General features: G+C 40.4%; 3 protein-coding genes, 2 long non-coding RNA genes and 4 pseudogenes across 82 annotated transcripts, besides 6 other annotated features; 5 read left to right on the top strand and 4 right to left on the bottom strand.

The window, feature by feature from the left end:
• Positions 1 to 15,650: 15,650 nt before the first annotated feature.
• Positions 15,651 to 54,325, bottom strand: CCNYL4 (cyclin Y like 4 (pseudogene); annotated as a pseudogene). Its single transcript, NR_024524.1, has 7 exons — positions 54,036 to 54,325; positions 52,021 to 52,095; positions 34,353 to 34,388; positions 32,445 to 32,496; positions 30,585 to 30,704; positions 19,183 to 19,345; positions 15,651 to 17,689 (listed from the first exon to the last, which is right to left on the bottom strand). The product of NR_024524.1 is annotated as a cyclin Y like 4 (pseudogene) (transcript).
• A 6,604-nt stretch (positions 54,326 to 60,929) lies between these two features.
• Positions 60,930 to 75,371, top strand: LOC105376500 (uncharacterized). The gene is made up of 3 exons (XR_930832.3): positions 60,930 to 61,002; positions 65,577 to 65,647; positions 72,572 to 75,371. It is a non-coding gene; the product is annotated as an uncharacterized LOC105376500 (long non-coding RNA).
• Positions 75,372 to 79,702: 4,331 nt separating this feature from the next.
• Positions 79,703 to 135,659, bottom strand: ZNF37A (zinc finger protein 37A). 28 transcript variants are annotated; one of them, NM_001324257.2, is made up of 8 exons: positions 135,506 to 135,659; positions 134,772 to 135,065; positions 134,363 to 134,638; positions 134,192 to 134,252; positions 133,364 to 133,422; positions 115,115 to 115,241; positions 114,706 to 114,801; positions 79,703 to 83,264 (listed from the first exon to the last, which is right to left on the bottom strand). In NM_001324257.2, exons 5-8 carry the CDS (start codon positions 133,376 to 133,378, stop codon positions 83,176 to 83,178), a joined length of 327 nt encoding a protein of 108 aa, NP_001311186.1. In that variant the 5' UTR covers positions 133,379 to 133,422; positions 134,192 to 134,252; positions 134,363 to 134,638; positions 134,772 to 135,065; positions 135,506 to 135,659; the 3' UTR covers positions 79,703 to 83,175. The 28 variants fall into 28 exon arrangements, with proteins under 28 accessions (NP_001311186.1, NP_001311185.1, NP_001311187.1 ...); NM_001324256.2 differs by having other exon boundaries at positions 134,367 to 134,458; NM_001324259.3 differs by lacking the exon at positions 79,703 to 83,264 and adding an exon at positions 105,371 to 112,606 and having other exon boundaries at positions 114,656 to 114,801.
• Positions 135,516 to 135,705: an enhancer, noted in NCBI's record as "active region_3274". NCBI's record gives its function as "activates an Ori minimal core promoter by ATAC-STARR-seq in GM12878 lymphoblastoid cells {active_cell/tissue: GM12878}" and the evidence as "EXISTENCE:reporter gene assay evidence [ECO:0000049][PMID:35858748]".
• On the top strand, positions 137,869 to 138,430 carry FXYD6P2 (FXYD domain containing ion transport regulator 6 pseudogene 2; annotated as a pseudogene).
• On the top strand, positions 149,133 to 150,095 carry EIF3LP3 (eukaryotic translation initiation factor 3 subunit L pseudogene 3; annotated as a pseudogene).
• ZNF33A (zinc finger protein 33A) lies at positions 162,162 to 219,507 on the bottom strand. Of its 21 annotated transcripts, none has more exons than NR_136709.2 (6): positions 219,213 to 219,321; positions 217,646 to 217,698; positions 212,981 to 213,125; positions 212,610 to 212,705; positions 175,517 to 175,621; positions 162,162 to 165,908 (listed from the first exon to the last, which is right to left on the bottom strand). NR_136709.2 is itself a non-coding variant. In XM_011519650.3 (6 exons), exons 3-6 carry the CDS (start codon positions 217,652 to 217,654, stop codon positions 173,436 to 173,438), a joined length of 2,436 nt encoding a protein of 811 aa, XP_011517952.1. In that variant the 5' UTR covers positions 217,655 to 217,698; positions 219,213 to 219,292; positions 219,391 to 219,507; the 3' UTR covers positions 169,909 to 173,435. The 21 variants fall into 21 exon arrangements, 19 of the variants coding, with proteins under 19 accessions (XP_011517952.1, NP_001311106.1, NP_001265104.1 ...); XM_011519650.3 differs by lacking the exon at positions 162,162 to 165,908 and adding an exon at positions 219,391 to 219,507 and having other exon boundaries at positions 169,909 to 175,621; positions 219,213 to 219,292; NM_001324177.2 differs by lacking the exon at positions 162,162 to 165,908 and adding an exon at positions 195,596 to 195,670 and having other exon boundaries at positions 169,909 to 175,621; positions 212,976 to 213,125.
• On the top strand, positions 186,021 to 186,123 carry RNU6-795P (RNA, U6 small nuclear 795, pseudogene; annotated as a pseudogene).
• Positions 218,619 to 218,798: an enhancer, noted in NCBI's record as "active region_3273". NCBI's record gives its function as "activates an Ori minimal core promoter by ATAC-STARR-seq in GM12878 lymphoblastoid cells {active_cell/tissue: GM12878}" and the evidence as "EXISTENCE:reporter gene assay evidence [ECO:0000049][PMID:35858748]".
• A 5,933-nt stretch (positions 219,508 to 225,440) lies between the features above and the next one.
• ZNF25-DT (ZNF25 divergent transcript) lies at positions 225,441 to 253,241 on the bottom strand. 3 transcript variants are annotated; one of them, XR_001747428.2, is made up of 7 exons: positions 252,991 to 253,241; positions 252,101 to 252,255; positions 249,586 to 249,707; positions 237,530 to 237,669; positions 235,537 to 235,653; positions 226,223 to 226,276; positions 225,468 to 225,832 (listed from the first exon to the last, which is right to left on the bottom strand). It is a non-coding gene; the product is annotated as a ZNF25 divergent transcript (long non-coding RNA). The 3 variants fall into 3 exon arrangements; XR_930830.4 differs by lacking the exon at positions 252,101 to 252,255 and having other exon boundaries at positions 225,441 to 225,832; XR_001747429.2 differs by lacking the exons at positions 235,537 to 235,653; positions 252,101 to 252,255.
• Positions 244,767 to 244,915: a silencer, noted in NCBI's record as "fragment chr10:38274009-38274157 (GRCh37/hg19 assembly coordinates)". NCBI's record gives its function as "represses an EF-1alpha promoter that drives an FKBP-Casp9 reporter gene in an ReSE screen in K562 erythroleukemia cells {active_cell/tissue: K562}" and the evidence as "EXISTENCE:reporter gene assay evidence [ECO:0000049][PMID:32094911]".
• Positions 253,106 to 253,335: an enhancer, noted in NCBI's record as "active region_3272". NCBI's record gives its function as "activates an Ori minimal core promoter by ATAC-STARR-seq in GM12878 lymphoblastoid cells {active_cell/tissue: GM12878}" and the evidence as "EXISTENCE:reporter gene assay evidence [ECO:0000049][PMID:35858748]".
• Positions 253,349 to 280,423, top strand: ZNF25 (zinc finger protein 25). 28 transcript variants are annotated; one of them, NR_138063.2, is made up of 9 exons: positions 253,349 to 253,490; positions 257,975 to 258,081; positions 258,189 to 258,288; positions 261,006 to 261,242; positions 272,450 to 272,576; positions 272,881 to 272,976; positions 273,088 to 273,206; positions 276,238 to 276,301; positions 276,801 to 280,423. NR_138063.2 is itself a non-coding variant. In NM_001329660.2 (9 exons), the coding sequence occupies exons 6-9, from the start codon at positions 272,543 to 272,545 to the stop codon at positions 277,867 to 277,869; spliced, it is 1,263 nt and encodes a 420-aa protein (NP_001316589.1). In that variant the 5' UTR covers positions 253,349 to 253,490; positions 258,189 to 258,288; positions 259,639 to 259,702; positions 261,006 to 261,242; positions 262,057 to 262,079; positions 272,450 to 272,542; the 3' UTR covers positions 277,870 to 280,423. The 28 variants fall into 28 exon arrangements, 20 of the variants coding, with proteins under 20 accessions (NP_001316589.1, NP_001316590.1, NP_001316588.1 ...); NM_001329660.2 differs by lacking the exons at positions 257,975 to 258,081; positions 273,088 to 273,206 and adding exons at positions 259,639 to 259,702; positions 262,057 to 262,079; NM_001329661.2 differs by lacking the exons at positions 261,006 to 261,242; positions 273,088 to 273,206 and adding exons at positions 259,639 to 259,702; positions 262,057 to 262,079.
• Positions 253,376 to 253,785: a silencer, noted in NCBI's record as "silent region_2310". NCBI's record gives its function as "represses an Ori minimal core promoter by ATAC-STARR-seq in GM12878 lymphoblastoid cells {active_cell/tissue: GM12878}" and the evidence as "EXISTENCE:reporter gene assay evidence [ECO:0000049][PMID:35858748]".
• Positions 254,376 to 254,465: an enhancer, noted in NCBI's record as "active region_3271". NCBI's record gives its function as "activates an Ori minimal core promoter by ATAC-STARR-seq in GM12878 lymphoblastoid cells {active_cell/tissue: GM12878}" and the evidence as "EXISTENCE:reporter gene assay evidence [ECO:0000049][PMID:35858748]".
• Positions 280,424 to 288,358: the final 7,935 nt, after the last annotated feature.

Raw genomic sequence — 288,358 nt, 5'->3', positions numbered from 1 at the left:
GGCTTAAAGAAAAATAAAAGTGCATAAATCAACCATTTTATCAAGAAAAAAGACCAGTCAAATGCTTTTTCAAGTTCTTGTGACTTAAGTAAATTTTTTTATAAATAAGCTGGCTTTCAAATTATTGGCAAAACAATATTAGAAATGTTGTAAGAATTATTAGCATTTTTGTTTGCATTTGTTGATCAAGTGATTGCATGATTATTCCTGCAGAATACTGGAAGATTTGCCATAAGGGTTATAAAAGTATAAAACCCAGCCCAAGACAGAATGATCTTTGCTTGTGTAATTTTTGATAAATAGGACATGAAATATCTTGGTTTAATGAAAACAGATAAATTCTGAGTTATTGGTAAAAAGTACCCTTATATTTAACCTTAAGAGTCTCATTTAAATAAACATCTGAAATTCACAGCTATAAAAATGATTAACAGGGAATTCACTTTAAACAATGACTATCAAAGTTTTCATAAATAATCTAGGTAAAGTCGGGGCATGGTGGCTAACGTCTGTAATCCCAGCACTATAGGAGTCCGAGGCAGGCAGATCACCTGAGGCCAGGAGTTCAAGACCAGCCTGGCCAATATGATGAAACCCTGTCTCTATTAAAAATACCAAAATCAGCTGGGCACAGTGGTGGGCACCAGTAGTCCCAGCTACTCAGGAGGCTGGAGCAGGAGAATCACTTGAACTGGGGAGGTGGAGCTTGCAGTGAGCTGAGACCACACCACTGAACTCTGGCCTGGGCATCAAGAGTTAAACTGTCTCAAAAAAAAAAATCTAGGTAAAATATTAAATAAATTAATCTGGTAAATGTAATGGAATAAATGCTTGTAAAGAGACTTGCCATATGATTGGGGATCTAAGGTTATTAATAGATATTAAGTAGCTGGGTAATTTCCAACTTAAAAACACAGGAAAACATTTTTTAAATGTTCTTATTAAAAGGTAAATATCTCTGTTTAATTCAAAGCTTCTTTAAAAGTTATGTACAAAACCAGGTAAAAGAAACCAGGAAATAAGAGATGTAAGAAAGTTAAAGATATAAAGAGGTATTTTTGATAAGGTTAAAAGAAAAGCAACTTTACTAAGAAGGCATTTTGTGTGGTAAATTTTTTGTCCTAAAATGACTAGGTTGTTCAAGAAAGAGAAATATTTAGGCAAAACAGAAAGTTTAAGCATGCTGTGCATTATCTACATAGGTTGTAGAAAGGTTAGTTAATAGAAACTTTGTGGTTTTTTTTAGAAAATGAGGTTGTATACTTTAGCTGGGTATAATTAAGAAGAAAATTATAATAGTCTTTCTAGAGGTGGGTCTTTGATATTAACAAAATTACATGAATACCAAAAATAATTGGTTAAAACAAGATTTTATTTAAAATATTTTATTTATTTATTTATTTATTTATTTATTTATTTATTTTTAAGACAGAGTCTCACTCTGTCACCCTGGAGTGCAATAGTGCGATCTCAGTTCACTGCAACCTTTGCCTCCTGGGTTCCAGCGATCCCATCTATACTTCTGAGCTACTGTCCATAAATCATGGACTTCCATAACCCCCTTGCTCAAGTTTAATAATTTGATAAAACTACTCACAGAACTTAGCAGGGAAACTTTACCTGTGTTTCCCAGGTTATTATATAGGATACGACTCAGGAAAACCAAACAGAAAAAAAAAATGTATAGGACAAAGTAAGGCAGGGAAAAAATGGGGTGGGTAGTAAATCCTGGTAAACAGCCATGATTAAGAACCCTGCATCCTTTGTGTTCTGTAGGAACAGCTTACTGCAAATAAATATCCTTTTATTATGACTTAGATGCTGCTTCCTCTTTTAGATATCACAAATTCACAGACTCTCTAAATTCTCATTTTCCCCTCATCAACAAATAATTTTGTCTTCAGTGTTCAGAGCAAAATACTTGTTAAACGAACTTTACTTAAGTTTCTCTCCTTTCCTCAGGCTCCCGGACTCTGGTCCAACTTCAGTCTGAGCTAACATACACCCCACCTTTATGCCCCTCCTAAGAAAAGGCTGACTTTAGGGTGAAACATTTTCTACCCTTGAATCTGATTTTGCCATTCTCCATCATCCTCTCTTTCTCCCACCTCCCTTCTAATCTTGTTTGTTCCTCCATATGAAACACAGCCCTTTTCTGCCTCTTTTGAGATGCTTGTAGATTTGATGCTTGGTGCTTTCCCATTGCAATACTCCTTTAGGATAAAGTCACTTCTTACCTTCATCTGAATTTATTTGACAGTATCAAGAAACAGCCTCAGGATAATAACAATTACACCCTCACAGAGGACATCACAACCCGCCTCCCATCTCAGCTCTCACCATGTCTGCCTGTGCATTCCCAGCTTTCCAGGGCTCTGTAGCTTCACTCAATATAAAGCCTCCTTCAATGGCTGCTCTGAGCAGGCTGGGACAGCTGCAGGGGAAGCTCCCCAGGAAAAAAATAACTGTGCTATTCATGAACTCCTTTGACAGGTCAAGATTGGCCTTAGCCTGCAGTCAACGGGCTCAGGTCTCTAATTTCCAGTCAAGGTTATTCATTTAGTTTTTGTTTGTTTGTTTTGTCTTTTGAGATGGAGTTTCACTCTTGTTGCCCAGGCTGGAATGCAATGGCATGATCTTGGCTCACCACACCCTCCGCCTCCCGGGTTCAAGCTATTCTCCTGCCTCAGCCTCCCCAGTAGCTGGGATTACAGGTATGTGCCATCACAACTGGCTAATATTGTGTTTTTAGTAAAGATGGGGTTTCTCCATGTTGGTCAGGCTGGTCTCGAACTCCCAACCTCAGGTGATCCACCTGCCTCAGCCTCCCAAATTGCTGGGATTATAGGCATGAGCCACTGCACCCACCTACAGAATACATTTATCCACTATCACAAATACTCCACCGTACAGAAAAGAGAAACAGATTTTTTTTTTTTTTTTTTTTTTTTTTTTTTTGTAAATCACCAATTGATCTACCACAATTTCTTGTGGAACTGTATCAATTTCTCTGCAGGTATAAAGTAAAAGAATTTTTCCTTCTCACCCAGGAATATCCCTAAAACTAAGCCCTGAGATTCTGCTTGAAACCACCCCCGGAAGGTACAGACCACAGACACTTATTACACATTCTCAGGAGAAGAACAAATAAAAATAAAAATAACAAATAAAAATAAGAATAACAAATTAAATATATCATTAGATTTTTTCTGATAGTCACATTTTTATGTTTTTTTGAGAATATTTTCCTATCTTTCAAGGTCTGTCAATAAAATGTATTGTGTACTTAATAAAAATGCAAATTGGAATAAGAAAACAAATCTTTTCAAGATGACACACTCAAGGTGTGGCAGTACTGGCTGGAATGTTAATACGCCTGAGTCCAGTGTCAAGTCATGATATCCTATCATATCGATCCTCCCACCCCTATTCTGCTCATTGAAGTACTCAGTGACCACCCTGTGGAGAGCCTTTTCACTGTGCCCCTGGGTGTGCCTGGAGTGCATTTTTCTTTGCAGGTCATTGCATCATCTTGCTAGAATGGATTTTAATTGTCTTTGGGGATAGTTTTTCTCCCTTCCCAATTCTGGAAAAAATCCAGATGGTAGGAATTATTTCTGTCTTTCCCCTAAATATTACCATTCAATTGGTTGACCAGCAATGTGTCTCTAAGAAACAGAAACTGGGGTTGGAGAAAGAAAATCTTAATGCCACAAGGATTTAGTTTTTTAGATAAAGGGTAAAGCAGATTTATAATCACCTACCAGTAATAATTTAAAGATTCAAGTTGATTGTCTACAAATAAAATATCACAGGCTCTGATGTGTAAGTTCTGGATTTAACATGACAGTGCGTACACTGCATGGGACAGGTACTATACATATCTGGACATCGTAAAGAATATTGAATGCCTGCATTTAAACTACTGAATTAGTATGTACCTCACTTGGCCTCAGTAATCCACCTGCACCAAACTCATATCAAAAGTCACTAAATCTCTCATCTACATTATATATATTCTGTAGATACACATTCACAAAATGTGCATACTATATATACAGTTTGAACCGACACGAAGTCCCATGGTTTTTAACAATGTACCACAGATGGACATTATCATGGCTAAAATCTATATAATATAGATGAGATTATAAATCTGAAGTTTTAACACTAACAGAAGAAAACCCAGAGCATCTTGGTAAGTCTTGTTTTTATTTTGTTCCTGAGAGTCAGTAGAATGGCAGCTGTATGTTGTTATGGTAGTGCCATATATTTCTGTTAACTTTATTGTTTGCAAAAAAAGTTTTGCATGTATTGTATTTGTAAAAAGGTAAAATAATGATTTAAGATTTTTGTTAAATATGGAGATGTTATTTATGATAAAAAGAAATGTGCTTTTGTTTCTTTGTTCCCAATTAATGTACATTAATTTTAAAATGCATTAAAGCAATAGCAAAGAAAATAAAGAGATGCCATAGAAGTCTCTTTCTCTTCATGTTTGCATGCACAGATACACTGCTTCCTAAGGATATGTAAGGAGAGATGTGGATTTTAATTTTAGAATCAGATTTTTCAATTGTACCTAAAATATAAGCAGCAAAAATTTTATTAATCTTAAACTCAAGCAAATTCCAATCACAGAAGCAGAACTAATTAAAACATGTTTTAATTTAATATAATTCCTAGGTTTCTCCTAGCAATCCTGTTATTGTTTCCTGATCCACCTGAAGAAATGAAGATACGTGGAAAAACAGTCATTGCCCAAGATTGCCTTCCATTTTATAAATGCTCCATTTATGCTGAAACAATCTGAATAGACACGGTACTTTTTTGTGCATCTGGTTGGAAGACAGAAACTCTCAAAACTTTTCTATTCAGCTGTTGGATCCACAACTTGCTGTTGAGCTGTAAATCCACATCAGGAACCCAAGGTACAAACTGAGAGCTGGCTTCTCCCTGGTAATCTAAACAGATGCTTACTGAGCCTGAGATGCTATTTTCACACCACCTTCTGCCAACTGCTGCTTTGGCAAAATAAAGATTGGCCACCAATCTACCAACACCAGCTCACTTTAAGATCTGGTATGTCAGCATTCTCCATCATACTCTGAGACATAGTTTGTGGGAGACGTGACCCTGCAAATTAGGAGCTTAAAGTGTTTGAGGGAGACCACATAAATCTAGTGAGAAGTGAATTAGCAATATATGAGAGCATGTAATTTCATGTCAAGGCGGGTGCTGTGAACTTGATTACATTAGTATATAAGTTAAAGCAGCTGGGAGAGGCAGACTAGAAAATATAGTTGTTGAGCTGAGTCTTGAGAGAAGGGCAACTGCACCTTCCACTTTCCGCGTGCAGCATTCTCAACGGCACATCTTCCCCAAGCTTTCCCATTGCTCATTTTCCTCCAGTGGAAAAGAAGGCGGCCGGGCGCGGTGGCTCACGCCTGTAATCCCAGCACTTTGGGAGGCCGAGGCAGGCGGATCACGAGTTCAGGAGATCAAGACCATCCTGGCTAATACGGTGAAACCCCGTCTCTACTAAAAATACAAAAACAATTTTTGCCTTTGCTGGGCATGGTGGCGGGCGCCTATAGTCCCAGCTCCTCGGGAGGCTGAGGCGGGAGAATGGCGTGAACCCAGAAGGCGGAGCTTGCAGTGAGCCCAGGTCGCGCCACGTCACTCCAGCCTGGGCGACAGAGCAAGACTCCGTCTCAAAAACAAAAACAAAAACAAAACAAACAAAAAAGGAAAGGGCAAAGTCCACATGCTGAAGCAAGAGGGACTGCTGGACTTAGAAAGTTGGAGAAATAGGTGGGCCCAGGATAATATTGGTGAGAAGGCTGCTTTTTGTTGATTTAGTTACAGAGCTCTTGAGCTCATCATGAATAGAATTAGGGTTGATGCAGAGCGGCTATAAGCATAGACTTGGGAGCCAGGCTGATTGGGAATATAAGTCCCAGCTTCACCTTTTATGAGCTCTATGATCCTGGACACTCCACCTCTTACTATTCAGTTTTCTCATCTGGGAAAAACCGATAACAGTACTGAAATCCTAGGATTCAGAAGAGTTCAAGGATTAACTCAGGTTAAGATAAGTGAAACAAGGGAGAAGCAACTGTTCAGACAAGAAATAAAAGGAAATTGACAAGGATTTCAATTTGAATCTAAGAATCATTTAGGGTATCTGTTACAATTTTAGATTCCCAGGCCTCAGCCCCAGGAATTGAGATTCATTAGTTCTGGGGCCCAAAAGGCTGTTTTATAAAAAGAAACTTAGAAAAAGTCACCAAAATAACTCAGTTTCTGTATGCCCTTACCAGTTCCCCACTAATGTGAACATCTCGTGTTGACATGGTACATTTGTTAAAACTAAAAAGTCAAGGTTGACACATTACTACTAACTCCAGACTTCATCAGGTTTTCCACTCATGTTCTTTACCTGTCCCAGGATCAAATCCAGGATACCATACTGCATTTAGAGAAGCTGCATTTTTCACAAGCTCTTTCAGCTGCTAAGAGGGAGGTGGGTGGGGATCACATCTTGAAAAACATTGGGACCTTTAGAGGAATGAACCAAAATTGCTGCATCCCCAAGTTGAGGAGGTGAAATGCAATTTTGAAGAGGAGAATTGGTGGAGGAGATGAATATAGAGGGCTGATTTTAGAGGTAGAGATGGAATCCTCTCCATTAGATGAGAGGGTGTTACCTTCAGAACAAGGCATCAATGCCAGAGAAAATAGGTTTTGGAAGGAAAGGGTACAACCTCATCCTCAGGCTAGATTGAGAATACATGAGTAGGGTTGTGAGTAGGTCAGAATCAGCAAGTGCAGCAAATTGGGAACAGGTATTTCAGAGAACCCACACAGAAGGCTCACATAAAGGGAATTACAAGGGGTCAGTTAGCTTGCAAGCTACATACAACCCGGATGTTCCAGAACCTGGTGCTGATGCTTTGGCAGTGGGTCACAATGACAAACATCAAGCACTGCCACACTGGAAAGTAGCAGAAAAGGTAAGGGTGAGGCTGGAATAATCTATTTTGTTTAAGGAGGGTTCTAAGAGTCTTGGGTGAAACAGGGGTTGGAAGAAGAGGTGGATAAAACACTTGAAGCTCTGCTTGTGAGTCAGTTGTCACACTGAGGAGACACAGGAGTCACCAGCTTGAGGTGACAGGTAAAGGTTTGTAGAATTGAGAAGCTAAAGATGAAGCAATATATTTTTTTAAGAAGCAAGCAGCCTATTTTGGGTATCCATAGAGGTATTTTGAAGGAGATACCACTCATATTTTACTAAAGACCTTAGGTTCTGGGACTGTCACTGAGTTTTCCTAATCACAGTCCAATTGTTCAGCTTCCTTACACCAGTTATAAGAGTCACCTAACCTGTTCCTTTTTAAAGAATGTTAACCATTTTCCAATGGACTCAAGATTCTTATAACGTCTATACCACTTTTCTTTCCCAGTTAGTTGTTCTTGCTGTACCCTGGAAATCCTAAACCACAAGATGATATTCCTTAAATTTCACATTAAGTACATGTTCCGTCACTGGCCAAATGCATTTTTTGTGTTAATTCTTTTTTTATATACACATATTTTCCATTATACTTTAAGTTCTAGGGTACATGTGCACAACTTGCAGGTTTGTTACATATGTATATGTGTGCCATGTTGGTGTGCTGCACCCATTAACTCATCATTTACATTAGGTATACCTCCTAAGGCTATCCCTCCCCACTCCCCCCACCACACAACAGTCCCCAGAGTGTAATGTTCCCCTTCCTGTGTCCAAGTGTTCTCATTGTTCAATTCCCACCTATGAGAACATGTGGTGTTTGGTTTTTTATCCTTGCAATAGTTTGCTGAGAATGATGGTTTCCAACTTCATCCATGTCCCTCTAAAGGACATGACCTCATCATTTTTTAAGGCTGCATAGTACTCCATGGTATATATATGCCACATTTTCTTAATCCAGTCTATCACTGTTGGACATTTGGGTTGGTTCCAAGTCTTTGCTATTGTGAATAGTGCCACAATAAACATACGTGTGCATGTGTCTTTATAGCAGCATGATTTATAATCCTTTCGGTATATACCCAGTAATGGGATGGCTGGGTCAAATGGTATTTCTAGTTCTAGATCCCTGAGGAATCGCCACACTGTCTTCACAATGGTTGAACTAGTTTACACTCCCACCAACAGTGTAAAAGTGTTCCTATTTCTCCACATCCTCTCTAGCACCTGTTGTTTCCTGACTTTTTAATGATCACCATTCTAACTGGTGTGAGATGGTATCTCATTGAGGTTTTGATTTGCATTTCTCTGATGGCCAGTGATGATGAGCATTTTTTCATGTGTCTTTTGGCTGCATAAATGTCTTCTTTTGAGAAGTGTCTGTTCATATCCTTTGCCCACTTTTTGATGGGGTTATTTTCTTCTTGTAAATTTGTTTGAGTTCTTTGTAGATTCTGGATATTAGCCCTTTGTCAGATGAGTAGATTGCAAAAATTTTCTCCCATTCTGTAGGTTGCCTGTTCACTCTGATGGTAGTTTCTTTTGCTGTGCAGAAGCTCTTTAGTTTAATTAGATCCCATTTGTCAATTTTGTCTTTCGTTGCCATTGCTTTTGGTGTTTTAGACATGAAGTCCTTGCCCATGCCTATGTCCTGAATGGTATTGCCTAGGTTTTCTTCTAGGGTTTTTATGGTTTCAGGTCTAACATTTAAGTCTTTAATCCATCTTGAATTAATTATTGTATACGATGTAAAGAAGGGATCCAGTTTCAGCTTCCTCCATATGGCTAGCCAGTTTTCCCAGCACCATTTATTAAATAGGGAATCCTTTCCCCATTTCTTGTTTTTGTCAGGTTTGTCAAAGATCAGATGGTTGTAGATGTGTGGTGTTATTTCTGAGGGCTCTGTTTTGTTCCATTGGTCTATATCTCTGTTTTGGTACCAGTACCATGCTGTTTTGGTTACTGTAGCCTTGTAGTATAGTTTGAAGTCAGGTAGCATGATGTCTCCAGCTTTGTTCTTTTGGCTTAGGATTGTCTTGGCAATGCGGGCTCTTCTGTGGTTCCACATGAACTTTAAAGTAGTTTTTTCCAATTCTGTGAAGAAAGTAATTCGTAGCTTGATGGGAATGGTGCTGAATCTATAAGTTGCCTTGGGCAGTATGGCCATTTTCACGATATTGATTCTTCCTATCCATGAGCATGGAATGTTCTTCCATTTGTTTCTGTCCTCTTTTATTTCATTGAGCAGTGGTTTGTTGTTCTCCTTGAAGAGGTCCTTACATCCCTTGTAAGTTGGATTCCTAGGTATTTTAATCTCTTTGAAGCAATTGTGAATGGGAGTTCACTCATGATTTGGCTCTCTGTTTGTCTGTTATTGGTGTATAAGAATGCTTGTGATTTTTGCAAATTGATTTTGAATCCTGAGATTTTGCTGAACTTGCTTATCAACTTAAGGAGATTTTCAGCTGAGATGATGGGGTTTTCTAGATATACAATCATGTCATCTGCAAACAGGGACAATTCGACTTCCTCTTTTCCTAATTGAATACCCTTTATTTCTTTCTCCTGCCTGATTGCCCTGGCCGGAACTTCCAACACTATGTTGAATACGAGTGGTGAGAGAGGGCATCCCTGTCTTGTGCCAGTTTTCAAAGGGAATGCTTCCACTTTTTGCCATTCAGTATGATGTTGGCTATGGGTTTGTCATAGATAGCTCTTATTATTTTGAGATATGTCCCATGAATACCTAATTTATTGAGAGTTTTTAGCATGAAGGTTGTTGAATTTTGTCAAAGGCCTTTTCTGCATCTATTGAGATAATCATGTGGTTTTTGTCTTTGGTTCTGTTTATATGCTGGATTATGTTTATTGATTTGCATATGTTGAACCAGCCTTGCATCCCAGGGATGAAGCCCACTTGATCATGGTGGATAAGCCTTTTGATGTGCTGCTGGATTTGGTTTGCCAATATGTTATTGAGGATTTTTGCACTGATGTTCATCAGAGATATTGGTCTAAAATTCTCTTTTTTTGTTGTGTCTCTGCCAGGCTTTGGTATCAGGATGATGGTGGCCTCATAAAATGAGTTAGGGAGGATTCCCTCTTTTTCTATTGATTGGAATAGTTCAGAAGGAATGGTACCAGCTCCTCCTTGTACCTCTGGTAGAATTTGGCTGTGAATCAGTCTGGTCCTGGACTTTTTTTGGTTGGTAGGCTATTAATTATTGCCTCAATTTCAGAGCCTGCTATTGGTCTATTCAGAGATTCAACTTCTTCCTGGTTTAGTCTTGGGAGGTTGTATGTGTTGAGGAATTTATCCATTTCTTCTAGATTTTCAAGTTTATTTCCATAGAGGTGTTTATAATATTCTCTGATGGTAGTTTGTATTTCTGTGGGATCAGTGGTGATATACCCTTTATCATTTTTTATTGTGACTCTTTGATTCTTCCCTCTTTTCTTCTTTATTAGTCTTGCTAGCAGTCTATCAATTTTGTTGACCTTTTCAAAAAACCAGCTCCTGGATTCACTGATTTTTTGAAGGGTTTTTTGTGTCTCTATCTCCTTCAGTTCTGCTCTGATCTTAGTTATTTCTTGCCTTCTGCTAGCTTTTGAATGTGTTTGCTCTTGCTTCTCTAGTTCTTTTAATGGTAATGTTAGGATGTCAATTTTAGATCTTTCTTGCTTTCTCTTGTGGGCATTTAGTGCTGTAAATTTCCCTCACACACTGCTTTAAATGTGTCCCAGAGATTCTGGTATGTTGTGTCTTTGTTCTCATTGGTTTCAAAGAACATCTTCATTTCTGCCTTCATTTCGTTATGTACCTCGTAGTCATTCAGTAGCAGGTTGTTCAGTTTCCATGTAGTTGAGCAGTTTTGAGTGAGGTTCTTAATCCTGAGTTCTAGTTTGATTGCACTGTGGTCTGAGAGACAGTTTGTTATAATTTCTGTTCTTTCACATTTGCTGAGGAGTGCTTTACTTCCAACTATTGGTCATTTTTGGAATACGTGTGGTGTGGTGCTGAAAAGAATGTATATTCTGTTGATTTGGGGTGGAGAGTTCTGTAGATGTCTATTAGGTCCACTTGGTGCAGAGCTGAATTCAATTCCTGGATATCCTTTTTAACTTTCTGTCTCGTTGATCTGTTTAATGTTGACAGTGGGTTTTTAAAGTCTCCCATTACTACTGTGTGGGAGTCTAAGTCTCTTTGTAGGTCTCTAAGGGCTTGCTTTATGCATCTGCGTGCTCCTGTATTGGGTGCATATGTATTTAGGATAGTTAGCTCTTCTTGTTGAATTGATCCCTTTACCGTTATGTAATGGCCTTCTTTGTCTCTTTTGATCTTTGTTGATTTAAAGTCTGTTTTATCTGAGACTAGGATTGCGACCACTGCCTTTTTTTGTTTTCCATTTGCTTGGTAGATCTTCCTCCATCCCTTTATTTTGAGCCTATGTGTGTCTCTGTCTGTGCGATGGGTCTCCTGAATACAGCACACTGATGGGTCTTGACTCTTTATCCAATTTGCCAGTCTGTGTCTTTAAATTGGAGCATTTAGCCCATTTACATTTAAGGTTAATATTGTTATGTGTGAATTTGATCCTGTCATTATGATGTTAGCTGGTTATTTTGCTCATTAGTTGATGCAGTTTCTTCCTAGCCTCGATGGTCTTTACAATTTGGCATGATTTTGCAGTGGCTGGTACCGGTTGTTCCTTTCCATGTTTAGTGCTTCTTTCAGGAGCTCTTTTAGGGTAGGCCTGGTGGTGACAAAATCTCTCAGCATTTGCTTGTCTGTAAAGGATTTTATTTCTCCTTCACTTATGAAGCTTAGTTTGGCTGGATATGAAATTCTGGGTTGAAAATCCTTTTCTTTAAGAATGTTGAATATTGGCCCCCACTCTCTTCTGGCTTGTAGAGTTTCTGCTGAGAGATCTGCTGTTGGTCTGATGGGCTTCCCTTTCTGGGTAACCTGACCTTTCTCTCTGACTGCCCTTAACATTTTTTCCTTCATTTCAACTTTGGTGAGTCTGAAAATTATTTGCCTTGGAGTTGCTCTTCTTGAGGAGTATCTTTGTGGAGTTCTCTGTATTTCCTGAATTTGAATGTTGGCCTGCCTTGCTAGGTTGGGGAAGTTCTCATGGATAATATCCTGCAGAGTGTTTTCCAACTTGTTTCCAGTCTCCCCGTCACTTTCAGGTACACCAATGAGACGTAGATTTGGTCTTTTCACATAGTCCCATATTTCTTGGAGGCTTTGTTCATTTCTTTTTACTCTTTTTTCTCTAAACTTCTTTTCTCGCTTCGTATCATTCATTTGATCTTCGATCACTGATACCCTTTCTTCCAGGTGATCAAATTGGCTACTGAAGCTTGTGCATTCATCATGTAGTTCTTATCCCATGGTTTTCAGCTCCAGCAGGTCCTTTAAGGACTTCTCTTCATCGGTTATTCTAGTTAGCCATTTGTTTAATCTTTTTTGAAGGTTTTTAACTTCTTTGCAATGGGTTCAAACTTCCTCCTTTAGCTTGGAGAAGTTTGATCGTCTGAAGCCTTCTTCTCTCAACTCATCAAAGCCATTCTCCATCCAGCTTTGTTCCTTTGTTGGTGAGGAGCTGCATTCCTTTGGAGGAGGAGAAGCACTCTGATTTTTAGAATTTTCAGTTTTTCTGTTCTGTTTTTTCCCCATCTTTGTGGTTTTATCTACCTTTGGTCTTTGATGATAGTCACATACAGATGAGGTTTTGGTGTGAATGTCCTTTCTGTTTGTTAGTTTTCCTTTTAACAGTCAGGACTCTCAGCTGCAGGTCTGTTGGGGTTTGCTTGATGTCCACTCCAGACCCTGTTTGCCTGGGTATCAGCAGCAGAGGCTGCAGAACAGCGAATATTGCTGAACAGCAAATGTTGCTGTCTGATTGTTCCTCTGGAAGGTTTTTCTCAAAGGGGTACCCGGCCATGTGAGGTGTCAGTCTGCCCCTACTGGGTGATGCCTCCCAGAAAGGCTAGTCAGGTGTCAGGGATCCACTTAAGGAGGCAGTCTGTCCGTTCTCAGATCTCAAACTCCGTGCTGGGAGAACCACTACTCTCTTCAAAGCTGTCAGACAGGGACATTTGAGTCTGCAGAGGTTTCTGCTGTCTTTTGTTCAGCTATGCCCTGCCCCCAGAGGTGGAGTCTACAGAGGCAGGCAGGCGTCCTTGAGCTGTGGTGGGCTCCACCCAGTTCAAGCTTCCCAGCCGCTTTGTTTACCTACTCAAGCCTCAGCAATGACGGGCCCCCCTCCTCCAGCCTTGCTGCTGCCTTGCAGTTCAATCTCAGACTGCTGTGCTAGCAATGAGCGAGGCTCCATGGGTGTGGGACCCTCCGAGCCATGTGCGGGATATAATCTCCTGGAGTGCTGTTTGCTAAGAGCATTGGAAAAGCACAGTATTAGGGTGGGATTGACCCGATTTTCCAGGTGCCATCAGACCCAGCTTTGCTTGGCTATGAAAGGGAATTCCCCTGAAGCCTTGTGCTTCCCGGGTGAGGCGATGTCTCACCCTGCTTCGGCTCATGCTGGGTGCACTGCACCCACTGTCCTGCACCCACTGTCTGACAAGCCCCAGTGAGATGAACCCGGTACCTCAGTTGGAAATGCAGAAATCACCCATCTTCTGCATTGCTCACACTGGGAGCTGTAGACTGGAGCTATTCCTATTCGGCCGTCTTGGAACCACCCCCTCACCAAATGCATTTAAGAGTTCAATAGACGCAAGGTGCAGTGGCTCACACCTGTAATTCCAGCACTTTGGGAGGCTGAGGTGGGTGGATCACAAGGTCAGGAGTTCGAGACCAGCCTGGCCAATATGGTGAAACCCTGTCTCTACTAATAATACAAAAATTAGCTGGTCATGGTGGTGGGCACTTATAGTCCCAGCTACTCGGGAGGCTGAGGCAGGAGAATCGCTTGAACCTGTGAGGCAGAGGTTGCAATGAGCCGAAATTTCACCACTGCACTCCAGCCTTGGTGACACAGCTAGACTCCATCTCAAAAAAAAAAAAAAAAAAAAAAGAGTTCAGTAGAAATTGCCTTAGAAACCTGTATCCTAGGGGGCAGGCTTTAGTGAAGGGCTCCTAGATCTTTTGCATTACTTGCTGGCAGAATGTTCCCAACTGGGCAAATAAATGTCTGGCCATTAGACTTAAGGTCATCTAATCCTTAACTTGATAGATTCTGGTTGTTCTCTACAAATTTGCATAGAAACTGGCACTTACCTGGGAGATTTCTCTGCCAGCTGTCAAAGATATAGTTCCATATTCAAGGATGCTGTGTGAGGAAAAAATGAAGCCACAGAAATCTTAAATGTGGTTAGGGAAAGGGCTGGGTGATAAAAGATTCTAGCTAACCAGCACACTGCGCAAAATTAGTTTCCAGAAACACTGCATAACCTGAATACAGAATCAAGAGTAATTTGGTTTTTGGTTAAGATTGGCTTTGGCATGTTTTTTTTAAACCAAGGAATAGTGTATTTGGAAATGTGGGAAAACTACATTAAAAAAAAAAACTGAACCTTGAGTTGTAGTAAAATCAGGATTTAGTGTTGTTTGATTTCAGTAACGTATGGGCATCTAGGTTACATAAAAAGAAAATGTGAATAAAAGACCAGGAAAATTTCTCTACAAACATTGAGCCCTAAGATTAGATAGTTCATCTCAAAATAAACTATATTAAACTGCCAATAGGCAACTGCTTTTGTGCTACAAAAATGACTGTTTCACTTGGTTCAAATACATATTTCAGATCTTTGTCTTTTCTTTGTATTGAAGATGTAAAAGTGTTAGTTCATGCTCTACCAGAGTAAAATTTCACTGGTGTCTGTATTACAGACATTAAAATAACCCAAAAAGTCAAAGTAAATTTGAGCTTTGGTACTCAGATAATCCTTTTCATAGTCATATGTTAAAGAACTAATCTTTCCCAGGTATCAAACTCTATGAAAACTGCCATCGTTACCACCTACTAGCAACTTAGTTTCCATGCCCCATAACATTTGTTGGAGAACCTGCCCACTTTCAGTGACATTTATATTCTTATTCTAAGCTGACCCAATTTTTCATTTATCTAAATGACTGTATTCCCTTCTAGAATTCAAGCCAAAGGAGAGAACAATGTTAGTGTTCCTTATTCTATTGATTTTCTCACTATGCCACTAAGTATTGTGGCCAGGGGGTTATTTTAAGCGTAATAAATTATCTTAAAATTGAGGGCCAGTCATGGTGGCTCATGCCTGTAATCCTAGCACTTTGGGAGGCCGAGGCGGGTGGATTGCCTGAGGTCAGGAGTTTGAGACCAGCCTGGGCAACATGGTGAAACCTGGTCTCTACTAAAATACAAAAAATCAGCTGAGCGTGGCAGCGTGCACCTGCAGTCCCAACCTGGGCAACAGAGCTAGACTGCATCTCAAAAAAAAAAAAAAAAAAAAGAGAAAACAAGTATTACATCTTAAATACAGGCATGGATTAAACCAACTTGTGTATGGTCACGGCAACTTACAAAAATGCTTTAAGCCATATCAGTACTGATTTAAACCATTTAAGTTAGGCAGAGATGCAACACTATGTGAATAGAAGTGTTATAAACACACTCACCACATTTTAATTAAATAATTTACTAGGTTTTCTTTTAATATAAACATGAGAAATGAAAACCACATCAGTTGTAGCATTTATCTTTTGAAAATAAAACTGCAATCAATACTTCAATCTCTAAGCTCTGCATTCCATAAGTGATACTTTTTCAGGAGGTAGGGTTCCTAAGGTTTATGGAAGTTCTTTTTAAATAGCAGGACATGAAATATGATACCTGCACTCAGGCTAACATGTGGGATAATAAAATGTATTACATCACCTACTACTATTGGGGTCCAATTCCTTCTAATTCGTTACATGTGAATTAACACAGATCCTCCTCTTTATCACATCTAGGGAAAATAATTTGAGGTGATCATTGCAGATAAAAGCCTTGCAAAGAGCTACTTTACAAGAGAAAAGGGCACTTTGTAAAAACACAAGAATTCCAAAAGTCTTAGTGTAATTTTAAGCTTTGATCCTTGTAAAAGTAACAATGCTAGAAATATTTACAAAACATAATTGAAAAGCTTGTTGTATTTCTTTTACGTTTATTTAGTTTTGCCATTTTTTAAGGTGACACGGTCTCATTAAGTTGCCAAGGCTGGAGTGCAATGGCTATTTACAGGCACAATCACAGTGCACTGCAGCCTCCAAGGTTAGGCCTCAAGTGATCCTCCCATTTAAGCCTCGTGAGTAGCTGGGACTACAAGCATGCCTAGCTCCTGAATATTAAGCTTTTAATTTTTTGTTTCAGTCCTTCTTGAAGATAGCAGATATTGACTGAAACAAAAAGTTAAAAGCTTAACATTCAAATTCTGTAAAATAAAGCCAGAGGTGGTGGTACACACCTATGGTCCCAGTTACCTGGTAGGCTGACATGGGAAGATTGCTTGAGGCCAGGATTTTCAGGCTGTGGTGCGTTATGATTGTGTCTCTGATTACTCATTGCACTGTAGCTTGGGCAATATAGCGAGGCACCATCTGTTAAAAAGAAGAAATACAATTACACTTTCAAATGATATTTTGTAAAGATTTACAGCATGTATACATATGCTGCAGTCCTCTGGAGGGCCCAGGCACACTATATTAAAGCTAAAAACTGCCCTGAAAGTTTCAGGGTACCTCATATTTTATTATTTTTATATAACCACTGGACCACCATTCTGCTTGGCACTGTGAAAACATCTTTGAACACATTTACTTAACAATAAGAAACTTTATCAGCAAATGAGAACCATTATAGTTCACAAGAAATACACTATAGACCTTCATAAAAGTAGATAATCAATAACCAATACTTTCTCTTTTTATGACCCTAAACATGCTAAACTGCTAATAAGAAGGGCTTACAAAGGATATGAATGGCAAATGCTGTCTGGCAGCTTTTGCTTGATGATCGCCAGTAACTAGTAGCTTCCATGGTAAAAGTAGGAAGGAAGAGCCCTTCCATACCTGACAATGTTGGGTCTGCTCCTAGTGGCTTTAGGAATTGTTAGACTCCCATGTTTTAACAGTGATACTGCACTGATTCCAAATGTGTATGCAGCAATATTGGGGAAAAGAGAAAACATAAAAGAAACAGAAAAGTTATCTTTAAAATCTAAAAAGTTAAACTATTGTTTTAAAAGCCTTACGTAGTTCACAGCTATCAGTCCACATACTAAGCAAATATCTGTGTGTGGGTAGAAGGAGTCTTCACTTTGGAGTGGTTTTTATAACTCTGTTTACATTAAATGGGACAGAAGAATGTAAGAGTGTGTTGTTGCCCTGACAAGGTCCCATTCTTTACTATGAAGTGCCATTTAGTTGTCCTTGAGTTAACTTGAATTGAGGTGTTTCTTCTTTTGAAAATATCAACTTTTCTAGTTCTTTAGCAGGAGAGGTGATATTTTCCTGCCTTTTTTGATGAGAGGTTCAGATCACATCAAAATGAGGGTTTACACTACCCTTCTTTTCTTCCTTCAGAAGAGGATGGCCTTAGCACGCTGAAAATGAATTAAATCATCAGCACTCAAAGACCTGTTCTTGGCAGCACTATAGAAAACTTTGTCTTGTTCCATCCTTGAAAAAGCCTAAGAATGTCAAATAGAAAAGAGGTACAATTTTAAAAAGGGTTCCAACCTTTTAACTATCACCACTGATGACAAGCCATGCATGCAAACTCCTTCAGATAGCTCAGTTACAGCTACCTTTTTTTTTTTTTTTGAGAAGGACTCTTGCTCTGTCACCCAGGCTGAAGTGCAATGGCACAATCTTGGCTCACTGCAACCTCCGCCTCCCAGGTTCAAGCAATTCTCTGCCTCAGCCTCCCGAGTAGCTGGGATTATAGGTGCCAGCTAATTTTCATATTTTTAGTAACAACGGGGTTTCACCAGCTTGGCCAGGCTGGTCTTGAACTCCTCACATCATGATCCACCCGCCGCGGCCTCCCAAAGTGTTGGAATTACAGGCATGAGTCACAGTGCCTGGCCCAGTTATAGCTACTTGGCTGAGGTTTACACCGCCAAGTTCTGTCAACTCGCTAAGATAATCTCCTTTCAGGGCTAGAATTAGATTGCTGGAGCAAAGGGGAACTTGTTTTATTAAGTTACTTAAAAATTGGGCACCCAAAGATGTCACAGTATTGTGACAGGCTTCTAAGAGCAGTATCATCTGTTACCTGTGTACTTGTTCCTTAAGCATAATGAATGTACACTTTTGCAAAAAGTTAGTTTATTAATCTATTCAAACTCTACCCAATCTATAGTAGTTATTATATACTCAAAGCAAATTTTAATGATGCAGGCATGTGCTGGATTGTATTGGAACATCAAAGAAGTCTAATGACTAAAGCATCAAAAGGCACTACTTCACTTGCACATTAATTATGATAGAAAATGTATTATTTTAAAATACTTCCAAGGTACCACAGAACATGCCTATTTTAAATGCTCGTCCTTGTCAGCTGTAACTTTGCTGTGTACTTACCAAAAGTCACAAGCCATAAATATTACTTTGTCCCATAAAAGTTATTTCCAGTAAAATCCCATGTACTTTCTGCATCCAGTACTTGAGACACACACACCTTATACAGTCTAAGTGCAGGTCTCTTGGCTTAGGCACTAATGCTTTTTCTAACAAACCCATGGGACTGACTGCACTGTGGTATATACAGTAGAAAATGACATAAATTTGCAAACTGAATAATAAAAAATAGTCAAGAGTGGTAAGTGCATTATGTATGTAGACATTGCTCAGAATACAATAACAAGAAATCATTTACATATGATTATTTGAAAGGGTAAAGGTTCAAAAAGGAAAGATTACAAATGAATTAAATTTGATTAAAATATTCTGAATTAAGGTCATAAAAGGGAAGATAATAGCTATAATTTTCAAATAATGTGGATCCTTGTAAAAACCATAAAATATACAGGAAATAGAACGCCAAAAAGTAACAAGATCTTCAGTATGTTAGTTAATTTTGAAGCTTTCCATTTTTCTAATCACTGCTTAATATGACCTAGTCACAGATGTTGGCATTGGTGTTTGACTGAAAACCCACTTAGTAACTTCGTAGCCTTACCTCCAGCTTCCATGCTCTTTCTCTGTCAAGAAGATAAACTAGCGAATACAGGCTGTTGTCATGTGCCATGGTTCGAAGATTGAAGTAGAATCTGCTATAAACACTGCCAGTAACGCTGATATTGTAATTAATTAGCTTCAAGAATTCCCTTTCCAACTCATTCCTGGGGAAGGAGAAACACAACAAAACCAACACAGGACAATGTTAGTTCAAAAACATTATTCTCATGTAAAAAATGTGGCAAAGGCATCATGTGCTCTACTTTATTAGAACACATGAAAGAACTCACACTGTACAGAACCCTATCGATCTAAGAAATACAAGAAAGCATGCAACTTTCCCAGTTCTCTTTGAAAACTTAGAAAAACAAAAACAACATGAATGTAAAAACTGTGTTAATAAACTTGATTTTCCCACGTGCTTTCAAAGACATATTCGAATTTAATATGGAGAAAATTGACATAATCTTAAGAAACACAGTAAAGCCTTCAGCTTTTTCATTTCTTTGAAAATATGAAAGGATTCAATGGAGAAAACCCTTATAAATACAAACATCCGTGGTAAGGTCTTCAGTTGTTCCAGTTCCACATGAAGATAAGAACTCATTTCTGAAATAAAACCTATGAATGTATAGAATGTGGAAATGCCTTCATTTACATGATATTTGCTCCAAGATCCATGATAACACACTGTAGAAAGACCTTCTAAATATAAGAAAGCATACTGGATTGGAACCCCAGTAGATTACCAAATACAGAAAAGTTTTCAGTTTTAACAATTTCTTCAACATTTATATGAAAATTTCTCCTACAGGGAAACCCTCTCAGTGTTGTGAAACTGGAGAGCCTGATGCAAACTGATTATGGCATAATCTTTAAAAATGTGCATAAGTAAATGTTATACTACTTATAAATATTTTGTTTCTCAGTGATTCTTCATTTGAAAGGGTCTCTGTCCTTACTTCCACTTCTTTTGTAAGAAAACATTGAAGTCAGAATTTTGTAGATACTCCTTAAACAATATTAAATGAATTTAATAGGCAGTGTTTTTTGTTAAGTCAGTTAATAAAATTTTTTTCTGTTTATTTAAAAATATCACACTGAGCTATTAGGATAGCTCCAAATTCTTTTTTGAAACAAATACAGGCTATGCGGGTGGATTCCTACACTAATGTCCAAAGAGGGCACAGCTGCTTGCAGTCCATTCTGCATCTAGCACCCCAAGTTTGGGTTGAGGAGAAAGGCGACACCCTTCTCTGCCCTCGTGCAGCTGACTCAGGGCTCATTCTTGAGGGTTCTATTGCACAACTCAGACTCCATGCTCACTCCCAAGGCATCACAATAGTGATCAGATGACAGAAATGATGGATGCCATTTATTATCTGTCACTATTACGGTGCAGGAATACTCTTTACACTTCAGATGGTAGAAAGATCAAAGAGAAACACCTTGGCTAGATTAAACCCCTTTTATGACATGCCTTTTGCTAGGATGCTGGCCTTACACAGTGTTTCTCCTGAGTTGGAAATGAAACCCCAAGGTGCTCAGCATCTGTCACCCCTGGCCAGAACAGAATGTGGGGATGAGTTGAATGTACTGAGAGGGGAACAAGCTGGGAGCAGCCCTCTGCCACGTGATTATCCAGCTGTCCTGGCCAAAGATTTTTGTTTGTTTGTTTGTTTGTTTTGAGATAGGGTCTTTCTCTGTCACTCAGACTGAAGTGCAGTGGCATGATCCTAGCCTTTCAAGTAACTGGGACTACAGGTTCATGCTGGGCTATTTTTTTAAAATTCTTTTTGTAGAGACAGGGTCTCACCTGTTGCCCAGGCTGGTGTTAAACTCCTGTGATCAAGTGATACTCCCACCTTGGCCTCCCAAATTGCTGGTATTACAGACATGAGCCACTGTGTCCAGCACTTTGTCAAATGTTTAAATAAATATAGAACTAGAGTAATCTTACCACTTTCATAGTAATCCCTGTAAAGACTTAACTTTATAAAAACAATTAATACCTCAACAACATATTTGGTTTCTTGGTTTTAAAGTTTTATCCATTAGCTAAGTCAACAAATGCTTGATATTCTCTGGTATGGAAAGCAGTTAGGATATAAGCAGATATGTGGTTTTCTCATTTGTTTAACTGAAAACCCCACTGAAACTACTTCTAATATTACTTTCCTATTCATATAACCATAAGACTATAGGAATGTAAATCATATAATGCTTTAATAATCAGCTAATCAGGACTTAATTTACTATAGAAATATATGTACCTCATAATCTCATGTTTTTCCGTAAACATATTTTAAATGTGTAAAATACAGTATTTTATATAATTAACATGTTTATTAATAGAGGCTTAGTTATTGAAGAAAGCCATTATGCCTTACAGGATATGTATCTTCTTAGTTTTTTGTTGTTTTTTAAATGGCTGAATAGCATACCCTTTATAGGCACAGCACATTTTCTGAATAGGAGCTGCTCAGTTTAACTTATATGTATGTGTGTGTATGTGTGTGTGTATGTGTATAAATACATATAAAATCCTCCTAGCTTAGCTCCCACCCGTAAGTGAGAACACGTGATATTTGGTTTTCCATTCCTGAGTTACTTCACTTAGAATAATGGCATCCAGCTCCATTCAAGTTGCTGCAAAGGCCATCATTTTATTCTGTTTTATGGCTCAGCAGTATTCCATGGTGTATATATTCCACACTTTATTTACCCATTCATTGATGGACATTCCACATTTTTGCAATTGCAAATTGTGCTGCTACCAACACGCATGTGCATGTGTCTTTTTCATATGACTTTTGCTTTGGGTAGATACCCAGTGTGAGATTGCTGGATTGAATGGCAGTACTGTTTTCCATAGTGGTTGTACTAGTTTACATTCCTATCAGCAGTGTCAGTGTTCCCTTTTCACCAAGTCCATACCAACATGTATGATTTTTTCAATTTTTAAATTATGGCCATTCTTGCAGGAGTAAGGTGGTATCACACTGTGGTTTTTATTTTCATTTCCCTGAAAATTAGTGACGTTTCTGAAGGAAAATGTATTCTAACAAGACAAACAGATGTTGAAAAGTTTTAAGAAAAATCTGATAAACACTAATTTTTAAATGGTTCAATTCACAGTCCAAAAGAGATCATTACAATCAACAGCAGAGGGACAAGATAAATGTACATTACACACTTTGTTGCAACGTTTTACAGTTTCTGCTCAGAGCATAGATCTGGGTGCTTCTGCATTCACAAACAGCATTGTGTAGAACTGGAGCTGGCTTCTGCCACCACTGCTTCTGGAGCTCACATCTGTGGAAACCTGCACATTTCTCTGGATATTCTCTGACCTTGTAACTAGAACTAGAGCCCCACTGGATTAGCTGAAGGTTTTGAAAACAATTTAGCTGCCTTATAGCAGAGCTAAGTGTTCATAATTACAAATTTTGCTCCCTTCAAGAAACCAGTGTACAGACTGATTACAGTAGTGATTAAGAGCACTTTAGCTTCTGCAACTTTCAAAGTACTTCTATTTTTTTCAAATTCGTTTTCTGTTACATCCTTTGCTAAAATGGCTACTAGCAATATCACCGTGACAACTCAGTTTCTACTATTAGCAAAGCAGTAATTTAGCAGCCATTTCAAAACCAACTGACCATCACTAGTGAGTCTCTTCTTAGTCACAAGAATCCTCAATTCACTTGTAAATATACAATGTAGTAATTCTGAATGAAAGTCTTTAAAAATGTTTTTGGGGTATATTATAGGTGTATATATTTATGTGGTATATAAAATATTTTGATGACTATGACGTGTAATAATCACATCAGGGTAAATGAAGTATCCATCATGCCTCAAGCACATCTTTGTTTTACAAATATTTCAATTACACTCTTTTAGTTACTGTAAAATGTATGATTAAAAATTCTTGAGTGTTGTCACCCTGTTGTGCTATCAAATACTAGATCTTATTTTTTCTTTCTAACTACATGTGTGTACCTATTAACCATTTTACTCCTTATCCCCCATACTACTTTTACCAGCCTCTGCTAACAATTCTCCTACTCTATATCTTCATGAGTTAAATTGTTTGAGGCCAGGCACAGTGGCTCACACCTGTAATCCCAGCACTTTGGGAGGCCGAGGTGGGTGGGTCACAAGGTCAGGAGTTCGAGACCAGCCTGGCCAGCATGGTGAAACCTCATCACTACTAAAAATACAAAAATTAGCTGGGCATAGTGGCACGCGCCTGTAATCCCAGCTACTTGGGAGGCAGAGGTAGGAGAATTGCTTGACCCCAGGAGGCGGAGGTTGCAGTGAGCCGCCGTAGTGCCACTGCACTCCAGCCTGGGTGACAGAGCAAGACTCCATCTCAAAAAACAAACAAACAAACAAAAAACTGTCTTAATTTTTAGCTCCCACAAATAAGTGAGAACATGTGAAATTTGTTTTTCCGTGTGTGTCTGGCTTATTTCACTCAACATTTCCACCCATGTTCTTGCAAATAACAGGATCTCATTCTCTTTTATGGTTGAATAGTACTCCATTGTGTATATGTACCACATTTTCTTTAGCCACTCATCTGTTGATGGAACCTCAGAATGCTTCCAAATCTTGGCTGTTGTGAATAGTGCTGCAATATACATGAGAGTGCAGGTATCTCTCTGTTATACCGATTTCCTTTCTTTTGCATATATACCCAGCACTAGGATTGCTGGATCATATGGTAGTTCTATTTTTAGTTTTGAGGACCTCCAAACATTTCTCCATAGTGGTTGTACTTAAATTACATTCCCACTAACAGTGTATGAGGGTTACCTTTTCTCTATATCCTCACCAGATTTGTTATTGGCTATCTTTAGAATAAAAGCCATTTTAAGTGGGGTGAGATGATCTCTCATTGTAATTTTGATTTGCATTTCTCTGATCAATGATATTGATGTTGAGTATCTTTTCATATACCTATCTGCTATTTGTATGCCCTTCTTAGTTTTGAAACAGGATCTCACTTTGTCAGTCAGGTTGGAGTGCAGTGGCACAATCACAGCACACTGCAGCCTCAACCTCCCAGGCTCAGGTAATTTTTGCACCTAAGCCTCCCAAACAGCTGAAACCACAGGCACGTGTCATCATGCCTGGCTAATGTGTCCTCTTTTGAGAAATGCCTATTCAGATATTTTGCCCATTTTAAAGATCAGATTATTAGATTTTTTTTCTATGGAGTTCTTTGAGCTTCTTAAATATTCTGGTAATTAATCCCTTGTCAGATAGTTTTCAAATAGCTTCCCCCATTCTGTGTGTTGTCTCTTCACTTAGTTGATTGTTTCCTTTGCTGTGCAGAAGCTTTTTAACTTGATGTGACCTAATTTTCCCATTTTTGCTTTGGCTGTCTGTGCTTATGAAATATTCAAGAAATATTTGCTGAGTCCAGTATTCCAGAGAGTTTTCCCAATGTTTTATTTGTTTCATATTTCAGGTCTTAGATTTAAATTTTTTTAATTTTTAATGTTTTAAAAAATAGAGACAGAATCTCACTGGTGTGCCCAGGCTGGTATTGAACTACCAGGCTCAAGCGATTCTTTTATCTCAGCCTACCAAAGTGCTGGGATTACAGGCGTGAGCCACTGCACCCAGCTGAGATTTAAATCTTTAATCCATTTTGATTTGATTTTTGTATGAGGTGAGAAATAGAGGTCTAGTTTCATTCCCCTGCGTATGAATATCCAGTTTTCCCACCACCAATTATTGACGAGACTGTCATTTTCCCATTGTATGTGCTTTGGCACCTTTGCTGAAAATGAGTTCACTGCAGATGTATAAACTGGTTTTTGGGTTTTCTATTCTGTTCCATTGGTTTATGTGTCTGTTTTTATGCCAGTGCCATGCTGTTCTGGTTACTATAGCTATAGAGTATAGTTTGAAATCAGATAATGTGATTCCTCCAGTTTTGTTTGTTTTCTGCTCAGGATAGCTTAGGATATTCTAAGTCTTTTGTAGTTACATATAAATTTTAGAATTCATTTTTTATTTCTATTTCTGTGAAGAATGTCATTGTTTTTTGCAGACTTGTGGAGGTACCACATTGGTGGTTTGAGATCACACCTGAAGGAATTCTTCTGAATTAGCAGACAGGGACTCACTTCCCTTACTTTCCCACAAATGAAGTCTCTCTGTTCTAGGCTGCCTGGAGCTCAGAGAGGAGCAATACAAGCACCCCTGTGGCCACCACCACTGGGACAGCACTAGGTCTAAAGCTGGCACAGCACTGTGGTGGGCCAAGGCCCACTGTAACAACTACCCGCTGCCACCTATTTTGCTCAAGGCCCTGGGGCTCTACAATTAGCAGGTAGTGAAGCCAGCCAGGCTTCTGTCCTTCCTTTAAGTGCAGTAAGTTCCTCTGGTCCCTGGGTGGGTTCAGAGGTGCTGTCTGGGAGCCAGGGCTGGAGTCATAAACCTTAGACATCTACCTGGTGTTCTGCTCTACCATGGCTGAGCTGGCACTGAATCCACTAGGCAAATCCATTCCCACTCTTCCCTCCCCTTTCCCCAGGCAGAGTAGTTTGTCCCCACGTACACCATCAACAGAGTCCCGTGGGGATTACTGTCAGGTCACCAGTGATGCTCACTCAATGCCCAAGCACTTCAGTCAGCTTGTGGTGAATGCTGCCTGGCCTGGAACTCAAACTTCAGGGCAGTGGGCTCCCCTCTGGTCCAGGGTAGGTCCAGAGATGCCATCCAAGAGCCAAGGCCTGAATCAGGGACTCCAACAGCCCACTTGGTACTCCTCTCCACTGTAGCTGAGCTGGTATCTAAGCTCAAGAAAAATCCTCTTAACTCTTCCCTCGGCTTTTCTCAAGCAGAGGGAGTCTCTCCTCACAGCCACCACAGCTGGGAATGTCCTGGGTCACACCTGCAGCAAGCACATCTCTGAGTCTCATTCAAGGGCCATGGCATGTACTACCTGGTCACCACTGATGATTCTTCAGGGCCCAAGGGCTCTTTCATTGGAAAGTGATGAATCCTGCCATTACTGAGTCCCTTTAAGGCAGCAAGTTCCCTTCTGGCCCAAGGTTTGTCTAGAGATGTTATCCTGAAGCTGGGACCTGAAATGGGGGTCTCATGACTCTGACCAGTGCCCTCTCCTACTGTGGCTGAGCTAGTATCCAAGTTGCAAGACAAAGTCCTCTTTCCTCCCCTCAAGCAGAAGAAAGAGGTCTCTGTCAGAGCTGTGAGTTGCACTGTCTAGGATTGGAGGAAGGGTGGGCAAGCACTCCCTAGCTGCCCCAGCTGCTGTCTCTGTAGGTCACATGCCCCTAAATACACTGTCTCCAAGCACAGCACAGCATTCCTTGTGGCCTAGATGGACTTTCAGATTTATTAAGGACCCCAGAGTATTTTATCCCACAGTAGCCAGTAGCCTTTCACAACTCAAGTTCCAACCACTGGCATGAAAAATTCCTCTCTGGCTAGGGCTAGTCTAAATGTTTCCTCCGTGGGTGGGCATTGGATGAGTGCAGCCTTGTTTTGCTTTCTGCTATGACAAGGCAGCACTGAATTTAGTGCAAAGTCCCACAGTTGCTGTGCTCTCCCTCCCCCAAGCATGTAGCCCCTCTCCTCACCACAGGTCCACAGCTGGGACATGGGGAAAGGGTGGCATCAGCAATTCAAGACTGTCTTTTTTCTACACTATTCAGTGCTTCTTTCAGTGATATGAAGTTAAAACCAGGTACTATGATTGCTTACCTGATTTTTAGTTCCTATGCAGGTGGTTTTTTTATTTAGATAGTTGCTAAATTTGCTATTCCTGAAGGGAGCACAATTGGCAGAGACTGCTATTCAGCCATCAGGTTCCACCTCTGTGATTCCATACATTCTGAAAGACAGTCTTAACTGGAGAAACAGGCAAATGTAAAAAAAAAAAAAAAAAAAAAGAAAAACAAAAACCCGAAACCTCTTGCCACTGCCTGTCATGATCTTGATCTTCATACGGTGCTCAATGTCATCAAGAGGTGTTCCTTCAGGTTTCCCTAAGTGTCACCCACAAAGCCATTCTCAATCTCTAGTGGACACTGTGAGAGCCTCTGCTCAAAATGCCTCCCTGGCTCTCTCTACCTACCAGCTCCAAGGCCCTTCCCTTTAAAGCAGTCATGAGGCTAGACTGGAAGAAAGACCCCATGAAGCTTCTGTTTCAGCATCATGTTGGTGCCATCTGTGAGCAACCCCATGACTCAGCAAGATTTCTTACACTCTCACAGGTAACTCGGGGCCCCCAAAGTGCTGCTGTGGTTGTATGAGTGCCCCGGGAACCTCTTGAGTGTGGTGAGCACTGGGTGATGCTCCAGCAATGTTTCTCAGACTGCCTGAGGGGAACACTGGAACTTCTAACTCATCAGCCCAATTTCTAAACACATGCAACACTCCTATTGGGGATGGGATGGGGCACAGGGATCTGTGGCTATTCTGTATCTCAAGGTTTCTATAAAACAGAACTTCAGATAAAAGCAGGGGGAACACCAGCAAAGGCAAATTCACAATGTGTAACTCAGGGTGAAACTACACATTTTTCACAGTCCAGAGGCCCTAGACCTGTCACTGGCCAAATAATTATTTCAAAGGCCACACATGTGCCATTTGCCTAGGTGCTGGGGCAAATACCTGCATTTCAGTTCCCCTGCTCCAATCTGTGTGCAATGCCTCTTACGTCTACCTTCACTGGTGGTCTGCATGGTTTGATGATGACCCACAGTCTGTCACTGCTCACCTGTATTACCCTAGGTGCTTCTTAACCCTCTTCACTGCCTTCACTCTGCCTCCCAATTATGGCTTAGTGTCCCCAAAGCAGCCAGCATAACCTCTTCATTTAGAGCATGGCACTGCCCTGCTCAAGATCTACCATGAGCTTCCCATCAAACTGGAGTAAAACCTTAACTTCTTCCTATGGCCTACAAGCCAAAAGGCCCTGTGAGCTATGGTACTGCCTGAGGGGCCTCATCTCCACTGTTTCCCTCATTCTTCACTCTGACCATGCTGGTCACCTTGCTGTTTGTTCCTCAAACACATAAGAAATGCATTTCTGTCTGTCTTTACAGTCATCCTGCTGCCTGTAATGTCAGCACTCTTGTCCGTTGTTCCTTCAGTCAGGTCACTGTTCAAATGTCAGCTCTCTAGAGAGGCTCTTCCTTATCATTTTACCTAAAATAGCCCCCAATCACTCTGTATCCCTTTATCCTGCTTCCTCTTCCTGCTGTTTCATACTACCTGAGAAAATACTTAAGTTCCATCTTCCTAGAACATAAGCTCATAAAAGCAAGAACTGTGATCCACCTGTCCTCTCCTCTACCCCAGCACTTAGAAGAGCGGCACAGGGTCAGCATCCAGTGAGTGTTCATGAATCAAGTCACTGCTTGGCAGCATTCAGCACTGTGACCACAGCTTCTCCTATCTTGAACTCTTTCTCCTTTTATTATCCTTTTCTGCTTTTCCTCTTCCCACTCTAGTGGCTACTCCACTGGGGGCTTGTCCCTCAAATGATAATAGTCCTTACCAAACTATTTTCTGTCCATTTTATCTGTTTTCGAGACAGGGTCTCACTCACTTGCCCAGGCTGGAGTGCAGCCTCCACCTCCTGGGCTCAAGTGATCTTCCTGCCTCAGTCTGCCATGTGCCTGGTGCCACAGGCATGTGTCATCATGTCCAGCTAATTTCTTAATTTTTTTTTTTGTAGAAATGGGTCTCACTTTATTGCCCAGTCTGGTCTTGAACTCCTACACTTGAGCAATCCTTTCAACTTGGCCTCCCAAAGTGCTAGCATTACAGGCGTGAGATAATGTACCCGGCCTTACTTTTTGTTTTCTTAAGATACAGGGTCTCAGGCTGGCGCAGTGGCTCACGCCTGTAACCCCAACACTTCTGGAGGCTGAGGTGGGTGGATCACGAAGTTAGGAGATTGAAACCATCCTGGCTAACACGGTGAAACCCCATCTCTACTAAAAATACAAAAAATTAGCCGGGTGTTGTGGCGGGCGCCTGTAGTCCCAGCTACTCGGGAGGCTGAGGCAGGAGAATGGCATGAACCTGGGAGGCGGAGCTTGCAGTGCGCAGAGATCACGCCACTGCACTGCAGCCTGGGTGACACAGTGAGACTCTGTCTCTAAATAAATAAATAAATAAATAAATAAATAAATAAATAAATAAATACAGGGTCTCATTAGCTGGCCCAGACTGGACTTAAACTGCTGGGCTCAAGTAATTCCCCCACCTCAGCCTCCCAAGTATCTAGGACTAAAGGTGTGAAACCACCATGCCCGGCTTGTCCAATTTCATTCTACACACTTTCTTGGTATTTAAACAGCTTCTGTTGCTCTTCATTCTGTAGCTCTATGTCAGATTCATGCTCTAGTCCTGTATATCCAAATGATGACTACACTCTGCTACTCTGCTCTCTCAAAGGCACATCAAGCTTAGCCCATGTACAAAACTCTCCCTTTTCCAATCCAGCTTTCCCTCCTGCATCACCTATCTCTCTACATCTGGAAGCACCACTCCTGCTTCCCTCTAGCACGTGCTAAGAGTTCCAAATGACTTGCAGCTCCTCGAGAAGGCCTGTATCTGGTCCAGCGCCCTTTCAGGGCTTTCATTCCAAGTGCACAGCAGGAGCCTTCTCCTCTAGACTCTAGCTGGTTGCTAAAGAAGTATTCACATAAGTATTTTTTCATTCCTGGCCATGAAGTTGACTTTCCTCCATAGGTCTGTTGTGGGGAGGAGTAAGACTATTTTTAATAATTTGAACAGAATCTATTATTTAAAATTATAGTTTTACAAAAGGAATTCTGTAGGGATAATGTAAATGTAATGACACAGCTATGGTTTGGTAGACCAACTGGAACCACATTCCTGGGCAACTTCATGAGAAGGCACAGGTGATCAGCAGGGATATATTAACCCACATCATCCAAGGAACAAAGACTTGAGGGCAGCAGCTGTCAATGACAACATGCATCAGAATTGCCTGGGGATACAGCCTGGGACTCAGCTTAGACCTACACCAGCATCCCTTCCTGCCCGTCGGCCAGATGGTTTTGTTACTGCTCCCCATTCCAAACCCTCCACAAGCCCTGGATGTGTGTGCACTGTGTGTGCATGTGTTTATTGAAGTGTTGGGGGAGAAATCAGAAATCCCTCCTGCTGCCTTTAATAGCAATTGCTCTGTGATGAGAAAAGCAATTGTGAGATTTTAAGCCATAATGATGATTCAACTAAAATGTGTGTATTTGCTTTCATAAGTTCCTCTCGAAATTCTGAGATAATTTCAGAAACCTACTGTTATTTAAAAACAGGACCACACCACCCTGTTTACAAGAAGAATTTCTAAAGCTGCTTTAGAAATAGAAAATATCTTACCAAACTTACAATTGCAAATTCAGCTGTTAGCCTTATGGCTTTAAACAGAATACAAACAAAACTGAAAACCAATTTGTGTTAAGGATCATATTTAAAATATTCCTCCAAAACGTCTTCTCACTGAAAGAAGAAAGGATGTAATGTAAGTATCCATTGAAGAAAAAACCTGAGGTGTTCTTAAGACAGAAGTGTTCACATTTGTGCCCATGTGTCACTTAACGATAATTTTGATTGGTGAGATGTCTTTTAGTTTTTACAATATGAACAGTAGAATCCTGAAATACCATAATGATTTCATACTCATCAACATTCACTTAAAAATAATTGAGCTTAAGCTCAGAAAATGTTTGTGTTCTTTTTTACCCTTTCCCCCACATAATTCCATCCAAATGTAAGCTATTACTAGGCTTTAATGTCTTACTGACCGTATGTCATTCTTCTCTGCAATAAACTTTGAAAAAATATAGTTTCCTGTAACCATGAGGCTCTAAGCCTGTGCTGATAAATACAACAGTCACTAGTCACATGTGGCTATTATGCACCTGAGAAAATACATTTTTAAGTTTTTACACCATGTAAGTTGATTTAAACTTAAATTCTTTTTTTTTTTTTTTTTGAGATGGATTTTCACTCTTGTTGCCCAGGCTGGAGTGCAATGGTGTGATCTCGGCTCACTGCAACCTCCACCTCCTGGGTTCAAGCGATTCTTCTATCTCAGCCTCCCGAGTAGCTGGGATTACAGGCGCATGCCACCATGCCCAGATAATTTTTGTATTTTTAGTAGAGACAGGGTTTCATCATACTGGTCAGGCTGGTCTCAAACTCCTGACCTCCAGTGATCCCCCCACCTCAGCCTCCCAAAGTGCTGTGATTACAAAGGTGTGAGCCACCACACCCGGAGAACTTAAATTATTTTTAACCCTCTTCATAAAAATCATGCTTCTGTGTTAAAAGTATTTACATATACTTATATAGCTTGATACTACTGACAATTATCTTTTAAAAAGATATGTTTTCTGTTATTTGGATAGTGTATTTGCTCATATTATCTCACTAATTAAACATACCTGCAGATCAGTTCTTATTCCAGCATGTACTTTTTACAACACTTTTAAAATAAGATGACTAGATGCCACATGAAATGAGGAACAAGACTTAAAGAAAGATGCCTTTGACTGCAGGCATGAAACAGATACAAATCTATGATGAAAATACAAACTCAGGAAGGGCGTGGTGGCTCACGCCTGTAATCCCAGCATTTTGGGAGGCCGAGGTGGGCAGATCCCGAGGTCAGGAGATCGAGACCATCCTGGCTAACACGGTGAAACTCCATCTCTACTAAAAATACAAAAAATTAGCCTGGTGTGGTGATGGGCGCCTGTAGTCCCAGCTACTTGGGAGGCTGAGGCAGGAGAATAGTGTGAACCCAGGAGGCAGAGCTTGCAGTGAGCTGAGATCACGCCCCTGAACAACAGCCTGGGCAACAGAGCAAGACTCGGTCTCAAAAAAAAAAAAAAAAGAAAAGAAAAGAAAATACAAACTCAATAAAAGTGACACTTACTGGGCCAGGTGCAGTAGCTCATGCCTGTAATCCCAGCACTTTGGGAGGCTGAGGTCAGGAATTCAAAACCAGCCTGGCTAACATGGTGAAACCCTTCTACTAAAAATACAAAATTAGCCAGGCGTGGTGGTGGGTACCTGTAACCCCAGCTACTTGGGAGGCTGAAGCAGGAGAATTGCTTGAACCTGGGAGGCAGAGGTTCCAGTGAGCCAAGATGACACCATTGCACTACAGCCTGGGCAACAAGAGCGAAACTCCATCTCAAAAAATAAATAAATAAATAAATAAGTGACACTTACTGTAAATGGGTGTAACCGTTCATCAAATATGCCCAAAGATCTATCTGCATCTCTATAAAATAAGAATGTGTATTACTTCAAAAACTGTTAATATCTTAGTATAATATCCATTTAGTAAAATAATGCCTCCTGTGTGCCTATGTGCTTTGGTGTTTACTTCACCAAAGCAAACAGTTTTTACAAATTCTCCTTGATACTGACTTGCAGAGGGTTTCCTGACCTCTTCTTCCTCAGCATAGCATGTCCTGTACTGTGCAGTCTTTTATACCATAACCAGTCAGAAATGCCTGTGAGTATTGACCCTCCCTAACAGGCAATGGCAATAAACCAAACACATTGTCACTCCTCTAACCACACACTGAAACACAGAAATGTTTTACAAAGTAGTAGTGGTGGACAATACTCTCCTTAGAACTTTAACAAATTTAAATGTGATTCAGATTTGCTAGCTTCCCTTAAACTACTGAAAATAATAAATATATCATGAGAATATACTGCAGATAACTAAAGAGAAACATCAATTTCATTTAAAAGTACAACCGGCCAGCGCAATGGCTCACTCCTGTAAAATCCCAGCACTTTGGGAAGCCAAAACAGACAGATCACTTGAGCTCCTTTAGGAGTTTGAGACCAGCCTGGGCAACATGACGAAACCCTGTCTCTACCAAAAATACAAAAAAAATTATCCAGGCATGCTGACATACATCTGTGGTCCCAGCTACTCAGGAACCTGAGGTGAGAGGATTGCTTGAGCTGAGATCATGCCAATGGACTCTAGCCAAGTGACAGAGTGAAACTCAGTCTTAAAAAAAGGTGCAACTATCATTCTCAAAAATAAATGAAGCTGTCACTCGTTCACAAGGAAATGTGTCACAAAATGTGTCACAAGGAAAATAAGTATTTGTTTCCAAAGACAAAAGTTGAGCTTTCCTGAGGACTTTGAAAAACTTGTTCCTTCTACTGTAAGCTTGACAGCTTCTCAATACTTAAAGATGTTTTAAAATAAGATTGGTGGTTAAATTTAAAAAAGTGATTTCTGACACAATAAAACATAAACCAATATTTTCTAAATAACTAATGCATAATATTATAAATGCAAGTATGTGGGGAAAGAACAATTTATTGTGCAAGAAAGATCAGTGAGTACTGATGGAATACATTTGCTACTATGTAAAATGCCACTATAACTAATTTAAGAAACAAGCACTTGTAAAGTTTTGATTTAGTATTAAAGAATACCCAAACTGTCTTAAAGCTTTAAAAATACACCTTTTACCAACTATATATTTGCATGAGGCTAGGTCATCTTATTGCTTCTTTAAAGCAAATTGCAAAGAAAGAGAGAATCCAGCTGCCTTCTATTAAGCTCAACACTACAGATTTTCAATAATGTAAATACATGACACACTTTATACTAAACGTTTTATCATAGAAAAGTTATATTTTCATCTAAAAATTTATGTTAACAATATTGTTCTCAAGGAATATTTTCTATTGCCACAACCTGGGTCATGGGTTACTACTGACATCTAGTTGGTAGAGGCCATCAATGTTGCTAAACTTTTTGTAATGCACAGGACAGTCCTCACAGAGCATTATCTAGCTCATGATAGCAATAGTGTTAAGTCTGTGAAATCTAAACTAAAAATAGATTTTGAAAAAATATCAATTTTATATTTCTATCACAGTAAATATAAATATAATCAATATAAAATCATACTCATTGGGATACTCAATCATTTAAGAATTTATAAAGTCTCAAGGACCAAAGAAAACACAAATAGTTTGCTTTGATATTTTAGTAGGCACAATACAGCTTATGATGTCTAGAGCTGTGACCTAACGCTCAGCTTGATATCATGCAAAGTAATTAGCCAGAATAACAAGACAGGTTTTAGAAAAGCTCACCTTTGCTTGATATGTTAATATATCACCAAGGTCACACTGTGGAAGGGAAAAAAATTCATAACAATAAATGTTATCATTTGTTAGGCTTGAAGACATTTTTTAAAAGGGGGGCAGAGGAAACACTCCTAGCGGCTCTGAAATTCAAATCTTATAGTTCAGAACAGTACCATAAGGGCACTTTCTTGTTTTTGTTTCTTAGCTTTTCGCAAAAATATGAGAACCAAAATTCAAGGCAGTATGCTTTTAGAAGACATGTTTCTGTTGATGATTATAATATATAAATAACAACATATTTCCCTGTTATATGCTCTTCTACCCACAAAACCTTTCATCCCATGCAATTTATTTTATGCATTTATTTATTTTTTGACCCAGAGTCTCAATCTGTCACCCAGACTAGAGTGCAGTGGCGCAATCTTGGCTCACCAAAACTTCCACCTCCCAGGTACAAGCAATTCTCATGCCTCAGCCTCCCAAGAAGCTGGAACTACAGGTTTGCACCAATACGCCCAGCTAATTTTTGTATTTTTAGTAGGGACAGGGTCTCACCATGATGGCCAGGTTGGTCTCAAACTCCTGGCCTCAAGTGATCCACCTGCCTCGGAACTCCCAAAGTGCTGGGATTACAGGCATGAGCCACTGCACACAGCTTCATGCAGTTTACATCTATGTGTCCATATGTTTAAGACATACAGTAGTGTTTTCTTTTATAAGGTGTTAGGTCCTGCATTTAATTTAGTTCACTATCTCCTCCCACCCATTTTAAATTATTTCCCTAAAAATACATAATGAAAGTGCTTTATAACAAAATTATTTGAAATCACTTTTGCATAATTATTAAAAAATATATTAGTAAACATAAGCACACAGGAAATCAATGATAGGTGCAGTGATCCTAAAATAAGCTGTGCTAACAAGGCAGTGTAACACGACACAGTATAATGTGAACGGCAGGTACCTTCAACTAGTTTAACTGAAATATTTATGAACAGATACACCTCTTCAGATATATGTAACTGTATTCCTAAGTTACTCACAGATGCTGCATATCACAAAACAAGAGGTTCTCTTGCATAAGTTATGTGCTTCCATTTGCCCTCAGCATCTAGAATGAGGCTCAGAATAACTGAGGGAAGGCAAATCTGAATTTTAATAATAGGTCTATACAATATTAACACTTTTTAAAAAGCCTGTAACATTAGCATTTAAGATGAATATGTCTATAGTGCTTCAAATAGTTTTCATCTCTAAAATCATTTTAAAATCACAGAATTTGAAGTTACATGCTGGAAAGGACCAATGACCTTATATGACATTTAATCCAAAACTCATTTTACAGATTAGGGAAAGAAACCTTAAAACTGACTTGCCCAAGGTCCCACTAAATAGGAGCAGTTTCTCGTCCTAAATTCAAATTAAGCAGTGTCTCTCAAACTTTGCTGCACATTAAAATCAACTGAGGAGCTTTAATAACTGCCTTATTTTCAACATGAGACTTTTTGATTTAATTAATTAGCATTGGGTAGGACTTTGGGTATCAGAGTTATTGTTAAAAATTTCCCTGGTGATTTCAAAGTGCAGCAAAGTTTGGAATGATTGAGTTGGTGTGAAAATCAGAACCTTCTGAGATGCTTTTCTTCACATGACGATGCCTCACATCCATTCCAATTTTCCTAAAGGGCTTCTCAGTACCTAGAGATAGAGGGAAGGTTGAGGTGGGAAGACACAAATGTTTGCAGACATGTATTTTGAAAACAAACCTTGCAAAAGTGATCCCAATGAGTTCCATCTACCCCATTGACAACAGTGCACTACTAACCCGTAATAAACATTTTTCAAAATCTTTTCTTGAAGCCAATGTGCCCTATTAATTTGCTCAATAAACCTTTATTTCACTAATAGTGAATATACCAAATGATAATTTCTCAAACTTGTTGATGGGAAATTAAAACTTACTTTACTTTCAGAAGTAGACTTCTAAAAATTAGAATAATGAGGAAAAAAGCATGAAATTTGTTTGAGCAAGATTAATGGAGTAATGTTTAAAACTCCTTTTGAATTGTATACTATCACATCAAAACTTTTGAATTCAGAAGAAGCCAGGGACATGAGCCAGAGTGACCTGTTGTTGTTGTTGTTGTTCTTGTTGTTGTTGCTCAAGGATTTAGAGGCTTAGCTGAATACAAACATTTACCGATTACTCAATAGGTCCCAAAGCTCAGGACTTGAGACAGGGTTTGAATCCAGTTTTTACTGAAACACAATTTTATCTCTACTACTATGATAAGGGAGAGAGGGAAGTGACATTATCATGAGTGTAAAGTTGCCTCTTTGTTGTTGTTGTTGTTGTTGTTGTTATTGGTTTTAGAAATGGAGTTTCACTCTTGTTGCCCAGGCTGGAGTGCAATGGCGTGATCTTGGCTCACTGCAACTTCTGCCTCCTGGGTTCAAGTGATTCTCCTGCCTCAGCCTCCCAAGTAGCGGAATTACAGGCACCCACCATCACACTCAGCTAATTTTTGTATTTTTAGTAGAGACAGGGTTTTGCCATGTTAGCCAGGCTGGTCTCGGACTCCTGATCTCAGGTGATTGGCCTGCCTTGGCCTCCTGAAGTGCTGGGATTACAGTCATGAGCCACCATGCCTGGCCGCCATGTTTTTTTAAATTATACTTTAAGTTCTGGGATACATGTGCAGAACGTGCAGGTTTGTTACATATGTATACATGTGCAATGGTGGTTTGCTGCACCCATCAACCCATCATCTAGGTTTTAAGCCCCACATGCGTTAGGTATTTCTCCTAATGCTATCCCTCCCCTTGCCTCTGACCCCCTGACAGGCCCTGGTGTTTGATATTCCCCTCCCTGTGTCCACGTGCTCTCATTGTTCAACACCCACTTATGAGCGAGAACATGTGGTGTTTGGTTTTCTGTTCCTGTCTTAGTTTGCTGAGAATGATGGTTTCCAGCTTCATCCATGTCCCTGCAAAGGACATGAACTCATTATTTCTTATGGCTGCATATTATTCCATTGTGTATATGTGGCACATTTTCTTTACCCAGTCTATCATTGACAGGCATTTGGGTTGGTTCCAAGTCTTTGCTATTGTAAATAGTGCAGTAATAAACATATATGTGCATATGTCTTTATAGTAGAATGATTTATAATCCTTTGGGTATATACCCAGTAATGGGATTTCTGGGTCAAATGCTATTTCTGGTTCTAGATCCTTGAGGAATCACCACACTGTCTCCACAAAGGTTGAACTAATTTACACTCCCACCAGCAGTGCAAATCATTTCTATTTCTCCACATCCTTTCCAGCATCTTGTTTCCTGACTTTTTAATGCTTGCCATTCTAACTGGCATGAGATGGTATCTCATTGTAATTTTGATTTGCATTTCTCTAATGACCAGTGATGATGAGCTTTTTTTCATATGTTTTTTGGCCGCACAAATGTCTTCTTTTGAGAAGTGTCTGTTCATATGCTTCACCCACTGTTTGATGGGCTTGTTTTTTTCTTGTAAGTTTGTTTAAGTTCATTGTAGACACTGGATACTAGACCTTTGTCAGACGGATAGATTGCAAAAATTTTCTCCCATTCTGTAGGTTGCCTGTTCACTCTGATGATAGTTTCTTTTGCTGTGCAGAAGCTCTTTAGTTTAATTAGATTCCATTTGTCAATTTTGGCTTTTGTTGCCATTGCTTTTGGTGTCTTAGTCATGAAGTCTTTGCCCACACCTATGTCCTGAATGGTATTGCCTAGGTTTTCTTCTAGGGATTTTATGGTTTTAGGTCTTATGTTTAAGTTTTTAATCCATCTTGAGTTAATTTTTGTATAAGATGTAAGGAAGGGGTCCAGTTTCAGTTTTCTGCGTATGGCTAGCCAGTTTTTCTAACACCATTTATTAAATAGGGGGTCCTTTCCCCATTGCTTGTGTTTGTCAGGTTTGTCAAAGATCAGATGGTTGTAGATGTGTGGCATTATTTCTGAGGCCTCTGTTCTGTTCCATTGGTCTATACATCTGTTTTGGTACCAGTACCATGCTGTTTTGGCCACTGTAGCCTTGTGGTATAGTTTGAAGTTAGGTAGTGTGATGCCTCCCGCTTTGTTCTTTTTGATTAGGATTTTCTTAGCTAATACAAGATCTTTTTTGGTTCCATATGAAATTTAAAGTAGTATTTCTAATTCTGTGAAGAAAGTCAGTGGTAGCTTGATGGAAATATCATTGAATTTATATATTACTTTGGCCAGTGTGGCCATTTTCACAATACTGATTCTTCCTATACATAAGCATGGAATATTTTTCTATTTGTTTGTGTCCTCTCTTACTTCCTTGAGCATGTTTTGTAGTTCTCCTTGAAGAGGTCCTTCACATCCCTTTTAAATTGTATTCCTAGGTATTTTATTCTCTTTGTAGCAACTGTGAATGGGAGTTCACTCATGAGTTGGCTTTCTGTTTGTCTATTATTGGTGTATAGGAATGGTTGTGATTTTTGCACATTGATTTTGTATCCTGAGACTTTACTGAAGTTGCTTATCAGCTTAAGGAGTTTTTGAACTGAGACAATTGGGTTTTCTAAATAGATAATCATATCATCTGCAAACAGAGACAATTTGACTTCCTCTCTTCCTATTCAAATACGCTTTATTTCTTTCTCTTGCCTGATTGCCGTGGCCAGAATTTCCAAAATTTCCAATACTATGTTGAATAGGAGTGGTGAGAAAGGGCATCGTTGTCTTGCACTGGTTTTCAAAGGGAATGCTTCCAGCTTTTGCCCATTCAGTATGATATTGGCTGTAGGTTTGCCATAAATAGCTCTTATTATCCATCAATACCTAGTTTATTAAGTGTTTTTAGCATGAAGTGGTGTTGAATTTTATTGAAGGCCTTTTCTGCATCTATTGAGATAATCATATGGTTTTTCTCATTGGTTCTGTTTATGTGATGGATTACATATATTGATCTGCATATGTTGAACCAGCCTTGCATCCCAAGGATGAAGCTGACTTGATCATGGTGGATAAGCTTTTGATGTGCTGCTGGATTCAGTTTGCCAGTATTTAAATGATAATTTTCATGTTTGATGTTCATCAGGGATACTGGTCTGATATTTTCTTTTCCTATTGTGTCTCTGCCAGGTTTTGGTATCAGGATGATGCTGGCCTCATAAAATGAGTTAGGCAGGAGTCCCTCTTTTTCTATTGTTTGGAATAGTTTCAGAATGGTACCAGCTCCTCTTTGTACCTCTGGTAGAATCTGACTGGGAATACGTCTGGTCCTGGACTTTTCTTAGTTGTTAGGGTATTAATTACTGCTTCAATTTCAGAACTTGTTATTGGTCTATTCATGGATTCAACTTCTTCCTAGTTTAATCTTTGGAGGGTGCATGTGTCCAGGAATCTATCCATTTCTTCTAGATTTTCTAGTTTATTTGCACAGAGGTGTTTATAGTATTCTCTGATGGTAGTCTGTATTTCTGTGGGATTGGTGGTGATATCCTTTATCATTTTTTATTGTATCATTTTGATTCTTCTCCCTTTTCTTCTTTATTCATCTGGTTAGCAGTCTATCTATTTTGTTAACCTTTTCAGAAAACCGGCTCTTGGATTCATTGATTTTTTGAGGGGATTTTTGAGTCTCTATCTCCTTCAGTTCTGCTCTGATCTTAGATATTTCTTTTCTTCTGCTAGCTTTTTGAATTTGTTTGTTCTTGCTTCTCTAGTTCTTTTAATGGTGATGTTAGGGTGTTGATTTTATATCTTTCCCACTTTCTGATCTGGACATTTAGTGCTACAAATTTCCCTCTAAACACTGCTTTAGCTGTGTCCCAGAGATTCTGGTATGTTGTGTCTTTGTTCTCATTGGTTTCAAACAACTTCTTTATTTCTGCCTTAATTTCATTATTTACTCAGTAGTCATTCAGGAGCAGGTTCTTCTTAATAGTCATTCAGGAGCAGGTTGTTCAGATTCCATATAGTTGTGCAGTTTTGAGTGAGTTTCTAAATCTTGAGTTCTAATTTGATTGCACTATGGTCTGAGAGACTGTTACGATTTCCATTCTTTTGCATTGGCTCAGGAGTGTTTTACTTCCATTTAAGTGGTCCATTTTAGAATAAGTGCTGAGAATAATGTATATTCTGTTGATTTGGGGTGGAGAGTTCTGTAGGTGTCTTTTAGATCTGCTTGTTCCAGAGTTGAGTTCAAGTCCTGAATATCCTTGTTAATTTTCTGTCTCACTGATCTGTCTGATATTGACAGTGGGGTGTTAAAGTCTCCACTATTATTGTGTGGACATCTAAGTCTCTTTGTAGGTCTGTAAGAACTTGCTTTATGAATCTGGGTGCTCCTGTACTGGGTACACATATATTTAGGGTAGTTAGCTCTTCTTATTGCATTGATCCCTTTACCATTATGTAATACCCTTCTTTGTCTTTTTTTATCTTTGTTGGTTTAAAGTCTGTTTTATCAGAGAGTAGAATTGCAACCCCTGCTTTTCTTTGCTTTCCATTTGCTTGGTAAATATTCCCCCATCCCTTTATTTTGTGCCCGTGTGTGTCATCGCACATGAGATGGGTCTCTTGAATACAGCACACCAATGGGTCTTGACTCTTTATCCTATTTGCCAGTCTGTGTCTTTTAATGGGGGCATTTAGCCTGTTTACATTTAAGGTTAATATTATTATGTGTGGATTTGATCCTGTCATCATGATGCTAGCTGGTTATTTAGCATATTAGTTGATGCAGTTTCTTCATAGTGTCATTGGTCTTTATATTTTGCTATGTTTTTGCAGCAGCTGGTACCAGTTTTTCAATATTTAGTGCTTCCTTCAGGAGCTCTTGTAAGGCAGGCCTGGTGGTGACAAAATCCCTTAGCATTTGCTTGTCTGTAAAGGATTTTATTTCTCCTTCACTTATGATGCTAAGTTTGGCTGGATATGAAATTCTGGGTTGAACATTCTTTAAGAACGTTGAATATTGGCCCCCACTCTCTTCTGGCTTGCAGGGTTGCTGCAGAGAGATCTGCTGTTGGTCTGATGGGCTTCCCTTTGTAGGTAACCCGACCTTTCTCTCTGGCTGCCCTTAAAATTTTTTCCTTCATTTCAACCTTGCTGAATCTGATGATTATATGTCTTGGGATTGCTCTTCTCAAGGAGTATCTTAGTGGTGTTCTCTGTATTTCTTGAATTTAAATGCTGGCCTGTCTTGCTAGGTTGGGGACCTTCTCCTGGATAACATTCTAAAGAGTATTTTCCAACTTGGTTCCATTCTTCCCATCACTTTCAAGTACAACAATCAATCATAGGTTTGGTCTTTTCATATAGTCCCATATTTCTTGGAGGCTTTGTTTTGTCCTTTTCATTCTTTTTTTCTCTAATCATGTCTTCATACTTTATTTCATTAAGGTGATCTTCAATCTCTGATATCCTTTCTTGTGCTATTGATACTTGTGTATGCTTCACAAAGTTCTTGTGCTGTGTTTTTCAGCTCCATCAGGTCGTTTATGTTCTTCTCTAAACTCTTTATTCTAGTTAGCAGCTCCTGTAACCTTTTGTGAAGGTTCTTAGCATTCTTGCATTGGGTTGGAACATGCTCCTTTAGCTTGGAGGAGCTAGTTATTACCCACCTTCAGAAGATTACTTCTGTCAATTTGTCAAATTCATTCTCCATCCAGTTTTGTTCCCTTTCTGGTGAGGAGCTGTGATCCTTTGGAGGAGAAGGGGCATTCTGGTTTTGAGCATTTTCAGCATTCTTATGCTGGTTTTTTCACATCTTCATAGATTTATCTACCTTTGATCTTTGCTGTTGATGACCTTTTGATGTTGATGGGGTTTTTGCATTGTTGTCCTTTTTGTTGATGTTGATGTTGATGTTATTGCTTTCTGTTTGCTAGTTTTCCTTCTAACACTCAGAGGCCTCTTCTGCAGGTCTGCTGGAGTTTGCTGGAGGTCCACTCCAGACCGTTTTCCTGGGTATCACCAGCAGAGGCTGCAGAACAGCAAAGATTGCTGCCTGCTCCTTCCTCTGGAAGCTTCGTCCCAGAGGGGCACCCGCCAAATGCCAGCTTTCCTGTATGAGGTGTCTATCAACCCCTGCTGGGAGGTGTCTCCAAGTCAGGAGCCAGCTGCCATTTTTAATTAAAGTAAAAGTGACTGACAATTGAATTAGTGAAAAATGCTAGAGCATTTGAAATAAAATTGTTTATAAGCTAGTTATGTTTATAGAATGAAAAGTAAAGTTAAAGATGAATACATTAATATTCTAAATTAGCACTTTCCAAATTGTGTTCTAAAAATAAATACTCATAACCCAAAGAGGTGATAATGATGTACACTAGACAAACCCAGTGGAGCTGGTGGTGGTGTTGGTTGTTGTTCCTTTTAAAATAAACTTCATTTCAGGATGCTCTCAAAGCACATCTTTGTGGTCCATGAGGTGCTCATGCACAATGGGAGAAAATCAAATGCAGATACACTGTGGTGCCAGAAGAGAAAAAGCTATTCCTTCTTCCAAGACTAATGTCCAAAGTAATACACATTGATTTAGGCCTACAATGCACTGAAAAACTAATATTTCACAAAAATCACTCAATAAAGGGAACCTATCCTTCTCATTGCATTCAACATTGCCTTAAGGCATAAAGGCATCAAATAAATAGCTACACTTTTTCTGGGATTGCTTATTTGCTGTTTTTTCCTTCCACCATGGCATCTAAGATTAAAAGAGAAATTGATACTTAATATTTAGAATCTGGATATCAATATATAGTTGATTCCAATTTCTTAAACTGATTGCTGAAGAGTACAACCAAATGGCTGAAATAATTTTTGAATAAAGGAGTCTGTCCCTTAGCATTATAGTTGTACTGATGATTTTAGTGTCATTGTAAGATGAGGCTGGCTGGCAGTGCTGTCATCAAGGAATATTGTCGAACATGGACTGTATTGCTGAGTAAAATGCTCACTAGATACCTGAAGGGGAAGGGAAGTATAAGTTAAACTTATCAAAGTGTACTTTTTCATTGGTTAAAATGTCAAATTTTTCAAAGTACTAGGATATTTCTTATACTCCATGAACTGCCTGAGTGTGGTATCATGTGCACTCTATAGAAAACCCACTGGAGGCTCTTAACTTCCACAGATGATGTTTGAGATATGGTTTATAAAATGCTGCCCTTAATATGGTACCTATCATCAAACCTAACAAGGATTTTATTAATTTCCTTTATAAATAATGAGAAAAGTTTAAAGTAAGATTTGATTGTTTTTTTCTATAGTGGCATAAAACAGCTGAGAATTTCTATTTCTGTTATTTATTTACTACAGTAAAATGTAATGTATTAAATAATATTGGTACAAGACCATTTTACTGCAATGAATACAAGACTAATACATTTATTAAGTTACTAATCCTAAATGTAATATTTCAGGCAATATTGTGACAAAACAAGTGTTTCAGATTCAGAGGCTCTATGTACCAGGTCTGCTAGTCCACCAATAAGTGAGGAAGACATAGGTTTCTCTAGTCCTGTTTTCTTATGAGGAGGATAAAAAGAGTGTCACTTAAATATTCTCTCACACCCTGAAAAGAGATGACAACTTAAAAAATTTAACTTTCGCTTCATGTTTAAATAAGACTGACATGACATGACTCAAATAGGACTCTCAGAGAATACTTTCCATTCATTTCAAAACTTGATTAATTTTGTTCTATAAATCATCTAACCTGCACCTAGGCATTTTCCTGCTCTACCCCGTTCTCTGCCTGGAATAATGCTTTTCGCCTTCCTTGTTTCAGCAAGCTTGACTCCATCTACCCTCTTGGATCTCTTTGCCAGTAGCCTCACCAAAACATGTTTTTTTGTACACTAACTGGTTACAAGATACTAATTCCAGCAGAGTATTCCCTTCATGAGAAAGTATGTCTCTCCATAAGAGTAAGGGAGGGCCCTAACTGTTCCTACCTCCAGCTGCTCAGCACAAAATTTTGAATAAATCAAAAAGTTCAACAAGTGCTTGACAAATTAATTCAGTTATAATTTGGAGGTAAATCTTACTACATTTAATTACAACAAAAACACTACTAACAGTTTACTATTTATAGGTATTATTTAAGATAGTCAAAAATAGACAGAAACAAATCTAACTTCAGTCAGCATAAATCACAGAGTATGAAATTGTATAGTCTTTAATGAGAAATGGAAGGGTTTACTTAGTAGTTTTAAGGTTTAATGACAAAAACTAGAAAATAATCATACCTCATATTTTAGTAAGTCAAAACCAAAGCCTTACCATCAAAGGTCCAGTACCCGTTGGACGCCAATGCCCAACCACTGACTTCTTCCACTGTACCTGCTGCCCATCATTTTAACACATTAAAAACACTAAAGCTGTTTTCCTTGTAGAGGTCTTTCACCTCCTTGCTTAGGTATATTCCTAAGGTTTTTTTTTTTTTTTTCTTGCAGCTGTTGTAAAGGGGTTGAGTTATTGGTTTGATTCTCAGCTTGGTTGCTGTTGGGGTATAACAGAGCTACTGATTTGTGTACACTAATTTTGTATCCGGAAACTTTTCTGAATTCAATTATCAGTTCTAGGAGTTTTTTTGGAGGAGTCTTTAGGGTTTTCTAGGTATACGATCATATCATCAGCAAACAGTGACAGTTTGACTTCCAATTTACTGATGTGCATGCCCTTTATTTCTTTCTCTTGTGTGATTGCTCTGGCTAGGCCTTCCAGTACTATATTGAATAGGAGTGGTGAGAGTGGGCATCCTTGTCTTGTTCCAGTTCTCAGGAGGAATGCTTTCAAATTTTTGCCACTAAATATTATGTTGGCTGTGGGTTTGTAATGGATAGATTTTATCACATTGAGGTATGTCCCTTGTATGAAAATTTTGCTGAGGGTTTTAATCATAAAAGGATGCTGGATTTTGTTAAATGCTTTTTATGCATCTATTAAGATGATCACGTGATTTTTGTTTTTAATTCTGTTTATGTGGTGTATCACATTTATTGACTTCCATATGTTAAGCCATACCTGCATCCCTGATATGAAACCTACTTGATCATGGCAGATTATCTTTTTGATATGCCATTGGAAACTACAAAACATTGCTGAATGAAATCATGGATAACAAACAAGTGGAAAGACATCCCATGCTCATGAATGGGTAGAATCAATATTGTGAAAATGACCATACTGCCAAAAACAACCTACAAATTCAATGCAATTCCTATCAAAATACCATCATCATTTTTCACAGAACTAGAAAAAACAATCCTAAAATATGGTACCAAACAAGAACCTGCACAGCCAAAACAAAACTAAGTAAAAACAACAAATCTGGAGCCATCACATTATCTGACTTTGAACTATACAATAAGGCCATTGTCACCAAAACAGCATGGTACTGGTATAAAAATAGGCACATACACCAATGGAAGAGAATGAAAACCCCAGAAATAAACCCAAATACATACAGCCAACTTATCTTCAACAAAGCCAACTAAAACATAAATTGAAGAACATAAACCCTATTCAACAAATGGTGCTGCGATAATTGGCAAAGCCACGTGCAGGAGAATGAAACTGGATCCTCACCTTTCACCTTATACAAAAATCAACTCAAGATGGATAAAGGACATAAATCTACAACCTGAAACCTTAAAAATTGTTGAAGATAACATCAGAAAAACCTTCTAGACATTGGCTTAGGCAAAGACTTCATAACCAAGAACCCAAAAGCAAATGCAACAAAAACAAAGATAAACAGGTGAGACTTAACTAAAGAGCTTCTGCACAGGAAAAGGAACAATCAGCAGAGTAAACAGACAACCCACAGAATGGGAGAAAATCTTCACAATCTATATATCTGACAAAGGACTAATATACAGAATCTACAAGGAACTCAAACAAATGGGCAAGAGAAAAAACAAACAATCCCATCAAAAAGTGGGCTAAGGACATAAATACACAATTCTTAAAAGAAGATATACCACTAAAATGCTCAACATCACTAATGATCAGGAAAATGAAAATCAAAACCACAATGCCATACCACCTTACTCCTGCAAGAATGGCCATGATCAAAAAATCAAAAAATTATAGATGTTGGTGTGGATGCAGTGAAAAGAAAACACTTCTCTACAATGCTGGTAAAAATGGAAACTAGTACAACCACTATGGAAAGCAGTGTGGAGGTTCCTTAAAAAACTAAAAGTAGAACCACCATTCAATCCAGCAATCCCACTGCTGGGTATCTACCCAGAGGAAAAGAAGTCATTATACAAAAAAAGATTCTTGCACATGTATGTTTGCAGCAGCACAGTTTTCAATTATAAAAATATGGAACCAGCCCAAATGCCCATTAATCAACAAGTGGATTAAGAAATACCACTCAGTCATAATAAGGAATAAATGAATGGCATTCCCAGCAACCTGGATTGAATTGGAGACTATTATTCTAAGTGAAGTAACTCAGGAATGGAAAACTAAAGATCATGTGTTCTCATTCATATGTGGGAGCTAAGCTATGAGGATGCAAAGGCATAAGAATGAAACAATGGACTTTGGGGACACAGGGAAAAGGGTGGGAAGGGGGTGAGGGATAAAAGACTACAAATTGGGTTCAGTGGATACTGTTCAAGCAACAGGTACACCAAAATCTCAAAAATCACCACTAAAGAATTTACTCATGTAACCAAATACCACCTGTTTCCCCCAAACCCTATGGAAATAAAAATATATAAATAAATAAACTACGGCATTCTTCCCAGCAACTATAAAATAAAATGAAAACTCAAGTTTATGTTTTCCTCTCTCCTTTTTGGCAGGACAAATTTTAGATATGTTTTTAAATAATAACTTTTTTCTTTTTCTGAGACAGGGTCTCCCTTTGTTGCTCACGCTGGAGTGCAGTGGTGCAGTTACAGTTAACTACAGCCTCAAACTCCTGAGATCAAGCGATCCTCTGCCTCAGCCTCCTGAGTAGGTAAAACTAAAGGCACATGCCACCATGCCTCGGGCTAATTTGTTATTTAACCTTTCTGTAGAGATGAGTTCTTGCTATGTTGACCAAGCTAAAAATAAACAAATTTTAATTAACTTAAATATTTCTAACACTTTGGGCATTCATGAAAACAGCTCCATCTATGTTGTGAGGTAATTGGATAATATGGCAGTGTAAGTTTGAATAAAAATATTAAACAAGGCCTTAGGAGAAAAGTATAATACGCTTATTATAGATACATCAATAAAAAAATTGTCTGGGTTAATACCATTAATTATATTGAAATTAAACTTTGATTCACATGTAAATATAGGTCTTAAATTTGGATTAAATATAATACATTGACCACAAATTTATTTCCTCTGCCTCTGGAAATCTCATTACTCATACATAAAATACAGGTTACACACAGGATCAGGAGAAAAGGTTGACAGAGATGATTTTTAATAAATGCTGGGACATAAAAAGTACATAAAGTAGTGGTAAATAACACAGAAGCACAACTTTGGTCCCTACAGAAAGTGACTGGAAGAGAAGCAAGCCAGTTTGTCTTGTAGAAGTAAAGGCAAGCTGTGAACTTACAGGCAAATGGAACTTTGGAAAGTAGGGTAAAATGTAAAACAAAAGCCAGCAAGGTCAGAAAATCTGTGGTTAGAGCCCCAAGTCCACCTGTCCTCCCATCTGATAAGAAACAGATGTGTGTTCTCTGGATATACCAAACCTGAGAATTTCTAGGTTCAGAAATATCACAGCTTAAACCTGAGATATAAAGAAAACTGTACACCAAAAATAGAACTCCAACTTGCTTCCCTAACTCTGCTTTTGGAAAGCAAGTAGACATTCTTTTACTTCCCAGGCAGAAAATTGGGAGATCCTTTCTCAGAAGAAACTGAACTGACTCTAGTAAAGATCCCCAGATAATTCACTGAAGTCTCGCAAATGAAAAGCTAGTTTGGCTTCCAAAACCTCACACTGAGTGCTATCAGTTAACAGAAGTCCTGCTTCCAAATAAAGCCAGGGACCATCACACATTGGAAGGAAGCCTCCAACAAGAGAGAGCAAAACAACAGAAAAAAGGGATTCATGGACCAGTCAAAATCAGGAGCAAAACTTTTTTAAAAACCTAAAACTTAAAGTATAATAATAATAAAATTTAAAAAAAAACTAAAAACACACTGAAAAAGATATGAAATGCAATAGAAATATTAGAGTAAGAAGTCACAGAAACTGAAAAATCGAAGAGGAAAAATTAAAAAACAATGCAAGTATACTGGTCTAAGCAGCCGAGTATCTGAATAACAAGACTATCAGAAAAAAAGGAACAGAGAAAATTTAAAAATTCCCAAGAAGAGATAGTCTTCAGACATAGTAGCCTCAATAAAATGAAAAGATTCCCACCAAGCTGTTATTAAGAAATTTCAGACTCTCAGTGAGCAAGAAGCTTCTAAAAAGCTTCCACAGATACATAAAACTTGGTCATAAATAATGTATCTCACAATGGCAATAGAGTCGAGAACAACACTGTAATGAGAGCACAATTGTGAAATATCTTCAGAACCATAAAGTTTAGATTCAACCTAGAAGTTTACTCTCTATCAAAAAGGAGGGATTTTAAGACTGGCCAGATCCCTAAACATCTTTGCCCAGGAAAATGTGCTCAAGTACAACCAGAGAGGATAACAGGACAGCAGGAAACAGAATCTAGGACTCAGGTGATCCCACACAAGATGGCAGTTATGTGAGATCCCAAAAGACTTTAAGGCGCTAGCACAGAAAAGCAGACATCGAGCATATCTAGGGAAAGCCACTCTATATTGAACTAGAATGACAAAATGCCAAAGAAAGTTGCCCCACTACCGACGGCAAAAAAAAAAAAAAAAAAATGGAACAGATGTGTTTTAGCAGATGGAAAGTATCTTTGAAAGGCATGTGATAAATGCTACAACACTTGAAGGGAAAACAGCTGTTAGAAAACAGGCAAACAAATATAGTCAGAAAATTAGCTTCATGCTAAAAAATAATGGATGTGAAAGCAAACAGACCAGCCAGTGGCTACTTATTGCATTTGTCTGGGTAAAGCAACATAGGCTAGGGAAAAAGAGATGACCCAGAAAAAGTGCAGAAATGCTCAGATTTCAGAACTGTTTCAGAGAAGGAATGAAGGACATATAATGCAGAGGCACAGCGAAAACACCATATGACTTAGCAGTGAATAGAATTTGCATAGTCATAATCATGTAAATATTACTGATTTAATTAAAAAGTGTGCTACAATTGGAAGAAACAGAGGGAGAAAAATAAGGTCATGGTGTAGTGAGGAAGGTATGCTTTCATCTGCTATGACAAAGTCAATAGACAGTGCTGATAGCTATTCTATTTTTCATATTTATTATTCTGTATTTGTTATTCTGTTATTTGTTATTTCTTAGCTATTCTATTTTTGTTATCTGATTAAAAATATGATTAAATATTTAAGGCAGATCTTTATGACACAACCAGACTATTGAAATTTAACTTAAATGTCAGAAATTCTTAAAAGGTGGACACACTAAGCTGAAGACTTCTCTGGATAAATTCGATACTTAGGAAAATACAAAAAGAAGTCCATGCTATCACCACTGGGTCCCCATTATAATTTAAAGGAATCAAGAGAGACATATTTTTATATCAAACTATCAATTTCTTAACTTTTTGACTGTTTACGTACACGCTCTGTATAGTTGCTTTTTCTTTTTTCTTGTACTAAGAATGAAAAAAAAGGTCACTTCTGATACAAATACTATAAAATAAGAGTAGTAGTTAATGTCTTACTGAATACTCCTAAATGAGGAAAAATTCCATTTAAAAATTACTTTCAACAATTTATATTTAAATTATCTGGCATGATAAATCTCATAAAGTAAAATCTAAAAACTTAGTTTTACTTTTTGAACCCAGTTTGCTCTTTGTTTCTATTACATACACATGAAAGAATCCTTGTGTACAAAAGAAAAGGGGAAAAAATGAGGCCAGATGAAAAAGTTAGCTAATAAAAAAGTTTAACTCTTGCATATATGAGCCATGAGTATTTTCTCATTTACCAGAATCCTAACAGCTCTATGAACTACTTTCTGGCCAGGCACCTATCTCTAGATGCACCAGAATCGCTGTAAGCATCTCGAACCGCACTTAGTGATCATCTACTAACATGTCACTAAAAACAAAACAACTGGAAAGTAACCTATCTTAAATTTAAATTTTAAAATGACTATACAAACCTGATTGGACATGGTGTCTGCAGCAAAGAAAATCTTTTTTTTTCTCAAAAAAAAAAAAAGGCCAGCATAATAAAAGCTCTAAGAGGTCATGCTTTGTTTCCTACACCACCTCCACCTTTGATGCTGGAAGGGCCTTGCAGGCAAACATTCCTTCCACTGAAGAGTGAGGGACATGGAATAGCTATTGTTTTACCTCTTCCATGCTCTCTATGTGTGAGAAGCCCATAGCTCTGGAAGGAACTGGGAAAAACAACTCTGATATGGTTTGGATATTTTTCCCCCTCCAAATCTCATGTTAAAATGTGACCCTTAATGTTGGAGACAGGGCCTAGTGGGAGGTGTTTGGGTAATGGTGGTGGATTCCGTATGAATGGCTTGGTGCCATCCCCATGATAAGAAGCAAATTCTCATTCTGGTAGTTTAAAAGAGTGTGACACCTTCCCTCTACCTACCTCTCCCTCCCTCTCTCACCATGTGGAACCACCTGCTTCCCCTTTGCCTTCCATCATGATTGTAAGTTTGCTGAAGCTCTCACCAGAAGCAGATGTTGAAGCCATGCTTGTACAGCCTGAAGATTTATGAGCCAATTAAATTTCTTTTTGTTGTAAATTACCCAGCCTTAGGTACCTCTTTATAGTAATGCAAAACTGAACACAAATTCTAACCAGAAATACCTGACTCAAGACAGGCAAAGTCTACTCAAACTACAAAAAGAAAGGTTACAAACTCCCATATTTTACTGTGCTGCATTACTTCCCATATTATTATAGATCCTCACTTGTATTCTTGCTGCTTAAATCAACTGGAAAACTTGGCTGTGTATGGCTTTTTAGCAAACAAGTGAGGATTTAACATAACATTAAGGAAAATAAGCAAGAGTGGGGCATGTTTAAATTTATACTACATTAGATGAAAAGGTTAATAACTTAAAAGTTTCAAGAAGCATAAACTTGGATGTGATAAACACATGTGATCAGGGGACTGTGCAAGAGGAGTCCAAAATCACAGATTCAATCTCTGCTGATGAACAACTATGTTTTCTTTTATTTGTTTAACTGGAAACCAAGCTGAAGCCTAAGTTCTATCTTTAAAATGTACTCTTTGGAGCAAGGGAAAAGGGGCAAAGAATTATAAATAAAGATAAATCTATGACTCCTCCATCACATGACAAATTGCATTGATAAAAAGATGGCAAAATGTATAAACAAAAAGTTTACATGATTTCACTAACACAGTAACAACTTAAAAAAAGTATATCACATATTAAAATAAGACAAGTAAATATGTGAAAAGTTGAAAAAATTAAACCAATATGAGTTTCTAAATACTTTCTATAATACAGCTGATCAAAGAACAAGACTTTTATTTTTTTTCTTGGCAGAAAAAACAATGTTGTCTCACCATCTATTTGAGATTTTCTCAGGAATATTGTGCTTGCCTCTGGATGGTCAGAAGGGTTGGACTCCAAAGGTAAATCTATAGAGGGAGAGAAGAAAAAAGATGTGATCATTTATAAAAATTTATCATCTCATTTATTTTACTGCTGCATTTAGGCTATTTCACTACCTCTATTTTTATTCTTATTTATCCATTGAAATTGAATGTATAGACATAAGACGAAGCCAGGCAAGATGGTGCATGCCTGTATTCCCAGCTACTCAGGAGGCTGAGATGGGAAAATCCCTTGAGCCCAGGTCAGGAATTTGAGGCCAGCATGAGTAACATAGTGAGACCCTCCTTTATTTAAAAAAAAAAAAAAAGGCAAATTTGCCTTTAAGTTGTGTAAAATCAACTTCATAGAATAAAACAAGAGAGCAGTATGTTTTAAAAGACAGGTCTATTTTATTGGCAAAATATAAGATGTATTCTGGAGTGTTTAAAATTTTTAAAAAGTAAATTCAGCATATCTATCTCTTCCATGTCATTCTGAGTACATAGAACCTTAGTTCTGTTGAGTAGCTGTCTTCCATAGTCAGATGAAATCTCTAAGTCTTCATTTCTTCATTAGCAAAACATAGGGAGAACATACATATAGGCCTTATTTGTATTGCAAAGGGCCAAATGAGACATACGTAAACTGTGCTGTAATCCTAAAGAATGACAATAAAGAGCCTTTTTTGGGCTCTCATCCAACACTACCCATCTATTAACTGGTGTGTAAAATCACTCAGAGGCTTTCCTTACACCACCAAGTGGAGTATGTTTACACAAATAGTTACATGCTTTGTGTATAAAGGTATAATGAATTCATTCACATATTTGTTTATTCTAAATTCTTAAATATCTTGAAAAAGTCACACTCATCATGAGTCTTAATTATTCTACCTCAGAAAAAATGAGCCCAACCAAAGTTTTTTTTTTCACTTTAAGTTCTGAGATACATGTGCAGAATGTGTAGGTTTGTTACATAAGTATACAAGTCCCATGGTTGTTTGCTGCCCATATCAACCCATCATTGAGGTTTTAAGCCTCACATACATGAGGTATTTGTCCTAATGCTCTCCCTCCCTTTGCCCCTCTACACCCGATGGGCCCCAGTGTGTGATGTTCCTTTCCCTGTGTCCATGTGTTCTCATTCTTTTTGCTTAGGATTGTCTTGGCTATACAGAGCCCAATCAAAGTTTAAATAGAAGAGCTATAACACATTTCCTCTACAGTAATAATATCTCTGGCATTTAAATGAAACCAAAGAGCCAAAGGATTTAATATCTTTGTGATACAATGTTTTCTATTTTGAAAAATTTAGTTTTTATTCAAGAACTGTATTGTTACCCAGAATTCTTTTTACTTAGATTCATCCCTTTGCAAAATTTTAGAGGCAAACCAACTAATTGTTTTCTCTTTTCTACCACCTCCCATCCCTCTGCCTCTCCCAGCAGTGTAGACATTGAAAAACTCCAACTTTCTTATCTTTGAACAGGACGCTATTGTCAGGAGGGGTAAGGACAAAGGGGGAGCCATGGCAACAAACACTCTTACACAGGCAAGGTCTGACATTTTAACCTTAAATCTTTATATTACACATTCAAAGTCTATATTTACATTTTATGTCTTTTAAAAGTTTTGACCACAAACCATCCCCACCTCTCTTTTAGAACAAGGAGGTAAATAATGTCTGTTAAGTCACCAGAATAAATCTGCAGACACACTTTGTGTTAAAGTAAGAATTTTAAAGTAATCAGAGCCTCTGCGGTGTACATGGAGGCCCTCATCAGCTTCACAAGTCACCTCACCAGGCTTTACAGCAGCAGCCACAGGCACTCCTGCTATCATGTCCCCAGCTGCTGCCTCATAGGTCTCAGACTCACAGGGACACACTGACCCCTGGTTCTGGTCCAAATCAGGGCTGGCCCTGGGGCACACACAACAGGTCAGTATGTTACCCATGGGGCACTTCTACTCCTGTCTGCCACTACCTATGCCTCTGCTCACAGCTTTGGCCTCACACTCCCGTTGCCCTAGGCTGAGGCTGTGCTGCACTTGCAGAGATGGTCTTGTCTGCTGCTTGCCTGCCGACACCACAGCCTGGCCCCAGCCACAGCTTGGGCCAATGCCTGTACCCTGCCACCTCCCATGAGTTGACTTCTCTTGGAGGGTGAAGACCAGCCAGCTTATTTAATAGGTGTGAACCCAACAAGCACTGAGAGACACAACTGCCTGAAGAGAGTACAGATGGAGCTCCTCCTCCTTCTGCAGTCACCTACAGACTGAAGCACACTAGCCCAGGTGGAAGCCCAGGCTTGTGGCTCACAATGCCCCACCCCACACTTCACAATGCCCTCCCTGACAGCTCACAATGCCCCACCCTGGCTGCCCCACCTCCCCTACAGCTCAGAATGCCCCTGCCTGGGCTGCCTCACCCTGAGGCTTATGATGCTGCTGCTCTCCTGGCCCCTTGCACAGTGCCAGTGGGACTAAGATTTTCATTCATCACCGGCTTCCTGAGCTTTTTAGTCCCAAGAAAAGCACAAGGTGGTTCCTTACTTGAAGCCATCTTCCTCTATGAGTTCTATACAAATCCTCAGTTAGTAGAGTGGGTCCCATTAGCAACCAAGTTGAGCAACTTTTATTTGCTGACTGAATGTAGATACACCTGAATTGTTGACTGCTTTTGTAACTAAATATTCCTCTCCTGTCTTCCAATGAGTGGTAGTTTTTGTCTGCAACTTGACCATAGCAGTCCCTGGGGCTCTAGCTCTACTCTCAATAAAGAGTTATGGCTGTGTGTCTTGAATGACACCTTAGGACCCATCCTGCCTCCACCTCTTTCTCCAAAAAATAGAAACCTGACTTGTCCCTCCAAGTTCTGAAATGCTGAAACTTACCAACTCCCTTTTCTCCCCTCTGTTTCTTCCTTCCACAGGAAAAACTTTCAGATTATTCTCTCTTTTACTAACAAAGCACTAAGCATGATTTTGTCATACAAAATAGAGAGCCATAAAGTGGGGTACCACAGTCCTAATTCAATAAAGATGAATACTCAACATCTGGCAATCAGTATGTGCCTGACAGTATTCTAACTGTGCTATGCTCATTTAACCCTCAGAAACAATCTCATTTTACAGGTTTTACAGAAGACACTGAAATGGAGAAAGTAAGTTATCTCCCCAAGGTCACACGACTGCTCAGGCTGGGGCCACAATTTGATCCCAGGTAGTATGAATTCCCCCAATTTCTCAAGCAGGATTATCAGAAAGTGTATTGGTCCATTTTCACACTGCTATAAAGAAATACCTGAGGTTGACAGGTAATTTATAAAGGTTGAGTAATTTATAAAGGAAAGAGGTTGAATTGACTCATGTTCCACATGACTGGGGAGGCCTTAGGAAACCTACAATCATAGTGGAAAAGGAAGCAGGCACTTCTTACATGGCAGCAGGCCAGAGAGTGTGAGCATGTGAAGGAGCAACTATCAAACATGTATAAAACCATCAGTTCTCATGAGAACTCACTCACTATCATAAGAACAGCATGGGCGAAACTGTCCCCATGATCCAGTTATCTCCCACTGGGTCCCTCCCTCAACACGTGGGGATTATGAGATTACAATTCAAGATGAGATTTGGGTGGGGACATGCCCAAACCATATCAGAAAGTAAAGGTAGAAGTCAAGCTTGGAGGGAAAGTGACATTGTAGATTAGTATATTTTTAAAAGAAAAACATTTCTTGATGTGGATTTTAAAATGCCTCCCCTTCATTCAACATTAAGTCCCTTCTACATACCAGGCACTGTATGTGTGAAACAGTCCTAACTCTCAATTAGTGTAGGCAGATACACAAACAAAGGCTTAAGGAGTTCAGTTTTCTGAGACTACACTGCTGGACAGGGTATGAACCTAGGATACAGACCCACCCATATTTGATCCCAAATTTGTTGCTGGGATGGTTTTAATTTTATTCTGAAAATTTGAGTCATTGAATCATACAAAGGTGAGGCATCTCTGTCAGATGTGTGTATAGTGGTCTGTATAATAATGAAGGACTAAAGGAAGCAACAAGACCAATTAAGAGACTTTATCTAAAAGAAGAGTAATGATAAAGGCAGTGGCAGTGACAAAAGTTGAGGAAAAAGTTTTCTGATCATTTGGGAGATGGAATAGGAAGTGCTTGGTCATGAGATGTGAAAGAAGAGGGGAAGCAGAGGGAAAACAGAGCGCTCAGGCTCTGCTGGGGAAGACTGAGTATGTAGCGGTGCCTTCCTCCTGGCAGAGAATGTAGGAAGAGAAATAGGTAAGGAGGAAAAGATAGTTTTTTACTCTCAGTGTCACATAAAATGGAATTCTATGGTCAAAAGTTGAATATAAATCTCTGTAGCCTAAGTCCATTTGTGACATCCCAACATATATTTTCAAAAATAACACACATACTAAATCAAACCATTAAGAGTAACCGGGGAAATTTCCTAAAATTTGCATGCTAATAATATCACCATTTTTCATTTATTACTTTCATGGAGCAACTCTGAATCTATGGTTACAGCAAATGAGGCATCTTGTATAAAATAAAACTAATACATGAAACAAAACATTTAAAATTCTATTGTCCTCAGAGAATAGAGAATGCAACTGAAGCCATGGGCATGGAAGTGATTGCCTTGAGAAGCTCTGTATAGTAAGAAGAATTGGGAAGAAAAAAATACGGAGAATAGGGTGATTTCCATGGCATTAAGTGAAGCTTGCAAATGTGAGCACTGGGAGTCAAGACACCTGCATATAAATCAGGAATGGCTGCCTCTGTAAGTCATTAGAAAGGAGATGATGTCTGCTTTTCATTTCTATAACAGCAGCACCTAACACAGTGCCTGGTCAATAGGTACTCAACGTGTATTATCTCAATGCACAGAGTCAAATGTTGCCAGGAGGGCAGGAAAGCTACAAATCAGCTATGATAACTTAGTGATTGGGCTTGTGTGTGTGTGTGAGTGAGCTGGATGTCAGGAAGTGGGTAAAGTATTGAACTGGAGGTGAGAAAACAATGACACAAACTGAGGGCTTCTCTTCCCAAGTATTTGGCTGAGAAGAGAGATGTAGTAGTAGTCAAAGGGAGACATATGGTAAAGAAAGCCTTTTATTCCAAGATTCAACAAAAAGGGTGAGTATACTTCTATATTAAAGGGAAAGAGCCAATACAGAAAATACATTTTTGAGTTTAGAAGGGAAGGAAGAACGAATGCACAAGGGCCCCCAAAAGGCACAAGTGCATGCAATCCGGATTGGGGCAGATTAGCTTTGGACTTCTACAAAAGCAAGAAGGGATTTATTTAAAATCATGCTTTGAATAAAAACTGACTTTAGATATACCTATGAATGTACTTAACAGTATTGCTTCCAAAATTAATGTTAATTCTATATTAAATAAAGTTTGTATTTAAAAAAAGAAAGGGAGAAAGGACCATGTCATTCCAGAGGTATTTCTGGTAGAGGAAAGGTTTAGGAAGAGATCTTTTGATGACCTTTATTTTAATAGAATTTTCAAAAAAACTACTGTGGGAAAAAGGATACTATGTATAGAAAAGTCTACACTTCTTGATACATCTAACAAAAAAAAAAAGCTTGATACACTAAACAAAACCCAAATAATGTCTTCCCTAAAAGTGGGTAACTTGAAAAGCAATTTGAGCATAAATCAAGGAGTTCAATGACAAGTATATCAAAAAGTGAAACACGGGTTTAATTTTTCCCACAAAGAGTTAAAAGAAATAACAACAACTTTGGGGGAAGAGGAAAAAATAATTAAGAAGAAAATTATATGCAATTCCAAAATGTGTGAATATTTACAAACTCTAACATAAGTTAACTACAAAAAGGACCAGAAGAATCATTATCATAGGAAGCAATGGGTAATTTCAAAAATCAGGGAAGAAGCGATGATTCATATGTAATTTAATTTTGTTGAAAATATTTCAGTAAAGTTCGAGGACAAAAATAGGTGATACGTTGAAATGCGGGAAACCACAGTGGAAAAAAAAAAGAATTCAAGAAAGTTCAGTTTCAGTAACCAATATCTAGTAAAATTAATAGTGTCTGAAGACCTAGAAATATCATTAGATACCATTTTGGATAATTCTTGTAGACTTGAGATGATGTCTATTTAAAGTTACAAAATAGTGCCTGCGCTTAACAACAGACACACTCGAAAACAGATATCCATGACTTTTATTTTTTATTTTTTTGAGATGGAGTCTCACTCTGTCCCATAGGCTGGAGTGCAGTGGTGCAATCTCGGCTCACTGCAACCTCTGCCTCCTGGGTTCAAGCGATTCTCCTCCCTCAGCCTCCTGAGTAGCTGGGATTACAGGCACATATCACCATGCCCAGCTAATTTTTGTATTTTTAATAGAGACAGGGTTTCACCATGTTGGTCAGGCTGGTCTCGAACTCCTGACCTCGTGGTCTGCCCACCTCAGCCTCCCAAAGTGCTGGGATTACGGGCGTGAGCCACCGCACCCGGCCCACAGATATCCACGACTTTAAAAATGGAAGAATTTTAAACTCTCTAAACAGGAAAATATTGGGAAGCATTGTTATGAAAATAGATTTTAAAACATTTGGAGTGAAGACAATATTGAAGTACGCTAAGAAAAATCCTAACCTACCATGACATTGGCAAGTCTGAGAGAGCAAAGAGAAATAAATTAGAATAGTGTGATTTGAATTAGGAGCTTGATTCTGTGAAATGAGCTGAGACCTTGTTTATTTATAGCTCCAAAGCAAACTAATTAATTCATCCATTCATTCAATACCCATTTAGTACCTGAGCTCTTAGCAAACATGCCGCACACTGTATGTAAGTGCTGGGGATATTGCTTGAACCAACACAACAAAGGTTCTTATTCTTGTGAAAGTTATCTTCCAGTAAGGGAATTAACAGACCGTGTTGCCCATCACCCCTGCCTGCTTTAGCTAGGATGACTACTGATCTCCAGCTATTGGATCTTCATTCCAGACAATAGGGTAGAGGGAGAAAAGAAGGAGGAAGGTTTTTTAGAAGGTACTCATAGCACACGGCTTACAAATTATTGGCTTAAAACTTAGTCAAATGGCCATACCTAGCTGCAGGGGAGGTTCAAAAGATGTAATCATATAGCTAGGGTAATGAATACAGAAGAAACAATTGGATATGGAAAGGAAACTAGCATGCTATTCCACAATCTCTAAAGAAAGATTAGGGAAGTTTTGGCTTAAAGCAAGAATAATCACAATAAAATTTTACAACCCTTTGCAAGCATATATGAAAACATACAAAAAAGGTTGTAATGATCTTGTCTTAAGCTGAGAGGAAAGAAAAAATGAGAAAAATTAAATTATAAAATGAAACTTTGGTTTAGAGGTAAGAAACATTTGATGACAGTCAAGAGATCAGGGTTGTACAGTATATTATGTGAATGTTGTGACTCATTGGTTTCATCTTGGATATCATAACTTGACATTTTGTAAAAGTGGTTTTTCATGAGAATTTTTTCAGGTGCCCTATAAAGTCCTGTCACATCAGAAGTGAATAATAATCTTCCATATTCATGAGATATCTTCATGGCATCTTCTACAGTCTTCCATTGTTTAGTTTAGGTAAACCTGGGAATCATGTTTGGGTATTGTCTCATCCAACTTCTGTTACCCATCCCCATCGTAAGTCATGAAGATCTTCGATATTTTGTGCTCTAGCAATTAATTCATCATGAAACCTGCAGTTGTTTGCTATTCCAGTCATTTGTCCTACTTCGCTTCCAGTAAGCATAGTGAATTTACCACCATTAACTCCTAAACCATATGGAATTTGTACATGTGATTTGACTTCGTGAGCAAAAATTCTATGTATATCTTGAAATTCGTGCCTAGTATAAAACATTTTCAGTAGAGATTATATTTCTGCACTCGGGCAGCTATGTAACTTTCACTGTTATTGCTGGTCGGGCTTTCCAGGGGTCATGATAACCTCCTGGGTTCTCTGGAAGAGGGACATATTCTTCAGGATGACATTGTAATATTTTGTTAGCTAAAATCTTTTATCTATCTAAATCGACAGTTCCTAATGTCTTGAGTAACAAGGCTGGTACTTTTTATTTTTCTTAGCTCTGTGAGTTAATGTGACCAATGCCTGAGGTTGAGTAATCAGGCCAATATCAGACTGGTCTTTGCCAGAACTTTTTGCCTAATACATTTCTCTATTGTTTTCTATGGGTCACAGGATGTTAATATTGGTTCTAGAATGTAATTTTAAAAAATGTTTTGTGAATGACTAGCAACATGGTAATTTCATTTTCAAATATAATTTGCAAGTGAAATGTGTAGGACTCCAATAAGGCACGATGACCTAGATCCTGAGTATGATCCCTTCAGAAGAAGCAAATAGTGAGTTGAACAAGCCCACTCCTGTCTGCTTACACCAGTCACTTTTGAACTAGCAGTTCAATGGCAGGCAGGGGGAATGACCTGTGGTTGCCAGATGTCCACTCAGTATGACCCTGGATTGGACATATAGTTACCTTGAGTCAGGCCAGCCATGTGTTGTTGGACTATTTCTTGGAGATACACTCATTAGTGACTGTTAAAGTACCTGAGTCATTAGGTACCTATAGACTATGCCCACTGATATTTGCATTAGGTGCAAGCTGCCTAGCTGTGCTGACACTGACTGAAGCTGTGAGGTTTCAGAATGACATGACACCCAATTACATATGCTCAGATTTACCATGTATCAAGAGGTATTCACACTATCAATTAGGCAATTATCATTCTACACACAGGCAGTAATAAAGAGAGTAAAAAACCACAGTGATGTCTCAGGATACCAATGTACCTCCAGAAGACTCCAGTGGGTCCAGAAGCCCTTTGGATACTGATCAGAGGCTCCTTTTGGGCAGAGATCACAGCAGCAGCCACCAGGTATGGAGAAGTCCTTAGAGTTTTCATGGACAAAGCTTCTGAAGCTTTGCTGGTTTTATGATCCTCCGCAGATGGGTCCATTCTCATTTTCTCAGCCACCTTTCACATCCTATCAGTTCATTTCAGGTCTCTCATGATCCCAGGCAGCAGTAGTTATTATCATCTCAGTCCATTCATATATGTTTATCTCTTTGGGGATGAGGGGACAACTTCACTGTGGACTTAATTCTACTGGAGATGAGTGATCCCATTTTAAGACATCGGGATCACAAATTATTATCACATATCATCAGGGCAGACAATAGCTACCACCTGAAGCTGAAAGCAGATAACTCCATTTATTCTGGAAACATTCTGTCTTGATTATGGTGCCAGTTACTGTGAGGGACTTCCTTTTCTCCACCTATTTTTTACAAGGTTTGAGTATGAACTGCTAACATTCTACTGATTTATGGATGAAGGGACTGACTGCACCATTCCAGCCTGTCACAGCACTTGCACCAATACTTCCACTTTAAGAGTTTTTCACCTTGTCCAGAACTACAGTCCATTAATCCTCTCATTTTCTCTCTTAAGAGAATAAACAACACATCTCATATACATACCCACACCCCTCTTCTCCCAAATACCAAATACACAAAAATCCAATCTCTCTCTTACCTAAGCAATTTTAGATAGTCACTTTCTCATAATTATCTTAAGCTCCCTGACTTGATGCTCATCCTTTCTCTGGCAAAATCTCATCCCTGGATGAGCCCCACTTTGTGTTGGCTCATTGACACCACTCAGCTGAACCCCAAAAATATCAAAAAGTGGTCAGAGGTATCATCATAAGTTCAAATTACTTACACAACAAATTGGCCCTGAATATTTCCAAAAATCAATAAAAGTTTTGTTTCTCCAATGACATCATTTATTCAAAAACCCAACATGTAGAACCAATCTTTTCTCTGTTCTTCTAACTTTTATTCAACTTCTTTCACCTGAATATCTTGCCATATCATTGAAGGAGAAAATATATCCCATCAGGCAAAAGCCTAAGAAAATAATATGCACAGGATGCACCCACCTCATCTTTCTCTGCCTCATCATATCAGAAAAAGTACCCCTCCTTTTGTCACAAGGCAAATCTAAGATAAAAGGTTTAGATGGCCTGTAATTCCAGCACTTGGGGAGACCAATGCAGGCAGACTACTTCAGCCCAGGATTTTGAAACAAGCCTAAGCAACTTAGGGAAACCCCATCTCTAAAACAAATACAAACAAATAATTAGCTGAGCATGGTTCTGCAGTATGTTAGCACAGTCTCCTCTACCAATGTAAAGACTCTCCTAATATGGGCAGTTTCTTACAAAACTACACATAATCTTACTATGTGATCCAGTAGTTGCATTCCCTAGGTCTTTATCCAAATGACCAGAAAGCTTATGTCCACACAAAAATCTGCACACAGATGTTTATAACAGCTTTTAAAATAGCTGCCAAAAGTCAGGAGGAACCAAGATTTCCTTAAGTAGCTTAATGATAAATACAAATGTGGTATATTTAGAAAATGAAATGTTAATCACATCTGAAAAGAAATGAGCTATTACTAACTGCATATTACATACTAAATGCATATTAGTAACTGAAAGAAGCCAATCTGGAAAGTTATCTATGATTCCAAGTATATAACATTCAGAAAAATGCAAAACTTTGGAGAGTGAAAAGATTGGTGGTTTCCAGTGGTTAGGAAAAGAAAGGATAAATAAATAGAGCACAAGATTATTACAGTAATGAAAATATACTGCAGGATATCATAACAGCTATAATGATACATTCATTATACATTTCATTCTCGTTATACATTTCTCCAAACCCTTAGAATGTGTGCCATCAACAGTATCACTCTGGGTGATAATGATGTGTCAGTGTAAGATCACTGACTATAATAAATATTCTACTCTGGTGTAGGAGGTTGTTGGTTGAGTGACCCAAGAGTGTACAGGAATCGAGGGCATATGGGAACTCTGGACTCTGCACTCCATTTTGCTGTACACTCAAATCTACTCTAAAATAATAATGTATCTTTAAAAATCTATTACTATCACGTAGCCCTTTTCAAGTCTCCAACTGGTCTGAGCCAGTTCTATTAAATCTCAGAAAACACTGGTTAATAAGCTAGCTCTGACCCAACTGGCAAGAAGAGGCAGAAGAGACCCAGGCGACGGGAGTATATTGCACATGCATGCACCAGGAAACTGGAGGAAGCTTGGAGGCCCTTTAGGCTGGTTCTGAGCCCATTGAAACTGCAGTTACAGGCACAGATGCCTGGGGCACCAATCTGAATTTGCCAACATCCAAGGCCACATGAACACAAATGCACAGTCTCCTCTGCGATCAGTAGCTAAAGATGTTAGGCCATGACTGGACTAGGATGGGAGATGAGCTGAGGACAATAGATTATGTAGACTTTTGTTGCCTCTTCCCAGCCCCAAGCATTTCACTCTTTACTCTTGCCACAGGCAGCAGGGACGCTCCCTATGAACATCATCCCCACAGTCTATAGTTGTGTTGCCCTCAGTCTCTTATACCCTCCTATGGCACAGTCAGTCAGGACATCCAATCCTGCAAACTTAAGGGTCCACACATGGCCAAGATAATGGGGTGAGCAGAACCCTCACCTTTGATCTGAAGACAAATGCCCCCTACCTTCTGGGCCTCTACCAGCAGCTGGAGTTCCTGGAAATCTCCAGACACACACCAGTGTTCTGAACTGCAGGCTGCTGCCCCATCCTATGGCAGAATAGACCTTTTCTCCACCAGAATTGCCCTGTTATCCAGTTGAACGAAATGTCTTTTTAACATAGAAACAGGGCACAGAAACTAGTGTTCCTTGGCTCTGAACCCCATCACACTATCTGCAGGTAAACACCCGTCCTTAGCAAATACCATACATTTGAGAACTCAGTCCCTGGAGTGTGGTCATTGGCTCTGCTTTCAGAAAACATCAAGGTACTTTTGGCAGCTCTGCAGATTTCATGAAGAAAAGCAAAAACATAAAACCAACTGATGAACACACACACACACACACACACACACACACACACCCCGCAAAGTGACTAACAGGATGTCCCTCCAGGACATTTGCAGAGAGGGGAGCAGAAAACATCCCAGGGCCCTTTCACAGCTACTTCCTTGAGCCCATTTTCAGACAGTGCTGTCTAGACCTGTCTCAGCCCAAGCACCTGGCAGTATTCAGGAGCTGGCTCCCTTACCTGAAATTCAACATCAAGAAATGATCTCTTGGCTGGGAGTGGTGGCTCACGCCTATAATCCCAGCATTTTGGGAGGCTGAGGCGGGTGGATTGCCTGAGGTCAGAAGTTCGAGACCAGCCTGTCCGACATGGTGAAACCTCACCTCTACTAAAAATACAAAAACTAGCCGGGCATGTTGGTGTGCCCCTGTAATCCCAGCTACTCGGGAGGCTGAGGCAGGAGAATCACTTGAACCCGGGAGGCAGAGGTTGCAGTGAGCCGAGACTAGGCCATTGCTCTCTAGCCTAGGCAACAAGAGCAAAACTCTGTCTAAACAAAAAAAAAAAAGAAAGAAAAAGAAAAGAAACAATCTCTTCTACTTAACATTGACAGGAATGTCCTCAAGCAGTGTCCTCATTGGCAGGGGTGGAGAGTTTCTTAAAAAGTGAGGTCTCTGCCCACCACCTAGAGAACCTGGAAATTTCCATCAATGCCACAAAGTCCAAATCACTGGATACTGCTCCAATGTATGGCAGATTAGACCATCTCTCCATTAGATCTGGGTTTCTATTCCATTGAATGAAATGGCTTTTCTATTACTGTGTCAGGATAAGGGAGAAAAAGGGTTTTACAACTGAACTCCAGTGTACAGTCTGCACAGACACAAGGCTTGTGCAAATATGACACAGTAAGGCCCCAGGACCCTTGAGCCAGCTGAATGCACTGAGTTTCAGGAAACAGATACATTCAGCAAAACAGTGGGCTTCATGCTGAAAGAAATCAAGCCAAGAACACACACATCACTCTGACACACACACACACACACACACACACACACACACAGACACATATTCAGACACCTTAGTGGCCAATAGGTCCTCTCACCAGGAACCCGCAGACAGGAGAGCAGAAAGCCTCCCAGGGGTCCATTACTGCACTTTCTGGGAAGCTTTATCAGATGGCCAGCCCTAGGACAGCATTGTCTTATCCTCATCCAGCACAAACTGCCATCACCCTCTGATGTGAGAGCTGGCCTCCTCAGCAGAACCTCTGTCAGATAAATTTCTTTTTTTTAAATCATGAGGGGGAAACTTCAGACAGTGTCTTGATCAGGGTGGGTGGAGAGGGGGGTTTCCTAGAAAGGCAGGGCAGGGCTGAAGCCCTCTGGGTTAGCTGTGGGCTTTTGATATAAAGGCAGATAAGACTGGACAGGTGGGGGAGTTAGCGAGGGGATGGACTGGGGTGTGCTGAAGAACTCCAGTTGGGAGGGTTCTGTTGCTATAACAGAGTTCCTGAACCTAGGTAACTCATAAAGAACAGAAATTTATTCTCTCACAGTTCCGCAGGCTGGGAAGTCCAAAATCAAGAGGCCTCTGGAGAGGGTATTCCTACTACATTCTCACATGGAGGTAGGTGAAAGGGAGAGAGGATGGATGTGATGTGCTCACATGACAGAAGAGTGACAAAAAGTAAACCCAATCCATCAAGCCTTTTTTATACTTATATAAGACATAACTATTTTATATGTATATAAAAAGTAACATCCCCCTCATCTACTGCAGGGTAGTAGATAACACCCACATATGGGAAATGCAGAATAGATAAATAATTTATTCTTTCTTTTATCAGTTTTCCAAATAAAAAGTGCCTTTTTGACCTAAACACCTCCATTAGGCTGCAGCTCCCAACACTGCTGTCTTAGGGATTAGAGTTCTAACAGATACATTTTGAGGGATACATTAAGACCATAGCAATTGTAAAACCAAAGAGTATCTGAGCCAGGTCTCAATCAGTGTAGAAGTTTATTTTGCCAAGGTTAAGAACATGCCCAGGAGAAATAAACACAGAATCACAGACACAGTCTGTGGTCTGTGATTTTTCTCTAAAGATGATTTTGAGGGCTTCAATATTTAAAAAGGAAAAGTGACCTAGAGAGGAAACAGGAAGTGTGTGGTGATCCTCATGTTGCAAGAGAAAAGGAGCACGTAGGGAAATAGTCAATTATGTACTGATCTTATGCTCAATAAATCAGCACTTGATTAGATAAGATGAACAGGGTAGCTACCTGTGGAAATGTTTAAACTTTTATCTGTAACTGCTTACAAAGCCAAGGAAAGGCAGCTTCTTTCATGACTCAGCTTTCAGCTTAATTTTTTTCTTTTGGCATAGGAAATTGGGGTCCCCAATTTTTATTGTCCTTTCATACAATGATCAATCCCTAGATCTATTATTTCACCAGGAGTTGCAAAATAGTAATATTCTAATGCTACCATTACACCTTCATTTATTAGCTGAAATACTTACATAAAAAGTAACTTCCCCTTGATCTGTTACTTAGTTATCCAGTCACACCACCCACACAGGAAATGCAGAATAGATGAATTATTCCTTTATCAGCTTTCCAAATAATAAATTGGATCACTGGAAGCCTTTTTCTTGCTTGTAAGCTTATTTATTATAGTTACAAATCCATGCACTTATTGCTGTTACTATACTAATTGATGTTCCAATGACAGTAGGAGCATCATGTCTTCTCCTAGGCCCTGTGATATACCCTAGTAATGTTTCATAGCATCCTTATTTTATGATATGTCAGGATGATCCAGAATCATCTCATACATTTTCTGTCCAGACCTAAATTCAGGCATTTCTCCAAGGAACTCTGATCTCTTTTTATAAAAAATTGTTATTTCCAGAATATAGCCTGGATATGAGAAATGCTGCCTTACTAAGGTGGTCCTTGATTCATGGCTTTTTCTGTGAATACACACAGGAGTTCTCCTTCCTTCTAGGTTCTCTTTTTTTTTGAGAGTTAAAGCATATCATGAATCCATGATGACTTGTCCTATCCAAATTGAGGACTATAAAGTGTTTGTTACTTTGTAACTTCTATCTGTATCCCCTTTCTTCTATACTAAGAATCCTAGGTCCTCAATGACACCAGGAATGACAGAATTAAAGTATTATTGCTCCTCATCTCCTTCATCCTATAATACCCATCTATGAATTGAAAATGAACAATGCCAACAACAAACAGTTTTAGGGTCCTCGTTTGGCAATTCATTTTTTCCTTAGGATATATTTCCTTTTGGTTGTACAAATTGCAATGCTTTAAGGTGACTCAAAACAGTTACTCTTGATATGTTTAAAACCCTCAACTAGAGTTTTAGGACAAATTTATGTTTAGGTATTTTATATTCATTTTTTATTTACTGATTTTTCATTTATTAAGATTTTATTATGAATAATATTAATATTGGCTGGGTATGGTAGAATGGTTCATTCAGATTGTTTGGGACTTGGGTGCTCACTTCAGCAGATTTTATTATGAATAATATTAATATTGGCTTGGTATGGTAGAATGGTTCATTCAGATTGGTTGGGACTTGGGTGCTCGCTTCAACATATACTAAAACTGGTTGGGACTTGGGCTACACCAGTGTCTAAATATTTCTCTATTCCCCTGCCTTGATGGACCCTGCCCTGCCATGAAAAGTTGACTAAAGTAAGCTTAATTCATTAAAATGTGATTTTAATGTGCCTACTTCTTTGCAAGACATTTGCCAAAGTTCTAAACTGAATTCTGGATAAAAACAGGTAATGAATTTTATTATCTGTTCAAGAAATGAATTCCTTGCATTTACAGAAGCAAGACTGGATGACAAAACTTTGTATCCTTCAAATGAAGATGATGTGGCCAGGTGCCGTGGCGGGCAGATCATCTGAGGTCAGAAGTTCGAGACCAGCCTGCCCAACATGGCAAAACTCTGTCTCTACTAAAAATACCCAAAAAATAGCTGGGCGTGGCAGTGGCTGCCTGTAATCCCAGGAACTCAGGAGGTCATGAGAGGGAGAATTGCTTGAACCCAGGAGGCAGAGGTGTCAGTGAGCCGAGAACGCACAACTATACTCCAGTCTGGGCAACAGAGCAAGACTCCATCTCAAAAAAAAAAAAAAAAAAAGATGAAGTATGCAGAGAAGAAAGAGCTTTCACTTACTTACATGAAGTACTGAAGATGTGACCTCAATTTCACTTGCTGCTTGATCAGACTGAAAGGCTGAGACATTGTTTGTGCCAAGCTCACTAGCACTAGCAAATCTCTCTGGGCTCTAGGTATGCATGGAGCTGGCATTGGTGTCATCACCTCCATGATGTAGATCTTGCTCATCAAACACTCCAACCAGCTGGAAATGAAACATAAATATGCATTTATAAATAAAGACATTTAAATTACTACCAAAAATGTATACTACTTTGACATAAGTCTACAGTGGGAAAATACCTGAGTGACCCCAGAATGTTAAGTTTTAAGAAGCAAATCCTCAGCTGGGCATGGTAGCTCACACCTGTAATTCCAGCACTTTGGGAGGCTGAGGTGGGCAGATCACCTGAGGTCAGAAGCTCGAGACCAGCCTGGCCAACTTGGTGAAATCCTGTCTCTACTAAAAATACAAAAATTAGCCAGGCGTGGTGGCAAACACCTGTAGACCCACCTACTCGGGGAAGCTGAGGCAGGAGAATTGCTTGAACCTGGGAGGTGGAGGTTGCAGTGAGTGGAGATTGCGCCAATGCACTCCAGTCTGGGCAACAGAGTAAGACTCTGTCTCAAAAAAAAAAAAAAAAAAAAAAAAAGAAGGAAAAACCTCAAAAAGACAGTGTTTCTGTGAGTGTTGATGGTTTACTTTTACATTTCTGAAGTGAATATTTTATAGACAAAATTCTACAGCTGAAAAATAATGAAACTGCTATCACAGCATGCTAAGACGGAAGTAAATTTAAATATGTTCTAAAATATAGGCTATATTGTTAAGTGGAAAGAAAAAATGCAAAACACAGAGCAAGAATGCATATATATACATGTGGTATGAGCTACACTTCATATAATGAGAAGGGGATATTAGAAATTATATACGTTATCTGCTTATTTGTGCATAAGATATCTAAAAAGGATAAAAGGGAATCTAATGAAATGAGAATCTAATAAAAGGAAATCTAATAATATGAGCATGCAGAAAGAGGTGGGGAAGAACATAAGAAGCCTAAGTAACTTTGGAAAACTCTATTTTCATTGTTGAAAGCTAAAGACAAAAAATATGTCACACAAATACTATCTTCTAATTAGTAAATTTGTTTCTTAACAAGCATATGGTTTCACATTTCTCAATCTACTATACACACACACACACACACACACACCAGGAACAAACAAACAAGTGAACATATCTTGGAAAATAAAAGCCAATGTTCTCACTGTTAGAAGTTACAAAGAAGGAAAAGCTAGAATAAACTCAGTGGTGTTAGAGTGGAATCAAAGGCAACAGTATGAACTCACAGTTTTTATGAGTAGGTAGGTAGGTACACAGTCAGATAGGTATAGACAAATGTTAACGCATGTGTGAGTACACCAATATAGAGTTCCTAACTCTGTCCATGAAGAGATCCTAGAGTAAATGGCATTCCCATGCCAATGAGCACACCTAGTGCTCAGATCATGGTTTCTAGTACCATTCTCCAGTTAATGAACCAGGGCTCCCTAGAAATAGGGTTAATTTCAGGGCTGAGATCAGGGAAGACGCGTGATAAGCCTGGAATGCTTTGTGATGCCAAAAATAAGGAAGAACTGAAAAATGATGAAGGCACATCAAAAGGAAACAGGTGCCAACCTGAAGGGGCTCTCAATGGACAATGTTGAGTGTTGGGAGAAAAGCTGAGTGTTGGGAGAGAAGCTGAGGCAGTGCTTGGAACATGTCCGGGGTCCAAGGTCTAAAACCTCTCATGGCCTTTGGAATGTGTCTGGACTTGCTGGCTCCTTGCTTCTAGCACTCCCTTTATCTCAAGTAGCCATATGTTTCAAAGAAAATGCTGAACCGTCACAGCTGTAGCTCATTCACTTGATACACCACTTCCTTTCAACCCCCACATCCTCACCAACTGTTTCTTTGATCACCAATAAACAGTGTGGGCTCCCAGAGCTTGGGGCCTTCGCAGCCTCCATACTAGCATTGGCCCCCTGGTCCCACTTTCTCTCTTAACTTGTCTTTCCTCATTCCTTTGATGCCGCCAGACTTCATAGACCCCATGGCCTGGTGTTGGGTCTGATCACCCCAACAGTTGATACAACCTGAAAACAAAATAAATAATATTAGCATTGGATCATAATCCAAAGAATACACTAAACAGCCATGAATCCATAATAATATAAATAATTGAATAAATAAGTGGTGTAGAAGGAACAGCTGTTTCCTACTGGAGCATTCCAAACAAATACAGAAGGAATGATGGAAAGAAATCATTAGGCAATCTCCACCGTAATAACTGCTGTAGGTAAAATTCTACTCATGGGTGCTAGGATTAATGGTGGAGATTACGATAACAAACAGGATATTTGTATATCTACAAATGTCTCCCCACAAAATACATTTCAGCTAAAAAGGGAAAAATACTTGGCAGCCACCATTCTACCAAGATTAACATCACCAGTAATGGCAACATCACACACCATCTGATAAAATGCACTGAGAAGTATGTAACATTACTTCTGTGGCATTCCTGCCACATGAATCATATTTATTTCATAGACTGTACCTCCGTTTGAGTTTATCTGATGTTTCCTCATGATTAAATGGAAGGTTACTTCATGACAAAACATCAGACACACCCAAATGGAGGTGCAGTCTACAAAATATTTACAAAATAAATATGATTCTTAAAAAGTGTCAAGGTCATGAATGTAAAAGAAATAATGAGGAAATTATGCAAACTGGAGGAGCCTGAGGAAAAATGAGAACTACATGCAACGAGGACAGAAAATGGGTACTGGAGGGAGAATTCAGATGCCCTCTGAAGATTAGTCAACAGTACTGAATCAGTATGAATTTCTTACCTTTAATAATTGTTCTATGATTATGTTAAACATTAACAGTAAGGATAGATGAAGGGTATGCAGAAATACTGTTAATATTATTTCAATTTTTCTGAAGTATACAATTATTTCAAATTGAAACATTTTGAAATAAAAATTGATTCTATTTCTTCTTATAGCTAATATAGCTCTTAAAATACTAATACACTTATTAAAAATCCCACGAGAATAAGGTCTAAGGATCTACCATGACTGTCACCTTGGGATATTCATCCTACAGACCCATGCCTAGAACAACTAACTTTAGGATTCCGAGGAAACAACCATGGCTGAAGCCAAAATCAACCCCTTTTCTGCCTCCAATCCAAGGACAGAAATATACATGTACACAATTCAAATAGCACACATAATTACAATCCTCATTTTATAAATAGTTTTGTCAATTGGAACAAATGCTATTTCCATGAATATGTACATTTTACATATCATCAATCCATTTATGAAACAACAAAGAGGGTCATAGAGACATGTAAACAAACAAGAGGCTCAGGACCCTACTGAGGTATAACATAAAATCACCTGATTAAATAATCTGGAAGGAGGATAAGTGGTATGAAGAAATCAAAACAGGATGAATAGTTGAGCCACTCAAAGTTATAGCGAGCAAACTAAGTAGGAAAATAAATCGTTAATAGTTACAAAAACTGGAAAGGTGCTTGTATGTATATGACAAATTGTCCATAAAATCAACTTGTTTTTCTGACATTGGCTGGCAAGGATCTCCCTGTACTAGTAACACAGACATTCCACTAGTTTAGGAGTCATCCAGCAAACTCATCCTGAAAATGGCAAAATAGTAAACATATTTGGAGCTGTGGTCCACATCATCTGTTTCATAGTCTACTCGACCTTTGCAGCATGACAGCAGCCATAGACAACATATAAACAAGTAAACAGGGTTATAGTTAAACAAAACTTTAAGTATAAAAGGAGTACTGATAGGGTTTTTGCATATGTTACTTTAATTATGACTTTAATTGCGTAAAGTATTCCTGGAAACAACAAGGGCCACATTCTCCAGGCCTGTGGGGCGTGGCAGGAGGCAAAGCCGAAGGCGAGGTGGCTACAAAGCCATCTCCCATGTGCGTCCCCAGCTTCCAATTCCGGTGGGGGCGCTGGCTCCTGCCCCTCCCCAGCATCTATATATTCTTAAAAGTTAACATTCTAGGGTCACTCAGGTATTTTCCCAATGTAGACTTACGTCAAAGTAGTATAAACTTTTGGTACCCTGGTTCTGATAAGACAAGAAGGAACCTTTCAGCCAGCCCTGATTGGGTCATATTATCCAATCAGAGTTGTTTTGCACAGTGGCTCTCACCCAATCCGAACATGCCTTCCAGGAGAGCCAGTTAAATAAGAGTCATTATAAATAGTTCCCCCTTGGGCTTTCGTCATTTCACCCCACTCCAGGCCGCGTGGTCTCTACTGCTCCGCCCTGGTCAGGAGGAGAAAGAAGAGGGCCAGGCGCCATGTGCCCGCACTCTCCCTGGATGCTGGAGGCCGGTCCGCCCTAGGCAGGAGGAGAAGGAAGAGAACTGGGTGCTGCCCACCTGCACTCTCCCTGGATGCTGGAGGCTGGAGGCAGTGAGGCAGCAACAGCACAAGGCGACTTTGGAGCGGCCTAATATAGCTACCTAGCCTTCCGCTGTGCCTCCTCCCAGAGCCCAAGAAGCCTGGAACTTGTGGCATCCAGCGCTTAAAGGAGGAGAGGGCAACCCAGCCAAGGGTGAGTCCGGGAGTCTGGGGTGCCAGCGGCAGAGGGAGGCCAGGCAGGAGTCTCGGCCTCCCAGGGAGTGGCGTGCAGGGAAAGGCAGGAGGGCCCCAGCGGCAGGAGGGGTTACGGGCCGGGGAGGGAGGCCTCAGGCTGGGAGCCCAATAGACCGTCTGACCCTCCCCGAGCCCCATTCCAGGCCGAGCCAGGACCCCTCTGATGCACAGGACCCTCGGGAGCACTTTCTGTTGTTGAATCCGGGGCCCAGTGCGGCTTGAACCCAGCCCCCGACCTCCTCCTCACCCTCTGAGAACCCGTTGGGGTGGGTGCTGGAGAAGCCCGGGTCAGAGAGGAGCCCGGGTCGGAGAGGAGCCCTCCCCTTCTCTCCTCCGTGGAGGCCTTGGAGCCTCCGTTTCCTCCGGGACTGGAGTCCGGGGCCTCCTGCCCGACCCGGGGTGAGAAAGGGAGCCCCTATCAGGACCCAGTGAGAGGGCACTGGGACCCAGGAGCGGCGGTAGCCTTGGGCGGCAGCCCGGGAAAAGGATGGAGGTCCCCTTGGGCCCCCGGTCCCCCACTGCCGGGGCCTCTGTCACCTCCTGGGGGTCCTGCCCCCTGGGGTCCCACCCTCCGGGCTGCCTGTGGGTATCTCTCATCTGGAACTGGAAATAACCCCCTTCAAAGTACGGCTTAGCAAATATTTATTCGCCCATGCACCCCCTTTTTTTTCTTCATATCTAGTGTTCTTATTATCTTGGGTCATTTGTGTTTTTCCTGTATTGATGTGAAGCATTTTTAAAGACAATTTAGAGATTAGTCCTTTATTGGTTCGTTTCTATTGTAGGTTGTTGTTTCCTAGTCTGGTCTTTGTTGTTTAATTTCATTTTTTTTATTTCTTCCTTGATTGAATTCAGGTAACAATGTTTTTCTTAGAATATTTGTATCTGTGTTTGTGAAACAGAGCATCTGTTATTTCTGGGTTTTTTTATTGTCTGATCAGATTGTGTATTAATGTAATGATGGCCTCATGAAACAAATTGAAAAACCATCCCTTTTCTTCTTTCTCTTTGAGAGAGTGAGCAGTGTCGATATTTTTTTCTTCCTTAAATATTTGGAACATTTTCAAAGTCTGATCCTGGTATTTTCCTTGTGGAGCATTATTGTTTGTTGATTTGTTGGATTTTTTTAAAAATAGTTAATTAATTTTGTTTAATATACATAGGAGTGTTTTTATTTTATACTATTTTTGTGCCAGTTTTAGTAAGTTGGGTTTTCAACATCTATTGTGATCTCTGTTGTCAGACTTTTGATCATATGTATTTCACAAAATTCTCTGATTATCTTGTTATAGTACTGTTATGCAGAGCAGACTGTTGTTTTGATTCTGATACTGGTCACTTGTGTCCTTTAATCTCTTTTCCTTAATCAGCTTTGCTAATGGTTTATTATCTATATTATTTATAAGAACAACTTTTAGCCTTGGTTTATTTCTGTCGTACATTTTTCCATTTCATTGATGTTTGTTAGCTTTATTATTGCCTTCATCCTGTATTCTTTGCACTTGATTTTTCTTTCTTGATTCCTGAGAAAGAAGTTGAGGTGCCTGGCGCGTTGGCTCACACCTATAATCCCAGCACTTTGGGAGGCCAAGGTGGGTGGATCACCTGAAGGTCAGGAGTTCCAGACCAGCCTGGTCAACATGGTGAAACCCCCGTCTATACTAAAGATACAAAAATTAGGCGGGCGTGGTGGTGGGCGCCTGTAATCCCAACTACTGGGGAAGCTGAGGCATGAGAATCGCTTGAACCCAGGAGGTGGAGGTTGCAGTGAGCCGAGATCGCGCCTTTGCACTCCAGCCTGGGCAACAAGAGCAAAACTTCGTCTCAAAAAAAAAAAAAAGAAGAAGAAGAAAGAAGTTGAGGTGACTGATTTTCAGTGTTTCTGGACTCCTGCCCTGCAGAGATCCTCTTGCTGTAACCTGTTTCATGTGAGGTAGAGTTTAGAAAATGTTTATTGGCCTCTGTGCCTTACTTTTCTTCATGTACTCTTCTTATTTTGTTAATTTTTCTTTAGGGCTTTTTTTCCTTATATTAAATTGAAGGACTTATTGTTAAAAATCTGTAAGCCCTTTATTGGCTCATTTTTGTCATAGGTTCTTGTTCTCTAGTTTGATTTTTGTTCTTTCATTTCTTTGTGTTCATAGTTGTATATAGTAATCTGGTTGATAATGATCTTGTATGCAGTAGCTTTGCTTAATTTATTTATTAATTGTAACACTTTATGTCATGTTAGGCAGTACTGAGTGCTTCTGGGAGCAGCCAGGTTTCCATGAACTCCCAGTTTACTCTAAATACTCCAGCAACCCACATGTGTGCACACTGGATAATGTCACGCATGCAGGGCAATGATGCTGGGGATGCACGGACTCTGCCATTCTGTGAATCCACCGCACAATTACAAACATTAGCATTAAAATAAAATGGACTGTTAGGCAACTGCAAAGGACTAATGCACCTATGTGGCACAAATGTGTCTTTCCGTATTCAAAGTACTTGTAAGAGCTTCAAGTTCCTCATGCTCAGCCACTAACATCAGGGGTCTTGGTACACAGGCACACATGCACAGACACACATATAGGCACACATATACACATGAATGCACCCATGCGCACACATATTCACACACACATGCAGATCCTCACACACAGACATGGGTGAGAAAGTCAGATGTACATGGAACAGCCCCTGCTTTGTAAGCTGTCTGGCTTTGTAGGGAGAAAGAGGTGAAACAACACACTGTTTATCTTAGAAGAGGAGATGAAGGGAGGAGAGCTGGATATGTCCAGTGGGGAGAAATCCAGGAGCCACTCCACCAAAGATCAAAGTCTCCGCGTGGATGATACCCACAAAACATATCAGTAGAAAGGACATAGCCAGCATCAGGTCAGTGGTGAGTTTCATGAGTATCAACTGTGGCCATCCAAATTAAAGACCTGGCAGTGGGATAAGTTAGCAACTGAGCTTTCTGTATGTTACCTTATTAACTTTCTGTATATTAGCTTATTAACTTTCTGTAATTAGATGGTGATTAAGCATTTTCTGAGCCAAAAGCTTAGTATAATTTGAATGTAGTGAAAAAATGTTATGAGTTTAACACTATAATTTGAGATCTAAAAACAAACAATTGCATAAGAATTGGTCAGATACCTTGTCTTTGAAACATACTGAAGTCTTTGAAATTAATCTGATAGCTCTGCAGTTGGTATGATGCATAAGAAAATATTTGGCATGAAGGGGAGTAACATACCACATGTATGTAAGTAACAATGGAAAAAATGTTAACTCTAGACTTACTGAATAATTACTCTGGAATTCATGTGTAGAGAAATTCATTATGAATATACATGGCAAATTATTAACAACCTTCCCAAAAGCAGAAAGCTCATACTCAAGAAGATTCATTTAAAGGGAATGATTTGGAAGATGATTTCAAGCGCAACTCTGCATTGACTCAGCATTTATTAAGTCATACAGCAGGCTGCTGGAGGCCTCACTGCAACCTGGCTGGCGTACAGTGTCCTCCTCCTTCCTTCTCAGTAGACTTCCTTGGCCTTGATAATAATGTGTGTTAATGAACACAAATCTCAAAATACATGCAACTTTCCTCCCCCACAAGCCAAGGTATCAGCTCTGCAAATCAGATGACCTCAAGGTCAGTGGGAGTGACCAGGGACACCGCCCTGCATTCCTCCTCAGCTTCCAGATCCTGAGGAGCTCTGGGGCCTGCCTTCTGGACAGGGAACATGTCTGTCTGGCTTCCTCAGCCAAGTACGGGAGGCTTTGGGGACCTGTGTCTGTCTCTGGAAAGAAGGAAGGAGCCTGTGGCATCTTCACTAAGCAAAAGCACATCCAGCCCATGGCCAAACTTCAGAGTGGGGAAAGGGGCCCAACACAGCTCCTCCGTTCCTGCAGCAGAGCCCAGAAAACACATCTGATGTTGTGGCTGCCTCAAACCTCCAAACACCATGGGCTTGAAGTGTCCTTGTTAACGTGGCCATGGCCACTTTCCCCGTGGTCCATGGTAAGTTTTGGTTTTTGGTTTTGGTTTTTGTTGTTTGTTTGAGATAAGGTCTCACTTTGTGGCCCAGGCTAGAGTGCAGTGGTGCAAACTTGGCTCATTGCAGCCTCCACCTCCCAGGCTCAAGCAATCCTCCTGTCTCAGCCTCCCAAAGTGCTAGAATTCCAGGCTTGAGCCACCACTCCAGGCCTTGTGTAGAAGTATTATACATTATCTTTAAAACATAGTTTAGTGCTAATAATCTAAAATTGTGTTGCCGTTTACTATTAATATGCCCTTTGTGGCACATCTAATAAAATGCTTTGCTTCATAACCTGAAACAAAAAGTTCACTACATTTCCTTGATCAGATCAACAACTATGGAAGTCTTAGAATAATGATATTCTCACTCAAAAGAAAAGCAACAATCCGTCTTTAATGAAACTCTTTCTGTGTTTTATTAGTGGTTGAGAAATAACAGATCCTTCAGCAGTGGCAGCAGTAAGATAGCATATGAATTTTTTATTTTTATTTTTTTACTTTGATAAACCCTGAGGCTCTGTTGAGGAAGAAGCTTCCACAGTAGGCCCTAGGAGAGCTGCAGCCACCATGGCCATACTGTGTTAGGCACAAATAGGAATGTAGTTTCCCAGAGGAAACAACTTCCATGGGTAGATTTGTGATCAAAGTTTGTAGAATAGCTTTAAAAATCCTTAGGAAGGCCAGGCACAGTGGCTCACATCTGTAATCCCAGCACTTTGGGAGGCTGAGGCAGGCAGATCACCTGAGGTCAGGAGTTTGAGACCAGCTTGACCAACATGGAGAAACCCTGTCTCTACTAAAAATACAAAAATTAGCTGGGCGTGGTGGTTCATGCCTGTAATCCCAATAATTAAATCTCCTGTAATCTCAGGAGGCTGAGGCAGTGAAGCAGCCTGCAACATGCAGGAGCTCAGGGCATTGCCACTGCACATGGGGCACTTGGTGGGACTTTGGCAAGGATTTCGTCATTAACACTGAGCAAAACTCTATGAAGACAGAGGCATTCTTTTAGATTAAAAACTAACAACATAAGGCGGGGTGTGGTGGCTCACATCTGCCATCCCAACACTTTGGGAGGTCAAGGGTGACAGATCACTTGAGCTGAAGAGCTCAAAACTATCCTGGGCAACATGGCGAAACCCATCTCTACTAAAAATACAAAAATTAGCTGAACATCATGGTACACATCTGTAATCTGAGCTACTCAGGAGGCTGAGGTGGGAGAATCACTTGAACCCAAGAGCAGAAGTAGCAGGGAGCTGAGATTGTGCCACTACACTCCAGCCTGGGCAACAGAGTGAGACTCCATCTCAAACAAACAAACAAAAACTAAAAAACAAAAGATTGAATATACAGAGTTTTCTCCAGAAAATCTTCAATTTCTATAGATAATCTTCAGTCTTCTATAGAATAAAATGAAAGATTACAAAATTGAAGATTAGAAAATTACATAGAGAGCTGGGCATGGTGGCTTACACCTGTATTCCCAGCACTTTGGGAGGCCAGGGTGGGTGGATCGCCTGAGGTCAGGAGTTCGAGACCAGCCTGGCCAACATGGTGAAGCACCGTCTCTACTAAAAATACAAAAACTTAGCTGGGTGTGGTGGCGGGCACCTATAATCCCAGCTACTTGGAAGGCTGAGGCAGGAGAATCACTTGAACCCAGGAAGCAGAGGTTGCAGAGAGCAGAGATTGCACCATTGCACTCCAGCCTGGTCGACAAGAGCTAAACTCCATCTCAAAATAAATAAATAAATAAATAAATAAATAAATAAATAAATAAATAAAAAGAAAGAAAATTCCATAGAGAAACAGCTATTTCTCGATCTTCTTGATTCTTGTGCTCATGACAAGACTGCAAGTTACTCAGTTCCACTGTCTTTTGCATCTGTGGTTGTGGTTGAAAGGAATGGCCTGAATCATGCACCTCGTAACTCACAGAGTGGCCCCATGCATTCCAGTTTTCTTTTTTTCACTTAGATTCTGAATTACCCATGTAGTTAAAGGTGTTTTGTTATTCTTCACAATTCTGTCTGTGGCTAATCTTATGTTCATGGGATTCATTTGAGTCTGGAACATGTCCCAGATGGCAAGATGCAGCATGTCACAATATTTTCAAAATCCATGAACACAGTTGTTTGGCAGTTCCACAGTAAATAAGTATTTGGAGTCTTAAGCTATTTCTTTTAAATATGTTCAGGTACTGATAGTGACACTGTTGAGTTCTACTTGAGCCCTGAGGCACTGGGAAACAGTGATGGTTAAAGAAATCACCACCTTGTGTTCCTGCCTTACTGCAAAGAACTTCCCTTCCCCATTGACTTAGCTAAGACTCACGGATCCCCCTCAAAGGATGTCCCACCTATGACAAGGTTAGACACAGACCCCGCAAATGCTGTCTTTGTTTCATGAAAGTTTAGCTGAACTGCTTGTCCCCACGGATGCATTTCAGGATAAAATGCTAATTAACTCAGCTTTGATATGGGCTTTACCATGTCCTTCAGGACCTGCTCATTAGTTAGAGACCCCTTGGACTGCATAACTTCTTCAAAGACATTTTATTTTATGCTTAATCATATAGAAATGTAATGATTTGATAGATTAACCAATGTGGTTTTCCTCCCTTGTTCTCCAGTTGCCCACTATTTCTCTCCCATTTAGTCTAAACCTTGGCATCTCCTCTTTCAAAGGGGAAGTTTTAACAAAAGGACAAAGAGAAAGAAAAGAGCAGACACTCACATTTTGAGTTTTAATAAACTTGGCAGAATGATGACACAAGAGTGAGTTTGTCCCATCCCAGAGCAGATGAGGAGCTTCTGAATGAGAGTGGGGAAAGGGATGGTGCTGTTGACACTCGATGGTGATTACACTCATGCAGACAGGAACCTTGAGTGGTGGGGGCTGAAGGTGCTGAGCGCAACGCCCCAGGCAGACAAGAAGAAACTTGCAAGTGCAGGTACAAGATGAGGAGTCACAGTGAAACTTATCACAACATTCAACCTCTATTCAGGAAATACTTCACAACACTTACCAGGTACTTTTCTAGGCACTGGACATAACGCAAAGAATAAAGCCATAAAAAAAATTCTATCCCCGTGGAACTTACAATTTTGTGCAGAAGAGCAAATAGTTCACTAAAGAAATTAGCAAAACCGGGCATGTGCGGTGGCTCACGCCTGTAATCCCAGCACTTTGGGAGACCAAGGCGGGCGGATCACGAGGTCAGGAGATTGAGATCATCCTGGCTAACATGGTGAAACCCCGTCGCTACTAAAAATACAAAAAAACTAGCCAGGTGTCGTAGCATGCACCTGTAGTCCCATTTACTCGGGAGGCTGAGGCAGGAGAATGGTGTGAACCCAGGAGGCGGAGCTTGCAGTGAGCCAAGATCATGCCACTGCTCTCTGGCCTGGGCGACAGAGCTAGACTCTCTCTCAAAAAAAAAAAAAAAAAAAAAGCACAACTGTAGAATGTTGGAAGGTGTCAAAAGTTATGGAACAAAATGAAGAAAAGCGGATAGGGACTGCTGAGGGGTGGGCTACAATCTGAATTGGGGGTTAGGAGGGGATGGAGTGAGAATGTCCCATTTGATCATAGCCTTGATGCATGTGAGAGAGCCTGGAGGAGACAGTGGGCGAGAGCCTCCCAAGTGGCTGTAGCAGGCTGGGTTCTGCATTACATAGGGCACATTAAGTGAAATGTGATGGCTATTTTGTGTAATCCTTTAAAATCCCAATAGAATTAGCACTGTCTAGGAGGACTACACTTTGAAATAATATTTTCAAAAATAATTATTTCAAAGAAAGCATAGCAGTTGCATCCTATTGAGAAGTGGGAATATTGGATAATAGGTTAAGCTATCATTTTGTGTTAGAATATTGAAGCAAATATGGCTTGGTGTGGTGGCTCACATCTGTAATTCCAGCACTTTGGGAGGTGAAGAAGGGTGGATCACTTGAGGTCAGGAGCTCAAGATCAGCCTGGCCAACATGGTGAAACCCCGTCTCTACTAAAAGTACAAAAATTAGCCAGTTGTGGTGGTAAGTGCCTGTAATCCCAGCTACTGAGGAGGCTGAGGCAAGAGAATTGCTTGAACCTGGGAGGCAGAGGCTGTGGTGAGCCAGGATTGTACCACTGCACTCCAACCTGGGTGACAGAGCAAGACTCCATTTAAAAAAAAAAAAAAGAATATTAAAGCAAACCATTAAAAAAATTGCAAAGTCCCAGAAATGTGGCAAGACAAGCAGACCTATTGATGGCCATAATGAAGCCCTGTAGATTTCTCAGAGGAGCCTCCATGTGTTAGAACCATACCTAGGGCTGCAGCTGGCTAAGACATTCTCCATCAGCCTCTGGGATCAAAGGCGGGGTGTTAAGGTTGTCTGGATGGGGCCATGAGCCTCCCTCTCAGTAAAACACAAGCACAAGGGCTACATCCCTCTTGGTTTTTCATAATGTAGGAACACAGGCAGAGCTTAGTGTTCTCAGAGCCTCTGAGATCCTGGGCAGAGTGTTTGGTAAGATGCTGCAGATATTTCCTTTAAAAATAAAAATCCCCTGGTAAATGCTCAGGCATCTCAATGGCCACACCAGCCCTCGTCTGTGTACCCAACTCTCTTCATTTGGCTCTGTTCCCATGAAATTCTCCATGTGAAATCTGGGAGGGGATTGGACAGTTTGCATAACTTAGTTGATGACTCTCCTACAATCTTCTAGACTTCACTAATCTTTGAGACTCTTCACCCACTCATGTGACAAAGTCACCTAATTCTGTAAATTTGGGCCAGTTCATTTTTCTAGATCTCAGTTTGCTCATCTGTATGCAAGAGGTTTAGTGTAGATAAACCAAGGATGCCAATATGCCTGTCTCTCCAGATGTTCAATAACAGAAGAGAATAGGAGCTGGGGGCAGGGTGCAGTTCCAAGTCCCAATTCCATGCCTCCAAGATCAGCTGTTTGTCTTTATTCATCACCAGGCATGCATCTCCTTGATACCCTCAATATCTAGACATAAAATGTGACATGACAGATTATCTATGTGTTATTTTCTTCTCCATTCCTCATGACTTGTATTTCCTTAACTCATCGAAATCAATTTTCCACATTTTTTGAAGGAGAGTCTTTTGACAAAGATGTGAATTATCTACAAGCAACTGAGAGAAAGGCCTATTGTCCTCAGTGTGCTGGTGATAAATTTCCAAATGATGAATAAAAGATTTCCTGTGGCATCAGTTTCCTTGATGGTGTCTTTATTTTCTTTTTTTCTCTTGGGTAGAAGGGAATGAGCAGAGCAGCTATGCTTCTGGGTTTGTTTTGTTTGTTTTTAGCTTATGTACAAAAGCAAGCTCTGTTTTTCATTGAAATATCTTTTTTCTTGTATCAGAGATGTGTTGTAAAAGACTCATTGTGGGTTCAGGGAAGAATGTTTTAACATGCAAGGAAATGTTGCAAAATTAGAAAGAGGACATAATTCCACAAAACTAAATAAAACTGGGGGAATTTTTAGGATACTCTGAATAAATCTTATTATTTGCATCCCACTAACCCCAATCAAATAATAATTTAGATTTGTTTTATTTACTAAACTGCTAATACACACATTCAGAGGTGGTCCAATGCAGTCCCACCATAGAAACCCTTCCCATGCTTAGCCACTGTTGTCATTAATCTCTCCAAACCCAAACGATGGTTTAAACACAGTCGTCCCTTGGTATCCAGAGGATTAGTTCCAGGACCCACTTTGGACACCCAAATTTGCTGGGAACAGGCCCTAAGCCTGTCATAAACAGGCCTTAAAGAAACTGGCCATAAAGAGGATTTCTGCAGCAATGTGACATGCTCGTGATGGCTATGACACACACTGCAAGAAGTTGTTGGTTTACTGGAGCAGGGCAAGGAACACCTGGCCTTCCCAGAGCGGAAAACTGCTCAAACCACAAATAGCATGAGCAGCCTGTGCCTTAACAACATGTTTTTGCTGCAGATAATCAGCCAGAGACTGTTTCTCTGCTCCTCGCTAAAAATGCTTTGTTTCCCGTAAGGAATGCTTTTAGCTAATCTATAACCTATAGAAACAATGCTTATCACTGGCTTGCTGTCAATAAACATGTGGGTCAAACTCTGTTTGTGGCTCTCATCTCTGAAGGCTGTTATCCCCGATTCCCACTTTGCACTTTATTTCTGTGTCTTTGTCTTTGTCTTCATTCCTCTAGTGCCGCTCGGTTGGAGTCTCCACGACCGAGCTGGTCTCGGCACAAATCCATGCAGGCCCAGGTCCTGAAGTCAGCCTTGTGGAGCCTGTGGGTAGGAAAAGTTGACCCTCTGTGCATGTAGGCCTGGAACCTGGCCAATACTGTATTTTCTTGCCACATTTGGTTTCAAATGTGGAAACTGCCTATATGGATCTACTGCATTTATTTTTAAAAATCCCCTGAAAGTAGACCTGCACAGTTCAGGCCCAGATTGTTCCAGGATCAACCCAACAGTAGAAATCAAGTATCTTTGTCATTGTCTCTCGGGATCTGTCTTTTCACCAATAAAATATGAGGGCTTAATTAATTTATCCCTAAGTCCAATCTAGCTGTTTATCAATGGCCTCATAAACTATTAAAACGCCTGTTGTGGGTTGGGCATGGTGGTCACACCTGTAATCCCAGCACTTTGGGAGGCTGATGTGGTGCGCTGAGATTGTGCCACTGTACTCCAGCCTGGGCAACAAGAGCGAAACTCCGTCTCCAATAAATAAATAAATAAAACACCCTTGTTAAGTCTCAGGGAAATGTGCCTGGAAATGTTGTTAAGTCGCAGGGAAATGTGCCTGGCTCTGTCTTCTCCCTGCTTGGGTTGTTCAAATTATGCCAAGATAAGAGGCAGTGATTTCAATGAAAGAAAAGTATCTCACAAGCTATTTTGTTTCTTTCTTTTTGTTTGAGACAGAATCTCACTCTGTTGCCCAGGCTGGAGTGCAATGGTATGATCTTGGCTCACTGTAATCTCTGCTTCCCAGGTTCAAGTGATTCTCCTGCCTCAGCCTCCTGAGTAGATGGGATTACAGGTGCCCACCACCACGCCTGGCTAATTTTTGTACTTTTAGCAGAGATGGGCTTTCACCATAGTTGACCAGGCTGGTCTCGAGCCCCTGACTTCAGGTGATCTGCCCGCCTCAGCCTCCCAAATTGCTGGGATTAGAGGCATAAGCCACCACTCGCCCAGCTCACAGTCTTTAGTCTCCTCTTGAGAAAAACAGTTTTATAGATATAGTCTCACTCAGCTGGTCCTTTCTGTTTTCTTGAGGAACATTTCTGGTATTAGTTTTTACCACAGTAAATCTGCCACAGTGACTGAGCCCCCAGCCAATATGAACTGTATAGGCACATCCATTGTTTTCCGCTGCGCAGTGACCCATGAACCAAAGGGTGAAAATGGTGCCTGAGAAGTTTCTTTATATCCTTTCATTTGATAGAAAAGACCCCTAGTGAGAATGTATAGATAATATGAAAAATGTAGAGATAATGTGAAAAAATAATAACAGGTCCATTGTTAGAAATTTCCCACACATATTTTAAAGTATAAAATGCCTGGCAAGAAAATTATTAAAGGGAAATGACACATGTGGAATTCAAATTACTCTCGGAGCACTCACAGCCTCTCTTAGTAGGTACAGTGAGCTAGACACCCTATCAAGACAATTTGTTTCTTTCCTAAATTTCAAATTATATTAGTGACTGATTTTATTATAATAGTCACAGGCAGTGTGAGTCAAAACTATTTCCATAGCCTCCGTAGAATTTGTGGCATTCTGATCCTTTTTTTCCCTGGATCCGCTTTTATTGTTGTTCATTTTGTTTCGGAAAATGGGGAGCGTGTGAAAATCAATAAGGCTGTTGAATTTGTCTCCTGTATGTTTAGCATCCAAGCCGTTCAAAACTGCCCCAGGTGTGAAGGAGTGAGAAGGGATTTGCATTTCTGCCTTTCTTTTTAACTTTCAATGTATCTGCTGTCAAATCTCCATATGCTATTTCCCTCACCTCCCATTTGGAAAATTCCTATATAAATCCATCATTTTACTAAATGCATTGTTTTAGAGCTTAACTGACCCAGCACTATATATGTTGTAGAATCCGGATGACTTCCAGCCACCTTCTTACCTCTGATTCTTGAGTTTTGTATGCAGCTGGGTAGTGCTGCATACGAGACTTAGTTTAAACCATGGGGGTGGTTTAAACCACACCCATGGCATTGGGTTCACTGCTGGGAACATTAAAGAATTCAAGATTCTATTATGAGATTATTGAATTTTTTCAACTTCATCCAAGCAGACATAGGTAATTGATGTGCAGAAATATTTCAGAAATTAGGTCAGCAGACATTCAGTTGTCAAGGGGTGCCACCCACGTGGGCTCCACTGGACACTCAAGCCATGTGTATTCATTGGGTCTTTGTGGGCTTGACCCCTTGTTGAGAAGCTGACACAGCATTAGACAACTATAATAAAAAAGAATTAATTCATACTATATTGCATCATGAATCTGTGGGTCATATTATTCCAAAATATATATTTTATAATTGTATTTGACTGTGAGAGAAATTAATGTACCCATGTATAAGTATATACTGATTAAAACAAAAATATACAGACAGTAAGTTTATTTTTTTGAGTATGTGATTTTTTAAAACAGGGAAGTCACTGGTTACATTATATAATTTTAAACTTTATATCTTAGAAGGTAGTAAGAAGTTCTAGTATCTTTTCTTTCTCACAGACACTAAGTTCTGGCTAAATACATTACGATACAACTTTTAACAAAAACATTACTGCAAATACATAGTAATGTAAATCTCAGTTAAAAAAATAAATCCTTAAATACTATGATCAAAACACTTTGAGAATTTCAGAGCTGATTCTATACCTCGAAGAGGTTTCATGACTAGAAAACTTAATTGCAATAAAAGACACTTCCACAACCCTGTTGACCTCTGCAGCCCAGTGATGTCTCCTCTTTCCCCCATCTCTGCTCACAGGCGCCATGTGGACCATGGTTCTCAGGGCAGTGCTAAAGCAGTCACAGGTGGAGGCTCCCTCCAGGGCACTAAAACTCCCATCCCTGGAGTGTGCAGCCAGTCTTGGGCAGCTCCACACCCCAGCTGACCTCACTTACTATTGCCAGGAAAAAGTCCTGTTTGTGGACTTCTTGCTGCAAGGGGTGACTCACAGTGCATGTGATTCCTCCCATCAGACAAACTGGCCACACTCTGCGGACAGTGAACTGCATGTCCAGGGAGCATAGGCCAAGGTTATTCACATGGAGCTTAAGTCAAAGCCCTGGCTGAGCTCTTAGTGTCTGCCATTCTTGACAACAGAGCAATGAAGGGCTCCTTCCTGACAGTTCATAAATGCTCATTCACACCACAGTGAGATTTTGCTACTAACACCATGTCTTCATTTTCTGAAAATGACCTATGTGTTTCTTTTCATAGACTTCACAATCAGGAGAGAACAGGTAATTAGGGTGGATTGGGTCTGGTGCAGTTCTTTCCAGAGATGAGACTGGGGACCAGATATGCCTCCTTACTCTTCAAAATCAACCTCATGTAAAACATCAATTTGCTGTCTTTAGATGATCTCAATATGTAGCATGCAGCTGCTTCTCCCTGGTCCTACCAGCCTCAACTTGGTATAGCCCTTAAATATTTATTGAAATTATTACCATATCTTTCCAGTGAGTCCCCCAGGCCTTCCAGATTATCCAAAAGATTAATCCTCATAAATACAGACAATCACCTTAAAATACAGCTTCCATCCAATTCTGTCTGGTTTCAGAAGTGCTGGTGCCTTACCTCTTAGGTCAAGTGCAGAACCCCTGCCAGAATTTCAAGAACTCCTACAGCCTGTGCTCACCCTGTGTATCCCAGATCCACACTGTGGGCTGCCAGGGGGACCTGGGACTCAAGGAAGGACACAGCAACCTTCTTAAAGGTGTGGCTAATGGAAGTTCTTAATTCAGAAACAAAATGATAAAATAAGGAAACATAACATCAGGAATGAAGAAAAATAGAAATAATAAAAACATGGATAAACACGACAGACTGGCCTTCTTGAGTTTTTCTAAACTGTGTTTGATGATTGAAGCAAAAATTACTCCATGGTCTGATATAGTTCTTCATGCATGTAAATTATGTTGTAAAGTGAGAAGGAGAAATGGGCCTACATGGAGGTGAGGATCCTCCACATCACATGGCAGAATGTGGACACCAGTGGGCTGCAACAAGTGACGTGCATAAAATGTCACACCTGAAGTAACAGAGGATCTAGAGAAACCCATACATTCTAAAACAGTGTAGATAAACCAAAATGGAATTTAAAAAAATATTACCTTCTCTCAGCTAAAGTGGAATCTGTGTTATTCAAGGCAGAACCAGCCTGACCAATCATGTTATACATTGGCTCAGGGGCCATGCTCAGGGTTCCCAAATGATCCTGTACCTGAGTTGTACCTGAGCAAGCTTGCGGGGTCCACCAGTGTTGTACACACCCCCATGTAGAGAACAATGAGAAGTTCTATTTTCACAATATAAGCTTGGATCTATGTAAACATTTTGTTTTAATAGTGTTTATATTTTCTGATGGTAAGAGTAGATATGAATTAGTGTCCTGTGAATCATCTCACATTTATCATCAGAGCAGTAGAAGCTTGTTTATATTGTTCTCTCTGCATAAATATATATTTTTTGTTCTTCCTGGGGTCTGGCCTCAGTTCCCTTATATGCTGTCTACTCTATCCTGAGGCTGTTCCCCAGACATGGCCCAGCCCTGGCATTCTGCTCTGCTAGAAACATATGACAATGGTGCCAGAACTTCTCAGACTTCCTTATTAAGACAAAAGAGAGCCCTGCTTCCCTGCTCCCCCTTTTGATGCTTTAGCCTCTTTTATTTTTCTCTCACCCAGGCTGGAGTGTAGTGGCGCAACCTCAGCTCACTGCAACCTCCACCTCCTGGGTTCAAGCAATTCTCCGGCCTCACCCTCCAAAGTAGCTGGGATTATAGGCACTCACCACTATGCCCGGTTACTTTTTGTATTTTTAGTAGAGACAGGGCTTCACTACATTGGCCAGGCTGGTCTCAAACTCCTGGGCTAGAGTGATCTGCCCACCTCCACCTCCCAAAGTGCTGGGATTACAGGCATGAGCCACCACACCCAGCCCGCTTTAGCCTCTTTCCTGATTTAAAAAATTTTTATTTTGAAGTAATTTTAGATTTTGAGAAGAGTTCCAGAGATAGTGTGGATGGTTTCAATATGCCTTTAACTTCCCCTAAGGTTAACATCTCATGTAACTATAATATATTTAACAACACTAAGAAGAATTAACATTGGTATAATACTATAAGTAGACTATACAATTCATTTGGATTTTGCCACTTTTCTATTATTATTATTGGTTCCAGGATCCAATACAGGGTACTGTGCCATGTTTGCTCATCATGATGTGTTAGTGTCTTTGACTCTGTGACAGTGTCTCAATCTTTTCTGTTTTTCATGACCTTGGCACTTTTGCTGAAAACCAGTTGGATATGTGTGGAGTTCCCTTGGTTTATGTTTGTCTGACTAGACTAGGATTATGGATTTGAGGGAAGAATGTTGCAGAGGTGAGGTGGCCTTTTCATCACATCCTATGGGGATAAGGCATCACTGGTGACATGAACCGCAATCACTCGGTTTAGCTTGTGTCTGCCAGGTTGCTCCTCTGCGAGGTTATTTTTCCCTTCCATCCTCTATATGTTAAAATTGAGTCACTAAATCCAGCCCACACTTAAGGAGAGGAAAATTAAACTCCACCTCTTTAAGGCAGAAATAACAATATATTTGTGAGTGTATATTAAAACAACCATGGTAATTAGTAAATATTCGGTTAAAGATACTTTCAGGCTTTGCAAATACCCTGTTTCCTCCTCAAGTTTCACCCACTAATATGGGTCCCTCATTGGATCTTGCCAACAGCCACTATCACTATAGTGTTCTAATGGTGATTTTCTTTGCCCTCATGTTTTCTACATAAATTATTTGAAATTCTTCCATGGGAAAGATTAGTCTCTTCCTTCTCATTCATTTAATTAACAATGTATTTGCATAGTATGGACTCACGTCTCTTTATATTTTACTTTGGATTACGACGCATGCCACATCCTTGTGTTTTGAGCACTTTCTGGCCTGCTGGCACATCAGGATGCTCCAGGATCATCTTATGTTTTCACTGCCCCAGTCCTAGAAGCAAACATTGCTCCAGAGATCTGAATCATTATATTGGAGAATGTTATTTAGAAACCAAGATTTATGCTCATTGCTTACGGGATGCATGTATCTCTTAGCAGACAGAACAAGCAATAGTGTGTCCTAACCCATGTATATACATCATCTATCAATCTCTATGTATATGTATCTGTCTATCTATCTATCTGCCTAACTACCATCTCTCTGTGAGTCTATCTTATCTACATATCTATCTGCGTATATATTGATATTTTTAACTCTAATCTGGCACCACAGGATTTTTTCTAGTCTTGTACCCTTTCTAACTTATAACTTCCTTCTGTAACAGTGAGGAATCTAGCTCACATTCTCTACAACTTATTCATTTTCTCTAGCCTAGTGTAAATGAAAATGAAAAGTAATGTCAGAATTAACTTTTGTCCCTGTGATAAAATTACCAACTAGATACCGTGTTTACACACAGCTCAGTTTGTGTAAACCTTATGCAGTCAAATTACCATTTTCCAAAGTTAGTTTGGTCAATTTCTTTTTCCTCTTGGAATACATTAACCTGGTTGGTTGCTTGTTTTAATAAGCAAAGAATAAAGATCAGTGTTTGTGGTGTAGCATTTGGTAGTGTTTGACAAACCTGTAGAGTTATGGATCCACGATCCAGTACAGCCATAGCAATGATTATAAAATGTAAGTTCTTTTATCAAGGGTACAGCAAACTTATAGGACCACGCAGCTCTAGCTAACATTTGCAGGTGAAAAAGAGTGTAGAGTAAACATCAAACTGCAGTTACCTCATCTGTAACAACTAAAAGCATGCTAAGATGATTATGAATACATGTGCCAGAGGAGAGAAATTGGGTTTATAAATGAAATTCAAGTATAACTCCCAAATGGGAACCAAATTCCTGGGACTACTTATTGCACTAGATTTGGTACGTTATAAATAAATATGAATAGATCAATGGAATTTTTTCAATCAATAAATTATTAATTTTGAGACACCATCAATATTTTCAGAGGCTTGAAGGAAGAAAAATAGTAAACGAAATATGCACATTTAAAAACTCATACTGACTAGCAATATTAACTATGAAAAATATGTCAGCTGGGTGCGGTGGTGTACACCTATAATCCCAGCATTTTGGGAGGCCGAGGTGGGCAGATCATGAGGTCAAGAGATCCAGACCATCCTGGCCAACATGGTGAAACATCGTCTCTACTAAAAATACAAAAATTAGCTGGGCATGGTGGCACGTTCCTGTAGTCCCAGCTACTCAGGAGGCTGAGGCAGGAGAATCACTTGAACCCAGGAGGCGGAGGTTGCAGTGAGCTGAGATCATGCCACTGCACTCCAGCCTGGCAACAGAATGAGAATTCATCTCAAAAAAAGGAAAAATATATCAAACCATTGAAGAAATACAGTTAGAGGTTCAACACAGTGATCAATAATCAGATGATTTTAGTTGCCTCATAATCAGAAAAAAAAAACACATAATAAGGACAATAATGAACAGAAATATCTCTGGAGGAAAGGAAGCAAGAGAATGAGGATTCTGAAAGTCTGTCCTCAGAACTCAATGGAAACCTCTAAGACTAGCTGAAAGTGTTAAGATGCAAAGGGGAGAGAGTGACACAGGAAATAAGGTCCCAGTTGTTCACAAGACAGGTCAAGAACACTGGCATCAATTTATAAAACACGGTATTTGTAATGAACTCATGCACTCCAAACCTGCCTGTAGCTCTTCCTCTGCAGATAGGCTACAGCTCTAAAATGATGCTATAAAAAAGAACACCTGCAGGGACAGAATGTTAAGTTAGATATTCAAAATGAACCAGAGGATGTGTCTTTAGGAGGACCTTTATGGATATTTAGTCTGACTCCCTGATTCTTTAGTTGGGTTAAGTAGGCCCAAAGAGAAGAGTAATAAGGCACTTGGTAAGTAGCTGGGCTGTGGTGTAACTGAACTTTGCAAATTTAATGACAAGACTCTAAAATTCTAGGGCTCATCATTTTCCATTCTGGGAAATTTGAATTTCAGACTCAATGCTGTTTGTTCTCAGGGGATTGGCTTTAAGACAACGGGTTCCTGGTGAGCATGTGCTGCTAATAAATTAAGAACTGACAGTCCTTGTTTACTTTGCTTACATTCTCACACCCCATTTGTCATTTTAGACCTCACTAAGTATTCTAACCTTAGTCCAATATAAGTTTTAAACATATATGTATGCATATACATATGTAAAGCTTGTTTCATAAGTTTCCCGATTTTCTAGGGGCTTTATTACAAAAACATATTCCATGAAGTACATAGCTCAGGCAGTCAATGACATTTCCTTTCTAAATCTCACTTTGTTAACTCATGCTTTTAGCTGCATTTATACCACCAAACACTGCAATAAAAGGTAAATTTAAAGTTTTTCAAACTGAAATCTATACTTAGTGTTTGTGATGACACTCTGCAAAAATTTGAAGTCAGTTGAGCTGACTGTCCCCAGAAGGCACTCATTGCTTTAATAGTGAATGCCACAAGCCTAGGTGAAGTTCTCTCTACAAGAGCTTTCATACACTTACAATTATTTCACACTCTAGAACAATTACTAATGGCAAAGCAAGGCAATTATAGTCACTCTGCAAAGTGGGACCACAGTGCTGCATAGACATTTAATTGACTAGGATGTTAGTGTAATTTTCTGATTAATCAAAATGTCTGGATTACAAAGAGTTATTTATTTCAGGATGCCAATATAATGAGTCATACACATTTTAAATTTAACAAAAGAGGAACAAATTAGGACTTCCAATACAGGAAAACTAACATGCTTCAAAGAGTAATTATGCTTCACTATTAAAACTGATCCTTAGGAGAATGAAGTCAAGACAAATGGCAAAGTACAAAATACCAAAAATCCATCTCTATCTGCACAATTATATTGGAAGAAATTGGCTGAGGCAAACATTTTAAACCTCCGTAGTTTATTTTGAACACTTGCAGCTTCCAGGGGACAGCTTGGCTGGTACATTATGGTAATCTTTGCTTTATTTAAGCCACGAGCAGGGTTGCAACTACCATCCCCCAACCACAGTCTCTATAGTCTCATGTCATGTGGCATTGGGGTCCATAACCCACATTCAAGGGTGAAAGGTCTTGCTGGAGCCAGGGTAGACAATAAAGACCTGGCCTTCCAAACACCAGGGCTCTGTGTTCTAATTATGGAGTGCTTCTCTGATAAATGTGGTGTGGGCATGTAGGCTGGTCACCAGTTATCCAACCTCCATAAACTGAAGTAGCCACCAAGGGATTCAAAAGGGATACACCTGTTTTTGGAGACTAAAAAGTAATTGCATATGTGAGAGAATTTAGAAAGCCAACATACCTGCCTAGGGAAAGACAAAGGCCCAGTAATGACCTGAATAAGACCTTAAGTTTTTACCTCAGGCTGATCTCCAATAAGGAACACCATAAAACATTTTTTAAAGCCCAACAAGCCCTGGAGGAAGAGGGAATATCTGCTTTCCAGTTTCTGCATTATAAGGTTCAGAGTCCAGTCAACAACAAAAACAACAAAGAAGGCATAAAAAAGGGGAAAGTATAATCCACTTAAAGGAGCCAAATAAATCAAAACCCAAGGAAGCCTGGATGAGTATGTCAGACTTACTGCTAGAAAAAGACTTTTAAACAACTGTCCTAAATGTATTCAAAGAGCTAAGGAAGACATGGACGAAACAGGAAAATGATGTCTGAAAAAATGTTTATTCAAAAAAGGATATAAAATTATAAAAGCCAAGAAATTCTAGAAATGAAAAGTACAATAACTGAAAATACTCTAGAGGGGTTTAAGAGCAGATTTAAGCAAGCCAAAAAATAAATAAATACACTTGAAGAAAGAACCATTGAAATTACTGACTCTGAGGAAAAGAAAGGAAAAAAGTGATAAAAACTGAAGAGAGCCTAGGGAATATGTGAGATACCATCAAACAAACAAACATATGTAGCATGAGAATCCCAGTAGGAGAAGACAGACTGGGGCAAAAAGAATATTTGAATAAATAATGCCTAAAAACTTCCCAAATTTTATGCAAAAAGATGAATCTACAAGTCAAAGATGCTCAACAAACCCCAAACAGGATAAACTCAATAATACTCATACTATGATACATTATAATCAAAATATTAAAAGACAGAGAATATTGAAAGCAACAAAAGTGAAGTGACTCATCGCATACAACAAACCATCAGTGATATTATCAGCCAATTCCTCATGAGAAACCTTAGAGGCCAGAAGTTAGTGTCTGAATATATTTAAAATGCTTTGAGGCTGGGTATGGTGGCTCACACCTGTAATCCCAGCACTTTGGGAGGCCGAGGTGGGTGGATCGCCTGAAGTCAGGTGTTAGAGACCAGTGTGGCCAACATGGTGAAACCATGAAACCCTGTTCCTACTAAAAATGCAAAAAAATTAGCCAGGCGTGGTGGCAGGTGCCTATAATCCCAGCTACTCCAGAGGCTGAGGAAGGCAAATCTGTTGAATCCAGGAGGCAGAGGTTGCAGTGAGCAAAGATGGCACCATTGCACTCCAGGCTGGGTGACAAAGAGTGAAACTCCATCTCAAAAAGAAAAAAATGCTTTGAAAAATTTTTACTTGATGATTTTATATTCAGAAAAACTATTTTACCTCATGAATGAGATATAAATGAAGACACTCTCAAAAAAAGTTTTTAAAGCTAAAGGGGTTCATTTTTCCATAGACCTGCCCTGCAATATATGCTAAAGAGATTCCTTCAGGTTAAAATGAAAGAAAGTTAGACAGTAACTGAAGCCTCTGATATGGTTTGGCTGTGTCTCCACCCAAATCTCATCTTGAATTGTAATCCCCATGATCCCCATGTGTTGTGAGAGGGACTGGTGGGAGGTAATTGAATCATGAGGGTGGTTTTCCCCATGCTGTTCTTGTGAGAGTGATTTCTCACAAGATTTGATGGTTTTATAAACTTCTAACATTTCCCCTGCTGGATGTCATTCTCTCCCCTGCCGCCTGTGAGGAGGTGCCTTCTGTCATGATTTTAAGTTTTCTGAGGCCTCCTCAGCCATGCAGAACTGTTGAGTCAATTAAACCTCTTTTCTTTTTAAATACCCAGTGTCAGATACTTCCTTAATAGCAATTTGAGAACAGACTAATACATGGACAATTATAAAGAATAATTTTGTTTTCTGATTTTGGTTTGTAATCTAACTTTCTATTTTCTATAGAATTTAAAAGACAAATGTGTAAAAATAATTAGTAATCTATATTATTAAGCACACAATGAATAAAGATGCAGTCTGTAGCATTAACAACAGAAAGTAGGATGAAATTGTAGAAAAACAGTTTTGTTTTGTTTTTTTGAGACGGAGTCTCACTCTGTCACCAGGCTGAAGTGCAAGTGGCATGATCTCAGCTCACTGCAACCTCCGCCTCCCAGTTTCAGGCGATTCTCCTGCCTCAGCCTCCTGAGTAGCTGGGACTACAGGTGTGCACCACCACGCCTAGTTAATTTTTGTATTTTTAGTAGAGACGGGGTTTCACAATGTTGGCCAAGATGGTCTCAATCTCTTGATCTCATGATCCACCTGCCTTGGCCTCCCAAAGTGCTGGGATTATAGGCATGAGCCACTGCACCCAGCCAAGAAACAGTTTTTGTATGCTATTTAAGTGGTATCCATTCAAATTATATTGTTATAACTTTAGGATGCTAGATGTAATCCCTATAGTAACTACCAAGTAGATATCTAAAGAATATACGTATAAGTAAGTGAGATAAGAATCAAAAGTTTCATAACAAAAAATTATGTAAAAAGGCAGTAATGAAGGAAGTAAGGAACAAAAACTTATAACGCATATCAAAAACAAGCAACAGGAACAAAAGGCAGTGGAAACTTCTGCAGACTTAAAAATGTCCCTGTCTGACAGCTTCGAAGACAGTAGTGGTCCTCCCAGCACAGAGTTTGAGATCTGAGAATGGTCAGACTGCCTCCTCAAGTGGGTCCCTGACCCCTGAGTGGCCTAACTGGGAGGCACCTCCCAGTAGGGGCCGACTGACACCTCATACGGCCAGGTGCCCCTCTTAGACAAAGCTTCCAGAGGAAGGATCAGGCAATAACATTTGCCATTCTGTAATATTTGCTATTCTGCAGCCTCCGCTGGTGATACCCAGGCAAACAGAGTCTGGAGTGGACCTCCAGCAAACTCCAACAGACCTGCAGCTGAGGGTCCTGACTGTTAGAAGGAAAACTAGCAAACAGAAAGGACATCCACACCAAAACGCCATCTGTATGTCACCATCATCAAAGACCAAAGGTAGATAAAACCACAAAGATGGGGAGAAACCAGAGCAGAAAAGGTAAAAATTCTAAAAATTAGAGAACCTCTTCTCCTTCAAAGGAACACAGCTCCTCGCCAGCAACAGAACAAAGCTGGACAGAGAATGACTTTGATGAGTTGAGAGAAGAAGGCTTCAGACGATCGGTAATAACAAACTTCTCTGAGCTAAAGGAGGATGTTCGAGCCCATTGCAAAGAAGCTAAAAACTTTGAAAGAAGATTGGACGAATGGCTAACTAGAATAAACAGCAAAGAGAAGACCTTAAATGATCTGATGGAGCTGAAAACCATGGCACGAGAACTATGTGATGCATGCACAAGCTTCAGTAGCCAATTCGATCAAGTGGAAGAAAGGGTATCAGTGATTGAAGATCAAATGATTGAAATGAAGCAAGAAGAGAAGTTTAGGGAAAAAAGAGTAAAAACAAATGAACAAAGCCTCCAAGAAATACGGGACTATGTGAAAAGACCAAATCTACGTCTGATTGGTGTACCTAGTTCAACCATTGTGGAAGATAGTGTGGCAATTCCTCAAGGATCTGGAACTAGAAATACCATTTGACCCAACCATCCCATTACTGGGTATATACCCAAAGGACTATAAATCATGCTGCTATAAAAACACACGCACATGTATGTTTATTGCGGCACTATTCACAATAGCAAAGACTTGGAACCAACCCAAATATCCATCAATGATAGACTGGGTTAAGAAAATGTGGCACATATACACCATGGAGTATATGCAGCCATAAAAAAGGATGAGTTCATGTCCTTTGTAGGGACATGGATGAAAGTGGAAACCATCATTCTGAGCAAACTATCACAAGGACAGAAAACCAAACACTGCATGTTCTCACTTATAGGTGGGAATTGAACAATGAGAACACTTGGACACAGGGTGGGGAACATCACACATTGGGGCCTGTCATGGGGTGGGGGGAGGGGGGATGGATAGCATTAGGAGATATACCTAGTGTATATGATGAGTCAATGGGTGCAGCACACCAACATGGCACATGTATACATATGTAACAAACCTGCATGTTGTGCACATGTACCCTAGAACTTAAAGTATAATTTAAAAATAAAAAACAAGCAACAAAGTGGCAAAATTAAGCCCTGTGTTACCAGTAATTACTTTAAATCTGAACAGATTAACAATTCCAATCAAAGAACAATAGGCAGAATTAATTTTTAAAAAACATGATGCAACAATTTCAATACAAAATCTACAGGAGACTTTCTGTATGTCTAAAGACAAATATAACTTGCAAGTAAAAGGATAGTAAAATATATTACATGCAAATAGTAACCAAAATAAATCTGAGTGGCTATAATAATATTAAAACAAAATAAACTTTAAATCTTAAAGTTTAAAAGAGATAAAGGAGACTATATCACTAAGAGAGTCAATAGAGCAATTAAAGTTATAAGCATTTATGCACCTAATGACAAACCCTCAAAATATATGACATAAAATTGACAGAATGGAAGGGAGAAATAAACAATTCTATGATAATAGCTGGTGACTTCAGTGCTCTACTTAAAGTCACAAATAGATCAATCATATAGATGAAAAGTTAAAAAAAAAAAAGACTTGAACAATACAGTAAACCAACTACAGATGCACATTGAGTTACCATGGGGTTACATCTCCATAAAGAAAGTTGAAAATACAAGTTGAAAATGAGTTTGATATACCTGATCTACAAAACATCATGGCTTATCTGGCCCATATAAACATGGTCAGAACACTTACATTAACCTACAGCAGGGCAAGATCATCTACCACAAAGCCTATTTTATAATAAAGTGTTGACTATCTTACTTTATTTATTAAATATTGTACTGAAACTCAAAATTCTTACAATTATAGATGCAAAAATTTTAAACAAAATACTAGTAAATTGAATTCAATAGTCCGTTAAAAGAATTATTCATTATGAGTGAATAGCATTTATCCCAGCAATGCAAGGGTGGTTCAATACAAATATATCAACTAATGCAATACATATTATTAATAGAAGAAAGGGGGAAAAACCTATACATGATCGTTTCAGTTGATACAGAAAAGGCATTTGAAAAATTCCAACACTATTTCATGATAGACTTTCAGAAAACTAGGAATAAAGGAATAATTCCTCTACATGACCAAGGGTATTTATGAAAGACCCATGGCTAACACCATAATCAGTGGTGAAAAACTAAAAAGATTTCCCACTAAGAACAAGGCAAGGATACTCCTTTTTATGCTGCTATTTAACAGGAGGTTCTAGCCAGAGCTATTAGATAGGAAAAATAAAAACATCCAAAATAGAAAGAAAGAGGTAAAAATATCTCTATTTGCAGATGACATGAACCTATATGTAGAATATTCCAAAGAATCCAAAGAAAACCACCAGAGCTAATAAACAAATTCAGCAAGATTATGGGTACAAGATGAGCAATTTTGTTTGCTATACCATTGACGAAAAATCCAAAAAGAAAATTAGGAAGTGACTCCATTTACAATAGCACCTAAAAAGAATTAAATACTTTGCAATAAATTTATTTAAGGAGGTTAAAAACTTATATACTAAAAATGATAAAATGCTGCTGAAAGAAATTAAAGAAGAAACGAATAAATGGACAGACATCCCTGTTTGTGTATAGGAAGACTTAACACTGTGAAGATGCCAATACTACCCAAAGAGAGCTACAAAATTCAACAGAAAAGGAAAAGCTAATTTTCAAATTCATATAAAATTACAGAGGGCACCAAATAGCAAAAACAATCTTCAGAAAGATGAATAAATTTGGGGTACTCCTACTTCCTGACTTTGAAACCTACCACAAAGCTACAATAATTAAAACACTGTGGTACTAATAAATCAATGCAATGGAGATCCCAGAAGTAAAGCTTCAAATATATGGTGAATTGTTTTTGACAAAGATGCAGAGGCCATTCAATAGAAAAATGATAGTCTTCAAAAAACAGTGCCGGGAAAACTGGAGATCTGCTTGCAAAACAATGAAGTTGGACCCTTACAACACATGCAAAAATTAATACAAAATAGATTTATGATCTAAAGGCAAGACCTAAAACTATAAAGCTCTCAGAAGAAAGCACTGGAGAAAATCCTCATGACATTGGATTTGGGAACATGATACCAAAAACACAGACAACAGAATGAAAAAATTGGTCAATTGGACTTGATCAAAATTAAGAACTTTTTTGCATCGAAGAATACTATCAAGAAAGCAAAGCAACAACCTACTGAATATGATAAAATAATTGCCAACCATATGTCTGACAGGATAGTAATATCCAAAATATATAAAGAACATGAATAACGCCACCACAATCAAAGAGATAACCTAATTAAAAGCAAGCAAAGGACTTGAAAATTCTTTGACATTACTCAAAGAATATACACAAATGACAAACAAGCACTTGAAAAGATGCTTAACATCAGTAGTCATTAGAGAAGTGCAAATATCAATCACAATTAGATACCCCTTTCTACTTAGTAAGATGTGTATGCTAACGAAAAATGGAAAATAACATGAAGTGACAAGAAAGTGGTGAAGTCAGAACACTTGTGCATTGCTTATGGGAATGTAAAATGGTGCAGCTGCTGTTGAAAATAGCGTGGTGGGCTAGGCATGATGCCTCACACCTGTAATCTCAGCACTTTGGGAGGGCGAGACAGGTGGATCACTTGAGGACAGGAATTCGAGAACAGCCTAGCTAACATGGTGAAACCCAGTCTGTACTTCGAAAAAAAAAAATGCAAAACTTAGCTGGGCATGGTGGTGCACCCCTGTAATCCCAGCTACCTGGGGGGCTGAGGCAGGAGAATCACTTAAACTCTGAAGGCAGAGGTTGCAGTAAGCTGAGATCGTGCCACTGCACTCCAGCCTGGGTGACAGAGCAAGACTCTGTCTCAAAAAAAAAGAAAGAAAAGAAAATAGTGTGGTGTTTTCTCAGAAGTTTAAACATAAAAGTGCCATGTAACCCAGCAATTCTGCTGTAAGGTGTACATCCAAAAACCTGAAAATAGAGATCTGAACAGACATATGTACATCACTGTACACAGGCACATCATTCGCAATAGCCAAAAGGTACAAATCACCCATGTGCCCATGAACAGATGAATGGGTAAACAAATCATGGTATGAACATGCAAAGGAACATTATTCAGCCATAAAAATTAATGTTTTAAATATAGCTAAACATGGATGGGCCATGAAAATGTTATGCTTAGAGAAATAATCCAGACATAGAGCGACACATATCTCATGATTCTCCCTACATGCCGTACCTGGAATAGGGAAATCCATAAGGACAGAAAGTAGAATAGAAGTGACCAGGGACAGGGAGGAGAGAAGGAAAGATTATGGTTGAGTAGATCAAGTTTTTGTTGGGAAAGTGAAAAAATTTTAGGTATAGATAGTATTGATGGTTATATAACATTGTGAATGTATTTGATGCCATTGAATTGTACACTTACAAATAAATTAAATGATATTGTTTATGTGTATTTTACCAAAGTAAATCATCCTCACAATTTTGAAATCAGGATGGAACAAGTAAGAACACTGATTTTTAGAAACAAACAAAACCCAAAACTACAAACATATGTTAGTTGGGATAAGGGGTTTTTGGCAATAAATTTGAAGGCAAGTACTTAAATTGTACCTAAATATAGTGGAAAATGATAAACCTAATACATGAAATCTCTAATGGCAGTTTTATGAGATGCATAGAAACATGTTTTGAAGCTACAGTTCTTTTTTTAAGTGAAAGCAAGTTTATTGAGAAAGTAAAGGAAAAAGAATGGCTACTCCATAGGCAGAGTAGCCAAGTTATAGTTTTTTAACACAGAAACAGAAAACTAAATGCCTCATGTTCTCACTTATAAGTGAAAGCTAAACATTGAGTACACATGGACACAAAGAAGGGAACAGCAGACACCAGGGACTACTCAAGGTGGAGGGTGGCCATCTGTACACCAAGCCCTGCAACACACAATTTACCTATAAAACAAATGTGCACATATACCCCTGAACCTAAAATAAAAGTTAAAAATAAAAAATAATAGTTTTTTTTTTTTTTTTTTAGACAGAGTCTTGCTCTGTCACCCAGGCTGGAGTTCTGAAGTTCTTAAGATCACTATGCCTCCTCTTATTTTGACTTTTTACCAGCCAAAAAATATAACCAAATATGCCTAATTATAACTCTAGAAAATTGAACAATGCAATGTAGGGAAGGAAAAATCCACTATCTAGAAAGCTACAATGTAAGTTGAGTTTCTACACTGTTATGGATGAGTTACTGAGTGCTCACAGAAACATTATGTAAAGAATTTCATTGGCCAGATGCGGTGGCTCACGCTTGTAACCCCAGCACTTTGGGAGGCCGAGGTGGGCAGATCACGAGGTCAGGAGTTCGAGACCAGCCTGGCCAACAGAGTGAAATCCCATCTCTACTAAAAATACAAAAATTAGCTGGGCATGGTGGCAGGCGCCTGTAATCCCAGCTACTCAGGAGGCTGAGGCAGGAGAATCGCTTGAACCCGGGAGGGGGAGATTGCAGTGAGCCAAGATCATGCCACTGCACTCCAGCCTGGGCGATAAAGCTAGACTCTGTCTCAAAAAAGAACTTCATTGAATGAGAGTAGAACACTTCATGCCCACTGGACGTGAACTCAGGATGGAAGAGGCACTTATGCAATTTACTGTCTCTGACTCAGATTCCAGAATGTCATGGTGTACATCATGTAATGTAAATCTTTAGAAAGAAGAAAACATGATTGGAAGAAATATGGAAAAAAATGACTTTTTAAATTTTAGTTCCTGATCCAAAATTTTCAATGGTGTCTCATTATCGAAAAGATAAAACTCAAACTTTTTAACAGGGAACCATTTGTGACAGAAAGTATAATATTCTCAATCACTCCTAGTAAGTACTAGGACTGAGTACTCAAATCTTCCTAGATTGAGATTGCTTCTATTGAGTATACATCTCTGCCATGATTATGCTCAGATGTGTGCAATTACTTAATTTCTCCCACTGCATTTGATTGTGATATGGCTATTTTTGCTTAACACCATAACCCCAGGGCCCGACATAAATTAATGAATTAGTTAAGCCTGTTAAGTCCTCTGTGCATCCTTCCTCCTATTATATTAACCCCCTCCTCACCCCTAGACTTTTATTGCTCAGTGCATATTAAAATCTTCTGATTAGGTTCTAAAACACAATTACATCCCACACTTTAGTGCAGATATCTTTCCATGTTCTTCAGTTTGTTTCCAACAGCAAATTTCTAGATTCTCCACATAGATCTTACATTTTTTCCCCACTCATTAACCAAACTGCATGACTCACAGCCCCAAACATCCCCTAACTATTACATTAGATAACCACCCTCTCTCAGTTTCAACTGCCTATGTGTTTCTCTGCCCACTAGAATTATACCAAGTATTAAAATCAGCGTAAATTGTCACTTTTTTCAGGTAACTTTCTTATTCTTGTTCTACCTGAAAATGCAGTTCTTTCATTCTGCTTCCTTGGCACTACGACCACACCTCTTTTGTGGCATGCATTATATTGAGTTTGTTATACTTCTGCAAATACTTACTTCAGCTCAAATTCTGTTGAAGTCACGAATTCGGCTAGTATTTACCTCTGTGTCAATGGCATCCTGCTGAAAGTAGATGCAGGCTTGGTATGTTAGAGAAGCTGAGGAAAGGGGTCCTGAAATGAGTGGAGAACCAGAGACAGATGTAGGAGGAAGTGGGAGAGCCTCTAACCCAGGTGTTCTACTAACAAACTGGCCCCTTGCAACTACTCATCATATACCAGTAGTGCACTTAGAGAAATTCACCACCTGAATGAGCTGTGTAACACTAGGAAAGCACATCTTTAGTTGGAACATTACTGGTTTCATTTAAAGCCAAGTATCACACACATTATATACATCCTTTGTTTACTATTTTTCATTTCTAACACTTGTATATTAGTATTAAAGAGAGAAATACAATTTGAGTGCTTGTCATCAGTGAAGAAAGTGGTTAGCGTAAGTGAAAAGATGAAAAGAGCAGACATTCTGAGGGTCCTCGCTCTAGACCTTACTGATTTTTAAAGGATTCTGGGGCTTGAGTGTCTCAAACTAGTCCAGAAAAAGCCAGCGGCAAGCTCCATACAACTACAAATCTCACTAGGTACATCTCCCATTCCATGAACATGGGAGGAGGTGAACATATCAGCCTTTCCCAGTTTCTCATCTTACATTTTTTGGGGGTCAATCCAATACCATCATATGAATTATTTGGTAACTGGAATATCTGAGCAAAAATGTTTACTTTTTGCACTTGAAAACACGAAAAGATATGGACATAGAGTGCATCTTTATTAGAGAATACTGAAAGTCCCTACAAGTCCAAGTTTTTAAATCCTCAGTTGACTGTTTGGCAGAATAGCTCATTATTAGGTAGAGCTCTTTTCTAGGGCCCAAACTACATGGCTTAGATACAATGCACAGAGAAATGGGCCAACCCCACCTTTCTAGCTCATTAGTTATTAGCAAAAAGCTTCGGCCTGGGGTGCAGTTATGGCTATAGTTGGCTTCACAAGTGTGCGAAGATTTCTGCTAGATGGAGGAGGAAAACGGTGATGATAGGGCTGCTGCATGTTGCTCTGGAGGCTTCTCACTGCACAGTGAACTGCCCGATCACAGCAGCCCTAGACAAAACTGGATAACATAGTTCTTAATGGTTTCTTCCTCATTGGCCATCCCCTGATCTGAGTGGCTGTGAGGCAAGTTTTTATAAGGCAAAGATATTAGCTCAGAGGATCAAGTAGAACAAATGTGTTGTTTGGCCTAGGTGTGGTTGCTCACTATACAGAAAGCCAGTCACTAAGACGAGTATTGCCAGGGAAGAGCTTTATTGTGGATGCTGTCAGTCTAACCGTCAAATCTGTCTCTCTCCCAACTAAAGTTAGGAGTTTATATAGACAGGAATTAAGGGGAGTAAGGAAGATGATCAACAGGCAGCAGGTGGTTAGATGAGAGGTCTAGCATCTCATTGTAACCACCTGTGGGAAAACAGGAATGAGAGAGAAGGAAGAGGAGTTAGTCAACTGCCAACAGGTCTCATTGTCCAGTTGTGGTTCTCTGTAAAGTTTCAGGTCCGTAAAACTATGTGAGAGTCCTAACGATTGGTTTATTGAGAAAGAAACTCAGATGACAAATGTTAAATTTCTCAACCTTTAAGACTGGGAGGTCAATCCTATACTTTGGATATTTTTGCCTGCCTAAATCTGATGTTGAATGTAATTCCCAGTGCTGGAGGTAAGTCCTGGTGGGAGGTGATCATGGGGATGGAACCCTCATATGGCTTAGTGCTGTCTTCCTGATACTGAATTCTCCCAAGATCTGGTCATCTAAAAGTATGTGGCACTTGCCCCAACTCCCTCTCTCTTGCTCCTGTTTTGCCTTCTGCTATGACCGAAAGCTGAGGCTTCAACCAGAAGCCAAGTAGATCCCAGCAACATGCTTCCTGTAAAGCCTGCAGAACCTGAACCAATTAAACCTCTTCCCTTTATAAGCTCTTTCCTTTATATTACCCAGTCTCAGGTATTTCTTTATAGCAATGCAAGAATGGTCTAACAGTCAATTTCTATGTTTATTCCCCAAAAAAGCCCCATAAACATCAATTGTATAGGAAAATTGAGCTGGTTTCAAGATCAGAAATTTGGCCCATATTAAGAATAGTGGAATTATTGTATTGTGCTCCTACTGAGTGGTGTTTTAAATTGACAGCTACACATTTTATTCTGTTCTGTGGAAAATTATGACCCATTGAGATTTTATGTTTACAATTATTACTTCTGTTCATTTTACCATCTCCTCTCCCTCCATGCAGTAGGGGCATGTTGCAAATCACAAACTCCAAAAAATTAAACACAGGACATTTAAAAAATTAGCATTGGTATTGAACACTCTCCCCCAAATCAGGATTATTTGCCATTCATATTTTTTCTGTAGTGAACTTTCCACACCATTCTTTCACCAATTTTCTTATTAGGATTTTTCTTCTATTCTTAACCAAAGCTGTTTTACAGGTATTTTTTTTAGTCCATTACTCGCCTTTCCATTTCCTTAACTGTGTGCTTTGAAGAACACAAGCTTTTGAATTTAACAAAATCTAATTTATCAAAGTTTAAAGTGAGTAAATCATTTGTATTATAATTAAGTGCATTAAATTTATTTTTGTATGTTCCATATTTTTATTGTCCTATATAGAAATCATCATCTAACTCAAACCTACAAAAATTTTCTCATGTTTTCTTCTACAAGTTTTAAGTTTGAGCTCTTATATTTAGATCTATGATGAGTAGAGGCTTTATATATGCTTTGGGGAGTCAAAGGTAACACCACTTTTTGAAGACATGTCTTTCCCCTTGGATTTCATTGGCATATTTTCTGAAAATCTCCCAAGCACCTCATGGTTTATGGCTGTGATTCTGGACTCATGTATCCATAATTGTTTTGAATGTCCACATAAATTTATAATCCACTTGTCAAATTTTAATTCAGGTGGCGTTTAATTAATAGAACAATTTGAGGAAAACTGACATCTCGAAAATAGTTTTCTTGCCTATTTTGGCCCTATTTCTGCCATACACATTTTGGAAAACTTTTTCCAGTACTAAGAATAAATATTGGGAGCTTTATTGAAATTGTATTAAATTTATAGAAACATTTAAAGGAAACTGATATTAACAATGGTCTTCCTAATCATTGAAATTTTACTTTATTTTTAATTTTTGTGGGTACATACTAGGTGTATATATCTATGGGGTACATGATATATTTTGATATAGGCATGCAATGTCTAATAATCACATCAGGGTAAATGGGGTATCCATAACCTCAAGCATTTATCCTTTGTGTTACAATTCAATTATACCTTTAAAATGCACAATTATTATTGACTGTAGTAACCTTGTGCTATCAAATACTAGGTCTTAGTCATTCTACATTTTGTGCCCGTTAACATTCCCCACTTCCCCCTCACCATGCCCTCACTGCCTTTCCCGCCTCTGGTAAACATCCTTCTACCCTCTATAAGTTCAGTTGTTTTCATCTTTAGCTCCAACAAATACGTCAGAACATGATGTCTGTCTTGCTGTGCCTGGCTTATTTCACTTAATGATCTCTAGTTCCATCTACAATGTTGCAAATGACAGGATCTCATTCTTTTTTATGGCTGAATAGTACTCCATTGTGTTTATGTACCATATTTTATTTATCCATTCATCTGCTGTTAGACACTTAGGTTGCTTCCAAATCTTGGCTATTGTGAGTAGTGCTACAGTAAACACGGTGCAGATATATCTTCAATATACTGATTTCCTGTCTTTGGGGTATATAACTACCAGTGGAATTGTGGGATTGTATGATAGCTCTATTTTTAGTTTTTGAGGTACCTCCAAATTGTTGTCCATAGTGGTTGTACTAATAACATTTCCACAGTGCACGAGGTTTCCCTTTTCTCCACATCCTCTTCAGCATTTGTTATTATCTGTCTTTTGGAGAGAAGACATTTTAACTGGGGTGAGATGATATCTTATTGTAGTTTTGATTTGCATTTCTCTAATGGATCAATGATGTTGAGTACCTTTTCATATGCCTGTTTGCCATTTGTATGTCTTCTTTTGAGAAACGTCTATTCAGATTTTTGCCCAGTTTTAAATCAGATTTTTTTTTCTATAGAATTGTTATAGCTCCTTATATATTCTGGTTGTGAACACCTTGTCAGATGTTGATACAGTTTGGATATTAGTCCCTGCCCAAATCTCACTTTGAGAGGTAATGCTCAGCGTTAAAGGTGGGTCTTGGTGGAAGGTGTTTTGATCAAGGGAGAGGATCCCTCATTAATTGATGCTGTCCTCACATCAAGGCCCATATTTCTGCCATATACGTTTTGGAAAACTTTTTCCAGTGTTAACAATAAATACTGGGAGTTTTATTGAAATATTAAATTTATAGAAACTGCTATTATTTTAATAACAAGTCTTTAAACATTGAAATTAACTTTATTTTTAAATTTTTGTGGGTACAAAGTAGGTGTATATGTTTATGGGGTACATGAGATATTTTAATACAGGTATGAAATGTGTATAAACACATCAGGGTAAATGGGTATCCATGACCTCAAGCACCCCTCACAAAATCTGAGTACTCACAAGATCTGGTTGTGTGGCACTTCCCTTCCCCCCTCTCTTTGCCCTGCACCTGCCATGTGAGATACTTATTCCCCTTTTGCCTTCCACCATGGTTGGAAACTTCCTGATGCCTCCCTACAAGCTGATCAGATGTTAGCACCATGCTTCCTGTACAGCCTGCAAAACCGTGAGCCAATTAAACCTCTTCTTTATAAATTACTCAGTCTCAAGTATTTCTTTGTAGTACTTCAAAAATGGCCTAATACAGATGGATAGTTTGCAAATATTATCTCACATTCTATGGGTTGTCTCTTCACTTTGTTATTTCCTTTGCAATGCAGAAGATTTTTAACTTGATGTGATCCCATTTGTCCACTTTTGCTTTGGTTGCCTGTTTGTCAGGTATTACACAAGAAATCTTTGCCCACTCCAATGTCCTGGAGAGATTCCCCGATGTTTTCTTTTAGCTGTTTCATAGTTTGAGGTCTTAGATTTAACTTTTTAATTAATTTTGATTTTTGTATATGCTAAGAGATGGGGGTCTAGTTTCATTCTTCTGCATATGGATATCCAGTTTTCCCAGCACCATTTATTAAAGACATTATCTTTTCCCCAGTGTATGTTCTTCATTCCTTTGTCAAAAGTGGTCACCATAGATGTATGAATTTGTTTCTGGGTTGTCTATACTGTTCCTATGTGTCTGTTGTTATGCCAGTATCATGCTGTTTTGGTTACTGTAGCTCTGTTGAATAATTGGAAGTCAGGTAATATGATTCCTCCAGTTTGATTCCTTTTGCTCAGGATAGCTGACTATTCTAAGTCTTTTGTGGTTCCCATATAAATTTTAGGATTGTGTTTTCTATTTCTTTGAAGAATGTTAAAGTTTTCTGGATGTTCCACAGTTTATCCATTAACCTGCTGAATGACATCTTTTTTTTTTTCTTTTTTCCTGAGATGGGGTCTCACTCTGTCTTCCAGGCTAGAGTACAGTGGCACGATCACAGCTCAGTGCAGCCTCAATCTCCCAGGCTCAAGCGATCCTCCCACGTCTCTGCCTCCTGAGTACCTCGGACTACAGGTGCATGCCACCATGCCTGGCTAATTTTTGTATTTTTTGTAGAGACAATTGTGCCATGTTGCCCAGGCTGGTCTCAAACTCCTGAGCTCAAGCAACCCACCCACCTTGACCTTCTAACATGCTAGAATTACAGACATGAGCCACTGAGACCAGCCAGAGTATTTTCTTACTGTCAGGTACATGAGATGATTCAGGCTCATCTTGTATTTCTCCCAATCTCTGACTAGGAATCATCCCTGTTCCCCTTTTTTGTGGATAGTATTTAGGAACTAATAACTTGGCAGTTGGTGTGCTTACTGTTACTGAGGTGTCATTGTGTTTAGGTCCTCTCAGTAGAATGAACACAAAATATATGCATATGTGCACACACAACAATTTATTTATTTGTTCCTATATATTTAAAAGATATGAGTTCTATTCTAATGCCACACTCCAGGTTTTCTAGCTCTCCTCATTCCTATTTTTATAAATACCTTCTCTAATGGAGAAATCTTGCTGTCATCATTCTCAACATATTTATTTGCTCAGTGTTACCAATCTCTCAACAATGCTGCCCATCTCCTCCCCCTGTCCCTTCCACACCTCACCCTCAGCCCTCTTGGTGCCAGCAGACACAAAGCCACAACTCCTCTCATCCCACGAGGCAAGTCTAACTCCTCCACTCTGGGGAAGGAAGGCAGGAGAGATACATGAAAAGTCAAAGGGGGGAATCAAAAGAAAGAGGAATGGAAGTCCACACTGATTTTTTTAAAATAATAAATCTTTTGATTGCCCTAATAAACATCTCTTGGTGATGATATAGTTTATGGATATGGCTAGATGTTTTTTTCAATTTTAGGATTTTGCATCTAAATCTATGAGACTTTGGTCTATAGCTTTATGGGTTTTTTTGTTGTTTTTTTTTTAGGTTTTGTTATCAAGGTTGTACTGGCCTCAAAAACTGAATTGGAAAAGTTCCATCTTTTTTCTTCTAGAAAAGTTTATAAAAGCCTGGTATTATTTCTTAAATATTTGGAATAACTTCAGTGAAGCCATCTGTTCCTAGAGTTTTCTTTCTAAGCAAGTTTTTGAATACTCCACTCAGGTATTGTTTGCAGTTGTGACAAGGCACAACCAATCTCTAGTATGACCTTGTTTCCAGGGCTTTTACTGATGGCATGTTCACCAACCCACTGGCACTTCCTAAGTTCTAATCATTTCTCCTTTGTACTGCAAAATGCAAAACAAAACAAAAATCCTACTTATTATCTTCTCAAATTAGCTTTTCAGGCTCCTGCCCTATGCAGCATGAGACATCTGGAAATTTCTTGAGAAATTATATGTGTTTGAAGCTCCTAATGTATCCATTTTTTTCATTGCAGTCTTGATTGTTCTTCTGGTTTCTGGTCCCCCCCATGCCTTCCCCTGACCCCCAGGTTATGGTCCTCTGCCTGAATCAAGTTCAGTATTCAGGTTCTTCCCTATAGCCAGAAGTGGAAAGGGCCCCCAGAGCTGCATTTTATGCTTGTGCTTTCTGAGATTTACCACTCTCTAGAATTTTGCCCTTTAGTCCTCTTTGCTTCTATAGCAATAAGTTGCATTTAAATATTTTCTGTAATTTTATAGTTATCCTCAATGGGTCCATTCTGCTGCCAACTACTATACCTTACCCAATAGCAAAGTATATTTTTGCTTTTTTTTTGTTTTTTGAATCTCTCTCTGTCACTCAGGCTGGAGTGCAGTGGCATGATCTCAGCTCACTGAAACCCCCACCTCCCAGGTTCAAGTGATCCTCCCACCTCAACCTCTCTAGTAGCCAGGACTACCGATGTGCACCACCATGCCCGGCTAATTTTTGTATTTTTAGTAGAGACAGGGTTTCATCATGTTGGCCAGGCTGGTCTGGAACTCCTGACCTCAGGTGATTTGCCCACCTCAGCCTCCCAAAGTACTGGGATTACAGGCATGAGCCACCATGTCCAGCCTATTTGTGCTTTTTGAAAGCTCCATATTTAAGTTATATCTACACATACATTTTAAAAAGTTGTATCACCTATGAAAGACATGTTTCAGTATGGAGAGAAATAGAGTTGGGTACAATAAGTCACTCACAGCAGAATGTCCTGGCTTATGTGTTAGACATCTGCAGGGCAGAAACCACCAGAAATCTGGACCCACTCTCTTCTACTAATCCTCATAAGTTGCATACAAGGCAAATTGACTTGCTGCTTTGATCCACCATTCTGAGATGGGTCGTCTGAATTTAGTCTGCCCTAGGATTATTCAAAAATCCTGCTGGTGGGCTCCTGTACTATGGCCCCTGATTGATGGTCTTTCTCTTTCTTCTGGACATACAAGAGCACTCTTGTTTGTGGGTCCCCTTGCTAAAAAATCTTCCCTTATTTTTCATATGGCTAAGCAATAAACCTTTGAACTACTTATAGCCATTGGCTTGAGTGGCGTCTTTAGAAGTCTCTTAGAAAATAGCAGTCTTGACAATGAACTAAACTAGATATTAACAAAGTAAAATGCTATTTCTCAATAAAAATATTTTTTCCACATTTTCTTAAATTGCTAGATATCCTGCAACTCAACACCTCTGTTCTATATTAAATTTAGATTTTAACTTAAAACATCCACACATTGGATACAGTTAAAAATACTTTCTCTACTATCTGATGTTCACTGAGAAGCTACTTCTTATTACATATACTCCATAAAATATAACCTCATAGTAAATGCTTTCCTATAGTTTCCTACAGTTTGTGCATTTTCTCTGGCCTCTTGACTTCACACAGAATGATTTTCCACATTCATTACACCCATAGGGTTTCTGTCTTATATGAGTTCTGTGGTGAACAATTAGAGCTGACTTCTGATGAAAGGTTTTCCCACATTCATTACACCCAAAAGGTTTCTCCAAGTGTGTCTTCTCAGGTATTCTGTGAAACTGTAGTAGTAGCAGAAAAATGCATCCCTTCTCAACCTAGGGATGCTGACCCAGGTTTCACCCCGTGTGAATTCTCTGATGTTTAATGAAGAGTGGCATTGGGCAAAATGTTTCCTATATTCATTCACCAATAAGTTTTTTCCACTTTTAGTTTTGTAACATAGTGTATGGTCCAAATTCCAGAATAATGTTTTCCTGCATTCCCTATCTTCATATTGTTTTTTCCCTCTTTAAGTTCTCTTCTATACTGTGAGAACTGACTTCAGGGCAAAGGTGTTCTCATTATCATTATATTAACAGATTTCTCTCACCCTTTATGTTCTGTGTTCTACAAAGTTCTGACTTCACCCAGAGTAATTTCCCTCGTTTACTACATTTATAGGGTTTCTCCCCAAGTGTATTCTCTGATGTACAGTTAGTTTTGACTTAACATAGAATGATTTTCCACAAACATTACATTCATAGGGTTTCTCCCCTGTGTGTGTTCTATGATGTGCAATGAGTTTTGACTTCACACAGAATGATTTTCCACATTGATTACATCCATAGGGTTTCTGTCTTATATGAGTTCTCTGGTGAACAATTAGGGCTGACTTCTGACGGAAGGTTTTCCCACATTCATTACATCCAAAAGGTTTCTCCCCTGTGTGTCTTCTCAGATGTTCTGTGAAACCGGAGTAGTAGCAGAAAAATTTTCCACACTGAATACATTCATAAGGTTTCTCACCTGTGTGAGTTCTTAGATGTTTAGTAAGGGTTGACTTCTCAGAGAATGACTTCCCACATTCATTACATTCATAAGGTTTTTCACCTGTGTGTATTCTTTGATGTTTAATGAGGTCTGATTTTCTGAGAAAGGCTTTCCCACATGCATAGCATTCATAGGGCTTCTCCCCTGTGTGTGTTTTCTGATGCACAGTAAGGACTGACTTAAATGAGAAGGTTTTCCCACATTCATGACATTCATATGGTTTCTCCCCTGTGTGCGTTCTTTGATGTTGAGTAAGGGTTGACTTTTCACTGAAGGATTTCCCACATTCATGACATCCATAAGGTCTCTCCCCTGTATGAATTCTTTGATGTTTAATGAGGTCTGAATTCTTATAGAAGGTCTTCCCACATTCATGACATTCATAGGGTTTTCCCCCTGTGTGTGTTCTCTGATGTCTTGTGTGGGCTGACTTCTGGGTGAAGGTTTTTCCACATTCATGACATTCATAAGGTTTTTCTCCTGTATGTGTTCTCTGTTGTAAATGAAGGACTAATTTTTCACTGAAAAATGTTCCACACTCATTATATTCAATAATATTGTTAATTGAGTGGGTTCTCTGAATTGGAGTGAGATTTAACTTCTGGCTGAATGGGTAAACACTCTGATGTTCAAGGAGAATGGATTCCTCAAAGATATTTTCTCCACATTCATTACCATAGTGGTTTTCTCTTGGATGTGTTTGCTGATGAGTGATGAAAAATGACATATCACAGGTTTTCCCATGTTCAGTATATTTGCAGGTTTTCTGTCCTGTGTAACCTCTCTTATGTACAAGGAAGAGTGAATTCTCAGGGAAAGCTTTCCCACATTCATTGTATTCAAAAGATTGTTCCCAATTTTTAATTTTCTGATGCCAAATGAGGTCTTCATTCAGCCAGAAGCTGTTCCCATTTTTATTATATTCAGAAGGTTCCTCTTCAGAATGAATTATTTCATGCTTTTCATCACAGAAACATTTTCCACCTTTGTTAAACTCATTGAACTTCATTATTGAATAGTTTCTACTGGTATTAATTAATTCTGAAATACAGAGTGAAAAGAAAGGTTAGTTGACGAGGATATGTAAGAGAAATAAACTTAGCATTATATTTGAAGGCATGGCTCAGTTTAGGCCATTATCTCCTCATACCTATGTTATGACAATGTGCACACTTCCAGTCTTATACCTCTTTTCAAGTCAACACAGCAGCAACAAATTAAATTTCTAAAAGTTCTAATTCATAGTCCTATAATCCAGGCTCCAATTCTGTGTGGTTTTGTTGTTCTTGGTTGTTGTTGGTGGTGGTGGTGGTGGTGTTTTTGAGACAGAGTCTTGCTCTGTCATCCAGGCTGGAGTGTAGTGACGTGATCTCGGCTCACTGCAATCTCCGCTTCCTGGGTTCAAGTGATTCCCATGCCTCAACCTCCCAAGTAGCTGGGACTACAGGCATACGCAACCATGCTTGGCTAGTTTTTATGTTTTTAGTAGAGACAGGATTTTGCCATGTTAGCCAGGCTGGTCTTGAACTCCTAGCCTCAAACAATTCATCCACACTGGCCTTCCAAAGTGCTGGGATTACAGGCATGAGCCACTGCACCTGGCTCAATTGTTTTTCTAGCTCTGATTCACTAGAAATAAAAGTATGCAACAATAAGAGTGAAATCAGTGAGTGAACAAGCCATCCTTGCCACAGGATCAGGTTTATGGTTCTATTCCAGCTGTGGGATTTGCCCTTTATTTCATCAACTGTCCTATACTATACTGAGTCCAATGTCCCAAGAACAAACACTTTTTTTTTAAACAAGGTATCACTGAAGTAAACATATCTTTACATTTAGATTCAGATTAGAACCAAGCCATTCTTTTACAAGTCTAGAGTGAATATATTTCGCTCTAGGTAAGTTCAGCTGTTTGTCCCTCATAAATTGCTCATTCCCATCATAATCTCATACTGATTGTTTTTCCATTGTCAGTTTGCAGTCTAACAGTGTTTTTAAAAAGTTTCCTTCCCAAATTTCCCAGGTTCATTTACTAAAAAACATGAAAGGACTGTTTTTATAATTCATTTAAGCACAAACATCAGCTGGATTGCTATAACAATATTCTTTGTTAAACACTGAATTTTAAAATATTTCATGCAGTTCTGTTTTTGTTCAACAACTATGTTCCTGGCAGCCATTACTTTACCTATGATTTTCTCTCAGTGCCCTATATAGATATTTAAATCAATGGTACTTAACAAATAATGTTTATCAGTATTATCCGGAGAGCTTTTTCAAACACAAATTTTTTCAGGCTTCACGCTGAAATCGTTACTGGTTGAATGTGTAATTTTAATTTTAATTGCTTTTTATTTTTTAGAGACAGAATCTTGCTCTGTCACCCAGGCTGCAGTGCAATGGCACAAACACAGTTAACTGCAGCCTCTTCCCAGGCTAAAGCAAGACTGTCACCTCAGCTCCCCAGTAGCTGAGATCACAAAAATTAGCCAGGCATGGGACCACAGGTGTGTGCCACCATGCCTGGCTAATTTTTTAAGTTTTCATAGAGATGGGGTCTTCTTATTTTGCCCAGGCTGGTCTCAAATTCCTGGGCTGAAGTGATCCTCCCACCTCAGCCTCCCAAAGACCTAGGATTACAGGCATGAACCACTGGGCCCAGGCTATTTTAAAACAATTCTGTAAAAAATGGTAAATATGGTAAAAAGCTAATGAATGAGCAACTCAAAAAAGCATGTATAGAAAAATATATTTAATTTTACAAAAGGAGGGATGCTCTTTACTGGGAAGAGTACAACAGGGAGCTTTCTGGGGGTGTTGAAAAATCACTTTATATATTCATCTCAATGATGGGTACATGAGTGTTACATATATATATAAAATTTTATTAATCTCTGGCTAAACTATATAGTTTATATCACAATTTAAAAAAAACAACAAGATGTGTGTATGAAAGTGATACTGGGAGATGCTGGGTGATTCAGAGTCACTGCATATTTGGGTCACGTCAACATGTTACTTCCAAAGGTCTGGAGCCTCTAAAACATGATTCCTAAAGAACATTTCAATGGTCTTATTATCCAAACTTACCCTTTGTGATCTACCTTCCTTTAAATTCCATCTGGCACATACTAACTCACCCAGATGACTCTGGCTTGGAAATTTTTCCTCTAATATCCATGGCTCCTCGCCTTTCTCCAACTTGAGAATCACTTCTGGTTTAGGAATGCAATACCCTGTGAATGAGAATTGTATTACTTGGGACAAACTGGGTGGGTTTTCCTGAAGGAGGAAGACAGTATACCCCAAACAGTACACACACACACACACACACACACACACACACACACACACACACACACACTTCATTTAATCCTGTCATGGGGGCAGAGGAAAACATTCTTTCTGGTATCCAAAAGGGATAAATTGTCCTTGACCTCTGAATCTCAAACCTAAATATTATTATATTTTACAAAAGTTCCACAAGTTTCTATTGATAAGAAAGGACATGCATTCTGGCCTTCTACATGGGAAACAATTCCTACCTACCTACTGAGACAAGGTGGCTGTAGTTCTCCAGCATCACATCCCTGTACAGGGTCCTCTGAGCAGGGTCCAGATGCTGCCACTCCTCTTGAGTGAAGCCCACAGTCACATCCCTAAACGACACTGATCCCTGGAAAATCACAATTTTGCTCAGTCTGAAGTGATAAGAATCAGTTGACGTGAAAAAAGATGTTTAGGGACTAATTCTTACCATTTTTATTGTTGAAAATTAAATAGAAACTGTTATAAAGGGCCCCTATGATATATGTTGTTTTATGTTACATATTGTGAGTAAAAAATCATAGTAGAAATATCCTGTTGGTGCATTAATTTATTACTTAATGCAAAAATATTTAGTGCCTACATGTGCCTAGAGCTTTCTTAGTTTCTGAGTATTCCAATTTGAACACAGGAGTCTTCCTTACAAGAGAGGAACATATCTTCTCATAAGGAAACATACATACAGAGACATACCTACCACAGGACTTAAAGGACTCACACCACAGCTATGTGTAACACAGATGGATCATAAAAGTGTTCTGTGCAAAATCATGTGAGATTTCACTAAAGTGATAAAACTTTAGTTCCTTTGCAAACATATAAGAAAAACTTAACAAAAGGTTAAAAACCTGAAAAAATATGTGGCAAGTCAGTGGAACTGCTTAACAGGATAAGAGCATGTCTTACCTGTGATGAGGTAAAGGTTGCAGAGGCATGGAAGATGAGGGAGACTAGGAAATACTTTTGGCTTTAATCCTGTTAGTGTTCTCCAAATATTTATCACTCATCTAATCCATAAAAATTTTTAGCAACTACTAGTTTTATTTATATTTATTTATAAAGTAAATAAAATACAACCAATCCACATATAAGGAAAGCTTAATTTTGTTCTTATTTTTTAGATAAAAATATAAATAGGCATGCTGATATTTTCCTCCCATGCCCTAAAGGACTGGCAGTATATGACATAAACACAATTATCTTGCATACTTCCTTTAGGCCATAGGCTCCCTGCTCCACCCATCCCAGGTCATTGATGCGAATAGCAGAAGTTGATGGTGAACTGGAAATACACACCTGAATCTCTGTAACATAATTCAGTTTTCACTGAGGAAGCAATGCCACCAAAGTAGAGTTGAGACTGCTGGAGAGCAGCATTAGAGGTAGATTGTCTATACCAAGGGGCAGCAGTGGAGATGTGGAAGAGGGAATTCACTAAGCAAAGGAAGAGAGGAAGGGCTACTTCCAGAGGGCCTGCATAGAGGCCTTAGAACGTCTGGAAATTAGAACCAGGAGGGTGGGTGTTGCAGGAGGGGAGAGTGCAGAGTGACAATAAGACACATGCAGGCCATGCTGCTCTTGGAATGTCTTCATGTCATGGAAGTGAGCATATCCAGTGGAAGGCTACAGAGATGATTCTGAAGCTTGGAAGAGATCTAAGGTTTGGAGTTCAAGACCAGCCTGGCCAACATGGTAAAACCCCATCTTTACTAAAAAGACAAAGAATAGCCATGCCTGACTGTGGACGCCTGTAATCCCAGCTACTTGGGAGGCTGAGGGAGGAGAATTGCTTGCACCCAGGAGGCAGAGATTGCAGTGAGCCAAGACTGTGCCACCACACTCCAGCCTGGGTGACAGAGTGAGACTCCATCTCAAAAAAAAAAAAAAAAAAAAAAAAATCACAGACTAAAAAAAGAGCATTCCAAAATTAAATGTTAATATTTGCCTAACTATGAAAACAAAACAAATACTCTCTGAACACTACTAGAAAACAAAATGGGCCAGGTGCGGTGGCTCATGCCTGTAATCCCAGCACTTTGGTAGGCCAAGGCAGGAGGATCACAAGGTCAGGAGTTCAAGACCAGCATGGCTAACATGGTGAAACCCTGTCTCTACTAAAAATACAAAAATTAGCCAGACATGGTGGCAGGCACCTGTAATCCCAGCTACTCGGGAGGCTGAGACAGGAGAATCACTTGAACCTGGGAGGCGGAGTGTGCAGTGAGCCAAGATCACACCACTGTACTGCAGCCTGGGCAAAAAGAGTGAAACTCTGTGAAAGAAAAGAAAAGAAGACAAGACAAGACAAGAAAAGAAAAGAAAAGAAAAGAAAAGAAAAGAAAAGAAAAGAAAAGAAAAGAAAAGAAAAGAAAATGGATGTAAAATACAGAATTGTACAAATCTAAATATATAAAATTGCACAAATTATAACAAAATAAAAACTGGAAAAATAGATAATAAAAGAATAGCTTGTAAAATATAGATAAATCCAGGAGATAAATACCATTCTAAAATGAATTCCGAAAGAAAAAAAAAAAAGCTAAGGAGAGACTTTTTTGGAGGGAAATGAGGGCAATCAAGAGCACTGTGTACATTATAGCCCGTTTATGTCTGAGGTTGCACAAATTTTTTTTAATTTTTGCAATCAGACCTTGAAATGACCCTGAGCAGTAGGATATAAATAACTCCCACATGCTTAGCATTCCACTAATGGAACACTAGGCATACATGGGTTAGGGAATTCAGAAAGCCAAGCACATACCTAGGACAGGAGAAGCTTGGCAAAGACCTCAAAAGACCCGAAGGTTTTACTTCTGGCTAATCTCTGTGCTCAGTGCAAGCAAGCAGTGAAGACTAAGATGAAGTTCTAAATGGACCAGGCTAAGTGCTTAAAAAGTGCCCCAGGACAGAGCCAATTTGCAAATAATAGGAAAGGGGTTTTGTTGGGTTTTTTTTTAGTTTTTTTTTTTTTGGTGGTTGTTGTTTGAATCCTGGCCTTCCAGGAAAAATGCCTGTTAAAACAGTACCTGAACACAAGCTAAAGAGAGAGAATTCAGTGACCACACATGACTAGAAATTAAAATAGAGACTGCAAAAACCCGGGAGGCGGAGCTTGCAGTGGGCCGAGATCGCGCCACTGCACTCTAGCCTGGGTGGCAAAGTGAGACTCCGTCTCAAAAAAAAAAAAAAGATCATCAGCAGAAACCTTGGAGGTTAGAAGGCACTGGACTGATATATTCAAAGTGCTGAAAGAAAAAGCTGTAGCTGAGAATTCTACGCCTGGCAAACATGCCTGTCAATAATGAGGACATTCCCAGATGAACACCAGCTAAGGGAGTATGTTTTTACTAGATCTACTCTGCAAGGAATGCTAAAGGGAATCCTTTGGGTTGAAATGTGATTCAAAACAAACAAGGGAACTGCTATAAGATTATACGCCAAGTTTTCATCTGGATTTGGTCTTAAAAGAGAAATTAGGATTAAATAAATAAGAAAAATGGGAGACTGGCAGAGTGGATAAATTTCTTCAAATAATGCATACAAAAATGTAATTAGAATGAATAAGATTGAGTATTTGACAGTAAAACAGGGTGACCACAGTCAACAGTTTTTTTTTTTTATTATTATACTTTAAGTTCTGGGGTACATGTGCAGAACATGTAGGTTTGTTACATAGGTACACATGTGCCATGGTGGTTTGCTGCACCCATCAACCCATCATCTACATAAGGTATTTCTCCTAATGCTATCTCTCCCCTAGCCCCCAACCCCCTGACAGGCCCTGGTATGAGATGTTCCCCTCCTGTGTTCATGTGTTCTCATTGTCCAACTCCCACTTATGAGTGAGAACATGCAGTGTTTGGTTTTCTGTTCTTGTGTTAGTTTGCTGAGAATGATGGTTTCCAGCTTCATCCATGTCCCTGCAAAGGACATGAACTCATCCTTTTTTATGGCTGCATAGCATTCCATGGTGTATATGTGCCACATTTTCTTTATCCAGTCTATTACTGATGGGCATTTGGGTTGGTTCCAAGTCTTTGCTATTGTGAACAGTGCCACAAAAAAACGTATGTATGCATGTGTCCTTATAGTAGAATGATTTATAATCCTTTGGGTATATACCCAGTAATGGGATTCCTGGGTCAAATGGTATTTCTGGTTCTAGATCCTTCAGGAATCGCCACACTGTCTTCCACAATGGTTGAACTAATTTACACTCCCACCAACAGTATAAAATCATTCCTATTTCTCTATATCCTCTCCAGCATCTGTTGTTTCCTGACTTTTTAATGATTGCTATTCTAACTGGCATGAGATAGTATCTCATTGTGGTTTTGATTTGCATTTCTCTAATGACCAGTGATGATGAGCTTTTTTTCATATGTTTGTTGGCCGCATAAATGTCTTCTTTTGAGAAGTGTCTGTTCATTTCCTTCACCCACTTTTTGATGGGGTTGTTTTTTTCTTGTAAATTTGTTTAAGTTCTTTGTAGATTCTGGATATTAGCCCTATGTCAGATGGATAGATTGCAAAAATTTTCTCCCATTCTGTAGATTGCCTGTTCACTCTGATGATAGTTTCTTTTGCTGTGCAGAAGCTCTTTAGTTTAATTAGATCCCATTTGTCAATTTTGGCATTTGTTGCCATTGTTTTTGGTGTTTTAGTCATGAAGTTTTGCCCATGCCTATGTACTGAATGATATTGCCTAGGTTTTCCTCTAGGGTTTTTATGGTTTTAGGTCTTAGGTTTAAGTCTTTAATCCATCTTGAGCTAATTTTTGTATAAGGTGTAAGGAAGGGGTCCAGTTCCAGTTTTCTTTATATGGCTAGCCAGTTTTCCCAACACCATTTATTAAGTAGGGACTCCTTTCCCCATTGCTTTTTTCAGGTTTGTCTAAGATCAGATGGTTGTAGACGTGTGGTACTCCTGAGGCCTCTGTTCTGTTCCATTGATCTATATATCTGTTTTGGTACCAGTACCATGCTGTTTTGGTTACTGTAGCCTTGCAGTATAGTTTGAAGTCAGGTAGTGTGATGCCTCCAGCTTTGTTCTTTTGGCTTAGAATTATCTTGGCTATCCAGGCTCTTTTTTGGTTCCATATAAAATTTAAAGTAGTTTTTTTCTAATTCTGTGAAGAATGTTAATGGTAACTTGATGGGGATAGCTTGAATCTATAAATTACTTTGGGCAATATGCCCATTTTCACAATACTGATTCTTCCTATCCATAAGCATGGAATGCTTTTCCATTTGTTTGTGTCCTCTCTTACTTCCTTGAGCAGTGGTTTGCAGTTCTTCTTGAAGAGGTCCTTCGCATCCCGTGTAACTTGTATTCCTAGGTATTTTATTCTGTTTGTAGAAATTGTGAATGGGAATTAACTCATGATTTGGCTCTCTGTTTTTCTATTATTGGTGTATAGGACTGGTGGTCATTTTTGCACGTTGATTTTGTATCCTGAGGCTTTCCTGAAGTTGCTTATCAGCTTTAGGAGATTTTGGGCTGAGATGATGGGGTTTTCTAAATATAGAATCATGTCATCTGCAAACAGAGACAAATTTGACTTCCTCTTTTCCTATCTGAATACCCTTTATTTCTTTCTCTTGCCTGAATGCCTTGGCCAGAACTTCCAATACTATGTTGAATAGGAGTCGTGAGAGAGGGCATCCTTGTCTTGTGCTGGTTTTCAACGGGAATGCTCCCAGTTTTTGCCCATTCAGTATTATATTGGCTGTGGGTTTGTCATAAATAGCTCTTATTATTATTTTGAGATATGTTCCATCAATACCTAGTTTTTTGAGAGTTTTAAGCATGAAGGGGTGTTGAATTTTCTCGAAGGCCTTTTCTGCACCTACTGAGATAATCATGTAGTTTTTGTCATTGATTCTGTTTATGTGATGAAAGGAGTACATTTATTAATTTGCCTATGATGCACCAGCCTTGCATCCCAGGGATGAAGCTGACTTGAGCATGGTGGATAAGCTTTTTGAAGCGCTGCTGGATTCGGTTTGCCAGTATTGTATTGAGGATTTTTGTGTCAATGTTCATCAGGGATATTGGCCTGGAATTTTCTTTTTTTGTTGTGTCCCTGCAATGTTTCGGTATCAGGATGATGCTGGCCTCATAAAATGGGTTAGAGAGGATTCCCTCTTTTTCTGTTGCTTGGAATACTTTAAGAGGGAATGGTATCAGCTCCTCTTTGTACCTCTGGTAGTATTCGGCTGTGAATCTGTCTGGTCCTAGACATTTTTGGTTGGTAGGCTATTATTTACTGCCTCAATTTCAGAACTTGTTATTTGTCTATTCAGGGATTTGACTTCTTCCTGCTTTAGACTTGAGAGGGTGTAAGTGTCCAGGAATTTATCCATTTCTTCTAGATTTTCTAGATTATTTGCATAGAGGTGTTTATAGTATTCTCTGATGGTAGTTTGTATTTCTGTGGGATCAGTGGTGATATCCCCTTTATCATTTTTTATTGCATCTATTTTATTCTTCTCTCTTTTCTTCTTTATTCTTCTGGCTATTCTATTTTGTTGATCTTTTCAAAAAACCAGCTCCTGGATTCATTGATTTTTTGAAGGGTTTTTCGTATCTCTATCTCCGTCAGTTCTGCTCTTAGTTATTTCTTGCCTTCTGCTAGCTTTTGAATGTATTTGCTCTTGCTTCTCTAGTTCTTTTGTGATGTTAGGGTGTCTATTTTAGATCTTTCCTACTTTCTGTTGTGGGCATTTAGTGCTACAAACTTCCCTCTAGACACTGCTTTAAATGTGTCCCAGAGATTCTGGTATGTTGTGTCTTTGTTCTCATTGGTTTCAAATAACTTTTTATTTCTGCCTTAATTTCATTATTTACCCAGTAGCCATTCAGGAGCAGGTTGTTCAGTTTTCATGTAATTGTGCAGTTTTGAGTGAGTTTCTTAATCCTGGTTTCTAATTTGATTGCACTGTGGCCCGAGAGACTGTTATGATTTCCGTTCTTTTGCATTTGCTGAGGAGTGTTTTACTTCCAATTATGTGGTCAATTTTAGAATAAATGTGATGTGGTGCTGAGAAGAATCTATATTCTGTTAATTTGGGTGGGGAGAGTTCTGTAGATGTCTATTAGGTCTGCTTGGTCCAGAGCTGAGTTAAAGTTCTGAATATCCTTGTTAATTTTCTGTCTTGATGATCTGTCTAATACTGACAGTGGGTTGTTAAAGTCTCCCACTATTATTGTGTAGGAGTCTAAGTGTCTTTGTAGGTCTCTAAAAACTTGCTTTATGAATCTGGGTGCTCCTGTATTGGGTGCATATATATTTAGGGTCGTTAGCTCTTCTTGTTGCATTGATCCCTTTACCACTATGTAATGCCCTTCTTTGTCTCTTTTGATCTTCGTTGGTTTAGTCTGTTTTATCAGTGACTAAGATTGTAACACCTGCTTCTTTTGCTTTCCAATTGCTTGGTAAATATTCCTCCATCCCTTTATTTTGAGCCTATGTGTGTCTTTGCACATGAGATGGGTCTCCTGAATACAGCACACTGATGGATGTTGACTTTTTATCCAATTTGCCAGTCTGTGTATTTTAACTGGGGCATTTAGCCCATTTACATTTAAGGTTAATATTGTTATGTGTGAATCTGATCCTGTCGTTATGATGCTAGCTGGTTATTTTGCCCATTAGTTGATGCAGTTTTTTCATAGTATCGATGGTCTTTACAATTTGGTATGTTGTTGCAGTGGCTGGTACCGGTTGTTCCTTTCCATGTTTAGTGCTTCCTTCAGGAACTCTTGTAAGGCAGGCCTGGTGGTGACAAAAATCTCTCAGCATTTGCTTGTCTGTAAAGGATTTTATTTCTCCTTCACTTATGAAGCTTAGTTTGGCTGGATATGAAATTCTGGGTTGAAAATTCTTTTCTTTAAGAATGCTGAATATTGGCCCCCACTCTCTTATGGCTTGTAGGGTTTCTGTAGAGAGTTCTGCTGTTGGTCTGATGGACTTCCCTTTGTGGGTGACCTGACCTTTCTCTCTGGCTGCCCTTAAAATGTTTTCCTTCATTTCAACCTTGCTGAATCTGATGATTATGTGTCTTGGGTTGCTCTTCTTTACGAGTATCTTTGTGGTGTTATCTGTATTTCCTGAATTTGAATGTTGGCCTCTCTTGCTAGGCTGGTTAAGTTCTCCTGGATAATATCCTGAAGGTGTTTTCCAGCTTGGTTCCATTGTCCCCGTCACTTTCAGGTACACCAATCAAACACAGATTTGGTCTTTTCACATAGTCCCGTATTTCTTGGAGGCTTTGTTCGTTCCTTTTCATTCTTTTTTCTCTAATCTTGTTTTCTCACTTTATTTCATTAATTTGATCTTCAATCTCTTATGTCCTTTCTTCCACTTGATTGATTCAGCTATTGATACTTATGTATGCTTCACGAAGTTCTTGTGCTGTGTTTTTCAGCTCCATCAGGTGATTTATGTTCTTCTCTAACCTGGTTATTCTAGTTAGCAATTTGTCTATCCTTTTATCAAGATTCTTAGCTTCCCTGCATTGGATAGAACATGCTCCTTTAACTTGGAGGAGTTAGTTATTATTACCCACCTTCTGAAGCCTACTTCTGACAATTTGTCAAACTCATTCTCTGTCCAGTTTTGTTCCCTTGCAGGCAAGGAGTTGTGTGGAGGAGTGTGTTGGAGGAGAAGAGGTGTACTGGTTTTTGGAATTTTCAGCCTTTTGTGCTGGTTTCTCCCCATCTTCGTGGATTTATTTACCTTTGGTGTTTGATGTTGGTGACCTTCAGATGGGGTTTCTGAATGGATGTCCTTTTTGTTGATGTTGATGTTATTCCTTTCTCTTTGTTAGTTTTCCTTCTAATAGTCAGGCCCCTCTGCTGCAGGTCTGCTGGAGTTTGCTGGAGGTCCACTCCAGACCCTGTTTGCCTCGGTATCACCAGTGGAGGCTGCCAAACAGCAAAGACTGCTGCCTGTTCCTCCACATAATAAAGCACATATACAAAAAACTCATAGGTAACATACTCCACAGTGAAAGACTGAAAGATCCCCCCCTAAGATCATGAACAGGCAATGATAGTGCTTTCACACCACTGCAATTCAACACTGTATTAAAAGTTCTAGCCAGAGCAAATAGGCAAGAAAAAAAAAATAAAAGACATTCAAATTGAAAGGCAGAAGTAAAACTACTCTATTTGCAGATAACATTATTTAGCATATAATCCACAAAACATCTATGAGCTAACAAATAGTTTTGGCATAGTTGCAGAGTACAAAATCAACACACAACAATTAGGTTTTTTTAAAAAAAATACTCCAACAATGAACAATCCAAAAGGAAATTCAGAAAATAATTCCATTTATGGTAGTATTCAGTAAAATAAAATACTTAGTGCTATGGTCTGAATGTATGTCCCCTTCACAACTTCATATGTTGAAATCTAATACCATTGCAATAGTATGAAGCGGCATGGCCTTTAGGAGGTGATTAGGAAGCTCTGCCTTCATGAATGGGATAAGTGTCCTTATAATTTAATGGACAAAGTAGTGGCTTGACAACCTATAGAGACAGGTTTAGATACTGTGCTGCTAATAATCAGAAATTTTATTTTTGATAAGCTTACATAAAGTAATGATGTTTTTCCAAAAATAAGAAGACTTAGTCAAATGGCCCCTTTTAACTTCTAAAATGTTTTAATACATCAAATCTGATTTGAATATTTAATATAGCAACTATGGATAATTCCAGGAATGGTGATCTAAGGGATCAAACCAGAGCTGAGGAGACAGGTAGCACTGGCAGGTAAGAGATTAGATACAGGCTGGGCACGGTGGCTCACATCTGTAATCCCAACACTTTGTTAGGCCAAGGTGGGCAGATCACCTGAGGTCGGGAGTTCGAGACCAGCCTGACCAACATGGAGAAACCCTGTCTCTACTAAAAATACAAAATTAGCCAGGCATGGTGGCACATGTCTGTAATCCCAGCTACTTGGGAGGCTGAGGTAGGAGAATCACTTGAACCCAGAAGGCGGAGGTTGCGGTGAGCTGAGATCATGCCATTGCATTCCAGCCTGGGCACCAAGAGCAAAACTCCATCTCAAAAAAAAAAAAAAAGAAAAAATATTGGATGCAAACAGGGAGAAGGAGCAAATAAATATTGTGGATAATGGTATAGCCTGGTTTCTCACTGTTGAAGAAAGAAGTTACAAAGATGGAAAACAGAAAGGCTATGGGGTTAAGATTGAAACTGGGAAATGTCTACGTAAACTCATTGTTTAAAAAATATGTATAGACAGACCAATACAAAAATAGGTGTACACATGTGTATTTCTGTGTGTGTGTGTGTATGTATACATACACACATGTATTTCCTAACTGTCAATTGAGAGGGATTGAGGCAGTGACAACCTTTAGCAATAAGCACCCAGATCTTGGTTTTTAAATTCCATCCTCCACTAGAAAGAACAATGTCCTTTGGAGAAATGGCTAATGGTAGAGGTACTGCAGGAAAAGGACAAGATGGGCCAGGCACATCTGTTGTTCCACAGAGTAATTACTCAAAAACTGATGTGGGGGGTAGGCTGAAAATGGAAAAGGTAACTCCAAAACTCCATCCCAAACTAAAGCAACAATTAAGCTGGGGAAGAAAAAAAAAACAAAAAACACCTCTCAGCATCAAGCTTTTCAGAATTCTCCAATCTAATTAAAAACCTAGTACACCCAGAACATTCCTGGTATGACTTGCTGATGCCTGTGCCAACGTGGACAGTATGCACCTTGTTTTCAGAGAACTGTAGTTGTGTATTTTGATCTGTCTATGCGGGCTCTCTGAAGAAGTGGCTCACAGGCTTGTCTTTGTTTTGCCTTCCTTGAAACTTTCTCAGGGCTAGTCTTCCAGGAAGTGCTTGTTGAAAGCATTTAAAGGCAATTATCTGGCCACAGTAGCCAGATGAGAAAAGCAGCAGATGGACTGAAAAACTGGGAATGTAAAAACTGGGAAGGAAACACATGGGGCCAGGGGTGGGGATAAGGGGTTTGAAAAGCTCCTGCATAAAGCAGGGAATTGAGATCATGTGTAAGTCCAAGACAATATGCATGCTCAGAAAAAACCTGAGAGGAACCTAAGCTTTCACATCTGGTTGACCTTCACGCTCTGTGTAAGCAGGAAGTAAAGGTTAATGCAGAGATGTAAATGGCCTGGCAAGCCATTACAGGAGCGCCCTAAAACAGGGCCAATATGCACAGACCAGAAGAGTTTTTTGTTTTGTTTTGGCTCTAGGCATTTAAAGAAATCTCTGTCAAATCACAGACGACCACTAAACTAATAGAACAGAGGTTTCAGTGACCATGTACAACAAAGAACACTGACTTTACAAAAATAGTTTATAAAAGTCACAAAATAAGCAAATAATACAAAATAAACAGCAACAACAAATTCTGAGGAAAAGAATCTGATTTCTAGAATTAGCACATTTTAATATTCAAAATGTTCAGTTTTCAATAAAAAATTATGAGGCATGCAAAGAAGATAATATGACCCACAGACACACAGAAAAAAGAAATAAAACCTGTACTCAAAGACACCTTTGATACTGGTCTTACTAGATAAAGAATTTAAATCATCTGTTCTAAATGTGCTCAAAGAGCTAAATGAAAGCAGACAAAGAACTAACAGAAACCAGGAGAATGATGCTGTGCCAAATATAAAATATTAATGTAGAGTAGAAAATTATAAAAATGTAATTAGGACTGTCTGGAGCTGACAAGTACAACAACTAAAATTTTTTAAAATCAGTGAAAATCAGTGACAGATTGGAGCTCAAAGAGAACAAAGAATCAGCAAAATTGAAGACACTGATGGGGATTACTCATTCTGTGGAGCAGAGAAAAAGAATGGTGAAAAATAGACAGTGCCTAAGAGATCCAAGAGACAACATCAAACATACCCACAAGTTAATAACAAGAGTTACTAACGAAGAGGAGAAAAGGGAACCAAAAAATATCTGAAGAAACAATGTCTGAAGACCTTCCAAATTGATGAAAGACATGAATCTCTATGTCCAAGACTCTAAAGAAACTATAATTATGATAACATCAAAGAACTTCAAACTGAGAGAAATAATAAATTGTCAGAAGACAAAGAGTCTTGAAAGTAGCAAGAGACAAGGGACTAACCATGTACAAAGGATCTGAAATAAGATTAACAGCCAGTCTTTCATTAGAAACCATGAAGGCCAGAGGCAGTAAGATAATGGCACCTTTAAAGTACCAAAAGAAAAAAAAATAACAAAAATTCTACATTAGGCAAAACTACCTTTCAAAAAGGAAGGGGAAATTAAAACATTCCTAGATCAACAGAATCTGAGAGAATGTGTTAGTACTAGACCTGTCCTACAAGAAATGCAAAAGGAAGTCCCTCAGGTTGAAACAAAAGGATACTAGACAGTAACTCCAATCCAAACAAACAAAAAATTCAAATGATAAAACTAACTACTGTAAGTAAATGCAAAAGCCAGTCTTATTGTATTCTTGGCTTTTATGTTCTCTCTTTTTTTTATGTGATTTAAAAGACAGATACATAAAACAATAATTATGCATCTATGTAATGTGCACACAATTTATGAAGGCCTAATATGTGACAATAAGAAGACAAAAGACAGGGACAAAGCTGTATAGGAGCAGAGTTTTTATATAATATTAAGGCTTAGTTGGTATTAATGCAAGCTAGATTGTTATAAATTCAAGATGTTAATTGCAATTCCAAGTATTAACACTAGGTAAATAATGAATACAAAGAAATACAAAAGGAATTAAAATGGCACGTTAGAAAAAAACACAAAAGAAGGCATACACAGAAAAACTGAAAACAAGATGTAATACATATGGAAAATAAATAGCAAAATGGCATAAGTCCTTTTTCAGTTTATCATTTACTTTAAATGTAAATAAACTAAACTCCCAACTAAAAGACAGAAATTGGCAAAATAGGCTGGGCATGGTGGCTCAAACCTGTAATCCCAGCACTTTGGGAGGCCAAGGCGGGCAGATCACGAGGTCAGGAGTTTGAGACCAGCCTGGCCAATACCGTGAAACCCCGTCTCTACTAAAAGAAAAAATATATATATACAAAAATTAGCCAGGTGTCATGGTGTGCACCAGTAATCCCAGCTCCTCGGGAGGCTGAGGCAGAAGAATTGTTTGAACCCTGGAGGCGGAGGTTGCAGAGAGTCAAGATCACACCACTGCACTCCAGCCTGGGTGACACAGTGAGACTCTGTCTCAAAAAAAAAAAAAAAAAGAAAAATAAAAGGAAAAAGAAATTGGCAAAATAAATACAAATATATGATCCAACTATATATAGTCTATAAGACACTCTCGTTAGATACAAACACACAACACAATAGGCTGAAATTGAAATGACAGAAGAGGATAGTAACCTAAAGAATGCCAGGGTGGCTATACTGAGACAAAAGAGACTTTAAGTCAAAAATTGTTACAAGAGCAAAACATTACATATTGATTAAAAAAAAAAAAGGTCAGTCTACAAAGGAGACATAGTAACAGAAATAGAAATAAATCATCCTGAAGTTAACATGGAATTTCAAGGTATCTCAACTAGCCAAAATGATCTTGAAAACCCATGCATGTATGGTAAAATGATTTTCAACAAAGTTGTCAAGAACAGTCAATAAGGAAAGGACAATTTTTCTAACAGATAGTGTTGGAAAAACTGGATAGCCACATGAAAAACAAAACTAAAAAAAAAAAAAAATTAACTCAAAATGAATCAAACACCTAAATCTAAGAATTAAAATTAAAGTTACAAAACTCATGACAGAACACATTGGAGAATGGATTCTTGACATTATATGTGGCAATGTTTTCTTGGATATAATACCAAAAACCACAGGCAACAGTAGTAAAAATAAATTGGACTATATCAAACTTAAAAATTTTGCATCAAAGGGCATGGTTAACTGAATGAAAAGGCAACCAACACAACAGGAGGAAATATTTGCAATTCATGTATCTGATAAGGAATTAATATAAAAAATAACCCCTACAACTCAAAACAAACAAAATAACCTGATTCAAAGATGGACAAAGGACTTGAACAGACATTTTGTTGCAGGAAGTCAGGGACCCCAAACAGAGGGACCGGCTGCAGCCAAGGCAGAAGAACGTAGATTGTGAAGATTTCACGGACATTTATTAGTTCCCCAAATTAATACTTTTATAATTTCTTATGCCTGTCTTTACTGCAATCTCTAAACATAAATTGTGAAGATTTCAGGGACACTTACCACTTCCCCAATCAATACCCTTGTGATTTCCTATGCCTGTCTTTAATCTTTTAATCCTGTCAGCTGAGGAAGATGTATGTCACCTGAGGACCATGTGATAATTGCATTAACTGCACAAATTGTAGAGCTTGTGTGTTTGCACAAATACGAAATCTGGGCACCTTGAAAAAAGAACAGGATAACAGCAATTGTTCAGGGAATAAGAAAGATAACCTTAAACTCTGACTGCCAGTGAGCCAAGCGGAACAGAGCCATATTTCTCTTCTTTCAAAAGCAAATGGGAGAAATATCGCTGAATTTTCTCAGCAAGGAACATCCCTGGGAAACAGAATACAAGCCTGGGGGAATAGGCCTATAGACAGCCCCCCTGGGTGTGGCCGTCTCCTATGGTCTGTAGGCTGTAGGGGTGAAATAGACCCCAGTCTCCCATAGTTCTCCCAGGCTTATTAGGAAGAGGAAATTCCCACCTAATAAATTTTGGTCAGACCGGTTGCTCTCAAAACCCTGTCTCCTGATAAGATGTTATCAATGACAATGGTGCCCAAAACTTCATTAGCAATGTTAATTTCGCACCGGTCCTGCGGTCCTGTGATCTCACGCTGCCTCCACTTGCCTTGTGATATTCTATTACCTTGTAAAGTACTTGATGTCTGTGACCCACACCTATTCGCATACTCCCTCCCCTTTTGAAACTCCCTAATAAAAACTTGCTGGTTTTATGGCTTGTGGGGCATCACGGAACCTACCGACATGTGATGTCTCCCCCAGAAGCCCAGCTTTACAATTTCTCTCTTTTATACTCTGTCCCTTTATTTCTCAAACTGGCCGATGCTTAGGGAAAATAGAAAAGAACCTACGTGACTATCGGAGCAGGTTCCCCAATACATTTCACCATAAAAGATATATAAATGGTCAACAAGCTTATGAAAATATGCTCAACATCACTAATCATTAGGGAAATACAAATCAAAACCACGATGAAAAATTACCATACACCCATTACAATGGCTGCTATCAAAACAACAAAAGAAAATAACGAGTGTTGGCAAGGATATGGAGAAATCAGAATCCTGCACAACTGAGGATGGGACTGTAAAAATGGTGTACCTTCTGTAGAAAACAGGTTGGTGTTTCCTCAAGAAATTAAAAATAGAATTACCATAGATTCCAGCCATACCACTTTTGAGTATATAACCAAAAGAACTGAAAGAAGGATCTCAAAGAGATAGTTGTACACCCACGTTCACAGTAACATTATTCACAACAGTTAAAAGGAGGAAGGAACCCAAATGTCCACTGACAGATGAATTAATAAAACATGGGTACAATGAAATATCATTCAACATTAAAAAGGAGATAAATTCTGACACATGCTACAACACTGAGGAAGCTTGAGGACATTATGCTAGGTGAAATAAGACTGTTACAATAAGACAAATACTGTATGATTTCACTTAAATGAGATATAGCAAAAGTAGTGAAACTCATAGAACAGAAAGTAGGATGGTGGTTGCCAGGGGCAAGGAGGAAGGGAAAATGGGGAGTTACTGTTTAATAGGTACAGAATTTCAATTTTCCAAGATGAAAAAGTTCTGGAGATTATATGTACGATATGAATACACATACATAACACTGCTTCTGAATTGTACATCCCAAAATGGTTAAGATTGCTAAAACAAAAAACTAACAATAAATAAAGATTCCTGCTTTGGCCACATATATTCAACATTGTACTAAAAATTCCAGCCACAGCAATTAGGCTAAATAAATACACACACCCAAATTGGAAAGAAATAAAAATATTTTCGTTTGCAGATGACATGATCTTATATGCAAAAAATACTGAAGTATCCACAAAGGAACTACTACAAGTAGGAAACAAATTCAGCAAAATTACAGGATACAAGATCAACACTCAAAAATTAGTTGTGCACAGTCAAAAAGCAAATTAACAATTCCACTTATAATAGCATTTAAACAAAAAAATTTTAGGCTTATGGGCCATTACAGTCTCTACTGCAACCAGTCAATTCTGCCCTCGTAGTGTGAAAGTACCCACAGACTATACATAAATACATGAGTATGGCTGAGTCTCAATAAAACTTTATAGACACTGAAGTCTGAATTTCATATAATTTACAATAGCATTTAAATGAAAAACTAATAAATTTAAGCAAGGATATGCAACACTTGTACACTGAAAACTACAAAACATTAATGAAGGAAAGAAGACCTAGGGGAAAAAAATCTTACATTCATGGATTATAAGATTTAATATTAAGATGATAACACTCCCCAAAGTGTTATTACCCACTCCAATACTTACCCAATGCAATACTTATCAAAAACTCAACATACTTTTTTGCAGAAATAGAAAAGCTAACTAAAAATTCCTATGGATTGCAAAGCACCCTGCTGTGGAAAACTGTCAGTTTCACAATAAATTAAACGTAAACTTACCATATGACCCAGCAATTTCACTCGTAGGTATATACCCAGAACAACTGAGAGCATGTATTCTAACAAATATTTGTACATGAATGCTCATAGGAGCACTATTCACGATAGCGAAACACAGGATGACCCCCAATGTCCATCAACAGATGAATGGATAAACAAAAGTTGGTATATCCATATAATAGAATATTGTTCAGTCATAAAAAGGGACAAAGTACTGATATACAACTACAACATAAATGGGTCTTGAAAACATTATTCTAAGTGAGAGATCAGACACAAAAGGCTACAAATTGTATGATTCCATTTGTATGCCATATCTAAAACAGGCATATCTATAAAGACAGGAGATTATTGGTTGCTAGGGGCTGGAGCAGAGGGGAAAAAGGGAGCAACTGCTTATTAAGTTACAACACTGCTTATTAAGGGTACTATGTTTCCTTTTGGTGTGATGAAAATATTCCAGAAATAAATGGTGGTTATGGTGGTACAACATTGTGAACGTACTAAAGTCATTGAATTCTATACTTTAAAATGGCTTAATTGTGAATTTCATGTGATGTGTATTTTACCATAATTTTTTTTTTAGGTAGAATCTCTTGAAAGTTATTGCAAATATTCCAGTTCTGCCCAGTCTCTAGGGCTGTCACAAAGCCTGCCACATCCTAACAACCCATGATCACCCTAGCCTACCAGGACTGTTTCTTTAAACAACCATAAGTCCTAATGCTACACAATTCATGTGATTTTTTTTTTTTTTTTTTTTTTTTTTTTTTTGAGACAGAGTCTCACTCTGTCACCCAGGCTGGAGTGCAGTGGTGCAATCTCAATCTCGGCTCACTGCACCCTCCGCCTCCTGGGTTCAAGCGATTCTCCTGCCTCAGCCTCCTGACTAGCTGGGATTACAGGTGCACGCCAACATGCCAAGCTAATTTTTGTATTTTTAGTAGAGACGGGGTTTCACCATGTTGGTCAGGCTGGTCTCGGACTCCTGACCTCATGATCCACCCACCTCGCCCTCCCAAAGTGTTGGGATTATAGGCATGAGCCACCTAGCCCGGCCTATTTGAATTTTTTAATCACATACTTTCTCTTGATATCGCTTAAGTTTTCCCCTGGACTGCACATGAATTATTCACTTCGTTGTACTACTTTTTCATGTAACTGCAAGATTGTCATCAGAAGTTTCACAGTGTCACCTAATAAAGCCCATTGACAAACTGTTTTATGTTCCAGTTTCACAACTCTGTGAGATCACAAGATCTGCATTCACTTACATGACATTTTTGTTTTACTCTTCATCAACTCTTTATCAGAAATCAGCAAACATTTTCTGTAAAGGGTCTCACAGTAAATATTTTAGGCTTGTGGGCCATTACAGTCTCTGCTGCAACCAGTCAACTCTGCCCTCATAGTATGAAAGTACCAACAGACAACACATAAATACATGAGTATAGCTGAGTCCCAATAAAACTTTATATATAATGAAATCTGAATTTCATATAATTCTTGTTTTTTTTCCCTCAGCCACCTAAAAATATAAAAACCATCCTTCGTTTGTGGACCATAAAAAAACATGCGGCAGGCTGCATTTGACCCATGAAATGTAATGTGACCTCTCCTCTATATTTTCCCTGATGTTATTTCTACTTTCATATGAATGTATAGACATTTTTTAAACCTCAATAATTACTTTTAAGCAAAACGGTGAAAAAATAAACAACTTACCTGGGATGTGATCATCTTCCACTGGTGTTGGAAGAGCAGAGCAAACTGTGAGGGTGTAGCTGAGAAATAAGAAAAGATCATGAGTGATGTCACTTGCCTTAAAAGGTCCACTTCGCAGCCGGCAAAACATCTCTGAAAGGGAGATACTCACACGCCCATGCATGACTCTGGCATGATTATGTACTGCTTGGACTCATTAGTTTTCAAATGTAAAAACGTTTGTTTTCTACTGACTTAAAAACAATTTATGCTGTACTCTAACAGAGTATGCAAACCGATATATTAAACTAATTAAGCAAGTTAGGAAAAGCCAAAGAGTGGAACATAATACTTTCATTAAAACTGATGCTAAACAAAAATACTCAGGTTTTAATCTTTATTACAAACCAGAGAATCCCAACAAGGTTTTGAAAAAAGCGATGTGGTATTTTTCAGCCCAGTTTTTTTTGTTTGTTTGTTTGCTTTTTTGAGACAGAGTCCTGCCCTGTTTGTTGCCCAGGCTGGAGTGCGATGGCATGATCTCGACTCACCGCAACCTCCTGCCTCAGCCTCCCAAGTCGCTGGGACTACAGGTGCGCACCACCACACCCGGCTAATTTTTTGCATTTTTAGTAGAGACGGGGTTTCACCATGTTGGCCAGGCTGGTCTCGAACTCCTGACCTCTTGATCCACCCCCCTCAGCCTCCCAAAGTGCTGGGATTACTGGCGTGAACCACCGTGCCCAGCCCAGCCCAGTTTTTTTGGAAGGAAAACGAACTTGCTCTAACTTGATTTGAGGTTCTCAAAACAATCTTTGGATTTAAAAAAGCAAACTGATTTTTACTTACTCTGTTGTCAACGCAGCAAACACCCTCCTGAGTCCTCAAGCGACTCTGTCTGTTCTTGACTCTGCCACAACAAAATGTGTCAATGTCATCAGTAACTTAACACGTTAAGCTCGTTTCCTGTCCACCCCACCCCATCCCATCTTTTAAATAAAGCGTAAATAGATAACTTACAGACCTTTCTCGCGGCTGTACCTCTGATTCTGTAAGATCAAGATGGGGGCATCCGTACATCTCTAGTTGTGCTGCAGTGCGCCAGCAGCTCAGCATCTAGAACGAGCGAGTAACGAATCCAGGCATGGAGGGTGCTGTCCTCCACTTGGCTGCTAAGCTCTTCCCTCCGCATGATGCCTTCACAACTCCCCAAGAAGCGGTGCTGTCTGCTCCTTCGGCCTTGCCCTCTTCTGCCCCCACATCTGAATGGGCACAAAGCTCCCAGCCTGTGGGGGTCTGGAAAGGACACAAATCGAGCCTCTGCTCCTCCCACCCGTGCTCTAGATCTCTAGTGAGGTGTCAGCCCAACGGGTTGGGTGTCCTCCTAGGAGGGCCCCTGGGCCCTCGCCCCCCACCCTTCCCTTCTTACCCCACAACAGCTGCTTTGCTCCAAGACAGCTGGGCCTAAGCCCTTTGGTTCGAATCCTCATTCAAGACAGAAAGCTCCTACATCTTCCTGTCACTTGAGCCATGAGCTGGACCCTCTGAAAATGCCCACTGGTGCTAATGGGGACACAGGCGAGGCTGGACAGTGCCGGAGGGCCTGGGGTGCCTCCCTCCGCGTGCGCGGCCTCACAGGTCAGTGGAAACAAGAAATTCCCCAATCCACAGCCACGATGACTTCAAAATACTTCCCGAAGACATCAGGCAATGAAGCTGCGACCTGCGAGGACACAGCAAGCCGAGTGACGCTGGCCAGAGGCTGGGTGTGGAGTCCGCGCCTGCAGGGTCCCTCCCCGCCCCGCGGGCGCTTCCCCCCACCCCATTCGCCTCGGCATCGCAGTGACACCGCGGCGACGCCGACCACAGGTGGTTGTGAGGACAGCGAGATTCTGAGGGGAAAGAATGAGAGAAGCGCGCATCTATTGGGCAGAAGGCCCGTTTCTGCGCCGTCCTGCGGAGGCCTCCGGGCATCCTTCACCTCAGGGAAGAGAAAATCCAACCTCACTTGTCACAGGCGCGGGACTTGCGCATTCCCTTTGGGAGCACAAGAACCGAGGCAGGATTCGGACCCAGGCCAGGCGGCAAAGGCGTTCCCTCTCTCCCACCCCCAGGCCGCGCGGAACCCCCAGTCCACCCTCGCCCCTGCCCTCCCTTACTCACCCTCCGCGTCCTCTACCCGGACGCCAGGAGATGCCGGGAGCCCTCCCCGTCAGAGTGCCGGGGAGAAAAACAAACCTGGAGCCATATGGCAGACATGCCCAGAAGGCCCGAAGCGGCTCCCGCGACGGGGGCCGAAAAGTGCACACTACATCTCCCACAAGTCCTCGCGCCGCTCCCTTAGAAAGTGCACGCTTCATTTCCCACAAGCCCTCGCGCCGCTCCCTTAGAAAGTGCAGACTACATTTCCCACAAGCCCTCGCGCCACTCCTTTTGAAAGGGCATGAGGTTTCAGCCGCATTGGGCAGTTAGTTCCCAGATGCGGCAAGTGCAGTACTGCAGTTTTATTCGTTAGCTGAAATAAATTATGAGTATTTAAATTACACAGCTTTCTCATGAATTACATCCCCCTGATGATTTGGCCGTCCTCAACACTTCCTCATTTGGCAGAATTCACGAGTGGAATTTCTCCAGACGAGGTCGGTTCCTGTGGCCCCGCGACGCTGCCGCAGCACCACCTACACTTGCGCCAGTGTGGAGAGCTTCACTTGCTCCTTTCTGGTCCATTGGACGCTAACCGTGAGAAAACACGCTGGACATGAGCATTACCAGCCTGTAAGCTGTCGTAAAGATAACTCGGAATTGCTCTTCAAATTTTATTTGTTAAACCACGTAATACCATCTTGCATGGCAAACATGCATTTTCCATTCTTCAGGAGTATGCAGGATCTCTTGATCACGATAACTTTTTAAAGTTCACAGGCAGAGGTAATACAGGAGTGGAAAACCAAAAACCGTAGGTTCTCACTTATAAGTGGGAGCTAAGCTATGAGTACGCAGAGGCATACAGAGTGATATAATGGACTTTAGAGACTCAGAAGGGGCTGGTAGGAAGGAGGCCGGAGGTTAAAAAAACTACACATGGCCAGGCGCGGTGGCTCACGCCTGTAGTCTCAGCACTTTGGGAGGCGGAGGCGGGTGGATCACGAAGTCAGGAGTTCAAGACCAGCCTAGGTAACACGGTGAAACCCCGTCTCCACTAAAACTACAAAATTAGCTGGGCGTGGTGGCACACACCTGCAGTCCCAGCTATTTGGGAGGCTGAGGCAGGGGAATCCCTTGAACTCGAGAGGTGGAGGTTGTAGTGAGCTGAAATCGCGCCATTGCACTTCAGCTTGGGCAACAAGAGCAAAACTCCATCTCAAAAATGAAAAAAAAAAAACTATACATTAGGTACAGTGTACACTACTCAGGTGACAGGTGCACTAAAATCTCAGAATCCACCACTTTATAATTCATCCATAACCAAAAACCACTTGTACTCCAAAAGCTATTGAAGTTTAAGTTAAAATAAAAATAAAAAATAAATGTCCACTGACCAAAAAAGAAGCATTTTTCTCCATTTCTATTCCCTTCTTTACCACCACTGATGATAATCCCACTTGTTCCCATGCTGGAAAAGCATTTAGTACCATCCATGTAAAAGAATCAAATTATTCAAGGGTTGAGATGCATTTCAGAAGACAGTCATGGTAAGTACAACAATGATTATCACTTCGAGACACAATTTATTTTCCTGCTCATAATGTTTTTTTTTTTTTTTTTTTTTTTTGAGATGGAGTCTGGCTCTGTAACCCAGGCTGGAGTGCAGTGACATGATCTCGGCTCACCGCAACCTCCGCCTCCTGGGTTCAAGCGACTCTCCTGCCTCAGCGTCCCAAGTAGCTGGGACTACAGGCTTGTGCCACCACACCCGGCTAATTTTTGTAATTTTAGTAGAGATCGGGTTTCACTGTGTTGGCCAGGCTGGTCTCGAACTCCTGACCTCGTGATCCGCCCGCTTCGGCCTCCCAAAGTGCTGGGATTACAGGCATGAGCCACTGCACCCAGCCTAATGCTTTTGCATTTTAAGAAACAGTCTTGACACTTGTGAATATTCCATTATTTCTTTTTTTTTTTTTTTTTAGACTGGATCTCATTCTGTCACCTGGGCTGCAGTGCAGTGCCAAGACCTCGGGTCACTGCAACCTCCGCCTCCCAGATTCAAGTGATTCTCCTGCCTCAGCCTCCCCAGTAGCTGGGATTACAGGCACATGCCACCACGCCCAGCTAATTTTTCCTGTTTTTAGTAGAGACTAGGTTTCACCATATTGACCAGGCTGGTCTCAAACTCCTGACCTCAATTGATCCATCCGCCTCAGCCTGCCAAAGTGCTGAGATTACAGATGTGAGCCACCTCTCCTGCCCTCCATTATTTCTTTAATGCATTCAGGTTCCATTATGCCATGGATTATTTCAGTAACATTGTTTGCTCTTCTTTCAATTTGCATAATCCTATCCCTAAAGAGATTGAAAACTAGGGACATGCCACTCTTAGGCTCCTTGGGACTCGACACATCCTCCTGGGATCATCTCAGGAAGGGGACTGGCTGTGCAGGCACCATGGAGGTGGTGCTGATATTCCTATGCAGCCTGTTGGCCCTCATTGTCATGGCCAGTGCAGCTGAGTAGGAGAAGGAAATTGACCATTTTCATTATGACTAACAGACCCTGAGGATTCAGGGGTTGGTATGTGCTGTGGTCCTCTTCTCCGTTGGGATCTTCCTTATCCTAGGTTGCAGATGCAAGTGGAGTTTCAATCAGAAGCCCGGGACCCCAGGGGAGGAGGAAGCCCAGGTGGAGAACCTCATCACTGCAAATGCAGCAAAACTCCAGAAAGCAGAGAGCTGAATGAAGTGCAGCCCTCCAGTGGGAAGCCTCCGGAACCTGAAGGCAGCTGCTTGAACTTTTAGATGCAAATATTGATGCTTAAGAAAACAGCCACTTCAGCAACAAATCTTTCCAGAAGAGAAGCCAAGAACTTTTTTGTCCTGCCATGCCCTTCCCTGTCCCCTCTAACACCATTCCTCCACCTGATGATCCAACTAATCTCTTGCCTCACCACTGCAGCCTGCAGGCTCCTCCAACTCGTGTTATGTGTCTGTGTGTGTGTTTGCTGACTATAGTGTTCATGGCTACTTGTTCATGGTGATTATAGTTAGTGAACTGTGGACTCACTTTCCTGGGCAGGGGCTGAGCCATGTGGCCGTCTGCTCCTCTCTGCCCCCCATCACCTCTCACTCCTGGGAGTCTGCTTTTTTCCCTGGAGAGTCTAGCTCCTTCCCTTTAGAGCATGGGCAGGAGTCTCCAGCTGTCTTGGGACCTGGGAAGGTTTGCACCACTTTCCTCATCTTTCTTCATGGAGTCTCTTCACTTCTTTTACAAGAACCTCACTTCCTTATCCCACTCCAACCCGTCTGTTCTGAAGATCAGCAATTGGAGATACAAAGCAAAGCAAGGAGTTTGTGAGCCCGGCATTACCTTCAGGAGGCTACTATACCCTTCCATGGTTATTTTTCTCCCTGGGGAAGCCCCAGGGAGCCCCATCTGCCCTGCCTTTCACATAGCACCCAGGGATTCCAGGCCCAGGGCTGCTGCTTTTTTTCTTTTTCTTTATTCAGACAGAGTCCCACTGTGTCACCCAAGCCGGAATGCAGTGGCACGATCTCAGCTCATGGCAACATGGGTTCAAGGGATTCTCATGCCTGGGCCTCCCGAGTAGCTGGGACTATAGGCACGCACCACCATGCCCAGCTAATTTTTGTATTTTTAGTAGAGATGGGGTTTTCCCTGGCCTCAAGCAATCCACCTGCCTAGGCCTCCCAAAATTCTGGGATTACAGGTGTCAGCCACCGTGCCCAGCCTGGGCCCAGGACTAATAATCTACACTTGGGGAATGTAGCCCCTGCATATCTTATCAGCAATAACCACAGGGGCTCTGGTGCCCCACCCATCTCCAACCTTCCTGCTTCTGAGACTTCAATCTATAGCCCAGTTTTTCTGGACACAGGCTCCCATCCCTGAAGCTGAGTCTCCAGCAGGTGATGACTGAAGGATTCCCATTCTGTTGCGGCCAGCACACTGGAATGGACAGAGGGAGAGTAAGGGGCCTTTGCTTCTCTGCCCATGTCCCCTTGGTCAGCAGAGACAACTCCCGCATCCTCAGTGGTCACAGAGGTGAGTTAAGTAGGTTAGAGACCCAGTAGGCTCCATGCTGCACTGCTGCAGAGGGTACAGGAAGAGGTCAAAAGTCATAATGAGACTGGGAGCTCAAACCGGATCCCACCATTCCTGTCCTCCATGTGCCTGTGGAAATCAACCAAACCCAGCCTCTGTGGCTAGACTGCTGTTTTCTGTATCACGATCTGTCCTCTGAGCAACAGAAAAAAGGAATAAAATATTTGTTTCCTAGTGAAAAAAAAAAACTATGAATAAAAAACAAGTAAACTTCACTCAATGGAGTATTTTTAAAGTAAACAAAAATTTTGGAGTCTTTTCTTGAAAATTAAAATTATTATTTCAAGACTTTACGTAAACTAACAACTTTATCAACTGTGTTAGTTACAGGAGCCAATGAGTTTCTAACTGCAAAGGAAATGAAGAATATCGAATGCCAAAAAAAAAATCACACAATCCTTTAATCACTCAATTCTAATAGTGTAAATGCTGAAGTAAGAGAACAATTTTGTGATAATTACTTCAATGAAAATGCAAAGAACATCAGATGCTATTTTGACATCATGATGCAGAATGTGGGCAGGACGGTCCACAACTTGGAATCTTTACTTCAGCTTGGACCAAGCATGTCTGTGCCCTTATGCAAACATCAACCACAATTTGTATTTGTATCATTGCCACCAAAAGCAGTTCAGAAGCAAAGGGAAAATATCTTCTGCCTTGTGATTACTTGTATCCATGGCTCTGCTGAAAATAGGTGAGGCATTTAGATCATTGATCATCTCTGTGATCATAGTGAAGCTATTACTTTTGTTGTTGTAGTAGATTTCCTCTTGGCTCTTCAAAATTTGATTGCATCTTTGGAATCAGAAAATACTTCTAGCAGTAATACTTTCAGTAATACTTTCAAACTGTCATTTGAGCTGAAAGACTGCTGCTGTTATATAGTGTGGCAGATGTTTACAACTTCCATTGCCATTACTATATCTCAATCTGAATTCTCTTTTTTTTTTTTTTTTGAGACAGTCTCACTCTGTCACCCAGGCTGGAGTACAGTGGCACAATCTCAGCTCACTGCAACCTCCACCTCCCAGGTTCAAGCAATTCTCTTGCCTCAGCCTCCCGAGTAGCTGGAATTACAGGTGCTTGCCACCACACCCAGCTATTTTTTTGTATTTTTAGTAGAGACAAGGTTTCACCAAGGTTTGCCCAGGCTGTTCTCGAACTACTGAGCTCAGGCAATCCACCCACCTAGGCCTCCCAAAGTGCAAGGATTACACGTGTGAGCCACCACACCTGGCCTTGAATTCTTTTTAATAAAAAAAAACTGTTTACAATTTTATATATTAGTTGAGGAAATCATATATCTTCCATGTTTAGCTGTTATTATGTGCTGGTGTCTTTCTCCATTTTTGCATACTGCACAAAAAGTTTCAAAAGGAATCGTTCCTCATTTAATAAATCTCCACTTTTCAAACAATCCATCACAAAGTTTATGCTTGAATTTTGGTATTTGGCATTCAAATATACACAAATAAAAATAGATAATAGCAACCACCACAAAAATTAAGCTGAGTGAATTTGATAGTCTCGTAGCTGCCTTTGTGTGTCTGTCACTCACAAGTCTGAACTCAGAACTAACATCAAACGGGTTGAACCATTGAAAGCATTACAAACTTGCAAATTAATAATCAATTGAAGTGGCCGGGTGCGGTGGCTCACGCCTGTAATCTCAGCACTTTGGAAGGCCGAGGCTGGCAGATCACAAGGTCAGGAGATCAAGACCATACTTGCCAACACGATGAAACTCCGTCTCCACAAAAAAAAAATACAAAAATTAGCCGGTTGTGGTGGCACGCGCTTGTAATCCCAGCTACTCAGGAGTTGAGGCAGGAGAATTGCGTGAACCCCGGAGTTGGAGGTTGCAGTGAGCCAAAATCACGCCACTGTGCTCCAGCCTGGTGACAGAGTGAGATTCCATCTGAAAAAAACAAACAAAAAAAAAACTCAATTGAAGTAGAGTTGCCATTGAAGTGGCCTGAGATGGCTATCCTATCCTTGGCTGGTATCTGGGAATGTGAATTTTGGGAAGGTTTGGGAACCTGGATTTCAGAAGGGTTCCCCCAACCCTCACTGATCAAATGGCTCCATTGTACATAAACAATATGGTTTCTGCGGAACACCTGGTTTTTTTCTGGGAATCTGGAATTTTGATTTGTGCACAATAGACAGTGTCTACATGACCAGCCCCTAATTAAAAGCCCAGGCACTGAGTTTCTAAGGAGCTTCTGTGGCAACATTTTGCATATGTTGTCACAACATGTTGCTGGAGGAATTCAGCATATCCTATGTGACTACACTAGGAGGGGATGCTTGGAAGCTGGTACCAGGTTTCCTCTGGACATGGCCCTGTGACCTCTCCCCTTTGCTGACCTTGCTGTAATAAGTCATAGCCATACTGTGAGTCCTGTCAGTCCTCCTAGCAATTTGTTTAACCCAGAAGTGTTCTTGGGAAACCCCAATACAGCTGGCATCAGAAGCAAATTTTTTTTTACTTCTCACTCTGTCACCCAGGCTGGAGTGCAGTGGCACAATCATAGTTCACTGCAGCCTTGAACTCCAGGGCACAAGTGATCCTCCTGCCTCAGCTGGGATTACAGGTATGTATCCTGCCGAATAGCTGGGACTACAAGCACGTGCCACCATTCCGGGCTCTTTTATTTTTTCTGTAAAGATGGGGTCTTGCTATGTTGCCCAGGTTTATCTTGAGCTCCTGGCCTCAAGTGATCCTCCTCCCTCAGCCTCTCAAAGTGCTGAGATTACAGGTATGACTCATTGAACCTGGCCCAGAAGTGGAATTTGCTAGTGATGCCTTTGTTTTTTGTTCTCTTCTCCAGGTGGGAGGTAAGAAAAACAACATTGACAAATTATAAAGGTGAGTGTTGGGTGGCCCCAAACTGTTAAAAGTTCTCAGGGCTGGAGCAAAGCTGGGGTGGAAGGGTGGGAGGGTGGGGAGGGTGGGGAGGGTGGGGAGGGTTCCAAGACTCCATCCAGCCTCTTCTTCAGCCCAGCTGCTGCCCTGTTGCAAGAGCTGCCTCCTTCTTTGCCACCCCTGTACCCTCCCTCATCTGCTTTCCAACCTGAATAGTTCCCACAGCAGTAATGCTAACCTAACTGCAAATGCTGGATTTACTGCTATGGGTTTAATTTGCAATATTAAAAAAAATGTTTAATGGCTTTGTGTTTTGTGGCTATTACATCTAGATGTATTAATATGATAAAATTGATATAAAATGTTAAATGCTTTCAATTTCATAAATTCTAGACGGAACACACTGATCAGGAAAAGCCGCAGAGGAAATTGAGTGTGACAACTTCCTTGCTTTTTGCAGCTAGTGGACAGCTTGGAATTTAAATTCTCAATACTAGAAACAGAACAAGTCTCCAAAATTAACAATTTTTCTATGTTTTTTGCCTACTGGAGCCACTGGAAAAAAGGAGACAATATGAAGAGAGGCAATCTTGAGCTAGAGATATGCTTTGGAATTCACAAAGCAGTTTTTCATCTCTAATGAGCTCTTGTAAGATCATATAGCTGACCTTCAGAGGGTGATGATTTTCTGGCCCCATGTGTATAGTTTTGAGTTGGTCAGCTTGGACTCTAAGGTGAATAGGTAAAAAGCCCAGCAAAGCCTTGCTTGTCACTCGGCTAAGAACACAGCTGTCTGGCCCTGAAGCATCTCAGTCTCCAGTTACTGGAAGAACATATATTAGATGCTGGGGAAACTATAAGGCTACAGGGTGACTCTGCATGTTGGCAGGGAGAATTGTTCAAGGTAGAAACTGGGGAACAAAGAGAGAGATTCTCATCTGTCTAGCTGCTGTTATGTGCTAATTTGGGGGTAAGAAAACTGTTAAGGAATAAAAAAGCCAAGACCTCTGTTCTCACAGGGCTTTCAGGATGGAAGGGAAAGTGGTCACCATACAAATTGTATACAATTCCATTAGTACTTAAGAGGTCTGATTTATTGCTTTGAAACACAAGTGCAGGATGTTTAAGGTTTATCAGTAGCCTTTCCCTTTGCAGAAATTGTAAACTAAAAATAAAATCCTAAGCCCCCACCAACTGAAGGACGCTCCCCTTAGCCAAGGGGACCCCAGAAAAACCTTACAACTGAGTTCCTGGCCATGACGAGATGGGAGGTCAGACATGTCTCATTATACCCTCTCATGTTTGTGGTTTAGACACAAGAACTGACCAGCATTAACATTAAAATAGAGATCATAAGACTGGCAGAACAGACTTTTTGTGGCAATGAGATACCAAATTATAAACAATACCTAAGGCCATGCCAGGCAAGTGTTAGGTCAAGCACCTTAAACTTTAACTATGGTCTAACTGCCACAAGGTTTTTCTTTTTTCTCTAGCAGCTAAATAAGCACTGGCCTTGAGATAAGCAAAATGAAAACAACTGTAGGTCTTCACCAGACACTAATTGGCTCCCAACCCTTGTCCCAAGCACCATAACTACAGCTTTGATTAGACAAGAGACTGATTTCAGTAACTTTCTCCTGATAAGAAGACCACCCACCATAAACTGGTTCTGGCTGGGTTTACAGAGGTTGCACACTTGAGTGCCTTTGTGTCCTGAAAAGACCTTTTGACTGATAGGGCCTAATTATAATACATTCAAATGTTAGGTCTCCACCCCAGAGTGAACACAGGTCATATGTTACATGCATATTGGTTCAATACACGTGCATTGGGACCACCTTCATGCATATTCATAGCTCCTCCTCTAACCTGTTGAAGATGTATGTTTAGCTAACTTGTCCAGCATAATGCTCCTACCCCAACCTATCTTCCTTCAAAGTGCTTGTCTCTGGTCTTAGCCAGAGGCATTCTTCTCAGCCTGTTGCAGGCTGTAATCCCTTATAACAAATAAAGCCTCCTCTCCATTCCAAATAGTTAAGTCTTGTGATTTTTTTTTTTTTTTTTTTTGAGATGGAGTTTTGCTCCTGTCGCCCAGGCTGGAATGCAATGGCGCAATCTTGGGTCACTGAAACCTCTGCCTCCCGGGTTCAAGCGATTCTCTTGTCTCAGCCTCCTGAGTAGCTGGGACTACAGGCACCTGCCACCACGCCCAGCCAATTTTTGTATTTTTAGTAGAGGTGGGGTTTCACCATGTTGGCCAGGCTGGTCTCAAAATCCTGACCTCAGGTGATCCACCTGCCTCCGCCTCCCAAAGTGCTGGGATTACAGGCATGAGCCACCACGCCCAGCCTAAATCTTGTGATTTTTAAATTTAACAGTCAATTAAATGGTTCCTTGATAGAGCAACATTTAAGGCAGACATTAGTTTTTATTGCCCCACAATACAATGTTATGTTTGCATTTACTTGTCAATCAACTCACTGGGACTGAGGCAGAAGTAAAACCCACAATTACCTTCTCACTGGGACTGAGACAGAAGTAAAACCCACAATTACCTTACCCCTGGCCTATGTGATAAAGTAACGTATCTTTTATCACGTATTTGAGAGGCATCTCTGCTACCGAGAACTTTTTTTTTTCTACCTTTTATTTTAGGTTTGGGGGATATGTGCAGGTTTGTCATGTAGGTAAACTCATATCACAGGGGTTTGTTGTACAGATTATTTCATCACCCAGGTACTAGGCCTAGTACCCAATAGTTATTTTTTCTGATCCTCTCCCTCCTCCCACCCCACCCTCATGTAGGCCCAGTGTCTGCTGTTCCCCTTTGTGTCCATGAGTTCTCATCATTTAGCTACCACTTATAAGTGAGACTAGGCAATTGCTGACCTGCATCAGGTGGATCTCCCAGGACATAAGCAAAAGACCCTTGGCCACAACCACTACCAAGGTCCCTTTCTCTGCTGCCTCCAAGTTGAGGAGGAAACATAAGCCCTAAGGTCACCCCAGAGCTGTGGTGGAAAGCCCAGGAGAGATAAAACCTGAGTAGTTTTAAACTAGAATGTGCATGTGGCTTTTTAAACATGTTTGCAATTTTTTTGCTATTCTCCCCTTGAGATTTGGGGGGCTATGCCCACCCTTAACAGACTAGACACTAGTGCTAACTTGTCACTGACACATGACATGAAAGTGATGCTCTGTAACTTCCAAAGTTATGTTTAAAAAGGCCATGGGCATCTGCCTTGTTCACTCAGGTCACTCACCTATGGTGCTATTGATCACCAAGTCAAAGCTCTGAATGTCCTGAGACTGCTCTGCTACCTGGAATCCCAGAGTACCTGGGAGGTCTCCTATAGGTCCTGCAGCCAAGCCCCATGTCCTCTGCAGACATGTGAGTGAAGTCACTTCCAGATGATGCCAACCCTTTGCTGTGGATTCAACTCCAGCCAATGAGTCTTCTCTGCAGTCCCCAAAACCAATAAGCAGCAATAAGCCAGCTTTTCTGTCTTCCTAGCCCTGTGAACCATGAACAAAATAAAGTGGTTGTTTTATGCATTATTTTGGTGGTGATGGTTCTTTCTTAAAAAAAAAATCACAGTAAAAGCACCAAGAATAACACACTTGTAGGACATTCATAAGGTACAAAATAACACACTGAAATCTAGGTTTCCTTCTTTCCCTCTTCCACAACCTATCAGGTTCTGCCTCTGGAAGTAACAATTAAGTTTCTGCACATCTTTCCAGATTTATTAATTAAACAATCATATAGCACTGACACTGTGAGGAAGCTTTTAAGGGCTTTGCTTATATTTATTCATTTACTCTTCATTCACTGTGGACACTCAGGTGGCAGCAGGAAGGAAAGTATTTTGCTGAACCAAATGAAAGTTGATCTGCTCTTTGAATGCTGTTCCTTCAATCAGATGGTTCTATTTTCTTGATATATTCCCAAATACTTTTTATTTTCTCCCCTAATTGAGCATTCAGAGATGTAACACTGTTTTCTAGTTTTTCTTCCGTTTCAGCACTAAATCTTAAATTTCATATGAAACAGGCAGTGGTGAAATTCCTGAGTCACTGGACATGTATATGTATGTTTGTGATGGGGACACACACACACACACACACACATTTTTCTATCTAGCTATTAACCATTAAAATTCTATACTCAGAGTGAGGAAATATTACACGTTCCTTCCCAAACACTGTCAACTACCCCTTCAATTAAATAATCCCTGAAAAAATGGCAACATCTATATTAATGCAGTTTTTATCTCATCAGTGACCCATTTGATAAAATAGTTCTAGAAACTTGTAATGAATCAGCAGTGATGGAAATTTGTACTGAACCATTTCATATCTAAAAGGGTATCTACTTTGTTTTAGACATGACAACTCTCTCATGTTTATTTTAGAATTTTCCATTGTTGCGTGTTTAAAGGGCTTGTCAATTCCCTTCCCTTTCCTAATTCTCATGACCAGATCATAAGAATGTGTGTGATCAGGCTGACTGATGTGCCACAACACATATATAATCCTGGAATTTAGGGTTATCAGAAGTCTCCATTTAGGGTACATGTGCACAACGTGCAGATTTGTTACATATGTATACATGTGCCATGTTGGTGTGCTGCACCCATTAACTCCTCATTTACATTAGGTATATCTCCTAATGCTATTCCTCCCCCCTCCCCCCACCCCACAACAGGCCCTGGCGCGTGATGTTCCCCTTCCTGTGTCCAGGTGTTCTCATTGTTCAACTCCCACCTATGAGTGAGAACATGCGGCGTTTGGTTTTTTGTCCTTGCGATAGTTTGCTGAGAGTGATGGTTTCCAGCTTCATCCATGTCCCTACAAAGGACATGTACTCATCATTTTTTATGGCTGCATAGTATTCCATGGTGTCTATGTGCCACATTTTCTTAATCCAGTCTATCATTGTTGGACATTTGGGTTGGTTCCAAGTCTTTGCTATTGTGAGTAGTGCCACAATAAACATACACGTGCATGTGTCATTCTGCTTATTATTACAGTTATCTGGAGACATCAGTAAATAGGCTGCATTATAAATAATGTTTCCCATGAATCTTAGCTTGTTTCATGTTGCTATAACAGACTATCACAGACTGGTTAATTAATAAAGAATTTATTTCTCACAAAAAAAAGAAGTCTCCATTCAAAAAATTATTAATTATATGTTTTCATACAACTGACTGGTGAACATATACTGCTTCATTTTTCTTAATGTTTCAGTGAATAGCCAGCCTTTTATGTATACATTAATGGAGGATCTCTCCATAAATTCAAAGAGATTCAGAAATAAGTACATAAACGTAGTTGCATAGAGAGAAAAAGTAGGTACTATACATAAGTGATAAAAGAAGGTTTTATATAATTACTTTTTAAAATTAAATTTATAATAATGCTTTTAAAACTAAATCTGGAACAAATTTTAAATTATTTAATCTAGAAATGTCCAGTGATTCAGGAACAGTAGAAATGGGTGGGGAGGGCATTTCAACTCAAGCATGGAACTCCTTTTATTCTCATCATGTTAGCTTTTTCCCTCTTTACTCTGAAATGTTCACTATCAAATATATTTGAGAGACAGGTCTTTTGCCTCATTTAACATTTATCTCATACACAGAGAATAATACTGTGGGTCTGGGATTCAGTTTTTGAAATGCAACATATACTCTAAGTGACCCTTTTACTCATGTCAAAATAGCAGCAGTTGGACCCCATAATGTGGCATGTATTCATTTGAAAATTCTACAGCGACCTATCACTGTGATCATGTGATGAGGCATATCTTGCCTTCCATTCTAACTATCACTCTATGAGCTTTGAGGTTCAAGTTTGACAGCATTTGTCAATTTTGGAACGTCATACAAAGAACGCTCAAATATGGGGAATTTTGTGTACTGTTGCTGAGGCATGTTCACTTTCATCTTCTGATTGTGGTTTCTTCAGATAAGCCAGTTCACTTGTACTCAAAATGTCTTCCTTATTTTTTTGTTTCCCCCACTCCAATTCGTCTATGGATTTATGAACATGTTTTATAGTATTATTACTGATTTGTACTTTTGATTCTTCCACCAAGCTTTTTGTCTTAAATATTTTCCTATTTTTAGAAAAATGTACTGTTTCCCCACACCACTTTTGTACACAATCTTTCATAGAATAGATACAGAAAAAACACAACCACACTGCCTTCATCAGATGAGGAGAATCTTGATACAAAATACAGTATGAGACATTCTATGAAAGGGAAATTATAGACCAAAATCTTCTGAGTATAAATGTCAAAATCTGAAACCAAATATTAAAGTGGCCTAAGTCTGGAGATTTTGAGGAAAAAAAACTGAAATTTCATGGTGGGAAACATAATTTTGCCTAGTTTAGAAGTTTTGAGGGATTGTTTTAAAGAAAAATGTAAAAGATAAATAACATTAAATGGATATAAAAGGTTATAAAATAAAATATTATAAAAGGTTATAAAAATGTTTATGAAATTCTTTTGCAGTCAAGATTGGGATTAGATTTGTTTATAAGGTCTTATTAAAATTAGCCATAATATTAAAATGCATTAATACCCAACTAAATTTTTTTTAAAAATTAAGCTTAAGATTTGTTCTCCATCGAACTTAACAAAAAGAGTATATATTCCCGTGTGCCAGAGTGCCAGGTCACCACATACTATTATGTTGGGTTTGCATATTTGATGATGTGTCACTACCAGGATGCCATCCGGGTCTTTGCCAACATCCTCCTCTACATCCAGAGGACCAAGAGCATGTTCCAGAGGACCACATACAAGTATGAGATGATTAACAAGCAGAATGAGCAGATGCATGCACTGCTGGCCATTGCCCTCACGATGTACCCCATGAGTATTGATGAGAGCATTCACCTCCAGCGGTGGGATAAATACAGCAACAAGATGCTGTGCATGCAGAAAGGTGACCCAGAAGTCTATGAAGAACTTTTCAGTTACTTCTGCCCCAAGTTCCTGTCGCCTGTAGTGCCCAACTACGATAATGTGCACCCCAACTACCACAAAGAGCCCTTCCTGCAGCAGCCGAAGGTGTTTTCTGATGAAGTACAGCAGCAGGCCCAGCTTTCAACCATCCGCAGCTTCCTCAAGCTCTACACCACCATGCCTGTGGCCAAGCTGGCTGGCTTCCTGGACCTCACAGAGCAGGAGTTCAGGATCCAGCTTCCTGTCTTCAAACACAAATTGAAGAACCTGGTGTGGACCAGCAGCATCACAACCCTGGATGATGAATTTCAGTCAGCCTCAGAGGTTGACTTCTACATTGATAAGGACATGATCCACATCATGGACACCAAGGTCGCCAGGCGCTATGGGAATTTCTTCATCCGTCAGATCCACAGATTCGAGGAGCTTAATCGAACCCTGAAGAAGATGGGACAGAGACCCTGACGACATTCACATACATTATTCAGGAACCTGTTTTGATATATTATAGGCTACCGTGAAACCTTTACCTAGATCAACCATCAGCCTGTCAACTCAGTTAACAAGATAAGGACCAAAGTGTTTCAAGTGGATCTCAGTAAAGGATCTTTGGAGCCAGAAAAAAAAAAAAAAAAAGAAAAAAAAGATTTGTTCTCAATGAGATTACACGTGGTAATAATTTTTAATTCTCAAATCTGTCTCTTTTTAAAACTTCTGAGATTTATATCTCAGAAGTTCAACCTTTACTATTGTTTTACACATTATTTACAGATCACACATCATTGCCCTCTGTTTCTTTTCCCCTTCAAAAGGTGTATCTTTTTACTTCACTAGAACGGTAATTTTGTCCTTCAACTTTTCCATCAGCTCTTTTAACTTTTCCCTCATATTCTATTTCTGCTGTTATAATACTAAAATATTGATCTCAAAGGTTAAAAAAAATTTTTGCAGATGTAACATGATTTTATATTCTTAACTTTTTGATATGTCTGAATTGTTGCAAGTAATCAGGAAACTTCCCATTCTATTATTAGGTTGGTGCACAAGTAATTGTGGTTTTTGCCATTACTTTCAATGGCAAAAAACCACAATTACTGCACCAACCTAATACTAGGAGCCATATATCTACCTGCTCATGGTGCTAGTTTTCATGTTTACATTCCTCTATAGTACAATGTTCACTCACGACCTTGAATACATTATGCCTGTGTCTAATTAAATTCAAGTATTCATTTCATCAGGTTTGACTTCCAAGTTATTTAAATAGGCTTTATTTAGGTACTCCCCATTCTCAAGTATGCCTTACTCCAGGTTGCTCAGATAGTTGCTCAGATTAACTCAGTGAGACAGTTGGGGTCACAGATTTAATTCATTAAACCACTAAAGCATCAGCCCAGACAGGCATATTTTCAGTTAATTTCAATTAGCCACTCATGAAAGGTTGGCCAGTTGAATGGAAGTTGATTCTTGGCACAGCCATCAACTGGCAATTGGTTTAAAATGTCCTGAGTTCTGAGCCAGATTGGGGGCTGATATAGTTTGGATATGTGTCCCTGCCCAAATCTTATGGTGAATTGTAATCCTCAGTATTGGAGATGACTGGGTGAGAGGTGACTGGGTCACGGGAGTGTATATCTCATAAATGCTTGTTGTTGCTCTTGCAATAGTGAGATCTGGTTTAAAAGTGTGTGACACCTCCTCCTACCTTGCTCCTGCTCTGGCCATGTGATGTGCATGCTCCCACTTAGCCTTCTGTTATGATTCTAAGTTTCCTGAGGCCTCCCCAGAAACCATGCAGATGTCAGTATCATGCTTCCTGTAAAGCTTTCAGAACCCTGAGCCAGTTAAATCTCTTTTCTATATAAATTACTCAGTCTCAGGAATTTGTTTTTTGGTTGTTGTTGTTGTTGCTTTTTTTTGGGGGGGGGGGGGTTGTTTGTTTTGAGACAGAGTCTCGCTCTGTCGCCCAGGCTGGAGTGTGGTGGCGTGATCTTGGCTCACTGCAACCTCCTCCTCCTGGGTTCAAGCAATTCTCCTCCCTCAGCCTCCTGAGTAGCTGGGATTACAGGCGTGTGCCACCACGCCTGGTTAATTTTTGTATTTTTAGTAGAGACAGGATTTCACCATGTTGGTCAGGCTGGTCTCAAACTTTTGACCTCATGATCTGCCCACCTTGGCCTCCCAAAGTGCTGGGATTACAGGCATGAGCCACCGCACCTGGCCAGGAACTTCTTTATAGCAATGTGAGAATGGCCTAATACAGAAAATTGGTACCAAGGAGTGGGGTATTACTATAAAGGTACCTGAAAATGTGGAAGCAGCTTTGGAACTAGGTAATGGACAGAGGTTGAAAGAGTTTGGAGAACTTGGAAGAAGACAGGAAGATGAGGGAAAGTTTAGAACTTCTTAGAAACTGGTTAAATGATTGTGACCAAAATGCTGATAGGGATATGTAAAGTGAAGTCCAGGCTGATGAGGTCTCAGATGGAAATGAGGAACTTATTGGAAACTAGAGCAAAAGTCACACGTTATGCCTTAGCAAAGAGCTTGGCTGGATTTCATCTATGTCCTAGGGATCTATGGAAGTTTAAACTTGACAGTGATATCGTAGAGTATCTGGCAAAAAAAAAAAAAAAAAAATTCTAAGCAGCAAAGTGTTCAAGTGGCATGGGCCAGGTATGGTGGCTCACACCAGTAATCCTAGCACTTTGAGAGGCCAAGGCAGACAGATCACTTTAGCCCACATGGCAAAATCCCATCTCTAAAAATATAAAAAAAATAGCTGGCATGGTGGCTTGAGCCCATAGTCCCAGCTACTCAGGAGGCTGAGATGGGACAATTACCTAAGCCTGGGAAGTCTAGGGTGCAGTGAGCCATGATCATGGCATGGCACTTCAGCCTGGGTGACAGAGTGAGACCTTGTCTCAAAAAAAAAAGAAAAAACAAACAAAAAAAAAACACAAAAAAACTGATGTGACTGCTTCTAACAGCCTATGCTTTGATTTGGGAGCAAAGAAATAAGTTGGAACTTCTATTTAAAAGGTAACCAGAACATAAAAGTTGGGAAAATTTGCATCCTGCAGCCTGGCCATGTGGCAGAAAAAAAAAACAAAGTCTATCTTCAGAAGAATTCAAGTGGGCTGCTGAGTAACCACAAGCTAGAGAAATTTGTATAACTAAAAAGGAGGCAAGTGCTGATAGCCTAGACAATAAAAAGGCTTGAAGGCATTTTAGAGATCTCAGAGGCAGCCCATCCAAACACAGGATCAGAGGCCCAGGGAAGAATGGTTTTGGAGGCCAGGCCCAGGCCTGCACTGCCCTGCACAACCTCAGGACACTGCTCCCTGCCTCTTGGCAACTCCATACCCAGCTGTGGCTTAAAGGGGCCCAGGTGCAGCTTGGGCTGCTGCTCTGACAAGTGTAAGTCATAAGCCTTGGTGGCTTCCATACGGTGTTAAGTCTGCTGGTATAAAGAATGAAAGAGTAAATGAGGCTTGGCACCCTCCACCTAGATTTCAGAGGATGTATGGAAAAGCTTGGGTGTCCAGGCAGAAGCCTGCTGCAGGGGTGGAGCCCTCACAGAGACCCTCTACTAGGGTGGTGTGGAGGAAAAATGTGGGTTTGGAGCCCCCAAACAGAGTCTGTACTGGGGCATTTGCTAGTGGAGCCACCATCCTTCAGACCCCAGAATGGTAGATCTATTGGCAGTTTGCACCCTGCACATGGAAAAACTGCAAGCAGTAAACTACAGCCCATGAGCTTTGGGAGCTGAACCTTACAAAGCCACAGAGGCAGAGCTGCCCAACACCTCGGGAGCCCATTGCTTGCACCAATGCCCTGGATGTGGGACATGGAGTCAAAGGAGATTATTATGGAGCTTTAAGATTTAATGATTGCATTGCTGGGTTTTGAATATGCATGGAGCCTGTAGCCCCTTTCTTTTGGCCTATTTATCTCTTTTGGAATGGGGTTTGTTACCCAATGCTTGTACTCCCATTGTATTTTGGAAGTAAGTTTAACTTGTTTTTATTTTACAGGTGGAAGAAATTTACCTTGTCTCAGATGAGACTTTGGACTTCGGACTTATGAGATAATGCTGGAATGGGCTAAGACTTTGGGAGACTGTTGGGAAGGCATAACTGTATTCTGAAATGTGAGAAGGACACGAGATTTGGGAGTGGCAAGGGGTAGAATAATATAGTTTAGATATGTGTCCCTTCCCAAATCTCATGTTGAATTGTCTTCCCCAGTATTGGAGGTGGGGCCTTGTGGGAAGTGATTGGCTCAGGGGGGTAGTGTTCTCATGAATGGTTTAGCACCATCCCCTTGGTGCTGTCCTTGCAAAAGTGAGTTCTCATGAAATCTGGTTGCATAACTGTGTGGGGCATCTTGCTCTCACTCTCTCTTGCTGCTTCTCCTGCCATGTGGGATGCCTACTTCCCCTTCACATCCCACCATGATTAGAAGATTCTAGAAGTCTCCCAAGAAGCAGATGCCACTATGCTTCCTCTGCAGCCTGCAGAACCATGAATCAATTAAACCTCTTTTCTTTATGAATTACCCAGTCTCAAGTATTTCTTTATGTCAATGCAAGGATGGACTAACACGGGGCCAAGCAGACCATGGTCCCTTAGGATGGTCAACTGATTATAAGCTGGCTTATACTGCAAGGTGAGATCAGGGATTAAAACCTAGAGGTTGAAGGATTCTTTTTTTATTATTGTTTCAGCTCTTCTTTTGACTTAGCCACCTCTTCCAGGGAATCAGCCTTCCTGAAGAAACTTTGGGGTAGGAGCAGTTGAGAAAGCAAGTGAAAATAGCTCTTTGTTAAGGGTTCAGGGTATTATTTCAAGGTCTCAGGTCTTCAGAGACCTCAGTCCACAGAAAACCAATTACCTTCTTGTGCCAGGTCCATCACTCATCGGTGCTGTGATTCTGGGCAGACCATTTCAAATCTCTCCATTTCACTTCCCTGAACTGTCAAATATGGGTTGTAGCCCCTGCTCTGCCCATTCCTCCAGGCTGGTGTAAGCATCACAAGAAATAGCAGATATTCTCCATGAGCTGTAAAGCATCATACCCATGGAAAGAAAGAAGAAAATTCCATCCTCCACTCCCCTGGAGCCACCCATGTTTCTTCTCTGTATTCAACCACTACCAAGGTTCTGGCATATTCTTCTAGACATATAATGATTGAACACTTTAGGGCACTTATGAATCACCAGTCTTCTAAAAGCTTTACCTCCATTTCACCATTTTTAGCCTTATAACATAACATAGGCCATATTAACATTTCAATACCTCAGAACAGGGAGCTGAGGCACAGAGAGACCTCCATAACTTTCTCAGGTTTGTGCATCTTCTAACTAGGACTTGAACCCATACCTTTATGCACCAGGCCCAGTGCTCTTGGTCACTCCAATAGTTCTATATTGTTTCATCTCAATACAGGCATTTGCCTACACAGTCTGTCTGTTGGTTATGAGTGCAGCCCGCACTGCAGGTTCTTGTTAAAATCCAACTGAGATTCAGGGGGTTTCACTATGCAGATGGTGAACAATGGGTCAAACATTTAAGCTGTAAATAAATGATTACTCATTTATCTGCGGCCTCTGGCAGGAAGATGTCAAAAGCTGTCTTTTTCATAGTACGTTTCCCAGCATCTTGCCTCCAGGATATGACAGTAGATATTGAGGGATCAAGAGAATCTACCGTCCACACCAAGCTGAGGAAGAGAATAATCTGCCACTGGCCTCATAACTAGGTGCACACTGGAAAGCAGTCAACTGAAAGTACTGTGGAAATTAAATTGTTAAGTTCATTCAAGGATAACAATTCTAGATTATTCAGCATCCCATATTTCAGACAACTCTAAAATTGCTATGCTATATTCTTTATTTCATGTGTGCAAATTTAAGTTTATTAAGTCAATCACTAGTGCTACAACTACAGAAGATATATTTACAACTTCAAAATTGTTTCAGTTTTAATAGTATAGAATATCTCAATGTAGTATTTAGATATTTAGCTGCTTGTTAAACATTAACTAAAATGAAACACTTCCTGAACAATGCTACCATATTTTTTAAATTAATGGACATTATGTGAAACTGTTTTGAATTAACATAAAAACTGAAGAAGTAGTACAGAAAGTTCTCATATACCCTTCCCCCACCTCAGCATCCTTTTGGTAATCACATCTTACATGACTGTGGTAAATGTTACAATGACTGAACCAATATTGATACATTCTTATTAATGAAAGTCTAGAGTTTGGCACAGAGGTAGAGATGGACAATCTTGATGTCCAGTTTTTTCATAATTGTGTGTATCCAGTGATTAATTTCCCATTTGGTAGGAGGGCAAGTTTTATCTTCATCAACATTGGTATCGTATGTTAGTGTACATGACATTACTTCTCCATTAGATGCCGGCTTCATTTCGTGATGTACCTGAAATTAGACCAGCAAGGGGCCTGCAAACATTCACAGACTATTCAGGGTTGCCATGGTTATGCTGGCCCTACAGGAGCTTGACAAACTGTAGGTGGTCTTCTTATCAGGAAAAGTTACTGAAATCAGTCTCTTGTCCAATCAAAGCTACAGTTATGGCTTGTGGAACAGGGATTGGAAGTTAGTCAGTATCTGGTGTTGAGCTACAATTATTTTAATATTGCTTATCTTGAGGTCAGTGCTTGTTTAGCTGCTAGAGAAAAATTAACTTGCGGCAGTTAGAACACAGTTTATTCTTTAAGTTTAGGGTGCATGACTTAACCCTTGCCTGTTGTGGCCTTGAGTCCTGTTTATAATTTGGTATCTCATTGCCACAAAGAGTCCATTATGTCTGTCTTTTTTTTTTTTCTTTGAGACGGAGTCTCGTTCTGTCACCCAGGCTGGAGTGCAGTGGCACAATCTTGGCTCACTGCAAGCTCCGCCTTCCGGGTTCACGCCATTCTCCTGCCTCAGCCTCCAAAGTAGCTGGGACTGCAGGAACCTGCCACCATGCCCAGCTAATTTTTTGTATTTTAGTAGAGACAGGGTTTCACCATGTTAGCCAGGATGGTCTCGATCTCCTGACCTCATGATCCGCCCGACTCAGCCTCCCAAAGTGCTGGGATTACAGGCGAGAGCCACCACGCCCAGCTATGTCAGTCTTATTATCTCTATTTTCACACTAATGCTGGGCAGTTCTGTCTAAACCATAAACATGAGGGGGTATAATGAGATGTGTCTGAACCTCCTCCCATCTCATCATGGCCAGAAACTCAGTTTTAAGGTATTTCTGGGGTCTCTTTGACTAAGGGAGGGCCTGTTCAGTCAGTGAGGGGTTATAATTTTATTTTTAGTTTACAACTCCCACAAAGGCAAAGGCTGCTGATAAACATCTGCACTTGTGTTTCAAAGCAACACACATACTTTTTTTTTTTTTTTGAGATGGAGTCAAAAGACGGGGCACACAGAAAATTCATGCAACATGGTTGTCCTACCACTACCTACAGCCTCTCCTCCTCATTAAAGTGGCCTGTGGAGGGCTTAGCCCAGCAGGCTTAGAGCTTCTGCAGAATGGGTATCTGCTCCCTGGGAGGATGTTCTCAGGAAATCCTTCATTTGCCTGCAGGGATTTTGGGGGTTGTTTTCAAAGTGCAAGTGTGGTCCCAGCTAACAGCAGCCTATCACCACTCTCCTCAGATGTGTTGGTCTCCTTGATGGACCAAAAGAAAGTGAGAAGCCACTGAGAACACATATACTTATTTGGCTTCCCTTTTTTATGTTACCCACTCCACCATCACATTTCCTCTTCCTCTTTCTCTCCATCCTTCATATCCTCCTTATCTTCTCCAAGATGGAGGACAAGAAGTCAGCAAGTTTGTGCCTCAGTGAGTTATTTCAAGGTACATACCACTCTCCCCTGAGGCTGATGACATCTGCAATCATATTTTAAAAGCACTGTGAGGATTATATTATGCTGTGCACTTCACACAGGTCTGTTTTTTCTCTTGATGACTTTAGAAACCCAGAAGGGGTACAGTGGTTAAGTCAAAAATCAAAGTTCCCCAAAACTAGCACGGAGGATAACTGTGGAAAAGATAAGATATTTTCCTGCCAAATTTATCTTTCAAGTTGATTTAGATTAGCTGTGGCAGTGTCCTTAATTCAAAGGGGAAAACTAGAGCCTCTTCATTACAGTTTATAATGGAAACTGTCAGTTAGTAAGAGATGCCCACCTAATACCACCTCAACTAAGGATATTTTATATCTCCCATAATGTACATTGTCAGATTTTTATCTCTAAATTTGATTGGAAAAGAAATAAACCAGGAAAGCAAAATTTCTGTATAAGAAAGAAGCATGGTCTTACATTGACAAGATCTTCTTTACTTGGAGATGACTTGTCCACAAGTTTCTCCAAAAGCTGGGAGGACACAGAGTGACTGTCAGTGCCTGGAGGTTGATGATTATGGATCACTCAGGGAGCTGTGCTTAATGTGGTGCATGGAGGTGGTGGGTTCACATGCATGGACTGAGTTGATGCAGGGCCATCCTGCTGAATGGAGGAAGGATGGCAAAGAGGAGGAGCAGGAAAAAAATGAGAAACCACCGGGAGCCAGGAAGGACAGGTTTCCCCTAGAAGCATCAGAGGGAACCTGGTCTTGCCTATGAATTTTGCACTACTAGCTCCGAGAACTGAGACATTTCTGTTGTTTTAACCCACCCAGTTTGTGGTCCATGTGATTTCAGGCCTAGGACGCTGATACACCAAGACAAATCAATATACCTATATTTTGAATTTGCATGCATTTATTTCATGTATACCCCTAATATTTCCACAATTGTGATTATTTTTCTGTTTATCTTTCTATATTTTATATACCATTAGTGTCATTTTAGGTTAATTTAAATAATTTCCCTGGTCATGAGGATACATGAAAAAATATATATATATTATATATATATATATGGTGTATATATATGTATATACACATACACACACACACACACACACACACACACACACACATATATATATATGTTTGGTGTATATATACATTTTAGATGGAGTCTCACTGTGTAGCCCAAGCTGGAGTGCAGTGGCGCAATCTCGGCTCACTGCAACATCTGCCTCCAGGGCTCAAGCGATTCTCGTGCTTCAGTCTCCCCAGTAGCTGGGACTACAGGTACACACCACCATGCCTGGCTAATTTTTTTTTTTTTTTTTTTGAGACAAAGTCTCTCTCTGGTCCCCTAGGCTGGAGTGCAATGGTGTAATCTCAGCTCATGCAACCTCTGCCTCCAGGTTCAAGCGATTCTCCTGCCTCAGCCTTCTGAGTAGCTAGGATTACAGGCATCTGCCACCATGCCCAGCTAATTTTTGTGTTTTTAGTAGAGACAGAGTTTCACCATGTTGGCCAGGCTGGTCTCGAACTCCTGACCTCAGGTGATCTGCCTGCCTCAGCCCCCCAATAATTTTTCATATTTTAGTAGAGACAGGGTTTGATCATGTTTCCCAGGGTGGTCTCGAACTTCTGAACTCAGGCGATCTGCCCGCCTCGGCCTTCCAAAGTGCTGGGATTACAGGTGTGAGCCACTGCGCCCGGCCACAATATTATTTTTATCATAGGTACTAATACATATTGATTTTTAGCTAATTGTAATTGCTTATTAATATCAATAAAAATGTGCAGATCATCTTGTTATTGAAGCGCTATGGATCTGTGAGCTCAGGGGAGATGTCTCCGTGTGCAGTGGGAAGCCTCAAGTGCAGCATGCCTGGCATCTCCTGCTCAAGAGAGCGTGCAGGCAGGGAGCGTGCTGGGCACATTTGCAGGAGGGAGACTAGACTGAGGCATGAGAAACAATCTGTCACAAACACCCACCAGTGCTTTCATGCCTGAGTCAGACCAGAGCTTTTCAGATGTTACTGTGCGCACACATCATCTGAGATCGTGTAAAGTGTGAATTCTGATTCCGTGGGTCTGGAATAGGACCTGACTTCGCATTTCTAAAGGGTCCTTTCCCCCAAATTTTCCCATACATATTTTAATATCCTCAAATTCATAAGAATGGTGGAAAACAAGAAGGAAAGCCATGAGCAGACAGAAACCAAAGAGTAATCTCTTGCGGAGAGAACTAGACTTTTGACTTAAACATTTCCCGGTCCAGGGCCAGGCACCATGGCTCACGCCTATAATAGCAGCACTCTGGGAGGCTGAGGCGGCTGGATCACCTGAGGTTAGGAGTTCGAGACCAGCCTGACCAACAAAGTGAAACCCCATCTCTACTAAAAATACAAAAATTAGCCAGATGTGGTGGCAGGAGCCTGTAGTCCCAGCTACTCAGGAGGATGAGACAGGAGAATTGCTTGAACCAGGGAGGCGGAGGTTGCAGTGAGCTGAGATCATGCCATTGCACTCTAGCCTGGGCAACAGAGCAAGACTCCATCTCAAAATAAATAAATTAATTAAATTAAATTTAAAAATTCCTAGTCCAGGTAGGAAGATGGCTAGAGAGGACAGTTGAGATGCTGACAGAGGTGCCACTTTAAGAAACAAACCAGAAATGAAAGTAAACACACCCCAAACCTCAACCTGCCCTCTGACTCCTGTTCAATGTCCCCACTGGCGCCTCCTCCAGTCTTTGATAAAGTGTGGAACATACTCACCCTCTCCCATTCCTCATCTCTGATTCACAATTTCCTGTCTTGATTCTCCAGTCTTTCTTTCCTACCATCTCCTTCTCCCCTGTGACCTCCTCACTTAGTCAGCAAGTTCTCTATGTCCAAACAGCCATGGGAAGTTTTTCAGATCTTGTAAGTTGTCACTTGCATCCCCTTCCTTTAGTGAATCTCTCTAACCCCTCACTTCAGAAAAACCCCCAAGTCTTCTGATTCTCCAGTACTTTCTCCTTCTACTCCCGGGGTTCTCCTCACTTGACAGAGAATTCAGTGGATCTATCAATCAGGTGAATTTGTCCTCCCCAGCACTCACCAGACTGCTCACTATATGCTGATCTCCTGAGCAATCAAGTGGGGAGAGAGAAACCTGGCTTCATGAGTACCCTGGCAAGTGGGTTCAGGGCTGAATGGCCCCTGCTTGTAGATAATGTATGCTTATTTCAGCTGCAATTTGTATATGAGATAACCCTTCCCTTAAGAACTCCTTATGAAGTGAGAATTGTGCACCCTGTTCCCAATGAGGAGGCCTACATAGAAAACTAAAGACTGAGACATCAGGCGGCTGCCCTGAGGAAGAACCTCACTCTGTCATTGGGCAGTGAGTGGGCAGGGGTCCTGGCTTAGGTGGAAGCAGGAGCCTCTGTGAAAACCACTCCTCCTCTAGTCACAGAGAGGATAACCTGTGGGCCTGCCCTGAGGGGACCTGTGGGGCTCTCAGCTGGGGAAATGGGGAAACAGACACTGATCCTGGCCTCCACTCAGGACTCACTGGGCTAGCAGCTGAGTCCTCCCTGGGCCCCTGCAGAGCCTCAAGCCAGGGTAAGCACAGGCCCACGCCTCCCAGAAATGACACCTAGTCACAGGGCAGGAAAGACCCCACGAGGGTTTGGTTGGCCAAGGGTTTGCATGAAGGGCCCCTGTTTCTCTAGGGACTGGAGGATGGATAAGAGACCTGCAGCATGGCTGCCTCAGTAGAGCACTGGGGTATCTGGACTGTGGCATACACCGTACTCCTCCTCTTTATCCTCCTCCTTCATGGAACAGGCCAAGATGGCCCTCAGCATCCTGATCCCTGGCTCGCTCATGACAGAATTGTCCCCTCTTCTCCTTCCTCCAGGATGTAATGAGTTTGTTTTCAGGGTCCCTCTTCCAGCCTGGGAGCCTCAGACAAACTCACCTGCACACTGAGCAGTAAGCGTAGCACCTACACCACTGCATGGTAGCATGGTCAGGGAAGACCCTTGGTGTGTGATGTGGCTTAAGAGTGATGGAAACCATGGCAAGGGGGACGGGATCCCTGATCACTTCTCAGGCTCCAGGTCTGAGGCTGACCACTCCTTAACCATCTCTAACATCCAGTCCCAGGACAAAGCTGACTGTATCTGTGGTGTATCTCACAGCACTGCAATGCCATGTGAGTGAAGCACAGTGACCCAGATGAATGGAGATGTGGGACAAAAACTGTGTTCTCCACTAAGAAGGCTGCCACACAGCTCTCAGAAAATGTCTGGCATCATAAATACTAGGAAATGTTGCCGGGTTTTTTGTTGTTCCTGTTGTTTCCTTTTTAATTTTACAAGGAGTGACATAGATGCATTCTGATTCCTGCCAAGAGTTCCCTGGGAACCAGTTTGCTACACAGATCTTCAGTAATGGTGCAAATATTACAACAGATCTTGACACCCTGCTGGTCATTGTCCCTGCATGGGGGATGCAAGGCCATTCACTCTCCTCTCCAGATATAAACACTGGGACTCAGCTACATGCCTCCCTCCGACCACATCAAGGTTCATCCTAATGACCACCCTTTGAAGATAACATCTTTAATTTTTTTTTGACAATTTTAAAAATAATTTCTATTTTTATCTTAGATTCAGGGGGTACATGTGCAGTTTTGTTACATGGGTATACTGTGTGATGCTGAGGTTTGGGGAACGATTGATTCTGTTATTCATGTAGAGAGCATAGAGCGCAACAGGTAGTCTTTCAACCCTTGCCCTATATGTGTTTAACCCAGAAAGTCCAAATTTGATTTTCACATTTTGAAACTGAATGTTTCGTTCAATGTCTCCCTTTTCAACTGGTTTCTGAGTTGTTTGTGTGCAATGTTATGAATGGCATGAGATTCACTTTTTGGTGTGGATCTCTGGATGAAGGCTATCACCCTTTCTAATCTGTGTAATGCCCTGCACCCAGTTAATCATGGAGTGTGTATCCAAAAAGTACAAACACAGAGTGACCACTGGGACTCAACACCTTGAACCCGGTATCAACAGAAGGCCTGTATACACTGAATCACAGATGTGAATCCACAACAAATCCTTCCTATGGCTTTGACCCATTTCTCTAAACCAGGCTGTCTCCCAAGAGAATCTCAACAAAGAATTGTCTTGAACTCGAGTCAAAAGGATGCCCTTCAAGCATTGTTTAAGCAGAACTCCTACTCTGGCATACCAACCAGAGAACAACTGGCCAAAGAAATCAGCAGTCTGGAGTCTAGGATACAGGTGGGCTTGTATTTTTGTTTCATTTCCTTGGGGTCAAAGAAAAAAGACAAGCTGGGCTAAGCAGTCTCCAATTACACCATGTTAAGAATGAACTGAAAGTAAGACCCCTATCTCTGCCTTTTACCAATCATGGAACATGTGGTCTGGTGTATTCATTGATGGGGGAAGGAAGTGAAATTGGGCCTTTTTCCTGGTAGGAGAAAATTAAATCATATTTGCATGCTCTAGAGAATATAGGTAATAGGGTCACCATGATCATGATAGGTTGTAATTGATACCTGGAACCAATATTACAGAATGCTCAGAATGCTTGTTCTTTAATAGGTCATATTGAGGACAGTGAGGTCAGTGCTGCCATAAAGTCCCGTTTCTCATCACATGGTTTTTGTTTCTTTTCTACTGTTTTGTTTTGAGACAGAGTCTCACTCTATCACCCAGGCTGGAGTGCAGTGATGCAATCTCAGCTCACTACAACCTCCACCTCCCAGGTTCAAGCCATTCTCATCCCTTACCCTCCCGAGTAGCTGGGATTACCAGTGTGTGCCACACCTGGCTAATTTTTGTATTTTTAGTAGAGATGGGGTTTTGCCATGTTAGCCAGGCTGGTCTCAAACTCCTGGCCTCAAGTGATCCACCCACCTTGGCCTCCCAAAGTGCTGGGGTTACAGGAGTGAGCCACTGTGCCTGGCCTCTACTAAGTGTTTTTATGTGGGCTTTACACACTGGAGAGTTTAATGCCTGATCCTGTTTTGGAATACTTTGAGTGGAATAATGGATATAAAAATAAAACCGGCTGGGTGCGGTGGCTCATGCCTGTAATCCCAGCACTTTGGGAGGCCAAGGCGGGTGGATCACGAGGTCAGGAATTCAAGACCGGCCTGGCCAAGACGGTGAGGCCACATCTCTACTAAAAATACAAAAATTAACCAGGTATGGTAGCAGGCACCTGTGGCAGAGAATTGCTTGAACCCAGGGGGCAGAGGTTGCAGTGAGCTGAGATCACAGCACTGCACTCCAGCCTGGGTGACAGAGTGAGACTCTGTCTCAATAAATAAATAAATAAATAATAAAAAAACCCTTCTGTTTCTCCAGTTAAGAAAGAAATAGCTGGAAAGATCACAATCACACCAGGAGAAGTGTATCCAGACTGTCAATAACTAAGTAAAAGGGACTGTGTCGAAGAAAAGCCTATGGTCAGGGTTTTATATCAAATGCTATAATCCTGAGTAAGCTCTGGGATACAGGGTTCTGAGTTTCAGGAAGGCCAGATGAAGATGTATTTCCTTCTCTTTATGCACCCAGTCCAGGTGTCAGAGTGCTACATCAAATCCCAGAATGAAAGTGTGTCCCAGGCCAGGGGCAGTGGCTCACGTCGGTAATCCCAGCACTTTTGGAGGCCGAGGCAGGAGTTCGAGAACAGCCTGGCCAGTATGGTGAAACCTTGTCTTTATTAAAAATACAAAAATTAGCCAGTCGTGGTGGCATGTGCCTGTAATCCCAGCTACTCAGGAGGCTGAGACAGGAGAATTGCTTGAACCCGGTTGGCGGAGGTTGTAGTGAGCCCAGATAGGGCCATTGCACTCCAGCCTGGGCATAAGAGCAAAAATCCGTCTCAAAAAAAAAAAAAAAGTGTGTCCCATGGGAAGACATGGAAATTGGCTGGTGCACTGGCAACCAGCCCACTGGAGTTGGTGGTGCGGAAGGAAAGCACAAGAAACCATGTAGAATGAGGCTGGATCTGCCAGGGTGTTCACTAATGTATTTGTTGCCTCTACATTTCCAGCCATGTTTAAGCTTTCTTTCCTGATCGTATTTGAAGTGACATATTGAGAGAACAGATGTAACAGTTTTACAAACTGCCTGGGACATAAGAGCAGGTCAACAGGTATCGCTTGTCTTTTAGGATAGAATCCTTATCGTGAGTTATCAAGTCCCCACATGAAACACTAAGGAATGATTAAAAGCACATTCCTGGCCGAGCACGGTGGCTCATGCCTGTAATCTCAGCACTTTGGGAGCCAAGGCGGGTGATCATCCAAGGTCAGGAGTTCAAGGCCAGCCTGGCCAACATGGTGAAACCCCGTCTCTACACAAAATACAAAAATTAGCCAGGGCACGATGGTGTGTGCCTGTAATCCCAGCTACTCGGGAGGCTAAGGCAGGAGAATTGTTTGAACCTGGGAGGCGGAGGTTGCAGTGAGCCGAGATCGCACCATTGTACTCCAGCCTGGACATTGCAGCGAGATGATCTCAAAACAAACAAATAAACAAACAAAAAACTGCATTCCTCTACACCCTCCAGTAAGGAGGAGGCAGCCACAGGGTTTGATTATGACAGTCACTATCTATTCAGAGTTAGATATTTGGTTCATAGGAGTCTCCTTATCTAGTATTGCATCTGGAATGAATGAACTCTGAGGTATATATGAATGATTCCAGGCTCAGCAGTAAGTATTGATAATTAGTGAGCTCCTCTTTAAATGGATTTTCATCAGAGGTCCCTTCACATGGATTGTGTGTTATGAAATGCTTTTGACTATGGGGAGATGACAGAGAGCCAAGGAAAGTCAGTCAGTCTTTGGCCAAAGCCTTTGTGAGACCTAAAGAGTGAGAGGGAGGCAGAAAGAGCAAGTGAGCGTGAGACAAAAACAAGTGTGGGGTGGGGAAGAGGTGAAGGAAGAGTGGACACACACCCTTTGGCCAGCTCTGGCTTTAGGATGCCAGCCAGTGTCTCCTAGCCCGGGGACCTTTCCTCTGGAGATCACAGATGGGAGAGAGAAGGAAGTGATTCTTGGTATTGAGCTCAAATAGATACTTAAAATTATGTAGACTAAATCGGATAAAACTTGAATCTTCTTTTCCCACTTAGATTTGGTTTCAAAACCAGAGAAGACACCTGAGGCTGAGCTGGCTGCAGTGTGGACACTCCTCGGGAGGACAGCAGCTCCAAGGACACGAGAAGCCTCAGCCCTGGGCCCCAGGTGAGTCCCCAGCAGTGCCAGTGCACTTCCTCAGTGCAACTCTTTGAAGTAGAAATGTCTCTTTAGGCTGTTTCCAGATTTGTTGCAAGAATGCTGATGTCTCTTCCACAGCATGCTAGTGTTGGAGATGTGACCACCATCCCCATCTTGTGGGAAGGTAGTTTGGAAGAAGGGAAGGCCATGGATCTTCCAGTCCTGGTGTGGCAGGCAGTGCAGAGTCCTCTTCTTCCAGCACTGCAGGGGTTTAATCCAAGGGCATGAGCATCTCAGGGGCCTGGGAGGGAGTAAGGATGGTGAGAACAATATTTGAAAATGTCTGTCGTAGGGTTGATGTGAAGATGGCCTGAAAGCCCTCTTTTCTTCCTGTTTTCCTACAGAATGCACTGTCCTGCAGGCACCACAGACACCAGGCAGTGGATACCTTTGCTGAATCCTAAGGAGCCAAAGCATTTTTATGACAAACATGACCTCCTCCCTGCAATCGTCACATCCTGGGTAGTCTGGACAATGCATAAACCAGAACTGAACCAAGGTGAAAATAGGTAAAAGAGACACATCCACACTTCACTCCCTTTGGTGAGTTCACAGGGTGAGCCTGAAGGCAGACTGACGCAGAGAAAACAGGGGTGCTATATTTCATCTTGATGTCAGTTCATCACAAAGAGTTTGCATCTTAGCTCTTACCAGAGGAGATGGGAACTAGAAGTTACCTCACTATCTATCTACCAATGATTGGTAACACAAGCTTAGATGCATAATACCGGATAGTGTTCACATGTAATCCTCCCTTTAAACATGTAGACAGAGAACATGACAAGGAAATGCAAAACAACTCCATGAAATCACTGAACAAAGCAGGATGTTCATCTTCTGATACTATTAGCATTTTGTATATATTTACATGCACCTCTATGCACAAAGCTGCCCATTTTGTTATAAATAATTTTTGTCAAGTTCAAGCCTCTTGGTTGTCTTTGTCTGTCTCCTCTTTCCCATTCAAGTGGTACCTTCCGAGAATACACCACAGATTACCAAGCTATGTCTGCTTCCACCGGTGCCTTAAAAATATCCTTAAAAAGGAAATGTGATTTATTAAGATATCTGTCTTTCCCACAGTTCCTTCATTCATTTGTGCTATCTCCTTTCCATGTGAACCTGTGGGACCAGTCAGAATGCCTTGCTCTAGTTCATAGCTTGTATCTGCAAAGATGCCAGTCTGTTATTACTACACACGGACACAGTTGCATTTTGCTTTAGGGTTTCTTTAGAGTGTGCATACTCCAAACTCACTGTTTACTTCCAGATGACCGGCACAGGATACTTTTCCTCTTTTTTTTTTTTTTTTTTTTTTTTTTTTTTGAGATGGAGTCTCGCTCTGTCGTCCAGGCTGGAGTGCAGCGGCGTGATCTCAGCTCACTGCAAGCTCCGCCTCCTGGGTTCATGCCATTCTCCTGCCTCAGTCTCCCAAGTAGCTGGGACTACAGGCGCCTGCCACCACACCCAGCTAACTTTTTCTATTTTTAGTAGAGACAGGGTTTCACCGTGTTAGCCAGGATGATCTCAATCTCCTGACCTCGTGATCCGCCCACCTCGGCCTCCCAGAGTGCTGGGATTACAGGTGTGAGCCACCGCACCCAGCCTTTTGTTTTTTAAAGAGACAGAGTCTTACTCTGTCACCCAGGCTGGAGTGCAGTGGCACCACCATAGCTCACTGCAGCCTTGAACTCCTGGGCTCAAGCAATCCTTCAGATTGATTCTATTAACTGGGGTATTACAAATCTCTCTCCCAACCTCACCTCACATACACAGAGGCTGCATGCCCATACACACGCACTCATAATAGTCTCACAGTTTCCCCTGAAAATAATCTGACAAATGTCTTACGCAGCATTGGGACCATGCCGTTAGGTGTTGAGTTTGATTTTTTTCAATAGTGTCCCAACATATTCCTCATGTGCAGAGATGAGAGTGTAGCATGGCCAAATGCCAAATTTCCAAGAGACATTTTGTCTTCGTCCATTTGTGTGAACCATGGACTATAACAAACCACCTGAGACTAGGTCATTTATAAACAATAGAAATTTACCTCTCACAGCTCTGGAGGCAGGGAAGTCCAAGATGAAAGAGCCAGAAAGGTGAGTATCCGGTGAGGGCCAGGTCTCAGCTTCCAAGGCAGCCCCTCCTTGCTGTTTCCTCTTGAGGGGAGTGACACTGGGCCCTCACATGTCAGAAAGGGGAGGGGCAGAAAGGGTTCTAGCGTGTTCTCTCCAGCTGGCTCCTAAGATCACTAATCGTTCATGAGGTAGAGCTCTCATGACCTTACCACCTCCCAAAGGCCAAACCTTTGCAAGCTATTGCACTGAGGATTCAGTTTCAACATGACTTGTTTTTTGTTTTGTTTTGTTTTGAGACGGTCTTGCTCTCTTGCCCAAGCTGGAGTGCAGTGGCACCAACTTGGCTCACTGCAACCTCTGCCTCCTAGGTTCAAGCGATTCTCCTGCTTCAGCCTCCCAACTAGCTGGGATTACAGGCACGACCATGCTCAGCTAATTTTTATAGTTTTAGTAGAGACGGGGTTTCACCATGTTGGCCAGGCTAGTCTTGAACTCCTGACCTCAAGTGATCCTGCCGCCCCAGCCTACCAAAATGCTGGGATTTGTGCTTGGCCTCCCAGAGTGCTGGGATTTGTTGAGCCACTGCACCCAGCCTCAACATGACTTTTGGAGGGGGCACAAACACTCAAAGCATATTGGATGTCACAGTCACTCTCCCTATGTTCAAGGTAAGGTCATGTAGTCTGTGGCCCAGGTGTAGGCCATCAGGCCCCATGATTGCAAGGTTGACCCTGTGGCATGTTGGCAAGCAGCAATGCCAGGCCACGCTCAGGCACACTGGCAAGGGGTTTTGCATTGGGAGGGCAGGAGAGTTACAGAGATTACTTCCTCTGGTAATCTGGGGAGAACTGGTATCCTTTTCTCTTCTCATCAGCACCTGGACCATGGGCCACCATGCATGTGCATCTTGACACTCTTAGGGGTCAGGAAAGCATGTGTGGTGGCAGCAAGTGAAGGAGCAGCACAGGAAAGGGATGCAGGTACTACCCTTCCTGAATGCCTTGTTAGGCAACTGGAGTGCCACACTCACCTCCCTCAGTTGTCTCCTGCCTTTCCACAAACCTCACAATAGGCCATCTGCATGCCCAAGCCAGGGGTGTGCAGTAACAAACAATAGTCTGTAGGGATGTTCCATGCAGCCAGTGATGATAATCAGAGAGCTCCAGCCAGACCTTTGGAAAGTGGGGCTCAAATGCTGATCAGTTCGTCACTGTACAGTGACTGTCAAGTGCTGTACAGTGTGGTCACTACCTGTACAGGTGGGAGCCTCAGAGACCACCTGCCAAACAGGCTGAGCCCAAGTCAAGTCATGAAGGGATACAGCCAATGGGTGAGCACTCTTGTCCTGTGCACAACAGCATTTTAGAATGGGAAGAGATGCGACACTCACCTCCCCCAAGAAAAGTGCATTACAGCACAGGCCAAGTGCAAACCTGCCAGCAACTGGTGGTTCTGTCCAAGAAGCCTTTGCCATAATATGGAACCTGTCAGTTAGCTAAGAGCAGTTAGTTAAAATTGGACTGGATGACCCTGGCTTCGGATGGGCCATCCTGTTTATGCCAATGGTTGTAACTGCTTCCTTTTCACCCTGATGGTGAAGGAAGGATCCCCACCCCAATGCTATAGAAAGGTTGAACACTGAACGCCTGACACTGGACAGATAAGATCTAGGTGAGTTTGTCAGTCACACCAACTCTCAGAAAGGTGAGAAGGACACCACATGCTGGGAAGAGCCACACAGGGTTCGACTAGGGAGCAGAGTGGAAAAGGAGGGGTTGTGGCGAGCAGCTGTATTATCCAGAGTACAGTGACCACTGTTTGCTGTGGGAGGATGTGAGGGGTTTGGTGATAATTCCAAGAGCTGGCAGGGAAGCAAATCTTACTACTTAGGAATAAGCAGGAATTGTGCCTGGCCCCCCTGACAAGGAGGACTGTCTGCTAAGTTACCTCACCTGTGGAAGCAGAGTGGGGATGGAAATGAGGTTAGGTCATTTGAGGCCCTATTGGCTTCAGATGTCAAGAGAACCAAAAATACTAGTCCTTAATTTCAGGTCACAGTTACCATAATTTAAAATATATTAAGGATGTACAAAAGCAATTCAATTGTTCACTAATGATGATTTACATGTTCAGTCAGAAACATACAACTAACAAAAGAACACCTTAGTACAGAAACAAGATGTTCCTCAGGGTTGGTTGGTTGGTTATTTATTTACTTGATACACTTCATTTTTTAGAGTAGCTTTAGGGTTACAGAAAGTTGAGCAAAAAGTATAGAGAATTCTCATATAACCCTTTCCCCTCCCATCTTCCACAGGCTCCCCAATCATTAACATCTTGCATCATTATGGTTCATTTGTTACAATTAATGAGCCAACAGTGATACATTATTATTAACTGAAGTCCAGAGTTGACATTAGGGTTTACTCTGTGTTTTCCGTTCACTGTTTTCCATTCTCTGCGTTTTGACAAATTACAGTACCCTAGAGAGTACTTTCACTGCCTTAAAAATCACCTCTCTACCTGCCATCCCTCCTTTCCCCTCAACTCTCAGCAACCACTGGTCCTTTCACTGGCTCAATAGTTTTGCCTCTCCCAAAATGTCATATAATTGCAATCATACAAAATAGAAAGCCTTTTCAGATTGGTTTTCACTTAACAATAAGCATTTAGGGTTTCTCCGTGTCTTTTAATGACTTGATGTCCAATTCCTTTTTATCATCTACCTGAGGACTGTATCCTGCAATCCTGCTGTAATTGCTTATTAATGTCAGCAGGGTTTTTGTTATTTAGAATTCTCTACAAAGACAATCATGTTACTTGTGAACAAAGTTGTATTTCATCCTTTCAAATCTATGTGCATTTTATTTCTTTTTTTTTTAACACTGCATTATATAGCACTTCCAGTACAATGCTGAAAAGCAGTGGTGTGGTGTTCCTTGCCATGTTCCTGATCTTAGTAGGAAAGTGTCTAGTTGGAAACATCAAGGATAATGTTAGCTGTAGGGTTTTTTGTAGTATGTTCTTTACCAACTTGAGTAAGTTCTCCTGTATTCCTTCTGTGTTGAGAGGTTTTAACATGAATGGATATTGGATTTTGTCAAATGCTTTTTCTGTACCTATTGATATGATCGTATTTCATCTTTGAGCTGCTAATGCATGCAATGGATTACACTGAATATCAAATGTTGAACAAGCCTTGCATTCCTGATTTGCTAATATTTTGAGGATTTCTGCATCTGTGTTCAATGGAAATATTGATCTGTAGTTTTCCTTTCTTGTAATATCTTTGCCTGGTTTTGCTATTAGGGTAATACTGGCCTCACAAAATGAGTTGGGAAGTGTTATCTCTGCTTTTATTTTCTGAAAGAGATGGTAGAGACTTGGTATCATTTCTACCTTAAGTATCTCAAAAACACATCAGTGAACCCAGCTGGTCCTGGCACTTTGTTTTGGAAAGTTTCATTATTATTTTTTGAGATGCAGTCTCATTCTGTCACCCAGGCTGCAGTACAGTGGCACAATCTCAGCTCACTGCAACATCCACCTCCCAGGTTCAAGTGATTCTTCTGCCTCAGCCTCCTGAGTAGCTTCGACTACACACGCATGCCACCATGCCCAGCTAATTTTTTGTATTTTTAGTAGATAGGGGGTTTCACCATGTTGACCAGGCTGGTCTCGAACTCCTGACCTTGTGATCCACCCGCCTCAGCCTCCCAAAGTGAAGTGCTGGGATTACAGGCATGAACCACTGTACCTGGCCTTGGAAGGTTATTAATTACTGCTTTGGTTTATTTAATAGATACATATGCCTATTGAGGTCTATCTTGTGTGAGCTTTGAGAGAATGCGTCTTGCAAGGAATTGGTCCATTTTAGCTAAGTTATCAAATTTATGGACAGAGTTGTCCATGTTTCTTTCTAATCCTTTTGGTGACCATAGGATTAGCTGTGATGGCCTCTTTCATTTTTGGTATTAGCAATATTTGTCTTCTGTTTGTTCTTAAGCTAGCTAGAGGTTTATCAATTTTACTGACCTTTTCAAGGAACCAGTTTTGGGTTTTATCGATTTTCTCTTTTCAATTTCAATGATTTTTACTCTAATGTTTTTTCAGGTTACTTTGGATTTAATTTGCTCTTCTTTTTCTAGTTTCCTAAAGTGGAAGCTTAGATTACTTGTGTAATCTAGGATCACTAGACTGTATAATCTTAGATTATTTGTATGATCTGATCATGTAATATAGTGTACAATCTTCACACTATCAATAAAAGCCCCACACCAGCTTGATTCTGGTTCTGCTCCAGCCTCAACCCTCCTCTTCATATTCTCAAAAGTCTGAGGGCCCAGATCCCTGTCTGGGGACAATGAGCCTTGAAATGACAGTCCAACAGCCCTGGGCAGCCCTGGGCTGTATGTGTGGGCCTTTCCAGGGCCCTGTCTTGGAGAGCAGCTGCTTAAAGAAAATTTGGACTACCACTTATGCTGAAGGCTGGAATGTTCACATATGTACCCTAGGCACTTCATGGCATGGCATGAGCCACAGGTAGGAAGAGAAAGGGAGTAACATGGAGGCGAGCCTAGATCTTCACATGTACAGGATAGATTTTTTTTAGATAATTTGTTATTTTGATTTATACCTTTTAAATGGATAAACATTAGCTCTGTGGGTCTCCTTTTAAATTGTTTCAGGACATCACAAACATCTGGGATGGGCCTGATAATGTAACCACTACTAAACTAGGATACCTACTTCCTATTCACAATTACGTTAAATTCCATTATGCATATGAAACACACGATTTATATCACATACCACTTATACATATATAAGTCTTTTGAACTTCAGGGATAATTCGCAGATGTGCTTAATGCTATTGCCCTGATTATTCAATTTATCTGTGCTTTAAAAAAACTTCATAGTCAAGTGGATGCAAGGGATAGGGTTGCAGAAAGCGTGTGGTTATTAATACAAAAAGGGAACTACTTGAGGCTAAATCCTTTGTAATCCTGATACAGTACAGATCTCAGATTCCTTTTCAGTTCTGTAAACTAATCGTGTTGATGGTTACTCAAATGTAAAAGTCGTAAAAGTTTGATATAACCACACACACACACATACACGTACACACACACACAGAGTGCATGCAAACCATAGTAAAATCTGACTAAGTCTCTATCTACCAGCAAGGTAACATCGATTTCTTGGACTTGACCATATACTATGATTATACATTATCCTTAGAGGAAGTTTGGTGAAGTGTACATGGGAATTCTCTCTACTCATTAAACTTCTTGTGAGGTTATTTTAATTATTACCTTTGTTTAAGTTCTTAAAGCTTTACATTCCACAATATACATCTATAAATTATTGTTAGGTGCCCTAAAAACTATTATGGCATCAAACTCAAAACATAACTTGTCGTATTTTATTTCTAAGCAAAATTTTCACTTTAGATTTCTTAAATTGACAATTTTCTCCTCAGTGTAAATTCTAACATAACCTTATTTGCATTTTTGCCAAAAACTTTCACAAATTCAAAAAAAATCTGTAAGGTGTTATGCCCGTATTAACCATCTGATATTACATAGAATATCACTTCCTAACAAAAGCTGTCCTATAATTGTTGTAGTCTATGGGTTTATCCCCTACTATTACTTTGGAGTAACATAAGGTGAGTTTGTGGATAGTTACTGAACATTCAGGATGTCATCAGGGCTTTCTCCACAGTGTGAATACTCTGAGGCATTATGGAGGCTGACTTGTGGCTGGAAATTTCTAATATCCATTTCATTCATAAGGTTTTCTCCTATATGTCTTCTCTGATGTACAATGAGATTTGACTTTTGAGAGAAAGTTTTCCTGCATGTGTTACATTCATAGGGCTTTTCCCCTGTATGTGATCTCTGATGTTGAGCAAGTTCCGATTTACGGTAAAAGATTTTTCCACATTCATTACATTGACAAGATTTCTCTCCTGTGTGAGCCCTGTGATGTACTGTGAGTGATGATTTGTGCCTGAAGAATTTCCCACATTCATTGCATTCATAGGGTTTCTCCCCCGTGTGCTTTCTCTCATGGAAAATAAGTCCTGATTTTACACAGAAAGATTTTCCACATTCATTACATTTATAGGGCTTTTCTTGTGTATGGGTTCTCTGATGTACAATTAGAGCTGACTTATGGCAGAAAGCTTTTCCACACTCATTACATTTATAGGGTTTCTCCCCTATGTGAATTCTCTGATGCTGAGTGAGTTGTGACTTCTGGTAGAAGGCTTTTCCACATTCATTACATTCATAGGGTTTCTCCCCTGTATGTGTTCTATTATGTTTAGTTAGGTATGATTTATTGTAAAAGATTTTTCCACATTCATGACATTCGTAGGGTTTCTCCCCTGTGTGTGTTCTATAATGTTGAGAGAGGGTTGACTTATGGCTAAAGAATTTCCCACATTCGGGACATGCAAAGGGTTTCTGCCCTGTGTGTGTTCTCTGATGTACTGTGAGGTCTGACTTCAAGCAGAAGGTTTTCCCACATTCATAACATTCATAAGGTTTCCACCCTGTATGAATTATCTGATGCCTGGTGAGTAATGACTTGTGGTAGAAAGTTTTCCCACATGCATTACATTCATAAGATTTATCTCCTATGTGAATTCTCTGATGCTGTGTAAGATTTGACTTTTCACTAAAGGATTTCCCACACTCAAGACATTCAAAAGGTTTCTCACCTGTGTGAGTTCTCTGGTGTACTTTAAGGTGCGAAGTCACACGGAAGGATTTTCCACATTCATAACATTCATAGGGTTTCAGCCCTGTGTGTGTTCTCTGATGTTTAGTGAGGTCAGATTTCTGGCAAAAAGTTTTCCCACACGCATTACATTGATAGGGTTTCTCCCCTGTATGTGTTCTCTGGTGTAATGTGAGGGCTGACTTATGGCTAAAGGCTTTCCCACATTCATTGCATTCAAAAGGTTTCTCCCCTGTGTGTGATCTTTGATGTTTAGTGAGGTTTGACTTATCCCAGAAAGCTTTTTCACATTCATTACATTGAAAGGGTTTCTGTCCTGTGTGCACCCTCTGATGTCGAGTGAGATGTGACTTCTCCCAGAAAGCTTTCCCACATTCATTACATTCAAAGTGTTTCTCTCCTTTATCACCTTTCTGAAGGTGTGACAGACACAATTTCCTCCTGAAATTATTCCCACTTTCACCACAATCATAGTGTTTCATAGATACCCCATGAGGTTTAGAAAGGGTGGACTTCACACATAAGAACTTCTCACAATCACTAAATTCATAGTGATTGTCCCTTGACGGAGATATCTGATGGAACAAGAGGGATGAACTATCACACAAAGTTCTCCCAAATTCATTATAATCACAGTTATTCTCTTCTGCGTTCTCTCTCTTCTGTGTATTGAATACTGCCTTTTCAAGGAGGGTTTCCTGACATATACTGTATTCAAAATTGTGCTCTAAAGTTTGAATCTTCTCATGCTGCAAAGTCTCCTCATGATGACTCAGTGTGTTCCTATTTTTCAAAACTTCATTTTTCTCTTGAGTATGAGTTTCATCATGCTTAATATTGAGTAACAATTTCCCACAGGCATTAAATTCATCAGACTTTTTTCCTAAATAGTTTATCTTACTGATAACCAATTCTGAAACAGTGTTGAAACTCATTCCACATGAATCACACTGACAGAACATTTTTCTGGAAGGAAAAGAACTTACATCCACATTAAATGGTATTCCTATTACATCACCTTGTTCCTTAGTCAGCATTTCATTATTGATGAATACAACTTCCCACAAATGTTTAGATTGGTTTTCTTGGCTCCTCTCTTTCAGGTGATCAGCTGTCCAGACTTCTAGAAACAAGCAAAATTAATCTTACCACATAAATACCAAAACATTTCTTAGGGAATGAAATCGCTAAACAAATGCCCCATGTTGCAGCTGACTGGTTTTTTGGCCAGTTTCCAGAGATGAACATAATTGCAAGTGCATATTTTTTGTATTTCATGGGTTTGGGGTCAAAAAACAAAAACAAAAACCAGAAACAAAAGTCCTAGGCTAGTGGAAAAACAGAGAGGAATTTAACTATTGAAGGCACACATTTGGTTTCTAGTGTAAGAAGAATAATAGCAGCTGCTTACATCTGCGTTTCCCCATGCATCCTCCCAAGAATTATAAAGGTCACCATAAGTGGAGCAAATAACACTATCTAAACAATCCATGACTTTAACATAACTAGGAGATGGAGAATATTACTAATTTCAAATCACCACTAAGCAACAGATACTCAAATACAGAAAAAAGTGACAGCCCATGCCTACAAAGAGAGTCAGCCAGAGACTGTGGTGATTACATGGAATAGAGGAGACACACAGCCCAGAGAGGATGAAACACAAAACTACTCCCAGAAAGGGAAAGTTTCACTATGAGTGGGAAAATACTCAGAAGATGTCTGAGTTCACGTAGATTAAAGCTCAGGTTAGTGGGAAATCCAAGAGAAGAGACTTGGACTGTATGCAAACTAAAGAGGCAAAGGGTAATCAAACTCAGGAATGAAGTTGTAAAGAGGGCAGAGTAATCACAGAAAATAAGACTTGTAATTCAAGTCTTATTAAGACTTATTAAAGACATTCCTTATTAAGGAATCTGTTATGGACTAAACTGTGCCCCCCAAAAATGTGTATGTTAAAACCCCAACCTCCAGTGTGACTGTATTTGAAGATGGGGACTTTAAGGAGATTAACTAAGGTTAAATGAGGTCATAAGGGTAAGACACAAATACAATGGCATTGGTGTCCTTATAAGAAGAAGAGGATACTGGAAAGCACATGCATGAGCTCTCTTTCTCCCCCAACCCACCACCCCCAACCACTGGTCATATGCACAGAGAAAAGGCTGTGTGAGGACACCAGAAGAAAATGCCATCTGCAAGCCAAGGAGTGAGACCTAACCAGAAACCAACCCTGCTGGCACCTTGACTTTAGACTTCCAGCCTCCACAATTGTGAGAAAATTTATTTAAGCTACCCAGTCTGTTGAATTTTGTTACAGCAGCCTGAGTCAACTAATACAGAGCCAAAGGGGAAACTACACTTGACTGAAACTTGAATAAACAGCATTGCAAAGGAGAATGAAACAAGAAAAAGAAGAAGCAATAATTTTAAAAGAGTAAGAAAAAAGAAAATTGGATCAGAAAGAAAGTTCTGGATAAAGATGGTCTACAATTAAATAAATAAATAAAATTATAATATAGTATATATGTTATTGCAGTCCTTAAAGAAGAAAAAACAACAGAATAAATCTAATATTAAAAAGTATAATCTAAGAAAACTGTCCAAAAATAAAAGACCTGATCCACATATTCAAAGGAACCATCATGAACCTGGGAAAAATGTTCAGCAACAGTTTTCTCCAAAACATAGCTTAATAAAACTACTAGATGTGAAAATTGAAGAAAAAGTACTCTGGACAAAAAGACCAAGTCTCAGCAAACTTTTACTTTGAGTCTTGAAATCAGGTAATCCTATCCATACAACTCAGCTTTTATTTTTCAAAGTTTTAGTTACTCTAGAAGTAGAGTAACTAAAGTAGACAAGTTTCCTGTCTACTTCCACATAAAGTTTAGAATTACGTACTCAATTACTACAAGAAATCCTGCTAATTACTACATGGAATTATATTATTTTGAATCTATAAGTCATGTTAACAACAAAACATGTTAGCAATATTGAGCTTTCTGACATAAGCAGGGAGTTCCACTTGTTTAGGTCTTCAATTTCTCTCTGCAGTGGGTTATTGTTTCTAGTGTGGTCTTTCACATCTTTTGCCAGACATAGCTGCAAAAAAAATATTTTTGATACTATTGCAAATGGAACTTTTAAAAATTTCAAGTTCCAATTGATCATTGCTAATATATAGAAGTAAAATTCATTTTTACATATTTTTCTCCTGCCACCTAGCTACACTTAATAATTATAGTCATTATTTTTCCCATTCTTTTTCTTGGGTGACTCCATTAGATTTCCTACATAGATAATATTATCTTTTGTGAATAAAGACATTTCTACTTCTTTTCTATTCTAATCTCCTTTCTTTTTCTTCCCTGGTTATACTAAGTAGTATATATTACACTATCAAGTATGGGTGGACATCCTTGTCATGTTCCTGATATTGGAAAGAAATCATTCCGTTGTTCACAATTATATACAATGTCAATTGTACATTTTCTATAGATGACTTTTATCAGATTAAAGAAAGTTATCTTCTATTCTTCATTTGAGAGTTTTAATCAGAAATGGATGCTAAATTTTGTCAAATGCCTTGTCTGCATATATTGAAATGGTCATATGGATTTGACTTTTTTTCTGTTTTTTTCTTTTTAATACAGGGCAGAGATGACTACATAATTGATGGGGCCAGTGCAAAATAAAAATGTGAGGCAGTTACTCAGAATGTATAAAAAGAAGTATAGTAAAAGGTAAAATAAATTATGCTTTTTTCTTTTAATATATTTTATTACTTGTAAAATGTAATAGGTATAATCGTAATATATAATAACAAATTTACAAATCACAAAAAAAGTTTTGTTGCAATAACTTTAAATGATACAATAATTACTAATAGTTTTTAATATGATATCTTGATTGATCATAAGATTTTCTGGCCCTCTTTTTGCAAATTCATTTAAGTCATCAAAATTTATATTTTTAGCAACTTTATTTTCAATATATAATTGAAAGTAACATGTATTCTTGGCAAATGCATGGTAAGTAATTTTTGCTCATTTTTAATTTTGAGAAGGTTGATTTTTCAGCTGATGCGATCATTAGGAACCTGTTGGTTCTTTATACGTTGTGACAATATGGGTTAAATTTCTGATTTCTGATACATTGTTGCACAATAAAAGTTAAAAAAATACAAGTTTCGGTATATATAAAGACTGGAGTAGCAGTACTCTGAAATTAATTCTTCGTGAATATTAGTTTTGTACAAAGCAGAATTCAATTTTACATGTAAATTTATACAATGGCATTTTAATGTTTCCTCTGACATTTCCTACATCTTGTACAAGAAACCAAAAATGGCTTCATGATTTGCATATATAACTGGAAACACCTGTTTATGCAGTGTATTGCTGTATTTTCAAATGTAAAAAAAAAACTATTTTTAAAATTGACTTCTTTGTTAATACTTGATTCATCCAAAATTTTATATGAAAATCATGTTCTCTCCCATCAAATGAAATTCCTATTTCTAAGCCTGTGGATATTTGCTTTGCAATGTTGCAGCAGTTCTTAAGACCAGAGAATCTACACTCCAAAGAATTCTAGGAACTGCCTAGTGTGCCTTAACACAATGTCCACAAGTATGCTTTTATTTTCTAATACTTTACTGACAATGGTGACTGCCTGAAAGCTGGAAGTTACTGCCCCAGTATTCAGCCCAGAAAATTAGTATTTCCTAAGAATGTCAGAGGGACAGGCTCAGGGGAGAGACAAGCAAGCCAGCCTCACACTGTGGGTCCTCTCTGGGGTGCAACTGTTTGTGAGTTTGCTGCTGCTGCAACCAATGCAGACAAAGGTCATGGCCCTGGCTACCCACACACAATTCCAGGACACTCCCAGGCCATACTACACAGACCAACAGCTTAGTAGGGCAGTGCCTCTCAAGTATCCTGTCTACTTGCACACATAGTCCAGTGTCCATCAGACTTTACATACAAATCACAAGTTCAAAGATAAAACTGTGAAGAACTTCAAGATGGCAACAACAGGGCATTAAGCCAAGTACAGGATCCCTTCTTACAAGAGTGCAGCAACATGTGACTGCACAGGTCACCTAGCTATGAAGTTGGCCTAGACACAGGGAATTACACTGACTGCTTTTCAAATGTTGAAAAAGCCTGCCAGGGATTAACCACATTTGGTCATGAGGTATTAATAACCATGTTATACACCACTGGTTTCCAATCCCTAGAGTTTTTGAATTTATGTTCATGAAGGACACCGGTCTATAGCTTTCTTTCCTTGCAGTGTCTTTGTCTCGTTTTGTTATTAGGGCAATGCTGGACTCAAAGAATGATTTAGGAAGTATTCCCTCTTCTTGAATTTTCTGGAAAAGTCTGTATAGAAGTGGTACTATTAATTGTTTGCTGGAATTCACTACTGAAGCATCTGGGGACCTGGGGTTTTCTTTGTGGAAAGGTTATCTATTTGTTTTGAAGTAAGCAGTAGTAGCTGTTTATTTGAAGGAAACTGTTCATTTCATCAAAATCGTCAAATTGATAACTTACAGGTATAGTATTTCCTCACTTCCTCACAGAATCTTCAGTGATTCATCATTCTTATTTTTGATATTGATAATCTGTTCCACCTAGAAGTTTATCCATTTTATCGATCTTCTCAATGAAACAGCTTTTGGTTTCACTGATTTTCTAAACTGTTTTTCTGGTTCTACATATTATATTGTTCTCCATTTTGTTTTTTGTTATTTCCTTTCTTCTTCTACTATATGGATTTGTCTTCTTTTCTACATTCTCAAAGTGGAAGTAGCTAAGACCATTGATTTAGACCTTTCTTCTTATCCAACACAAGTTAAACTTCATACATGTGTATATTAGATATATACATATACATAAATACATACACATATGAAATTCCCTATATGTGAAATTTACACAATATACATTACACATAATACATTATATCCCATATAGGAGAAACTTCATATATGCATTTACATATGGTAGATATATACGCACATAATACAAACACACACAATGCATATTTGTGTTGCCTAAGAAAGATCTCAAATCAATGACCTCAGGTGCTTCCACCTTAAAAAGCTAGAAAAAAGCAAATTAGACCCAAAAGTAAGTAGAAAAAAGGAGTAAGGATCAAAATGGAAAACAATGAAATCAATGAGTATTATAGGTATTTTATATTTGCTATACCTAAATTTCCTATATGTAAATTTCCCATAAATTCTGTTTTCATTAACCCAAAGTTCAAAATACTTTCTAATTTCCCCTTTGAACTCTTCTTTGAAGAATCCATTATGTAGAAGTATATTCAGTTTCCAACTATTAGGGATTTTATAGATAGTTCTGTTATTGATTTTTAATTTAACTAAATTTAAACCCCTTATGGTGGGAGAAAATACTCTATATGACTTCAATCCTTTTACATTTATTAAGATTTGCTTTATAATCAAGAATGTGATTTACCTTTGTTAATATATTCATTCATCTGCCCTTGAAAAGAATGTATATTCCACTGTTTTATTTGGGGAGGAGGGTGCAGAAGATATTTTATAAATGTCAATTAAGTTATTTAGGGTTAAGTCTATTATATCTTTGCTCCTTTTCCTTTTCCTGTTTTATCAATTATTAAAAGGATGCTAAAACCTCTGATTATAACTGTGGATCTATTTCTCCTTCCAAGTCTATCAGATTTTGCTTCAAATATTTTGTAAATCCATTACTAACCTAAAGCTTAGGATTGTTAAATCCTCTCGATGAATGGATCTCTATCGATATGAAAAAAATCTTTATCACTGGTATTCCTGGCTCTGAAAGCTATTTCATCTGGCTGTCACATCACTGCAGCCTTGTGAATAATTTTACCATTCTATATCTTTTCCCATTCTTTTTGTTTATCTGTCTTTGAATCTAACATGTTTCCTTTGTAGGCAGCATGACTGGATCTTATTTTTATTTATCTTATCAAGAAATCTCTGTCTTTAAATGGGGTGTTTTAGACCATTTATATTTTCTGTGATCATCAATGTTTATAAAAGCTTTTGCAGTGTACTTTTCAGAAATAGTACATATATGGATCTTCCAATAGTATATACTTTACTTCTTTTTCACAGCCTTTTTAGGCTATGTTTGTCATATATTTTAAATGTTATAAAACCCACAATACATTTGATGTTATTTTTGTATAAAGACAATATACTTTTTAGAGATTTACATGAAGAAAAATATCTTGTATACATATCCAAGTAGTCAATATTTCCTGTCCTTCATCCCCCTAGGTAGATCCAGATTTCCATCAGACATCAGAACACCTCTTGTGGTGCAGGTCTGCTGGAGAGGAAATCTTTCAGCTTTGTTTAACTGGAATGTCCTTACTTCTTCACTGTTTCTTATAGCTATTTTTACTGAGTATATAACTCTACGTTGAGTTTTTTTGCTTTTAAAACTAAAAATAATGTTCTACTCTTTTCTCTGTTGCCTCATTTAAGGAGAAATCTGCTATCAACCTTTCCTTTGTTCCTCCATAAAACATGTCCTTTGTCTCTGACTGCTTTGAGGATTTCATTTTAACACTGATTTAGAGCATTCTGGTTATGACTCATGTGGCTTAGTGTAGTTTTCTTCATGCCTCTTGTGCTCAGGGTTTGATGAGCTTCTTAGATCAGTAAGTTCCCATCACATTTGGACATTTTTTCATCATCTCAAAATATTGTTTTCTGTTCTTTTCCCACTTTCCTTTTACAGACTCCAATTCCATGTGTGTTAGAGACTACTTGAAGTTCTCTTAAAGCTCACAGGGGCTTGCTTTTTTTTTTTTTTTTTTTTTTTTTTTTTTTTTTTTTTTTGAGACAGAGTCTTGCTCTATCGCCAGGCTGGAGTGCAGTGGTGCAATCTCGGCTCACTGCAACCTCCGCCTCCCATGTTCAATGATTCTCCTGCCTCAGCCTCCCGAGTAGCTGGGACTACAGGCGCCTGCCACCACGCACAGCTAATTTTGTACTTTTAGTAGAGATGGGGTTTCACCATGTTGGCCAACATAGTCTCGATCTCTTGACCTCGTGATCCACAGGCCTTGGCCTCCCAAAGTGCTGGGATTACAGGGGTGAGCCACCACACCCAGCCCAAGGGCTTGCTTATTTTTCACATATGTTTTTTCTCTGTTTCATTTGGATGGCTTCTATTACTATGCTAAGTTCAGTAATCTTTTTCTTCTGCAATGTTTAAACTGCCATTAGTTGTTGCCCTATGTGTTATTCTTTTTTTTTTTTTTTTTTTTTTTGGCAGGGGTGGGGGGAGACGGTCTCACTCCATCACCCAGGCTGCAGTGCAGAGGTGCAATCTTGGCTCACTGAAACATCACCTCTCAGGCTCAAGTGATCTTCCCACCTCAGCCTCCCAAGTAGCTAGGACCACAGGCATGCACCACCACACCCAGCTAATTTTTTTGCTGTTGCATTTTTGGTACAGACAAGGTTTCACCATGTTGCCCAGGCTGGTCTCAAACTCCTGAGCTCAGGAGATCCTTCCCTTGGCCTGCCAAAGTGCTGGGATTTATAGGCATGAGACAACAATGGCTGGCCATGTATTTCTCATGTCAAGCATTATAGTATTCATTTCTAGAAATCTGATTTCTATCTTTTCTGTTATACTGAATTTTGATTTTTTTTTTAAATCTTCCGTGTCTCTACTTAAGTTTTAGAACATATGGAATCCAATTATAATACTATTTTCAATGAACTTGTCAGTTAATTCTAATATCTATGGCAATTCTGAGTCCATTTCAATTTCCTGGTTAGTCTCTTTGAGAAAGCTCATGTTTTCCCACATGTCTGTAAGTCTGGTAATATTTCAATGGACAGAAGACTGAGAGTTTTACTTGGTTGGATGTTGGGTCCTTTTGGCTTCCTATAAGTATTTTTGTGCTTTTTTCTAGGATGCACTTAAGTCACTTGGAAACAATGTGACACTTTCAGGTCTTGCTTTTATGATTTCTTAGGCAAATCTGGAGCAGTGCTCAGTTTGGGGCACATTACTCCTCACCACGGAGAAAAGACCTTTCTGAACACTCTACCCAATACTCTGAATTACGAGTTTTTCCACTCTGGCTGGCAGGATCAGTCCTTTTCCAGGCCCTATGTGAGTATTGTGTACTGTTCCCTTTGATTCTTTTCAAAAGTTATTTCACTCATTTCCTCATATACATGAGCCGATTAGTACTTTGCTGAACATTCATGGAGGCCCCTTTACAGATCTCCAGACCTCTCTCTGTGTGCATCTATCTCCTGCAAGCCACCAGTGCTCCTCAACCCCTACAGCTTCAAATTCTAGAAAAGAACTGCCAAAAGGCCTTGAGCCAGCTTCCTCCACCACCCCAATTAAAATATCCAGCCCAGTCATGGCAGTCTGAGAATAGCGGAGTACAATGCCCACCTAGGTCATTGAGAAGAGATTCCAAAAGAAACCAAGAAGACCAGAGACTACTGCCCCAACCCAGATCCCTGATCATAAAGCACAGTATCACTCACCCAGAGAAAAGCAAAACACTGCTGTAGCCTCTAGATCCTGAATAATGGAGCAGGACTCTCACCTAGGGCCAGCTGTAAGGACAGAGAGTTCCCAAACTCTCCTCCAGAAAACTCACTTTGTTCAGAGCAGAGTGTGGGTGAGTGCAAGCCTAAGGTCACCCTCAAAAAGAATGGAAATTCAATGATAACCAATTAAGAAGAGGGTGGCAGTTCTATGACAGCAACAAGCTAAACCACAGACCAACTGAAAGTTTACTGGAGAGAGCAAGGGAAAGAGATGGCTAAGAAGAGACATCCAGGGCAATTAGATGTGTTCCTATCTACCAGAAACACTCATACAAACACATACACAGATTTTCTACAGTAATGATTTTTAAATTTATGTTTTCTAGGAGGTGACTTTCAGAATGGCAACATAAAAAGCAAACTCAAAGCCTCAAAGACAACCCTCTAGAAGGAACCCAAATTTAACAAGAGCAAACTAAGAGCAACATATGGTCCAGGACAGTGTTGAAAACAATAGAGCAATACGTCAGCAATCAGTAGCGGCTATCAGCAAAGTATAACAGCAACAGAGGCAGACAGGCTAACACAGCAATCACAGAAAGAGACACTCAGAGAGCACTGTTAACACCACTGCCATCCCAAAGATAGTGTGCATTTCCAAGGAGGAGCCCTCTGATAAGCAACATCAGTGAGAACCCAATGGGAGTGAAAAAGCTTCTCTCAAATAGTACAGTCAAGTCACCTAAATAAATAACAACAAGCCCTAGAGAGAATAGAGGAACCAGTATCTAGAGGAAGCACAAAGTATTCTCTAAAATGTCTATACTTCAACAAAAAAATTACAAGACATACAAAGAAACAGGACACTGTCACCTACATACAGGAAAAACGACAGGCAACAGCAACTGCCCTTGAGAAGACCCAGCTATCAGACTTAGCTGACCTCAAAGCAGCTATTATAAATATGTTCGGGCCAGACACGGTGGCTCACGCCTGTAATCCCAGTACTTTGGGAGGTCGAGGCAGGTGGGTCACCTGAGGTCAGGAGTTCAAGATCAACCTGGTCAACATGGTGAAACCCCGTCTCTACTAAAAACACAAAAATTAGCTGGGCATGGTGGCAGGCACTTGTAATCCCAGCTACTCTGGAGGCTGAAGCAAGAGAATGACTTGAACCTGGGAGGCGGAGGTTGCAGTGAGCTGAGATCATGCCTCTGAACTCCAGCCTGGGTGACAGAGCGAGACTGTCAAAATAAAAAATAAAAATAAATATGTTCATAAGGAAACACTACTTAGAAAAGGGAGTATGATGATGCCTCATCAAACAGAAAATATCAATAAGAAGACAGAAAAGAATACAATGAAAATTCTGGATTCAAAAATTATAACTGCAATGGAAAACTCACTAGAATGACTCAACAAAAGATTGGGCCAGGCAGGGTGGCTCATGCCTGAAATCCCAGCACTTTGGGAGGCCAAGGCAGGTGAATCACCTGCGGTCAGGAGTTCAAGACCAGACTGACCAATGTGGTGAAACCCCGTCTCTACTAAAAACAGAAAAATTAGCTGAGTGTGGTAGCACACGCACCTGTAATCCCAGCTACTCTGGAGGCTGAGGCAAGAGAATTGCATGAACCCGGGAGGCAGAGGTTGCAGTGAGCTGAGATAGTGCCATTGCACTCCAGCCTGGGCAACAAGAGAGAAACTCCATCTCAAAAAAAAAAAAAAAAGAAAGAAAAGAAAAGAAAGGTTGTAGCTGGCAAAATAATCAGTAAACTTAAAGATGGATCAATAGAGATTAAGTAATCTAAAGAACAGAGAGAAATAAGAGTGATGAAAAATGAAGAAATGCTCAAAAAAATGAGGAACACCATTAACTACACCAATATATTCATAACAGAAGTACCAGAAGGAGTGGAGAAATATCAAGTAGCAGAAAAAATATTCAAACAAATGAATGGCTATGCTCACCTTGCAACACATATACTAAAACTGGAACAATACCAAGATTAGCACAGCAGCTACACAAGAATGACACACAAGTTCATGAAGTGTTGCATTAAACAAAAAAAAAAAAAAAGAGGCCAAAAACTTGCACATCTGTTGACGAAGAGAAAATCTTGAAAGCATCAAGAGAAATACAACTTCTCACATGAAGGGAATGTCCTAAGATTAACATATGGCTTCTCATCAGAGACTACGTAGAGGCCAGAAGGAGGCAGGATGACATATTCAGTGACTGAAAAAAAAATTTTTTTTTTTGCAATGAAATACCTTTTATTCATACAGGAAATTATTTCTTTGATCTTCACCACAATACTGGTGGAGTTGTTGGGGGGAGGTGGGGAAAATATTGTGTTCCCAGTTGTCAAATAAAGAAGCTAAGACTTACAGAATTTGACCTGGGGTCACACAGCTATTTTTTTTTTAATTTTATTATTATTATACTTTAAGTTTTAGGGTACATGTGCACAACGTGCAGGTTTGTTATATATGTATACATGTGCCATGTTGGTGTGCTGCACCCATTAACTCGTCATTTAGCATTAGGTATATCTCCTAATGCTATCCCTCCCCCCTCCCCCTACCCCACAACAGTCCCTGGTGTGTGATGTTTCCCTTCCTGTGTCCATGTGTTCTTATTGTTCAGTTCCCACCTGTGAGTGAGAACATGCTGTGTTTGGTTTTTTGTATTGTGACAGTTTGCTGAGAATGATGGTTTCCAGCTTTTTTAATAACCTGTCACCTAAAATAGCAGAACTATTTGCAAAACAGAGGGTGAAAATTTAAAATCCTCAAATTAAAAAACAAATAGAAACCAAAAAAACTTGAGAATCCATTGCAAGTACACTAACCATAAAAGAAAGAAAAGAAGTTCTTTAGGGTGAAAACAAGTGATTTCAAACACTAGTTCAAATCCACAATTATTGTGGGTAAAGGCAATGATACGAGAGAGTAAAAAAGGCACATTTTTTCTCCTTTCTTTTCCTACCCAATTTAATAAGCAAATATGTATAAGTCAATGTTTATAACTGTATTGTTGGACCTATAACATATAAAAATGCAATGTATTTAACAATAAGACAGGCCAGGCACAGTGGCTCATGCCAGTAATCCCAACACTTTGGGAGGCTGAAGCAGGAGAATCACTTAAGCCCAGGATTTCAAGATCAGCTTAGGCAACATATTGAGACACCATCTCTAAAAAATAATTTGTTTAATAAGCTGGGCACAGTGGTGCACACCTATAGTCTCAGCTATTCAGGAGGCTGAGGTGGGAGTATTGTTTGAGCCCAGGAAGTTGAGGCTGCAATGAGATGGGATCCTACCACGGCACTCCAGCCTCGATGACTCAGAGAGACCTTGTTTCAAAAAAAAAATAAATAAATACATTGATAAACAAGGAAACAAATAACAAAGCAAAAAAAAAAAAAAGAATAAAGCAAAAAAATAGAGTGGCTGGGTGTGGTGGCTCACGCCTGTAATCCCAGCACTTTGGGAGGCCAAGGCAGGCAGATCACCTGTGGTCAGGAGTTCAAGACCAGCCTGGTTAACATGGCAAAACCCCATCTCTACTAAAAACACAAAAATTAGCTGTGGTGGCACATGCCTGTAATCCCAGCTACTCGGGAGGCTGAGACAGGAGAATCGCTTGAACCCAGGAGGCAGGAGGTTACAGTGAGCCCAGATGGTGCCACTGCACTCCAGCCTGGGCAACAAAGTGAGACTCCCAGGGGAAAAAAAAAAAAGACAGAGGAACAAATCTGTGCCAGAGTAAGGAAATTACACTAGATGGTAACTCTGAATCCACACAAACAAATGAATTGAAGCAGAAATGATGAATAAGAAGGTTAGTATAACAAACTCTACGAATAGATACTTCCTATCTTTCTTTCAGCTTCTTTAAAAGACATCAACACATGAACACAGGGAGGGGAACAACACACACTGGGGCCTGTTGAGGTGTGGGGGCAAGGGGAGGAAACTTAAGAAGATGGGTCAACCACCATGGAACACATATACCTATGTAACAAACCTCCACATTCTGCACATGTATCACAGAACTTAAAGTAAAAAAACAACAACAACAACAACAAAAAGCCATCAAATGACATAAAGTAACAATTACAGGTTGAGTATCCCTTATCTGAAATGCTTGGCATCAAAAGTGTTTCTCACTTTAGATTTTTTCCAAATTTTGGAATGTTTACATTATACTTACTGGTTGAGCTTCCCAAATCCAGAAATCTAAAATCTGAAATGCTCCAACAAGCATTTCCTTCTAGCATGTTGAGCATGTTGGCACTCAGTTTCAGATTTGGGAGCATTTGAGATTTTCGGATTTGGGATGCTCAGCCTGCATACAATGTATTGTTGGGTTTTAAATATATATGTAATATATATAAAAATAACAAATAGAGAAGAGAAAATAGAGATACATATAAGTAATGTTTCTGTATTTTACTAAAGTTAAGGAAGCAGAAATCTGAAGTAGATTTTGATAAGGCAAGACTTATTAGGTAAGTTCTAGAGCAACCACTAGGTAAATAAATTTTCAAAGAGACATCATAATTTTAAAAATTAAAATGTTATACTAAAATATATTAATTTCATGTTGTATACACATAATCATAGAGAGTGGAATGAGAGACACTGGACACTTGGAGGGGTGGGGAGGAGGGTGAAGGATAAGAAATTACTTGATGGGTGCTATTCTGCTGATGGCCACACTAAAAGCCCAGACCTCACCTCTATGTGCTATGTCTGGGTAACAAAACTGCACTTGTACCCTCGAAACCTATAAAAATAATAAAATAAAATATATTCATGTCATGTAAAAGAAAGCAAAAGTAAAAGGAATAGAGTACCAAAAAAGCAGGAGACCGAAAACAAAAATGGCAGAGGTAAAACCAACTACAGATGCTCCTTGACTTACGATCAAGTTACATCCTGATAATAGTCAAATTAGTTGAAAATATTGTTTTTCCACTTAAAATGGAAATACATTCTAGTAAGGACAGAAAAAATACTAAGTTGAACCTCTGTAAATCCTAAACATACAAAGGGGTTTCAACCCAATAAACCTATTGAAAAGTTAAAAAATCATAAGTCAAACCATTTTAAGTCAGGAACCATCTGCATAGCAATAACAACAGGAAAAAGGGAATGATTTGAAAATCCAATCAAAAAGCAACAATTCTCAGGTTGTCAAAAGTGTGAAAATCCAAACATGTGCTGTCTATAAGAGATAGATACAAACAGGTTGAAAATTTGAAGACAGAAAAAGATATATCCGGCACATGGCACCTATAAGGCTGGAGTAGCTATCCTAATATCACACAAAATACACTTTAATACAAAAATTTTACTAAGGATAAAGAGGGGAATTTTATTAATATAACAATAAAAGGGTCAATCAATAAAGGAGACATAACAATTCTAAGCCTATGTACTACTAACAGAGCCTCAAAGTATGTGTAGCAAAAACTGACAGAATTAAAAGAAAAAAATATACAAGTCTACAATACTTATTGCAAACTGTAATACCCCATTTTCAATAATGGTTAGGACAACTGGGCACAATATAAACATGGAAACAGAAGATATAGATGACACTCTAAAGCAACCAGATCTAAGAGATATAGACAGAACATTCCACTCGAACAGTGGAGCAGGTATGCTTCAAAAGTACACATGAAACATTCCCCAGAATAAATTTAAAATGATTCTCTGACCACAGTCGAAATTACAAATCAGTAAGACAAAGGAATTTTTAGAATGCACAAACATGCACAAATTATATAACATATTCCGAAGTTAAAAAAAAAAGTTAAAGAAGCAATAAGAAGGAAAATTAGAAAAAATGCTTTGAGATAAAAATGAAGACATACTCAAACTTATGGAACACAGATAAAGCAATCCTTAGAGATTTGTAGCTGTAATAACCATATTTAAAAAGATCTCAAATCAGTAAACTAATTTTCCACCTTAAAACACTTGGACAGGAGCAGCAATACAAAACCAAATCAAGCAGAAGGCAGGAAAGCAGAAAGATTATAGAGTAAAAATTAATGAACTAGAGAACAGAAAAACAATAGCTGATTCCTGGAAAAGATCAACAAAATATACAAACCTCTAGCTAGACTGACATTGAAAAAGAAAAAAAAGAGAGAGAAGGTTCAAATTACTAAAAGTAGGGATTAAAGATGTATTACTAGTACTCTTACAGAAATAAAAATAATTACAAAGAATGGTATGAACAATGTATGCCAACAAATTATTTAACTTCAACAAAATGGGAAAATCCATAAAACAAAAACAACTAAAACCAACTCAAGTAGAAAAAGAAAAATCTGAAAAGACCTACACAAGTAAAAAGATTGAAGTTGTAAATTTAAAACTCCCCATTACAGGTGGGATGCTGTGGCTCATGCCTGTAATCCTACCACTTTGGGAGGCCAAGGCAGGTGGATCACTTGAACTCAGGAGTTTAAGACCAGCCCAGGAACATGGTGAAACCCCATCTCTACAAAAAAAAAACACAAAAAATTAGCTGGGTGTGCTGGCATATGCCTGTAGTCCCAGCTACTTGGGAGGCTGAGGTGGGAAAATTGCCTGAGCCTGGGAAGTCAGGCTGCAGTGAGCCATGACTGCACCACTGCACTCCAGCCTGGGCAATATAGTGAGGCCCTGTCTCAAAAAAGACAAAAAACAGACAAGAAAACTTCCCATTACAAAAACAAAAAAAAAACCCAGGTCCATAAGGGTTCACTGGAGAATTTTATCAAACATTTAAAAAGAATTATCAATTACTCAAAAACTCCAAGAAAATAAGAAGAAACACTTGCCAGCTCATTCTATGATCCCAATACTACTACTCTGGTACCAAAATCAGACATGAAAAAAAATACAGATCCATGTGTCATGATTACAGACATATAAATCCTCAACAAAATACTAGCAAATTTCATCCAGTAGTATATAAAAAGGGTTACATACAATTATCAAGTGTGATTTATCCTAGTAATTCAAATTTGGTTTATCATTTGAAAATCAATTAATACACCACGTAAGGAGAAAAGAAACAATAACCACATGATCATCTCAGTATACAGAGAAAAAGCATTTAACACAATCCAATGACCATCTTCTCTATAAAAACAATCAGCAAACCAGGAATAGAGTTAAACTTCCTCAGCCTGATTAAAGGCATCTACAAAAAGTCCACCACTAACATCATACTAAATAATGAAAGGTACAGTGATTTTACTCTAAGAACAAAAAGAAGACAAGAATGTCCTCTTGCTGGTTACACATCACACAGGAGATTCTAGTCAAGAAAAGCAAGGGGAAGGGGAATTTAGATTGAAAACAAAAGTGAAACTATCTGTATTTGCAGTTGACTACTCATGCATATAGAAAATCTTAAAGAATCTGCTGAAACACTATTAAAACTAATAAAAGAGTTCAACAATGTTGCAGGGTGCAAGTTCACTAACAACAAACAAATCATAAATGAAAATTTAAAAATAATTCTGGCCGGGCATAATGTCTCAAGCCTGTAATCCCAGCACTTTGGGATGCCGAGGTGGCTGGATCACCTGACGTCAGGAGGTTGAGACCAGCCCAGCCAACATGGTGAAACCTCATCTATACTAAAAATACAAAAAAGTTATCCAGGCTTGGTGGCATGTGCCTGTAGTCCCAGCTACTTGGGAGGCTGAGACGCAGTGAGCCGAGATCGCACCATTGCACTCCACCCTGGGCAGTAAGAACAAAACTCTGTCTCAAATAAGTAAATAAATAAAATAAATTCCATATACAATAGCATCAAAAAGAATAAAATACTTATAACTTTAATCAAGGAAATACAGAGCTTATAGTCTGAAAACCACAAAACAATGATAGAAGAAATTAAAGACAGCCTAAATAAATGGAAAGGCACTGAACAGTGTTCATATGGTTAAGATGGCAATAACTGCCAAATTAATACCTAAACTCAACACAATCCCTACCAAAATCCCATCTGCCTTTTTGGAGAAACTAACAAGCTGGTCTAAAATTTCATGTGGAAATTTAGGGAACTGAATATAATCAAAACAATCTTAAAAAAGAAGTAGAAAGTTAGAAGACATACACTTCTCAATTTGAAAATTTGCTACAAAATTACAATAATCAAGATGGTATGATACTGGCATAGAGGAAAACATATGAAATAAAATTGAGAGTTCACAAATAAACACTACTATATATTATGTTCAGTTAATTTTCAACAATGATGCCAACACAATTTAATGTTGAAAAATCACCTTTTCGGCTGGGCACAGTAGTTCACACCTGTAATCCTAGCACTTTGGGAGGCTGAGGCAGGCAGATCACAAGGTCAGGAGTTCAAGACCAGCCTGGCCAATATGACGAAACTCCATCTCTACTAAAAATACAAAGACATTAGCCAAGCATGGTGGCGCATGCCTGTAATCCCAGCTACTCAGGAGGCTGAGGCAGGAGACTTGCGTGAACCCAGGGGGCAGAGGTTGCAGTGAGCCAAGATCGTGCCACTGCCCACCAGGCTGGGCGTCAGAGACTTCCTCTCAAAAAAAAAAAGAAAAAAGAAAAATTACCTTTTCAAGAAATGATGCTGAGACAACTGAATATTTGTATGCAAAACAATCAAAATTATTCCTTTCCTCACACCATATACAAAAACTAATTGAAAATGGATCACAGGTCTACATTTAAAAGCCATTACTTAAAGAAAATACAGGAGTGGATCTTCATGCCCTGGGGATAGATAAAGCCCTCTTAGATAAAGTACCAAAAATACAAGCAACAAAAGAAAAAACAAATTAGACTTCATGGAATGAAAAACTCTTTTGCTACCAAGAACAAAGACAATAAAATGACAACCCACAAATGGGAGAAAAATATTGGCTAATAATGTATGTAATTAGGGACTGCTAAACAGAATATGGAAAAAACTCTTACATCTCAACAATAAAAGGACAAATAACACAACTACATAATGAAAAAAGGAACTGATTTTTCTATATTAAGCTTCTATCCTCCAACTTTGCTACAAAGACTTAATAGTTTTGGGAGTTCTCTAGAATTTTCTCCTTAGGCAATCATGCCTGTACGAAGAAAGTTTTATTTCTTCCTTTCCCATCTGTATGCCTCTTATTTTGTTGTCTTATGGCATTACCTACCATTTCCAATGAGATGTTGAGTAAGAGTGAAGAGACAGGACATCTTGTTTCCTTATCTTAGGGAGAAAGTATCCAGTGTTTCACCACTAAGTATGCTCTTAGCAGTAGGTTTCTTGTAGATTTTTTTTTTACCAAGTTGAGGAAGTTCCTCTCTATTCCTAGTTTGCTCGGTTTTATCATGAATGGGTGTTGGATTTTATCAAATGCTTCTTGTCCATCAATTGACATGATATGGTTTTCTTCTGCAGGCTGTTGATGTGGCGGGTTACAGATTTTTTATTTTTATTTTTTTTTTGAGACAGAATCTTGCTCTATCACCCAGGCTGAAGTGCAATGGTGCAATCTCAGCTCACTGCAACCTCTGCGTTCCAGGTTCTAAGCGATTCTCCTGCCTCAGCCTTCAGAGGAGCTGGGATTACAGGCGCATTCCACCACGCCCAGCTTATTTAGTATTTTTAGTAGACAGGGTTTTACCACGTTGGCCAGGCTGGTCTCAAACTCCTGACATCAGGTAATCCATCTGCGTCAGCATCCCAAAGTGCTAGGATTACAAGCATAAGCCAACGTACCCGGCCACATTAATTGATTTCCAAACTCTGACCAGCCTTGAGTGGTCACAGCATCCAATTATTTTCATACAATGTTGCATTCTATTTGGATTTTTGCATCTATATTTATGAGGGATATTAGTGTGTGGTTTTTCTTCTTTGCAAGGTCTTCATATGCTTTTAAGATTAGAGAAAAAACAGCCTTTTACAAAAGTGTTAAGAAGGTTCCCTTTGCATCTCTTTTCTGAAAGACACTGTAGAGAACTTATATATTTCTTCCTTAAATGTTGCACAGAAATCACCAATGAAACCAAAAAAGTCTGATAATTTATTTTCTTTCTTTCTTCTTTTCTTTTCTTTTATGAAAGCTTTATGGATTCAATTTCTTTAACTGATATTGGTCCATTTGAATGGTTTATTTCTTCTGTGTAACTCTTGGTAGTTTGTGTATTTCAAGGAATTACCCATTGCACCGAAGTCATGAGTTCAGGAGGAGCCAGGAATAAAGGCATCCTGCACCAAAACATCTAATTGCATTACAAATGTAAAAAATAGTATCAATGAAGGACCCCTTTCAATACAGGAGGAAGTCCTGACCTTAATTACTTTGGAAAGAGAAGTCTGTGAGACTAAAGGAAAATCTGCACGTAAGTACTGTATTTTAGTTGATAAAATTATAAAATTATTTTCCACATAGGCATAATTAACAATTCTGACAGTGCCATACATGTATGTATACAGGGAAAGAATAATGAAAGTAAATGGAAAGCCAGGCACAGTGGCTCACAACTTTAATCCCAGCACTTTGGGAGGCCGGGGCAGGTGGATCACCTAAGATCAGGAGTTCGAGACCAGCCTGTCCAACATGGCAAAACCCCATCTCTTCTAAAAACACAAAAATTGGCTGGGCATTGTGGTATGCACCTGTAGTCCCGGCTACTTGAGAAGCTGAAGCAGGAGAAATACTTGAACCCAGGAGGCGGAGGTTGCCGTGAGCTGAGATCACACCACTGCCCTCCAACCTGGGTGACAGAGGGAGACTCCATCTCAAAAAAAAAAAAAAAAAAAAAAAAGAAAGTAAATGGATGATGGATGGTTAGAGCCAGATTTCTTACTGTTGGGTATGGTAATTTGCAGGGAAGCAAGGGAAGAAAGCTAGAATGATCCATGTGGTAGTGAAGAGTTGAAGAATATAAGTATAAACACATGTTTAGCTTAAGAGAGATACAGATGGTTACATGTAGAACTATTTATAAGTATATTACATGGTTTATACACGTGTATTTCCCTGTTCTGTCAGCTGAGATGGCCACGCCCTACTGCTGCAAGCACACCATTAGCCCCTATCTTGGTTTCTAATACCATTTTCAAATAAAAGGAACCAGGATTACCTGAAGAAATGATGGCTGATTTTAGAAAGAAAATATACAAGATGAGCCTGGACCATCTTGTAGTGACAGAAAGAAAGTGCTCTAAAAAACAACAGCAACAAAATTCATATATCTCCACTTCTTATGTGTGAGTTGTGCAGAGTAACATTGTTCCAATGTGTACAATATGGAAAATAGGAAAAAGATGTAACTTTATAGTGGACAAACTCTGTTTGCCAAGACATTTCAGGCCAACATCAAAAGTCATAAAACATGGTGACAGTATGCATGCTTGATATAATGTGACAAAAAAGGTACTTTACCACTGTGGGCTTTTTCCCCCAAAACCTATAATCCCAGTCTTATCTTGAGAAAAACATCAGACACATCCCAATAAATGGAATTTATATATACCTCACCAGGACTCCTCAACTGTCAAGGTCATCCAAAACAAGGAAAGTCTGGGAAACCACCATAGCCAAGAGGAGCCTAAAGAGACATGACAACTAAATGTAATATGGTGCCCTGGAAGGGATCCTGGAACAAAGAAGGACATTAGGTAAAAATCAGCAGGTGCTAAATAAAAATATGGACTTTAGTCAATAATCATGTACCAATGTTGGTTCAACAGCTGTTGCAAACATACCATCTTAATATGTTAACGACAGCAGAAACTGGGTAAATGGCAATTCTCTCTACTATCTCCCCAATTTTTCTATAAGTCATGAAATAAAGTGAATGTTTTAAATTGACAAAGGAGATACATAAATAGCCAACAAGTGCATAAAAAGATGTTCAACATCAGGCCGGGAGCAGCAGCTCACGCCTGTAATCCCAGCACTTTGGGAGGCCGAGGTGGGTGGATCATGAGATCAGGAGTTCAAGTCCAGCCTGGCCAAGATGATGAAACCCCGTCTCTACCAAAAATACAAAAATTAGCCTGGCATGGTGGTGGGCACCTGTAATCCCAGCTACTCGGGAGGCTGAGGCACAGAACTGCTTGAACCCAGGAGACAGAGGTTGCAGTGAGCCAAGATCCCACCACCGCACTCCAGCCTGGGCAAACAGAGCGAGACTCCATCTCAAAAAGAAAAAAAAAAAAAGATGTTCAACATCACTAGCCATTGGGAAATGCAAAAAACCACAATGAGATACCTCTTTACAACTACTGGATTGGTATAATACATATTAATATTAATAAAAAATGTTGCAAACTAGAGAAACTGGAAAATTCATGCATTGCTGGCAGGATTGTAAAGTATTGTGGCTGCTATGAGCAACAATCAGGCAGTTCCCAAGAAAGTTAAACACAGAGTCACCATATAACCAGCATTCTACTTCTAGGTATATATCTGAAATGACTGAAAATACATGTCCATGTGAAAACTTATACGTGAACAATTACAGCAGAATTATTCATAATAGTCAAGAAGTAGAACTAAAACCAAACGTCCATCCACTGACAAATGGATACATAAAATGTAGTATATCTATACACCATGTTATATGGCCATAAAAAACAAGTGAAATATTGATACATGCTACAACATGGATGAACCTTGAATATGTTATGCTAAGAAAAAGAAGCCAGGCAGAAAAGGTCACACACAGTTCCATTTTTATGAAACATCCAGATTAGGCAACTCCACACAGCAGAAAATTCAATTTTGGTTGCCAAGGGCTACAGGAAATGGGAAAGAGAAAGTAACTGCTAACGGATATTTGCTTTGTTTCAGGGATGATGACAACGTTCTAAGAAACACTGTCAGCCGGACGCAGTGCCTCACGCCTATAATCCCAGCACTTTGGGAGGCCTATGCAGGCACATCACTTGAGGTCAGGAGCTTCAGACCAGCCTGGCCAACATGGTGAAACCCCATCTCTACTAAAAATACAAAAAATTAGCTGGGCATAGTGGTACACACCTGCAATCCCAGCTACTCGGGAGGCTGAGGCAGGAGAATCGCTTGAACCTGGGAGGTGAAGTTGCAGTGAGCCAAGATCGCGCCACTGTACTCCAGCCTGAGCGACAGAGTAAGATTCTGTCTCAAAAAAACAACTGTCGGCAAGGTGCGGTGGTTCACACCTGTAATCTCAGCACTTTGGGAGGCTGAGGTGCCAGATAACCTGAGGTCAGGAGTTTGAGACCAGCCTGGCCAACATGGTGAAAATGTAAAAACAGCTGGGTGTGGTGGCATGCACCTGTAATCCCAACTATTCAGGAGGCTGTGTAATCCCAGCTACTCAGGAGGCTGAGGCAGGAGAACTGGCTTGAACCCGGGAGGCAGAGGTTGCAGTGAGCCAAGACCTTGCCACTGCACTCCAGCGTGGGCAACAGAGCAAGACTCCATCTCAAAAAAAGTAAAAAAAATTGTCAGGAATGTTGCACAATCCTGCAAATACACTAACAATGATTGATTTATACACGTAAAATTGGTGAAGAGTACAGTATGTGAATTATATCTCATATAATTCTCAAGAAAATTGTTTCTTATATACCTGTTTCGTGGTGTATAAATAACACACAACTGATATTATGTATTGTTCTTACAGCCAACCACCTCACTAAACTAACTTTTTTTAGTAATTTGAATCACTTCTGTGTAACATTTACTTTTGCTTGTACAGATAATCAAATTGTCTGCACACAAAATGACAATTTGACTTCCCAACCCTTGTTTTATTTTTTTTTATTGTCTGTGTAATGGACAGTAGATCCTCTATGAGATTCAGTAAAACTGGCGATACAAGAGATCCAGCATCTCTCATATAGAAAGTGTGCTGTGATTTTTCAACAAATAGTATACAATATGTTTTTGTCCATTACCTTTATTTTATTTTATTTTATTTTGTAAGATGGAATCTTGCTGTGTTGCCAGGCTGGAGTGCAGTGGCGCCATCTCAGCTCAGTGCAACCTCCGCCTCCCGGGTTCAAGCAATTCTCCTGCCTCAGCCTCCCGAGTAGCTGGGACTACAGGAGTGCACCATCACGCCTGGCTAATTTTTTGTATTTTAGTAGAGATGGGGTTTCACCATGTTGGCCCGGATGGTCTCCATCTCCTGACCTCATGATCTGCCCGCCTCAGCCTCCCAAAGTGCTGGGGTTATAGGCGTGAGCTACCGCACCCGGCCTATTACCTTTATTAAAGATTAAGAAGCTGAATTATTTATAGTTGGCAGGTAATTTACAAAACTTTTTATTTGGAGACAATTCTTTTTTTTTTTTTCTTTTCTTTTTTTTTTTTGAGGCAAGGTCTCACTCTGTCACCCAGGCTGGAGTCGAATGGTGCCATCACAGCTTACTGCAGCCTTGACCTCCTGGGCTCAAGCGATCCTCCTACCTCAGCCTCCCAAGTAGCTGGGACTGCAGGCACGCACCACCACACCTGGCTAATGTCTTTACTTTTTGTAGAGATGGGTTTTCACCATGTTGCCCAGGTTGGTCTCAAACTCCTGAGCTCAAGTGATCCACCCACCTTGGCCTCCCAAAATGCTGAGATTACAGGCATATGCCACCACACCCAGCCTGGAGACAATTCTTAAACTGACATGCAGCTGGAAGAAATAATGAGAAGATTCTATGTACCCCTCACCCAGTTTTCTCCATGGTAACAATTTGCAGAACTATAGTTCAATATCAGCCAAGAACTGACATTGATTTATTCAATCAACCTTATTCAGATTTCACAAGTTTCACATGCATTAGTTGTGTATATTTAGTTCTATAAATTTTGCCACAGGTATAGATTTTTGTGAAAATCACAACATTGGTGATACAGAACAGTCCCATCACAAGGATGCCACACATGGTAACTACAGCCATCTCCCACCCTCTCTGCCTTCCTAACACTGGCAACCACGAATCAGTTCTCCATCTCTATGTTGTCATTTCAAAAGTGTTATCCAAATAAAATCATGAGGTATTATGATAAACAGCCTAACTGCATTTGTGGTAATTGGCTGCTAATAGATTTCAAATCCCACCCATCTCCCCTCTTACCCTACATTTGGGCAAGCCAATAATAAAGCCTAGGTGGTCACTCCCTCAATGCCAGTAGGAAACTCAAACCACACAAACTCCATCCCTTTTGTGTGCGCTTACCCCACCCCAAATTCCTACTGACAAGCAGCCATTCTTCTCCCTTCTTTCTCAACCCACATTTAGATCTCCTTAGGAGCCTTCTCTAGTCTCCCTAGAAACCTGTCTCTATAACTAATAAACTCCTTTTTACACTCTTAATATCATTACCAGTTTTGATATCCAAACCAAACATTGGGGGTAGGAGGGTTCACCCCAACACTATGGGGTGGACCAGAACAAATATGTAAATTTTTGAGATTGGGTTTTTTAAAACTCAGCTTAATCTCTTGAGATTCATCCATAATGTTACATGTATTGGCCATTCATTCCATTTTAATGCTGGGTAACACTTCATGGTATGGACACACCACACATTATCCATTCAAGAACATCTGGATTATTCAGGTTTGGGCTATTACCCATAAAACTGCTATGAAATTTTTTTGATGGAACATAAGTTTTTATTTCTCAAGGATAAATGTCTAACAGTGCAACTAGTGATTGACATGCTAAGTTTGTTTTTAGTTTTAAATGGAACTGACAAACTATTTTCTAGAATGACTGTAGCATTTTACATGCCATCAAAAACATATGAACATTTCAGTTCCTGTAAGTCCTCACCAGCACTTGTATTATCACTTTTATAAGGCAGGTCAAATAAGAGCATGATAAAAACATCTTTCAGTATAACGTGTCTGGGTATAAGTCTCTTTGCATTTATCCTCATATGAGTTTGTTGAGCTTCTTGGATGAATATATTAGTGTTCTTCAACAAATTGTGGGTGTTTCTGTAATTCTTCAAAAAATTTTTCTTTCCCTTTCTGTTCTCTCACATTGATACTCCCATTTGTATATGCTGGTGCACCTAATGATATCCGTTTCCCAAGGTTTTGTTCATTTTTCATTATTTTACTGGCTCTTCCTCAAATTACACAATATACACTGATCTGCACCAGACAACCCCGTTTCTGCCAACTTAAATGGCAGAAACCATATTATTGTGTTGCCTGTTGTTAGTCCTGTGCATAGGTCACATTTTTCCCGTTTCTTTGCAGATCTCATTTTGTTGTTGTTCTTGAGTGGACAACAGGTCCATGTTGTTGAGTGACATAACCAAATGGTGGAGTACACAGCTCCAAACTGTCTCCCCACAGAAACACCAAAAAACAAGAACTATAAAAACCAACCTTGTTAGAACTCTGGAAAACAAAGGTTTACAGTAACCAAGTGAATGCCAAATCAGGAAAAAGGCGACTTCAAATGGTGGGAAAGTTTTGTGGCATTTTTACTTTACAAGAGATCCTCATTAATATTAGGAGCTGATATCTCCTTAGAAATCAATTGAAGGCCTGAAGACAGATGGATGACATATATAAATTGCTGAAAGAAAAAAACTATCATCTGAGAACTCTCTAGCTGGTAAAACAGTCCTTCAAAATGAAAGAGAAATGGAGTTAATCCCAGATAAACAAATGCTGAAGAGTTTGTTACTACTAAGCCTGCTATACAGGAAGCACTAAAGGGTGTCTTTAAAGATGAAATAAAAACAAACTAGACTCTAATCTGGAGGAAAAAATAAAGATTTCCAATAAAGTTAACTATATAGACAAATATAAAAGCCAGGGTCACTGTATGTTTGCTTTGTAACTCCATTTTTTTACTTCCTGCGGGACTTAAAAGATAAATGGATAAGAACTAAATAAAAATTTACATTATCGGTACACAATGTATAAAGACGTAATGTGTGAAAACAACATAAAGGGGATGAGTAAGGTGCTAGGTAGAAGCAAGGTCTTCATATGACATTGAAGTTACGAGGGAATTAATTTAAACTAGATTTTCATAAATTTAGAATGTGAAAGCAATCCCCATGGTTAACTACAAAGGCAATATCTAAAAAATATACACAGAAGGAAATGAGAAGGGAATAAAGAAGGGAATAAAAATGATTCACTATAAAAATCAGTCCAGGCATGGTGGGCTCATGCCTGTAATTCCAGCACTTTGGGAGGCCGAGATGGGTGGATCACTTGAGGCCAGGAGCTCAAGACCAGCCTGGCCAACACAGCAAAACTCCATCTCTACTAAAGACACAAAAATTAGCTGGATGTGGTGGCACGTGCCTGTAGTCCCAGCTACTTGGGAGGCTGAGGCATGAGAATCACTTGAACCCAGGAGAAGGAGGTTGCAGTGAGCCAAGATCGTACCACTGCACCCCAGCCTGGGCAACAGAGCAAGACTTTTGTCTCGAAAAAAAAAAAAATCAACAAAACACAAAGAAGACAGTAATAAAAGGAATATGAGACCAAAGAAGGTATACAACATACAGAAAACAAAATGCAGTATGGCAGAAGCACTGCCTTGTTGGTGATTAGTTTAAATGATAATTGATTGAATGTACCAATCAGAAGGCAGAGGCTGGCAGAATGGATTTTATTTTATTTTATTTTATTTATTTATTTATTTTAGACAGGATCTTGCTCTGTCACCTAGGCTGGAGTGCAGTGACACAAACATGACTCACTGCAGCCTTGACTTCCTGGGCTCAAGGGATCCTCCTCCCTCATCCTCCCAAGTAGCTGGAACCACAAGCGCATACCACCACACCCAACTATTTATTTTATTTTTTTGTAGAAACAGAGTCTCACTTTGTAGACCAGGCTAGTCTCCAACTCCTGGGCTCAAGAGATCCTCCCAAAGTGCTGGGATTACAGGTGTGAACCACCCAGCTTCAGAATAGATTTTTTAAAATCATGATCAAACTACACATTGTCCAAAACAAACTGACTTTAGATCCAAAGACACAAATAAATTAAAACTGAAAGGCTGATAAAAGATATTCCATGAAAATAGCCACCAAAAGGGAACTGGGGTGGCTATACTAATTTCACCCAAAATAGATTAAGTCATAAGCTGTTACAAGGGACAAAGAAGGATACTATATATGAATAAAGGGTCGTTCCATCAATAAGATATAAAAAGTATAACTATGTGTGTACCAAGCAGCATCCTGAAACATGTAAAGCAAACACTGACAGAATGCAAGGGAGAAACTGACAGTTCTTACAGTTAACAGTTTTAGACTGAGGCTGGGCATAGTGGATAGCACCTGTAATCCCAGAGGTTTGGGAGGCCAAGGTGGATCACTTGATGCCAGGAGTCCAAGATCAGCATGAGCAACATGCCGTTTCCACCAAAAAAAAAAAAAGATAGCTGGGCATAGTGGGCATGGTGGTATACAGCTGTAGTCCCCTCAGCAGGATGAATGGGGAGGATCACTTGAGCCTGGAAGTTCAAGGCTGCAGTGAGCCGTAATTGTACCACTGCACTACAGCCTGGGCAAGAGTGAGACTCTGTCTCTTAAAAAAAAAATACAAATGCAAATGAATAAATGAATGAATGAATGATGCATATGAATACAGATACAAAGCTATACACACACACACAAAAATTCCAGTAAAATATATTTAATGGTATATTAAGAGGACTAATTTATCCTGGAAATGCCTGTGTGGTTCAACATAAGAAAATCAATGTTAAAAAAAAAAAGAAAAGAAAATGAACAAGAACAAAGTCAGAAGACTCAAAATCTCCAATTTCACAACTTATTAGAAAGCTACAGTAATCCAAACAGTGTGGTCATGGCATTGGTATAGACAGACAAATGGAATGCAAGTGAGAGCCCAAAAATACACTACCTATGGTCAACTGATTTTTGACAAGGGTGTCAATTCTATTCACTGGGAGAAAGAAAAGCCTTTTCTTTCAGTTGATGCAGGCCAAATATTGTCACACTACTGACAGGAAATATTCACAACAGTCATACTCACAGAGACAAAATAGATTAGAGGTTGCCACAGACTGGTCGGAAGGGGGAATGAGTAGTTACCGCTTAATGGCGACAGTTTCTGTTTGGAATGATGACAAATGACCAAAAAAATGATGCTGGGTCAACTGGATTTCCACAAGAAAATAAAGTGAGAAAATAAAGTTAGATCCCTACTTAAAATGTTTAGAAGAAAACATAAGGAAAACTTTGGGTTTGCTGATGGATTCTTACCTATGACATAAAATGCACGAGCAACAAAAGAAAAAGTAAGTTAAGGCTGGGTGCAGTGGCTCACGCCTGTAATCCCAGCACTTTGGGAGGTCAAGGCGGGTGGATCACCTGAGGTCAGGTGTTCAAGCCTGGCCAACATGGTGAAACCCCGTCTCTACTAAAACCACAAAAATTAGCCAGGCATGGTGGCATGTGCCTGTAGTCCCAGCTACTCGGGAAGCTGAGTCAGAAGAATCACTTGAACCCAGGAGGCGGAGGTTGTGGTGAGCCGAGATCGCACCACTGCACTCCAGTCTGGGCGACAGGGTAAGACTCTGTTTCAAAAACAAATTATCTATCTATCTATCTATCTACACATTAAAAATAATTCAGTGGTACCCCAAAAAGCTAAAAGAAATACTTTGATAAAAGAATTCTACTCCTAGGTTTATATCCAAAAGAACTGAATACAGGAACTTGAGCAGATAATGATATGCCAGTGTTCACTGAAGCATTATTCACAACAGCCAAAAGGTGTATGACCCAAGTGTATATCAACAGATGAATGGATTAAACAGCCAGAAAAGAAAGTCTTGATACTTGTTACAATACAGTTGAAAGCTGAAAGCATCATGCTAAGTGAAATAAGGCAGACATGAAAGGCCAAATGTTGTCACACTACTGACATGAAATATTCACAACAGTCAAAACTCACAGAGACAAACTAGATAAGGGGTTACCATAGGCTGGCAGGAGGGGGGAATGAGTAGTTACTGCTTAATAGCAATAGGGTTTCTGTTTGAAATAATGAAAATCTATTAGAAATTGTGGTAATGGCTATACAACATTGTGAGTGTAATGCCACTGGACTGTTAAAATGGCAAATTTCATGATACATATATTTTACCACACACAAAACAAGATACGTTAAAATGCTCCAGCATCATTTGCTGAATACCTGGCTGAATTTCTTTTGCATTTTTGTCAACAGTTTGTCAAATGTCTTAGCTTCGGCTGCCATAACAAAATACCACAGACTGTGTGGCTTAAACAACAGAAGTTTATTTCCTCACGGTTCCAAATGCTGGAAGTCTGAGATCAGGACGCCAGCATGGCCAGGGCCTGGTGAGGGCCTCTTCCTAGCTTGCAGAAGGCCACTGCATATTCACATCGCCTTTCCTCTATGCACATGGTGAGTGAGCAAGCTCTCACTTCCTCTTCCTGTAAGGCACTAACCTCATCTTGAGGGCCCCACTCTCATGACTTAATCTAACCCTAATTACCTGCCAAGGGCTGCATATCTCCAAACACCACCACACTTGGGGTGAGGGCTCCAACATATGAATTCTGGGGAGACATGAACATATAGTCTATATAACAGCATAATCAATGTTGAGGTTTTCCATTCTTTTCCATCATTCTATATGTATGTTCTACCAATGTGTATATTCTACCAACATCCTGTCCTCTTGATTATTATAGCTATTAATATATACATACAGTAGTCACTCCTTATCCAAGGGAAGTACATTCCAAGACACCCAGCGGAAGCCTGAAACCTCAGATAGTATTGAGCCCTATAAATACTATGTTTTTTCCTAAATATACAAACCTATGATAAAGTTTAATTTATAAATTAGGGACAGGGAAAGATTAACAAGATCATAAAATAGAAAAGTTATAACAATATGCTATCATCACTACTCTGGCACTTCAGGGCCATTATTAAGTAAAATAAGGGTTACCTGAACACATATTGTGACAATAAATAATCAAGACAGTTACTAAGTAATTAACTCATGGGTAGCATATACAGCCTGGGTATGCTAGACATAGGGTTGATTCATGTCCTGGGACAGGACAGTGCAAAATTTCATCATGCTACTCACAACAGTGTGCAACTTAAAACTGAGGAATTATTTATTTCTGAAGTTTCCTATTTAATATTTTTGAACCACAGCTGGCCTCAGGTAACTGAAACTGCAGAAAGCAAAACCACAGAAAAGGGGAGACTAATGTAATAAGCCTTAACACTGGATACAATAATTCCTACTATTCTTTTTCTCAAAACTTTTGAGAAAAATTTTCCCAAATTGTTTCAACTGTTTATGACTTTGACTGTTTATGCAAATTTTGGAATAAGTTTATTTAAAGCTGAGAAAAACCTTACTGGAATCTTGACAGGAATGCCATTAAACCTACAGATCAATTTGGAGAGAACTGGCATACTTACTAAGTTGAGTTTTCCAATCTATCAAGAGACCATGTGTCTTCATTTATTTCTATTATTTCTTTCATCAGCATTTTGTAATTTTCAGCACAAAAGTCCTATACATATTTTGTTCAATTTATACCAAACTATTTAATTTTCTATGGAATAAGTGGTATTATGTTTTTAATTTAGATTTCCATATGTTCATTGTTAGTAGAGAGAAATTGATTATATGTGTTCATCTTGGATCCTGAAACTTTTTGGAAATCATTCATTCTTTCTGGGAGGTTTACATTTTTTCTTTTTTTTTTTTTTTTTTGTTTTGTTTTTGAGACGGAGTTTCACTCTTGTTGCCCAAGCTGGTATGCAATGGCGTGATCTCGGCTCACCGTAACCTCCACCTTCCAGGTTGAAGCAATTCTCCTGCCTCCCACGTAGCTGGGATTACAGGCATGCACCACCACACCCGGCTAATTTTGTATTTTTAGTAGAGATGGGGTTTCTCCATATTGGTCAGGCTGCTCTTGAACTCCCGATCTCAGGTGATCCACCTGCCTCAGCCTCCCAAAGCGCTGGGATTATAGGCATGAGCCACTGCGCCTGGCCTGAGGTTTTTTTCTAAGATTCCTTGTAATATTCTACGTATACAATCATGTCATATGTAAATATAAAGTTTTATTTCTTCTCTACGTGTATGACTTCTATTTCACTTTCTTGCCTCATTGTGCTTGATAGAAGTTACAGTACTACAATGAATAAGAGTGGCAGGAGCAAACATCCTTGCCTTGTTCCCAGTTTTACAGGGAAAGCATTCATCTTACCAGCAAATATATTTGCTATAAATATTTTGTGCATGTTCATTCATCAAATTGAGGAAGATCCTCTCAATGTCTAGTATGGAGAGTTTTTATCATGGATGGATATTGCATTTTGTCAAATCCTTTCTCTATTATTAACTGATGTTATGTAATTTTTCTTCTTTAGCCTATGCTGGGTTAATTACATTGATCGATTTCTGAATGTTGAACCAGCCTTGCTTGTATAACTCAAATAAATCCCACTTGGTTATTATGGTGTATACTTTTTACATGACTGTTTTCTATTTGCTAGTATTTTGTTAAAGATTTTTGCTACTAAATTTATGAGAGGTATATGTCTGTAGTTGTATTATTTTTGTACTGTCTGTATGATTTTGGCATCAAAATAATTTTTTAAATGTGTTAAGAAATGTTCCCTCTTGGCCGGGTGCGGTGGCTCACACCTGTAATCCCAGCACTTTGGGAGACCAACGTGGACAGATCATGAGGTCAGGAGTTGGAGAACAGCCTGGCCAATATGGTGAAACCCCGTCTCTACTAAAAATACAGAAATTAGCCGAGTGTGGTGGCATGTGCCTGCAGTCCCAGCTACTTGGGAGGCTGACGCAGGAGAATCATCTGAACCCGGGAGGCAGAGGTTGCGGTGAGCCGAGATTACACCACTGCACTCCAGCCTGGGTGACTGAGCAAGACTCCATCTAATTAAATAAATAAAATAAATATTCCCACTTCTATTTTCTGAGGACATTGTGTAAAATCATCATTAATTCTTGTGTAAATGTTTGGTAGAATTCTCTAGTGAGGACTACAACTCTCTTGTACTTGGAAATTGGTTTTTTGGAGGTTTTTAAAATTTAAATTATTTGATTCAAATTATGTCAACCTTTATGAAAACCTATGGGTCATTCAAATTATCTATATCACCCTGACTGAGTTGTAATAGTTTGTGGTTTCTGAAGAACTGGTACATTTCTTCCATGTTGTCATTTTTTTTTTTTTTTTTTTTTGAGACAGAGTTTTGCTCTGTTGCCCAGGCTAGAGTACAATGGAGCAGTATCAGCTCACTGAAACCTCCCACTCCCTGGGTTCAAGCCATTCTCCTACCTCAGCCTCCTGAGTAGCTGGGACTACAGGCGTGCACCACCACACCAGACTAATTTTTGTATTTTTAGTAGAGACGGAGTTTCACCATGTTGGCCAGGGTGGTCACGAACTCTTGACCTCAGGTGATACACCCACCTTGGCCTCCCAAAGTGTTGGAATAACAGGCATGAGCCACCACACCTGGCCTATGTTGTCATATTTATAAACATAAAGTTGTTGACAAGATTCCCTTATTATACTGTTAAATGGATGGTGGAGTGATATTCCCTGTTTCATTCCAGATATTGATGATTTGTCATCTCATTCTATATTTTAAATCAATATTGCTAGACGTTTATCAATTTTATTGATTTTTTCCCAAAGAACCCTATGTTTCATTAGTTTTCTCTACTTTTTCCTATTTTCAATTTTACTGATTTCTGCTTCCAGTGTTATTTTCGTCCTTCTACTTAACAGAGGTTTTATTTTGCTCTTTTCTAGTTTCTTAAGGTAGAAAGTCAATTATGGGTTTGCAACCTATCGTCTTGTCTACTGTCAGCATTTAGTGCCATAAATTTCTCTATCAGCACTGCTTTAGCTACCTCCCACATATATTGATACGGTATGGTCTCATTTTCATTAAGTCTATGCATTTCTACTATTGAATTTGAGGCCCCTTCTTCACTCCAGACTTTATTTAGAAGTCTGATGTTTAATTTCTAAATGATTAGATATTTTCCTATTGTCACTCTATTACTGATTTGTAGTTTGGTTTCATTATGGCCAGAAAACATACATACTCAGAATGATTTCAATTCTTTTAAATCTGCCAAGGCTTATTTATGGCCCAGAATATGGTCTATCTTTCTGAATATTCCATGGACACTTGAGAAAAAAATTTTATTTTGCTGTTGTTGGGCACTACTCTTTTTTTTTCTTTTCTTTTTTGAGACAGAGTCTTATTCTGTAACCCAAGCTTTGTAACACAATCTTGGCTCACTGCAACCTTCGCCTCCCAGTTCAAGCGATTCTCCTACCTCAGCTTCTTAAGTAGCTGGGACTACAGGCATGCGCCACCATGCCTGGCTAATTTTTGTATTTTTAGTAGAGACAGGGTTTCACCATGTTATCCAGGCTACTCTTGAATTCCTGACCTCATGGCTAGTAATTCTACCAATTGCTAACAGTGAAGTGATGAATTTTCCAAATACAATTAAAAATGTGCTTTTCTCTTTTCAGCTCAATCAGTTTTGTTTTGTGTACTTTGAGGTTTGCTAGAGACACATTTAGGATCATTGCATTTTTGTTGGATTGATCCTTTTATCATTATATAATGTTCCTTTTGTCTAATAATTTTCTTTGCTCTGGAGTCTACTGTATTTGATATTAATAGTGTCACTCTGTTTTGATTAATGTTTGTACAGTTTATCTTTTTATATACTTTATCAACCTATGTTGTTCATTATGTTATGAGTTTCCTAAGAAAACATTTTTAGGATGGGTGGAGCAAGATGGTGGAATAGAGAACACCACCGATCATACCCACTCCCCCCGCAGGAAGACTAAGATTGGCAACTATCCACACAAAAGCAGCAGTTTCACAGGAACTAAAAGTCAGGTGAGCACTTACAGAGCATGGTTTTCACTTCATATGGCTGAAAGAGAACAGTTTGGAAGTTCCTGAAAAAACTAAAAATAGAGCTATCATATGATCCAGCAATCCCACTGCTAGGTATATGCCCAAAAGAAAAGAAATCAGTACATCAATGAGATATCTCTGCTCCCATGTTTACTGCAGCACTGTTCACAAGAGCTAAGATTTGGAATCAACCTAAGTGTCCATTCACAGATAAACAGATAAAGAAAATGTGGTACATATACACAATGGAGTACCATTCAGCCATAAAAGAGAATGAGAGATCCTGTCATATGCAACAACCTAGACGGAAATGGAAGCAGAATGTTAAATTTTGCATGTTCTCACTTATTTGTGAAAGCTAAAAATTAACATAACTGAACTCATGGAGGTGAGGTAGAAAGTAAAAGGACGGTTACCAGAGACTGGGAAAGGTAGTGGGGTGGGGTCGGGGGAAGGTGAGGATGGTTAAAGGGTAGAAAAAAACCTTTAGAAAGAATGAATAAGACCTAATATTTGCTAGCACAACAGGGTCACTATAGTCAAATTTAATTGTACATTTTGAAGTGACTAAAAGAGTATAACTGGATTGTTTATAACACAAAAGATAAATAATCACATTAGGGTAAATGTGATTATTACACATTGCATGCCTGTATCAAAACATCTGTACTTCAAAAATATATATACCTACTATGTACTCACAAAAATTAAAAATTTTAGAATTGTTTTATGTTTTTTCCACTCTATCAGTTTATATTTTAATTAGTATACTTTGATCATTTACATTTAAGGTAAATATTGCTCTGTTAGGCTGCTATTTGTTTTGTTTTCTGTTTTCCATTCATCTTTTAGATTCCATCTTGGTTTATTTATAGTGTTTCTAAGTGTATCACATTTTATAGTATTCTCAGTAGTTGTTCTAGGTATAAAAATGTACATATGTAACTTATCAGTCTATCAGACATTTTACCACTTGAAGTGAAATGCACCAAGTTTCATTCCACTTAGGCCCCTTTACTCTCCCCACTTTTAAAATATAATTGTCTTAAGTGTTCCCACTACATACAGAGCATTTTGCTCCAACCATCAAAAATGATTCTAGAAACTCATGAGAAAAATATATTTATCCCTATTTTTGCCAACCTCCAATCTTCTTTCTTGCCTGCATTCCAAGCCTTCTTGTGTTATTTCCATTCTATTTAGAGAACTTCTAGCCAATTTTTAAAGGTAGGTTTGCTAGCAACATTTTCTCTTAGCTTCCCTGTCTAATAATGCCTTTAGTTCCCCTTTATTCATGAAGATAGTTTCAAAAGATACAGATTTTTATTTGATAGTGCTTTCCTCTCAGTACTTGAGAAAACATACTACTTCCTTCCTGCTGCCGCAGTTTCAGAAGAGAAACCCACAGTCATTCTCTGTAGGGAATGTGTTGTTTCTCTCTGGCTACTTTGAAAATTTTATTATAAATCATGCTGCTATAAAGACACATGCACACGTATGTTTATAGCGGCACTATTCACAATAGCAAAGACTTGGAACCAACCCAAATGTCCAACAACAATAGACTGGATTAAGAAAATATGGCACATATATACCATGGAATACTATGCAGCCATAAAAAATGATGAGTTCATGTCCTTTGTAGGGACATGGATGAAACTGGAAACCATCATTCTCAGCAAACTATCGCAAAGCCAAAAAACCAAACACTGCATGTTCTCACTCACAGGTGAGAATTGAACAATGAGAACACATGGACACAGGAAGGGGAACATCACACACTGGGGACTGTTACGGGGTGGGGGGAGTGGGGAGGGATAGCATTAGGAGATATACCTAATGCTAAATGACGAGTTAATTGGTGCAGCACACCAACATGGCACATGTATACATATGTAACAAACCTGCACCTTGTACACATGTACCCTAAAACTTAAAGTATAATAATAATAAAATAAAATAAAATAAAATTATCACAAGCTCAAATTAAAAAAAAAAAGAAAATTTTTGTCTTTGGTTTTCAAAAATTTAATTACAGTGTGAGTTTGCCATGGACTTATTTGATGTTACTTCAGACTCGGGAATGTGTAGTTTTATATCTTTTCGCTAAATTTGAGAAGGTCCAGCCATTACTTCTTCAAATACTTTAAACACCTCTTTCCCCTCCTTCTGATGTTACAAATGTTAGTTCTTTTGTTATTGCCCCACTTTCCAAATACTGAGAGAACCAAACTACATCCCATTCCCTCCTGCCTTCCGGCTCTGTCTAAGCTACCACAATCACTCATAAGGAAAACTACCAAGGCCTTTAATGAGCTCTCTATGCCCTATGCCATGCCCAATATTTTCTCTACAGAGGTGAGAAAGATCTTATAGAAATATAAATCAGATGTTGCTCATCTGCTGAAAATCTACCACTAAATTAAAAATAAAATTAACTGAATAAGGCTTATGATGGGCTCACCTTTGGACTCTAGCTGTCTCCCTCACCTCACCTCCTGCCCTTCCTCCAATCAACCCCTCCCTTCAGCCACTGTGACTTTTTGGTTATTCCTGAAACCCACCAACCACATTCCTGCCCAAGGCTAGCAGCTGCTATTACCCCTGCTGAAAAGGGTCAGAATCCTCATGGCTCACACAGTCATTTCATTCAAATCTCTGCTCTAATGTTGACCTCATTAAGGTTTCCCCTGACTGTTCTTTAAAGTACCACATTCAGCCAATCTAACTTGCTTTAATTTCTTTCATAGTCTTTAAAACCACAGAACATTTAATATACATATACATATAGGTATACATAATATACTTAGAGGCATAATTTATTTTTTTATATTTATTTACTTATTTTTGAGACAAAGTCTCACTCTGTTGCTCAGGCTGGAGTGCAGTGGCACAGTCTCAGCTCACTGCAACCTCTGCCTCCTGGGTTCAAGTGATTCTCCTGCCTCAGCCTCCCAGTTAGCTGGGATTACAGGCACCTGCCACCACACCCAGCTAATTTAGTATTTTTAGTACAGACGGGGTTTCACCATGTTGGCCAGGCTGTTGTGGAACTCCTGACCTCAAGTGATCTGCCTGCCTCGACCTGTGCTGGGATTACAGGTGTGAGCTACCACACCCAGCCTAATGTTTTTCATCATTATATCCTCAGCACACAGCAAGTATGCAAACATTATTTGCTGAGTTTAAAAATGAGTGTATAAAAAATTCTGACAACAGAATAAACACAAAACAAGGGAGGCAAGGTAGGACACTGAAAGTGCTTGGAGAAAAATGATAACCAAGAAAAACAACAGTAAAGTTGAGGTGGGCAAAGACTGAACTATTGGCAGGTGTAAGAATAGTAAACATTCAAAAAACGATTCAAAAAGGAGGAATTTTTTGTGAGTAGTATCTGGAAGTTTGATTTAGGAATCAATATTCTCCATCACTTCCAGAGGTTAGGATCCCTATGGAGATGTTCTTGAAAAATCTTCCAAAGTTGCCAAACCCTGAATTAACTACTGGGAAACAACAAATCCCCTGATGTGAATCTGTGCAGTACATATTAACTCACCTGGAAAGCTTTGGCTTGGGAATTCTTCCTCCTGTTTCCATGGCTCTTCTCCTTGTTGCAGCCTGAAGATCACCTCTGGTTTGTGAACACAATACCCTGTTAACAGGAAATAATTTAGGATTTGGACCAAGCAGTCTAGACTTCAGGCCTTTGAAGCAGGAAGAAGCTTCTGGGGCTGCTTCGAGTTGCCAGTGGAACATTTTCACTGGAGAGGTGAACACAAGTATCTTCTGGTACTCAGAGGTGATCAATCAACACTGACTCCTGAAGCCTAACCTTAAATATCATTAAACTATACAGACTGCCCATACGCTTCATAATCAAAAGAATAAACAAATGCTATTTAGAATGATACAGTGAACAGACCTTACCCACTGAGACAAGGTTGCTGTAGTTCTCCAGCATCACATCTCTATACAGAGCCCTCTGACTAGGGTCCAGGTGCTGCCACTCCTCCTGGGTGAAGCCCACAGTCACATCTTTAAATGATACTGACTCCTGGGACTTCTGTTCTACCTGAAACATTCAGAATTAGGTGGCATGAAAAAAGAAGTATGGGCTAATCCTTACCATGATTATTATTCACAGAATATTGTTTTGTTTTATACTTTTAGGGAAAAAGAAATCATAACAGAAATATTCTGCCATTAATGCATTAAGATATTAATTCATGCAAAAGAAATTATCAAGTTCCTACAAAGTACCTGGAACTATCATCACTGCTGGAAATACTAAGATTAATAAAAATCTTCCTGTGTTCAAAGAACACACAGAGTGGTAAGAAAATATGTGTGGTAATATGTTACAAGTACTAAGGTGAAAGTACAAACACAGTAGACTAACATTAGGAGCAAAGTTGGCTCTGTTTTGAGCTTAACTGAGGAAGTACAGCTGTTGGTTGAATTATGAAAAACACTCTATTACGTTCTTCATAAGCATAGGGCCATGATACAAGCAAAGGTGAGGGCCTCCAACACACTGCAGACATCAACAAAATGGCAGACAGCACAGGAGATGGCCTGGTGCTGTCTTGAGAAAAAAAGCCAAGGAAATGGGTTATAGAGTAATTTTAGACCAATGGTCTCCAAAGTATTTGATCATTTACCATTTTCAAGAATATTACTGAGAACTACAGATTTATATTTACAAATCACAGAAATAAATTGTCAGTACATTCATTATGAATTCTAATTTAACTCTCATTTGGATTTAAAAATGTAGAAAAAGAGCCTGACATTTTCTTCATCGCAATACATATTCTGGGTTCTAATCCTTTAATTCAGAGACAATAATAAGGATGTGTAGAAAATGGAAAGATTTTGGAACCATTATATTTGAAACCTCTGTGGAGTACAGCGGAGAAGACATCCAATTGGATTGTTCTGGATATCCTCTAGGGCACATCTTTTAGGGATCACTGCTGTGAAAATGGGAGAGCCAAAGATGAGATATGAGCATATACTGAAATTACAGGACCAGGTTTCGTTTACAGAACCAATTCTACTGAGAACGACAAAGGACAAAACAACATTTACATAAACTACTGTAGAAGAAACCAGGATGCAAATAGGGCACGGATAATAGGAGGCAAGAACAACAAAATGTGGTCACCAATTCATTAAGAAAAAAAATGTTTCCTCTGGCTATCTCCATGCACAGCTGCCCAGATACTAGGGCCACAATGTAAACCAGGAAAGTTAGGGCTATATAGGTTGGACACAGTATTCTAGTAAGAAACATCCTAATTATATTAAATTTGAAGCATAGGCTTGGCATGGTGGCTCACACCTGTAATCTCAGCACTTTGGGAGGCTGAGGTGGGTGGATCACCTGAGCTCAGGAGTTAAGAGACCAGCCTGACAAAAATGGTGAAACCCCATCTCTACTAAAAATACAAAAAATTAGCCAGGCGTGTTGGCGGGTGTCTGTAATCCCAGCTGAGACACCCGCTGAGACACCAGGCTGAGACAGGAGAATCCCTTTAACCTGGGAGGCAGACGTTGCAGTGAGCCAAGGTCAGCACCACTACACTCCAGCCTGGGTAACAAGAGCAAAACTCCAACTCAAAAAAAAATGAAGCATAATATGAAGATCAAGAATGAAACAAGGACTACAAAGACATTTATAATATAGTGGTGTTCAAAGCCATCAAGAGAAAATCAGAAGGTTGTCAGAAAACTGGGGAAAGAAAATAATCAAGAATGGAATTGGAGGCCAGGCACAGTGGCTCACATCTATAATCCTAGTACTTTGGGAGGTCAAGGCAGGTGGCTCACTTGAGGTCAGGAGTTCAAGACCAGCCTGGCCAACATGGCAAAACCGTGTCTCTACTAAAAATACAAAAACATTAGCCAGGTGTGGTGGCAGGTGCCTGTAATTCCAATTCCTCGGGAGGCTGAGGCAGGAGAATCACTTGAACCCGGGAGGTGGAGGTTGCATAAGCTGAGATCGTACCACTGCACTCCAGCCTGGGCGACTCTGTCTCAAAAAAAAAGGTAAGTAATTCTTCCCAAATTTATATATAGGTTCAATTCAACCCCAAAGAAAGTCTCAGCAAGTTATTTTATTAATACTAACAATATTTGTATGGAAATGCAAGGAACTAGGAAGAGCCAGGATCTTGCTGAAGAAAAAATGTGTTAAACCAGCTACTAGACGCTAAGATGTTTCACCAAGTGTGGTACTGGCACAACCAACCAACAGAACATAGCCCAAAAAACACACAGACATATATGTACACATAATTGATGACAAATATCACAATGTAAAACAGTGGGGAAAGGATGGTGTTTTCAAAAATAATTCTACATTAACCACATGAAAAAAGGAATCTGACATCTACCTCATACAGAAGTAGACACTCATTCCAATGAAAGAGATGTAAATGTGAATGCCAAAACAAGAAATATTTTAAAAGGTAACAAGAGTATCTTCATAACCTTGAAGTAGGAAAAGTCATCTAGACTAGTACACACCAGCAACAAATAAACGTAATAAACTAATCTAGGGATTGGTAAACTTCTTCTGTAAAAAATCAGACATTAAATATTTGGCCAGGCACGGTGGCTCACACCTGTAATCCCAGTGCTTTGGGAGGCCAAGGCAGGCGGATCACTTGAGGCCAGGAGTTTGAGACCAGCCTGGCCAAGTAAAACCCTGTCTCTACTAAAATACAAAATTAGCCAGGTGTGATGGCGCGTGCCTGTAATTTCAGCTACTTGGGAGACTTAGCCAGGAGAATCCCTTGGGCCCTGAAGGCAGAGGCTGCAGTGAGCCAAGATCGCACACTGCACCCTAGCCTGGGTGACAGTGAGACTCTCTCCAAAAAAAAAAAAAAAAAAAAAAAAAAAATCAGACATCATTAAATTTGGGGCTTTGCAGGCCAAAATGTTCCTGTCACAACTATTCAACTCTGCCACTGAAGCCAGATACTGTGGCTTATATGTAAATGAATGAATGAGCAGGGAGGTGTCAGGATTGTGAGGGGGACAAGACGGCAGCTTCAGGAGTGCTGGCAATGTTTGTTTTGACCTGTGTATTCATTATTTGTGCCACGGATTTGTAATAATTCATTAAGTTCTATATTTAAAATTTAGGGGGTTGTGTATCTATCTGCTACACATGTAGAAATAAGATTCATTAAAAATTAAAATACACAATCCTAGCACTTTGGGAGGCCAAGGTGGGGGATCACGAGGTCAGGAGACTGAGACCAGCCTGGCCAACATGGTGAAACCCCGTCTCTACTAAAAATACAAAAATTAGCTGGGTATGGTGGTGCGTGCCTATAATCCCAGCTACTCGGGAGGTTGAGGCAGGAGAATCACTTTAACCAAGGAGTCGAGGCAGGAGAATCACTTGAACCAGGGAGTCGGAGGTTGCAGTGAGCCAAGATCACACCACTGTGCTACAGCCTGGTGACAGAGCAAGACTCTGTATCAAAAAAAATAATAATAATAAAATACATTTTAATTTACCGGCTGGGTGCAGTGGCTCACGCCTGTAATCCCAGCACTTTGGGAGGCTGAGGAGAGCAGATCACGAGGTCAAGATATCAAGACCATCCTGGCCAACACGGTAAAACCCCGTCTCTACTAAAAATACAAAAATTAGCCAGGTGTGGTGGCGCATGCCTGTAGTCCCAGCTACTCGGGAGGCTGAGGCAAGAGAATCGCTTGAACCCGGGAGGCAGAAGTTTCAGTGAGCCAAGATCGCGCCACTGTACTCCAGAATGGCAAGAGAGCAAGATTCCGTCTCAAAAAAATAAAAAAATTAAAATTAAAATACATTTTAATTTACTGATCAAACACTACATCCAAAAGAAAACTGGAACCTGTGTGAAATAAAAATTAAAAAAGCAGTTTGACTCAATAGGCTGCACTCATTTCAGGGTTATCACTGGAAGCTTATTCACTATGGGTCCCTATGTTATGACCAAAAAAGGTATCTGCCAGGAAGTCTTTGTGCCTTCAGAGGAGTCAGTCTGTCTGTATCCAGTGTCTTCCTTTCTGCCATGGTTGTTGGAAACGTAAGAAACATACGAAGCTCAACTTATTGACTCTAACTTGGCCCTGCTATTGATCTGTTACTTTATATTTTCTGGGAAGTTCAATTTTTATCTATTACTAACTTCTCATCTTAACATATTGACTCTTGGCCAGACACGGTGCCTCACGCTTGTAATCCCAGCACTTTGGGAGACCAAGGCGGGCGGATTGACTGAGCTCAGGAGTTTGCGACCAGCCTAGGCAACACGGTGAAACCCTGTCTCTATTAAAACGCAAAAAATTAGCCAGGCGTGGCAGCATGCGCCTGCAGTCCCAGCTACTCGGGGGGCTGAGGCAGGAGAATTGCTTGAACCCGGGAGGCAGAGGTTGCAGTGAACCGAGATGGGGACATTGTACTCCAGCCTGGGTGACAGAGTGAGACTCCGTCTCACAAAAAAAAAAAAAAAAAAAAAACAAACACCATATCGACTCTTACAAATCTCACAAAGTCCACTGCAAAATAAAGTAGGGAATTAATAAACAACTTACCTTGTTCATTTTGTTCTGTTCTTGGAAAGACGGAGACAACTCTGAAGATACAGCTGAGTTAGAAAAAGAGGAATGGGGTCATGAAAGATTTGGCCTGCCTGGCAACTCCTGGATTCTTCCGCCCTAAGAAGCCATACACACCCACTAGGTAAAATGCTTCCTCTGGGAGAGTATCAATGTCCTCTGACACTTTGGAATAGGGGGTAGAAATGGTGGAAGAACACTTCGGAATAGGCGGTAGAAATGGTGAAAGAATAACTCCAACATAATTATGTAGCTCTTGGGCACAAGATTTTTTACCGGGTGAAAGTAAATATTTGCTTCCTAAGGATTTCAATCTCCCTCGGTGTTCACAAAAAAAAGTATAATGACAATATTGGCCAAACAAGTTAACAATATATTTAATGAAGGAACATTAACACTAAAACCATTGTAAAAAATAGGACTAAGCTATCTATTTTCCCAGTAATGTTACTTAACCTCTGGTGAGTGACTCCACAGAAAGCCATAAGCGGCAGTGCTTCAAAGAAAAAATCAGTTTTAATTTCTTCATCTAACTTTGTTGCTATTTCTCAAAGGGATATTTTAAACTTGCTTTGATGTGTGTGGAAAAGTAGACAGTACTGGCTTAGGGGTCAGGAGATGTGACTTAGTCTTCCCTACTAACTGTGATCCTGAACAAGTCAGTGACCTTAACAAACAAAAAAACAAAAAAAATCTTTTTCTTCTAACAAATGAGGCAAAATTAGGTAATTCTTTGTTTTTGTTTTTTTTTGAGACGGAGTTTCGCTCTTGTTGCCCAGTCTGGAGTGCAATAGTGCGATCTTGGCTACCTGTAACCTCCGCCTCCCGGGTTCAAGCAATTTTCCGCCTCAGTAGCTGGGATTACAGGCATGCGCCACCACGCCCGGCTACTTTTCGTATTTTTAGTAGAGACGGGGTTTCACCATGTTGGTCAGGCTGGTCTCGAATTTCTGACCTCAGGTGATCCACCCGCCTCGGCCTCCCAAAGTGCTGGGATTACAGGCGAGAGCCACCGCGCCAGGCCAAAATTAGGTAATTCTTGAAGATCTTTCCTGAGTGCAAGATCAAGTCAGGACAGAGGAACAGCAAATACCAAGATGCAGTGATGGACCTGACTGGAGGTCAGTTCGGAACCTAAAGAGGATGAATGCAATACGTGCAACCGAGTCTGCCGGTCTGGCGGGCGACTGCACCCGCCTTTCCCCGCCCACGTACCGCGGCGCCCTAGCACACGCGCACAGGCTAGACAAGAGAACTGCCCCTCCCGCAAGGCTCAGCGCGCGGACTGCGCAAGCGCACATGCCCTCCTCCGCGGCCCCCACAAATGGGGCGACACACGCTGCGTACCCTGCTCCGTACAGAGGCCGCGCCTTTGAGGAACCGGCCTAGCGTCGTGGCCCACACGCTGCAGCCCCGCCGTCCCCGCCTTCCCCTATGAGGTCCCCGGGCCTCCTCCCCACCACTTGGTACCGGCCCCCTGCCGCCCGCCCCAGGAGTCGCGCGGGGCTCCCTCTCTCTCCCTGCCCAACCCACTGGGGCTTACCCCACTCCCTCGTCGGGTTGCATTCGCCATAGAAAAGCGCGTAGACCCTTGAAATCCCGGGACCGCCTCCCACGCAAAACCTGAGAAAAACAAAAGGAAAGGCGGAAACGCAGACGTAGCCGGCGGACGAGGCATGCGCAGAGCCCACGCGCACAGCTTGATGCTGTTGGCGCCCTACCTGGAAACTACCTTTCCCGTGAGGCCGGGCGAGCAGCCCTTCGGATTGGTAGAGAAGTGCCCCGCTAGGCAGTGGGCAGATGCGGTCTGAGTTGGTGCTGGAACTGCCTGCAGCCCTGGCTTTCCCCGGGGCACTCCAAAGGGATATACTGCGGGGGAGGTCTGTGGGCAGTTTAGACGCAGACGCTCAAGGAAAGGACCGCTGCGTGTCATTTTCCGTTTAAATGTTAGGAAATAGATCTCGTCCATACAGTTTAAAAGACTTTCATGCTATCAGCGGTTCTTTGGGAGCGGGGGAAAAAAGGGGAAGGTGCGGCCGGAAAGCTACTTCATCAAAATGGTTAAAGCAATAAACGGAAATTGTAGCTCAGTAAGGAACTAGACATAATCTGAAAGAAGAAAATAAATGTCACGTATGATTTCCTCTGTGACATTAAAATTGCTTGACTAAATGGAAATACTTTTAGTCTATCTGTACCTTTCTTAGGAAGACAAAATTCCTAAAAGAATATCAACAAATTTTTGTTATGTATTTTTTCTCTTTGATCTTTAGTGTATTCTGTACTTCACAAAAGCATTCTCAACTTTATCTAGAATAAGTAAAAACCCAAATGAACAGCCAGTATACATTTTAAAAAGCAGGAAAAAAATGCCTAAGGAATATCTGTATCTATCTACATCTATCTATATAATATTGCTCTATTCAAAGTAGTTTGGCACCTGCTCCATGGAAATAAGACAGCTTAAGAGTATTCTTTAATGTGTAGTAGATACAGCATTTCAAAACAGTGAGGGAAAGAATGGAGTATTCCAAAGAGCATGTCATTCCGAGCAATTTGGAATGTAGAGATATACATAGATCACACATGATAAAATCTCACATGTATACAATACTTAAACATTTAAACCACTAAAAGAGTAAAAATTTTTGAAAATTGACAAGTGGACCAGGCACAGTGGCCCACACCTGTAACCCCAGCACTTTGGGAGGCGGAGGCAGGAGGACCACTTGATCCTTGGAGTTCAAGACCAGCCTGGGCACTATAGTGGGACCCCCATCTCTACAAAAAACTAAAAATAACAATTAGCCTGGCATGTAGGCAGGCACCTGTGATCCCAGCTACTCAGGAGGCTGAGGTTGGAGGATCACTTGAGCCCCGGGCTGCAGTAAGCCATCATGGCACCACTGCACTCCAGCATGGGTGACAAAGTGAGACCTTGTCTCAAAAAAAACAACAAGGGATGTGATGCCAAAGACAGAAACTATAAATTTAATATCAGTCACATTTTATAATAGAGAAAAATAAGCAACTCCATTCCAGCAAAACTTTTTAAGTCCATTATGAGAATTGAAAGTAATGCAAATATGGCCAGGCGTGGTGGCTCACGCCTGTAATCCCAGCATTTTGGGAGGCTGAGGCGGGTAGATCATGAGGTCAAGAGATCGAGACTATCCTGCCCAACATGGTGAAACCCCTTCTGTACTAAAAATACAAAAATTAGGTGGGGCGTTGTGGTGCACACCTGTAGTCTCAGCTACTCAGGAGGCTGAGGCAGGAGAATCGTTTGAACCCAGGATGGGGAGGTTGCAGTGAGCCAAGATTGCGCTACTGCACTCCAACCTGGTGACAGAGCGACACTGCGTCTCAAAAAAAAAAAAAAAGAAAGAAATGCAAATATTTGAGTAAAAATACGTGAAACATTTATTGAAATTTACATTTTTTAATTTATGCTTTATATACTGAAAAGTTCTTTATTTGATGCATAATTTTATGAGTTTTGACAATGCATAGATTTGTGTAACCACCACTACAAGCAAGACACAAAATTGTTTCATCTCTGTCAATAAAATTCCTCCATGCTACCTTTTTAAAGTCAGATTCTCTCACCACTCTTAGCCTCTTGCAACCGCTATCTATTCTTTGGGCCTATATGTTTGCCTTTTTTAGGATATTATATAAATGGAATCACACAGTATGTAGTTGTTGAATCTGGTATCTCTTAACACAATGCAATTGAGATCCTTCTGTGTTGTTTTGTGTACCAATACCTCTGTTTGCTTTTCCTGCTGTTAGAAACAAGTGCCCGGTGCCACAGAGAAAACCAGCGCGTAGGCAGAAAATTCCTCAGCAAGGCAAATTTACTTCTGCAGAAGGGTGCAGCTTGTGCCAGTCACGATCACAAGAGTACACTGAGAGGGGTAGGGCAGGGGATTTTATCCCTGATACAGTTCCTAGCACTTCTGTGTCCCTTCCCCATTGGCTGGGGTTGGACCTCACAGTCTAAGCTAACTCTATTGGCTAAGGTTTAAAATTGAATAGGGTCTATTAGGCGGGAAGGAAGGAGGACTGTCCATTACTAGGTGGGAAGGCATATCTGGACTTGTCTGGGCACGGCAAAGGTGGGAAGTCATATCTGGACTTGTCTGTGCACAGCAAAGGCAGGAAGGTTGTTTACAGAACAGGTAGCTAGGAGACAAGGAAGTACAAGGAAGTTGGTCTTAAGCAACAAAGAACAGGGAACTTAAGCTTTTTGAAGAAGAATTTATCATCTCTGACATTGCTGACTCCTATTTCTTGGTACGGATTTACCAGTTTCCTTATCCATTCCCCAGTCCAGGGATATGCTAGTTGTTTCCAACTGGGGGAAATTATAAATAAATAAAATATTTTTAAATTTAAGATTTGAAAAGATTGAAAAAAACACTAATATACACCTATGGTATGGGCTTGGGGAAATGTTTATTCCCAGTGTATTAGTCATGATTCTCAAGAGAAACAGAACCAATAGGAGGGAGTAAGGCAGAAAGAGACATTGGTGGTGAGAAATTGGTTCACATGATTATGGAGGCTAAGAAGTCCCACAGTCTGTCATTTGCAAGCTAGAGATCCAGGAATGCTGGTGGTGTAATTCTGGTATGAGTCCAGAGGCCTGAGAACCAGGGAAGCCAATGGTGTAAATCCCAGTCTAAGGACAGGAGAGGATGAGATGAAATGTCCCAACTCAACAATGAGGCAGAAAATATGGGTGAATTCCTCCTTCCTCTGCCTTGTGTTCTATCCAGACCCTCAGTGGATTGAATCATGTCCATACACATAAGGAGGGCAATCTGCTTTACTGAGTCCACTGATTCAAATGCTAATCTAATCTGTAAACACCCTCACAGATGCACCCATAAGTAATGTTTAATCTGGACACCCTGTGACCAAGTCAAGTTTACCATCACAGCTATTCTTTTTTTTTTTTTTTTTTTTTTTGAGACAGAGTTTCACTCTTGTTGCCCAGGCTGGAGTGCAATGGCATGATCTTGGCTCACTGCAACCTCCACCTCCCGGGTTCAAGTGAGTCTCCTGCCTCCACCTCCTGAGTAGCTGGGATTACAGGCATGCGCTACCATGCCCGGCTAATTTTTTGTATTTTTACTAGAGATGGGGTTTCTCCATGTTGTTCAGGCTGGTCTTGAACTCCCGACCTCAGGTGACCCACCAGCCTCTGCTTCCCAAAGTGCTGGGATTACAGGCATGAGCCACCACACCTGGCCACGGCTATTCATTTTTATTGTGAATTTGATTAACTCTGTCTGATTTTTTGCCTCTCATTTTTTCTGTTTTTGTACCTTTTTCCCTTTTATATTTAGTTGACACCTAATAATTGTGAATATTTAGGGGATATAGACTGATATTACAGTCAATCATATTTACTCTACAGGGCTGTGGAACACCAGAGCTCATTTCTTCTATCTAGCTGTAATTTTGTGTTCATGTACCAAACTTTCCCCATCCTTCCCTCCCCACTATCCCCTCACTCTCTAATGCCCATAATTCTACTCACTACTTCTATGAGCCCCAATTTTTTTAGCTCCCAAATATAAGTGAAAATGTGCAGTAATTATCTTTCTGTGTCTGACTTATTTCACTTAATGACATCCAGGCCCATCCATGTTGTTGCAAATGACAGGATTTCATTTTTATAGCATAATAATATTCCACTGTGTTTATATACCATATTTTCTTTTTCCGTTCATCTGTTGGTGAACATTTAGGTTGATATTATATCTTGGCTATTGTGAATAGTGCTGCTATAAACACAGGAGTGCAGGTATCCCTTAGAAATATGGATTTCCCTTCCTTTGCATATGTGCCCAAGCAGTGTGATTGTTGGATTGTATGGTAGTTCTATTTCATTTTTTGAGAAACCTCCACATTGTTTTCTATAATGGTTGTACTAATTTACATTCCCACCAATAGTGTCTAAGAGTTCCCTTTTCTGTGCATCCTTACCAGCACTTATTTTTTATATTTTTTATAATAGACATTCTAACGAGGGTGAGATGATGCCTCATTGTGATTTTGATTGGCATTTCCCTGATGATTAGTGATGTTGGACATTTTTCATATACTTATTTGCCATTTGTATGTCTTCTTTTAAGAAATATCTATTCAGATCCTTTGCCCACATTTTAATCAGATTACTTGTTTTTGTTTTTGTTTTTGCTGTCAAGTTTTTTGAGTTATTTGTATATTCTGGATATTAGTCCCTTTTGGATAAATAGTTTGCAAGTATTCTCTACTGTTCTACAGGTTGTCTCTTCACTCTCATAATTGTTTCCTTTGCTGTGCAACTTTTTAGTTTAATACAGTCCCATTTCTTTTTGTTGTTGTTGTCTGTGCTTTTATTTATTTGTTTGTTTATTTATTTTGAGACATGCTGTCACCCTGTTGCACAGGCTGGAATGCAATGGTGTGATTATAGCTCACTAAAGCCTCTACCTCCTGGGCTCAAGTGATCCTCCTGCCTCAGCCTCCCAAGCAGCTGGGATTACAGGTGCCCACCACCATGCCTGGCTAAACTTTGTATTTTTAGTAGAGATGGGGTTTCACCATGTTGCACAGGCTGGTCTCGAACTCCTGTGCTCAGGAATCTGCCCACCTCACCTTCCCAAAGTGCTAGGATTACAGGTGTATGCCACTGTGCCTGGCCTGTCTGTGATTTTTTTTTTTTTTTTGAGATGGAATTTTGCTCTGTTGCCAGGCTGGAGTGCATTGGCATGAACTCGGCTCACTGAAATCTCCACCTCCCAGGTTCAAGCAATTCTCCTGCCTCAGCCTCCCAAGTAGCTGGAATTACAGGTGTGTACCACCACACCCAGCTAATTTGTGTGTGTGTGTGTGTGTGTGTGTGTGTGTGTGTGTGTATTTTTAGTAGAGATAGGGTTTCACCATGTTGGCCTCAATCTCTTGACCTCATGATCCACCCACTTCGGCCTCCCAAAGTGCTGAGAGTGAGTCACCATGCCTGGCCCTGTCTGTGCTTTTGTTTTTTTGTTTTGTTTTGTTTTGTTTTGTTTTGAGATGGAGTCTCGCTCAGTTGCCCAGGCTGAGTGCAGTGGCCCAATCTCAGCTCACTGCAAGCTCCGCCTTCTGGGTTCATGTCATTCTCCTGCATCAGCCTCCCAAGTAGCAGGGACTACAGGCGCCCACCACTATGCCTGGCTAATTTTTTTGTATTTTTAGTAGAGACGGGGTTTCACCATGTTAGCCACGATGGTCTCGATCTCTTGACCTCCCAATCCACCCGTCTCAGCTTCCCAAAGTGCTGGGATTACGGGTATGAGCCACCACGCCTGGCCCCTGTCTGTGCTTTTTAAATCTTAGTCATAAAATTTTTGCCTAGACCAATGCCCTGAAGAGTTTTCTCTAGGTTTTCTTCTAGTATTTTTACAATTTTTGGTCTTATGTTTAAGTCTTTAATCCATTTTGAGTTGATTTTTGTACATGGTGATAGGTAGGGATCAAGTTTTGTTTTTCTGCATATGGATATGCAGTTTTCCCAGCACAATTTATTGAGCAGGGGGCCCTTTACACAATGTACATTCTTGGCAAGAACCTCATTTTAATTAAACTTTAAAGGACTTATAATATTGTAATTCCACTTATATAACTTTATAATAATAAAATAAATTATTGTTGATTTGTGCAAGTATATTTACATCAATCAGGTTTCAAATGGTAAAAGAGAGATCACTCAAGTATTACAACTGAGAGAATTTGATGAAGATTATTTAAAGCAGGTGTTTTAATGGTAAAAATGAACACTGAGCTAACACGGGATGACAACATCAGGTAGCAGCTACCTGTCTAGGGCTGGGAAACAGTGGAAAAGATTAAGGTCCTCAGAACTTAGAAACTCACAAGAGTGGCCCCAGAGAGCTACAATTAGACAGACAGCGGAGGCAGGGGCAGTGCCAGGATCATGCTGGTACCTCCAGTATTCAGAGAAGAGCTTTGCAGAACTGGAATTCAGGTGCTGTGCAGTTCCTATGTGAACTTCCAGAAAGGCATGTTGAGGCATATTGTGTTCACCTCTGAGAGTCATTACTGTCCAGCTAGTGCTGGTAGCCAGAGTGGGATCAATGTGGAGAGTTCTGGGAGAACTAAAAGAAGCTGAAGGGTGATCAAAATGTTCTGGAATTAGATAGTGGTGATGGTTGTACAACTTTGTGACTATAATTATTATTGAATTACACACTTTTAAGGGAGTAATTTTTGTATGTAAATTGTATCCCAAATTTACAAATACTTTTTTTTTTTTTTGAGACGGAGTCTAGCTCTGTCACCAGGCTGGAGCGCAGTGGCATGATCTCAACTCACTGCAACCTCCAATGAAGAAGGAATTCATGAATTTTGCAAGTATAATCAAAGACCACCAAGAAATTTTTACTTTTTCCTTCTAAGCTAAGTGTAGTATAGCCCCCACCCCCATAGTCTAAGTTAGAGAAGAATACTAACTGCCTGGTTTTCCTTCTGTGCTCAGCAAGCCTTATCTGTACTCACCAGTTTCCCATTCCTTGGGGCTCAGTGAATTCCTGCTTCACCTCCCTAGTGCAGCTGCAAAGTTACAAGGTTGATAAGTATATGTTACAGAAACATTGTTTCCCAAGGATGTGGAACAAGTAGTATAGGTAAATGTAAAAGACTGATCAACTGCCTTTGTTCTCACTTCTGTAAGTACACTTCCTGCATCACATAGCTCCTGGCCACTGGAAGCTTAAAAGGAGGCTGCATTCTTTGTCCAGGGTTCAGACTTTCCTGGACACTAGTCCTACTGAGCCAGGTGATCAACTTAATAAAGGCTTTCCTGAATTCTGTTCGGTCTCTCCCATCTCTGATTGTCCCGTAACATATCTGGGGGCCTGTCTGGGATTGGAGATGGCAGGTTTCTGTCTCCTTTGCCTGTGGGCTAGAGCCACAGGATGCAGGAGATTTGGGACCCTTGGTGCCACTGGGTAAGACTTAGCCCAGAAGGAGAATGGCTCTCCTGTTTATTGGAGCCTTCCCCTGACAGTGCAAACGCAACCGACTCGGGAGTTGCGGGACAGTCACAGGAGCAGCACAGAGGCAGACTACTGAACTGCGGTAAGGTTGGGCCCTGGAAAAGTCCGTCCCATAAGGACAGAAGGGGAGCTTGATCACCTTCCTGGGAATGACCACTTATCCACCCCAGAGTGGCTGGGGGTGGCAGGAGTGGCCTACCAATTTGGATGAAGCTTGTGTCCCCACTAACAAGTGAAAGTAGTTCACTGGATCTGGAACTCCTCTCTGGTTTTCACTTACCATCTTCAAACTGGGTCAATCTACTCTACCACCCAGGGTTCTGAAAATAAAATGTAGGAGCCCCTAGCCCAAGGCCTACCTGGAATATTGTAATTCCTCATTAAATGTGCTTTAAGTATTATATCAGGTTCTCCAGAGAAACTAAGTGTGTGTGTGCATGTGTGTGTGTGTGTTTGTATACTTGCATATATACATGTGTATATATTTACATATGTGTATATATATGAGAGAGATTTATCATAAGGAATTGGCTTATGCAATCATGCAATTATGGAGGTTGACAACTCTCAAGATCTGAAGGATGATGAGTCCATGTTTGGGGACCCAGGAGAGCCAGTTGTGTAGTTCCAGGCTGAAGGCCTGCAAGCATGAGGCCCAGGAAGAGCAGATCTTTCAATTCAAGTCCTAAGGCAGGAAAAAGCTAATGTGTCAATAAGAAGGCTTGTTTTATTCAATCCTTCAACTGACCAGATGAGGCCCACTCACATCAGGAAGACAGTCTACTCAGCCTACCAGTTATGTTTTCTCTTGTTTTAGTGGGGGCTTTTGCTGTTTTTCTTTGAGGGGGGGAGTTATTTTTAGCATAACTAAGCTTTTTATGTTTTTAACTTTGTTTGATTTTAGATTCAGGAGTACATGTGCATGTTTGCTACATGGGCATATTGTGAACTGGTGGGGATTGGACTTTTAGTGTACCCATTACCTAAATAGTCAACATTATCCAAATAGTGAGTCCTCACCCCTTTCCACCCTCCCCCCTTTTGGAGTCCACAGTTGTCTATTATTTCCATCTTTGTGTCAATTTGTACCGATTGTTTAGCTCCCACTTATAAGTGTGAATATGCAGTATTTGGTTTTCTGTTTCTGAGTTACTCTGCTTATGATAATGGCCTCCAGCTCCATCCATATTGTGGCAAAGGACATAATTTCATTCTTTTTAAAGGCTGGGTAATATTCTGTGGCACATATGTACCATATTTTATTTATTCAGTCAACTGTTGATGGACACTTAGCTTGGTTCCATAATTTTGATATCGTGAATAGTGCTGCTAGGAATATATAAATGCTGGGTTTTATTTGTTTGTTTTTGAGACAGGGTCTCACTCTGTCACCCAGGCTCGAGTGCAGTGGTGCTTTCCTGGCTCACTGTAACCTCAACCTCCTGGGCTCAAGGGATCCTTCTGCCTCAATCTACCAAGTAGCTGGGACGACAGGCACATGCCATCACACTTGGCTAATTTTTGTATATTTTGTAGAGATAGGATTTTGCTATGTTACCCAGGCTGGTCATGAACTGCTGGGCTCAAGGGATCTGCCCCCCTCAGCCTCCCAAATTGCTAGGATAATAGGCTTGAGCTACACTTTTTTTTTTTTTCTGAGATGGAGTCTTGCTCTCTCGCCCAGGCTGGAGTGCAGTGGCTTGATCTCAGCTCACTGCAACCTCTGCCTCCTGGGTTCAAACACTTCTCCTGCCTCAGCCTCCCAAGTAGCTGGGACTACAGGTGCCTGCCAACATGCGCAGCTAACTTTTTTTTTTTTTTATATACTTTAAGTTTTAGGGTACACGTGCACATTGTGCAGATTAGTTACATATGTATACATGTGCCATGCTGGTGCGCTGCACCCACTAACTCGTCATCTAGCATTAGGTATATCTCCCGATGCTATCCCTCCCCCCTCCCCCGACCCCACAACAATCCCCAGAGTGTGATATTCCCCTCCCTGTGTCCATGTGATCTCATTGTTCAATTCCCACCTATGAGTGAGAATATGCGGAGTTTGGCTTTTTGTTCTTGCGATAGTTTACTGAGAATGATGATTTCCAATTTCATCCATGTCCCTACAAAGGACATGAACTCATCATTTTTTATGGCTGCATAGTATTCCATGGTGTATATGTGCCACATTTTCTTAATCCAGTCTATCATTGTTGGACATTTGGGTTGGTTCCAAGTCTTTGCTGTCGTGAATAATGCCGCAATAAACATACGTGTGCCTGTGTCTTTATAGCAGCATGATTTATAGTCCTTTGGGTATATACCCAGTAATGGGATGGCTGGGTCAAATGGTATTTCTAGTTCTAGATCCCTGAGGAATTGCCACACTGACTTCCACAATGGTTGAACTAGTTTACTGTCCCACCAACAGTGTAAAAGTGTTCCTGTTTCTCCACATCCTCTCCAGCACCTGTTGTTTCCTGACTTTTTAATGATTGCCATTCTAACTGGTGTGAGATGGTATCTCATTGTGGTTTTGATTTGCATTTCTCTGATGGCCAGTGATGATGAGCATTTTTTCATGTGTTTTTTGGCTGCAAAAAATGTCTTCTTTTGAGAAGTGTCTGTTCATGTCCTTCGCCCACTTTTTGATGGGGTTGTTTGTTTTTTTCTTGTAAATTTGTTTGAGTTCATTGTAGATTCTGGATATTAGCCCTTTGTCAGATGAGTAGGTTGTGAAAATTTTCTCCCATTTTGTAGGTTGCCTGTTCACTCTGATGGTAGTTTCTTTTGCTGTGCAGAAGCTCTTTAGTTTAATTAGATCCCATTTGTCAATTTTGTCTTTTGTTGCCATTGCTTTTGGTGTTTTAGACATGAAGTCCTTGCCCATGCCTATGTCCTGAATGGTAATGCCTAGGTTTTCTTCTAGGTTTTTATGGTTTTAGGTCTAACGTTTAAGTCTTTAATCCATCTTGAATTGATTTTTGTATAAGGTGTAAGGAAGGGATCCAGTTTCAGCTTTCTACATATGGCTAGCCAGTTTTCCCAGCACCATTTATTAAATAGGGAATCCTTTCCCCATTGCTTGTTTTTCTCAGGTTTGTCAAAGATCAGATAGTTGTAGATATGTGGCGTTATTTCTGAGGGCTCTCTTCTGTTCCATTGATCTATATCTCTGTTTTGGTACCAGTACCATGCTGTTTTGGTTACTGTAGCCTTGTAGTATAGTTTGAAGTCAGGTAGTGTGATGCCTCCAGCTTTGTTCTTTTGGCTTAGGATTGACTTGGCGATGCGGGCTCTTTTTCAGTTCCATATGAACTTTAAAGTAGTTTTTTCCAATTCTGTGAAGAAAGGCATTGGTAGCTTGATGGGGATGGCATTGAATCTGTAAATTACCTTGGGCAGTATGGCCATTTTCACGATATTGATTCTTCCTACCCATGAGCATGGAATGTTCTTCCATTTGTTTGTATCCTCTTTTATTTCCTTGAGCAGTGGTTTGTAGTTCTCCTTGAAGAGGTCCTTCACATCCCTTGTAAGGTGGATTCCTAGGTATTTTATTCTCTTTGAAGCAATTGTGAATGGGAGTTCACTCATGATTTGGCTGTCTGTCTGTTGTTGGTGTATAAGAATGCTTGTGATTTTTGTACATTAATTTTTTTTATCCTGAGACTTTGCTGAAGTTCCTTATCAGCTTAAGGAGATTTGGGGCTGAGACAATGGGGTTTTCTAGATATACAATCATGTCATCTGCAAACAGGGACAATTTGACTTCCTCTTTTCCTAATGGAATACCCCTTTATTTCCTTCTCCTGCCTAATTGCCCTGGCCAGAAATTCCAACACTATGTTGAATACGAGTGGTGATAGAGGGCATCCCTGTCTTGTGCCAGTTTTCAAAAGGAATGCTTCCAGTTTTTGCCCATTCAGTATGATATTGGCTGTGGGTTTGTCATAGATAGCTCTTATTATTTTGAGATACGTCCCATCAATACCTAATTTATTGAGAGTTTTTAGCATGAAGGGTTGTTGAATTTTGTCAAAGGCTTTTTCTGCATCTATTGAGATAATCATATGGTTTTTGTCTTTGGCTCTGTTTATATGCTGGATTACATTTATTGATTTGCGTATATTGAACCAGCCTTGCATTCCAGGGATGAAGCCCACTTGATCATGGTGGATAAGCTTTTTGATGTGTTGCTGGATTCGTTTTGCCAGTTTTTTATTGAGGATTTTTGCATCAATGTTCATCAAGGATATTGGTCTAAAATTCTCTTTTTTTGTTGTGTCTCTTCCTGGCTTTGGTATCAGAATGATGCTGGCCTCATAAAATGAGTTAGGGAGGATTCCCTCTTTTTCTATTGATTGGAATAGTTTCAGAAGGAATGGTACCAGTTCCTCCTTGTACCTCTGGTAGAATTTGGCTGTGAATCCATCTGGTCCTGGACTCTTTTTGGTTGGTAAGCTATTGATTATTGCCACAATTTCAGCTCCTGTTATTGGTCTATTCAGAGATTCAACTTCTTCCTGGTTTAGTCTTGGGAGAGTGTATGTGTCCAGGAATTTATCCATTTCTTCTAGATTTTCTAGTTTATTTGCATAGAGGTGTTTGCAGTATTCTCTGATGGTAGTTTGTATTTCTGTGGGATCGGTGGTGATATCTCCTTTATCATTTTTTATTGCATCTATTTGATTCTTCTCTCTTTTTTTCTTTATTAGTCTTGCTAGCAGTCTATCAATTTTGTTGATCCTTTCAAAAAACCAGCTCCTGGATTCATTAATTTTTTGAAGGGTTTTTTGTGTCTCTATTTCCTTCAGTTCTGCTCTGATTTTAGTTATTTCTTGCCTTCTGCTAGCTTTTGAATGTGTTTGCTCTTGCTTTTCTAGTTCTTTTAATTGTGATGTTAGGGTGTCAATTTTGGATCTTTCCTGCTTTCTCTTGTGGGCATTTAGTGGTATAAATTTCCCTCTACACACTGCTTTGAATGTGTCCCAGAGATTATGGTATGTTGTGTCTTTGTTCTCATTGGTTTCAAAGAACATCTTTATTTCTGCCTTCATTTCGTTATGTACCCAGTAGTCATTCAGGAGCAGGTTGTTCAGTTCCCATGTAGTTGAGTGGTTTTGAGTGAGATTCTTAATCCAGAGTTCTAGTTTGATTGCACTGTGGTCTGAGAGATAGTTTGTTATAATTTCTGTTCTTTTACATTTGCTGAGGAGAGCTTTACTTCCCAGTATGTGGTCAATTTTGGAATAGATGTGGTGTGGTGCTGAAAAAAATGTATATTCTGTTGATTTGTGGTGGAGAGTTCTGTAGATGTCTGTTAGGTCCGCTTGGTGCAGAGCTGACTTCAATTCCTGGGTATCCTTGTTAACTTTCTGTCTCGTTGATCTGTCTAATGTTGACAGTGGGGTGTTAAAGTCTCCCATTATTATTGTGTGGGAGTCTAAGTCTCTTTGTAGGTCACTCAGGACTTGCTTTATGAGTCTTGGTGCTCCTGTATGGGCTGCATATGTATTTAGGATAGTTAGCTCTTCTTGTTGAATTGATCCCTTTACCATTATGTAATGGCCTTCTTTGTCTCTTTTGATCTTTGTTGGTTTAAGGTCTGTTTTATCAGAGACTAGAATTGCAACCCCTGCCTTTTTTTTGTTTTCCATTGGCTTGGTAGATCTTCCTCCATCCTTTTATTTTGAGCCTATGTGTGTCTCTGCACGTGAGATGGGTTTCCTGAATACAGCACACTGATGGTTCTTGACTTTTTATCCAATTTGCCAGTCTGTGTCTTTTAATTGGAGCATTTAGTCCATTTACATTTAAAGTTAATATTGTTATGTGTGAATTTGATCCTGTCATTATGATGTTAGCTGGTGATTTTGCTCGTTAGTTGATGCAGTTTCTTCCTCGTCTCAATGGTCTTTACATTTTGGCATGATTTTGCAGTGGCTGGTACCGGTTGTTCCTTTCCATGTTTAGTGCTTCCTTCAGGAGCTCTTGTAAGGCAGGCCTGGTAGTGACAAAATCTCTCAGCATTTGCTTGTCTGTAAAGGATTTTATTTCTCCTTCACTTATGAAGCTTAGTTTGGCTGGATATGAAATTCTGGGTTGAAAATTCTTTTCTTTAAGAATGTTGAATATCGGCCCCCACTCTCTTCTGGCTTGTAGGGTTTCTGCCAAGAGATCTGCTGTTAGTCTGATGGGCTTCCCTTTGAGGGTAACCTGACCTTTCTCTCTGGCTGCCCTTAACATTTTTTCCTTCATTTCAACTTTGGTGAATCTGACAATTATGTGTCTTGGAGTTGCTCTTCTCGAGTAGTATCTTTGTGGAGTTCTCTGTATTTCCTGAATCTGAATGTTGGCCTGCCTTGCTAGATTGGGGAAGTTCTCCTGGATAATATCCTGCAGCGTGTTTTCCAACTTGGCTCCCTTCTCCCCGTCACTTTCAGGTACACCAGTCAGACGTAGATTTGGTCTTTTCACATAGTCCCATATTTCTTGGAGGCTTTGCTCATTTCTTTTTATTCTTTTTTCTCTAAACTTCCCTTCTCGCTTCATTTCATTCATTTCATCTTCCATTGCTGATACCTTTTCTTCCAGCTGATCGCATCGGCTCCTGAGGCTTCTGCATTCTTCCCATAGTTCTCGAGCCTTGGTTTTCAGCTCCATTAGCTCCTTTAAGCACTTCTCTGTATTGGTTATTCTAGTTATACATTCTTCTAAATTTTTTTCAAAGTTTTCAACTTCTTTGCCTTTGGTTTGAATGTCCTGCCATAGCTCAGAGTAATTTGATCGTCTGAAGCCTTCTTCTCTCAGCTCGTCAAAGTCATTCTCCATCCAGCTTTGTTCCGTTGCTGGTGAGGAACTGCATTCCTTTGGAGGAGGAGAGGCGCTCTGCTTTGTAGAGTTTCCAGTTTTTCTGTTCTGTTTTTTCCCCATCTTTGTGGTTTTATCTACTTTTGGTCTTTGATGATGGTGATGTACAGATGGGTTTTTGGTGTGGATGTCCTTTGTGTTTGTTAGTTTTCCTTCTAACAGACAGGACCCTCAGCTGCAGTTCTGTTGGAATACCCTGCCGTGTGAGGTGTCAGTGTGCCCCTGGTTGGGGGTGCCTCCCAGTTAGGCTGCCTGGGGGTCAGGGGTCAGGGACCCACTTGAGGAGGCAGTCTGCCCGTTCTCAGATCTCCAGTTGCGTGCTGGGAGAACCACTGCTCTCTTCAAAGCTGTCAGGGACATTTAAGTCTGCAGAGGTTACTGCTGTCTTTTTGTTTGTGTGTGCCCTGCCCCCAGAGGTGGAGCCTACAGAGGCAGGCAGGCCTCCTTGAGCTGTGGTGGGCTCCACCCACTTTGAGCTTCCCGAACTTCCCGGCTTCTTTGTTTACCTAATCAAGCCTGGGCAATGGCGGGCGCCCCTCCCCCAGCCTCGCTGCCGTCTTGCAGTTTGATCTCAGACTGCTGTGCTAGCAATCAGCGAGACTCCGTGGGCGTAGGACCCTCCGAGCCAGGTGCAGGATATAATCTCATGGTGTGCCATTTTTTAAGCCTGTTGGAAAAGCGCAGTATTCGGGTGGGAGTGACCCGATTTTCCAGGTGCTGTCCGTCACCCCTTTCTTTGACTTGGAAAGCAAACTCCCTGACCCCTTGCGCTTCCCAAATGAGGCAATGCCTTGCCCTGCTTCGGCTCGCACCCACTGACCTGCGCCCACTGTCTGGCACTCCCTAGTGAGATGAACCCGGTACCTCAGATGGAAATGCAGAAATCACCCGTCTTCTGCGTCGCTCACGCTGGGAGCTGTAGACCGGAGCTGTTCCTATTCAGCCATCTTGGCTCCTCCCAGGCCATTTCTTTTTTTTTTTTTTTTTTTTAGTAGAGACGTGTTAGTCATGATGGTCTCAATCTCCTGACCTCGTGATCCATCCACCTCAGCCTCCCAAAGTGCTAGGATTACAGGAGTGAAAAACAGTGCCCAGACTAATTTTTGTCTTTTTTTGGTAGAGACAGGGTTTCACTATGTTGGCCAGGCTAGTCTCAAACTCCTGACCTTGTGATCCACCCGCCTTGGCCTCCCAAAGTGCTGGGATTACAGGCATGAGTCACGGCGCCCAGCCGCTTTTTTATGTAATGTCTTCTTTTCCTTTAGGTAGATACCCAGTACTGGGATTGCTGGTTCTATTTTCAGTTCTTTGAGAAACCTCCACACTGAGTTCTTTAGAGGTTTATACTCCCACCAACAGTATATAAGTGTTACCTTTTCTCTGCAACCATGCCAACATCCATTCTTTTTTACTTTTTTTTTTTTTTTTTTAAGACTAGTCAAGTGCAGTAGTGAGAAGGGGAGAAAAAATAGAACCAGGAGTTCAGTCTATAACTGACTGGGAACAATCAGTTGAGATAACTCAGTACCTTCAGACCAGCCTTGACTTTTTAGTAATAGCCATTCTGCCAGTCAGCTGGTTTAAATGTTAATCTCATTCAGAAACTCCCTTACAGACACATCCAGAATATCTGGGCACCCTGTGACCAAGTTAACACATAAAATTAATCATCACAAATATTAACCCTCATTGTTGTGCATAGGAGGCATCTGAGCCCAGAAAAGCAAAGTGAGATCACAGAGCACTCACTTACAAACTGGAACTAGCACCCCAGTTCCCTAATGAGGCCCCATTCATTGCTGCACAGGGACAACCTCCCAAGATGTGAAGGCTAATCCAAGTAGGCATGCAGAGACCTGGAATCCAATTCCCACAAACCCTGGCCCCACTCCCATCTGTGACTCCATTTGGGATCCTTAATTCGTTGACCATCTTTTCTGTTACCTGGAGTATGTCCTAGAGCCACGTTGGTGCCAGCCATGTCTACATCAGTGTTTTGAGCTGCAACAACTTGAATATGTATTCTGAACCCCCTCCCTGCTGCTTGGAGATCTTGAATTCCTTGTAGGAGGAAAAAGGGATGACTTGGTGATGAAATTCTTAGAATATGCTTGAGGTTATAACCCCTCATCCAGCTGGGGGATGACTTTGAAAGGTGGGACGCTAAGAACGAAGTTGTTAATGACAGGTCCAGAGTCTGAAAGGTGGGTAGCAACCATTGCCTCCCAACTCCCTTAAATAAAAGGACTGCAGGCCTCATTCCCAGAGAGGCCTTTTACTTCCAGGAAAAGCAGCCCCTCTTACCAGGATCTCATTCACACCTATTCCCCCTGAGCAAAAGGGGCTTGCTGGCTGCTGCAATCTGCCTTGCTCCCACAAACACAGTGGTAGAGCCCCAGAGGACTTGCAGCCTCAGAAGAGAGACTGGAAAGATGAGGGGACTATGGCAGCCTCAGAACAGCCACAAAGACTAACTCCTGAACATGTCGGTGGTGGGAACAACAGGTTCAATGTGGACAGTGGTACAATACAGTAACATACAATGATCATGCCTTCACTTCTCTTATTTTCTGGAATATATAAATGGCTATGGGACTTATGCTTTTAGCCAAGATGGAGTAACAGGAACCAAATTTATCCTCCCGTCTGAAAGGACTCGAATAGCAGACAAAATGTTGGAAATGATGGCGCACCAGACCATGGACATCAGGCAGTTGAAGGACAGTGTTCCTGAGAGACAGGAATCAAGTGAGGTGTGCCTCCGACTGCCCCAGCTTACACAGACTGCCCCAGCTTATAGCGTGAGACATTCCAGGCAGTGGCATGGGGATGGGAGCCCCAGGCAGAGCCCAGAGCTCTTCCTCGTTAAAGGAAATGAAGCTGGGGCCAGGTGCAGTGGCTCACACCTGTAATCCCAACATTTTGGCAGGCTGAGGGGGGTGGATCGCTTGAGGTCAGGCATTCAAGACCAGCCTGGCCAACATGGCAAAACCCTATCTCTACTACAAATACAAAAATTAGCCAGGTGGTAGCAGCATGTGCCTGTTATGCCAGCTACTAGGGAGGCTGAGCAAGAGAATTACTTGAGCCTGGGAGGCAGAGGTTGCAGTGAGCCAAGATTGTGCCACTGCACTCCAGCCTGGGTGACAGAGCAGGACTCTGTCGCAAAATATAAAATAAAAATAAAGGAAATGGAGCTGGCATTTGCAGGACTGAGTCTGCAGGGGAGGGAGCTGCACCAAGAGGAAGCTCCAGAGATGATAAGCAGAGGAAAAAACCAACCAGAAGAGCTTAAGAGAACAGTGTCAAGCTTTAAACTCTAGCTTTCTAAATATACTCCCCCCGCCCCATCATTCTTTCCTTTCCAGTTGGGCTCACTTAGCACTTCCAAGTTCCCAGGAAATTTCTTGAGTGGGTGTGGCACTGGAACTTGCCAAATACAAGTTATCTTTCTGTGATTTGCTCCCTTCAGAACCCTGGCACTTACACCTTAGTCCAGTGCCCCTCTCTGTGCTGGGAGAGAAGGGTCCATCACTCTGTGCCAAGGAAGTCCCCAGGCAATCAGGCAGATTCCCTTGGACTTCTTTCTGGAAGCCACCACACAGTCATGGCCCTGATGACACCCAAGGGTGCATAGAGCACAGGACTCCAGATGGAGCTCTGAGAGGAAATCTACCCTCTTACTTTCAAAATCATGGAAGTGAGGTTTGTGGATAGGTCAGAATTTGAATCTCCTTTGGAAAGTGACTCTTTTGGGGAAAGTGGGGCACAGGTTAAGGATCTGATGTGTGCTATGAGCTGTCTCTTCAGAAACATGAACTTACTCAAGCAGCGACACAATTTTGCTCATTCAGTGAATTTCATTATCTTCCTGCATCTCCTTAGCAGGCACCAGCTCAACAACTGCTAGAGACAAAGATGTCAGTTTCCTGCTTACCTGTATATGGAATCTGTGACTGTTCTTCCAAGCGGGGACTTGAGGAGTCTGAGCTTGATAAAGAGAGCCAGCTGGTCACCCCGGGCCATTTTCTTCCATCTGGTTTAGGTGCATATGGCCTCCTGCTGGCCATTCTGATCCTAAGGCCAGAGAAAGGGTCGATGGTAGTCATTTAGCCACTTAGTTATGCAGGTGCTCAGTGAAGCCTGTATGTGGTCTAGATTTTGAGGCTTTGTTGGTTAGAGCCAGGCAAGCAAGAGGGGTTTGGCAAGGATGAAATCATCAAGCCAAAGTTTCCCACATGCAGCAGTGTGATAAACTCTGTGCACAGATCCCCTCCCTCTGTGATGGGCTGAACTGCATCCCCTTTAAAATTCCCATGTTGAAGTCCTAATGCCCAGTACCTCAGAATCTGACATTTTGAGACAAGACCTTAGAAGATGTAATTAAGTTAAAAGGGGATCATAATCCAATATGACTGGTGTCTTTATAAAAAAAAAGAGATTACAGCACAGACACACACACTGGGACGACCATGAGACAGACACGGGGAAAAGATGGCTATCTACAAACCAAGAAGAGGCCTCAGGAGAAACCAACCTGCTCTTTGATCTTGGCCTTCCAGCCTCCACACAGTAAGACCATAGATTTCCATTGTCTTTGCTGCCCAGGCTGCAGTGCTTTGTTATGGCAGCTGCAGCCACCCTACCACCCTGCCACCCTGACACAGCACACTGAAGATGCTTTAGCATGGGTGTCCAAGGGAGTGAATACAGTCATGGGTTCTTAGTTTCTGTTTCTGGTTGGGCCAGCAAAGCCCATTCCTCATCCTTCTTTTCCACTTATCACTAGAGACAGAAACTAAAAACCATGGAATCAGGCTGCTAAAATCCTGAAACAAAACAAAACAGGACAACAACAACAAATAGGGTGGGTTAGACAAGTTCGGGAGAGTAGACAGAAAGTCTGACTCCTCCTGGAAGTCCAAATGAGACTTCTGTTTGTTGAATGAAAGACAGAGACTTGGCTAGGTACAGTGGCTCATGCCTGTAATCCCAGCCCTTTGGGAGGCTGAGGAAGGAGGATCACTTGAGTCCAGGACTTCAAGACCAGCCTGGGCAACATAGTGAGACCCAGTCTCCACTAAATATTAAAAAAAAAAAATTGGCCAGGCACGGTGGCTCACACCTGTAATCCCAGCACTTTGGGAGGCTGAGGCAGGAGGATCACTTGAGGTCAGGAGCTCAAGACCAGCCTGGCCAACATGCTAAACCCCGGTCTCTACCAAATAATACAAAAATTAGCCAGGCATAATGGCACATGCCTGTAGCTACTCGGGAGGCTGAGCTGGGAGAATCACTTGAACCTGGGAGGGGGAGCTTGCAGTGAGCTGAGATCACATCACTGCACTCCAGCCTGGGTGACAGAGAGAGACCCTGTCTCAAAAAAAAAAAAAATTATGCATGATGGTGCATGCCTGTAGTCCCAGCTGCTCAGGAGGCTGAGGTGGGCAGATCACTTGAGGCCCAGAGGCAAAGGCTGCAGTGAGCCAAGATTGTGCCACAGCCTGAGTGACAGAGCAAGACACTTGTCTCAAAAAAAAAAAAAAAAAAAAAAAAGACAGCGACTTGATAAGGAGGAGGAAGGAGACCCAGGTAGGGAAAGATGGCACTCATGACCATGGCCCAGAGAGCCCTCTTCAGAAGACAGTGTGGGGTGGGGCCTGAACAGTGGGAGAGAGGAAATGGGGAAAGGCAATTGCAGCTCAAGGCCCTAGCCACTGGCTCTGTCTCCTTCATGGAATGGCTCTAGCAAGCTGGTTCTATCCAGTTGAATGAAAATTGAATCCAAATCTTAAAAATTCCATCCCTGAAAGAAGAGGTGGGTGTCAAATAGATTCTAAGAATTCTAATACATTCTACAATATATTAAAAAATATTAAAGTCAGCCAGGTTCAGTGGCTCACACCTGTAATCCCAGCACTTTGGGAGGCTGAGGAGGGCGGATCACCTGAGGTCGGGAGTTGGAGACCAGCCTGACCAACATGGTGAAATTCCATCTCTACTAAAGATACAAAATTAGCTGGGCGTGGTGGTGCATGCCTGTAATCCCAGCTACTCGGGAGGCTGAGGCAGATTAATCGCTTGAACCCGGGAAGCGGAGGTTGCAGTGAGCCAAGATCGCACCATTGCACTCCAGGTTGGAAAACAAGACTGAAACTCCATCTCAAAAAATATAAATAAATAAATAAATAAAGGCATAATAATTAAAATATGTTTAGCACAGTATCAATGAATAATTGATTGCAGCAGAACTCAGAACAGATGATGGTACACGGAAAATAGTGAAATGTATGTATGTATTAAGTATTTAGAGACAGGGTCCTGCTCTGTCACACAGGCTGGAGTGCGGTGGTGTGATCACAGCTCACTATAATCTTGAACACGTGGACTCAAGCAACCTGCCACCTCAATCTCACAAACAGCTAGGATGACAGATGCACATCACCCCACACAGCTAATTTTCTTTTATTTTTTTCAGAGACAGGGTCTCATTATGTTGCCCAGGTTGGTCTCCAACTCCTGGCTTCAAGCAATCCTCCCAAAGCACTGGGATTTGAGGTGTGAGCCACACATGCACAGCCAGACATTGGTATTTATTGGCTTCATGAAGAAGCCACAGCAGAGGTATGGTGCGGGTCTTTGAGCTGTAGAATCAGCAGCTCAAACAATGCTTGAGCCTGTTCACCATCATGCTTCTCTTTGCTTTCCTACATTTCCACACATTTTTTCTCTTACTGAAAATGCATTCCAGTCACCAAGTAATTGGAACATAAACACCTCCAGTTATGAAAATCTTAGGATAAGCTCTCAGTGGTTCAACTTAATCAAAAACTCATCAATGAAATCTTCAATGTGAGACTAGGAGGGTGAGGTCCTGTGACTGGCCCATCTGGGTTAAGCACCAGCAGTAGAAAACTGTGAAAAATAATGCAGAGCCTACAAATGCAATAGCCACTCCGAAGGATAATTTTGTACACAATAAAAAAGAAATTTCAAATCCATGAAATAATAGCGAATGAATTTAACAGTGAAAGATCAATTGGCTATTCATTTAGAAGAAAACAAAGTCAGCTTCTTAGTTCACACCATATTCAATAAAGTAATAACACAGGGCTCAAGAGAGTATTCTATTTTTTAAAAAAGAGAGAGTATTCTATTTAAATTAAACACAGTTGTTTCATATGTTTTAAACAGAAGGAAAACCTGAAAAAAAAAATGCAAATTCTAACAAGAATCTCGGCCAGGCACAGTGGCTCATGCCTGTAATCCCAGCACTTTGGGAGGCCGAGGTGGGTGGATCACCTGAGGTCAGGAGCTCAAGACCAGCCTGACCAACATGGAGAAACCGCATCTCTACTAAAAATACAAAACTAGCCAAGCGTGGTGGCTTGTGCCTGTAATCCCAGCTACTTGGGAGGCTGAGGCAGGAGAATCACTTGAATCCGGGAGGTGGACATTGCGGTGAGCCGAGATCATGCCACTGCATTCCAGCCTGGGCAACAAGAGCAAAACTCCATCTCAAACAAACAACAAGAACAACAGCAACAAACAACTTCCAAAAATATTAAGTGGTCATTTAAAAAAAAATTCACCAAGAAAGATTGTTTCACTAGAGAGAAGTTTCACAGAAATCATTTTGCCATTCCAGAAGTCAACTACTTTATTTTTATTTTTATTTTTGACACAGTCTCCCTCTGTTGGCCAGGCTGGAGTGCAGTTGCGTGATCTTGGTGATCTTGGCTCACTGCAACTTCTGCCTCCCAGGTTCAAGCAATTCTCCTGCCTCAGCCTCCCAAGTAACTGGGATTACAGGCAGGCACCACCACACCTGACAATTAGTAGAGACAGAGTTTTGCCATGTTGGCCAGGCTGGTCTCAAATTCCGGAAATCAGGTGGTCTGCCCTCCTTGGCCTCCTAAAGTGCTGGGATTACAAGCGTGAGCCACTGCGCCTGGCCAACTACTTTCTTTCTTTTCTTTTTTTTTTTCTTTTTTTTTTTTTTTGAGACAGAATCTCTGTCACCCAGGTTGGAGCGCAATGGTGCGATCTTGGCTCACTGCAACCTCTGCCTCCCGGGTTCAAGTGATTCTCCTGCCTCAGCCTCTTGAGTAGCTGGGACCACAGGTGTGTGCCAACACGCCCAGCTAATTTTTGTATTTTTAGAAGAGACGGGGTTTCACCGTGTTGGTCAGGCTGGTCTCAAACTCCTGACCTTGTGATCAGCCTGCCTCAGCCACCCAAAGTGCTGGGATTACAGGCATGAGCCACTGCACCCGGCCTACTTTATTTCTTTATCTTGCCTGAATATACTAGCAGATCCTCCAGAACAATGTAGTACAGATGTGGTGTGAGTGGAAATCCTTGTCTTGTTCCCAATCTTGGAGAGATTTTTGTATTTTTAGTAGAGACAGGGTTTCATCATGTTGGCCAGACTAGTCTCAAACTCCTGACCTCAGGTGATCCACCCACCTCAGCCTCCCAAAGTGCTGGGATTATAGGCGTGAGCCACGGCACCCAGCCCCTTGCTTAATTTTAAGGTCTGAAGAATCTGTACTTTTTTTTTTTTTTTTTTTTTTTTTTTCTTTTTGAGACAGAGTCTGGCTCTATCACTCAGGCTGGAGTGCAATGGCATGATCTTGGTTCACTGAAACCTCCACCTCCTGGGTTCAAGCAATTCTCCTGCCTCAGCTTCCTGAGTAGCTGGGATTACAGGTGTGAGCCACCACCCCCAGCTAATTTGTGTATTTTTAGTAGAGACGGGGTTTCACCATGTTTGTCAGGCTGGTCTTGAACCCCTGACCTCGTGATCCGCCTGCCTTGGCCTTCCAAAGTGTTGGGATTACAGGCGTGAGCCATCGTGCCACTCTTATTCCTGATATTAGTCATTTGTTTGTTCCCTCTTTTCCTAATCGCTCTGGCTGGAGGCTTGTCAATTTTATTTCTCTTCTCAAATGACCAGCTTTTCAGTTCATTAATTTTCTCTATTTTCTTCTATTTCATTGATTTCCACTCTGATGCTTATTTATTTCCTTTCTCCTGCTTACTTTTAGCTATTTTTGCTCTTAAATGTTTCTGGTTCCTTAAGGTGGGAAGCTGAGGTCATTCATTAGAGACTTCTTTTTTTGAATGTTTAGTGCTAAAAATTTTCTTCCAAGTGCAGGTTTAATTGTATCCCACAAATTTTGATGTGTTTTTATTTTCATGCAGTTCAAATTACCTTCTAATTTCCCCCTTTTAATTTTCAATTTGACCCATGTGTTATTTTTTATTTTTTGAGATGGAGTGTTGCTCTGTCACCCAGGCTGGAGTGCTGTGGCACAATCTCAGCTCACCGCAACCTCTGTCCCCTGGGTTCAAGAAATTCTCCTGTCTCAGCCTCCTGATAGCTGAGACTACAGGCGCAGTCCACCACGTCTGGCTAATTTTTTGTATTTTGGTAGAGACAGGTTTTCACCATGTTGGCCAGACTGGTCTCAAGCTCCTGACCTCCTGATCCACCCACCTCAGCCTCCTAAAGTGCTGGGATTACAGGTGTGAACCACCGTGCCTGGTCTGACCCATGGGTTATTTAGAAGTATATTATTTAAGTAGGGTGCAATGGGTCATGCCTCTAATCCCAGCATTTTAGAGGCCAAAGCAGGAGAATTGCTTAAGTCCAGGAGTTTGAGACCAGCCTGGGCAACACAGTGAGACCTGCTCTCTACAAAAAATAAGAAAAACAGCTGGAGGCATGGTGGCACATGCCTGTAGTCCTAGCTACTAGGGAGGCTGAGGCCAGAAGATCACCTCATCCCAGGGTGGAGGCTGCAGTGAGCTATGATCACACCACTGCACTCCTATCTAGGCAACAAACAAGAAAAGAAAGAAGAATAAAGAGAAGGAAAACAAGGAAGAAGGAGAAGGAGAAAGAAAAAGAAGAAAGAGGAGAAGGAGGCAAAGGGGGAGGGGGAGAAGTAGGAGGAGAGAAGAGGAAAAAGAAGAAGAGGAGGAGAAAGAAGAAGAAATGAGTTTGGTATTTAGTTTCCAAATATTTGATTATTATCCAAATATAATTAGGTATTAATTTATAATTTAACTCCATTATGGCCAAAGAATGTATTTTGAATGACTTGAATTCTTTTAAATTTATGAGACATCTTTTATGGCCCAAATTATAGTCATTTTTGGTAAATATTCCATGTGTACTTGAACAGAATGTGTATTTTATTGTTGGAAAATGGAATTTTTTTCTTTTTTTTTTTTTTTGAGACCAAGTTTCACTCTTGTTGCCCAGGCTGGAGTGCAATGGCATGATCTTGGCTCACCACAACCTCTGCCTCCTGGGTGCAAGCAGTTCTCTTGCCTCAGCCTCCTGAGTAGCTGGGATTACTGGCGTGCACCACTATGTGCGGCTAATTTTGTATTTTTGGTAGAGATGGGGTTTCTTCATATTGGACAGGCTTGTCTCGAAGTCCCAACCTCAGGTGATCCACCCACCTCAGCCTCCCAAGGTTGCTGGGATTACAGGCGTGAGCCACCATGCTCAGCCAGGAAAATGGAATTTTTTATAAATGTCAGGTCAATAACCTAACATGGTTGATAGTGTTGTTTAGGTTTTTGATATCCTTGTTGATTTTCTATTCCACCAAATATTGAGAAGGAGTATGAGATTTCAAACTATAATTGCAGATTGTAGTTTATCAAGCTTCCTGGTTCTCCCAACTATGGTTTTCATAAAATGTATAAAATGTCTGGCCATTAATGTTTCAAATAAAAATTTTACTGTCCCCTTCTCCACCCTCTTCTTGTGGATTTCAATTACATATATGTCAGACAGCTTAAAGTTGTCCCACAGCTCACTGATGCTTCTTATTTTTTATATTTTCTTATTGTTTCATTTTGAAGTTTCTACTGCTATCTTAAAATGTACCAATCTTCCCTTCAGTTTCTAATCTGCTGTTAATCCCATTCAGTGTATTTTCATCACAGACATTGTAAGTTCCATCTCTACATGTTTGGTTTGATCTTTTAATATCTTCCATGTCGGCTGTGTGCGGTGGCTCACACTTGTAATCCCAGCACTTTTGGAGGCCAAGGAGGGTGGATCACTAGGTCAGGAGTTCAAGACCAGCCTGGCTAGCATGGTGAAACCCTGTCTCTACTAAAAATACAAAAATTAGCTGTGCGTGGTGGCATGTGCCTGTAACCCCAGCTACTCAGGAGGCTGAGGCAAGAGAATTGCTTGAACCCAGGAGGCGGAGACTGCAGTGAGCTGAGATTGTGCCACTGCACTGCAGCCTGTGTGACAGAGCAAGACTCTGTCTCAAAAAAAAGAAAAAATATCTTCCATAAATATCTTCCATGTCTCTGCTTGTCTCTGAACATCTAGAACACAGTTATGGAAACTTGTTTAATGTCCTTGTCTGCTAAATCTGACATGTGCATCAGTTCTGGGTCAGTTTTGCATAGTTGATTTTTCTCCTCATAGTGAGTTATTATTTTTCTGTTTCTTTGCAAACCTGCTGATCTTTTTTTTTTTTTTTGAGACGGAGTCTCACTCTGTTGCCCAGGCTGGAGTGCGATGGCGTGATCTCAACTCACTGCAACCTCCAACTCCCTGGTTCAAGCAGTTCTCCTGCCTCAGCCTCCTGAGTAGCTGAGACTACAGGTGCCTGCCACCACGCCCAGCTAATTTTTGTCTTTTTAGTAGAGAGAGGGTTTCACCATGCTTGCCAGGCTGCTCTCCACCTCCTGACCTCAGGTGATCCACCCACCTTGGCCTCCCAAAGTGCTGGGATTACAGGCATGAGCCACTCCTGGCCAAGCCTGCTAATCTTTGAATGAGATTAGCAGATATTACAAATTTTATGGTGCTTTTAGCCCCATAAAATGTTTTTGTATTTCTCTAAATATTCTTGAGGCTTCTTCTGGGGTGCAGTTAATTGATAGTGTTGGGTCTTGCTTTTAACATTTGTAGTGTTTATTCTAGGGCTAATTATTCTTTGTTGCTGAGACAAGATCATTCTGAGTACTCTACCCCAGTGCTCATGAATTATGATTTTCTCATCCTGGCTGGTGACAGCAGGTACTTTTTCCAGCATCACTGGGCTCTATTCTCTTCAATCTTTTTGGATGATTCCCCAGTCTCAGGTGATATCCTCATACGCATGTTCCAGACAGCACTCTGCTGAGTTTTCAAGGGGACCTTCTGAAGATCACCAGAGCTGTCTCTCTCTGTGCAGCTCTCTTCCTTGGTAATTTGTCCTACAAACTCTAGCTGCCTTGGTGTCTCTGGACTCTCAGCTGCGTCTCCTCAATTCAAGGAGTCTATGACGCTCAGCCTGGGATCCCCCTCCTTGTGCCACAGCCTGGAAACTCTTTTAAGGCAGTAAGCTGTGGCAAATGTAGAGCTTACTTATTTCATGTTTCATGGGTCACTGTGCTCATTGCCTGATATCCAGTGACTTGAAAACATTGTTTCATATATTTTATCTGGTTTCTTCAGTTGTTTTAGGCAGGAGGGTAAATCCAGTCCTTGTTACTCCACCTTGGCCAGAAACGGTTTTTGTTTTGGTTTGTTTGTTTGTTTAGACAGAGTCTCCCTCTATTGCCCAGACTGGCGTGAAGTGGCGTGATCTCGGCTCATTGCAACCTCTGCCTCCTGGGTTCAAGTGATTCTTCCAACTCAGGAGACACGGGCCACCACACCTGTGTTGTGGGAAGTCAGGGACCCTGAACAGAGGGACCGGCTGGAGCCGTGGCAGAGGAACATAAATTGTGAAGATTTCATAGACATTTACCAGTTCCCAAATAATACTTTCATAATTTCTTTCTCCTGTCTTACTTTAATCTCTTAATCCTATTATCTTCGTAAACTGAGGATGTATGTCACCTCAGGACCACTATTGTGTTAACTGTACAAATTGAATGTAAAACATGTGTGTTTGAACAATATGAAATCATTGCACCTTGAAAAAGAATAGAATAACAGCGATTTTCAGGGAACAAGGGAAGACAACTATAAGGTCTGACTGCCTGCGGGGTTGGGCAAAATAGAGCCATATTTTTCTTCTTGCAGAGAGCCTATAAATGGAGGTGCAAGTAGGGAAGATATCGCTAAATTCTTTTCCTAGCAAGGATTAATACTCTGGGAAAGGAATGCATTCCTGTGGGGAGGTCTATAAACGGCTTCTTTGGGAGTGTCTGTCTTTTTTTTTTTTTTTTTTTTTTTTTTTGAGACGGAGTCTCACTCTGTCGCCCAGGTCGGACTGCGGACTGCAGTGGCGCAATCTCGGCTCACTGCAAGCTCCGCTTCCCGGGTTCACGCCATTCTCCTGCCTCAGCCTCCCGAGGGGAGTGTCTGTCTTACATGGTTGAGATAAGGACTGAAATATGCCCTGGTCTCCTGCAGTACCCTCAGGCTTACTAGGGTGGGGAAAAACCCTGCCCCACTAAATTTGAGGTCAGCCTGGTTCTCTGCTCTCAAACCCTGTTTTCTGTTGTTTAAGATGTTTATAAAGACAATACGTGCACCACTGAACATAGACCCTTATCAGTAATTCTGCTTTTGCCCTTTGCCTTGTGATCTTGTTTTTGCCCTTTGCTTTGTGATCTTTGCCTTTGCCCTTTGTCTTGTGATCTTTGTTAGACCCTTATTAGGAGTTTCTGATTTTTCCCTTAGAAGCATGTGATCTTTGTGACCTACTCCCTGTTCTTGCACCCCCTCCCCTTTTGAAATCCTTAATAAAACTTGCTGGCTTTAAGGCTCAGGTGGGCATCACGGTCCTACCGATGTGATGTCACCCCCAGAGGCCCAGCTGTAAAATTCCTCTCTTTGTACTCTTTCTCTTTATTTTTCTCAGCCGGCTGACACTTATGGAAAATAGAAAGAACCTATGTTGAAATATTGGGGGCAGGTTCCCCTGATATGCCCAGATAGTTTTTGTATCTATTGTAGAGATGGGGTTTCACTATGTTGGCCAGGCTGGTCTCAAACTCCTGACCTCAAGTGATCCACCCGCCTCGGCCTCCCAAAGTACTGGGATTACAGGCATGAGTCATCACACCCAGCCCAGAAACAGTTTTTGAATTGGATCTTGAATCAGAAAAACAATTATCTATAAAAGTCTTAATTGAAGGCTGGGCGTAGTGGCTCATGCCTGTAATCTCAGCACTTTAGGAGGATGAGATGGGGAGATCACGAGGTAAAGAGATCGAGATCATCCTGGATAACATGGTGAAAATCCATCTCTACTTAAAAAAAAAAATACAAAATTTACCCGGGCATGGTGGTGCATGCCTGTAGTCCCAGCTACTCAGGAGGCTGATGCAGGACAATCACTTGAACCTGAGAAGGGGAGATTGTAGTGAGCCGAGATTGTGCCACAGCACTGCAGCCTGGGTGACAGAGTAAGACTCCATCTCAAGAAAAAAAAAAAAAAGACTTAATTGAGACAATCAGTGAAATTTGAACATGGACTGTACATTATAGATTAGATATTATATCTTTGTTAAATTTTTCTGATTTTGAGCACTGTACCATGGTTATCTGAGAATTTTATCCTTGCTGATAGAAAATATACAGCTAAGAACTTAGGAGTAAAGTGGAATGATTCCTACAACTGACTCTCAAATGATTAAGAAAAATAAATACATAATATACACAAATAGCAAAAATTATGAAGCAAATGTGCCAAAATATTAATGATGGAATTATCTTGGTGAAGGATATATGATAATTCAATTTTTTTTTTTCTGAGATGGAGTTTCAGTCTGTCACCCAGGCTGGGGTACAATGGCATGATCTTGGCTCACTGTAACCTCCGCCTCCCAGGTTCAAGCAATTCTCCTGCCTCAGCCTCCTGAGTAGCTGAGCTTACAGGTGTGCACCACTACACCCAGCTAATTTTTATATTTTTAGTAGAGATGGGGTTTCACTATGTTCTCAAACTCCTGACATCGTGATCCATCTGCCTCAGCCTCTCAAAATGCTGGGATTACAGGCAGGAGCAACCATGCCTGGCCTATAGGAGAATTCTTTATCCTACTTTTGCAATTTATTTATAAGTTAAAGATTACTTCAGGCCAGGTGCAGTGGCTCACGTCTGTAATCCCAGCACTTTGGGAGGTGGAGGTGGACAGATCACCTGAAGTCAGGATTTCAAGACCAGCCTGCCAACATGGTGAAACCCCAACTCTACTAAAAATAGAAAAAAATAGCCGGGTATGGTGGCAAACACCTGTAATCCCAGCTACTTGGGAGGCTGATGCACAAGAATAGCTTGAACCTGGGAGATGGAAGTTGCAGTAAGCCGAGATTGCACCACTGCACTCCGGCCTGGGTGATAGAGTGAGACTCTATCTAAAAAAAAAATTAAAAATAAGATTACCTCAAAATAAATGAGTAAAAGAAATTGCAATAATAAATTGCAAAACTGGTCTTTATTGTTAGAAGTGAGGATGGGGGCTGGGTGCAGTGGCTCACGCCTGTAATCTCAGCATTTTCCAAGGCCGAGGTGGGTGGATCATCTGAGGTCAGGAGTTCCAGACCAGCCTGGCCAACATGGTGAAACCCTGTCTCTACTAAAAATGCAGAAAATTAGCCAAGCATGGTGGCACATGCCTGTAATCCCAGCTACTCAGGAGGCTGAAGCAGGAGAATCACTTGAACCAAGGAGGCAGAGGTTGCAGTGAGCTGAGATCGTGCCATTGCACTCCAGTCTGGGCAACAAGAGAGAAACTCCATCTCAAAAAAAAAAAAAAAAAACCAGAAATCAAGATGGGGCTACTTTTGAGAGGGAGAGAAATGACCAATAAAGAATGGGTCATTCAAGGAGACTTCAGGCACTGGTAATATTGTCTTTGAACTCCTTGGTGTTTACATGTTTGTGTTTACCTCTCTTCATCATTCACTTATCAATTATACAGTGATACACATGCCATTGCATACTTTTATATTTTTTATACTTCAATAAAAACATTTTTAAGTAAAATTAAACTATTCAGATATAACACCTTGAGGATTGCTTTCTTTCTGTGTCTTCTTTCCTGAATCCCTAGTGAAGTCCTCAGGTCAGGGTGATAGTCTCCTAGGTGGTTCTCTTCTTCATTTCAAAAGAACAGTTTTATTCCTTATGCTGTGGAGAAACCAAATGTAAAAATTCACCTTGTGTGAACCCTTCACCAGTGACTTCAAATTGCTACTTCTCTTGGAACTTACTAACTTCTAAAAATTAAGAGTGGACTTTCAGTAAATTTGAAATGAAACTTTTAACATATGGCACACCAAATATCCATGACACCAAATTCCAGGAGCCCCACAGGGATAGTTTATAGCCACCCTTAGGAGAGAGAGACCTCAAGACCAAATTAGAAAGAAAAGAAAAAAAGGTATATATATATGTCCACACTGTTTTGTTTTCAATGAAAATTTTAACATATACTAAATTCTCATGTATATTTGGATCTTCTGTGCTTTTTCGAAACTAGCATCAAACTTAAATTACTTTTTATTTCATTGATTTATTTTTTGAGACACAGACTCACTGTGTTGCCAGGCTGGATTTCAGTGGCACGATCTTGGCCCACTGTAACCTCTGCCTCCCAGGTTCAAGTGATTCTCCTGCCTCAGCCTCCCGAGTAGCTGGGACTGCAGGCATGCACCACCATGCCCAGCTAATTTTTGTATTTTTAGTAGAGACAGGGTTTCACCATGTTGGCCAGGATATTCTCGATCTCTTGACCTCGTGATCCTCCCACCTCAGCCTCCCAAAGTGCTGGGATTACAGGGGTGAGCTACCACGCCCAGCCTTAAATTACTTTTTAAATTTGCATTTTCAAAAAAAGTTCTGTCAATGAAAAAAGTCAACTCTGTAAAATATTTAAAGAGATTTATTCTGAGCCAAATGTGAGTGATCATGGACCTTGACACAGCCCTCTGGATGTCATGAGAACATGCGCCCAAGGTGGTTGGGGGTGCAGGTTGATTTTATACATTGTAGGAGGGCATGAGACATCAATCAAATACATTTAAGGAATACATTGGTTTGTTCCAGGAAGGCAGGACAACTTGAAGGGTGGGGGTGCTTCCAGGCTACAGGTAAATTTAACCATTTTCTAGTTGACAATTGGTTGAATTTTTGTCTAAGGAGCTGGGATCAATAGAAAGGAAATGTTCAGGTTAAGATAAAAGGTTGTGGAGACCAAAGTTCTTTTGAAGTCTCATAGTGGCTATCCTTGAAAACAAGAGATGACAGATGTTTCCTATTCAGACCCTTTAAAAGGTGCTAGACTCTCAGTCAATCTATTCAGAATTAGAAGGGCCTGGAAGGAAAAGGCCTAGCTATGTTAGTTAATAGAGATTATTTAGAGATGCAAATTTTCCCACAAAGGACGGCTTGCAGGGCCATTTCAAAATGTGACAAACATGTTTTTGGGGTAAAATGTTTTTATTTTCTTCCTTGTCTCATAATGTTATGCCAGAGTCTGGTTGGAAAGTAAGTCACATTTTATGGGGTTAAATAAAACCCATCTGATATGAATTTATGGTTTGTAGGGCATAACTCCTCAGACCCCTTAGATAGAAATTTGGATAAGATAAAAAAAATCAGAGTTTAGTCTTCAGTTCCTTGCTATTCCCTGAGGTTGTTTCCTGAGGAAGTTAAAAATTATTTTATCAAGTAAAACAAAACTAAGCTCCCCGTTAAGATTTTTTAATTTAAATTTTGATTGAAATTGTGTTAAATTTTATAGTTTCTCTAAGGGTAAATATAAATATAAAAATTTGGGCTGGGCGCAGTGGCTCACGCCTGTAATCCCAGCACTTTGGGAGGCTGAGGCAGGTGGATCACGAAGTCAGGAGCTCAAGACCACCTTGGCCAAGATGGTGAAATCCCGTCTCTACTAAAAATACAAAAAAAATTAGCCAGGCGTGGTGGTGGGCGACTGTAATCCCAGCTACTCAGGAGGCTGAAGCAGAGAATTCCTTGAACCTGGGAGGCAGAGGTTGCAGTGAGCCGGGATCATGCCACTGCATCCCAGTCTGGGTGACAAAGCCAGACTCTGTCTCAAAGAAAAAAATAAAACAACTGAATTTTCCTTCTTGCAAAAAGGGAAAAAGACCTTTACTCCTCTCTTTTCTTACAGCATTTCCTTAAGAAAACTTGTAATTGTAAATCCCTTCTCTGTCCCTGTGAGATATAGCAAAACTTTTTAAAAAGTAAATAAGCTTCTTGCTAGTTTAACAACCCAGGAAGGTCTTTCTTAATGGCCTTGGGTCATGTCTTTGAAATGTAAGCATCAAGGAAGATTGCACCCCATCTCCCTGCCTCTGTGGTAAACTCCTAGGCTCCTGGCTACCCGCGGTTAACTACCTGCGTGTCATAGAGATACCAGAAACTTTACTTTTCATTTGCATAATGGCAATTAACTAACACTGATGGCTACCCTAATTATCAGGTGAATTTCAGATGAATTATGCATAGCAAATGTTGCTGTACAGTCATCTTACTTGAGGACAAGTTATTTTTACCTTGAGGAAATAGAATGCGTTGTACCAGACCGGCTAATACAAAAAATGATAGTTCTTCCTGTCTTCATAAACTCATTAGTGGGTTGCCTGTGACGCACATCGCAGTCTGGTTTAATGTTTATTCAATAATGTAACTGTTTTGTTCTTTTCTCCATCTGTGGAGAGAATTTTCTGGGTTGGCAAGAGGCTTTATTTTAAATTATTTCCTCAATACTTCCCATCCAGAAAGGTGGTGTGTGTGTGTGTATTATGTGCGCATATTTTTATATGTATATATATGTGTGTTTATACACATGACAATATATACGTTTTTTTCTAGATGATTCTACATGTTTTAATGTAATAAAGTTATTGACCAGGAAATATATAATTTGTTTTACATATACAGCCAAGTCCTCTCTCTGTATCCGCGGGGGATTAGTACCAGGACCTCCCTGGATTACTCAAATCCAGGGATGTTCAAGTCTCTGGTAGAAAATAACCTGATATTTGCATAACCTACACACCTCCTCCTGTATATTTTAAATTATGTCTAGATTAATTGTACACCTAACACAATGTAAATACTATGTAAATAGTTTTATTGTATTGTTTAGGGTATAATGACAAGGGGGAAACTTTGTACATGTTCAGTAAGATAGAATTTTTAAGTATTTTCATTCTGAGCTTAGTTGAATCCATAGATATGCACCCCCAGGATAAGGAGGGATGACTATATATATTCCTTAGTGAAATGATAGTCATGATACTCTATACCATTAGGTTAAAATTTGTGTAAATTCATGAGAAGGATGTTCACCTAACATTAAGCGCTTTTGCTTTTGGGAAGTGGTATACTCGTTTTCTGTTTTAGCTTATACATATTTTGTAGTTTATTACGTTTCGCGTACCGTTTGCACAATTGTGAAAGCTAGCATTCCTAAGAGGAAGCGGTTACAGGGCATTATCCTTCATTACTCCACGTACTCCTGTACCCACGGAGTTCAATCACTTTAACAAAACTGCCCATCAGTGTTCCTTGGAGCACCTCACGGTGGATTTCTGTCTTCAAGCCCAGACGTGCAGGGTGCAGCTCTCCGGCCATCACTGAGCAAGGACAGCGCCCTCTCCCGGAAACCCGACAGCAATCACTCAGGCCGCTGGAGGCGGCCGCGCCTCACGACGTCATCCAAGATGGAGTCGCAGCCGGGCCTTCTGGGAAGCGTAGTTCTGGAGTAGGGCTAGGGAAACGTTCTGCGCATGTGCAGTGTCTTCTTTCTGGCATTGGCGTTTTTTTGGTCTTACGCCCTAGGGTGGGGAGAGGACTCCGGTGCCTCCGGGTCTGGGCTGGGCCGCAAAGGGCGGGGCCTGGGCCCGGCGCGGGCCGGGAGCAGAGGCCGAGACCCTGCAGGTGTGTCGAAGGCTTTTGCGGGCGGGCAGGGCCTGGGAGGCGGGGTCTCGAGCCTGGAAGCCGCCTCCTGGCCCCGGAGCGGCCTCCGCGGAGGGCCCTGGGTGGGAGCCGCCTGGTGGGGAGGTTGGCTGGCTGCGCTGGCGCCCCTGCCCGGAATGGCGTTTGCGCGACCTGCTTGAGGGGCGGCCAGAGGAGGCCTGCGGTGCTGGGCAGTGGGCGCCCGGAGCAGCCGCATTGTGTGACGTGACCGGAGCCGCCATGTGAGGCGCGCTGGCCGCTGCAGACGCGGCGCTCCAAAGCCGCAGGGACGTGGGCTCTGGTCCAGCGTCTGTAGGTGGTCCCAGTGCGGCTCGACGCGCATCTGGCAAATGATGGGGGCCTTTGGGTACTGAATAGGGTAATAGATGTAAAGTATGATACAGGACTCAATAAAGGTGAGCTGCTTCTATTATTACAAAACATGCTGTTTTCATTATTGGCTCATTTAATCATCGTAACCATCCTTTCGACTTAACCATCTCTATTAAAATAAATGTGACTATTAAAGATTCAGAGAGAGAAATCCGTTTACCCACAGTATTAGCAGGTGGGATGTAAATCCTCACTTTTTCCTCTGAGTTAATGCGCCTTGCCACACTAAAATCCAGTCTTGACTTGTATTTAGCACAGCATTTGCCCCTTGAGCACCACCAGAACGTAGCTGTGTGGTGTACTTGAACCCAGTCTCAACCAGGTAGTGTTCTGTTTCCAAAAATGCTTGGGGAATCTTCAGAGCACTTGAGTCAAAAGGTGAATTATTTAAGGCCTTCCTGCATCCTCCAACCTTAGTCTCTTCTCAGAGGACTGTGAAACGTGTAAATTGAAACCACAATTTGAGCCCTCAATTTTGCATTTTACAGGAGAAGCTGGGAATCCCATCCAGCCCAGAGGCTAGTTTCTAAAGACAGGAAATGGGACAAAAAATTTTTTTAAAGATGAAAACTGCAGTTCATCAGTTCCTCCATTTTATGGTGGTGATCTTATAATGCCTCTCATTGGCTGATAACTGAGCTTAGGCATTTCGTAAGCACCATGCTAGCTGGAAGTGGTTTTTGCTGCTTATTTTAGTTTTTTTTTTTGGTACATAATGTACATATTTGTGGGGTACATGTGATATTTTGATATATGCATACAATGTGTCATGATCAAATCGGGGTAATTACAATATCCACCGCCTCATTTATCATTTCTTTGTGTTGCAAATATTCGAAATCTTCTAGCTATTCTGATAGCTAATAAATTATTGCTAACACTTGTAACCATACTGTGCTATTGAACACTAGGACTTAATCCTTCTACCTAACTGTATTTTTGTACCCATTAACCAACCTCTCTTCATTCCTCACTCCCTACTTCCCTTCGCAGCCTCTGGTAACCATCATTCTACATCGTATCTTCATGAGATCAACTATCTTAGCTCCTGCGTATGAGTGAGAACATGATATTTGTCTTTCTGTGCCTGGCTTATTTCATGTAACATAATGCCCTCCAGTTCCATCTTTGTTGCTGCAATGACAAAATTTCCTTCTTTTTATGTCTGAATAATATTCCATTGTGTATATATACCACAATTTTCATTATCTATTCATGCATTGATGGGTACTTAGGTGGATTCTGTATCTAGACTATTGTGAATAGTGCTGCGATAAAAATGGGAGTGCAGAGATATCTTCAATATACGGATTTCCCTTCTTTTGGATATATATATAGCAGTGAGATTGCTAGATCATATGGTAATTCTGTTTTCAATTTTTTGAGGAACCTCCATACTGTTTTCCACAGTGGCTGTACTAGTTTACATTGCCACCAAGGTTGTATGAGGGTTCTCCTTTCTCTATATCCCAGCATTTGTTATTTTTTTGCCTTTTTTATAATAGCTGTTTTAAGGGGTAAAATGATATCCCATTATGGTTTTGATTTGCATTTGTCTGATGATTAATGATGTTGAAGATTTTATCGTATACCTATTGGCCATTTGTATGTCTTCTATTGTGGAATGTCTGTTCAGATCATTTGCTCAATTTTTTTAAATCAAATTTTTTGTTTTCTGACTGTTGAGTTCCTTGTATATTCTGGTTATTAATTCCTTGTCAGATGGGTAGTTTGCAAATATTTTCTCCTATTCTTTGGGTGTCTTTTCACTGTTATTGCTTACTTTGCTGTGCTGAAACTTTTTCGTTTGATGTAATCCCATTCATCTATTTTTGCCTTTGTTGCTTGTGCTTTTGAGGTCTTACCAAAAAATTTTTGCCGAGAACAATGTTCTGAAGCATTTCCAAATGTTTTCTTCAAGTAGTTTCATAGTTTCAGGTCATACATTTAACTCTTTAATCCACTATCATTTGATTTTTGCATATGATGAGAGACAGGGGTTTAGTTTCATTCTTCTGCGTATGGATATCCAGTTTTCTCAGCACCATTTATTGAAGAAACTGTCATTTCTCCAATGTATGTTCTTAGTGCCTTTGTCAAAAATGAAATTGGCTATAAATGCATGTATTTATTTCTCAATTCTCTTTTTCATTGATCTATGTGTCTCTTTTTATGCCAGTAACCTACTGTTTTGTTTACTATAGCTTTATAGTATATTTTGAAGTCTGGTAGTACAATGCCTCCACCTTTGTTCTTTTTGCACAAAATTGCTTTGGCTACTCGGGGTCTTTGGTGGTTCCATATAAATTTTAGGATTTTTTTTCCTATTTCTGTGAAGAATGTCATTGGTATTTGGATATGGATTGCATTTAATCTGTAGACTGCTTTTAGTACTATGGACATTTTAACAATATTAATTCTGCCAGTCCATGAGCATGGGATATCTTTCCATTTTAATATCATTCATCAGTGTTTTATACTCTTTTTTTTTTTTTTTTGAGACAAGGGCTCAGTTTGGTGCAATCTTGGCTCACTGCAACCTCTGTCTCCCAGGGTCAAGCGATTCTCCTGCCTCAACCTCCCGAGTAGCTGGGATTATAGGAGTGCACCACCATACCTGTGTAATTTTTTTTGTATTTTTAGTGGAGACAGGGTTTTGCCACATTGGCCAGTCTGATTTTGAACTCCTGACCTCAGGTGATCCACCTGCCTACACCTCCCAAAGTGTTGGGATTACAGGTGTGAGCCACAGTGCCCAGCCTGTTTTATACTTTTAATCATAGGATCTTTTACATTTTTGGTTAAATTTATTCCTAGGTGTTGGGGTTTTTTTGGTAGCTGTTGTAAATGGGATTGCTTTCTTGATTTGTTTTTCAGATTGTTCACTGTTGGTGTATGGAAATGCTACTGATTTTTTTTTTTTTTTGAGATAGAGTTTTGCTCTTGTTGCCTAGGCTGGAGTGCAGTGGCATGATCTTGGCTCACTGCAACCTCCGCCTCCTGGATTCAAGCAATTCTCCTGCCTCAGCCTCCCGAGTAGCTGGGATTACAGGCATGCGCCACCACACCTGGCTAATTTTGTACTTTTAGTAGTGACTGGTTTTTCTCCCTGTTGGTCAGGCTGGTCTTGAACTCCCAACCTCAGGTGATTCACCCACCTTGGCCTCCCAAAATGCTGGGATTACAGGCGTGAGCCACCGTGCCTGGCCTGCTACTGGTTTTCTAATGTTGATTTTGTATCCTGCAGCTTTACTGAGTTCATGTATCAGTTCTACCAGTTTTTTCGGTGGAGTCTTTATGTTTTTCTAAATATAGGGTCATGTCATCTGTGAACAAAGATAATTTGATTTTTTCTTTCCAATTTGGATGCCCTGCATGGTTTCTGCTGCTTATGAAAAGGACCTTAGGATTATGACGTAGTTGCCTTTTGCTACCTATATGAAGTGCTTGTTTGAGAATTATGATGATTAACTGTTATTTTAGAAGGTAGATTTGTGTCACTGTCAGCAGATTAGATTCTCAAGTCAGAGTTCATCAGGGCCTAATTAAATTTTACCTTAGGCCCAGCCCAAGTTTTGAGGGCACAGTGCATTGCAGGTACTGTCTGTATTGGTGATCCTGGGTGAAGATATATAGAAGTAGAATGGTACATGAAGGGTTGTGCAAGATTATCTAATTCCTACTCATTTTGAAGACAAAAGCATTGAAACTAAGACAATCACTAAGTTTATTAATAGCAGAGCCTAGAGTAGAACTGAGTCTTTAAGTTCATTATATCATATTTATATCAAAAGAAGGTTCTTGGAGAAATGGTTTCTGAGAAACTGCAATTTAGGGAGAAGAAATGTCTTATGTTTGAGAACTTTGAAAATTCAGACTTTCTAACCTTGGGTTTATAATAGAAAAAAATGGTTATGATATGTAACTTAATTACCTTTTATGTGCCAATAAATATATCTCTTCAACATCATTTCTAGTGTCAGCAAAGGGCTCCATACTTTGGATATATTATACATGTTATTTAATCAGTCATTATTGGATATTTAAGTTTTCGATTCTTTTGTGTTATTCAGAAAACAGAAACATAATTTTCAAAGCAACCAATAGGAAAGAAATGTGTAGATTCACTAAAAAATGTCCCAGGCTCATCAACATTAATATCAGAGTCAGAAGTGGACAGGTGGGTGCTACTTCATCATGGTCCTTACTATGCTTTCTAATGGGTCAAAGGGACATTTTCTCAAAGGTATATATTTTACTAAAATGTTGTATGGAAATTTCTCACAGGTGATTCCTGGGGCTGCCAGCTAAGGTCCCTTATGATTTCTGCTCTGGCTTTGCAGTTTTCAGCCTTTCCCAAGAGCAGCAGAAAATGAACAAGTTCCAGGTGAGTCATTTACTTAGCCCTAACTTTGTTTCACTGTGTGTGTGTGTGTGTGTGTGTGTGTGTGTGTGTGTGTGTGTTTAATGAGTTTTATGAACGAGAGCCCATATACTAAATTAGAAACGTAGAAATAGTTAAAAATCACCTACAGGCAAAATACCGTTTGAATAAAACAGCAATTCTCAAAATGTGGTCTGCAGATCCCTGGGAGCTCCAAGACCCTCTCAAGGGATCTATGAGGTTGAGACTCAGAGTGCTAAGATGTAGATTGCCTTTTACACTGTTGATACTTGCACTGGTGGCATGAAAACCATGCTAAATAGGTTACTGCCTTTTTGGCATAAAGTAGACAATGACATTGATACTAACAAATGTGAATTTTTTTTTTTTTTTTTGAGATGGAGTCTCGCTCTGTTGCCCAAGCTGGAGTGCAATGGTATAATCTTGGCTCACTGCAGCCTCTGTCTCCCAGGTTCAAGTGATTCTCCTGCCTCAGCCTCATGAGTAGCTGGGATTACAGGCACCTGCCACCATGCCCAGCTAATTTTTTGTATTTTTAGTAGAGAAGGGGTTTCCCCATGTTGGCCAGGCTGGTCTCAAATTCCTGACCTCAAATGATCCTCCCGCCTTAGCCTCCCAAATGCTGGGATTACAGGCGTGAGCTACTGCGCCAGGCCACAAATGTGATTTTAAAAATATATTTTATAACAATATGTCAACATTTGAGTAGTATTTCTGAGGTATATGTTTGGAGACAAACTCAAGCAATTTAGGAGGACAAAGTGATACAGAGAAGTGAGGAATGAGTTATAGGTTGATTAGGACAATGCTACCCTAAAATATAATGTTTGAGGAAAGTCCTGAATTAGAGAGAGAGCCAAGTAGAAATCTGAGGGAGCAGCATTGTGGGTAGGAAAAACAGCAATACAGACACCCCAAATCATGTTCCAGAAACAGTATGTAGGATATTGAAGCTAGAGAGATATGACTTAGGGAAAGAATGGTAAGAGGTAACATCAAAAAGGTAGAGGAAGCTAGAATATGTATGGCCCTGGTAGACTGTAGAAAACATTGAATTTTGTTTTGTTTTGTTTTGTTTGCTCATTTAAAAATCATCCTTTACATAATCAAAGGAATGTACATAATGAAACCTGACCTTAGGGGGGAAAGAATTTAGCCATTCAATAATAAGGATGGTATAAACTATGGATTTTATATAAATGCCTTTTATCAGATGAAGGAAGTTCCCTTCTTTTCCTAGTTTGTTCAGAGTTTTTATCATGAATGGATCTTGAATTTTGTCAAATGTTCTTCTGCTTTTTTTGGGATAATCATGTTGTTTTTCTTTTTTAGTTTGTTAGCATAGTGAACTGCACTGATTGATGTTCAAATGTGGAATCAACCTTGCATTGCCAGGGTAAATTGGTCACAATGTGTTTATATTTTTATATATTGCTGAATTAGATTTGCTAACATTTTGTTGAGGATTTTTGCATCTATCACCATGAGGAATATTGATCAGTGATCAATATACTAGTAAATGTTTAATAATCAGATTTTAGGGGTTGGGATAGAAATCTGGTTTATACTGTTTACCAATTTCTGTGGTATAAATACTCCCACCATGGCAAATTTCAAGCTACAACATGCCAGCCAGATTCTGAAAACTTAACCATCAGCTCTTCTGAGCTGATACAAACTGGTGCCAGCAACCACTGTAGTTGTCATTTCTGGTGATGTTTTTGTTAGATTTGGGTCTCAGGGTCATGTGAGCCTTATAAAGTGAGTCGAGAATGGTTATTTTTTCTTGGTTTTATGGAAGAAATTACATATAATTGGTATTGTTTCTGGCTTATTGTTTGATTGAATTCACCAATGAAACCATTTAGGCCTGAAGTTGTCTTTGTTCAAAGGTTTTGTTTACTTGTTTTAATTGAAGTGAAATTCACATTCATCATTTAAAAGTATACAATTGTAAGGTATTAATATTTAGTACATTCACAGTATTGTGTAACACCACCTCTACCTAGTTACAAAACATTTTCACCATCCCAAAAGAAAACCCCATTCCCATTAAGCAGTCATTCCCTGTTCTCTCTCCCTCTTTCCCCTGGCAACCACTAATATGTTATCTATCTCTATGGATCTACCTAGTCTAGATATTTCGTGTAAGTGAGATCATACATTAGGTGACCTTTTGTATCTGCCTTCTTTTACTTAGCATGTTTTCCAGGTTCATCCACCTTGAAGCATGTATCAGTACATCATTCCTTTTTATGGCTAAAATGCCATTGTGTATATACACCACAATTTGTTTATCCATTCATCCATTGACAGACATTTGGGTGGTTTCCACTTTTTGGTTATTATGAATAATGCTGTTATGCAAATTCATCTGTAAGTATTTGATACCTATTTTCAATTATTTCGGGTATATACCTAAAAATGGAATTGCTGGGATGTATGGCAATTCTATGTTTAACTTTTTGAGGAACTGCCAAACTTCCACAGCAGCTGCACCGTTTTACATTCCCATTAGCAATGTACAAGGGTTTCAGTTTCTCCATATACCCCCAACACCTGCCATTTTTAAAATTATGCCCATTATAATTGGGGTGGGGGGGTGAAGTGGTATTGTTGCGGTTTTGCATTGCATTTCTTTAGAGATGAGTGATGCTGAACATCTTCTATTGTGCTTTTTTCTGCTATTTTTTTTCTAGTGTGCTTTTTGGCCATTTGTATATACTGTCATCAATTGGTATATGCAGGTGATTGGTTCCAGGACCCCTGCATGTACTTAAATCCACACATACTCAAGTCCTACAGTCAGCCCTTCAGAACCCACGTGTGCAAAAAATTGGCCCTCCATATGTGTGGGTTTCCAATCTTGCAAATACTACATTTTCAATCTATGTTAGGTTGAAAATAATCTGCATCCAAGCCTGTGTTGTTCAAGGGTGAGTTGTGTTATTTGGAGAAATGTACACTCAAGTTCTTTGCCCATTTCCTACCTGGGCTGTTTATCTTTTTGTTGTTGAATTATAAGAACATTTTATGGCCAGGCATAGTGGCTCATGCCTGTAATCCCAGCATTTTGGGAGGCCAGGGTGGGTGGATCACTTGAGGTCAGGAGTTCAGACCAGCCTGGTCAACATGGTGAAACCCTGTCTCTACTAAAAATACAAAAATTAGCTGGGCTTGGTGGTGCACACAGGTAGTCCCAGCTACTTGGGAGGCTGAGGCAGGAGAATCACTTGAACCGAGGAGGTGGAGGTTGCAGTGAGTCGAGATGGCGCCACTGCATTCCAGCCTGGGTGACAGAGCAAGACTCTGTCTTAAAAAAAAAAAAAAAATTGGCCGGGTGCAGTGGCTCATGCCTGTAATCTCAACACTTTGGGAGGCTGAGGCAGGCGGATCACGAGGTCAGGAGTTTGAGACAGGCCTGGCCAATACGGTGAAACTCCATGTCTGTTAAAAATACAAAAATCAGTTAGGCATGATGGCATGTGCCTGTAGTCACAGCTACTTGGGAGGCTGAGGCAGGAGAATTGCTCGAACCCGGGAGGCAGAGGTTGTGGTGAGCTGAGATGGCGCCACTGCACTCCAGCCTGGGCAACAGAGGGAGACTCTGTCTCAGATGATTTGCAAATATTTTCCAGACTGTGTGTTGTCTTTTCTCCATTGTGACAATGTTCTATAATGCACAAACATTTCAAATTATGATGAAGTAAAATTTATTTTTCTTTTGTTTGTGCTTTTGGTGTCATATAGAAGAATCCATTGCCAAATTCAAGGTAGGCTATGTTTTCTTCTAAGAGTTCTACATGTTTAACTCATATATTTAGGTCATTGATCCATTTTGAATTGATTTTTGCATATGATGTGAGGTAGAGTTCCCATTTAACTCACGCATGTGGGTATTGAGTTTTCCCAGTATTATTTGATGAAGAGACTATTCTTTTCCCACTGAATGGTCTTGACAGCCTCGTTGAAAATCAGTTGGGGCTGAACGTGGTGGCTCATGCCTGTAATCCTAACACTTTAGGTGACCGAAGTGGGCAGATCTCTTGAGCCCAGGAATTTGAAACCATCCTGGGCAACATGACAAGACCCTGTCTCTGCAAAATACAAAAATTAGCCAGGTGGGTGGTGTGCACTTTTAGTCCCAGATACTTGGGAGGCTGAGGTGGGGGCATCACCTGAGCCTGGGGAGGTCCAGGCTGCAGTAAGCCATGACTGGACCATTGCACTCCAGCCAGTGAGACCCTGTCTCAGAAAAAAAAAAAAAAGAAGAAAATCATGTGGTCGTAGATACATGGGTTTATTTCTGAACTCAGTTCTATCCCATTAGATTGTATGTCTGTCCTTATGCCAGTACCTCACTGTTTTGATAACTGCAGCTTTGCAGTAAGTTTTGAAATTGTGAAGTGTGAGTCCTCTGACTTTATTCTTCTTTCCCAATGTTGTTTTGGCTACTGGGGACCCCTTGCAATTCCGTATGAATTGGAGGATAATCTTTTCCATTTCTGTGCAAAAGCCATTGGGAGTTTGATAGGGACTGGTTTGAATCTGTAGATTTCTTTGGGTAGTATTGTCATTTGAACCATATTAAGTCTCCCAGTCCATGAATACAGGATGCCATCTCATTTCTTTAGGTCTCATCTTAGTATAGCCAGCCAGCTCTCTTTTGGTTACTACTATTTTCGTGAAATGCCTTTTTCCATCCTTTCTTTTCAGCCTACTTGTGTCTTTGGATCTAAATTTAATTTTAGAAGGCATATATTTGAATCATGTTTTTAATATCCATTCAGTCAATCTCCACCTTTAACTCGTGAGTCTAATCTATTTAAAGTGATGTTTGATAAAGACTTACTTCTGCAACTTGGCATTTTTCTTCAACATACTTTATATATTTTCCTTTAATTCCTCCGTGATATGGTTTGGCTCTGTGTCCCCACCCAAATCTCATGTGAAATTGTAACCCTCAATGTTGGAGGAGGGGCCTGGTGGGAGGTGATTAGATCATGGGGGCAGACTTCCCCCTTGCTGTTCTTGAGATAGTGAGTGAGTTCTGACAAGATCTGGGTAAAAGTGTGTAGCACTTCCCCCTTTGCCCTCTATCTCCTGCTCTGCCATGTGAAGATGTGCCAACTTCTCCTTCACCTTCTGCTATGACTGTAAGCTTCCTGAGGCCTACACAGCCATGCTTCCTGCGCAGCCTGTGGAACCATGAGTCAATTAAACCTCTTTTCTTTGTAAATTACCCAGTCTCAGGTAGTTTTTTTTTTTTTTTAATTGAGATGGAGTCCTGCTCTGTCACCCAGGCTGGAGTGCAGTGGTGCGATCTTGGCTCACTGCAACCTCCACCTCCCGGGTTCAAGAGATTCTCGTGGTTCAGCCTTCCAAGTAGCTGGGATTATAGGTGCATGCCACCATGCCTGGCTAATTTTTTGTATTTTTAGTACAGACAGGGTTTCACCATGTTGGCCATGTTGAACTCCTGATCTCAAGTGATGTGCTCACCTCAGCCTCCCAAGGTGCTGGGATTACAGGAGTGAGCCACCACGCCAAGCCTTAGGTAGTTCTTTATAGCAATGTGATAACACACTAATACCCTCCAATACTGCCTTCTTTTTAATTTTTTTTCTAATGTACCATTTTGCTTTCCTCCTCATTTCCTTTTGTGAGTGTTTTAAGGTGTTTTTAGTGGTTACTCTTAGTATTACAATTAACTTTTCTAATTTTTAACAATCTGGTTTGAATTGATACCAACTTAGCTTCAGTAGTGTATACAAATTGCTGATATATAGCTGTTTCTCCCCCCTTTATGTTGTTACTGTCACAAATTATATTTTTGCATGTTGTATGACCATTAACATATATTTATAGTTACTATTTTATGCATTTGTCTTTTAAATCCTATAGGAAGCAAACAGAGGAGACATAATTTAAAAAATATCACAATACCAGCTTTTCTATGTACCTATATAGTTACCTTTACCTGTGTTCTTTATAGCTTCAAATGGCCTTGAATTGCTGTCTAGTGTCCTTTCATTTCAGACTGAAGGACTGCTTGTAGCATTTCTTATAAGGCAGGTCTACTAGAAACAGAGTCCTTTAGCTTTTATCTTGTAATGCCTTAATTTCTTCTGCATTATTGATGGATAGTCTTGATGGAAAAGAATTCTTGAAATAGAATTCTTTTCTTTCAGCACTTTAATGTGTCATCACACTGCCTTTTGGCTTTCACAGTTTCTGTTAAGAAATCTGCTTTAATCTTAATGGATTAATGGATTAATCTTAATGACTGGAGTTGACTGCTTTCAGCTTTTCCATGCTGAGGTTGCAAGTGGCTAGTGGCTCTAGCATTCCAAAGTATGGAGGGCAGTGGTCCCCTTCCCACAGCTCCATTAGGCAGTACCCCAGTGGGGGCTCTGTGTGGAGGCTCCAACCCCACATTTCCCCTCAACATTGCCCTAGTAGTTTCTCTGTGGGGGCTCCATCTCTGTGGCAGACTTCTGCCTGGACACCAAGGCTTTCCAGTACATCCTCTGAAATCTAGGGGGAAGCTGCCAAGCCTCCTTCATGCTTGCATTCTCAGCATCTGCAGACTTAACACTAGATAGAAACCATGAAGGATTACAGATTGTGCCCTCCTGAGCTTTGGCTCAAGCTGTACCTGGACCCCCTTGAGCTGAAGCTGGAACCAGAGCAGCTGAGATGTGGGGAACAGTGTCACAAGGCTGCACAGAGCTGCATTGCCTTAGGCCTGGCCCCTGAAACCATTCCTCCTAGGCCTCTGGGCCTGTGATGGAAGGCAGAGTCCCAAAGATCTCTGAAATGCCTTTAAGGCCTTTTCCCCATTGTCTTGGATTGTTACTTGGCTCCATTTGAGTCATGCTAATCTCTCTAGCAAGTGGTTGCTCCACAGCCTGCTTGGGCTTGGATTCTTTCTGTACCACAGGACCAGGCTGTAAACTTTCCAGACTTTATGCTTTGATTCCCTTTTAAATATCAGTTCCAACTTTAAGTCATTTCTTTGCTCCTATATTTGATCAAAGGCTATTAGGAGCAGTCAGGCCACATCTTGAATGCTTTGCTGCTTAGAAATTTCTTCTGCCAGATACCCTAGGTCATCAGTCTTAAGTTCAGTCTTCCACAGATCCGTAGGACATGCAGCCAAGCTCTGTGCCAGGACAAAACATGGGTGACCTATACTCCGGTTTCCAATACATTCCTCATTTTCTTCTGAGACCTCATCAGCTTAGCCTTCACTGTCCATGTCACTATCAGCATTTTGGTCACGACCATTTAATCCGTCTCTTAGAAGTTTCAAACATTCCCTCAGCTTAGTGTCTTCTTCTGAGCCCTCCAAATTCTTCCAACCTCTGCTTGTTACTCAGTTCCAAAGCTGCTTCTATATTTTCAGGTATCTTTATAGCAATGCTCTACTCCTCAGTACCTATTTTGTGTTAGTTGTTTTTTGCATTGCTACACAGAAATACCTGAGGCTGGGTCATTTATAAAGAAAAGAGGTTTAATTGGCTCATGGTTATGCAGGCTGTACAGGAAGCATGGCACTGGCATCTGCTCAGCTTCTGGTGAGGCCTCAGGGAGCTTTTACTTAGGGCAGAAAGTGAAGCAGGAGCCAGTACATCACATAGTGACAGTGGGAGCAAGAGAGAGAGATAAGGGGTAGGTCCTAGACTCTTTATTTATTTGCTTATTTATTTTTTGAGGTAGAGTCTCACTCTGTTACCCAGGCTGGAGTGCAGTGGCATGATCTTGGCTCACGGCAACCTCTGCCTCCCAGGTTGAAGCGATTCTCCTCCCTCAGCTTCCCAAGTAGTTGAGACTACAGGCGTGGACCACCACACCCGCCTAATTTTTGTATTTTTAGTAGAGACAGGGTTTCGCCATGTTGGCCAGGCTGGTCTCAAACTCCTGACCTCAGGTTATCCACCTGCTTTGGCCTCCCAAAGTGCTGGGATTACAAGTGTGAGCCACCACGCCTGGTGCCAGACTCTTTTAAACAACCAGATCTCATGTGAACCGAATCAGAACTCACTCATTATCAAGGGAATGGTGCTAAACCATCCATAAGAGATACACCCCCATGACCCAAATACCTCCTACCAGTCCCCAACTCCCACACTGGGGATTATATTTCAACATGAAATTTGGAGGGGACACACATCCAAACTGTATCAGTAGGCCAGTAAGAAAAAAGTGCCACACATTTTCTCCCCAAAATTTAGCAGCCTCTTTCTTTATTAAGTACTCCACTGAGGCTGGGCACAGTGGCTCTCGCCTATAATCCCAGCACTTTGGGAGGTTGAGGCAAGTGGATCTCCTAAGGTCAGGAGTTCTAGACTAGCCTGGCCAACATGTGAAATCCCATCTCTACTAAAAATACAAAAATTAGCTGGATGTGGTGGTGGGCACCTGTAATCCCAGCTACTTGGGAGCCTGGGGCGGGGGAAGTGCTTGAACCCGGGAGGCAGAGGTTGTAGTTGCAGTGAGCTGAGATTGCACAGTTACGCTCCAGCCTGGGTGACAGAGCAAGACTCTGTCTCAAAAAATAAATAAATAAATAAATAAATAGAAAAGAAAAAAAAAGTACTCCACTGGTTGATGGTTTAAAAAAAAAAAAAGATTCTAGAGTTCCAAAAAGTTTGATTCTATCAGTTTTTGTCAGCTTTAATGGTTGCCTCAGTGGAGGGACCAATTCTTAGAGCTCCCTAAGTCACCATTTCTCAGGAAATCACTCGTGTTGAAAGGTTTTTAACTACAGATTCAGTTTATTTAATATAATTGATACTAGGTAATATTATTTATCTTAGATATTTCTTCCTGAGTGAGTTTTGATAGTTATCTTCTTTCAAAGAATTAATCCATTTCATCTAAGTTGTAAAATTTATGCATATAGACTGGTTCTTAGTATTCTTTTATTATCCTTTTACTGTTTGTAGGGCCTATTGTAACTATTCCCCTTTTCATTTTTGATATTGTTAACATGTATTTTTTATCTTGGTCATTCTGGATATAGGTTTATCAGCTTTCTTAGTTTTTTCAGAGAACCAACTTCAAATGTTATTTTCTAATAACATTAAACAAAGTGCTCACCTATTATTTTCAAGTATTTGATGACATTCCAGATAAGTTTCTGTTACTGATTCTAGTTTGTCTACTGTGTTCAGAGAATGTATTTGGTAGATTTCAATTCTTTCAGTTTAAGATATTTTTCTGGCCCAGAAAATGGTCTTTCAGTGAATATTTGATGAAAAGATGTGAGCACTTTGTTAACATATTTAGAAGTATCTTTGAAGGACAGTTTAGTATACAAAATAGTCTTTTCCTTCTCACTTCTTCTGTAAGCAGTCCGTTTTAAATTTTCTAGTTTCCTGTTAAGGCTATATGAGAATTAAGTTCTTATTCTTATATATCCGTTAGCTTTTTTTTTTTTTTTGAGATGGAAGTCTCGCTCTCTCGCCCAGGCTGGAGTGCAGTGGCACAATCTTGGCTCACTGCAACCTCTGCCTCCTGGATTCAAGCAATTCTCTGCCTCAGCCTCCTGAGTAGCTGGGATTAAAAGCTACTCAGCCTACCACCATGCCCTGCTAATTTTTTGTATTTTTAGTAGAGATGGGGTTTCACCATGTTGACCAGGCTGGTCTTGAACTCCTGACCTCATGATCCACCTGCCTCAGCCTCCCAAAGTGCTGGGATTACAGGCATGAGCCATTGCACCTGGCCATCTGTTAGGTTTTTTTTTTTTTTTTTTTTTTGAGATGGAGTTTCAATCTTTGTTGCTCAGGCTGGAGTGCAATGCCATGATCTCGGCTCACCACAACATCCGCATCCCAGGTTCAAGTGCTTCTTCTGCCTCAGCCTCCTGAGTAGCTGGGATTACAGGCATGAGCCACCACGCCTGGCTAATTTTGTATTTTTAATAGAGACGGGGTTTTTCCATGTTGGTCAGGCTGGTCTCGAACTCCCGACCTCAGGTGATCTGCCTGCCTCGGCCTCCCAAAGTGCTGGGATTACAGGCATGAGCCACCACACCTGGCCCTATTAGCTTTTATATCTGATTTGCCATGTGATTTTTTTTTTGTAGTTTCTTTTAAGTATATTCTAGAATGCCTTGCAAATATGGTGCATCGTTTGTATGCTTTTAACATTTTTGTATTTATGAAAACATCTCTTTTTATCATCCTTGAATGAAAAATTTGGCAGGGCATGGAATTCTAGGTTCAAAACCTTTATCCTTTGTGGGCATTTTTTCTTTGTCTTTTAACATTTGGTTCTACATATGAGAAGTCATATGTCAGTTTTGTCCTTACCCTCTTAGGTAGTCTCTTAATTGCTGAAATAGAATTGCTGTCATTTAAGAAACTAGTACTTGTATGTTTTCACAGAAATAGAAGTGTTGCTTTAAAAAAATACAGATGTATTTCAACGAATAAAATGTCCATGTGTGTATATAACACAATCTTGTGTTTCTCTTTTTGTATTGTGCCCATATTTAGGGACCCTGGTGAAGTAATCATGTTGCCCAATTGACCCTGGTAGCATTATGTGGTAGGGTCTTTTCATCAGCTCTTGGTTTATACTGGATGCTCTTTGGTTTTTGTTGTTGTTGTTTTTTAAGTGAGGAGTCTTTAATTAATTTTCCTATCAGTCATCCTTCTGTCCTTAACAAACCCCAGCCCTTTGACTCTGAGCATAGAAGTTTACATGAGCTCTTGTTAGGATGTGTGTCCAAGAGCTGGATTCTCTTATCTGCTCTTAGGAATTCTAGATATTTCCAACATTTCTCAAAAGGCCTGCTTACTTATTACAGTTTTCACTCCTTTGCTGTGCTTGTGTGTGGTTATGCTAATTTGGACTCTTTACATTTGGATTTTGAACTACAGCTGTCCCTTATTTGTAAGTCTCCCTTTCTTTGGTTTCCTAGATACTCCTCCTGGCTTACTCTTATGTTTAGAGAAGTTCTCTCAGGCTCCATGGTCTGGGCCTAGTCTCCTGCCATTATCTCGGATACTGGTGTTCCCACAGCTTCTTTGTTTTTTTTTTTTTTTTTTTTTGAGATGGAGTCTTGCTCGGTCACCCAGGCAGGAGTGCAGTGGTGTGATCTCAGCTCACTCCAACCTCCACCTCCTGGGTTCACGTCATTCTCCTGCCTCAGCCTCCCGAGTAGCTGGGATTACAGGCGCCCATCACCACGCCCGGCTAATTTTTTTTTTTTTTTTGTATTTTTAGTAGAGACGGGGTCTCACTGTGTTAGCCAGGATGGTCTCGATCTCCTGACCTCGTGATCCGCCCGCCTCAGCCTCCCGAAGTGCTGGGATTACAGGCGTGAGCCACCACACCCGGCCCCCACAGCTTCCTTTTTGGGCTCTTCTAGAACTCTATTTTTTATATATTTGAAAATTCTGTTTGTGGAAACTTACTCATATGTGTATCTGCAAAAATGGACAATTCCAGCTTTATGTTCCACAGTCACTTTAAGCCCAGAATGAACAAAATTCAACTCATTAACTCCTGCCCAACTTACCCTTTTCCTTGTATTCCTGTTTTCATTTACAGACTTCCTGGTTGCCACACAATAATGTTAGTTTATAAAAAATTAGCCGAGCATGGTGGCGGGCATCTATAGTCCCAGCTACTCGGGAGGCTGAGCCAGGAGAATGGTGTGAACCCGGGAGGCAGAGCTTGCAGTGAGCTAAGATCGCGCCCCTGCACTCCAGCCTGGGTGACAGAGCGAGACTCCGTTTTAAAACAACAACAACAAAAAAACCGGTTGGGCATGGTGGCTCAGGCTGGTAATCCCAGCACTTTGGGAGGCCAAGGTGGGCAGATTACCTGAGGTCAGGAGTTCGAGACCAGCCTGGCCAACATGCTGAAACCGCATCTCTACTAAAAATACAAAAATTAGCCAGGCGTGGTGGCGGGCGCCTATAGTCCCAGCTACTCAGGAGGCTGAGGCAGGAGAATGGCATGAACCTGGGAGGCGGAGGTTGCAGTGAGCCGAGATTGCACCATTGCACTCCAGCCTGGGAGACAGAGCCAGACTCCATCTCAAAAGAAAAAAGAAAAAAAAAATGAACCAAGAATTTATATCCAGCCAAGATGTTCTGCAAGTAAAAATACTGCCTTTCAGATTTCATGGAGTATAAATAAAGCAATAATTAGAGGAAATTTCATAGCCTTAAACAGTTCTACCAATAAAAGTGAAGGAATGAAAATAATTGGCACTATAACTGTACCCACGAGCGAGACATACAGACACTATGGGAGCTGCCCTCCCCCTTTCTCCCAGTGGTTAGTAACTAATTTCCAATTAATTACAAAGTTGTGTTATACTTCTTTCCCCCACTGCTGTTGCTTTCATATAAATGTTTTTCTTATTTTTCTAATGTGCCATTTGCCACCTCTATATTAAAATTTTCTCCTATACCACTCATTTACCCCTATAACTCCAGTGCTTACTTGACACATCTCTTCAGTGGCTCCTGGTTTCTATATTTTCATCTACACAGTGAATGGTGAGCATCCCAGAGATATATAAGACATTTCACATAGTATGAAATGACAGAATATCTATTTGTGTTTTGTCTTATATAAACAAAAACAAACTTGTTAAATTTATTATTATTTTTGAGATGGAGTTTCACTCTGTCACCCAAGCTGGAGTTCAGTGGCACGATCTTGGCTTACTGCAACCTCTGCCTCCCAGGTTCAAGCCATTCTCTTGGCTCAGCTTCCTGAGTATCTGGGACTACAGGTGTGTGCCACCACGCCCGGCTAATTTTTGTATTTTTTAGTAGAGATGGGGATTTGCCGTGTTGGCCAGGCTGGTCTCAAACTCCTGCCTTCAGGTTATCCACCTGCTTCGGCCTCCAAAAGTGGTGGGATTACAGGCGTGGGCCACTGTACCCAGCCTAATTTTTTTTTTTTTGATAGAGTCTTACTGTGTCTCACTGCAGCCTTAACTTCCCAGGTTCATGCGATTCTCTCATATCACCCTCTCAAGTAGCTGGTGTTACAGGCCTGAGCCACCACACCCACCTCCTTAATTCTTAATAAACATTAATACATGCAAAGGTATGTATTATATTAATAAGCAGAGATGTATTTGTTAAGTGTGTATGTAAAATATATTTTACTGGTCCAAAAGACAGATTCAGAATTTCTTCTTGTCCTGTCCCTTGACTTTTCACTGTAACCTTCTAACTAATCTTGGTCCTATGCCTTACCGTAAGTACATACCTACCAACCTATGGTATATACCTACCATTATGTACCCACAATAGGTATCATACCTACCAAATTATATGTGGTTTCCTAAACTTACCATTTCTCATGCATCCATGCCTTTGCCAGTTGTGTTTTCTTTATTCCTAAAGTTAGTCAGTTTGACCACCTAATAAAATCTAACATGATAATATGAAATGCAAATAATTACCCCCATTTGTGACCATCTCATGTTGTATACATGTTTCTGTAATGGCACCTGCTTCACATACTGTATTTTAGCATTTTCACCTTTGTCTCCCTGGCAAAAATATAAGCTCCTCGATATCAGGAATAGAGTCATGTGTCACTTAGTGACAGGGATATGTTATGAGAAACATATCATTAGGTGACTTCATCGTGCAAACATCATAGAGTGTCCTTACACAAGCCTAGATGGTACAGCTGACTGCACACCTAGGCTATGTGGTGTAGCCCATTGCTTCTAGGCTACAAACCTGTACAGTGTGTTACTGTACTGAACACTGTAGGCAACTTGTAACACAATGGTAAGAATTTGTGTATCTAAACATAGAAAACAGACAATAAAAATACTATATTTTTTTATAGGATCATCATCATATATGGAATTTGTCATTACTGAAATGTCATTATGTGGCATATGACACTCATTTTTTTTCTTCATCTTTGTATCTTCAGCAGAGTTCCAGGCATGGAGTGGGAGCTCAGTAAATATGTAATGAACAAATATTCCTTCTATGAATAAAGCAGGGTACAGCATGGCAAATATCCTAACTCTCCAGAATGAACTTTGCAGTTAGTACACTAAGAGCTAGTTCACATGTCTTTTCAATGGTATGCAATCTATTCTGGTTACTTCAAATTGAACTGAAGTATGTTATTCCAGGGACCCGTGACATTAAAGGATGTTATTGTGGAATTCACCAAGGAAGAATGGAAGTTACTGACCCCTGCTCAGAGGACTCTGTATAAGGATGTGATGCTGGAAAACTATAGTCACCTTGTCTCAGTGGGTGAGGAAAACTTCCCCAGGTGTAAATCCCAGTAGTTTGCATCTATCTTCTCAGTTACTGGAGTATAAAATGTCCCTATAGGGTTGAATGATTGACATTATCTATGATTCAGAGGTCGAAGTTAATAAATCCATTTTGGGTACTAGAAAAAATATTTGTGTCCCTCTCTCCCCGCTGAAAGAATCTAAATTTGCCAAGCCTAACTGGAACCTTCATTATTATCCTGAAACTCCACTTCCTCATCTTTCACAGTCCCTAAATTCCAAGCAATTTGTATCATTTCCTTGATATTTTCCATTCATAGGTTACCATGTGAATAAGCCAAATGCAGTCTTCAAGTTGAAGCAAGGAAAAGAGCCATGGATATTAGAAGTAGAATTTCCACATCGGGGCTTCCCTGGTGAGTTAGAAGAAATTATATCCCATGTTACTGGTGAGTAGTTGGTGCCTCTTGCCTTCTGAAGTACTTTTCGGCAATCTCTCACTTTTTTTTTTTTTTTTTTTGAAACAGAGTTTCACTCTTGTTGTCCAGGCTGGAGTCCAATGTTGCCATCTCAGCTCACTGCAACCTCCACCTCCCAGGTTCAAGCAATTCTCCTCCCTCAGCCTCCCGAGTAGCTGGGATTACAGGCATGTACCACCAGCCTGGCTAATTTGGTACTTTTAGTAGAGATGGGGTTTCTCCATGTTGGTCAGGCTGGTCTTGAACTCCCAACCTCAGGTGATCTGCCCACCTCGGCCTCCCAAAGTGCTAGGATTACAGGTGTGAGTCACCGTGCCCGGCCTCAGCAGTCTCTTTATAAATGCCCTGTAGTTTTGGAAGCGATTAAGGACACTTTATTTGCACGTGTAAAAAAACCTAATTCACACCTCCAATTTTTGTTCTCTCCACTTAAATTCTCTTCTTTGCTAGACATGTTTTAAATAGATTTACTTCTCTTTCCTGTATACAAACTCTTATCTCTCCTTACCCTTGTAAGACTTTGTCTTTTTGTCTAGAATCGCCAGTTACTCCCTGCCATTAGAGTATGCAACTATAAAGTGTTTGTAAATCTGACTTATAACGTTTTTAAATGGCATCGCCTTCCTTTTATTAACAATAAAATACCTCAGTTATTTTGGCACCACTTTTAACTTCCCATTTTTTCTTTAAACTCTGAGCTCAGATTAAAAATCGGTATGCTGCTCATCAATTCTTTCATTTTGGAGTTGCTACTTCCTGCTATACAGTGTTTATCCTTCCCACAAAGCACTGCTTATCCTCCCTAAACTTATTTGGATAACACTAAGACAATCTCATCCTGCCTTCTTAAATGTTTGTCACGTATTTTCTAACTTGTGCACAGATGTGTTGCCAGTATCAGGAACAATGCCTAGTACATATTAGTTGCTCGCTAGATATTTGTTGAAAGAATGAATATTAATTAACAAGAGACTGGCTGGGAGTGGCGGCTCATGCCTGTAATCCCAGCACTTTGGGAGGCCAAAGTGGGTGGATCACTTGAGGCCCGAGTTCGAGACCAGCCTGGCCAACATGGTGAAACCCTGTCTCTACTAAAAATACAAAAATTAGCCGGGCTTGGTGGTGCACACCTGTAGTCCCAGCTATTCGGGAGGCTGAGGCTTAGGCATGAGAATTGCTTAAACCCAGGAAGCAGTGGTTACAGTGAGCCAAGATCGCCCCACTGCACTCCAGCCTGGACAACAGTGAGACTCATGTTCATGAAAAAAAGAAATAATAAATATATAAAATAATTAACAACAGACACTTTCTACTTTCTGCTCTGTTCCTTTTATTAACTCCTGTAGAAGCTCATCCATTCTTAAAGCCAATGCATTGGTTTTTATGATAAGGATTCCTAAAATTGACCTCTCCAGCATCTTTGCCCTATTTATATTCTGATCCCATATTTTTACCTTCTTGTAAGATAGTTCTGCTTATTCTACTTCCTTCCTTGTTAGGGTCAAAACAAAAATTGTTGATTTAAATTCCCACAGTAGTTGTGTAATGCAGCAGATGTACATTGCCAGAAGCCTGCATGGTATACTTAATACTGACTCAGTATTAAGTCCTTTAGACAAAATAAAAGTCTTACAAGGGTAAGGAGGTATTAGTAATATTCATTTAAATGAATTTTTTGTCAGGAACTAGTCTGGCCCTCTCTTGCCTATGCAACTTATTTCTCCTTGTGGCCCCCAAACACCTGTTAATCTCCATTTTACTATGCTCTTAAATGTTTTCCAAACATAAGATTTTTTTTTTTTTTATATGGAGTCTCACTCTGTTGCGCAGGCTGGCATGCAGTGGTGCGATCTCAGCTCACTGCAACCTCCACCTCCTGAGTTCAAGTGATTCTCCTGCCTCAGCCTCTTGAGTAGCTGGGATTACAGGTGCCCACAACCAGATCCAGCTAATTTTTGTATTTTTAGTAGAGGTGGGGTTTCACCATGTTGGTCAGGCTGGTCTCGAACTCCTGACCTCAGGTGATCCACCCACCTCAGCCTCTCAAAGTGCCGGGATTACAGGCATGAGCCACCGTTCCTGGCTTATACATATGATCTTATTTCATGTGTTCCTGAGTTAACGTCGCATAAGTCACTATGAAGTGACTTTTCTTATGTATTCCCCACCATTGCTATGAAATTCCAACCCCAAGCATCTGCTGATAATCTTTCACTTGCTTTCATGCATTTAAAGATGCATAAATATGAAGGTCACTAAAGATTCTAGAATGATGTTCAATAATTGGACCTTTAAAGATCCTGTAGTAAATTGGAAGCAGAGATGGAGGAAGCAAGATATGAAAATGAAATTCAAGACTAGTGTTGAGTCATGAGTAACAAGTGCGTTAGAAGTGCAGGATTTGATGGTCAGGATGAGTTCAGGATTGAAAATCTCTGGTGGTACAACTAGGAATTCATCCTTGTATAGATGGCTTATCCCAATGCTTTTAAGAAAATCCTTCCTTTTGGATATATGTGGTCCTCTGTCTTCCTGTCCTGAAAATAAAGCCAACTAGATGGAGAGTGAAAGCCCAAGCTACAGGACTCTTCCTCTAAGCATGAGGAAACTGATGTTCTGAAAAAGTCACTTTAGTAATTGACACCTAGATTGCTGTGGATGGATGAAGAGGAAATAAAGTAGAAGTTTGTCTGCTAAATGCTAGGAATCCTAGCACAGTAATCTAGGTTTGAGGGAATAAAGACCTATACTTCAGCTCCTTCTTTCAGTTTAATCTTTTCCATGTATTCCAGGGGACACTGTTGTCCAGTAGTTTTTCTTAACTTGCTTACTGTTCATGGTCCTTAAGGGGCTCACAGTATTCTCTATACTTCCCACACTCCCGTTCAGCAACACTTCGAATGTCCTATGTTCTCCTCTCCCGGTTCTTTTTTTGTCTTTAACTTTCACCTCCAAACTCTTATGGTCACATTTGTAAAAATGTCAGAGTACATGGGTCTACAAGTAGAATCCTCCTTCTGTGTGTGACAGCAGTTTTCAGTGTTTGTTTTAGGTTTTTTTCCCAAAACAATGGGCTAGAGGAAATTTGCATTTGAGGTTCTTTCATTATGAGAAATTGGCCTGAAGCCTAAGAATCAATGCTATGACAATATTAATGTGTAGTATTTATAAAGTATTACATTTTTGGTTCCCTTGTAGAAGACCTATGGAGCATTCATGATCTAGAAGCAAGATACCAGGAAAGCCAAGCTGGAAATTCAAGGCAAGTTCAAGAATTAATGTTTAAGATAGAAGATTTGTAAGCAAGAGTCTTAAAGGAGTTACTAGAAATGGGAGGGCACTAGTTAATACTAAACGTGAGAAAACTAACACTGCAGAGCAAATCCCAAGGAATATAATCCAAATGGGACTGCCCCTTTTCATAGAGACCTTGTGCAGGATCGGGAGATTGAAACTTTGAAGTGGTCTTTTTACTCTTCTGAATTAAGTAATGAAAGGGAGTCTCTATTACACAAAATAGAATGCAGGCAATTGAGAGACCCTGTGAATAGAATGCAAATGCAGATTCACCTTACCAAATGTTAAACTACAGTGCAGGTCAGAGAATGCTCACAGTGGAGAAACCCTATGGATCCAGTAAATATGGGAACATCTCTAGAAATCGGTCCTCAGAGGTACTTGGAAAATACGCCCAGTGGAGCAGGGGGAACAAAAAGCCTTAAAAGTCTTACACATTAATGAATGTGGAACTTTCTGTCTAGGAATGGAGAACTCACAAAACATCAGAAAACTCATACCACAGAGAAAGCCTGTGAATGTAAGGAATGTGGGAAGTTCTTCTGCCAGAAGTCTGCCCTCATAGTACATCAGCATACTCACTCAAAGGGCAAATCCTATGACTGTGATAAATGTGGGAAATCTTTCTCTAAAAATGAAGACCTCATAAGACATCAGAAAATTCACACGAGAGATAAAACCTATGAGTGTAAAGAATGTAAGAAAATATTTTACCACCTATCATCTCTCAGTAGACATCTGAGAACCCATGCAGGAGAGAAACCCTATGAATGTAATCAGTGTGAAAAATCCTTCTACCAGAAACCACATCTCACAGAACATCAGAAAACACACACAGGGGAGAAACCTTTTGAATGTACTGAATGTGGGAAGTTCTTCTATGTGAAGGCATACCTCATGGTACATCAGAAAACACACACAGGGGAGAAACCCTATGAGTGTAAGGAGTGTGGGAAAGCCTTTTCCCAGAAGTCACACCTCACAGTACATCAGAGAATGCACACAGGGGAGAAACCCTATAAATGTAAGGAATGTGGGAAATTCTTCTCTAGGAATTCACACCTCAAAACTCATCAGAGAAGTCACACAGGAGAGAAACCCTATGAATGTAAGGAATGTAGGAAATGCTTCTACCAGAAGTCAGCCCTCACAGTACATCAGCGAACTCACACAGGGGAGAAACCCTTTGAATGTAATAAATGTGGGAAAACATTTTACTATAAATCAGACCTCACTAAACATCAGAGAAAACACACAGGGGAGAAGCCCTATGAATGCACAGAATGTGGCAAATCTTTTGCTGTGAATTCAGTCCTCAGATTACATCAAAGGACTCACACAGGAGAGAAGCCCTATGCATGCAAGGAATGTGGGAAGTCCTTTTCTCAGAAGTCACATTTTATTATACATCAGAGAAAACACACAGGGGAGAAGCCCTATGAGTGTCAGGAGTGTGGGGAAACCTTTATCCAGAAGTCACAACTCACTGCACATCAGAAGACACACACAAAGAAGAGGAATGCTGAGAAGTAAGATGAGTTGGGAAATTCTCTTGACTGAATTAATCCTTCAAAACAATCAGATAATTCACACAAGAGGTACACCTTATGAATCGCATCAATAGAGGGAAATTTTCAGCTACAATCTTTGCTCTCTCTGTGTATCAGCAAATACATAGAGAGATTCTGTACATTTATTTGGGAGAAAATTTTATCATATTTTAGGCTTTTCTAAATATTAGATAATATAGATGGCAGAAGTCATGCAAATTGTAAAACAGGAAGGAAACCTTTCAGAAGTCATACTTTTGTTTTGCAACATAGAAGTCACACAGGAGAAAAATCCTGTAAGTAAAACGAATGTCAAGACATTTTCTGTCAGGGCAGCCAGCTGTAGACATCCAAAAGCTCACAAATGAGAAGCTCCTTGAGTATCTAGAAATCTCTTTACACAATTGGAGCTCATGTACTAGAGAATTCAAAGGGATAACTGCAAAGACACTGGTAGATATAGAAGCCTTTATTAAGAATTGATGTTTCATTCAATTTCAGATCACTGGTACTTGGATAGATATTTTAAATATTTGGAAGGTGTTCAATAAAAATTCAAATAATTTGTACTGAGGGAAACAGTTATACTACAAATCATGTTGCAGATCTGATGCCGAGATTGCTCTATTTTAAAAGGAAACCTGCAAATGTCTACATATATGAAGCTTTTAAAAAGCACAAGTTATCAGGCAACATCATTAAACATACATTAAATGTCTGTTAGCATATAGGATTTTGTGCGTATGTGAGTGTGCTATAACATGTAACTTGCGGATGTTCAGCGTGCATGTGGAATCCATCCATAATGGTACATAGCGAAATAATATAATCTTAGTTCAGTAACTATTATGTGTATGAAGATGTTGCACATTAAGTCTCAGTAGTGACTCTGGTTGTTAATATTTGTATTGTAAGTGTAATATTCCTTTTAAATTATAAGGCATCTTTTTATCCTTTTTTGTGTTTGTAAATGGATATAGACAGTGGTAATAACTAATCCTTCAAAAATAAGTTAAAATGTTTTTGTAAAATTTTCAAATGTCAGTCAAGTTTTGCATTAGGGACACATTTATATATAGCAAAAGCCTGAGCTGTTTTTAAACAGCTAAAAACAGTAGTATTTATTACAATCTCCACAATGAAAACAAATAGTGCAATGTAAGAAATATTATGTATCTTACTGTTGATGTGTGAGCAGGGAGCAGAGCTATCTGCATTTGTATTTAGTGTGAGAGTCCTAAATGTTCTTCACCAACTTTTTCTTCCTCATAGAAGCAACATGGCATAGTTAAGGGTGTGGACTCTGGGCTCCTGCTGCCTGGGCCCCGATTCCAGCATGGGGCATGCTACTTAATATCTCTGTGCCTCAGTTCCCATCCCATAAAAGAGTAGTGATAGTGACAACATCTTAGGATTGCTTTGAGGTCTAAATGAGTTAACATTTTCAAAGCACTTAGAATAGTGTCTGAGACACAAGAGCTATATGTTAGAGGTTATCATCATTATTTGTATTTTGTGAATTACGCTGCAAAAAAAAAAAAAATGTTGGCTACCCAACATTCATTCCCCACCTTCTTGCTGCCAGTGCCTTGATTTGGTTGTTTGTTGTTTGTTTGTTTTCCTACAAGTGATTTAGGGGCAGATCCTGACTACACTAAGTCAGGGTTTGACAAATGACAGTCCATCAGACAGATCTGGCCCACTACCCATTTTTGTATCCTGCAAGCTAAGAATGGTTTTATATTTCTAAATGGTTGAAAGAATCAAAGAATATTGTGACACATGAAAATTATATGATATTCAAATTTCAGTGTCCATAAATAAAGTTTTGAAAACATGAATACAAACAAAAAACACCTATTTATGTTTGACCTGTGGCTGTCTTTGCACTACCCCAGCAGAGTTGAGTAGTTGTAGCAGACACCACATGCCCTTGAGCCTAAGATCTAGCACTTTACAAAGTAAGTTTTTCTGTTACTTAGAGCTGAAAATAAAAGCAATGTAGAGTTACGCTTTTATAAGTATTTCATGTTTCAGAAATGATGCATACAGCAATTTGTAGGTGGGTGGTTTTTTGCAGTATATTTATTTTGTGCATTATATTTATATGTTAAGAGCCTGAGCTTAGAAGTATTTTTTTCAAAGAAATGTGTTTTTTACTTGCTAAATTGTCATAACATCAAAACAAGAAATTTCTTGATGGAATGTAGCAGTAAACATATGAAATAAACATTGTCTAAATTAAGTCGAATTGTTCATTGATACTGCCCCACAGTATTCCTTTGTTTTCTCCCAAATCAATGGCCAGTTTTCCCTGTATCATTTTATAATTTTCTTTCTATCCCATAAGATACCATTGGTAAGTCATACTTAGCTAACGTAACCCAATAACAAAAAACTTACAATACCCAATTCCATCAGCTACATTACTAGTAATCTATAAAATTATTGCCTGCACTTCATGTAATTGTCATATGCTGCTACAATCTAAACCTGCCAGCGTCTTACTTCCCCTTCCTAATAAAGACTTTCATTGATGTTCAGCTTCTTTTTGTATGTGTGGCGGGGTCTTGCTCTGTCACCCAGGCTGGAATGCAGTGATGTGATCTCGGCTCACTGCAACTTCCACTTCCCAGGCTCAAGCAATTCTCCCACCTCAGCCTCCCGAGTAGCTGGGACTACAGGCACGCACCACCACACCTGGCTAATTTTTGCCTTTTTTTTTTTTTGGTAGATATGGGGTCTCCCCATGTTGCCCAAGCTGGTCTTGAACTCCTGGGCTCAAGCAATCTGCCTGCTTTGGCCTCCCAAGGTGCTGGGATTATAAGCATGAGCCACCACACCCATCTAATATTAAGCTTCTTAATCATGCCTTGTTGTGACGTTCTGACCTGTCTGATGTTTAGCATTTATGAACCCCTAATATGATATTTACTGATTACTTGTATCTCAAGAAGGTATACTTTGTACTTACATGTTATACCTTCTGAATACTTTATGGGAAAATATTTTTACCAATATTTCATTCTACTCAGCATTGCCGCGAGAATGCCGTCTTGATGGAGGTTTGAGGTAACATCTATCTGTAGATAAGCCTTTAGGGTGGTTCTTTATTTTACTGTGAAAGAAAATACACTTTCTAAATCCTCAGGCTTCTCAATAAAAAAATTAAATAAAAATGAATACTTTCTGGGTACAGTCCAATAACTGTGACAAATCTGTTATCAAGAATAAAGCCAGTTGGGTGCCGTGGCTCATGTTGGTAATCCCAGTATTTTGGGAGGCTGAGGCAGGTGGTTCACTTGAGGTCAGGAGTTCAAGACCATCCTTGCCAACATGGCAAAACCCCATCTCTACTAAAAATACAAAATTAGCTGGGCGTGGTAGAACCAGCTACACAGGAGGCCATGGCAGGAGAATTACTTGAGCCTGGGAGACAGAGGTTACAGTGAGCCAAGATCATGCCACTGCACTTCAGTCTGGGTGTCAGAAAAAATAAATAAATACATAAATAAAGCCCGTACTAACAAGAACACTTTAATACTCTTAATGATGAGAATACTCACGTTCTCCATAGTCAAGCCTGAGAGTTTCTTGGCCATAGTCTCAAGCCATGAATGGGTAACCACAAAAATTGATAGGAGACAAGTAATCAGACATTGAAAGCAATTAGTCAGACAATCTCTCCTCAGTACACATGCTTATGAAAGTCACCCAATCTGACAGCTATGCATTTCTGAAAGCCAGTCAGCACCAGCCTTCACTCTGACCATGCTTTGGCAAGTTAGCTTTTGGCTCAGGCCGGTGACCATGCTTTTACCACCAAAAGAAAGCCAGTCCCTCAACACTCTTTCTTTCAAAAGCTGGCCAATTCCTGAATCCCATGTTTCCTAAAGCTCTGTATCGTCTTATACTTTGGCTGTGATTTACAAGTACAGAGTTCCTTTGGTTAGTGAAGGCCACAGATACACTTATCAATTCCTTCCTGCCTGCCACTCTGGTCACAAGAGGGAGATTCTTTTCCCCATCTTTGAATCTGGGCTGGCCTGGGACTTGCTTTAGCCTACTACAACATGGAGAAGTTCCAGGCCTACCCTTTAGGAAGTGTGGCAGCTTGAAGCTAACCATCATGCAAAAAGTTGGACTAGTTCGAGGCCATGTCATGAAGAAACCCAAGCAGCCCATGGTGAAGCCCCTGGTATCAAGCATGCTTATGAAGCTCCCTTAGCTCCTCCAGCCCAGCCCCTCCACTGCTGAATGTACCAGTGACCTGAATGAGACACCAGCCACAGCCAACTGAAGCAGAATTCCCAGTACACACAGAAAAGTAATACATCAGTCATTGTTTTAAGCCATTAAGTTTTAGGTATTTCAAAGTGAATCAGAGAGTAAGCAACAAATCAAAGCAAAAAGCTTAAACAAAAAGTTTAAGAAATTGAATGGTTAGTCTCTTGCACAACAAGAGTTATGCCACCTAAGTGGCCCTTAGAAGTTTGCCAATATTTGAAATGACAGTTGTTTAATCTGATTTCTAAAAAGGACTTACCCAGGCTGAGCACAGTGGCTCATGCCTGCAATCTCAGCACTTTGGGAGGCTGAGATAGGTGGATCGCTTTAGGTCAGGAGTTCAAGACCAGCCTGGCCAACATGGTGAAACCCAGTCTCTACTAAAAGTAGAAAAATTAGGTGGCCGGGCACGGTGGCTCACATCTGTAATCCCAACACTGGGAGGCCGAGGCAGGTGAATCATAAGGTCAGGATTTCAAGACCTACCTGGCCAACAGTGAAACCCTGTCTCTATTAAAAAATACAAAAAATTAGCCAGGCGTGGTGGCAGGTGCCTGTAATCCCAGCTACTCTGGAAGCTGAGGCAGGAGAATCGCTTGAATCTGGGAGGCGGAGGTTGCAGTGAGCCGAGGTCGCACCATTGAACTCCAGCCCGGGTGACAGTGCGAGACTCTGTCTCAAAAAAAAAAAAAAAAATTAGCTGGGCACAGTGGTGGATGCCTGTAATCCCACCTACTCAGGAGGCTGAGTCAGGAGAATTGCTTGAACCCAGGAGATGGAGGTTGCAGTGAGCCAAGATTGCGCCATTGTACTCCAGCCTGGCGGACGAGCAAAACTCCATCTCAAAAAATAAATAAATAAATAATAAAGAGGACTTACCCAAATATAACAGTCTGTCCCCATGAAAGAGAGGTAGTGTTGGCTAAATTGGACTGTCTTATACTGCAAGTTGTCACCCAAAACTATATCCAGACCTTGAAACTTACATAACAAAGAATAAACCCTAATAACAGGAAAAACTTGTCCATTTTTTTTAATGAAGATTTTATCCAAGATATTTAACAAGCGACCAAATCTTGCCTCATCCATAAAGTTTACAGATGGCTTAAGACACTCTCTCATAGAGCATTTAGATATTTACAAGTGAGTATATTCAGCTACTTGAAAGCATTAATCCTCTTTAAATGGTTCGTATAAATTGTATTTTGATTATACTTTCCCTTGTGAAATAACTATTATTTTGATTCAAAAGCTTTTTTGTTTTTTGTTTTGTTTTTTGAGATGGAGTCTTGCTCTGTCACCAGGCTGGAGTACAGTGGCATGATCTCGGCTCACTGCAACCTCTGCCTCCCTGGTTCAAGCGATTCTCCTGCCTCAGCCTCCCAAGTAGCTGGAATTACAGGCATGCACCACCACACTCAGGTAATTTTTGTATTTTTAGTAGAGACCAGATATCACCATGTTGGCCAGGATGGTCTCGATCTCCTGACCTCGTGATCCACCCACCTCGGCCTCTCAAACAGCTGGGATTACAGATGTGAGCCACCATGCCTGGCATTTTTTTTTTTTTTTTTTGAGATGTAGTCTTGCTCTGTTGCCCAGGCTGGAGTGCAGTGGTGCGATCTCGGCTCACTGCAACCTCTGCCTCCCAGGTTCAAGCAATTCTCCTGCCTCAGCCTCCTGAGTAGCTGGGATTACAAGCATGCACAACTATGCCCGGCTAATTTTTGTATTTTTTTAGTAGAGACGGGGTTTCACCATGTTTGTCAGGCTGGTCTCGAACTCCTGACCTTGTGATCTGCCAACCTCAGCCTCCCAAAGTGCTGGGATTACAGGCGTGAGCCACAAGCCTGGCCCAAGAGCTTTTTAATTTTGTTTCCAACCTTGAGAATCCATTTCCCAGTGAAACACTTAAACTATATGATATTCTCATTAAAAACAAATTCCATCACCTACATTGTCCTAAAAGCTCTAAGACGATCAAATAAGTGAATTGCTTCAGATTCAAAACTTTTGGACAGGCTCAGTGGGCTCAGGCCGCGCGCAATGGCCTACGCCTGTAATCCCAGCACTTTGGGAGGTCGAGGTGGGTAGATCATTTAAGGTCAGTCTTTCAAGCCCAGCTTAGCCAATATGGTGAAACCCCGTCTCTACTAAAAATACAAAAATTAGTCAGGCGTGATGGTGGACACCTATAATCCCAGCTACTTCAGAGGCTGAGGCAGGAGAATCACATTGAACCCGGGAGGCAGAGGTTGCAATGAGCCGAGGTCATGCCACTGCACTTCAGCCTGGGGTGACAGAGCAAGACTGTCTAAAAAAAAAAAAAAACTTTCTCTGTGTTCTAAGAATGTAAATGTTGGACATAATTTGGGAAAGCTTGTGCAGCTACAGGAGGAAATGAGAACAAGACTTGGAAGTAAGAAGTTTCTTACACTCACAGGTCCCAGACAGGGGTCATCACCGTGTGCCACACAGGGCCGTGGAGCACCAGTGTCAGTCAGGAGGCAGAAGCAAGATTCAAGGGAAAGCCTAGGCTACACCCTTTATTGGGTTTCTGTGGGAAGGGCAAGGCAGGGCAGGGTGAAGAGTTTGGGATGGGCTAGTCTGAATAAGGCCAGCAGGCTCTAGATGTGGTCTCTAGTCATCTGGAACCTGACCCTGGGATGATCTAGGGTAGGAGAAAACTTGCTTGGAGAATTAGATAAAGAAATGATTGAGCCTGTGATTGTTGGTTTGCAAATCAAAGACCTGCTCCAGGCTGAGCCCTTTGCTATCTGTAGGAACTGGCTAATCCTGGGAAGGGCAGTCTCTCCCAAGCCAGCAAGATGTCAAAACATCATAGACAGAAAAGCTTTTAAAACATAATTAATACACAATGCTTTTAAAAAAAACTTCATATTTCTTGGCTTATAGTTCTACAGCTATCCCTAAGGATGACAACAATGTGATCTAAACCTTAAAATACCTGTAAACTCATCATATGAAATTGTTACTGAATAGGCTGGGTGCTATGGCTCACATCTGTAATCCCAGCACTTTCGGAGGCTAAGACAGGCAGATCACCTAAGGCCAGGAGTTGCAGACCAGCCTGGCCAACATAGTGAAACCCCATCTCTACTAAAAATACAAAAATTAGCCAGATATGGTGGCACACACATGTAATCCCAGCTACTCGGGAGGCTGAGGGAAGAGAATTACTTGAACCCAGGAGGTGGAGGTTGCAGTGAGCTGAGATCGCACCATGGCAGTTTAGCCTGGACAACAGAGTGAGACTCCATCTCAAAAAAAAAAAAATGTTACTGAACAACCTGGAACTTGGCTTGAATTTTCCCCTCACAGATTCTAAATTGAGATTACCAGATATTTCATGTCAGATACACAGTCATATGCCCAACAGATAACACTGCCTTTCCAAAGAGAAAGTCACCAGAAACATCTGTACATATTACATAATCAGAAGACTAAGTACATGCAGAGACATAAATGAATGTCAGCTGTAAGTGAAGGACATTTCATACAGTGAAATGTATGTCACTGTAAGTGAAGGCCTTATCATACAAGGCCCCATGCCCTTACACTAGGAGACATGTCAGGAAACGCCTCCCGTATAGTTAGCGCAGGGTATAACTTATCTGCTTCTCCCTTTCAGACTACCTGTAATCAGTCTCTACTTACTTCCTTAAATGCCTCAGTCTCCTACCAAGCACCCAACAATACCTGGCTGGCCTGCACTTCAGGCCTCACTCACTGCATCAGTGGGACTGAACCTGGACCTCTCCTGTGTGTGTTGGTTCATGTACTGCCCCAGGTCTACGTGTACAGCGGCGGGGGTTGGGCGGGGGCTGTAAGTGAAGGAACTAAAATAGAGTGTGTCCGGCTATCTCAGCTAAGAGAAACAATCAGGTTAAAACAAAGTAGGGTATCACATTCCCCACTCGTGTTTAGGGGAATCAAATCATTGATTCCTCGGTTATAACAAGGGGGTTATATTGGGTTCTAAGATGCATAAGTTTGACAGAAGCTATGCACTGCTTTATAAAGTTAAGAAACCAATTTAATATACAAGGCCCAAAGACTAAGCCAAACAAGAGGAGGAGAAGGGGTCCCGCCAATCCAGTAATTAGAGTAGTTAGCCATGGATTCCAGTTAAACATGTTTTGGTACCAGGGGTGTTATTTTCCTGTTTCTGTTGGCATCTATCTAGATTTGTTTGAACTCTTTGGAGTGTATCTTTTATGACCCCAGACTGATTGGCATAGAAACAACTTTCTCCTAGAGCTGTGCATAACCCTCTTTGGGAGAGAAATAGCAGATCTAAGCCTCGGCAGTTTTGAAGTACTACTTCAGCTACAGACTCTGCCTGAGTATACAGTATATTTACGGCTGAGTAGAGATTGCTTAAATCAGCATCTACTTATTAAGACAGGGATATTAGTCCAGTTTCTCCCTGAACCAGGGCAGCTGTGCCAATGGCTGCTGATTCAGCTATGCTAAGGCCGGCCAGAAGGGGTATGAGGAGTGGGGTGGCTCAGTGAAACCTGGAATGTAATTCAGGTGGAGCGATGAGAAGTCGCCCTTCTGGCCTGCTGTACACGTAGACCTGGGGCAGTACATGAACCAACACACACAGGAGAGGTCCAGGTTCAGTCCCATTGATGCAGTGAGTGAGGCCTGAAGTGCAGGCCAGCCAGGTATTGTTGGGTGCCTGGTAGGAGACTGAGGCATTTAAGGAAGTAAGTAGAGACTGATTACAGGTAGTCTGAAAGGGAGAAGCAGATAAGTTATACCCTGCGCTAACTATACAGGAAGCGTTTCCTGACATGTCTCCTAGTTTAAGGGCATGGGGCCTTGTATGATAAGAAGAGAGTTAATTTTGAACATGGCTTCTATTCCTAACCCAACATAATATGGGGGTTTGGCCTTTAGGCACAACCAGCAATCTTGGGCTAGTTTAAGCTGGGTGAGATTAAGGAGGTGATGTACCCCATCCAGAATGGACATCAGGCTGGGTTGGAGATGTTGTCATTGTAACTGAGATCTGGGAACAAGGAGTGGTGGCGGGATGGTTAAATCAACCCTGTCTGGGTGTCTTTACAATATAGGGTCACCTAAATCAGTTAAAGGTCCGATTGACTTAGGAGGGCTCCATGGGACCAGGACATTTTTCTGGATGGTGAACATAGTACCAACATCAAATCCCGAGATATAAAGCCTTAATCCCCATGACATGCCTTAATACCATTGAGCTGAATTAGGGCTATGGACAGTTATAGTAAGAGGATTGCAATTTTTTACAGTACACTGTCTAGGACGGGAAGTGCGAGTTCTGGAAAGTGTTGAGGACCAGGTCAATCCTCCAGGGTATGTGGCCAGGGTTACACATGACCAGTGAGGGCAGAAAAACTGATAAGAATCTAGACAACTAGAGTCAGGGTGATTTCCAGGACAGAGGTAAAAGTCAACGCTCTGGAGTCCTTTTTCTGCACCTTTAGAGCTTCCACATCTAGTCCGGCTTCCTGTGTGTCTGGACCCTGCAGCGAGGTTGACATTTCCTGCTCCCATAACCGGCAGGTTGGGTTGTTTTTCATGGGTTTGGGCAGGCTCTGGGAACAAAGCACATAAATCGACTGCAAAAGAGACTTCCTTGGAGGTTCCTGCCTTCCAGGTGGTGTTTGCAAACACACATACTGTCGTGAAAGAAGTGAGGAGAAAAGAGTAGAGAGGGGCAGAGGGCGTAATAGGCGGAAACAAACAAAAGAGGTAAATAAAAATGATTAATCCGATGGCTTCACTTGACTTATGCGCAGTTTTAAGGGGCATGGCCCAGGCTTGGGGATCCATGTTTCTTGCTGGGCTTTGTTCGCCTTTTTGATGTGACAGTGATGAATCCAAGAAGGAATGCCATCCACTTTCAGAGCCATCGGCGTGGTGAGGATGACAGTATGAGGTCCTTTTCAGGCAGGAGTGAATCCTTCCTTCTGGAACTTTTTAACCTATACTAAGTCACCTGGCTGGAAAAAGTGGCAGGGCCCAGTCTGGTCAGGAACTGGATTGGAGTGTGCTCCCTGGACAAGTGGCTGGATGGTGTCTCATACCTGTTGGAGAGACTGCAGGTACTGAACAAATTAGCTTGTGAGATTTCTGCTAAATTGGTATCCCTTAGCTTAGGCAAGATAGGCGGA

The sequence above is a fragment of the Homo sapiens genome, chromosome 10, assembly GCF_000001405.40.
Source record: "Homo sapiens chromosome 10, GRCh38.p14 Primary Assembly".
Classification (NCBI taxonomy): Eukaryota; Metazoa; Chordata; class Mammalia; order Primates; family Hominidae; genus Homo; species Homo sapiens.
The sequence above is the reverse complement of the archived record's forward strand: the minus strand, read 5'-3'. Positions and strand labels throughout refer to the sequence as shown.

Bases quoted from the DNA above. Each gene is read 5' to 3' on its own strand.
- ZNF37A (NM_001007094.4), bottom strand. The intron at 114,802-115,114 runs GTAGGTAGGAAT...TCTCATTCACAG, and splicing joins CAGCCACCTTGTCTCAGTAG to GGTATTGCATTCCTAAACCA. The intron at 112,607-114,705 runs GTGAGTTAGTAT...TCTGTATTTCAG, and splicing joins TCCAAGCCAGAGTCATCTGG to AATTAATTAATACCAGTAGA.
- ZNF33A (NM_001278177.2), bottom strand. From the start codon at position 219,235: ATGCAACCCGACGAGGGAGTGGG. The intron at 213,122-217,645 runs GTAAGTTGTTTA...TGTTTCAGGTAG, and splicing joins AACAGAACAAAATGAACAAG to AACAGAAGTCCCAGGAGTCA. The intron at 212,706-212,980 runs GTAAGGTCTGTT...TCCTGTTAACAG, and splicing joins CAGCAACCTTGTCTCAGTGG to GGTATTGTGTTCACAAACCA.
- ZNF25 (NM_001329649.2), top strand. From the start codon at position 259,676: ATGTGGAATCAACCTTGCATTGCCAGG. The intron at 272,577-272,880 runs GTGAGGAAAACT...TTCCATTCATAG, and splicing joins TAGTCACCTTGTCTCAGTGG to GTTACCATGTGAATAAGCCA. The intron at 272,977-276,237 runs GTGAGTTAGAAG...GTTCCCTTGTAG, and splicing joins TCCACATCGGGGCTTCCCTG to AAGACCTATGGAGCATTCAT.